General features: G+C 37.2%; 5 protein-coding genes and 1 long non-coding RNA gene across 8 annotated transcripts in view; 2 read left to right on the top strand and 4 right to left on the bottom strand.

Moving 5' to 3' along the window:
• Window positions 1–14,425, top strand: part of mpl (MPL proto-oncogene, thrombopoietin receptor) — a 17,065-nt gene extending 2,640 nt beyond the window's left edge. Inside the window, exons 3-13 of the mRNA XM_038295036.1 lie at window positions 146–327; window positions 728–882; window positions 1,687–1,825; window positions 1,946–2,048; window positions 3,312–3,487; window positions 3,819–3,965; window positions 4,921–4,926; window positions 7,208–7,351; window positions 7,571–7,652; window positions 9,965–10,052; window positions 13,504–14,425. Of these exons, the coding sequence (XP_038150964.1) occupies window positions 146–327; window positions 728–882; window positions 1,687–1,825; window positions 1,946–2,048; window positions 3,312–3,487; window positions 3,819–3,965; window positions 4,921–4,926; window positions 7,208–7,351; window positions 7,571–7,652; window positions 9,965–10,052; window positions 13,504–13,950 (1,669 nt within the window). The 3' untranslated portion in view covers window positions 13,951–14,425. The remainder of the gene's footprint in view (window positions 1–145; window positions 328–727; window positions 883–1,686; window positions 1,826–1,945; window positions 2,049–3,311; window positions 3,488–3,818; window positions 3,966–4,920; window positions 4,927–7,207; window positions 7,352–7,570; window positions 7,653–9,964; window positions 10,053–13,503) is intronic.
• A 4,061-nt stretch (window positions 14,426–18,486) lies between these two features.
• On the bottom strand, window positions 18,487–108,881 carry ddah1 (dimethylarginine dimethylaminohydrolase 1). 2 transcript variants are annotated; one of them, XM_038295062.1, is made up of 7 exons: window positions 108,735–108,881; window positions 108,261–108,593; window positions 49,270–49,369; window positions 46,335–46,408; window positions 38,318–38,437; window positions 31,425–31,568; window positions 18,487–18,822 (listed from the first exon to the last, which is right to left on the bottom strand). In XM_038295062.1, the coding sequence occupies exons 2-7, from the start codon at window positions 108,552–108,554 to the stop codon at window positions 18,706–18,708; spliced, it is 849 nt and encodes a 282-aa protein (XP_038150990.1). In that variant the 5' UTR covers window positions 108,555–108,593; window positions 108,735–108,881; the 3' UTR covers window positions 18,487–18,705. The 2 variants fall into 2 exon arrangements, with proteins under 2 accessions (XP_038150990.1, XP_038150988.1); XM_038295060.1 differs by having other exon boundaries at window positions 108,684–108,834.
• Window positions 108,882–124,836: 15,955 nt separating this feature from the next.
• Window positions 124,837–127,293, top strand: ccn1 (cellular communication network factor 1). Its single transcript, XM_038295083.1, has 5 exons — window positions 124,837–125,073; window positions 125,187–125,415; window positions 125,697–126,041; window positions 126,157–126,359; window positions 126,480–127,293. Exons 1-5 carry the CDS (start codon window positions 125,026–125,028, stop codon window positions 126,780–126,782), a joined length of 1,128 nt encoding a protein of 375 aa, XP_038151011.1. The 5' UTR covers window positions 124,837–125,025; the 3' UTR covers window positions 126,783–127,293.
• A 7,602-nt stretch (window positions 127,294–134,895) lies between these two features.
• znhit6 (zinc finger HIT-type containing 6) lies at window positions 134,896–172,212 on the bottom strand. Of its 2 annotated transcripts, XM_038295014.1 has the most exons (10): window positions 172,001–172,212; window positions 171,020–171,085; window positions 164,850–164,956; window positions 163,924–164,009; window positions 162,674–162,777; window positions 149,154–149,222; window positions 148,953–149,033; window positions 147,162–147,242; window positions 139,286–139,410; window positions 134,896–135,474 (listed from the first exon to the last, which is right to left on the bottom strand). In XM_038295014.1, exons 1-10 carry the CDS (start codon window positions 172,090–172,092, stop codon window positions 135,062–135,064), a joined length of 1,224 nt encoding a protein of 407 aa, XP_038150942.1. In that variant the 5' UTR covers window positions 172,093–172,212; the 3' UTR covers window positions 134,896–135,061. The 2 variants fall into 2 exon arrangements, with proteins under 2 accessions (XP_038150942.1, XP_038150943.1); XM_038295015.1 differs by lacking the exon at window positions 164,850–164,956.
• LOC119789852 lies at window positions 156,457–157,186 on the bottom strand. The gene is made up of 3 exons (XR_005281651.1): window positions 156,742–157,186; window positions 156,590–156,672; window positions 156,457–156,509 (listed from the first exon to the last, which is right to left on the bottom strand). It is a non-coding gene; the product is annotated as an uncharacterized LOC119789852 (long non-coding RNA).
• A 5,130-nt stretch (window positions 172,213–177,342) lies between the features above and the next one.
• LOC119789880 (collagen alpha-1(XXIV) chain) lies at window positions 177,343–287,647 on the bottom strand. Its single transcript, XM_038295067.1, has 60 exons — window positions 287,143–287,647; window positions 278,878–278,945; window positions 274,719–276,094; window positions 264,423–264,476; window positions 262,165–262,218; window positions 259,231–259,284; window positions 255,389–255,442; window positions 252,990–253,034; window positions 249,632–249,685; window positions 249,260–249,304; window positions 246,539–246,592; window positions 244,525–244,569; window positions 242,901–242,954; window positions 242,308–242,352; window positions 235,972–236,025; window positions 235,713–235,757; window positions 235,225–235,278; window positions 234,852–234,905; window positions 231,999–232,052; window positions 226,835–226,888; window positions 226,709–226,762; window positions 224,998–225,042; window positions 224,847–224,906; window positions 221,861–221,905; window positions 216,182–216,235; window positions 214,616–214,669; window positions 212,757–212,810; window positions 212,345–212,398; window positions 211,236–211,289; window positions 208,752–208,796; window positions 206,417–206,461; window positions 201,775–201,828; window positions 200,050–200,103; window positions 199,883–199,936; window positions 199,684–199,737; window positions 197,529–197,582; window positions 197,079–197,186; window positions 196,912–196,965; window positions 195,850–195,957; window positions 195,592–195,645; window positions 195,265–195,318; window positions 194,751–194,807; window positions 193,956–194,009; window positions 193,464–193,517; window positions 193,308–193,361; window positions 191,691–191,744; window positions 190,247–190,354; window positions 188,870–188,977; window positions 188,657–188,764; window positions 186,072–186,125; window positions 185,918–185,980; window positions 185,161–185,214; window positions 185,029–185,064; window positions 183,148–183,183; window positions 182,838–182,864; window positions 182,674–182,721; window positions 180,938–181,109; window positions 179,579–179,688; window positions 179,131–179,364; window positions 177,343–178,004 (listed from the first exon to the last, which is right to left on the bottom strand). Exons 1-60 carry the CDS (start codon window positions 287,193–287,195, stop codon window positions 177,858–177,860), a joined length of 5,160 nt encoding a protein of 1,719 aa, XP_038150995.1. The 5' UTR covers window positions 287,196–287,647; the 3' UTR covers window positions 177,343–177,857.
• Window positions 287,648–288,358: the final 711 nt, after the last annotated feature.

Genomic DNA, 288,358 nt, shown 5'->3' with positions numbered 1-288,358 from the left:
TTTAAAATGATTTACAACTGATTAGATGACGTCTTATGATTGTGAAATGTATGTCAAAATCTATTAATTTAATCTGTCTATAATTATGTGACATTTGCTGTAAATCTTTCATTAATTGTAAATATATCTTGTGCTCACATCAAAGTGACCTGAGCAAGAGCAAGAAGTGTGAAATGTCTATCCATGGAACAGAAAATGGAACTTTGCTGCATGTTTGTCCTTTTCCCGCGGAGGAGGTTTTTTTATACACAGAGACATACATCCAAGTGGTGGATCGCACCAAAAACATCACTTTGTACAACCGCACAGTCTCTGTGGAGGACTACTGTAAGAAACTTGCTTAAACAATACAACATTATAAGTATAAAATGATCAGAAAGGGCTGTTAAGATAAAACATCATTTGGCTTTTCTTTAGTTTTCACAGATTTTGTGGTCACTTTCTTTTTTTAGTTCCACACACATATATATCTATATCTATATAGATATATAGATATATCTATATAGATATATATATATATATATATATATATAAAAACAGAGAGAGAGAGAGATGGAGATACAGAATATAGAAAATATTATTTTGGAAATATTTGGTTAGTTTTCAGGCTGTAGATCACTTTCAATCTTTGTATTCGCCTTTCCATTGTTCATTTGTCATCAACTGTATGTCCTAGGATTGGCAGTGAGAAAAATAATTTGCATCACAGTTATCTTTTTATCTGCAGGTCTTCTGGAGCCCCCATTGAATGTCTCCCTACAGCCAAATGACAAAGTGGGAGAACTCAAAGTTTCTCTGGACACAAAATATATAAAGCGCATACTAAACAAGAGATATAGAATTCATTACTCTTCCATGAAACTTGGGGAACAAACAAAAGAGGTGAAGTGTATCCCTATTTAATTCATTTTTTGCTCGCTTCTATATTTATTTAATTTGTTTTGTTTAGACTTTCCCAATACGGTGCTGTTTAAAGATTTTTGCCTCCTTACAGAATAATCCAAATTTGACTAATAAATATTAAAACAAAACATTTTATGGAACATAAAAGCAATCCAAGCCATCCTCTTAAAATACAACCGCTCCACTTTTGAGATCAACCCTTGTAGAAATAGCCAACGTATCTATTACAATTTCTTTAGATCCGAAAAAAAAAAAAAAAGTTTAAGACATCACTCTTTGGGGCGGCGGGATACATCTAAGTGCTCAGGGTCTGATGTAGAGCTGCAGTCTGTGGGGATCAAACAAGGAACTTGCAAGCCTTCTCAGAATGCAAGCATTCTGCTCTAACCACTGGGCACCACTATATCTGTGATTAATCTCATTTCAAGTGAATCACATCTGATCCTAATTACCAGGAAACTAAATCAGGAAATCATTTCAAGAAAACTTCCTCTACAGAGATGAGAGAAACATTTGTTGCCAGTTTTGCCATCAAGGTTATCTTCGCCTGATAATAAAATCCGTTTGATGGTATAAATATTTCCATCGGAAAAACACAAATAACAGGGTCATATTTTGAAGGAGGAAAATATTTTTTCACTTACATCGTGCAAAAGAAACATAAGAACAGAAACAATATTCTGGTGAGGATACTTAGTCATCCAGGTCATAGTCATACCAAAAAAAGTCACACTTTTTTGAGTAGTTTAAGGTAAACCTTTAACATATTTGACTTTTTTTCAGGGGAATGAGGACAAATTTCTGCTCTCCTCTCTGGTACCAGGTGAGGTGATTGAGGTCCAAGCTTCGGTGAAAAGTGGTAAACCTGGAATTTGGAGTGCCTGGTCTATACCTGTACAAGCAAAAGTTCCCCAAACAGCAGGTATGTCTGATTAAACACAGACTGTCTGAATGCCTGCACATGAACACATATGTACATTGTAACTATAAAAAAAAAAAAAAAAAAAATGTATACTGTATAATAAAACCCACTCTCTTTTAGATGATATCTCACTTGTATGCTACACCTCTGACCTGCAACATGTTACTTGTCATTGGGATGGCACCAAATATGGTTCAGAGTACAAACTGTTTCACAGTCTGAGGTACCAATATACAGCACTTATTCTTGCTTTTTACCACATTGTTTATGTACAAATGTCATATCTCAAATTTTCTTTTTTGCCAATTCCCCCCGATTAAATTCAATGTAGTTTTTTATTTTGTGCCAATTCTCAGCCGCTATATTGTTTTAAGGCACTTGATACAATTTAAAAAAAATATTCAAAAATGATTTCTCTTTTCTCATTATATTTAATGTAACAATGGATTGGAGAAAAAAAAAGTTTCTATAATTTATGTGGTAAAAAAAATCCAAATAAATAAATCCAAGACTTTCCAGCTTTGATATATGCTTAAGTTGTTCTCAAGCATTTTTACAAATACAACCTCTAAATCAAGGCTATCATTACCTTGCAGGTATTATAAAGCAGTCATGCAAGAGGACATGTGCTTTTAGTCTTTTGTATAATTAAAAAGGAAAAACAAATAGAGAACCTGCACAAAATGGATTTTGTGTCCGGAGGTATATTTGTGCCTAAAACCTCCTAAACCTTCATCCCTTATTTGTGCTTTTTAGATGAGTTCCAAGATCAAACATTGTTTCTAAGACTGAAGTGCTGCCAAGGACCCCCCCAGTGGTGGTTTAACCAGTCTGGTGCAATAGTTTAAGAACTGTTTTTACTAAACACCAAATATTTAAGCTGAAACCATGTATTTTGACATTACTTTCTATCATGACACACTATATCTAAAATAATTTACATCATTTAAGTTTATTCAACACTCCCACTTTTTTCTGAAATGTTAATTTACTATGAACGTATAATAAAAGATAAACTATAATAAAAAATCCCTAAATGATATTATTTTTGATAAATAAATAAAATATGATAAATATAAATATATAATTTAAATAAATTTTTCGAAGGTGTGGATATTAATTTTACCTCACTGTCAAGAAAATGCATAGCAAGACATCCAGCCACCCCCCCACCACCAACAATACAAATATGTGAAAACAATGTAACGTAATGTGTGACATTGTATATTTGAAGAAAAATTTTAATAATTTTAGAAACTGGAAAAAATAATTAAAAGTTATTTTTAAATTTAGTGAAATGTATCTTACATAATCTTACAACACAAAAATTTGCATTAGCTATCTCTTATGACTGCATGGATTACATACATACAATATATGTTTACATGAAAAAGAAGTGTTCATATTGTCAAAATTGTAAATTGTGTGAAAAAACTCACATATTTTAGTTATGAAATTCATTTATTTTTTTCCCCCCAATTACTCCTTATAGAAAATCTTCAGGCTGGACTGAGTGGAGTAAATGTAATGAAGAAAGAAATGTCTCGGATACATGTTCCTTTCCTGTAGACACATTTGAAAAAATAAAGGTCAAGCTCAACAGCACCGCAAGTGGGATCAAACCATTGTTCTTCAGTGAAGAATTCCTGTTCCGCCAGTCCAGTAAGTGAAATTGGGTTCTACTTTAGTAAAACATCTTAGATTCTTTGTTTAAAACTTTGAACATTACTGTCTTGGCAGAAGTAAATACTTTTAGCATTTTTCCCCCATAAATACAACAAATATGTACATCATTTGATGAGATCTAAGAGACACAATCCGCGCAAAATGCAATATTTCCACTTACTGTATAGAGATCACCTCATGAATTTTTCCTAGTGCTCAGTGTATTTACCAATGCAGGCAAGTAAGTCACTGTTTTCCTTAGAGCCCATGTGGTATCATAAAATACAGTAAGACTGCATCATAACCTTATGCGTGTTTGTGTTCACAGTTAAAAGTGTCCCACCAAGTCAGCTGAAAGGAGTACTGACAAAGAAAAAGCTGTGCTTAAATTGGGAAGCTCCTCTACCCTCTTTGTCTGGCGATCTAAAGTATGAGGTTAACATTCAGATTAAAGGAGGTGAAGAACTGAGAGTAAGTTGCTTTTAAGAAAGTTTAGGTTTACACAAAGATTTTTAAATAGAAAATCAAAGTCAGTCTTTTGATAAGAGGGAATTAAAAAGAATATTGTAGATGCATCTTTTATAGGACTCTCAAAACAATTAAAAGCACACATGTACAAAATGTGTGGGTACCCCTTTTTTATGAAAGAAAAACCCATGAGTCTCACAGAAGTAACTTGAATACTTCTAAATAATAAGACAGAAAATTCTATGAAAGAAAAACCAATGACAGTCAGACATTGCATTTCAACCATGCTTCAACAGAATGATTTAAAAATTAAACATATCTGGACAAAATGATGGTGCCTCTGGAAAAGAATAGAAATAATCTGACCAAAGGGACATGCTAAGTTAAAATGCCATCACAGGTGTCTACAATCTTGTAATTAGTAGGTGGGCCTATGGCTGAATCCCAAACTAGCCCCTTACCCTTAACTATCAAGTGTCAGACCCAATGAACTCTCTTTCGCAGCTGTGGAAGCTGTCTTGATTAAAGTTGTGTGTGGGGTGGGGGAAATAAACCAGAATGGGAAGGCTTCTTCCCTCCGATGGAAAAGAAAAGGTAACACCCAATGTGCGTGGCTGTAGATCTGTGGCATAGGTTAACTTAACATTAAACAATTGCCCCTTTCTTAAAACAAATGTATACGATTGTCAGGTTGTGTGGAGGTTTTAGAGGACCGGAATGCAGTGATGAGCAGGCAAAGATAAGGTTAGCTGATTTAACTGAGGTTCTAGAGACAACAGAGACAAAAATCCAAGAACAAAAAAGAAACCTAAAAAAAGAGAAGAGAAAGAGAACACAGGGAGGAAGCAATAAGAAACCAGCAATGAGGAACTGTAGAGGTGGTGTATATGTTGGAAACAGAACAAAGGATTGGCTAATGAGCTGATATGGAGCAGGTGTGTATAGAAGTAACTAGAAGGTAGCCAAGGGTAAAGGAAACTGGCACAAGAGAGCAACAGAGTAACAAAAAAAAATCACAGCACTGCTTAAAAATAAGTAGAAAACAACTGCAATGACAGCAAATGAAAAACAAACCATTACCAAGAAAACAGAATAACAATAAATGTAAATGAAAACTCAAAAAGTCCACCAAGGGCAGGGTCATGACAATGGTCAAATAAAACTTTTTCAAAGAGGACCCTACATTCCACCAAGTTTTTTCAAATACCTTAATTGTGATTTTCTGTCAGTGTGACAAAGATGCAGCAAACCAGTGGAATTTTACATTTGGTGGAATGTGTTTCCTCTTCCACCTGGGTGCTGTTACACCTACTGCCAAATTCTAGCATGCCTGCAAGTGTCATGAACCGAGGACAGATGGACCCAGTATTCAGGAGAGACAGTCAGTAGGAAAGTTCAAAAGGTTTATTAAAATAAAAACAAAACAAAAGCGGAGCTGTGGCTCGCGGACACTGCAGGCAGGGGGGGCGGGGCACCGCCCAATCTCAGACACTCTGGTTTAACAGTCCAGACCACAAGTGTCCCAGTGCTGCAGTCCCAGAGGTGATGGTGGAAGCTGATCCTGGTCAGGGATCCAGAACAGACAGGAACAGACAGAAACAGGCAGGATCCAGATCAGGCAGGAACAGAGACAGGAGGCAGGATCCAGACTTCCAGGCATCCACAGGCTTCCAGGAGGGTTCAGAGTCTTACTGGGACCAGAAGCATGACCAGTTGGTCACGCACAGGAGCAGACAGGATCAGGTGCAGACAGGCAGGCTCAGTGGAAGAGGGTAGCCGAGACAGGACGTGGAACCGGAACTTGAAGTAGACTTTAAACTGGTCTCCACCCAGGAGCCAGGCTTACTTAGATAAAAACTGAACCTCCCCCCATAATGAGCCAAAAACCCAGAGGACTCCACAGGGGAGGAACAGTGGACGATCAGGAGACGAGACAAACACTAAAACCCTCTTTCCACTGGCAGCTAGGATCCAGGACATGAACCAAATAAAAACTGAACAGAAAGACTGACAGAAAGACAAGCAATGATCTGGCCCTGAATGCTCAGGCTGAACTGAATATAAACCAGAGCATCCAGGTGAGGGGAATAAATTATAATTGAGGCAGGGAAAGAAGAGGGCAGGTGATAGGAATTACTAATTAGGGGAGAGCAAACAGGCCAGATCATGACAGCAAGTGACGCAGGCTCGCTATTTAAGGGCTGTACGGTCTGCTAGCCCCACCCAGGCTGGTGTTTCTAGGGTGTGATTTCTCATGTATGGTTCTGCAATGCCAAAGCATTGATGAGCTCTTATTATTTTAGACCAGCTTCAAACAACACAACAACTATAGGGCCATCTCATGTTCCTGTGACTACAGTTGCACATATTATTTAGAAGAGCCTGGGGTTTTGGAATTGATTTTTTGGGATCATCCCAGGATTTACCTGAGGCCTCAGCGGGAAGGACTGTAGCCAACCTTCTGGGATGTGGCCACAAGGGGTAATTTGACGACTAATCAAAGAGACTGATATTACAAATGGTAAAACAGGAAGCCCCAAAATCCTGTAAAAAGATTAAAGGTGAACTTCAGGCTCTAATTAATTCAGAAGAGGCAAATTCAGCCTCCCTCTCATTTATGAGCAGCTCTGGGGAAATGAGGATCTTAAGCTTTTGTTTAAAAAAATTATTGAAGTACAACATGAACATAATTGTTTGGTTAGTGCGTTATGGAGTAAGGATGAATATGTTCTCATTGTCAACTAATAACCTCATAGCAATCATTGTTGTGATTGAGACTGGCCTGTAGAGCCTATGCCTGGCATGTAGAGCCTATGCAGTCTAACCAACCAATGGTCAGGAGCTGTTTCCTAAAGACCAATCCCTCCTCATTTACATAATAAGGCAAAAAAGGAAAAAGACAGGCACAAATAAATAGGGTTGAAGAAATCAATGGAGTGAAATAACAGGAAAAAAAGTGGGAAAAAAAATACATATGAAAAACAAATAATTTAATAATAAATCTGAAAAATATAATGGTATTAAATAAATAAGGTAATTATTAAAGATAAATAAGCTAATTTAAATGTATTTATACATTCATTTCTCATTATATAAATTTGATTAATGCTCACAAATACAAAACTGCAAAGAATTTGCCTAAAATGTTTTGAATGAAAACAAAGACAAATTTGAAGTAAAAAGGTTCTGCTATATATCAAATAATCATGACTGTGTTCTGTCTCATATTATTTGGCCCACAGAAAATAGTGCCTTACACCAGCACATGTGCAGAGTTGACATCAGGCTGCCAGTTCAGTGTTAGGGTAAGAGCTAAACCTGAGGGGGCGAATTACTCAGGATTTTGGAGTGACTGGTCAGATGTCTTTTTAGGTGCAACCACACATGACACAGGTAAGACTGTAACAAGAATACATTTTTAAATAATCTAAATAATTGTTTGCCTGCTTTTATTAGAACATATTCCTCTATTTTATTAAATACAGCAGCACAATTGTATACATAATTGCAATGATATATTTAGTCTGTTTATCTACATTAAAACAGTTTTCCTACATGAATGAAACTATGGTTATTATTGTATCATGCTAATTTTAATCCCATTGTTTCTAGACATGTTGCTCATGTGGTGCATCTGTGTTTCCATGCTGATCATAGCAATCGGCTTCATCACAGTCTTTTTCATTTACTTCAGGTATTTGTGTCCAAATCATTCAAAATAAAATTTCTCACATGGTTTTTGTTTTTAGAATAACAATGTTTGAACATAGTGCCTTTTTAAAAAATGTCTACAGTTATAAACAGTGTTGTTTTTGTCAACGATGACGAAATAATTTCATTGATGCTCCTTTTTTTCAGGACGATAACAAAAACTGACGAGCTAAACGTAGATCTTTGATGACTAAAACATTACTAGTCATAGGTTTTAGTTTTCGTCAACGAAACGGGACTGTTAAAGATAGGCTCTCTGTGTCTACACCTTGAAGCTCTCTCTCCGTTTTTTTCCCCCTGAAAAGAGATCACTCGAGACAAACTGTTTTAATAACATTTAATAACTTATATGTATTAAATAACCATGAGACATGATAACAGATTCTGATAATTTGTAATCTTACTCAGATCAGAGAAGTTGCTTAGAATTACAGAAGGTAGCTGCATACCCACGGCCTCACTTCTTGGAAAGTGGCCCTGATAAAGCTCAGTGTCTGTGCTTCACGTTGCTCTGTGATGGTATCACACTCACGCAGTATGGCACTTCCATCGCTACTTAAACTATGTGGCTGATCATCCTCTGCCAAGCGAAAAAAATCCCTTTACTATCAATATTTTATTTCTTGCAGCTCACAAGAGGTGATACTAAACCTTCTTTAATTTCTACCAAAAGTAATCCCTAAATTATATCCAAATAAGATATTTCATTGATTTCTGTTTATTTTTACATAAAGAGCCATGTGAAAAGTTGTATAGATCTTTGAATATTTCTTTCTTGTTGTTCTCGTGTTTATCTACCTAAATATGATGTAAATGTTTCCTTGTATTGTCATTAAAACATTTTTTATGTTTCTTTTGAATATTTCAACATTTTAGTTTGCATATTAATTCAATTTAGGTCTGGATTGCTCTTACATTTCAAAGCGATTATGTAGATTCTCTCTGTATTTTCTTTATCAAAACCCTGCAAATTTACAGTAAATCAACTTTGACTCCTGAGCAGTGGTACCTGAGGGGTAAATTTAAGAAATAAAGCCAAAATTGCCAAAGTAGAAAGAAGAATATTTTTGTTCTTTGCTCTTTTGGGAGCAATGAAGATTTTATTGATCCGTGTGTATTGCATATTTCATAATAGATCAGAAAGTCTTTGCTTTAGAAAACCTAGCTTTGGAAATATTGTATGTCTAAAACCATTCCTTTATTGTACATTTTGTTAGTTTGTTTGTCTGTCTTGTATATTAACCAATATGATGTGTTGAACTACATTTGTTATTTTTATAGCTTTTTTGAGACATTTCTTTTATAAAGTAGGGCATTAATTCATAAAAAGTTTATTTAAATTCTATAAATCTAAGTTTCTGCCCAACAGCAATGATGAACTGAATAGCAGCATTGTATCTCCACCAATTGTAGTATCCAGGCAAGAGCTGTCAGCCTGGTAAAGAATCTGGTTGTTATTTGAAACTGTAAAGGTGATTTTTTTTTTACAACATATAACTGACTAAAACTAGACTCAAACCTTTTTAAGTTTTAGTCGACTAAAACGATTACATGTCGTAATGACTAAATTGCGCCTAAGACTAATAATAATTTTCGTCCTGAAGACTAAGACTAAATCTAAGGCTACGTTCACACTGCAGGCAAGCCTTGATGCTCCGTTCACATTTGCAAATATATGGGTATGGTATGTGATCTCCTGTGTGAACTGCAGTCACGCATTTCAAGTGTCCCGCATGCGCAGTAGAGGACGCAATGACGTCATAAGCCAGTGTGCACTGTGTTTACAGAAGTAATCATGGATGGTAGTGCATCTAGCGATCTTTCCCAACCATAAAAACACAATCTTTTCAAGATGGGTAACATAAATACTACTCTCCGCATTATGGTCCGCCATGGTTGTTGTTTTTCTTGCTGCTTCTTCATAGCAAGGCCCAGAATAGTGACCTTTGTTGGGTATTAATTGCATTCAGGTCGGATGAATGCAACCTGGCTGCTCAGACACAGGTCGTATTTGAAAAGATCACATTTGTGTCGGATTCAGGACCACATAGCCACGCGGCCTGGGTCGCATTGTAAAAAATCGGATCTGTGTTGTTCGGACAGCCATGAAAAGATCAGATACAGGTCGCATATGGGCCAAAAATTCGGATTTGGGTCACTTCAGGCTGCAGTGTGAACATAGCCTAACATGGTTGTGAAAAACAACACTGGTTATAAAGGTCATTGGAAATTTCATAGAAAAAAAAATTATACATTAATATAAGTACAGCATTCTTTTTTTGTGCTCTTTTTTAGGAAGCTCAAGCAGTATTTCTGGCCACCAGTACCCAACCTTGAAAAAGTTCTTCAAGGTTTTCTGATGGACATCAACCAGCAGAAATGGGTAAATTATTTAACAAAAAAGTAAAAATTAATTTTTAATGAACTAAGGTACACATTTTTGTTTTGTTTTATTTTACACATGAAGACACAAGAGAATATTACCAACAGCACTTTCTATTACTTTAAAATCATGAAGAGAACCTAACATATACTCTCCTTAATATTTCCAGAAACCAAGTGGTTACTTTCTGTCATGGTGTTGAGTGTTCTGACCCACCTGCAAAACACACAGAGGAGACAGAAATTGCATACAACTTTATTTTAACAACAGAAGAAAAAAACGAGAGAGCACAGGACACAAGATGAGAAATATTAATCAAGGTTAAGGGAAATGTTGATGGTATTAAAGCTCGGCTTACCACGCAGGATGAGAATGATCCACAGGGGAAAGTGAGCAGGTGCTGCGCCTCCCACAGGCCGGTGTTATTGGTTCTTGAAGCGGGAGAGGCGGCTGCACTGAGGGAAAGTGGCTGATGGATGGAGGGCGGACTGGGTTCAGTGGAATGAACCGTGGGACGGAGGCAGGTGGCTGTCAGCTGGCTTTGCGCCGGAAGAGCGCTGGGATCTCAAGGGAACAGATGGTTTGGCTGGACTTGCTGAGAGGATCTGTCTGACCAGATCTGTCCGTTTATCCATTGTTCTGAGGATGATAACCAGAGGAGAGGGTGTAGGTGGCCTCAAGGGAGGTGGCAAACTCCTTCCAGACACAGGAGGTATACTGAGGGACTCGGTCTGAGAGGAAGTCCTGGGGTATCCAATGTAATCTAAAAACATGCTTAACCAGCACCTGGAAAGCGGATGGAAGCTTACGGAGGGGGACCAGATGGTAGGATTTTGGAAAGGTGGTCCACAATGGTTAAGATGACCACCATGCCTTGGGACAAGGGCAGCCCAGCTATGAAGTCCAAGGCAATATGTCACCAAGGACGGTCAGGGATGGGGAGTGGCTGGACCTGACGGTGGCTTGTTCCTAGCACAGGTGGGACAGGCTAAGATGTACTCCCGTATGTTCCGATGGAGAGAGAGCCAACGTGTGAGCTGGTTTGATGGACTCCAGGGTGAGCAAAGATCTTTGCGGATTGAAAGCATTGGATCACCTGGGGCCAGATAGCACTTGGGATGTATGTTCTGTCCGGGGAGCCGCCTCCTGGGTGGGGTTCAATCCACAGGGCCTCCGAGACTAGAGCTTCGATCTCCCAGTGGAGGGCTTCATATTTGCAGGTCTGAGGAAGAATGGGAGATAACTCCTCTTCAAATCTTTCAGGGGAATACAGGTGGGAGAGGGGATCAGGTTTAATGTTCTTGGAGCCGGGTCGGAAGGAGATCGAGAGGTTGAATCGGGAAAAGAACAAGGACCAGTGGGCTTGCCTGGGATTTAAACATTTGGCGGACTGAAGGTAGGGCCAAGTTCTTCTGGTCTGTCCAAACCAGGACAGGTTGCTCGTTTCCCTTCAGTCAGTGACGAAGACAAATATGTTGAGATAATCACACAGGACGTCATTTACCAGGGTCTGGCTTCTTGGACCCGTTTAAAGGCTGACAAAAGGAGCGGAAGAGGGTACTTTTTTAAACTGTGATCTGGTTTAATTCCATATAGTCAAAGCAGGAGCGGAGGTAACCTTCCTTCTTCTCAACAAAAAATAAACTGGCCCCAGCGGGAAAGAAGACAGACGGATCAGGCCAGCGGCTATCGACTTAATATAATCCTCCATGGCCTGTTCGGTGGAACGAACTGTGGGACGGTGACAGGTGGCTGTCAGCTGGCTTTGCTCTGGAAGAGAGATGTTGAAGAGAGATCTCCAGGGGACAGACAGTTTGGCTTTGCTTGCTGAGTGGATCTGAGACTGATCTTCTCGGCTGGAACTAGCATTTCAAGGAAGTTCTCCAAAGAGGAATCAGGATCAGACAACCTAGGATACAAGAGAGGATCTCTTAGTGAGAAAGAATATGTCAAGAGACACCTGCTGAAAGAGTTCATACCAGGTAAGGCTAACAATCTGGCATCAAAGTGCTGACAGCCACTCACTTTTAAGCCGTCCTGACAGCCACAAAACGTAGAACACCTGTGTTCATCACCTTCCCACTTATCAGCAGCGACCTGCAAGAAAGAGGGAGAAAAAGCCGAGCTGAGCCAGACAGTTCTCATTGGGGTTAGCGGCTCGAAATGTGAAACCATGGTCTCAACTGTAAGGATTGGTTCTTGAGTGAAGCTGTTCAAGTGTCATGGTGTCTTTTTTTCATGATGTCATACCAGGGGATGAATGGACCAACTAGGGCCTTAGCCTTTTTTAGACTGAAAGCCTGGTGAATCATGGGGAATAAAAAGCTGGGGCAAAAGAAAGTATCTTATTTTACACTTTTGCCTGCTTCAAGACTCTACAGATATGTTGCCATGTTAAGACTCCAGGTAACAGTGGCTGACATACGCTTCCTCTTTTTGTTTTTTGTGAGGGGGGACTCCCCTTGGCCTACTTTTTCAGTACCTGTAATTGCTTTTTTTACCTACTCCCAAAAAAACTCAGTACCGGCACTGAAAATATTTGAAAATTGGTGTGGTAGAGAAGTGCAATATCAGGTGGAGCCAGCAGAAAAGGAGTACTGTTCTGAAGGAGCTTGGGAAAAAGCCCCTGCTCTTCCGCTTTAAAATAAATGAGTAGAGAATGATGGGCAGTCTGATAAGAAACCCCAAATTTCTTTTTGAAGATTTTACAGGTAAGTCACAGTGGGGAAAAAAAAAAAAAAACACCCTAAAAAAGTTATCAAGTGCTAGATTAGGCTTTACATTTGAGAATACCTTAGCAACCTTTAAAATGAACCAGACAGTTAAACCAAGGAATGGGATATCCAAAGTTACATCCTGTAACTGTTCCCCCCTGACTTGATAAAAGAAAGGCAAGAGATGAATGTAAGGTTCAGCAAAGTATCCGCTAAGTTACAGAAAGTACCTTGTAACGTTTGGAAAAGTAACCATTAAGCCTTATGAAAGTTACAGGTGGGTAAGTTCTTGAAAAGTTAAATCTAAGTGCTGAAAGTTGTTAAGTTCTGGGAAACTACACAGTAAGTTATTGGAAAGTAAAAAGTAAAATTCATCAAGTACCAAAAAGGTAGAGGATAAGTTTGGGAAGTTATAGGACATTACCTCCCATTTCTTTTATTAAAGTTGCTGGTGTTTTTCATACAGTAACTGGTCCACTTAAAAACAATTACATTTTAGGACAAAAAGAGCTACAAGTAACATCCATATCCTAGGAAAGAAGAGGCCGTCTTTTGCCACCCTACCCAAAACTGTAAAAAAAAAACATAAAAAATTTGTGAAATTTATATTGAATGTATATCTAATGTACCGGTATATGTATGTTAAAATGTAAACACATTTAAAGCTAAATAAGCAATTAAATTATTGTTCTTACAAGTTATATAACAAAATAAACAATTTTGTACTTACATCACAGGGTCCTCCAGTCACAGAAAAACTGTCCTTTGAAGTAACAGCCTCATCTGTGGTGGAGATCATGTCTGGTGACACGGTTCCAGGACTGGACAAGTGTTGGAAAGAATCATCCGACCTTCTCTCATCCGATGGAAGTTTTTCCACAGAAGAACAGACAAATGGAAGTTCTGGGGATGAAGTCCTCCGAGATTACGTAACTCTAAATAAGGATCTTTCCGTTTTCTGTCTCAGTGAAAACTGTTATGTGTATGAGCAGTGTAATGATGGAGAAGATCCTGAGACAGGAAATAAGCTAATTAAAACATGTCTATGTCTTAAGCCCTGCTCTTGCAACAACTACTCTAACGGGTCTTACGTACCCATGGCCCAGGGTACAGATGGCATTAATTATAAAGTCCCAAATGGAAAGGGTGCACGGAATCCTTACAGTAACCTTCCACTTACATAAACCTGTAACAAGAGTGCTTCCAACTTATATTCACTGTACAAAAGGAAAGCAGTTCACATAGAAACTACGAGATACTATTTTCACTTAAGACGTGTTACCAAGCAATATGTACTATCGTTAACACACAGTTTTCACTGGCAGAGGGATTTTGTTATGTTTTTTGTTGTTGTTGTTTTTCCAAGGTATATTGAAGATGATACTGAACATTAAAGTTTCGAAGCAAAGGGGATTTTTAGGAGCAACCTTATCCAGTGTAACTACCAAAGGGCAAAACTACCGTACAATAGGTAGAGCTACTGTAGCCTTTATATTCTTTCCAACTTGGAGACTCAAAGAGAAAATACGCAATTAGAAAGATATTATTGACATGAATAATCAAAAAGTTATTTGCCTGTCAGAACCCAGCAGGAGACATTACGCTGTAAATCAACATGAGCTTGGATGAATGACTTAGGAAAGGGAATAGAGTAGTCTTACCCCCATGCTTAGACTACGAGAGAGGGAGAATGGTCGAAGTTCAGCTGAAGCACTGAATGGGGAAGCTGGGCCTTCGTCTGAATGATGAACTTCTTGACAAACAATTGGCTTCGGAGAGGGTGCGGCCCATCTTCCATTGGTCGAAGCTTGAGCGAGGGACATCAGCAGGTGTTCCAGGTTATCTGATTAAGCTTTATTTGGCATTAAGTTCTGCAAATAGCAATTTGTTTATTGTTCTACAGTAATGGACAAGTGCAAACATTTTTATTTATCTGTTGTAGTACTATACGCCTACCAGGATGAACAACTATTTCAAAATGAATGAAATGTCAAAAAATGTTTATCACTGATATTATTTTAGGTAAAGCATTACTGTAATAATTCAAAGCTTGTGTAATTAACAGAAATGTGTTGTTATGAAAAATAAATATGAAATTTAAAAAAATAAACGCTCTCAGAATTATTATGCATGGTAATATATAAAAATGGGAAAAATCTAAAAAAAAATCTACATTTATTTGACTTAAGTTTTAACACAGTTTATAGTAGTTCAGAGAAATAAAACAAAATATGTGATAAATTATTCAAACTTACAATTATAATTAAGTCATTACCATAAAGTTTCATCCATCCATCCATCCATCCATCTTTGCATAGTTTATATCGAAATTTATTTCACAGTAGAAATTCTGCTTATTTAGAAGAAAATAAACTCAAAAGAACAGGCAACCAGAAGAAAGGAATCAGTTCTGGAAAAGCATGATACACCCTAGGCTCTGATCTGTCATAAGTGTTTGATGCCACTAGGTAGCAGCAAATATCAACATGCTGAAATGTGTTCTTACAACCGGGGACACTGCAAGAGCACTACTGTTAAACCATAACCACAAATTTACATTTTTTACAGCCTTCAGATCTTTTCAACTTCATCCATACCAGTTTAAAATATAAAGATAAAGATAACATTATTAGTTCTATAAGTGATTTTAACTCAAATATAAAAAAGACTCAAAACACAGGTGAAAGCTAATGTCAATTTATTCATAAAACTGGAGGGAAAAACTTCAAAGAAGTGTCCAACAAATTGGAATTAAATTCAAAACACCTGAGATGAAACAATAAAACTGTAACACTGAGAATGGTTGATGACATTGATAAAATGGTGTAAATCCATAATTATTGATCCTTTTAGAGCTTGAGATCTAATTCAGATTTTATCTGTGGCCAGAATGAAAGACTTTTTCAATATAACTGCATTGGTTCTGTATAACAGTCTGTGTATATTGGATCATCTCACAGCAGCTCAAGCATTAGAAAGAAAACTCTGTCCTACTACTGTTTGCTATCACATTAGCAGCAGCAGATCATCTCATCCATGGAGTCTAGGAAGCTGCATGATGTCACAGTCGTAAATTTGTTTAAAGTTGTCCATGAGGCATTAGGAGAAAGGTGGGAGACAGAATGTGTTTAAAGTGAGACAGGCAAGAGAAAGAGAACATTAAAAAGAGCCAGTGTTTACTCGCCAAGCAGCTTTTCCTCCCAACATGAATTCTTTCCATGTTTCATCACTGCCCACTTGCCCATACGCTAACGTCTATGGGGGGAGGTTGAGTCACCTCCTGATGTCATTACCTCAACGTTCACAGACAATCACACCAAAAAGCAGAGTGGCCTCAGATGTGATGGACATACAGGGTTATGGTTTATTATAGAGCACATGTTTGTATTTAGAGGGTTGTCATGTTTACAGGCCTAAGACACGATTTCGCCAGCAACGGAAATGAAGCTACTTAAGCAGCAACAATATTATGGAGGCTCATATTGGGAAACCATCGCACAGTTGCGGTTAACAGGCTCTGAAAACGAACTGCACAGACCAATCACATTTGGTCCTGTTAGATTTTTGCAACAGAGTGCTGAGAGGATGGCATACATCCGTCTTTGAAGGAAAAAACTGCAAACCAGGAAAAACAAACAAGCAGTGTAATCAAAAGCATAGGCAGAACTAATGATGTTGGGGAAAGTGCAGCAACCTCAGAGTCATTCAGTGGGAGAAAAGTAATTGATTTTCCACAAAGGCACAGGCAAAAGTAGGAAGGGTTGCTGAGTTGCTTCATATAAAAGTTGAGTTTATCATTCTATAACAATACAATGCCCTTGAACTTTTTTTCTTTTTTACATTTTGTCACATCCCAATCCATTTTTTAGCATATTATTTGTATTCTAGCAACAAGTAATGGACACCCCTTTATCCCAGACAGGTTTCAATCCTGGGATTGCCCTGCATTAGATATCTGCATATTCCCATCACTTCGTACCAGTTGTTGCTAAAGTAAAGCATCCTCAAAGTACAGTATGATGCTACAACCACCTTATTTTAAAATAGGAATTGACTCTTCAGAAACAAAAGTTTTTTCCAAAGAAAGCATTTTTCACTGAGGTCGAGAGTTCAAGAAACTCAATGTTGTTCTTATTTGAGTAGAACACCTTTGTCCCCATACATTGCTTCTGATCATTCTTCTGTTAAGACCTGGTTTGGGGAGTGGACAACTAGCTGCGTTATCAGCAAATTCCCCTACCTGAGCTGTGGCTCTCCACAGCTCCTTCAGAGGCACCATGGGCTACATGGCTGCTTGTCTAATTGATTTCCTTGCTGATGTGTCAGTTTGGACTTTGGCCTAATATCTGTAGGCTTTCAGTTGTGCCATACTCTTTCGTTAACCCATAACCTGAAATTATTATTAGTATTTTTTTGATATTATGGTATAAGCTAATCTTCACTTACATTTCTCCCGACTTTATGTCTGACACATGTATTCCTTTATCTTCATGGTTATCCAGTAATGATTTATTACACATGTTCTACAACAGAACAACTGTATTAACATCAATATTTAGTACATAAAGGTATATTTATTTACTAATAAAGAGATTTCTAAAGGTACCTAGTTCCAATAGAAGCTATTTAAGGGTATCAGAGTAAGGATGGTTTAATGTTGCAAAATCTTTCATGCTTTTATTGTAAAGAGAAATGAGAAAAAAAGTAACCAAGTCTAATTTTTATTCTTAGCTATGCACTGCTTTCTATTGTTTCATCAAATTACATTAAAAGGAAATGCTATTATATTTGTGGTTGTCATGGCAAAATGAAAAAAAAAAAAGTTCAAAGTAAATTAATACTTGGATGGCACAGTGAATTCTTAACTAGCCTCTATTTTTTTGTGTGCTTTTTTTTTTACAAAAAAAAAATGTTTTAAGTGATGGTGCTGTTAGTATCACAAAGCAAACTGCACTCTCATACAAAAACAAAACAGCTTATGAATTCTGAATTTCAGTAAACTGGATATCAACATAAGATTTTAAGGTATAAGAATATTACAATCATCACAGCAGAAGACTTTTCAAGCTTCTTAAATAACAGATTTTCAGAATTACAAACATGGCAGTTGCTACATTGCTCTTTTGAAAAGCATGTGTTGAAGTGGTTTCAGTTAGATTTAGCACCATGTGTATGGAACCAGTCAAAAGTTTGCAAAAAAGGGGCAAAGCAAATATTTGCAGCTATGGTTTAGGCGTTAGTGTTAGCTAAACTGGTTTCTTTCATCTTGGTCCAGAATTTTTCTGTTAAAAATATTTCAAACTAATTAGGCACAAAAATACAAAAGGTAAATCAAGGTTTAAAATGATGCACATAAACAATATAGGCTAACTCTATATACTTCTTTTTAACAATTGTTTTGTCTTACAGTTTTTTTGTTTTTTTTAGAACAGTGTTATTAAGATGTAGGCATAAAATTAAAAAGAGGTATTTAAGGAATAAGAGCTAATGGTCATATACATGAAATTGCATTCACAGACTAATCAACACTAATGCTATAAAACAGAAGCAGGTTGAATGATCTGAATCAAAATGGCACATATATTCCTGTAATGATTACAAATCAGATTTTACATTATAAGAAATAGCCATTTTTGCTCTGTTGTCGGCTTTTTATGTTGAACACAGTCAGTCTAAATGTTAGAGAACAATACTGCTATATTTATGTCCAAATTCAGATTTTTTTTTGAGACATTGGTAACCCAATGTTGTATCTTAATCATTTCACCAAGTCTTAATGTAATTTTAGTAATATCCTAATAGCTTCCACTAGAGTTTATGGAATAAAAACACAAAAAGTGCTTCTCTCTTCCATGTACCTCAATATCTTTGATCAACATTAAGCTATGTACCAAATACAGTGCTTGATCAAAGTGCACTGAAAGGCCCAGTCAGCATGCTCAGATGTTTGTCTTCTTGTTGATGAGGACTGAGCAGCATGTGAGTGCCCCATCCACTTTAACCTTTTCCAAATTGGACACAGGAATCAGCATGTGGTCTTTCAGTTTTTCAAACACCTGCAAGACAGAAGCAAGAACGTCAACAGTGATCTTCATATTAAATATATGCAACAACAAAAAAACGTTTGAAAATGAATGCAACTTCAGGCATGTGACATTGAAAAACATATATACATGTATATATATATATATATACATGTATATATATATATATATATATATATATATATATATATATACATATATATATATATATATATATATATATATATATATATATATATACATATATATATATATATATATATATATATATATATATATATATATATATATATATATATATATATATATAAAGCCTACAGAACAAATGCAAAGTAAGAAATCCAAGCTTGGAAGACCTGACGGCTATAGCCAGAGGCAACAGTGAACAGTCAAGGGTTGTACTGTTATTATAGGTCTCAAGGGAAATTTTTACATTCCAACATTTCAAGTAAATGTACAATTTGAGTTCTCTTCAGGTACACTGGCTTCCCCATACAGTAAAACAAAAACAAAAAAAGGTCTATGTCAGGTTAGGTTAATGGGTTTCACTACTGTACATTGCCCTGAGGTGTATGTGTGTGTTGAGTTGGTGTGTGGGAAGGGTACGCCTGTTTTTTTGAATCAGAGTGAGTACCATTCTCTCTATTTTAAAAACAAAGTGATGACTATTTTATGAGTAAGCTAAACTGTGGAGTAAACAGTATCTGGGGTGGGTTGCCATCCAGTGGCCAAGTTTCTGACAGCAGATAAGCAGGAGTGATTTATTTTCTTTTACAATATTCTACAAATTAAGTTCATAGTGGCAAAGAGGTGCAAACGCACTGCAAATACATAAACATAGAGCAAATGAAAATTAGACTAACGCAGAAAACATCTGTAAAGGAAAAACACTAGTGTTAAACCAATACTGATACCAGCATCGGACAGGGCCCTGATACTGCACAAAAATGGTAGTATCGGTATCGTCGAGTACCATCAAATAGGGCACTGATACCATTTTGAGAGGCAAAAGTTTAATCAACTATTGTCACCCATTCCAGGTAGGCAACAAAGTGTTCTACTGGATTCACTTGTATTAGTCTTTTTCCTGCTTCACAAAGGTAGGCATCAGCTTGACAAAGCCATGATGGCTATTGTTTTACATCCAAGTAGTATGCAGTTCTTCATATATATATATATATATATACACACAAACATCAATTTCAAACAGATGGTATCGGTATGGCATCGGTATCGGCTGATACTGCACTGCCATTATCGGTGCCAAAAAAACCCTGCTAAAGAGAAATGCTAAATCTTAAAATACAGAGAGTAGCAAAGGTATTACAAAACTCAATACAAAAAAACAAAAAGAAATATTTCAAAAAAGCTCTGGATAATGGTATTGCTACAGACAGACAACCACCTATTCATAGGGGACTATCGCATGCATTTTGTATGTTTTTATTGCTTAGGCATTTCCAATGGGTTTTATGTTATCTTTTTTATGTTTATGTGCTTGCAGCACATCCACACTTTGCTGCTCACTATTCCCTGTTATTGCAGCATTTCTTATTTGTAGGATTCTCCTATACATGTGTTGTATTTGTGTGTCAGTTTTATTTTTCTGTTTGCAATTCTTATTTTCATCTATCCATTACTTTTTTTCTGCGTTTCCCCCTTTGGCCACTGCAGAAAACTGTTTCGCCTTGACTTTTTAACAGTACATTACTCCTAAAGAATATTTGCATAATTCAGAAAATAAACCTAATATAAAAGAATGAAGTCTGTATAATATAAAGTGTGGCTTTTTACAACCTCCTTAACAATTTTTATGTAAACATAAAAATGTGGTAAATAATGAATATTTTTTTCATTATAGATTTTAAGTTTTTGATTTTATTCTTTCATAACTAAAGAAAGTAAATGTATCTCCTGTCAGCAATTACTAGCAGTTACTAATATGAATATAAACCTCAGAAAACATAAACAATAATTTCATTTCAGATGGATAGAGTCATCAAATTGTTTGTGCTAACACAAATATCAGAAGAGAGGGTCAAAATATTAAGCAAGAGCACATCTCTAAACAGTTTCTGGTCTCCAAGCAAAATCTCAAAACAAAAACAACAAAAAAAACACAAAAAAAGAAAATATAGTGAGATCTATTACAGCATTCTCAAAAGACCCTTGTAAAGTAATGTGTCACACTGTGGCCTTTTTCCAAAAGAAAACCAAGGTTTTCCTACTGCACTTCCAAACCAGGACATTTTCTTTTTAAACTCTCACTTCAACCCTGCTGTGATACCAAGCTAGGCCTTAAAGCACAACCAGAGGGACCAACTAAACCCACTTATATGGAATGATGCAATATGGTGAACAAAGCTTCTGTTGATGCAGATGATATCTCTAACGTCACTGCACTGAATGCTTAAGGAGTGTTGTGTAATGTAGGAGTAAAAGCCAGGTTTCGGCGTAACTGAAACAATGGCACTCCCCTTTTGCAAACAGGATTATAATAATGGAAACTATGGTTTACATAGATGCCCCCCCACAGTTTTCCATGTTATTCTTTGTTTATACTTTGGCAAAGTTACAACAGTGTGGAAACAATCCTGTGTACAAAAAAGTCTATGTAGGTAAAGGAACTTTATAACAAAATTAGCTGTCATGTTTAAAATGTTCAACAGTAATTGTTGTCCACAGTAACATGCTATGCTTCCTGCCTTTTTAAACTCAAATATCCAGGAAAAGTAATTAGTACTTTTATCTGTCTATCAGCATGGTTTCAGTAAGCCCATCCTTAGCGTAGTGAAACTACCCTCCTCTTCCAAAGGGTCTGAACATCAGAGGTTTTCCCAGGACAAAGTTATCAGCAGGTTCTGGTACTGTCCAATGCTGTCCACTCAAAGGGATGTGCCCGTAAAATGATCAATTAAAAGGGAAATTAAATGTTTTAGCAAGTTATGTTTTTTCTTTTCTTTCAAAAGGATATAGGAGAGAGCATATAGAAGGCGTCTTAGCCATTGTTGGGTTTCTCTAAATGTGTTTTTTTGGGCAAATATCCTGTAGCAACTGAAACCTAGTTTTCTGACAAAGACTGAGCAGCACATTTCTCTCTTGAATCGATTAATGGTCGTGAGGTGTAATTTTACACCTCACGACCATTAATTGGTGTTGGCCTATTGGGTTAGAGTAGTGCACTTGTGGTCTGAGAGGACTGCAGGTACATGGTTCGATCCCCACAGCCTCCACTCAGCAAAACCCTTAACCCCATACTTCTCCCCAGGCGCCACACAATGCCAGCCCACTGTTCCCTAAGGGGATGGGTTAAATGCAGAGGTAAATTTCTCCAATGTGAGATCAATAAAGTTAAATTATTATTATTAGCCCCAAAACATAACCAAGCCTTCTCTATGTTTCACTATCAGGAAAGTGTTCTTTTCTTGATATGCATCATGTTTCCATCTGTTAACATAGAGCTTATGTGCCTTGGCAAAAACTTCTTTCATCTGTCCATAGAACTCTCTCCCAGAAGCTTTGTGGCTTATCAACATGTAGTTTGGCAAATTCAACTCTGTGTTTTATATGATTTGTTTTCAACAATGCTGTGCACCTTAACTCAGATTAAGTCCACTTAAAACAACAACGAAACTGGTGTTCCATGAGCTTGAAGTTAATCTACAATCTCTTTAGCAGTGTTTCTGGGCAATTTTGCTACCATTTGTACTATCTGTCCCTTTGATTTGCCATCAACTTCCCCCCTGCCGCCATGGAGAGGGAGGTTGGCTATAGACAAATGGATCTTTTTGAATAAGTGCAACTGTAGTAACAGGAACATCAAGCTGCTCAGTGTTATAGCCTGTACCTCTAACATCCTTATCCATGATATTCTTTCTAATCTCCTGGGACAACTTCCTTTTCTTTCTTTGGTGTCTGTTGAGTGATACACCATGTCACCAAATAGCACAGCTACTATGAGTAGCCCTATATATAGGCCTATTGACTGATTACAATATTGTAGGCACCTGTGCTGCTAGTTGGCAGACAAACCTTGACTTAACATGTCTCTTTAGTCACATTATTATCAATATTTGTTAGAAGTACCACCATGTTTGTTCATGCCTGTTTCATGAGTTTATTTTTTAAATCATACCACTGACTTAAATTTGTTAATTTGTATTCAATATTACTTATGTCATGTTTAAGTTATATATGTGACCATTGCAGGTTTGTCTTTCATAAAACAAGTTTTGCTGACAATTTAATTCACATGTGTATGTTAATATCTGTAATCACAAAGGACTCAGGCTCAAACCTGAGTCTTCTGATGTTGCTGACAGACAAAGGCTGAATTGTGTTAAATGCACTGGAAAATTCTGAGAATACGATCTTCACAATGCTATCTGTCTTGTCCAAATGACAGTGGGTGTTTGGAAATAAGTGTATGATGGCATCTTTAACTCCATCTACATGGCAATAGGCAAATTGCAGGGGGTCCTGATAGCTGCATGTTTGCTTGCTTACCAACAGAAGTCTCTCTGTGATCTCAAAAGTAAGGGCACCTTTTGGTTGTTATTTTCTTGGTACTTGAAAAGGGCAGGAGGTTTTCCACATTGCTGTGACCGACTAAGTCAGGCAAAGGTTGAAGAGGTGTTGTAGAATCATATGGAGCTGATCTGGCACACGCGTAGGCATTTATGACTCTGGGGATGGACATTCTGGGCCTGGTAACTTAGTGTGATCCTGTGTCTCCAGTTGTCTCTCCACTTGACTTAAAGAGAGAGAAAAGTGGTAGGTGTAGAAACACTGTTTGCTGATTTGGTTGAGAACAAATTCATAGAAGCATGGGTGTCTTTGGCATCGGTGAAAGATGAAACATCAAGGGTGAGAGGGAGGCTTTGGGTCAAAAGTGTGCAGTTTTATTTTCTGACTTTGGGCAGGAGATAATGATGCTGAGCTTGTCCCTGAACTAAACCAATTAAAAATGTTTTAAAATCTCATTAGATCTGTTCAGACTCTCATCTGCTTTATCCTCCTGCTTGAAGCCTGTGATCTTCTTCTTACCCTTGATATTGTTACGCTGGAGCTCGCTTTCCAGCTTCCTGTATGCCTTCTTGCGTTCTCTTCAGATCAGTTTAGTTTAATTCACTTTATTTATATAGCGCCAATTCACAAAACGTGTAACCTGAAGGCACTTAACAGAGACAATTCAAGCAGATAATATAGTAAGATTGGTTCCAAATGTTCTATCTAAGGACAATCAGCTGATTCCATCAAGTGGTTGACTTTGCAGGATTCACTTCTGCCATCAAGTGGTTGACTTTGCAGGATTCACTTCAGTAGGCCTTCTGCTGATGTTGTGTATTAATCTGCACTAATCATAAGATAAAATAAAGTTAATGTTTTATAAGTTTAAAGTTGTTTTCCCAAATACTGTTATAAGAGCAATTCAAGGCCAAAAAGGAAAAGAAAAAAACAGAGCAATGAATGGAGCCATTCAAGGCCAGAGAGGAGAAAAGCAGAGCAGTGAGTATGTGTAACTATTGCACCTGGCCCCAATAGGAGTGAAGTCTGCAGGACAACGCAGGGTTGAGGCCCCTTAGTGATAAGAAAGCACACTCAATAAAAATGAAATATTTGACATCTCAAGGTTGCCCAGCTCAGCAAAATTTGGCCATACAAAAAGAGTTGTTATTTTCAAGGCACACGGAGCGGTAATGGTCCCAGAAAGGGTGATGCTTTGACTAAGACACGAGGGGGGAGCAGTAGGCCAGACTGACATGGCTTGAAGCAAGGGAAAGATGTGTTCTGACATGTTTGTGACTAAACCGTCATAAGTTTCTGATTTGAATGCACCAGATGTTTTCATGGCCTGAGAGATTGCTCTCACAAGAATGAGATGTGTCTATGAATGTCACCGTGATTTGCAGATAAATATCAATGTGACCTTTACCAAAGACTGAAATATGTTCTGAAGGGGGTTTTCCACCAATAAGAAATGTATAAAAGGGAGCTGTGTTCCCCATTTGTTCAGCTTCGGCTCACCGGTGACCAGCTCAGTGTGAATGTGTAGTGTTTAGCAATAAACACACTGGACCCGGACTCAGCTGCCTCTGCCTAAATTTTTTGATCTTTGTTTGAGAATTTTTCTGCTTTTTAAGAACTTTGAATTTTTATAAAACTTAGCTTCAATTTTAAGTCGTCAAGAAGAGAATTATAGACGACACTGAGGCCTACTGAAGTTTAAGGAGACAGTAATGCTTCTTTGCAATTCTCAGTAAATTGCTGTCTCCTACTGAAGGCTCTTTTTTTCTTTTTTAGCAGTTTCTGCAGATCACTGGTGAACCAGGGTGTATTATCGGGGAAATATTTTGCTATGCTTTTAATAAAGGTTAAAAAAAACGGCCTGCCATATCCCACATAAACTCGAGAAACAATCTTCTCACATTAATTTGAGCAGCATTGTTCTCCTTCGCAATCTTCCTCTCCTTTGCAGCTGTAGTGCTGTTTCTCTGTCTTAAACACATTCCCCCTTTTTTTATTTTATTTCTTCATTAAAGTTTGTAGTTCCAGTGGGATGAAAAAGACACTTTCCTGTTTCCTGTTGTCATGGTGACTCTTCAAATCAGGGCTCCAGTTATAATGGCTCTTCATACTTGTTACGCACATGATCAACTCTGAGTGGATCTACTAAGAGTTGATTGAACTAATTCATAGCAGCCGTTGTGAAACTGAAATCTTAAGAGTTCCCGACCTTAGGTTAGATCAATTTAGAGTTGTGCATTTGAATCCGAGTTTGCTTCTTGAAACAAAGCCCTAGTCTGTAGCCTCAAAACACGTCTATAGCCCTCACAGGGCTTCCTCAGGTTCCTGAGATCATCTTCTCACATTTCTCTTTAATACAGGTTACCTCTTATAAAATTGGTTTAATACAAGAAGAAGCAGAGAAAAAAAAAAAGATTGCAATCATTAGTTTAGAGATTGGATTCTTAACATTTGCATACAAATATTTTTTGTACAGCAGCTGACAAAGGTTTAAAGTGAGAGTGCAGAGAGTGAAGCATGATTAAAATTAGTTATTGCATCAAATACATTTGGTGGTTCTGTCTGTACATCGGCAGTATCGAGTGATAAATCTCAAATAGTGCTAGGAATACAACATACAGTATTTGGCTTTTATATGTGTTTACAATGTATATGGCTATTGGCTTTCAGGTATTTCCACGGTACTGCTGGCACATGTGCTCATCGTACCTGTGCTGGAATTCTACTTAGGCTCATCAGGGATTATTAAAACAGTAGAAGGAAACTTAGTATACATAAACTTATCTTTTTTATGGTCAAATTGTTTTTGGTGCTTTTTGAGTAGGCATATAACATCACGATGACCCTTTACAGAAGAAGACTTTATTTTAATGAAAAAAATCCGCACTTAAAGTCATCTTCATTATGGTTCCTCAGGAAAAGCTTAGATTTTGAATTACTCCCAGAACATCACATTAGCTACTTTCCTGCTGTATTTGGCACCTCTATCTACAGTTAATCTTTTTTATCATCTCAAGCTCAGTTCTCATTACTGCAGTCATGGTTTATGTATTGGGTCAGGTTGACATGGTGCAACACAGTTGAACCATAATTAATCTCCTATGTACTTTCAAGACATTGGTAAACCTTTATTATGCCCTATCTCCAAATTGTCAGACACCACCAATCCTCTCCCATGACCCCTGGCTTCGTTTTTGTGGAACTCTTATGTAACTTCACAATCAGCTAAAAATAGAGCGGAGGTCAAGACAGAGTGTTTGGAGGCAGATGTCTTGCAAAGCGGCTCAGTGATTATGCAGAAAAATCTAATCTCACAGGAAGTGCAAGCAAAAATTCCCCTTCGGAAATATGTACCAAATCCAGACCCACTGTGCAAGACATTACAGTCAGCACTGATTAGGCAGTCCCTGCTGTTTTATTCTGTCTTGGGTTATCAGTTTGTTTTTCCAAGTTACAAAATCTTACAGTGAGTATATGCATATTTAGGGAAAAAATTTGGTTTTAGAATCGTTTCTTATATACGTAGATTTCCACTAGTTCTAGATTTCCATATATTTCCACTAGTTATGATTTTGCCTTAGCCATTGCAACATGTAAACATGTAAAGAACTAAACCATGTCATTGCAACTTTGGTCATGCAGTTATTTGGAGTCATGCAGACTGTGTTGGTCAACCAACACCTCCTGCCTGGTCAAGAAGGCTCAGAAGCGCCTCTTCTTCCTAAGAACACGGAGGAAGAATCAGCTCCTCTCAACTATACTGGTGAACTTCTCTCGCTTTGAGATAGAAAGCATCCTAACCAACTGTGTAACAGTGTGGTACGGAAGCTATTCTTTTGCAGAGTGCAAGGCACCTACATCGAGCCCGTAGCATTCTTAGGGACTCATCCCATCCAATCCACAGACTGTTTTCTCTTCTACCCTCCGGCAGCTAAAGAATAGCTTTTTCCCCAGAGCTCTCTCTTTACTGAACTCTAACCCTCACAGATAGACTCTACTCTCCTTCCTCACACCTACAGTACCACAATTTTGCAATTGTGTTTTTTTACAAAAAATTTTACTGAAATGTTCACCTGCACTCCTGTTACTATTGTAACAACTGTTTACATGCATCTTGCACTACTCACCTTGACTGAATATTGATTTGCACTGCCAACTGCTTATATTTGCACTGCCAACTGTTTATTCGAAGCACCAATTGTTTACATTTACATCTGCAATAAAGTACTTTACCTGTAATATGCAATTACCTTCCACTGCACTTTAATTTAGATAGCTTCTGTCCAAACTTTATTATTCATTTTATAGTAAAACCCATCTGTATATATGCTGCTATTGTACATAACTGTAAAAACCCTAATATCCACCTGTATATTATATTCGGTACATATCCAGCTGTAAATTTAGGTTATAACACTAGTTTTCTATATATTATATTCATCTGTTAGAAATATTCTGTTTATAATAGTATTCATCTCTATACTTATTCAGTAGAAACCCATGTCCTGTATTTATGAAACCATTATTTATCCTGCACTTGCTACTATTGCACTTCTGGTTAGACCTAAACTGCATTTTGTTGCCTTGTACCTGTACCTGTGTAATGACAATAAAGTTGAATCTAATCTAATCTAATTTTAAAGTCTTCATCCTGCTTGTCTAAAGTGTTTTGCAGGCTTAACAATTTTTTCCCCTTGGGTTTGACTGTATTGAGCTTTATTAATCTTCCCATCAATGCTACAAGCTTCAGCATCCTTTTTGAAGAAAAGCTGTATGGCATCATGCTGCCAATATTTTTGTTCTATGTTGGAAACGGTGTATTCAATGTGATTTGCAGTTTTAGACACATCCAAAAAAAATTATATACGCTATTATTCATACATCTTTTTTTCTACACAGATTGTGAATTTTTTGGCTTACTTGATGATGGCCTTTTTACTTGTCACTTTTCCTGAAAAGCCCACTTTGTGGCATTAGCTTTGTGGCATCTGCACATATTACCAATTGTTCTTTCAACCGACTGTCTCACATTAGCTTAAAATCTTTGCAACTCTTCAAGGGTTTCAATAGGCTTCCTAACTGTTTTTCTCTTTTTTTTCTCTCTTTTTTAAATGCTCTTCTTGCACAGAACTGTCCTCCATGACATGCTAAAAGTTTGGAATATTGTTATATTTCCTAACTTTGCTTTATGCTTCTCTACATCTTCTCCCCTGACCTGGTTCTTTCCTTAGTCTTCATTATGCTTCTGTTTATGTTTGCTCTTAATCCTCAATAACAGGTTAATCTCTGTTGGTTTACTTAAAATAATCCCACAGAAATTTCTAAAAGCTTAAAGATGAAATAAAAAATAGAAACGATGTAGAGAAATAAATACTTTTGCAAGGCACAGTACATTTTTAAATAAACTATCCAAATAGACTATTCAAGGTACTCCCAAAGCAAGAAGTATAATATAAACAAATATATTTTATCATGCTCAAGATAAATTCCCTCAGCCATTCTTCCTGGAAAAAAATAAGACTTCTTTGCCGTTTTAGGTCCAAAGACACATCATTTTGTGAATTCCTCCTTCTAAAAATAGCTGGCAGGGATTGAGACTTTAACCACAGAGTACATTTTGAGGTTTGAGCACTGTCTCTGCCGACTGCATGTTGCCAGGTTTAATCTTGTGAGAACCATAATGACTTCTTATGCCTTGGAATTACCCCAAAGAATAAAAAAAAATGCAGCTACTGCTAAGTCTTCCCTGACCCAACAGACAAATGTAGGAAAAAGTTTATAATTCATGTCAAGCAGCCACAAAGGATAAATGTCTCAAGGGCCAGAGGCCATACAGTATGTCTGTTAAATCTAAAGCTGTGTTCAAAACAAACATGTTTTAAGCATAACTCACATTCATATCTTACATGCTGTGCATCAATGAAAGCTCTTTTTTTTCAATGTATTTCTTTTAAGATACTATCTGCTCAATATGCCACTGTGAAACAAATATTTTTTAGACCTGTTTGTTAAATGAAAATATTACATGTATTTAATAAGAATTTTGCAAAAAGACAGACCAATCTAAGATTATTAGAATTTCTCAAATATAAAATAATTATATGTAAGATTGCTCTTTAATTGTGCAGTCTTTAAACTTGTGTCAACGTAAGCAGAATTAGTGCCAATATGAAAATATTTCTTTTTGTATTTTACAAATATAGAATGGGTTTTATATATTCCAAGCTAATTAGATTAAGTTTTTTTTAGGTTTAGAGTAATTAAATTCAGGTTTTAGTCTATATGTTTAAAATTTTAAACGATAGATTAATAAACATAGTTTAAATAACTTGGAATAGAGTATAAAGGAATTTCTAATTTAGAAACTTGGTCTGACAGCAACTGAAAAACGATTTTAAGGCTCCCTGGCTATATTTCAATTTAATTTGCACTTGTTGAAGTCTATTGCTTATCAGGGGCTGGGTCATGGGGCTGTAGTCTAAGCAGAGTAGCGATGAAGCCCAAGGCATTCCAGGGCCAGTCAAGAGACATAGTCCTTCCAGAGTATCGTTGGCAACTATCTTGGCCTCCTCCAACTGGAACATGTCTGGAACACCTCATGTTGGAGATGTCCAGGAGTCATCTGATGCAAATGTCTGAGCCACCTCAGCTGACTTCTTTCAATGGCCCTACCTTAAGCCTCTCCCCCAGATGGCTGAGCTCCTCACCTGATCTATCTCTAAGGAAGTGACCAGCCACCCTGTGAAGAACATTTTAGCCAACTGTAACCAGGATCTCGTTCTTTTAGTCCTGATCCAGATTTCCTGACCATAGGTAGTGGCGAGCTCATAGGCTGATAGCAAATGTAGACATTTGCCTCTTGGCTCAGCTCTCTCTTCGCTACAACCAACCACCACAGTCCACATTATCTCAGCAGCCGAACGATTCATTTTATTGATCTCCTGCTCCATTCTCCCCTCACTCATGAGCAGGACCCCAAGATACTTGAATTCCTCCACTTGAAGCAGTACCTATCCCTTAACCTGGAGAGCATGAGTGACCCTGGGATTTTGACTTTGATGAGCTGATGAGCTTTATCCCAGCAGCTTGGCACTTGGCGGTGAGCCTCCTAAGCCCATGCTGCAGACCTAAGCAGGAGGGAGCCAGTAGAAACATGTGTTCCACAAAAAGCAAGGAAGAAATCTATTGGTCCCAAAACCCAACCCCAAACCATAGATTAGAAACAGGACCGATGACAGAGGGTGGCCCAGCTGGAGTTCGACATGCCCTGGCAACAGTTCTTAGCTTAACCCTGCCAATGCAAACTAACTCCTGCTCCGCTCTGTATAGCAATCGGATGGCTCCTAGAAGATGGCCGCCCGACTCCATACTTTTGGACTGCCACCCATAGAGCACCACAGGGAACATGGTTCAAATACCTACTCCATGTCCACAAAACACACACGGACTGCCCGGTGCAAACTACTATAAACCCTCAAGCCTGCAATTAAATTCATTTTTATAGTATCAGTGTATAAAAGAGCATTTCAATGCACTTTACAGAGACAATTCAATCAAATCATACAGATGGACTGGTTAATGGTTATCCATCTAAGAAAAACGAAGAAAACAAAACTGCATTTTTCAACAAAAATGTAAACTTTAGAGTCAATGTGAACTCTTTTTGGTATAAGCTGATTTTTGAAGCATTTTCATTGTAAAACCACTTTGACATGACATTGATAAAGTTTAATGGGGAAGATAATAACTTACCTAAAAAACATTTCTTGTTGTTAGACTTGTCAGAACCTATAACAATTCAGCTCATTTGAAATTGTAGCTTCTTTTGTTTAAAAAGCCAGCTTTGGTCTGGGAGAAAATGAACACGTTGCACATGTAAGGCTCTTCTTTCTTGCCAGTTGTTGTTCTCAGAGGTCTGGAGAGGTTGCAGTGTAATACAGATAACCCTCTTTAAATCTAAAATGCCAAACCAGTTCGGCTTTCATAATGATTGTCCTTCCTACCACAGGTGTTACTTTCAGCATTGTCACTGACAGTCTAATTGTGCAGTAAGATAAAGTAAGTATGGGATTTAAAATGAATAGTACCTTAACACTCTCTGGAAACTCCTCCGCTGTGCAGTGCAGGAGCACGTGTCCCTTGTTTGGCAGATTCATGTAGATGCAGTTGGCAGCAATATCATCAGGTACCGTCAGCTTGTCATAGCGATGGTCACTCATTTGCTGCATGATCTGATTAATTGTAAACGGGAGACATACATGTTTGGGTAAATAAGTAAGTTCACATTGTGGACAGAAACAGACACAAAACAGACTTCCACTCAGATTCCTTGACTCAGAACTGAGCCCACAATCCCAAAAGCAGCTCAGCATCCTTTTACTTGCCAAACCACTGTGGCTGACTGAGGGGGGGCTTAATGGAGAACACAGGAGCAGACAGACATTCCTTCTCGGCAGATGTCATGTAATCAGCTTAGGTTGGGATGAACTGAACGGCTAGGGGGGTAAATGTTCCTGAGTAAAAAGTCAGGGTGTCTAAAATGTTATGGCCAGAATCAAAGCAGGTGGCTCCGAAGGTTTAAGAGCAGAACTCTGTGAATGAATATCTTTGAGATTAGTGGAAAAGGGAAATGCAAAAACCTATTAAAAAAGTTGACCAAAAAATTGCTTCAAAAAGAAAAAGCCACCGAAAAAGCCATGCTTGTGGGACTGCCATTTTCAACAACAGCTCAGGGTTTACTCCGGATAAGCCCGATTTACACTACCCTCTGAAAACCGATCAGTGCCGAGTTCGGACTGAGCTTGGATCTGAGGAATCTCGGCGTGGTTTAAAAAAGGTATGTAAATGTTGGAAATGTCCTGGCTACCACACACACAAATGTGGTATTAGTAGTTAAAAAACTGTCTAAACCTTGATGCCACCAAAGATCACAAAATACACAACTTTATTTGTGATTGGTGTTGAGATTTAATAAGATGTCAGAAAATCTAGTAGGTAATTTTATCTTTAAACAGGTCTTTAATTAGTGCAAAATATAATGTAAACAATTATAAACCATAAAGTAGGGCCTAGACATCTATAAAGTCCAACATTAAATCAAAGAATAATGGTCTTTCAAATAAACATTGATTTTTGGATGGACAGTGGCTTAGGTCCAGCAAATATGCAGAGCAGTTACTGGGGCAGCACAGAGTGCCCAGTCAAGAGTGCTAAATCCAAATATTTATTGGAATGTAATAAAATCCCCACTGGGCAGAGCCTTGGCAAACTGATAACTAGGTCTTTGACAATTTACTGGATTTGATGCCCTCCACGCTGTTCATCAGCATAATTTGCATTTTGACCTTTGATATGAATATTTATAAAATTTCCCACCATGCCTTTAAAAGTTTTATTATTCTCCTTTTCACTCAGCAACAGCAACACGTGTAAGGTAAATTCTGCAAAAGCTGTAAAAATATGTGAAAATGACATTGTTTATCAACAAAAAATATTTCTTTGTTTATTTTCTGACATATACTTCAGTGAAACAGAGTAGAACAGAAAGATGAGTCCATTCCTCATGTTTTGTAAACATTTTATTATATCTATATCGTAAAACCCAATGAAACTATCATACTGAATTCAGTATCCAGCCTATATTTACTGTCTGTAGGAGAAATGTAGAAAATTTGCCCAATTATCTATTATTTGTCCAATTAGCCCTAATCCTTCCTCAGTGTCATGTGATCCAGTTTAAGGTTACAGGGTTTAAGGTGTGAACCTTATGGCCAAGAGACATCTGATATCTGTCAAAGTTGTAGCTCTAATTAAGACAGCCTAGCCTATAAGAAAATTGCCAAAAACCTGTGAAACTGAGCTGCAGCAACAGAAGAATTTAAGTGCACATGCTCAGAGTAACATCCAGAGACATCCATCCATCTTCTGACACGCTTAATCCCAAGTATGGTCGCGAGGGGCTCTGGTGCCTATCTCACAGTGTCTACAGGCGAGAGGCGGGGTACACCCTGGACAGGTCGCCAGTCCATCGCAGGACAACACAGAGACAAACAACCATTCACTCACACACTCACACCTAATGAGAATTTAGAGAGCCAATTAACCTAACAGTCATGTTTTTGGACTGTGGGAGGAAGTCAGAGTACCCAGAGAGAACCAACGCATGCTCAGGGAGAACATGCCAAAAAGAAAACCCCAGGCCAGGATTTGACCCAGAACCCTCTTGCCACAAGGCAACAGTTCTACCCAATACATCACCATGCAGCAAACATCCCATCTTGAAAGACATAATGCAATCTTTCTTATAGCATGTTAAATGTTGATATCTGCTTTCTTGTAGATGAATTGACTTTAATATTTATTATACAAACTTAATTTGCCAATAGCTCTTGACCTTGCTGCAAGGCAGCACTGCTACCCACTGCACCACTGAGCAGCCATCCAGCTGTCGGTGCTCAGACAGAAAGCAGCACACGGAATCAAATGCTCTGCATGGTTGTCATCCCATAAGAATGCGTCTTTTAAAAATAATGCTCAAGAAGGCCTGCGAATCATTTGCTAAACACAAGAACACTAATGATATGCATTTCCAAAATCATGTCCAGCCATCTGGTGGGACCTAGATAAAATAATTTGGTTCAGATAGAGTGTAGTTTCTTAGGTAGCAACCAGTTTAGAAGTACCACAGACAAGTGTGTCTTGTCAATAGTTAGGCAGGGTGGTGGGGTGTCGTGATTTTGAGCTAGGAGCTGTGGGGAGCTACGGTTCATCGAGGGGACCACGACTACCAACATATATTTGGACATACTACCGAAGATGGTTAATTCTGTCGCTTAAAAGCTAATTTTTTTCTTTATTTATTGGCTAAAGTAAATATATAAAACTATTAAAAAATTTAATTAATATAAATTATAAAAATATTTTATCCAAAATATTTAATCCAAACAGTAAGGTAAAAAAAAAACAACTAACTCTTTGATAAAATATGGAACATTTACGGTATTATCTCAATTTGACCTTCACTGTATGGTCACCTCATCATCTTTGAAACTAAGGCACGTTTGCATCCATGAGGTGGAGATCAGGTCCTGACCAGTGGGAAGCAATGACCTCATAAATCAAGCTGGGCCAGTGGAAGTGGTGATGATGATGTCAAATCTGCACAGCAGTTTGCTGCAGGGTGTGGTTAGTATGCATGTGTGATTACAGGGAGTGGGTGCTGAGGCCTGTGACAGAGGCTGTATTATGGGATGATGACTTTCTGGGTGAAGCTGGGAATTGACAGCTGCAGATGGATGATGAAATCGGTCCAATCACTCCCATGCACTCCTATTCCTGGGAGTATTTAAAACACATCTACAGTCCTGAGCCTTGTTATACAGGCCCGCATAAAAAAAAAAACATAAAAGGGCTTATTTAAACATAAAGCTACATAAACTGTTGCTCTATCAAAAGTATACCAAAAAAAAAAAAACTTTTAGAGGATTTTTGGGCTTTCCATCCTTGCTCTGAATAATTTTGATTAAAAATTTCATGATTCGGTTTTTGTTCTTATTTTCGTTTTGGACTTATTACCTCCACTCCATGGTGCATTTCCTTTTGTCATTTCCCAGCGACCAGTTAACACCATAATAACTATCTGTTAATCTGTTTCACTTCCTTTACCGTATACACCTGCCTCACTCTCCACTTGCTGCCAGAATGTAAGCTAATCACCCTGCTTGTAAGTGTTCCCAGAAGTTTGTTACTCTACTTGTTTCTGCCATTCAGCCTTATTGGAAACACATCATGATCTTACTCCAACCGTCTGGGCAGCTGTTAGCCATGTCTGACCTTTTGGAATGGTACAGGCCGCAGCTGGTCATCACTGCAGGTTCAGGCCTCGGCTGTTCCTTTCTCCCAACTGCAGTCTAGCCTGTTATGAAATATGGTTGTTTTCGTCCACACTTCGAAGTGAAACTGGGTGTCGCCTATTTTATGATGTTGCAGTGTCACACCACTTCTAAAGAATTAAATAAGTCCCAGACCTATCGAGCTCAAAAAAGAGATACTTATAACTTTCAATTAGTTAAAGAGGGAAATTCTGCCCTGTGCAGTCTAGCTATATATAAATAAATAAAGCCACTTTGTCTTCAATTTGAAACAAATCACTGTGCTCTGCTTCACATTACCCCTTCCTGTTTGGAAAGAGAGGGTGTTTGTTTACAGTGCGGGAACAGGGTGGTTAAAGTAGCTGATCCAAGAAGAGGGAATTCTTACGCAGATATTCTCCAACCACCTCCTTTTCACAGGACAGATGCTGCTGCTGCAAATGCAAAACTCATGAGACTCACTCAGAGATGCATGAATAGAGTGAAATACCACTTTGTGAATGGTTTTTAAAAAATGAATCGCATCGTAACATAGTTAAATGCTGCAAAAAGATGATTTAGCTTGACATATAAGTCCAACAGGTTTCCAGGGATTTTATTTTGACTGGATAATTTATTTGATAAAATGTTTTTAGACCTCCTTTCTCTGAAACTGTTAAAATGATGAGTAATGATTTACTTTGTAAAGTGAAACAACTGCATGTAGTTACACCTAATCATTAATAAGCATTCTGTGAAGGTCCAATGGGTTGATTGGGAACATAACTGGATTAAATAACTGAGGAAAGACAAAAGTGTGTTGCTGCTGGCCTTCCCTGTGAATCACATCCAGCTTCACTGTGGGTCGCCTCTGCATAACAGAACAAAGAAAAGAAATACAGCAGCAACATCCCACATTGCATTTAGGTTTAGCCTACAGTATATCAAGGCCATAAGTAAGCCTGTACTCTGTTGATTTGTTGTCAAACGTGTGGATTAAAGTAATTCTAAAAGATTATCGCTCCATATAATTGTTAGAGTATCCTTGAAGTGAGTAGTATTATAATGCGAAATAATTCTGTAAGGTAAGCATTGTTTTATGGTAAGGGTATTTAATTTACAGCTCAAACCCTTCAAATCTTAAATATAATAAATCTAGTCTTTATGAAAAAACTGCAAGAAGTATGCTATAAGAGGCTGCATCTAAAGGTTCCTAAGTCATATAACGATGTAAGGAATATAGCAACTTTGGCCTGATTGAAAAAGAATATGTACAAACTTGAAAAAGATAAGTCTAGGCAACTGGGCATGAAGTTTTCTAGAAGACATTTCGCCTCTCATCCACGAGGCTTCTTCAGTTCTAACTAGTGGTGGGGAACACTGAGATTAATATACTCTAGTTGTAACAAAGAATTAGGGGGAAAAAAAGGTGACTCAGAGGCCCCTTTTTTTTACCATTTCCCATCTAAGTACTTCCTTAAGAGGGCAGAATCCATTTCCCTCTTCTAAGATCTATAATTAATACCCCAAAATTCCACATTATCAGTAACTTCTCTGCTCTGCAATAAGAAGAGATACGCTCTTGGTTGTGACTGGACTCGTCAAAAATTTGTCAAGATTTCAAAAAATTTAGAATAACAAAAATATTTCCAGTGAGATAAAAAAAAATCAGTTTCCTTGTAAATTTAAGTATCAGTGGTTTGTATGAAATGAAAAATAAAATCGTCATCTTTTTTGGGAATATGAAAAAAGGATTTTTTTTTTTTTTTTTGTAGTTACCCTAATTTACTTTGACAAAATGGATAACAACCTTTGTTTTTCTGTCTGATCCGATTGGAGTTGTGGAGCTTGACCTGGCCGGATTCCAGTGGACCAGATCGGATTAAAACATGGACTTGCTCCATATTTTGAGCATGAAGGATGGAGGAAATGTATGTCAACGGTGGCGTTTGAGGGAGTCCAGGAGGATGTGGAGCAGCTCTCATTTATTAAGATAACTACATAGTTGCTGTGTTTGGCATAGGTCAAAGAAGTTGCGGGGAATGTGGGGGATACACATTTTGAGAAAAAAAAAAATACTTCAAAAAATGTTCACTTCACAAAATGTACTACTGAATAGGTCTGTCACTCAAAGCGATAGTAAATAAAAAAAATTTTCATGAAAAACTATCATAACATTTTATTACTATACAAGTCCCACTTTAAAAAGTTCAAGGAATCAGTTAAGCTACATCTTCCTCTCATGCAGGAGAGGGGGAGGATCTCTACTTTCATAAGACGAGCATCAACGTACTAAACAAGCAGTTTGAATTCATTAACGTATCCCTGATCTCTCTCTGCCCATAGGCAACATTACTGAGCAGCAGATGCCGAGTTGTTAAAACCCCTTTAAAACAGAAATTAATAGCTCCAGGAGAAGGTGATGTAAGCCATACTTAGCAAATAAGCCCTCTGCCATTAAGCATCGCAAAAGGCCACACTTCACTCCAGCAGCTAATTACTGTGGTCGATCAAACAGCAAGGAGTCTTAATGAGTTGGAGCTGGAAAATACATTTAATTGGCTTATGTGCTTATTCATATATTCTTCTTGTGTACATGTTTGCAGAGATGCAGAGATGCCCAAAATTAATACTTTACATCATCATATTGCATATCTGGCAAGGATGGAGAATACCTCTAACTAGAGGACAATAAAGCCAATGCTGTATGATTTGCCTTATGGTTTTGGACCTATAGAATAAGTGTGTAAGATCGGGCACAGAGCTTGGGGATGGGCAGGACTTCACTTCACACACAGATGGTTCAGAATTTCACAAGCTGGGAAGTGCTGAAATGTATTATCTTCTTGGTGTAAACCCCCAATCTCTGCTAGGCTATGTATAAGCTGTCTTCTCTGAACTCCCAACATCCATTTAATTTTCATTCAGATGCCCTTCATGCAGTAATGAGCTTAAGCTGTGAAATAAGGGGGAAAAACAACTTTGTAATTAAAGCTGGAGAGCAAGTTTCAGAGGTAATCCATGAAATTTAAGAAAGAATACAAATTAATGCTAAGAGACTAAAGTGTACATAACAAGCATTTGAAAATAAATAAAGAGTAAAGAAATGCATTTTAGCATAAGCTGCCTACTTTAAGCGCTTTCTGAGCTGGTTCGCTGGAGCCGATGATGATAAGTCCTGGTCCTCCCATGCTGCAGAAGCTTTTCAGGTGTAGCCCCTCCAGCACAGGCACAGTGGAAACAGCATAGTCCTGTGAAGCACAACCCAAGTACAAAAGCTGAAAAATAGGAGAACCACTGATACATGTAGGTGGAAAAAACTTTTCAGCAAAACTTGGTCATTCAGGGATCAAACATTTGACCAGTTATGGTCAAATATATACATAATAGGAAATTGTCAAATTTCTCCAAACATGTACTTTAATAAAGAAAGTTTCCTCAGTTATAGTCCTCAAGGGTCGGTGTCTTGCACCTTTATGAGGCTGCTCTACTTTAACACACCTGAACTTCACTGCAGGTTGAGAAGAAAATTCAGCTAATTTAATTCAGGTGTTTAAGCAGAGACGCATTTTAAACGTACAAGACCCCTGGCCTTGAGGGTCGGAGCTGGGGAAACCCGTAATAGAGTAACATTGAACTGAAAGAGGTTAGGTAACATCTGAAATTTTACATAAAATAATAACTTTAAAAGGTAGGAATTGTATGCATGCACAATCAATGCTATGAAAAAGGTGAAAATACAGCAATGGAAAAGATCATTAGACCACCCTTGTTTTTCTATCATGTACATTAGATTCCTCAGGTGATGTCCCATTAGAACAAGAAATATAAGAGTGGTCCAATAAGTTTTTCCTCGGCTGAAAATGTATTCCTTTGTATTAATGATCAAATAAAACATAATAATATTAATACCAGATAATAATAATAATATGAAGAGAAGAACAATGAGAAAAAAAAGAATTACAATAACACACAACAAGATCAAGAGAGGACATACTTTTTTAAAAAAGTGACAACATTTTGGGTGGAAACAGCAGAAGTGTCTAACAGATGATGTCACTAAGCCCGGAGCTCATGGGAAAATTACACAGGAACTTATAAAAGCCTGATTTGAGCCACTTTCTCTTACTGCAGGAAGTTTGCTTGCCAAGTGCTCTCATTACTACTGTTAGAAAGACAAAAGTTACACAAAACTGATTGTCTTTAGCTGCCTTGCATAATTGAAAGATAAAATGAATGGTCACTCTTTAAGTAAAGAAGAAATTAACTAAGCAGCCTTTTTTTATTAAAAGAAACAGGGGTTAGATTATGTAAGTTATTTACTTCTACCGACATAAATGTATATTTTTTCTATATTTTGTGCGAGGCACAACAGATTTATGTATGCCATTAATATCAGGATAAATTAAATTAAACTTAATCATGAAAAGACCTACAGAGTAAACTTTATCATTAGCCTTCAGCAATTAATCTTGGCTTAACTCCAGTTAAAAACTATTATCCAAGAATTAAATAATCACATGCAATTAGAAAATGACCACATTTTTCAAACATTGAGTTTATCATCCTGACATACCAAGATGGTGATATTTTTTCAACATTAAACATACTCTTGTGGAATATGTTAAACATCTCCCTTTTTAGATCATTTGTAAATGTTTTTGTTCAAAATAAATACAGTGTAGACGTACCTTCCTGGACACACTTTGTTCTTTGAATAAGTTGATTTAAAATTGATGGATACAAACAAGAAGCAACATATCTTGTTAAGCTTTCTATTAAACTCCATTGTGAAATTTTCCTCAAGCTGCCTGTTAAATTCTTATCAGGTAGCTAATTGTAGCACACTGTTGGGTCAAATTAGGCACAATGTCTCTCTTTGTCGCTAAAAAATGAGCAGCAGGGCTGTACTTTGTAGTTCACCAAGCAGAAAAATCTAAATGGGTCCATTTATGACATTTTCCTCAACACTGTTTCTTGGTATGTGCTTATGAGTTCCACTGGGAACCACTGGAAATCACAGGATGTTCTTTCTCCATTCCCTATCTACAAACAGGAAGTTTGTGTGTGAAATTAGAAATACAAGCTATTCTTTCTGTCTTATCAAGATAACGGGTACAAAGAGGTGGAAACTGTTTATCTGAACTCACAAACAGATTTTTTACGTAACAAAAAGTCTCTATTTGCTATTATGGCAGAAAGAAAGCGGACAGTCCCTTATAGGATATATCAAAGCAGGCATCAAAAATATCGCACTGTAACAAGAAAAAAATTATATAATTTAACTTCTGCACTATATCCCAAAGAAATGTATTCCATGGGTAACACCCTAATCTCAACATCTGTAAGAACCGTAAAGCAAAGAGCCCTCACATCTGCATGCAGTTGTGAAGCACTAAACAAACCTGGAAACGGAATGATCCATCATTAGATAATTAAAGGAAAAACCAACAGTTATAGGATGGAGCAATCTGATAAAAAAATGGAAGAAGCAATAATTGATGGCTAAATGATTTCTGCTTTTATCATTTGCCAGGAACGCATCATTTAGTCCCATCTTATCAAAGATAATAGAAAACACAGAGGAATCCAAAATGAGGAACTCAAATCAGATGCAGATGTAGAACGAGGGAAACAGTAGAATAAGGCATTTCAAGTTACCGTAATGTTCTGAACTCTTGACTTTATGACCCAGCACTGAATCTGCATGTTAGCAGCCTTCTTAGCTTTGCCACGGCTTCTCAGAGTCAGGCCAACTGTGATGAACCATGGATCACAGAGTGAAATGTCTTTAATTTATACCAGCAGCAAACTGGATTTAGAAAATCAGCCAGTGTCACACTCTGACTTTCTTTGAAGGTGGCAACAAATCTTGCTGCTATAGTCATGGTATTTTAAAAACGTCTGGATGCAGGTTTTGGTTGGCCTGTAATTATAACAAATGAATATTATTCAGAGCAGACACTAAGCTATAAGGCTAAGACAAAACATAATAAGGAGTAATGAAAGTAAATAACACAATTTTCTATGAAATTAGAAGCTTTGCCGTTTCAAATACACCTAAAAAGTTGGTATTTTAAAGTGACTAATGCTACCTTCACAACAAACGCATTTTGGTTGGCATAAAAGTGCCTGCTGCTTCATTTTTGATGCTTGTACACATTAAGGTCAAACGTGCGTCAAGAGCACCCTTGATGCTCCTGAACAGTCTCCAGTAAAGTGTATACAGATTCATCTGTACACACTTTACAGATGAATCTGTGCTGCTTCTGTGTTCAATGGCAGAAAATGGCTTTGCTATATTCGCTGTGAAAAGCTGGTAAAAAGTAGTTTTAATATGTTTTTAAGCCATCTTATAACATCCTCTGTACAGTCAGTTCGTCAGGCTCTGCCTTAAAATATTGTTTTGCTGTTGCTGCTGCTCAGATCCCCACATACCGTCGATGTGCTATCAACTGTTCATTGCGGCTGGAAGTAGATGTTGGTGTTTCTCAGGTATGTGGTACAAACTGCAGGCACCAGAATAATAAAATCGAACATATTTTGATGGCAGGTTTTGACATTCTTTTTTTTTTTTTTTTTACAGTGTCCTGTCTGGCAATGTGGCAATAAGAATAATTGTCTTGATACCAAAAAGAGCCCAACAGATTTTACTTTCACAAGTGTAGCAGTATGGCAATTGCCATATTGCTCCACTTGTTTCATGCATATAGATTGCTTTATTATAATTATGCAGTTTTGACATTTTAAGTTAATTTAAGTGTTAATAAACTGTTTCAGGGGAGTTATCATAGTTCTCTGCATCAGCAGCACTGTGTCTGTCTTCCTGCCAACTCCCAGATCAGTTTCTCTAATTGGTTGATGTGGCACATCGAGCAGCAAAAGTTAAATTTTTCCAACTCCAGCAGCTGCTGCTTGTGAAGCGTGTCACACGCCTCAGATGCTCATGAGTTGCAGCTTCAGCTGCTCAGATACGTCAAGATGCACTGCTCCTGCTGCTTGAGACGCGCTGCAGGACCTTTTGATTCGCCTTGATGCTGTCAACCATTGACTTTGCATGAAAACCTGCTGCTTCAGCTGCTTCAATCATGTGCAGTATGAACGTTGCATTAGGCTCTGATGGACAAAATACATTTAACAATAAATGGATCCACACCACTACTAATTCACAGCTTACTCAATGGTCTATAATATTTGGAACAAAGCGTTTCGAGAAGATCTACACTTTTGTTTTTTATTTCTTTCCAATGGTGTATCAGTGTGTGAAGAAATTACCGTAAGCAAAAATCCTTTTAACTGAACTTTAAATGCTTTTTTATTGTAGTCCTGTCTCTCCTTCAAAAAAGATTAAAACATTTGCATACTGTTAACATAATTGCGTTCTTTACATCAAGCACTGTGCAGCTACTGTACTGTAAAGCCTTCCAAAGTATTCAGGGGAATCTGGCTTATTTAGAAAGGTTTGTGCACCACAACATAACTAAATGGTCATATCTTTGTCTCTCAAGTTTCTTCAAATAAGTAATAAAGTATACAGCATTATTGTTATAGGAAAGACTTGGTCTCTTGGACATCAAATTGTTCTGTAGATTTCTTACAACAATTTCAACTCAAAGTATTTATGTTTTATATAGTTCTATTTGCACATAACGTTTGCATAAATATATTTGCTGTTTTTCCATTTATTGATGTCCGTCAAATATTATACAGATAAAAATCCCTCACCAAAACAGTTTCTTGTCTTTACATGTCACATCTAAAATTACATTTCAAATGTGTGCAATGTGAAGAAATACAACATGTTTTCAGAGAATCACAATTCATATGATGTATATAAAATATGAGTGTTATTTTGGAAAGATCTGCATTTTCTTCATTAAATATGTTTCAAAAAGGAGGGGTGTTAAACTCAGTATTTTAATAATTATAAAGGGACAACACAAATGTATAGTCTGTGTCCCCTGGCTCTTCAATAATTATTACCTTAAAATACTTAGGTATGTGAGCATTTTAAAGTATAAACTCATAGACTCTTTTTTCTTTTTACAAAGGTATAATTTCATGGGATCATTTAAACCCAATTCATAGATTTAAATCAAAAGTAATACTCATCAGTATCATTATATAGCATCTGCTTACTGTAAGTGGCAACCATAGCCATTATCTGTGCACAGAAGCCAGGAGTTAACGGGATGATTTATAGCATCACGAATGACACAGGAGGAAATTTTCCATGAACTAATTAATCCCAGGTTCGCTTCCTCACATCAGTTTTTTTAAATATTTGTAATCCACTTTTCGATTAATCACAAAGGCAGTGCGCTGGCAAAGGTTTGCATCAAATGCTGAGAAAAAATGCTTCAAAGTCAGCTAAGACCACCTCCAAGGCACTAAATTCTAATTACCAAAGGATCTCTTTACTGCTGCGTCAATCAATAACATCAGGGGGGAAAGAAAGGAAAACAAACTTCCACACACAAAGCCACGCTACTGAAAATACAGACTTTACTATTTCAAGTTTGTCTCATCCAATTTTTGTCAATGATTTTATCATTCTTATATTTCATAAATAGTGAAGAAAATAAACAAACCCCTATTTTTAAACAAGCAATACATTGTTGGCTTGACAAAAATGCTAACACTGTCTTACCTCTCTTGGATACTTCTTTTTGATGTACAACTAGAAACGTATTTAATAAATAGATTCAATGCACACAAAGCTATGATTCTATCTATGCACCTTCCTGTGTGCTACACAGGACAAAGGAAGTATATGGGCTCCTTTTATGTTTACATGGACATGAAGTATTCTGAATAAAAGGCTGTTTGCAATTAAAAATATTCTGTAAACAAGCAAATTGGAATATTGAGATCAGAAATATGTAAGTTATGTTCTGAATGAGAGGGTTGATTAATGGTGACCCTAGTCTTAATCACGTCAATCTAAACCCTGGCTATAATCTTGTCACTTGGATGGGGGCAAACTAACCTGACAGAGCATGGGTGAGGAATAAAAGCTGCATTGGGCCAAACGTAACATTTAAATGTTAATTTGCTGACTTCTTCCTCAAACAGTCTTTGGATTCAATAAGTTTTTACCATTTTCAAAATGGTCTCCAAGTGGGTAATGAATTGGTTATGCCAGATGTCTTGGCCCATGCTTCTGCATGCTTATTCCAGCGGTCTCCAACCACCGGGCCTTGGACCAGTACCAACCGGTACCGACCGGTCCGTCGTCATTTGGTACTGGGCCACACAGAAAAAAAAAAAAAAAAAAAAAAAAAATATATATATATATATATATATATATATATATATATATATAATTTATCAACGATCAGAGTCTGAGTGATGTTTTATTTTGAGAAATATACAAAATTGGGGTATTCTCTCCCAAGTAGATCAGTCGGTGCATCTGTGCCTCTTGACACAGGTTAATTCAGGTCAAGACGCATAACATCCTATCTTTGTGAAGTTGGATTTTCTGCAGTTACAGCGACCAAAACAAAGCTATGGAGCAGACTGGACATTGGGAGCACACTTCGTGTCATTGTCTATGATTACACCTAGATGGGACTGGCTTGTTTCTCCGAAGCAAGCTCAGGGCTCCCACTAATTCAACATAATGGTGAGTTTATATTTTATGATGTTTGTATTTGCCAGTCGTATCATTTTATTTGATCGTATTTACCCCCCAACACTTTAAAGGCCGGTCCGTGAAAACAATGTCTGAAATTTAACCGGTCCATGGTGTAAAAAAGGTTGTTTTTGTCTGTTGTTTTTGTTTTCCAAAGGTGTTTTCCACCTAATTTTTGGTGACTATTAGTAATAGTATCTGTCTGTCATAAGCTGCACAGAGCTACACAGAATGAGCTACATACAGCTCTTAAACATGTTACGTGTGTGTTTTCTAATGTGCCATGCACCAAAGTCAAAAAGTCAAGTGATGATTTATTGTATCATTAACCGAGCAGGGCTTCTGTATGCTGGAGAGCCGAATTGCTGGTTCAGAGTTTTCTCTGGGCACCTCTCAGTGTGTTAGAAAACTACTCCCTAAGGTGGGGTTAACACAGAGAGCAATTCTCCCCACTGTAAGAGTATAAGAAAAAACTGTCAGGGTTAAGCCCTCTTTTTAAGCTTATTTTTAGTTTCTTTGGCTATGTTCACACTGTAGGCCAATTCCGATTTTGTTGTGAAATCCATTTTTTTTTTGGGTTACCATTTACATTTTCAAATATATGCGACTTGTATGTGATCTCCTGTGTAAACTGCATTCATACAACGTAAGTGTCCTGCATGCGCAGTAGAGAACGCAATGACATCACAAGCAAGCATGCTCTGTGTTTACGGAAGTAAACATGGATTTTGCTGGAGCTCATCTAGCGATCTTTCCCAACCATCTTTTCAAGATGGTTAAACATAAATGCTACTCTCCACATTATCATCCGCCATGGTTGTTGTTTTTATTGCCGCTTCTGCCTTTCAATACCCAGAATAGAGACCTTTGTTGGGTATTAATGACTTTCAGGTCGGATAAGTGTGACCTGGCTGTTCAATCACACGTCACATTTGAAAAAATCTGATTCATATAAGATCCAGGACCACATAGCCAAGTGGCCTGGGTCGCACTGGCAAAAATCTGATCTGTGTTGGTTAGACAGCCATGAAAAATCAGATACAGGTTGCATATGGGCAAAATAAAATCAGATTCAGGTCACTTCAGGCTACTGTGTGAATGTAGTCTGTGACTTTGTAGTTGTTTTCTGTCAGTTTTGTATTTCCTGAGTTACTCTCCGTTGCCCCCTTGTGTCTTTTTTCCTTTCCCCTTAGCTTCCTTCTGGTTAGTTTTATTCACACCTACTCCATATCAGCTCATTAGCCAATCCTTGGTTCTGTTCTCCACATATACACCACCTCTGCAGTTCCTCATTGCTGGTTTCTTGTTGATATGTTGCTTCATTGCTTGCTCCCCATGTGTTGTTGCTCCCTGACGCTTTTTGGATTTTTGTTTCTCAGTATTTTGGATTTTTTTGCCTCTGTTGCCTTGGACTTTTTATTCCTCATACTGGCCTTGTGATTCACAGCTGACTCTACAAATGAATAAGAGATATTAATTATGAATTAATGGATGACATTACTGTAACGTACCTTAAATGCATCAGCTAGGATCTCAGCTCCTCTTTGATTAGTTCGTTTAGAAAGACCAACAAAGAATTCTCGACCTAGATGGAAAACATAAAAATTTACATTAGTAAAATCTGAAGAAATCAAATCAACAAATCAAACAGTTTTAATACTACTATTCTATATGCATTTCACACAACAGGGTAGGCATGCTGGCACACACACACACACATATGTATATATAAATATGTCAGCTGACAGGGATGCAGCTGTACATTGACCTCAGGGATGGGTTCCTATGTTGATGTTGAGCTGCTACAATATAAGCCATTAGTCTGGGTATCGCCAACAGGAAATATTTCTTACCCTGCCATGTGAAACCGATTTCAGCTGAAAAGAAAGACACAACACAGCCTATGTCTAGAAATTCACTTAGGTGTACTATATTTTTCCATCTGGCGCATACTCAAGACGGCACTGACCTACATTTTAAATCTCCATGCAAGTGTAACACAATGTTCAGAGTGTAAGATAGACTACTGTGTTTCACTAGGTTCATTAGCATTTTTAGCTGCTGCCAAACATACTCAACAGCTTTAATAATGTTTGATATTTGAAGGGTTCTACACAACTGTAAAAACAGGTCAATATCAGGTGGGCGTATAGGGGCACCAGGTCATAGAGGTCCCACATAAGTTACCTGTGTAACCTCTGAGAGACACAAAAAGGCAACCAGGCTTTCACTCAATTTTTCTGAAAAGGTTTGGCCACTTATCCAGACTTCTTTCTGATAATTGTTGTGGATTGCAATGGAGCCATCTGTAGCTGGAATGCTGTTGTTTTGAGTATATAGAGGCCCAGCCTCCTTGGCACATTCAAAGTTGGATGAATGATCAACCCAATATTCTCCATGGCTTGTTGGAGTCTCTTGTATGGTGTGAGTGGTGTACTTGGATGAAACTGCTTATATAATTTCTTGAAATGAATTTTAAGACAGTAAATGCTTGGGAACTGAATCCAGAATCCCCCCCCCCTCTGTTCATCCTTAGCTTTTGTCTTGTGATAAAAGCATGACACACACATGCACTGATTTGTCTGCTGTAATACGGTTTAAAATATCATCTCCATTTCACTTATCTCAACAATTTTTTGGTTTTTGTTGCAACATACTTATATGAAAGTCCACTTGCTTTCGAATTTACACCTGTTTTGTGACTGAATGGAATAAGAACATTGACTGTACAAGAACATTGGACAAGGAAAACCATGTGTTTCAGACTTAAGGGCTGGTTATACACCCACAGCAGTGTGTTGCGGTGAGCTTGTCGGGGGTGTGACCAATATATTTTTGATTTATGCGCAATTTTGAAGCGGGGTGTGCACTATGTTATTCTATGCCACAACACAAGAGGGAGAATCACAAACTAGCTCTGGGCCTAGATACAGCCGAAACAGTGAGGAAGTGGAAATACACAAGGTTAAAATTTATGCGACAACGGAAGGACATGAGAGTGAAAAAGGGGGGATATCCAGGTGGAAAAAGGGTCCCAGCGTTCTTGTGCTCCTCGCTCTTCTAGCTGGTCCATCTTTACAAGTCCTTTTCCACAATGGCGTTCATACAAACAAAGCAAGCCGGTACCAAAGGTACCAAAAAGGAAATACGCATAGTGTAGAGCGGATGTAGATTTGACCAATCAGATGCCTTCTGTCTGTGGCACTGTCAGCAGTCAACTACAATTTCGTGTCTGTAGAAGGGGCAGAGGCATATCTGCGTTAACTGAGACACACAGACAAACTACCTGGTTTCTGAGCATAAACCAGCCTTAAGCGGTTTCCTGTTCAGGACATTCCCAAGAGAGGGGCCTCCTAGGACATTGTGGGACTCCATGGGGGTCCTCCATTAAAAAAAAGTGTTTCACCTGCCTCTTTGATTTATATTGTAAAGTGAATCGAACATATTTCTTTTGTTCCGAATGAATTTAAAAGCTTTTTTAACCACATTTCAAGATAAACGTTTACAAACATGACATTCATACTGAACTATGACCAATTAATTCAAACTTTCATCTGTTGTCTTAACACAAAGCCATTTAAACATGTTTTAAAAAGGGCTGCAATTCTGACACATTAATTTATTTCATTAAAGATTAGATAACATGAATGCATTTAAGTGCACAACACTGTTTATCTTGGACATAAACTGACAAAAACATTTTAAAAAAGTCATGAAAACTTCAAAATAAATTCTCCATGTAACAGAAACCTTTACGAAATTCACCCAATATATGGGTTCTAAGTTGAGCTAAAGCCGGGCATACACTGTATGATATTTCCCATTGTTGTACTCAGCTACAGCTCAAACTGTAGGATGCAACCACAGGGTTTAAAAGTCGCTGCTCACGATGTATGTTCTTAAACTGTACAGCCCAATGCTCTGATGCAATCTACCTGCTCACACTGTACATCCAAAAGCCACATGTTGGACTCAGCGCCAAGAGATGATGCTGGTCGTACTCATCAATCTGAAGGAAGAAGAGCTCCCTTGCTTGCACATGCGCAGTGCGCAAGGTTCCGATAAATCGGCTTGTAACTCTGCTTCAACAACAGGATTTGCTCACAATCACCTCACAAGGGCTGACTGAATTTCAAACATGTTTCTCCTGAACTTAATAATTTCATTTGGGAGGTGGATGTGAGACGCTAATCGGCCCTTGTTACACCTCATTGACAGATGTATCATTTTAGTATTTCATTGCAGGTAATTTTTTTCAAATAATTGTAATAAAGCATTATTTGATTACACTATAGCAAGAGTTAAACACAGAAGAATACCTTTAACTGCTTTTTTGATTTCGGGTAACCATGTGAGAAGCCATGTGTAGACAGTCCATCTTTAGATCATTATATCAAAATCCATGTACAGTCTTAAAATGATTGGTCAGATTGCAGGGAAACCTACCTGTAAATAGAACATCACCTCCATCCAGTGTTGCATTCTCATCAGTCATTTCCACAACATTTAAATGTAGATTCTGTAGAGCCTCTTTCATCACCTCAGTCTAAAACAATACAGACAAAAGGACAATTATACACTGTCAAGAATACAAATCTCTGAACTCTTGCAGCTTCAGCTAACACCTAAAACAACCTAGAAATATTTTGTTAAATTGTGTTTATTCATTTTATATAAATTGAAGTCAAATTTCAAGAAAATCAAACTCTAATGAGTGAAATTTAGGGAACAAGTTTATTAGGGCATCACTTTCCTCCAGTTGAGTATTACAATGATAAATCTGATTTTTAAAAGCTATCTTATATTTAAAAACAAATTACAATCTGTTAAAATCCCTGGTTCCTCCACTGCTGAAAAAAAATCATTAAAACTATTAATAATACAAACAGGATAACACCAATATCAACAAGATGGTTTCTTTCATTCCCCTCAGGCCTTCAGCCAAACAGTTCTGTCTGTTTACAGTGGAAACCTACGGAATAGTCTTCCACATACGCAGAAAACATCCAGCATATAGTCTTATAAAGCCTAACAGCAAGAATGGCTCTGTCAGAATCAAATATCCACACATTAGTTCACACAGAAAACAGTATTGCACATTTCATTATCCTGTATGACATTTTTTCTTGTTGAATCTTGCTTGTGAAATATAGGGTGAGATTTTTGTGTGTGTGTTTTAATTTGACTGTTGTCAAACTGTAAAGTTTGTTGTGTTGCAAAAGTGATATAAGTGACCCTTTTTGAATATATTAAGGTTTTTCAGTTTTACTGTTTTCTAATGGAGTACCCCCTGTAACTCCTGCCCTTGGGACAATGGATGGAAGCTAGCCTTTGGCTAAAAACTGGCATGTTTATATCTATATGTTTTCCACTAATATGCGCTGTCCCAATAAAACAATTAAATGAATACAAAGAACAATTCCTATTCAAATGATAAAATAAACTTTACAGATTAAACTTTTCAGTATAATATTTGAAAAAGATAGCTGCTAAGAAAGTGTGTAATGAAATGTAATTGTTTCTTTCCTAAAGGTAGCCATTACATCATCTAAATGAGCCGTGTCATGATGTCATTTAGCAGGAAGCATACTAAAACTTTAACAAGGCAGTGACCGGAGAAAGAAAGTTTACTAAAAGACCCCTTCCTGTCCTCCTGTTTTGGACCACTTGCCTTTCATAAATTATGAGGAGGAAGATCAACGATGCCCATTTTTAAGGTTAGGATATATTTTTATATGGATATATTTCCGAAAATCCACATTTCATCTCTATGTCATCTCTAAACACAAACTGAAGACAAGCTGCTGACGGCTTTGTTCTTGTCAGACCGCCCAGTGAGATTTTACTGTCCTGTTTTTAGGGGCTCCTCTGGGAAAACTTTAAAGGACTGGCCATGTTAGCCTGTGCATCAGTGTTTCCACAAGCTCTATCTCACTATGACCTCAGCCCACTGCTCAGTGGATTTTTGGGCAGCATATTGCTTCTGGTTCTACTCAGCTGCAAAATGCCAAACTATGAGCTCATCCAGGTAGACTGCCATGTCCAGATAATACCCCCTCACACCCTGACCCAATGGACAGATGCTATTTCCTTTGACCAAAAAATTGAACTGGTTTTATAGCCAACTTTCAGAAATTGTTCTGTGTGTACTGTATCTGTTATGTCAAAAAAATATATTTGCAGATCATTTAACTTAAAGTTAAATGTATAAACCAGTGGTCTAAACTCTTGTCCTTAAGGATGCTGTTCCACAGCTCATACTTGTGTCTGCTTCAACACACCCAACTCCAATATGAGCTCATTAGTAAAGCTCTGCAGAGCTTGTCAGCATATTATTGAGGAGGTTTAGCCATCTGATTCAAGTGCATAGGGTAGGGGACAAATTTAAATGTTGCAACACATCGGCCTTCAAGAATTTGAGTTGAAGACCACTGGTCAGAAAAGTGTGTGTCCAGGATGTGAAGTCTCTGTAGGGAAAACTGCTGGCCTTTTCTTGATCTAACGCTTAAGCCCTAGTTGTTTGATTTTGTCTGGACTGTTTTGTTTTGCGTCTGACTCAGACCACACAGTTACATGACCAGCAGCTCCCATATTTAGTCTTTGAGTTGCTGAAGTGGTAACGTCTCTGCCGGACCCTCTTCAGATTGGTATTAAAGTATGTGTATTATCTCAGGTCCCAGGAAAAGTGGTTCCTATAGACCAGAGGTCATGGATTAGCGGACCACAGTATGGATCCGGACCCACCTGCTGGCTAATCCAGACCCAACCTGATTTAAAACATTTATGATTTACTGCATGTTGTCCGACAACATCATCTAAATTCACTTGCGTTGCTTCTCCTGTTAAAATGATAAAGCCCTCCGGAGCATCCGGGACCAGGCTTTACGTGATACAAATTAGCCAATGAGCTGTGTCAGTCTGGGCTGCTGCTGCTAGCTACTTTCAGACACAGCAGGCAAACCTGTGGCAATCCGGGCGATGGGAAAGAAGGAGAAAACAATGAGAAAGAAAGCAGAGAAAGTTTCGACTGCTGGAAGAACTGTGGTGAAAGAAAGCCCACTGCTCTCATTAAGCCAGAAAAACAACAAGAACAAAAAAAAAAAAAAAACAGTTCAGGTTTTTCTTAAAAAAGTGAATCAGGAAATTGTCTATATACCAACTAAAAGATTGCTGCTCTATACTTAAAAAAATACTTTTAAAAAGGAAAAAAAAATGTTTGAATATTTTTTTATTTAAAATTCAATGTATAACATGGATGCATAAACACCTCATTTTATTTCAGTGTTAAATTCCGTTTAAAGTAACAGATTATAATAGAAAATGTCTATGGACCTTTACTGGTTGATGATTTTCTTTTTTCGGACCCCACAGAATTTTAATTGGTTACCCCTGCTATGGACCATTGTTGACACAATGTTGTTGACTATGGTGAGTAAGAGTATGTTGGATTTCCTTTGGAATTCTGTAGCTGTTTCAACAGTCTTGAGGGGGTTAAACTCCAGAGCCCCGTTTCATAAAGCAGGTTCAACAAACTCAGACTCAAATCCTTAACTCTGAATTGATCTAGCCTAAGGATGGAAACTCTGAGTTTTTGGTTTAACAACAGCAGCTACCAGAAAGAACATGGCGTCCTTTCATAAAATAGGTTCAGAAATTGATTAGTAATTTTTAAATGAAGTGACATCATACAGCATAAGAACAGGTTGCAGCAAATATGCTTATTTTTTGTCTTTATTTTTTAATTCGCCTGATTTTTTTTCATTTAGTAAGCATTGAATATTTGCTTTTTCTGGTATATGGCAAAAAAAAAAAATAGACTGTGAAGAGAAATCAAGAAGGTTAAGATGTTGATGTGCAAATGAGGCCTTGCACATTTTTCTATTTGATTCATCAAACATTTATAACTTCAGCTAATCTTGTCAAGTAATACATTTCTTAATGAGAGAAAGTGTGAGGGTATGTCTTCTATGAAGCTCACACATGTATTGAACAAGCAGGGTCTATTTCATTTATCAACAAAAAAGATAGGTGAACTGTTAAACTTACAATAATTTATCCTCATCTCATTGCACATTGTCTCTAGTTGCAGCATTCTCTTTCTTTGGTATTTTGTAAACTAAATGAGACTCCCTTCCCTCAGCTCTCAAGCATTTCCTGTGACATCATTGGAAGTAATGTGACCCGCAGTGTGTTTAGGCTGCCTCACCTCACAGCAGTATAGGATCTTATCTTTTATGTGTGATGACTTACATTTTTTAAATTTTAGGTTCAAATAAAAAAAATTATAATGACACAGTTAAAATGAAAAACATGTTTTTTTCTGATAATAATAATAAAAAAAAAAAACAAGTCACCCACAATGGTCTGGAATACCATGTATGACTAAAGTAACTGCATTTTGTGACATTTGTGTCAGTCAGTGCTTAAATATTAGATATATATTCTGTAACTAAATCTTAGGGAGATTTGCAATGTGGAGCGATGCTTTGTGTTTATGACTGCTTTTAGATTGTCAGCGTATGAATTTGATTGTCTAAATATTTTGGAAATTCATATCTGCATATTGATTACTTTTATCGCCAAGATCGCACAAGGCCCACTTTCACATAGAGGTTGAGCAAGAATTTTATGCAAATCAGATCTCCTTAAGAAGCTATCCATAGCTAATGGACAGCAGCTTGTGCAGATACATAATGACAGTCTTTAAAAGAAGATTTAGAAGAGGAAAAGACGGTGAAAGATTAGCAAATTAAATCCATTCAATTCAGTTTATTTATATACAGCCAATTCACAACACATGTCATCTCAAGGCACTTTACAGTTCACCAAATCATACAGTTAAATTGATTAAAAGTTTTCTATCTAAGGAAAACCAGTTGATTGCGTCGATTCATCGACTCAAAGGCAATCACTCACACTAAGCATGCTTGTAGCAATAGTGGAGAGGAAAAACTTCCTTTTAACAGGAAGAAACCTCCAGCAGAACCAGGCTCAGTGTGAGCGGCCATCTGCCGAGGCCGACTGGGGTTCAAGGAGACAGAAGCAGAGATACAGGAAGAAGCAGAGATGCAAAAGGCAACTGTAAAAGGGTGGCCCCGTCCAGGAAACACACAGCCAGGAAGACAAGCTCCAAGCCAGCTCCCATGTCAGAGGATGAAGAGAGCACATTCAGCCATTCACAGTCAGAGAAACAGGACTACACTGAGAAACAGGCAGATCCCCAACATCTATAAAAAAAGGTTTTGATGTCTGCAGCACAGCTGATATTTCTCTCCAGGAAGATCAGCCTCCCATTACTTTTAGAAATTCTAGGAACCACTAGTAAATGTGCAGATTGAGAGCGAAGTGCTCTGTTAGGAACATAAGGAACAATCATATCTCTGATATAAGATGAAGCTTGGCCATTTAAGGCTTTATATGTAAGAAGGAGGATTTTACATTATATTCTGGATTTAACAGGAAGCCAATGAAGAGAAGCCATGATAGGAGAGATATGATCTCTCTCTTTATCTGGACAGGATATTTCTCATTTTTGCAATATTTCGCAGATGACAGAAGGAAATTCTAGAAACCCCTTTGATATGGGATTTAAATGACAGGACCTGATCAAAAACTTTATTATCTGAGATCAGTTTAATCCCATCCAAATGAAGTGACTGACTACTCAGCTTCTTTTTCAAAGACTCTGTTCCAAAAACTATAACTTCTGTTTTGTCTGCATCAGTGTGTGAGTGTGTGCGTGAATGGGTGAATGAATATAGTGTAAAGCGCTTTGGTCAAGTCTCCTGACTTGAATAAAGGCGCTATATAAGTACATGCTATTTACCATTTGCATTCAGGAGCAGAAAGGTAAGAGTCATCCAGGTTTTTAAATCTTCAAGACATGCCTGTAATCTATGTAATGGGTTAGCTTCATCGGGATTTATAGACAAATACGGCTGGGTATCATCAGCATAACAATGGAAATTAATCCCATGCTGTCTAATAATTCTACCAAATGGGAAAATATATATAGTAAAGAGAATTGGTCCTAGCACTGATCTCTGTGGTACTCCACAGGTAATCCTGGAGCATGATGAAGATTTGTCATGATGAAGATTTGTCAGATAGATAAGTTTTAAACCAGTCTAGTGCAGTTCCTTTATTTCCTACAATATTCAATATTCTTTCTAAAAGAATATTATTATCAACTGTATCAAATGCAGAACTGAGATCTAACAGGACAAGTACAGATACAAGTCCAGGATTTGAGGCCATGAGACAAGCGACTTTCACCAGAACTGTTTCAGTGCTACGATGAGCTCTAAAGCCAGACTGAAACTCTTTGAAAAGTTCATTATGGTGAAGAATCTTAGATAAAAAAGAAAGATTGGATATAGGTCTATAACTGACCAAGTCATCTGGGTCAAGAGACAGTTTACAACAGAAACATACAGTACCTACAAGCAATAAACAAACACAAAACACTACTACTTTTCCAGAGCTGGAGAATTTAGGACCTATTATTTTAAAGGTAGAGGTAGATTTCCAACAAAATTTTAATACCTTAAGTGATGGATGGATGGATGGATGGATGGATGGATGGATGGATGGAAGGAAGGAAGGAAGGAAGGAAGGAAGGAAGGAAGGAAGGAAGGAAGGAAGGAAGGAAGGAAGGAAGGAAGGAAGGAAGGAAGGAAGGAAGGAAGGAAGGAAGGAAGGAAGGAAGGAAGGAAGGAAGGATGGATGGATGGATGGATGGATGGATGGATGGATGGATGGATGGATGGATGGATGGATGGATGGATGGATGGATGGAATCATTAAACATTTAACAAGAAAAGTACATTCTGACCTGATTTTTTCTTTCTAACCTACATATGGTGCTTAAGTCAAAGTCTGGCTCCTGTTAGAAGAATCCAGTTCTGTTATAAGCAAATTTCTTTTATTAAATTTAACTATATTCTCATATTAGTTTAAAGGGGAAAAAAGTTTTATAGGTTTAAAAAAAAGTATCTAAAAAAATAGTCTGAACCATTTTCCACCCGCACACTGCCAAATAAAATACATTAGGGTTAAGACGTATGCCATTCACTGCTGCTCCTTCTTGCTTGGAAAAAAACTTGATATACATGTAGAGACTGCCTCTTTAATCTTTGGAGATTTTTCTGTGAAGAAATTAGCAAAATTGTGGGACCCTGGCTGCGTGGGGTTCAGATGCCACAGTCCAGGGGTGTTTGTCAGCCTCCAATAAGACAACTATTGTTAATGTTTTTGCTAATGATCTCAGTTGTAATTTATATCCGTTAAGTCTCTCTTTACAGATATTATAATGAATCTAGAGTCCAGACCTTTGCCATTTGTGTTCCATTTTCTGACTTTTTTTTTGTTATTCTGACTGATGGAGTATCTCCACAGACAATTTCTTTTCCGAGAAACAACCTTATAATAAACTAACAAGTTAAGAAAAAGGTAAAAGGCTAAATGAAAATGTTATGAAGCTAACTGAAAAGTTATAAGTTAAAAAATTAAAAAAGTAGTATCAGTATTAATGCTCTAAGTTTATGCTGTAATGAAAAAACCTGTTCCTTTCACTCTGAGTTTTTTTCATGGATTTATTATTGAAGCACTTTTGTTATTTTTCTTTACATTCTAGGGAAAGTGGGTGTTTCTTGTTATTACATTGACCTTGATTTTTGCCGTCAAAATATTCATATTTTTTAATGTTACAAAAGTAATAGGTTCTTGTCCTGTCCTCTAATATCACCTTCGATTTGAAAGTACCCTATGCATTTTCTTATTATGTCTTTTTGGCTAACTTAGTCATTGGAGATAATGCTTTCAAAAATAAACATCAGTTAGACACTTTGAAAATGTTTAGAACCTTAGTGATTAACATCAAAATATGTTTGTGTGTCTTCTGTTTACCATGTTAGGTTAAAAAATTGTCATCCAAGACCTTCTTTAGCGGGACTGAATATTTGAGAGCAATATCTGTCCAGCCTATATTTTACATAAACAATTAATAACACTCTTAAATTCTTGAAGTATATGTTTATTTGCATTTTTCTTAGGAGTAAAAACAATCAGTAAACACAATTGGACATTCCTCTTAACACCCCTTTAGCAGATGTATTTGTCACTGGACTATGTCGAACATAATTATCCTCTCCTCAGCTTTTGCACCTCATTTTTTGTCTCGTATTTCCTTTATTCCCTCTAGCCTCTCCTGGTAAGGTCAAGAATGCTTCCAGAGTGACTTCTCATATTGAGCGGCCATTATCTCTCACTGTAAGGGACATCCAATACCCAAGTCAACCAAGATGCTAGCTACCTTTGCCAACCTCTTCCTTCCTCCAGCCCTCCTTTTTCTTTTTCTCTTTACTCTCTTCTCACCCTCCTGAGTGCTTGGCCAGGCGACATGCTGTTAGTCAGCACCCTGCTTTGAATGAAGAAAGGCCTTTTTAAAATTCATTGGGGACTGAAGGCTCTGAGGGCCAGTCGGTCTGCCTGCCACATTCCTGCCGTTCCAGCTCCGGACAGCAGAGACAGAACAGAGAGAACAGGCTTTTATTTGAGCCTTTTTATGGAGCAATTCTCCCCTCTCTTGCCTCTGGTACCCGTGGATATCACATTCTGCTAAAGAGGACCATCAGTCTGATAGAGCATGGTTCGCTTGGAAAGGGAATTGAGAACACAACAATAGCATTCCTGAGGGTCATTTTAGCCTCCCTTGACCAGACAAGAGTCCCACGCTCCAGTATAATGGGTATACAGAATTCCTCCCGGAGCCTAACACAAAGGGATTAACCTATTTGAATGATCATTAAGTGTCACCATTCATCAAATTACTACATTAATTAAAAAGGGGAAACTGACAGCTTTTCTTTCAATTATTAATTTTCATTTAGTTTAAAAAGGACATAATGAGAAATACTGTATCATGTGAAGCATAAGCACACTGTCGGAGTTAATGCCAGAGTCAATTGCCATTTTTCTTACTTTGATGTTGTATTATAAAAAAAACATTTTATGTTAATTTTACAACATTAAAATGAGACCAATGGAGCTATGGGTAACCCAAAAATTCAACATCTTAGGTATGAACATAAAGAACTAGACTGCGTAGTTTTGTGAACAGCCAGGTTTGTTACAACCCAGATTATGACATTAACCTTGTGCACAAAACCCATTAATATATCCAAGGACGTGCTAAAACCTCTGAGGGCAAAAAAACCCAACTGCTTTCATTCTAACACAGACATTTACTTGATGAATGTGCTTTGTGCGTCATAGCTGAACATTTGACTTGAGATTTTAGACACTGATGATGAAAGCAACTGATATGAAAGACTTAATGCAAGGTTCAAAGAGCAACAGTGAACAAAATTGGAGTAATGGTTTCAGTTCAGGGCAATCAACCAGGTGGAATTTAGAATGAGTACGCAGATCTTTTTAGCTATTTAACAGTGAAAAGGATAAGACATTGGACCTTTGAGGTACAACACCTCTGATGCCGTAGAGATGGTTCCATTTGTTTACCCAGAGGCCTAGGCTGACAAGTACTGTAATCATAGTGAGCATTTTCAGCGACTATATGCAGCAGTCCCCTTAGCCAATCTGTTTTGCACTGTTGAAAGATACATAAAGATACACAGAGATCGTTATTATAAAAGTGCACCACTATGAACAGAAACAAGAGTTAACAAGAGTTAGGAGCTTTGCATTATGCCACAAGCCAAGTAGAGGAAGAAGTAATATCTTTAAATTCTATGTCTACTTTGGAAAACTTATACTGCACATCACTATAAACAATCTCCAAAGCGAAACATGGTAGAGGAAGAAGCATGCTGATGGGATGATGGGAGGATGCATGAAGCTAACAGCAGTGAAATGCTGGAAGAAAATAAGACAGCAATATGTTGCACTTGAGCATTTGGTGGAGGTTTACTATTGACAGTGACCCATAGAAAACTGCAACTCCAATCCTCAAGTGCCACTGGTGTGCAATTTTTAAATGCATTACTACTCCATCACAGAAAAAAACAAAAAAACAATCACATGCATAGATAAAAGTCAATTTCTTTGTGTTTTCTCTTGTTATAAAAGAAAAGTGCTTTGAAAAGGGGTCTGGATGAGTTCTATTTAAATTAAATTCACCAAACAATGATTAAAAAGGTTTTTAAAGAGCATTTTAGTGTACCAGTAAAAAAACAATTATAACCCCATTAAAGTGTTTTAATGTATTGCAATAACACACTCAAAGGGTGGACCTGAATTCAGTTGAAAATGTTTGTCAAGACATAGAAAATGTTGTTCCCCCTCAATCCAGTCTAAAGACCAGAACAAACCATTGGCATCTGGCACCAAAAGCTCAGTTGCATAACGTTTTATTTTTATGCATTTAATGAGATACATTTGCTATGACTTAATTTGATTCGATTTTCTATCGGATGGGACACTGAACTGTGTCTTGTTTTTTCTGCCTTTAAATAAATGTATGCCTCTGCATACAACAAGAATAAATTCAATTCACAAGTAGAACTCCCCCAGGCTGCAGCTAAAGGTATTACTATAAAATATAGGTACATTTAAAGGGAAAATATTTCATAGGTTAACTTTAAATAAAGTGAAATATTTCAAGCCCCTATTTATTGTAAAATGAAAATAATGTTTTTTAGAGACCAAAAAGTAGAATAAAATAGTGCCCCAGCTAATTTGGAATATTAGATAACACTTTCCGTAAAAATTCAAAAAATGTCCACTGGACTTGGTTTCCAAGATTTGAAGACGTTTCGCCACCTCTCCAGGAAGCTTTCTCAATTCAAATATCTGGATCCACAGTGAGTTTGAGTCTTATATAGACAAAGCTCTGTATCGCTTGGAAACATGCAAATGGTAACCGATGAATGGGTCGTTTGGTTCCATCGTTAGCCTGATATATCTGAAACCTGTCTATGATTCTGAGGGTCAGTCGTTATAGGGGGGTGGGGGGTATTGCCGTTAAGGGGGGTTTGTCTCCTGTAATACCTAAAACCTGTCTATGATTGTTAAGAGTCGGTTGTTGAGCGGGTAGGCTCCAACCGGCGCGAGCGATACAAGGCTTTGTCTATATAAGACTCAAACTCATCTTGGAAACTAAGTCCAGTGGATATTTTCTGAATTTTTACGGAATGAATATGACCTGGATGACTGAGAACCTACATCAGCATTAGATAACACTAATGTGAAACCAGCCTTTTGGACTTCTAAATAATAAGGAAATTCAGCCCTTTTTCTGATTTGAAAAATCATAAAGTAGACTAACCTTTCATAAGCAAGATAGATAGTGTGTAGAATTCAAAATACATTTATCGATCTTGAAAGCCTCTTGTTGAAGTGTTTGTGACCTTCAATACAATTCCTCAAGCTGATTGGGTAAATCAAGGGGCACTTGCCTCCATGTTGAGCTTTTAGCCAATCACAGCAGCAGCGACAGCTGTGCCATTTCCCATTCTTGATTTTTTTGACAACTAGCTAATGAATCAAACTCTTTCCAAATCTGGTCGGAAGAAATGCACAAACATTTTCCCATTCACAAATGCAGTTAATAGTGTCCTTTTGCTTGTTTTTCAAAAAGAAATTGAGAGTATTCCAGCTAAGACCAGCATAACTGTCAATGTTTTTCTTCAGTATATTGATAGAAAGTTTATTTTTGCTTTCACTGTACACCTTTCACCCCCTTATTTATTACATCAAATAAAAAAGAATGTCGGGTCTGCAAAGTATCTAAATTGAAATGAATATTTTTGCAAGGCATTGTATCTCTCCTAACTCATGCTTACCTAAGCAAAGCAAATACTTGAGAGGAATTAAGCATCTTTCTTTTTTCTATGTGCACTATATGGCAAAAGAGATATAATGGTAAAGAAATATTGAAAGACATAAAACAGCCATGTTCTTCGATGAAAATGTTGAACTGTGACACCTGACTAATCACAGCGTAGCACACGTAGACACCGAAGCAGGGTTGAGAACTACAAAAAATAAACAGAAATATGAGTATGTTTCACATGTCTAGTGTGGGTCCCAGAGCAAATAACATACTTGCTTGAATCAGCGGGGCTGCAGAGATAATCTTCTTTGTAACCCTAAATGTCATGGCTCCACAAACACAGTAGAGCTGCAGGCTAGAAATTGTTGGACAGTTGAGTTATGGAAAGAGAAGTTTATGAATGGACCTGAGCCTCTTCTCTGGAGAAGAAAAAACAGTGGGGGTGCTTTAACAAACATATCTCTGCTAGGCGCAGAGACTCCTCCATGTTTATTGGATTGGACCCCGACAGATATAACCTACCTAACCAAACAAGTGGGAAAACCAATAAACTACTGTACCTCATGGAGAAATACTTTTTATTACAATTTAGCAAAACAGCTCCAATAAAACAATAAACTTCTTAAAAGTATTGCTAACACAAGTGGTTGAATTTAAACCAAGAAATACAATGTCAAGTATTCATGCACTTGTGTTTTTAAGAGGGAATAAAATGGCAACTTTTGCAGCAATGCTAATTGAAAGATTGTGAGCATTGGAAAAGATATGTAAGTGCATTCACTGCCAAGGCCTTAAAATGAAATAAAATCACAATGCCAAGAAAAGTTATACGAAAAATAGGTGAATGAAGCAGCAGAACAAGCACTTTGTCTGGGTGCTATAGCTAATTAACTCTTGAATTAAAGTTCTTAACAGCCAATCGAGGGTTGCTGACAAATTTATAAACATAAGATTGGTAGAAGAGGTGCTGACTAAGATTTCACCCATTAAGCCAAGGGGATTTAGAAGTAATTTCCACCCCAAGCTGTTTGGTGGAAATTATCAGCTTTCAGCTCTTTATGCAAACATTTTGTACCTTTGTAAAGATTACAGGAAAAGTATTTTCCTGAATTGTTTATGATTTGGCTCACAGAAAATTATGACATTAAACTGCAATACCTCTACAACCCCATGGCTGAAGACCACTGCTCCTTTTTGCTTCAAGTAACCTATGAGACTCCATGATGTGTACATTATAACACTCAATGGAAACATAACCTTTGTGCTGTGCAAACTCATCACTTCATCAGTTTAAGTTCCACTGCAAAGTAAAACCACTACTGTAGTTTTCAGAATTCACATAAAGTGCTTTTATTTCATATTGACAGCAAACTTTACTTAAAACGAAAACCAGCAATTAAAAATATGTTTGGCTGTCATCACATTTTAGCTTAATATTTTAGCTGATGAAAGCAAGGCAATACTTTTACAAGCCTGTTGAAATAAAGTCAGTTTTGCCTTAGCTGTCTAGTTCTATTCTTGACATCAGAAATTTCATTTTTTCTGCTTGTTTTGTTAGATCAGCTAAGTATTAAAATTGTTTTCTTTGTAGATGGACTATAACTCACAACAAAACAAGGCATGTAACGATTATTGCTCCCATTGTTCAGAAATGGCTAAGGCAGGACAGAGAACAGACCTGAGAAGGAAAACCACTACGAGTCCACAGATGTCACCTCTTTTTTCCATATTAATGCTATTAGCACAGCTGCAAAACCACTGCCTTTGAGAGACATTTTATTTCTACTTGAGGAACAGTGTTGGAGAATGTGTTCTACAAGCTGAAGGAGATCCACTGCTGCCTAGTATACATGTTACTAAGTAACAGACAGCAGAACAGGTATTCAATATGGCCTTCACTACAAGAGTGTTGCAGGTCTTAACCACATGAATCTTCATCTGTGTAGACTGAGCATCTGCATATTGCAGATTTGAAGAAGAAACTGGGCGTTTAGAACTTAACGGTTCTGTTGCGTCTACAGTTTATGGTAAGTTGCCCAACTGTATTTAGATAGACAGCATAACCAAGATTTCATTTGAAACATAGCATGTTACCTTTGTTATTAGAAATTTATTCAATGCAATCAAATGTATTTTTAATGTGCAGCAAATATATCTGAAAAAGGGTCATTTCTATTTTTCAAGAAAATTGAAACAAAGTGCAAAGGTAGAAAAGTCTTAAGACACCAAGGAAAAAGATGGTGCCTGAAAGAGCCAAGATCCTTAGAAGCATCGTGATTTTTTACGCAATCTAAACCAAAGCAATGCACTGAAGCATTGCAGCGTGGCAGTTCAAGCTTTAGGAGAATTTGAGAAAAGGGCTTCGTGAAGAACTAAACAACTTACAGTTTAGTGGAAAAATGCAATTCCTGACAACTGTCACAAGAAATACTTTCCAAAAGCCTGTGAGATTTTCCCACAATTCTGGCCAACCAATTCGCTGTCTTTACAGAAATAAAGCTTGACATTTGTCTCACGTGTACCGAAGATTATTAAATTGAAATGGTTTCAGTAGGAATCCCCATTGTGTTTGTTTTATTTCCATTTTCTTGAGGCCCCAGGAAAGTTAAAGTAATACTGACCCAGTTTAGCTTTTTAACACTTGTGAGGCCTAAGATGGGGTAAAGAACGGAATGTCCAACCAAACAGTCTAAAAAGGTTTGCCTGGATTTATCAGACTTACCATGTCTTTTCAAGGCAAAAAGAAATATGCTTGGCGTGAGGGGAGTACAGAGCTAAACAGGGGTCAAGTAAAAAGGCTGAGAGCTAGAGTGAGTCACATAAAGTTTAAATATTCCTTGCAGGATTCCCCTCTTTCACTCTTCCCTCCCACAAGGGGAGTCCTCTTTATGTATGGAGCTGGCTTCCTGTGAAAGTGTGGAATCCCATGCTTAAAGGTCAGGAAAGCCATAGGGAGGATACTTGGGGGTCTGATGAGAATTTGAGCTTCAGTAAGTATGAGGACTACGTGAGAAACAAACTGTTCCTTTTGAAATTCCTCTTCCTGTGTGCTCTGACACCGTTATTTTTCTTTACATCAAGTACCCTCATGGGCCACTTATTAGACATAAGATGTAGTATAGGGGTAAGAGCAGTACCTTAGACCCTGTTTGACCTTTAAGACTGCATTAACACTTTGTGGCATACATCCAAAAAGGTGTCATCTAATATTTAGGTCTATACTGACATGAGGGCATCATGCAGTTGACAGCAAAAACTGACATTCTTTATGTGAATTGCATGATTTAATAACATCTTAAAGATGTGGTAATGGACTGAGATCAAACGGCTGCAGAGGCTTGCAGGGGACAGTGAAATAATCGCCATGTTCCAAAAACAAGTCTGAAATTATTTAAGCTTTGTGACATGGTGCATTATCCTGCTGGAACCCATTTAAAGATTTGGCCATAAAAGAATGGACAAGGCCAACCACAAATCCTGTGTAGCCAGGGTTACTAGTTACTATGGGAGGAGGGGTTCAGTATGTTGTGTGTATAAACATTGTTTATGGACAGCTTAGCTGTAACCCATTGTGATTTGAACTATTGTTGCTCCACTGTCATCACTAAAGTCTTGCCTTGTTGTCAGACATCAAGAAAGTGTTATCTTCAACAAAAGATGCTCCTTATATTTTATTTTCATCATCATCTGCAACTTAAGAATCAGCTCTACTAACAAATCTCATTCAATTTATTATTTATTATCAGATGACCTTATACACAAGTCAGTCCAAAAGGCAGATAAAACCAAGCGATCCGATGTTTTTTATTCAAACAGTTAAGCAGGTGTATCTACGAATGTGGTAAATAAGTGTATTTTCTCTGTATTAGTATAATGCAACACAAACTGTGCCTAAAATTACATTATTATTAATGCATTTTATTAAATTCTTAAGCTTTGCATACTGCCTAGACTGAAAGCCAATCCATTAATGTCTTTTAACATCTGCAATCTTTTCATCCTTGAGGTGTTTCAGCAGATGTTCACCTTTGCTCTGTCCAGAGTTCCATAAAAATTGGCAAAAATGGAAAAGTACATTCTGTAAGAGAAAACCCTATCAAAACAGTACAGCTACACCCACACTTTCCAAAAAATGAAATTGGAGGCAGTCCCAAAAGAGGAAAGACAGTTTGCCAAGCATGGTATTGACTAACGCCCGATAAAGGAGGATTTCCCAAGAGAACCTTCACAGTATGTGAAGTTAGACATACTGGATAGCCTGGTATGGAAAAATAAGAAAAATGAGCTTGTATTTATTGCACGGAAGAAAAAAAGATGGGCCGAAAGGTTTCCCATAAAAGTTAATGAAGGGCTTTCCCAGAAGAAAGACTTTTTTCCCTTCTTGCAGACTGAAACAGGAGGTCAAGTGCTAATGTTAAACAGCAGGGCTGGATCAAGAAATCGGCTTTGAAGTGTGCTAGAGAAAAAGCAGGTGGAGTAAGCATACAGCATGAATACTACAGAAGTGACTAACAGTGCCCCACTGGTCATACAAACTCAATGCGCTTTAGTCAGGCAAGTGCCCAAATTAGACTTACATTAATCATCAAGTAGTTCTAAAATTTACATGGATTGACATAAGAACTAAAAAAGAAGCAACATAATGTACAGCTTCCACCCTAAAATCCCTTTCTCCATCTTTAACCATTTGGTACAAAAATAAAAAAAGTGATTCATTCTGTAGGCAACTTTTAACAAGAAGGAATGAATTTGTGCCTTATAACTCACTTAGGAAAAACTGTTTTAAGGTTCACTTTTTGCTCAATTATAAACCTAATCAATTATAAACCTAATCAGTTTTGAAAATAATATTCTCAGAAACCTAATATGCATGCAATCAGTTTGAGGAGCATGTTCATAAAAAAAAAAAAAAAAAAAAAAATTGATATAAAACAAAATTTTATGTTAATATCATTATTAATTGATGGCATAGATCCCTTGCTTCAAATCCAACACAACCATGAAAGCCAAAACCTGTGATGCGTTGTGTATTCTGACACTTTGTGATCAGAACCACCTGTCAGCCCTGTTCCCCATTAAAGGTAAATGTGTCCCAAACCTCATGTGACCAGGTCAGTCTTTGTGAACTGTGAATGCTCATATCTAGCCAATATCCAATTCTTTCCAAATCTCATTTAACGTCCTTTCCGTTACTATGTTGTTTTGAATCCAACTTATAGCTCTCTTTTTCAATGATTCCAGGAAAAACTACCAAGGTGGATTTTGATGTGACTTTGATGTCACTTTCCATTGACATCTCCTAGAGCTCCAGGGCATTGAGGAGCGATAGGAATTAGTAAAACAAAAAAACAACAGCTGAAACAGCACTGCACAGCGGTGGGACAGCAAGATTATTGACTTTCCTATAATTAGGAATATTTTTCCAAACTTTATTTTAGATGTTTTTGTAAAAGACATTTACTTTAGAAAGTCAGTCAAATAGAACTCTTTAATTTGTCATTATTATTTATTATTGATTATTTAGTATTGAGATTATATGGTCATTGGATTGATCAGGTGATTTTGTATTTTACTTAAATTAGAGCTTGCACATGTACCCCAGAAAACTAATGTATTTGTAATACTGTCTATAAAGTTGAGATGTTACAAAATCCCCTTAACTCTCTTTAAAATAGTAACCCAAATTTGGTCACCTGCAAATCCTCATCATATTTAGTTTTTTCCTATTTGTTTCCAAGTCATTGTTGGCACCAATGAAATGGCCTTTGCTAATAAAGTTGCTTATTGTCGTATGCCTTACTTATTTGTCTTAAAGTGTATTGAAAAATCTCTGTGCATAAAAACGTAATAAATAACAAAAAGCCTTCTACATAAAGCCTTCTGAGATAATTTACAAAACTTTTCAAAGCAATCTTGTAGAGTTGCTATTTGCTGGGTGGAATACTTAATTGTTAGTCATGTTTATGTATACTTTTTACTTTTTGAATAAATACAGCAACATGAAAAGGCTCCATTTTCATCGTATCGTCTCTAATTAAAAACAGGTTGACATAGTGATGCATGATAAGAATATTTTGTGGTGAAAATAAGAACCTGTTGGAGAACATCAATGTCTGAAGGGGACTCTGCATATGGTGGATTGAAAAATGATGCTGCACTTTGGTATTTCTTCTGCATGCTCATTTGTCAGCAAGTCGGAGATCTGAGCTGTTCCCCTATAATCCCACTTCTTACCAACAACAGTCATTCAGATAACTAATTGGATCCCAGTCACCGGCAACCTCCCTCTGCTTTCCTGTCAGTGATAACCGACTGCCAGTTGTCAGAGTGACTCACAATGTCTTTGAAGCTGCACATGTAACCCATGTGTGTAAAAAGAAGTGACACACTGGCACCTAACACACAAAAGCTTCAAATGCCACGGGAGCTTGTTTCTACACTTTGGCCTTCCACGCGCAACCATGCCACTGCTGCAGTAAAGCGAGACAGGCATGTAAACGACACTGTCCAGACACTTGGGGTGATAGTTGTCTGTGACTGAGTAGCACGAAAATATTAAAGAGAACAAAGTAAAATGTTCACTAACATAACAATTAACCTGTTTGGACCAGGGCACAAGATGGAAATAGCTTATTAGATTTTTTAGTGATGAAACAAAACCATCGACAATAAACCTTCAGCCGTTTAAAAATAAACAAAAACAGCATTCAACAAAAGTATATTAGAGCTGCTCAAGTAACGGGACATGGGAGTCTGGCCGGCTGACTGTTTGTTGACTTGTGCAACAGTGCTACGGAGCTTGTGGCTACTAGGGGAACTAGACGTGAAAGTTACAGATCTAGTGGCCAAAAGTTACACTATGTGCCTTTAAAGATATTTTTTTAAGAATGTATGTTTTACACAGATCACGGGTGTCTTATACTAGAATTTGCATCAACCACTCTAGCAGAGTGGTGTGGCATAGCCCTGAGTGCTTAGCTGATTACTGCTGCTTTTTAGAACTAGTAGAGTATCTTTTTTTATTTAAACACTGCTTATCAGTCCTGTTTTAAATGTTGCTTTGACTTGGGAGTAGCAGGTTTATCAAAAATTACTTCTTGTCCACTTTCCACTACAATGTCCACTTAGTTAACCATCACCAGAGGTAAACATGAACTTCCCTAAAGAACCTTACCTCAGACATTTTTAGCTGCTGAAATTCCAGAGTGCACTTCAACACAGATGTGACATATTAAGCAATATGGTTCAGTATAATCTTTGCCTGCCAAGGTGGGTGTGAGGTAGGGAGTTTGTTAGTGGCAGGAGCCAGGTCACCTCTTCCTTTCAGCATTTCATACCTTTAAAGATTTGATTTTTGGTTTTGGAATGACAAAATTAGAGTTTTCCACTTGTCACATTAAGTCATTCTACATCAAAATGTTCTCCACTCTGAATCAAGACATTGGATCCTTTCTGTTTTTGTTTTAAGCATTTCGACTAGCATCATTCCAGCATATGTCTCCCATACATGCACTTTTTTGTGTTTTAATTGTTACTCTCTTAATACTTACACAGCAATTCCCTCTATAATCTTTGGCATTCCTATGGAAGAGTTGCTTATAAAGTTACCTTACTAACTTAAAAGCATTACACCTTTTATATACTTGCCATTAACTATGTAGTCTGAATCTCATACTCAAAACTTTAGGAGTGACCTAAATAAATGTAACATCTAGGTACCAGTAACCAAGATTCTTTCTTAGTCAAACTAGACTGGGTTAAGCAGCATGTATTATTAGCCTTAGATGATACTGTACTTTGTTAGAATACCCTTGGCCCTTTTTTTCAGTGGTTCAACCTTAACATACTGTTGATGTCTTACTATACATGCCCTCCCTACACGCCCATACTTTTATATAGACAAGCATATTCTATTTCTACACATATTTAACTATGAATTTTGTAGGCTATTTTGCATCCTCCTTTTTCTAGGTAGGACACAAGTTGGAAATTGGATTTGAAACAGTGTAAATTAAGTGGTGTTGAGGTGCAGTCCTGGCATCTGCTATAGATGAGCAGCAGATTGGGAAAGCTGCTATACTCTAGGAGGCATTTCAATCTCTCCCCTGTCCTTCATTTTGCTGTAATAGAAGTGGATCACATTTCATTCCAGCCAATCCTCTCAATAAGTCTCTTCCATCTGATAACATGCACTGCTCTTCAAAAGCTCTTAAACCATGCCATTTTTCACATTCTCTGGATGCTGGACGGTGTGATCTCATTGGGCAAGTAAAGGTAGTACGAAAATAGCCCCCGGCTGAGCCTTTGCTCACACATGGAAGCCTAAGTTAACAAAAAATGCATGACTTCGTACAAACTTGACTGTTTCTATGGTCAAGCTCAAGTTAAAACAACATGTTCCATTCTGTAAATTCATTCTACAGACAGTTTAATGATCAGGCTGTACATGCAAACAGTGTGGTTTAAATATCTCACATTTCTGTAAAGGTCTTCCGTGTGTGTGCAAGAAACACAGAAAATACCATTACTGCCACATTTTGTACTTTCTACATTTCGACAGCCAATATTTTGACAGGAAATATTTCTCTCTGTTGTATGTTTGAGTTACACACAATTGTAAGTAAAATTTTAGTCATGTTTTTTTTTTACAGACAATATTTATTTCAAAGTGGTGAAGGCAAGTAGAAGATATATTTAAAGCAACGTTGCATAATTTTTCACCTATTAGGATTACCTTAATTTTAGATTCACTATATTGCCAAAAGATGTTGCTCAACCATTCAAATTATTGGAATCAGGTGTTCAAATCACTATCATGGCCAGAGGTCCATAAAATCAAGCACCTAGGCATGCAGATTGTTGTTAGAAGTTATAAGAATTTGTGAAAGAATGGGATGCTCTCAGGACCTCGGTGAATTCCAGCTTGGAGCTATGATAGGATGCCACCTCTTCAAGAAATCAAGTCAAGTCATATTTTCTCTCTCTCCAAGTATTTCACAGTCAGCTGCATTATAAGAAAATGGAAAAGTTATTTGAACAACAGCAACTCACCCACTAACTACATAAAGAAACTGATGGAAGCCTTGTTTTTAGAAATAACTCAATGACTTCTCAATCTGCTGGTCTAAAATGGTCTATCGGATTGCAAAATGTGGAGGGTGACTGTTTACGGTAACTTTTCTTTAACCTTTTCCTGGGATACAAGCACCTTGCTCTAACCCCTAAACTAGCATGCTCAATAGCTTAAGCCTGGTATTCCCATTCCAGTACGAACTAAGCCAGACTATGCTTAGCTTTCAAAATGTGATAAGATTTAAAAAAAAAAAAATAAATGTGTGGAGCATGCTGAACTATATAAATGCCCTGTACGAAAAATGCAAACTGTAAACACACTGTATACACTGTAAACACAAGTGTCATTTCTTTTAGCATCAGTATCTACCAGCACTACACTTTTAAAGATTAAACTATTCGCCCAGTCTTCAAGTCAGTTCTAGAAAAGTATCCACAAAAGGAATTCAACAGTAATGTGTTACTGTGAGGAAACATTGTTCAAGGTGATGCACAATGTTCTTCTCCAAAAATAGCATGACAACCACAAACTTTGTTATGACTTTGTTTACCCCAATGACCATGGGGGCCTTGTGACAAACTTCTAACAGGACATCCTAAGACTTTCTTAAAAACATGGTATGCTTGCCTGGCCTGAATGTTTAGGTAGATAGCCATGTTTTGACAGGTTTACAGTTGTGAAATACTCTTTCCATTTGTGGAGGATAGATTGACCAGTGCTCTCAAAGATGTTAGAAGCTGGGGAAATTATGTACTACCCTGAACCTTATTTCACTCTCCACTACTTGTTCCTAATATGTCTAAGGTACTTGGTGTTCTTTAATGTGCTGTTACTCCACTTTAGTAATGTTATCGACCAAAATCTTCATATGAGCTGTATTTATTTCATTTTAACCACCCAGGTGAGTACAATGATTGCACGTTAGAGTATAAAATTAAGTGGCATTTTCATTTGGTCATAATCAAAGTAATTAAATGATTGCACTGATTCTGCACATTTGGTGCATGTGGATGGAACAGATGCATGGGGGGGACTAAGGAAATTTCTCAGCGTGTTCAAAAAACTAGGTGGCAGGCTGGTTTAGCAGGTGGTCAAATTGTTGATGCTACACACCATAATCCTGAAAAAGGCCTCTGCTTAAGCTCTATTTCTATGTTGTGTGACAGCTTTCAACAGCTTTAATATAAGTAGGTGCTAATGGGAGGTATAGACTTAGACAACTTTTATTGTCATTTTGTATACGCAGAGTGTATACAAAAAAAAAATTTCATTTAGTACAGCTTTCATTCTATGTTCAGAACACACATGCAAGGGAAGCAGCTAGTTTACATCCAAAGTTAATGGTTGACACGCATGAAGGCGCAGCAAAAATTCCTGTAGTGCGTTTTGAGCAGCAGGAGCAGTGCCTCTGAGCAGCTGAAGCAATGCGTCATGAGCTTCTAAGTTTCTGACGCACGTGACGTGCTATGAAAGCAGCAGCTGCTGGAGTTGGAAAAATTTAACTTTTGCTGCTCGACACGCCACATCAACCAATCAGAGAAGCTGATCTAGTAGCTGGAAGGGAGACAGACACAGCACTGCTAATGCAGCTCACTATGATCATTCCTCTGAAACAGTTTATTAATGCCTAAATGAACTTAAAATGTCAAAACCTGCCGGCAAAATATGTTCAATTTTATTATTCTGGTGCCTGCAGTTTGGATTACGCCCGTGAAAAACGCCTTCCAGCCGCTGCGAACAATTGTGGAAAACCCCAAAGAGGCAAGCGGGCCAGAGGCTGCTGTTGAACAGGATTTCCAGGGAGAGAGCACCGCCAGTGTAAGGAGGTCTGAGCAGCTCTGACAGCGAAATAATATTTGAATGTGGGATTGGAATCTTGATAAGCTGACTGCACAGATGTCAGAGAAGTTTTCAGGTGGACTTTCTCACTTTAAAACATATTAAAACTACTTTTTACCCAATTATAAAGCCGCTCTCTGGCATTGAACACGGGGGAAGCAGAAGCATCAGATGCATCTGGACACACTTTACTGGGTGTGATTCAGGAGCATCAAAGCTGCTCGATGTGTATCGGACCTTAATGTGAACAAGCATAAAAAATTAAGAAGAAAAAAAGCCTTTTTTGCTGCTTCCAGTGCCTGCTGTCTGAACGTAGCATCAGGCAGTAAATTAATATTTCCATTCCATAAAGTGCAGCAGTGATCAAATGTAAACATAGTCTGTGTTATTAAACCACAGAAAACATAGATGGTATGTTACCATACCTTAAAAAGAAGAATTGTTTAGGGTTTGGGTAACAGCTTATGAATCTACTTCTTTAATTGTATAAGTGAAAAGAGATCTTAATTCAGACTTCAGCTTGCATCCATTTATTACGTCTAATAATTTAGGTTTGACAGGTCCTTTCAGCTACACAGCAGATGTGCTTCTGGCGGCGAGTAAAACACATAGCTGTCTGTTTAAAGTAATAAGCTTGACTACATTTAGGTTGATCTATTAGGTTTTCTAATCAGGCTAAGGGTGTTTGTTTGTGGCAAGTGATTAGTAAGACCTCTTGTGGCAGTAATAAATGCCCTTTAAAGAAAAGAAGAATGGGGTATTGTGGAGTTGCTTAGAGTCTGCTACTTTAGTGGGATTTACCAAAAGGAAATGGTTTGATATCATGGACTAAAAATCATGATACACAATACTAAATGTATTAAAATACACTCAAACACATAAACTTGGACAACAGATGGAGATGTTGACAAAAAAATGTTGAATTTATTTAGTCAATCTTTAAGTCTGCCCAAACCATCCTCTAGAATAATACTACACAAGTCATGCATGTATATTGCGTCTTAACTATATGAATGGTGCAATAAAACACAAACAAAACAGAATCCAACAAATAAAAATTCCTTACATTGTCTTAAGACAATCATCGGCTTTAATGATCATATCATACATATATTTTGTCAGTCTTTACTGAATCATTGACTATAAATTAGTGGATGGAAAATATGAATTGTGTTGAGTAGATTTTATACACTGCCACCAATAACATCTTTACAAAAAGAACTCCCCACTTTAACCTACCTGTGATTTTGTCTTATGAGGTATTCAATACTTTAGTGTATATGTGTTTTCAGTGTAAGCAGACACGCTTGTCTGCATTAAGGGACACTGTGGAAGTCAGGTTTGGTTTTAAGGAACAATAACTCAGCCAGCTGGTGAGTCTTTGTTGCCACAAAGGCATTATGATTCCATGCCATCGATACAAATGCACACAAAAACAGAACCAACTGTTGGTGGTCTGAGGCGGAAAATTGTCGAAATTCAAGCCACCACTGTTGCAAAGGCTTTGTAATTCTTTATGTTTCTGCACCATTTAAGCAAACATACACATACAGTTGTCTGGAAAGGTTTTGAGGCCACATTGTGAGCAGTATACCTCTGTGAACTTTTCCAAAGTAGGACATCATGTTTCTAAGGAGTAAAGTATTCAAAATATCCACAAAAATGAAGATTAAAATATTTGACTGTCACTGGAAAATGTGGTCAGTTTTAGAGATAGGTAAACATACACATACAGACTTTTTCTCAGCTAAAAAGAAGTGAAGATATAAAAATGTCCAAATTGCCTCAACATAATCTTATATTGAAAAGAAGATTGTTAATTCAAGTATTTTATTTAGTCAGGGAAAAATATCCCACATCATGCCACAGCTCAAAGTCACAAACAGCACACCCTTTTGGAAATAGGAAGCCTTTAGAGTACACTAAGAATAAAAAGATTATCTTTGACCATTCCTATCTAGATTCTCCAGAGTCCCAGACTCATCTCTCCAACTCACTTTGTTTAAGGTTACTCCTACAGGTTTTTAGAAGGATCTATAGAGATGGCAATTTAACATTTTGTATTCAGCTTAGAGGTGAAGTCCCACAAGTTATTCACTTCAAAATATTGAATATCTATTATGCCATGCACTGTGTTTAGGTGCCTCTGTAAGAGAAACAGGCCTACAGTATCATACATCTTCCTTGTTTATTTCACCTCAAACCCAAATGACTTGCCTTCATATGACTGGCCTCCCAAATAACTACTTCTCATGAGATGAGAACTATTGGTCGCTACGGATATTTGATGACTATGATGCAGCTCATTGCTGTGGTTCTTTGACAGTGAGCAATGGGGATTTTTTCAGACCCCACTTACCATCCAAATTACAGAAACTAGTGCAACATAAACTTGTATCCTCTGGCCAGCTAAGGGATCTGTTATTTCGTGCTATTCGTGACTTGTAAAAAACACACATCTGCGCTCCTTCTCTCTTGTTCTGCCCCCTCCGTCTATCATTTTAGATACCATAGAGATCTATATATCTGACAGATCTATTTATTCATCGATGGATTGATAGATCTCTATATATATATCAATCTGTATGTCTAAATCTGTATATCTTTCTATATCTCTATATATGTGTATTAACTAATTAATAAATGAGAGAGGAAGGCAAGAGAGAGCACAGTAAAGGGAAGGAATATCACATGTAATTATTATTTGTTTAAAAGTAAAACTTTTTGTCCTCGTATATTTTGTTGGTTTTAAAGTAAGCTGCTTTCCCACTGAAAACCCAGGTTTTTTAAAACCCGCTAACAATTGACTTTTGGCATACGTTGATGATCTTGACAGTGCGACGGAAATCAGGGAAGTAAATAATGGAGAGCAACATCGACGGGAGCCAGAGATTAGTCATTACTCTTCATATTTTGCTATTTTATCTGTCCGAATCCCTCTTACCAGTGCTGTACAATGTTTATGGAATTTAAACAGAGTTGTTTCTGCTTGTTGGATCAGACGTGACTGGTGCGGTGTGTTGAACTCCACACCTTGCATTCAATGGTGTCACCAAATTTAGCAGGAACCCAGGTCTGGTGTTCTCAGATCAAGCTGATCCGAGCCGAGGCCATTTTAACATGGTTCCCTTGCTGAGTCTTTTGATCCAGGTAGACACACATTAGTGAGCTGTTCCCACCGCCATTAAAAGCCGATTGTTCCAGGGTGTAAACTGGTTTTTCGGCCAGTGTGAAAGCCCAAGAATACTGATCGTCTTCATTAGAGGTCCTTGTACAACATATAATACATATCGACTGTCTGCACTATTGAAAGAGCCAAAAGATGCGTTTGGATTTCAGTTAAAAAAAAAGAAATTCAGGCACAAAACAAACTATAAAAAAATGCTTTTATATTACAGTAACAGAAATGAAATATCTACAAAGTGTTTTTATGTTGATTGTTTCTCAATCAATAAAGCCTTTGAACCAGTAATTGGTATGAAGCAGATGGAGCATGAGGAAATATTTTAATAGTCTTTCAAGTATAAAAGCTACCAGCATCACACTGCTTATTTTACAATTCACATGCTGATCACTTCACAAGGATTCACCTTAAGTGCAAACGATATTTAAATAGTTTTTACAAGTATGATTTTTTTAAGGACTCTACAACAACTAACCTAGCAACACGTAACGCCTTAGCCTGTAATGCTAATGGAAATAAAAAATAAAAAAAAAAACAAGAAAAAACCTGTTTGAAAGATTTCTTTATATATTTTAGCTAGGCTAATTAAATAAACGTCCACATCTTTATTTGTAACCTATCTAGTGTCTTATCTAATTAACAAAAATTGTGGAAATAACATCTTTTCTCCTTAGGTGCCTGGGAAAATGATAAAAATAAATAAAAAAATGATTGAAGCAATGACTGACAGATGACCCAGATGCTATATATGTTCTGTTTCACAGACGTCAGAGATATTGATGGGTTTAAAGGTCCAAGCTCTAAGTCTGAAATGCAATACTTATCGAGTCATTTGAATCTTAGATGTTACATAGTTACATTCTGCATTGAGTACCCTTGTCATAGCAAACACTTGAAAAAAAGCATGCATAGACCGCTGCCTTGTAGGGACAAGGTCACTGAGTTCAGCAGCTGGGACCCCTGCAGCGAATCACAGTAAAAGCAAAACTCACAGAGCCTTGACATAATCAGTTAAGCATGCATGTGTTGTACAAATGTCCAATCAACAGCTGCCGCGGTACTCAGGCAAGTGTACCGACTTAGTGCCAATGATTAAACAAATACCTCAGTCAGTGAGCCACAGGTCATCACTATACAGTGCATGTAGATGAATACCTTTGAAGAAGAGTTTAGCTGTGGATATACCCTAGCACAGAGCCTGGAACACTGACATGCATGGTGTCAAGCAAATTTATATACCCTTGTGTCAATCCTCTTAATAGTGTTGATACAGTCAAGTAAAAGAGTTACCCAAATCGGAGGCAATGTTGCATCATCACAGTTTGTTGAGTAAGAAAGATACTTTTACTTTCACTAAAAGGAGCTATATATGTTCCAATAGTCTGAATGATCTTTAACCTTTTTGTTTTTAATGTTAATGTTGTGTAAAAAAAAATCTAAAGGTAACTTAATAATATTGGGGGAAATTTAGAAAGTGACACACAAGCAGATCAAATTAAACTCTATTTTATATCTAGACATGATCAGCTATTACATTTATTAAAACACATGAAAAAGTAATTTCTGCTTAGTAAGCATTAAAATTGTCCAAAGTTATATCATTATGCAACGATTCACAGAGTAGAGTTTGATTTTTTTCAGCACCATCAAGGTATATCAAATATTTGCAGCAAACAAAAACACTTAACAATGAGGTTCCAAAAAAACTGCTTGAGCAAAAATAACATGCATAAGGAGAAAAAAATAAATAATACTACCGTAATATATTAGCAGGTTTCAAGCTTTAGCAATCTGTGAGTGACAATATTTTTAGTCACATTTTCTAAACAAATATTTCAAACTTAAAGTAGCCCCAAAGATCTGGAATGGTTTGAATGATGACTTTGGAAAGTTGTTTATCCCTGTCACTAATCCAGATTCTGTTTTCTTCCTTTTTTTTAATTTGAGTGTATTATAAGCTGGTATTAGCATTGTTTAAAAAAAAAACTGACAGCAGATCAGCTATGACTTCACAATTGTACATTTCTATTTTGAAAATCAAAATAGCCATCAAAACTTGTGTTATTTTCTAATGACCGCATGCATTCAGAATGAGGAAATCACATAGATGGTAGACAACAGGAGCATTCAGGCAGGGAAAATGTGAACTTCTACTGACAAACAATAGAAGAATGAAAAGAAGTTTGACTTCACTTTTATGTTTTCCTTCTTAGGCTGAAGTTTTGCAGGGAAACAATAAGAAACACTTGTAAATGCTCAGCCTTGAGCTTTTATTTCCAAAAACACTGGCACATTCAGACAAAAACATATAATAACAAAGTCATTCTCAGACAATAAGAGGACGTGAATGAAGAAAGCTATTAAACAATAAGAACATATTAGTCATTATCCTTGAATGGCATTACACTTCGAAAAAATTTCAAATCTAATTTCCCAGAAATAAAAGTACTGACTAAGTCATTAAATATTTTCTGTGAAACAAATAATATCCTCCCACCTAAAAGAGAAAGCAGAATCTACATTCTGTAAGTCTTATTTTAAGACCATCAGTCATGATTTCCTCCAAACTTGTTTTAGAAATGCTTTGTTCTCACCGAGCCTCTTAGGGTCAAGACAGAGGGACTGTTACTGAAGTATCTGTATTATTTATCTCAATTTTTTGCTATTTCAAATCTAATAAGCAGTGCAATTGACATACAGCAAAAAAAAAAAAAAAATGCCAATTTTACTCACTAAGAAATATTCATTTTTACAATTAGAGATCAAATGGAAAACACATACTTATAATTTCTAATTTGGTAGCATGTGCAAAATTAAATACATCACAAGTTAAAAAATGTCCAGCATTTTGTTGTGTGTAGCATAAAATAATTCACTAAGATAGCAGACAACCCAAAATTTCTTAATTCGGTCACGTGACCCACTGAGGGATGCTGTAACATCAGTTTAGACAGGAAGTCGTCATTTTACATAGCGAGTCAATATTTATTCACCTTAGCGATAGAGTTTTTATCCTTTAACGAGGAAAAATAGAAAGCAATCAGAGTCTTTGTGGTTTTATTAATGCTCGCTGGTTTAATCACCGCTGCTAAATGTACTTTGATGTTAAGCAGAGCCGGTGGAAGTTCATTATCTTTCAGAACATTTTCCAGATGGTTCTGTGTTTTAATTAGTTTAAACCCAGGTATAACCTTTTGTTTGAAGAGGGCATCAAAGGATTTGGATTGGTTCTGTGGTGGCTGGGTTTGGTTTGGTTGGCAGCGTGCTGCTGCGGCCAGGTGTGAATGCTAGCAGTCAGTCAGTCTCGGAGCAGTCAGTCTGCCGTGCTGGCGGTGCTGGATAGCAGGCTGCGGGGCGCTGCTGAGCCTTGACAGGAAAGGCGTTCCTTCGGTATCCAGATCGCAGAGAGGGGTCCAAGAACCGTGTCCTTTCGGCTGTCCGGGCGGGAAACATTGCCATAAGATATGGAAATCTGTTTGGAGCTGCGACTATACTATGTGCAACTACCTAAGGTTCATTGTTTTATTTAAAAAAAAATTCATAAAAAAAATAAACAATGCTTTAAATCAGCTTATTGCCATCAGGCACTTTATTAAAGCTATACAACAGAGAAAACAAGCCATCGCAACTTGGTTATAATGAATCCAACTGATGCTGTGAAAAGAGCGTTTGACTACACTGATGTCCCAGCTAGGGATCACTAGAGGTAACAGTCTGCTGTAAAATTGTTACTTGGAGCATTTTTAGTGCAATTTAGAGCAGCCACATAGAGAAAAGAAAGGATAATCTACCATCACACACACGATAAAACTGCTCTAGACATATTCCTTTCTTTTTGACCTTTATCATCTGAGATCATTAATAAATGATGCAGTGGAAACTGTCACAAGGTATATGCAATTTGGCCTGATATCAACATTCAGTTTTCATATCGATGTCATGGCAAAAAAACAGTACATAAAATAAGTGTTTGTTTTTTCCTGAAACACATTTACCTAACCTTTCAACATAGACTAAAAAGTAACTACACCACTTCTAAATGGTAATAGTACAACTGATAGTACAACAAACTACCCAGGTGAATACGTAGTCTATGTGCAAGTGATTCTATATGTTGCTTTGATACAGTTTAAAATCCCTGTGGGTTTTATTTGTAAATAAATGTGACGTTGCTGTCTTGGTCAGGTTTCCCCTACAAGCAAGATCAGATCTAAATGTAGCAAACCTCAATGAATAACAGAATGCTTAGAATAACTTGAACTAATAAGATCTTAAGAAAAAATAGCAGGCTTCTTTATCCATTCTTAATGCATGACTTTCTATGATAGAGTCATAAGTATGGCATACAGTCATCCTCCATATTAACTACAGAGCCTTACCCGGTCACTACATGTGTTTGTGTGCCAACCAGTCATCCTGACTAACGGTGAGCAGCTGAAGGTCGAGGGTCCTTCAGCATTCCTGTCGGAACTTAAATGCAACTCCACCAATGGAAGAACATTCCTGTGTGACATTTCATCTGTGTGAATCTTTAATGTGCTCTGCATGTTGAAAAGAATGCAAATGCACACAAAAAAAAAACATAACACACTTCAAGTATTATTATAAGTTTATAATATTTAATAAAAAACGAAACAATTAAATCTGACATGTGTAGAGCCAGTCTTTTTATATCCATTGCATAGCAAAGTGAAGCAAAGTCAATGACAATCTGACTATAAGAAACAAGCTTGGAACAGCAAAGAAAGCTTCTCCAGCTAAATCCACCCTTCTCAAATGATTTAATGATAAGATAATAGTTCAGTATTTCATCAAAACTGGTCAAAGAAACTGTTAAAGCTAGGATTCTGTCCCTATCAAGTATATTAATAGCAAATAGAAAACATCCAAAAATTATATCAGATATTTTTTTTTTATTGTAGTTTCCCTTTATGATGGACCAATCCAGTTCACGGACTCTTCAAATTCTAGAGGTGAGTATTTTGTCTTAGGAATTAACTAGCATCTTGGATTGCATTTATGATCTTTAATGTTATGACCCCCTTAGCCAGAGAGAAAGAACATTTCATTAAACTAGATGTTGAAGGTTTCTAAGAACAAAAATGATTAATTAATTGTAAAGCCCATTAATGTTTTAACAAAAACAGGACAAAGGAGGGTATTAGAACTTTTACAAACAAAAAACTATACATATGTATATATGGTAAATGGCATGTACTTATATAGCGCCTTTATTCAAGTTAGGAGACTTGACCAAAGCGCTTTACACTACATTCATTCACCCATTCACGCACACACTCACACACTGATGGTGGCAAGCTACATTGTAGCCACAGCTGCCCTGGGGCTCACTGACAGAAGCGGGGCTGCCGTACACTGGCGCCACCAGGCCCTCTGACCACCATCAGTAGACAATGCAGGTGAAGTGTCTTGCCCAAGGACACAACAACACTGAAAGTCGGAGTCAGGGCTTGAACCGTCAATCCTTCGATTTCAGGGCAAACTCCTACATTCGACGCCACTAGCGCATCTAAATGGGCTGGGATAAAAAAGCTTTGAGTTACTGATAGAACCTAAATCAAATTATAACAGACTTCTCAAAATCAGGTTTTCTGAGCCTCTAACCAAACCATTTGTTGCAACATAGATCCAGCATTACCAACAAGTCTGATCTAACATTTCAAAAACAAAAACACTCTTAAAAGTTTTTCACAAGACACCCAACAAAAGAGACGAGCTGCTCAGATCAAAATACAGTTGCAGTAATGACAGGTAAGCTGTATTTAAATAGAAGTATTCTGATATGTGAGTTTCTAGATAGTAGTCAAACTTTTGTCCTAAAAATATCTCTATCCGTCCATCCATCGGTCTGTCCATCCATCTTGCAGGTGGTGTCCACTCTGTGCTTGTCAGACGTCATATCAGAGCTTTCTTCAACTCCCTCTATATATTTAGGATTAAAACTTCCCTCGTTGGGAATTGAAAATGGTCCTTTCTGGTTCACCGTTGAACACATACTAAAGAGGATGAAATATTTTCCACTGCTACATAACAAAACACAAAGATTTCCTTATTTTGGTCAGGATTAATAAGTAATACATTATGTGATTTGTGAGACTTAACTGGAAATGCATTACACATCCATTTTTTTCTAATCTACAGCCAATGATTGTAAATGCAGCAATACACATTTTCTATTTTATTCACTAAAACACAGCATTCTTCAATCCTCACTGACTTCATCCATTAAAAGCGTCACGAGCAATTGAGCTCAATAACAGAATGTTAAATAGTGTATTTGATTGCTGTTTCAGATTTCTGCTCTTTCTCAAATTGACCATTTAGTCTGTATCTGATTTTATGGGGACCGTAAATACTGGATGGTGTCACACAAAACTCAAAATTACCTTTCCAAAATCTAAAAATGGTCAAACAGAGACTGATTTGTCTGGTTTACTATGAAATTTAACCCAAACATTATCATCTGAGATATCCCTTGGTTATTTTTCCAAATGGAAGACAAATCAGAAACAAACTATTATTTAAAAACCTGAAAGTGTCATTTTTTGTTGAATATGATCACATTTAAGCAGACGTGCTGTAAGCAGATTGGAATGTGAAATGGAGCACAGTGGGAATGTCTTTTAGATCGTACTGCGTTTGCATGTGTGTGCATGGTGTGTGTGTGTGTGTGTGTGTGTGTGTGTGTCTGTGTGTGTGTGTGTGTGTGTGTGTGTGTGTGTGTGTGTGTGTGTGTGTGTGTGTGTGTGTGTGTGTGTGTGTGTGTGTGTGTGTGTGTAGCTGTGTCCCTCCTAAGGTCTACCATGAGACAGGTGTGCTCTCTGGGGAAAGAACGATCTCTTTTCCTCCAAACAAGCCTTTTATTACCAAGAGAATGCAACCAGTCACATGCAAAACACCAGTGAACAGGTAAAGGAAAACAGCCATCAATCACTGTGCATACTGAAGCCAAACTGCTGCTACTTACATGCATACACGTAGAACCACAAAAGAGGGAAAAAAATGAATAAAAACAACAAGAAGAAAACAGACTTTCAACACAAAGAGCAGAGTGTATTTTTGGTCGCCAGTTTGGATTTTTCCAGGCATGTTTCTGTCATTATCATTCCTGAAGTGGCTTATGTTTGAAGTCAGCAGGCTGTACAACAGCACGGCGCTCATTGTGTACCTAGCAGGATGGATGCATAGACATGATGGGTAAAACAGGTGCAATGGGTCGAAAAGGGATTAAGAGAACTGTTGGTAAAAGGAAAGAAACTGCATTTAAAATGTGTTACTTATACTTTCTATTACAAAGCCCGACTGTGTCTGATTGGATCTGATTTGACTTTCCTTAGCTGTATGATCAGCAGATCACATCTATCATCAGCAAGGAATATAGTAGTAAACTAAACGTATTTCCACAAAGCAAAAACTCAGTTTCAGATCATTTAAAATAAAATTATGCCTAGAAGTTTCTGTAAACTCAGAGCAACAACCCCCAATCACAAAATACTCAACAGACTTATCAGTAAGGAAATAAGAAAATCTCAAGCATTAGTTTCATCTTGGCATTGCTCAAAATAGGGAATGGGATTATCGTTTCTCTGGCCAGCACAGCTCACAGACTTCTAATTATATGTGGGTGCAGAAGGAAAAGGGGATATTTGGTCTGGTCTGTGTGGGGAGGAAGTGTCTTCTAGCAGATATTAGACTGATGTCATCTTCCCTACAGACAGTAGTCTGGAGAAACAATCAATTTCAGGTAAACTTACTAGGCATCCAGACAAAAAGAAAAAGAAAACGATCCAATGACGCAGCACATTGGTCTATGTAGAGTTCAGGAGTTAGAATCTGTTAATGACCTGAACTTTATTTACACACCAGTAGAATTGCTGCTCAGAGTGGATGACAGCATGCAAAAAGCATGCTGATACTTGTTTGAGTGTGTCATGTGTCTTTTAAAGAGCTGGTGTAATGCATATATTTAGATCCAAACTCAGATAAGCATTTTATGGAGAGCTACTTCTTTTACAGGCAATAAGGAAACCCACTTTATACAATTAAGCATAATTTAAATCTCTAAAAGAAACATCCTTTGTTTGATTATTAAACAAACTGAAGTTGTGTGACAAGCTGTAAAGGTCATATGAAGCGCTGATAACAGAGACAGTATCTCATTCTCAATTTAATTGACTGTAATCAGTAAACGTTACTTCAGTTATCTCAGTGAATAAAAAAAATCATTAACAATACAATTCTAGTTAGACCTATTACAATAAGCAAAACAGACTGCAGTCTTGTTTAGTTTTCCCTATTGCTACACATACCTCATATTCTTAGCAAATATTGAATTAAAGACACATAAGGATCACATATGTATAGATTTGTTTTAGCTTGAATGGCTTTGACCAACAACCAGCAAGTCTGCAATACTTAATGTCTTGCTGATCATTAGGGCAACATCCTAACCTGAAGAGAACACTATTTTTTGGGGTAGAAGAGGTTACTAAGACTACTCAATGTCAGTTGTTTTCCATAGCAGTAAGGTGTTTAAAATCCAATATTTCTTTATTTTCTCAAGAGATCCCTGAAATTATTCAGGCTGCAAGACATCAACAGTTAAGACTTACAGTAGATAGGAGGATAGCTGAGTACAGCACAGCAAATGTTATTCTTTTGAGAGTTCAACCTAAATATCCTGGTTCAGAAAACAGGAGTCTTTTGGGAATATCAAAGTTAGGGTAAAGATCTATGTCCTCTAAATCTATGTTGCTTTTGCATGTTTGCCTGCCTCTAGGTTTTCAAACCATCAGTAAGCCATATGCCGCAGACACAATGTAATACTATAAAATCGTAACTAAACCTTGACTGTGTCCTAACACAGAAATTAAACTCATCAACCTGTGTCTGCACTGCAAAAACTATCTAGAAATAAGTAAACATTTCTTAAATTAAGTGTATTCACCCTTAATTTGAGCAGGTAAATGAGATAGTTTGCCAATGGAATGAGTAATTTTACTCTTACAATAAGATAATTAGATAATATGCACTTGAAATAAGACAATGCAATTGTGTTTTCTTATTGTAAGTGTAAATTGTCTTGTTCCATTGGCAAAATGTATCTTTTACCTCCTCAATTCAAGAACAAATGCACTTATTTTAAGAAAGAATTACTTATCTAGATTTTGATTTTTTGCAGTGTGGATTTTTTAAATCCATTTTTATTCTATATATCACTTACATGAAGTGATGTTTTTTGGGATTTTTTCCAAAGCTCTTCTGCCATGTCTTCTAAGTACAGTATAATCTAGACTGACACTATGGCTTTTTGCAATGTAACAGTTGTTAATGAGGCAGATGATTTCCGCAGCAGAGTGTTCCTACTGGTTCTCAGCAGATCTGTGGATAATTTCTTTGCTAGTCGTCTTTTGAATTTCTTTTGAGCCTTACAGAGGACTTGAGTAAAACTGTTCCCCACACAAAGCAGCAGCGGCTGACCCGAGATGGTTAGTGAAAAACAAGCCAGCCATTAGCCTCCCGCAGTGTATGGTTGATGAGGAGGAACAGTTATGTTATGTTATGACTACGATAAGATTTTCAATAAGGAAGTACTCCTCTGCAGGTTTGGGTTAATTGAGCTGCGTTTATCTGAAAGGGATGTCTGTGTGTACCAGCTTTATTTTAGCTTCCTAAACAGTTTGTTGACCTTGAACTTAATTTAGAAACTTTTATTTCAGTCAAACTATGTATTTATATGTCTGACTGAGGGTGTATTTGTTTATAGTCTGTCTAATCATTTGAAAGTGTTTTTGTGAGAACCAAGAACAACAATGCAGAGAAAAAGTCATGGACTCAAGCTTGGCACACACTTTTTAGAGCTTTGTTCCAGACTGCTTAAAACTGTTTGTGTAGTCTATAGCAGAGGTTTCCCAAATCTGACATTGTGGCCTATCCTAAGTAAAACTGATAGCTCCCTGATAGTTGTTAAAACTGACTTTCCTTTTTTCTTTTATACAGTCAAGGCTGCTTAAAAGTTTTCACAAGGAAAATAAACAAAGTGCGATCTAAATGGAATGCAAAAAGTATTTGGTTGGTTTTCATGAAAAATACTGATAATGCAACATGATATGGTTTAAGAAATACATGTTTAATATTATTCTTTGCTTGGGTAAGTAAGGAAAACAAGTTCCTATAATGTTTGTGGACTAAATATAAAAAGGGAGCAACATTGTGTAGTTGAATGAGATGCTTTTGTATAAAATAAATCTGATTTCACATACAGGCTATAAATGGTCTTGAAAGTACACAAAGAGAATTGAAGCTACAATAATGTAAGCAATTATCCCTTGAGCATTTTTGGCCAAAATTAAGGTTTTGTGATTTATGCAAAACAAAGAATAAGAAGAAGACAAAAGAAATCACACAAAATGACCAAAAATATTGTGTCTCTGTGATTTAAAAATGTAATCTTTTCACACTGGATTTAAATTGTCTACAATACATAGACTAATTATTGGAAGATACGTCTTCATGGTTATGACTTTAAATTTGGCATGGCAAGAGTCCAAGCTTTTTATGTTTCAGAACTCTATACTTTCCTCTGTTCTCCACCATTGGACAGACTGTGCCTAACGAACAACAGGATCATTTTAAAACCTGTTACAGCAAATATGAATTCATAGTAACACAAAAACAATTACCAACAGTTTCACTATTTTTTCAGAAACCACTTATCAAAACTGTTATTAATATCCTTTGTAGATCCCATAAGGTCCTGAGGCATTATGTCTTTGCTCCAACAAGAGCATCAATGGGTGCTTTGTAATTTGAATTTCCTAAATGTTTCATGCAGTTCATCCTGTACTTTTATATAAGAAGATGAATGAATCACAGCTTGTGTCAATAGCACACAGACGGCCTAGCCCAGGAGAAATTAGTTGTGCTGCATCATCAAAAGAAAAAGATTATTAGTTTGAACTATAGGAGAATTAGCAAAAGTGAAAAAATATTCTTAAAAGAAAAAGTTAAGGGTATAGTGGAGAATTTTCATGAATCTTTGAAAAGACACACCCCCTCCACTTTAAAAAATATGCACATGCACAACCCCTGTACCCACTCCTAAGGCATGCACAAGCCTATTTCTCCTCGTGCACACACTGTTTAGAAGTGGCTGTTTGCATCGCTCATACCAGCTTACATTCCAAAAGAAAAAAGGCAAGCTTCAATCACTGGCTGAAACCATAGCTCACCACACATATATGCCTGAAAGTGCGCATGTCCAGAAAAAGGATGGCCTTACGTAAAAATATTACCAGAATGATTGACAATTAGGAGGACCACTTATTCTGATGATCCACCTGGAAACATAACATCCTCCAATATTCCTGTGGTTGAATAAAAGATATATAGTTGTCACTTTGGTACCTGTATGGACAAATCTGGAAATGCAAAACTGAAGCTGCTTATACGACAGGGCTCCCCGTGAATGGATAATTAAAAAAAGTTTTAGTGTTTATTCAGTATCTAATTTAATTCATTAGCACATATTTTTTTAGATCTCCACAGATAAATGCTTCAATGCTAAAAGCTTATGTAAGATTCTTATGTTGATCAAGTGCAACAGGTTATTGGTTATTCTAGATGGGATCTTTTAGATCTAATCAACAAATCCACCTAATGTAAAGTGGTACAACTGACAACACTCTTCAGTGTGGATGCCATTACTGAATGAAACACAATCCAAGTTAGCTGTTTTTAGATTTAGAGTAAATCAGAAGCAGATGTTACATGCTATTAAAAAGGAAAATACATTTCTAAAACGTCTGGAGACATGTCTACAGTCCATGCCCACTGCAAGAGAGACAGAGTTTAAGACATCCAGAAGGTAACAAGTGGGTTGTAGACGGTTAATTTACTGTGTTTTAATCATAGGACATTTCAAACTTCATTAGCTAACATTCAGGATTTGGAAATGTTAGGCATTCTCAAAATATGAGTTAAGGTATGATGCATATCCACTGAAGCAGGGGTGTCCAAGTCAAGTTCTTGAGAGCCACTATCCTGCAACTCTATGTTGCATCTCTTCTAAAACACTTGATTTTAACAGCAGATTGTGCTCAAAGTGTCATTTAACCCAACAAAGGTCTGGTCAATCATCTGATTGAGGGATGAATCTACATCCCTCAATCACACCAAATGTAAATGCAGCAAGGGGAGCAAGTATAACATATTAAAGTCTATATATGATACGTGACACATGTAGGGTTGTCACGATTCTAAACTTTTCAACTCGATACCGATACTAAGGAAAATATTCGATACTCGATACCATTTTCGATACCACAAGGATAAAAACAAAGACTCCAAAATTCAACAGAAATATTTTCATTAATAAATAAAATACAATAAATAAACACAATAAAGGTTGTATGCTGTGCATAATATTATGCAAGCTTGATAAAAAACTTATAAAATTCAAATTAAGTGTTCCTTCCTTGGCTATGCTTTGCACACATAACAATGACACTAGCCAAACCAGTTAAGAAACAAAAATAAGTCTTAGCAGCTGCACCTCTTACAAAACAAAAGTCTGAAACCGAAAAGAGCACAGAATTATTCAATCACACAGTGTTCTGAAAGTGCATTGTCCTCTATTCTGCACTTTAGATGAATGACTGCTTAGGTGCCACTGGTGACGGCACTGTATCGATACTTTTAAAAACGAGTATTGTATCCGGATACAACATTTCAGTATCGATACTTTTTTGAGTTTCGATACTTTTGACAACCCTAGACACATGTAATCCCTATGTAAAAGTGTGCTATTAAGGAGTAAATCAAAGGTCTTCAATGTGAAGGACACCTCTGGAGTGATGTGAATACTGAAGACAAATTGTGGAGAAAGAAAATCTACATTTTGCTGGAAATCTGAATTTTCTATCATTTAGTTGTCCTTAAAAAATTAGGGACAGGATGTAGTTCTAATGTACACAGATGGAGCGCAGCAGAGACTAATCCTTTCAAGTCAAAAAACACATTGGAGGTTAAGTAAAAAGCCATCCATCTTCTTCTGATAGGGTCACGATGGGAAAAGTGCATATCTCCATCAGTCTTTGGGCGAAAGGCGGGGTATACCCTGGATAGTTCGCCTGTCTGTCACTGGATAACACAGAGACAGACAGCTATGCACACTCACACCTAAGTATCATTTTGAGATACCAATTAACCAGAGTTCTGAGAGAACCCAAGCATGCAAGGAAAGAACATGCAAACTCCATGCAGAAAGTCCCTAGGCCAGAAATCAAACCCATGAGATTCCCACCGCAAGGCAACTGTGCTACAAACTTCGCCACCATACAGCCTAACTAAAAAACAGTCAAATTAAAATGTTTCCCTTAAAAGACCCTGCTTTAAGAAATCTGTTTGCTTTAAAATGCCCTGCTATAAAATGACTGCAGACTGTTTGTAACAATAATGGTAAAAACTATTTTCTTTTCTTTTATCTTCTTATAGTAAGTCAAGGAAAACTGAAAGTAATAGCAGACAAGTGATAAGTGTCTGACTTGTCTTTTGCCCCTTTGATTCTAAATTGACTTCCGACTGAAAAAAATGTGGATAAAAAGTCGCAATAAAACAAGAAGGCAATCAACGTTTGGGTGGTAAGCTGTTTAGTTGACTCAGACAACTAAGATGTCAGAAATAATCTTTTTACAAGTCACGATAAGAGCTCTGTAGAGGATACACACTATCAAGCTAGTTAAAACAACTTCACAGGAACTCAATTATGTCTACTCATATTACTGTCTGACCTTTAAAGTTGATACTAGCGATCAGGCTTCCTGGGGTGTTGATGTGCTAATCCTGTCCACTAACAAGTAGATAGACCACATCCTTTACTGGACAGCAGGCTCAAGTTCATCAGTCTGTCTCCATCACCCTGTAGCCCCTGACCTGTGATCATATGCCAAGACGGTTTCCTCTTGAACTGAACTAGTTGGCAGCAGGCTGGCTTAACAAAGACAATTGTACATATGTGGACTCTCAGAAACTTTCACTCTCATCTTCCCTGCTATGAAAAATCCTTACAGTGAAAATTTTACTAAATGATTCTTTTACAACTGAGGGTGTGTTTGTGTACAAGTGGTTGCTTGGAGGAGAAAATAACATTTAAGCCTAGCACATTTCATGTGTGTGTTTGTGCATTTATCTGTGTCTGTGTGCACATACTTGTGAGTTTTCTTCACTTTCCAATTTTCCGGAAGTCTACCAGTGCCTCCCACAGCTCTGAGCCCCAACAGATGACTTTTTATTGTGGGTTTGGAGCCTCAGAGCAATTAGATTAGTTTATGGCAAGCCCTAAAAAGCAGAGAACCTTGTCATTCTGTCTGAGCCCATTTCCCTTTCCTACCAACCATATGCTTCACTGGTTTGACAAGTGTGAAAGAAATAAAGGACGTTATAAGGGATGTTTAAACATATACGGTTTCTATATATTTTGCTAAATGTTTAGGGGTGTATCAGACAACAAATGATCGAATTACTGTAAGGAAAATAATTTTGACTGGTTCCTAATATGGGATACTTACAAACTCCTTTGCATACGTTTGACCAAAACAAGTCAATCTTCTATACGAGTAGTAAGAGTTTAAATAATCTACTATCTATTTAGTGTCAAAAAAGTGGCTGTTGGCCATGAATAGATAATTTTCTGTTTGAATGTTGCGGACCTCTGAATGGCCGGACAGATACTTTAAAATCCAATAATTTCATAAACAGTAAACGTACAACAAAACAGCACTAATATGAAAGTTTGTTACTTTAAGCTTTTATGTGGTATTTTAATTAAATCAATTAGTGAGAGCACATAGATGAAGAAAATTTTAACAGAAACTATAAAAAATGTTCAGTCTAATACTCTGAGTAAAAATAAATCCGTTTTTTTTACAAACTTTTGCCCCAATGTATAATCAACATTTTTTTATAGCTTTTTCTACATGCTATGAAAATTCACTATAGATAAGAGACTACCTTACTACTTTGTTTGTACTTAAATGGGGAAATAAGTTAATGTATTGAGTAATCTCTGCATGCAGTCCCCTAGCATTTCTCAACAGGGTTAATATTTTTTTTCCAGTCACAGTGCCAACAAAATGTTGCTTTTGCTCTGAGGCATGTGTATCTTCTGCAGCCAGTCTAATACCTTCAACACTTTACCAAGCCATTTGCTGGAAAACTAAATAAACACAGTTACACAATGGAAATACTTCTTATGTAAGAAGGCATGCAGTGGATCAAGAAAGAGTTTTCCCTGCTCTAGACATGTATAACCTTCAGCTGACACATATGTACAGAAACAACATTAAGCAAAACCATATTACCATTCATCTGTTTTCGTTTCTTATTTGTAGAGCTTAGCAAATGGACCTTAAAAATCAGAAAGCATTAACAGACCAATCGATTTTGCACAAGGATCACCTAAAGAACAATAATGTAAAATACTTTATAACTTGATGCTGGAAGTCTGTTCTACAGCAGCAGTAATTTAGATTTTTTTGGACCATAATTTGCCCTGCACTTAAACCTCTATAATAAGGTATGATGTTAATGGAAAAAAATACCGATTAGCCATGAAAATCATGCTTTAATGATGCAGATCTTTTCTGCCTATATATTTTTTTTAAATTAAGATTAATTTAGAATTCAATCATCCAGTTATTAACAAAGCTCTTTTTGTGACTAAGTAGAACAGAGCAGAGGAAGACGGAGTGTTTTCAGTGTGTAGCTTGGCGTGAGAACAGACTGAGAGTGTATATAACACCAGACTGTGACAGCACAGGGCAGACAGACGAGGGGACAAACACACACACACACACACACACACACACACACACACACACACTCACACATACCTCCCTATGTCTCTCTATCCCACTCTTACCCTGCTTCCCTGTCTAGCCTGCCTTTTATTCCTGTTACAAATCATACACAATTGCTACCTATGAAAACATATAAATGTGAATAATAACTAGCATTTGAAAAATTAAATCCCTCAGAAAATCTCTAATTTACCCTTATTCCAAAGGCCATGAAAAACACTATTGGTCTGACCTTCAAAGATTCAGAATAAAGGCTACTAAATTTCACATGCAACATTTTTTAGTATGTGCAATTAGCAGGCGTCTTGTGGATGATCTACAAAGATTGCTGCAAAAATTTTAAAAGACGTAGACACTTTGTTTCAGCCATTTGAAATAAGCAGATTGCAGTTGAGTGGTGCTTAAAGAAATGCAATGATAGCGATAATGAAAAATAATGTCTGCCACTCTGCATTCATTTCATGCATTGATTATTTTTCTTTGTGCTATTGTTATTTCCGATGGTCAAAATATTTTTCCATGTGCAGAAAATATCTTTCAATTCGCTGCCATTGTACCAATGTCTCTGGTGTGGCATCAATGAATGCAGTTATTTCTGCGTTTTACTTTATAAAAACATGTTTGCACCTGTTTTAAGAAAAGCAGACCTTCAGAAGACCAGGCCGCATGTAGTTAGCTGGTTGGAAAATATACATTTTAGTTATCTGCCAAGATGTACTTAAGAATTGGGTGGAGTGAAATCCGAAAATGTTCAGCTAATTCTCCAGTGTTATGGTTTAATCCATATTTAAAAGAGCAACGGTAAGACCTCAATAGTATAAGCTGTTGCAGCTTCTCATGGCATATGCTGCTATTTCATTTGTTACCATAAATGGCTAAAACCAAACTTATAGGCCGTCACTGAATTGTGCTTTGCACAATCAGCGTGAAAGGTTCTGCTGAATGTCACTTCTTTATCAGAACAGATTAAATGAAAAGAGTCCCAGATTAATGATGTGTAAAAACAAAAACTCTGTGCTACCAGGTTCCACAATATCAGCAAACAAATAAAAAATAAGTACATGCAGTAACCAGACATGGGCAATGTGGAGTCAACAAGTCATTTCCATGTCATGTATTTGTTCTACCCAGCCACTGAAGCAGGTGAGTCCAATCTTCACCGTGAATTAACCTGTGCAGAAAGGATTCACCTGGTTAATTGGCTGGGAAGATTAAATACATGACATGGAGATGACTTGTTGACTCCACATTGCCCATGTCTGGCAGTAACCCAGTTTAAACCTGAGGAGAACACTAAACCAACTAGGGATGCACGATATTGGGATTTTGGGCGATATCCGATATGCCGATATTTTAAACCTCATGTAACCGATAACTGATATCGATACTGATGTTAAAGCTGGAAAAAAATAAGTAGTCATTGAAAATAGCAGTTTTGTTATCCATTTCTGACACTTTGAAAAATAATATACTCAAATATATTTTCATATGCTGATATCAAATTGATTTTTAAAAACGCGGTATCGACCTATTTTATTTTCAAAATCTCGTGAAATTTCATCATTCTGTTACAAACTCTCGTGATATTTTGCAAATTCTTTTGAGATTTTGTTAGTAAAATAGATCGATACCGCATCAATATATCAACATATAAAAATATGGCAAAATTTTCTTGAATTTTCGGGGGATTTCGTAGCATAACGATGACATATAGCAATATTTCATTAGTAAAAGAGATTGCTATGGTGTTTTTAAATGGCAATATATCAGCATATGAAGATATTGTGATATTTTAATGTATCAATGTATTTTTTCCCTCGTCTTTAGAAGTTTTTAAGTCTGTAAAAAAGAAGTTTTTGAGGAAGAAGAAGATTTTTTTTTTTTTTTTTTTTTTTTTTAGACTTGAGAAACTCAGAAGCTGATCAAATATCGGGTTAAATATCGGTGGGGTGGCCGATGTCCAATATTCAGTTTTAAGGCCAATACAGGCCGATACCGATAGGGGGCCCATTACTTCGTGCATCCCTAAAACCGACTGTTTTAGACACCATACTAGGATAGCAACAACTAGAGAGTTAAACTTCAAAATAATATCTTGGACATGAAGGCAGCACTATGAAATATCACCATATACAATTTATTAGCAAAATATAAGTTGATTTTGGCTCATCATCCTTTATCTTCGAATGTATTTTAGACTGTGCAAGAAAACCACAGACCCTGTATATGCATAATGCATATTATGCATAAACAGGCCCACTATATTTTTCTAATAAATTAACCCCAAACATTCTAACAGCAGTTCATTTTTCAGTAAAACTTTTTAGTCATCTAAAATAAAATAAATTAAAAAAACAGGAACTGCACTATATTAAAGGCAAGCTGAATCACTATCATCTTAATCCTTACCGCTTGGTTTTGAACTTCAATATGTCTCCTCCTCTTTCAAAATGATATCTTCCATCATTCTTGCCATATCATCCCACAAAGATTTATGACTCAGTACTGTACACATCCACAACTTACAGGTAGGTGAAAGAAGTACAAGAAAAATTCTTTCTCCTTGGGGGCCTTCAGCCTCCTCCTGACACTCAGAGAACATTTTAGCATCCATTCGAAAGATACCTCTTCTTTCTGACTCAACCTTATGTGGAAACTAAACACCTCATCCTCAGCTCCCTAGACTGATGATGCATTTACATTTGTTACGCTTGTGGGAATGACGACATGCACATTGTGCATTGGTGTGATTTCCAGCAATGAAACTATAAACCTACCTTCCGGTTATGGAGATAAAGTACGATCTGATGCATTTCTTTAGGAAAATGTGAGACTTTTTTAAAACACTAGCAATCCTCTTAATTGTTGCACATTTTTAATGCAAATTACATCAATTTGTTCACCAAAGCAGTAAATGTATCTAATTTTTCCGTAGAGGATAAGAGTAAAACACATGAAATCTTCACATTACTTTGGCTGAAAGGTTGCAATGAGTTTGCTTTTGGTATATTATTAATTTTGCTCTAACTACAAGTTTCACAGGGCAAAAAAACAGCATTGCATATGCTCAGGAACAAAATGAAGATGAAAAATCATGTAGAGGGGTTCTGAAACAAAAGAAAAGCTGAAGTTCATCATTTTTATTAAAGAATAATCAGTGAGGATTTACAACAATGTTGTCATAGATAGTTTTTTTTATTAAGATTAAATGGTTTAGAAAAGAAAAAACTAAGTAAAAGAGCAGTAGGGTCATTATGAAGAGCAATGTGTCATAAATTAGATGGAAAAAAAGGAAAAAGGCTTACATAAGAAGTCGCACCTCTTCTTTTTCATTTAGCTCACAGAGTTCATCACTATGTCCCAAATCACAGTGTCTTACATCAACTTTTGAATTTTCTATGAGATAAAAATCAGTTCTCTGTCAAAGAAATGTTTTCTAGATAAAGACTTTCACATGGCTTTAAGCTGAAGTCATACCAAAGATTAAGATCAACTGACTGCTGTATAAATGAGTTCCCAGCTGTCCACGATATTAAATTAATGTAAATGCATGGTGCATTGAAAAAGAAGAATGCAGCTAAATAGAAATGTTTGATAGATATTAAAAATAAATTAGAGTGTGCAGTAGAAAGAAATTGCTTACTGTTCCCCTCGGAAAAATCATTCTGAAGGTACATACTGTATGTTCTGGAAGTTGAGCAGATGTGAAAACAGTGTTACTGTGGGGGCAGTGATCCTGAGGCTCCATAGATTTGACAGTCGTTGCCAAAACAAGTTTGGAAACAAGACTGAGCTTTGCATTAGCTTGTTCTCTGAGGATACCACTGAAAATAAAAAAAAAGCATTTGGAATAAACTCTTTCTAGGGTAAAGGGAGTTAAAGTACAGAGTATAAAGGAAATGCATAGGACGACACATGCAAGTCATTTTGGACTGTATTGCATAAGCTCCTTTGTTACATTCACTGCTTTCAGTGTGGATATAAGCCCAGTCAATTTTAAAAGCCATATCCAGCTGTATATTAGCATGGTCCCAGGGCCACAGCAGAGGTCTAATTTATCTATTTATTTAGACTTTGGCAATTATCAGGGTCTAAAGTAATTGAACAGTGTAGCATGATGTATGTTCAGTCCGCTTTATTTTGATATCTTAAAAAAGCAATTTTGCTGAACTAGGAACCATTACAGTGAATGTGTATGTAATTAAATTTTAAATTTAATTACAGTTGTACTGCAAAGGGGCCCAGAGGTCTGTAGGAAAAGATTAGCAAAAGAAAAAAAATGGAATTATTAAGAATAAAAAGGAAACCGGACATTTCAGGATTGAAAGGAAGTTTGGGGTTGGAGAAGTTTAAAGCAAAGCTAGATATAAAATTTATGTCCCAATTTTTTACAGCTCTATTTAATTGCATCCAAAGTAGTTTAATATTACTCGTTGTACCTAATCAGCCTACTTTCAGCTGAAGAATAAACAAAAAATATTAGTAAAACTGGTTCATATTTTTTTATAAGGTTATAATATTATAACTGTAAGTCCTTATAAAACATCAGTCATAATGTTGCAGCTCGTCCAGAATCGTCGTCATTAGAAATCAGTAATTAACACACAGGATACGTTTCATATTACTATACCAGTGCTTCCAGAAAGGGTTTATATTAGGGAAAACAACTTTTCTGAGCTTTTAACCACGTTTTCAGAACATTTCATCCTTAAAATCATAAAGTGGTATTTTGCTTTATTCATTTATCTTTGAGTAATCCTAATGAGTTATGCTGTCTGAACAGCAGCCCCGTGAAAACAAGCAGTCGGAGAATATTTACATAAAAAGCCTACCTACAGAAAGCATCTAGCTTGACTACGCTGTGCTGGCACTATAAAAAACAAAAAAACAAACATCCACTTTTTCTGATCAGGAAGGGTTGATACGAGACAAAAAAGCAATAATTGCATTTCAAAGTTGAGAAGAAGTTGTTCTTTAGCAGCTAATACACACAGGACAGCAAGCTTGTTAATGTCTAAATTGTGAAAATCCATTTTTGTTTTTACTTTGTATAATCCTGGACAATGTTCAGCCTTTAGAAGAGATGTGATAAAGCAACATCATAAAGTCGGCAGCATTCTGGACGTCAGAAGTGTTCAGGGTTGGTAGAAAACATCTATGTTTTATAGGAAACTGATACCTATGTGTTGCTGAAGTGCTTATTTCATCATACTTTGCCTATATGTAGTTGACTTTGAGAGGCTTATAACAATATGATATAGGACCTGTAAGAAATGCTTTTCTAAAAAAAGATTTTAAGTTCTTGTCTTTATGGCATCTAGTGGTCCTGTGGCTTTAATCAGACTTGCTAATTGAATATGACCTTGTTTGAATCCCTCAGATCAAAACACAGATGAGATAAAACTATTTGTCCCTTTGAATAAGGATTACAAACGGTTAAAGTTTTTCTTGATTAAATGCTTTGAGAGTTCTTTTGATCTTCTAGCTTTTCTATTTGGCAATTTATTTTTCCTTGAGATTACTTTGTCTATGAAGGTAAACTTGCCTTTCAATTATATCAAAAAGCCATAGTCTTGTTTGCAGTTTGCCAAAAGCCAAAACAACATAATAATGACAAAACAACAATATGGCAGAAGCTGCTCTGCTAGAGGAGACAGAAGCCCATCCTCATGTAATGTCAGGCAAATGAGGGAAGGCTCCATAGTTTATTCTGCATATGCAGGGCTCTAGACTGAGAACTGACCTAAGGATAACATAACGAATGAATAATGAAAGTAAACATTTGTCAAAAAATAACTCTTTTCAAACTAATCCAAAATAATTATAGTAATGTTTAACTTTTTCTTTTTTTAAATTAATTTTCCAATAAAACAAACCTATATCAATGCCATAAATAATGAAAGAATGATTCTTGATGGAGTAAAGCCAACAATCTGCATTCATACAGGTAAACTGTGGTGTTAAAGAGATTCAAGAAAGGTCTCCAAATCCTGATAAATTCATCTTCTTTGTGTTAAGTGAAAATCTGATTTCCTCCAATTTTAGACAGGACATGATATCAGCCATCCACTGAGTGTGAAAAGGTGGAGATGCTTCCCTCCACCTGAGCAGAATAGTTAGCATGGCCGGAAGACAGATAAGACAGAATATGCTGTTTGGATTCCCCCCTCCATCTACAACACCAAACAGAGAAATCATAGGGTCAGGGCTCAGACATATATCAAGTTTACATGACTGTCTGAAAAATCCCTCTCCAATATTTGTTCAGAAACAACTAGCAGGCCTAGAGCATGCTGATTAGGAATGCTTTCTTTAGCATATTTGCACCTAACACAACTACGCATTGACATCATGATAAATAGAGAATAATTAAAACTTAGAGTTAGAAGCTCTATGTAACAATTTAAAGTAGATCAGACCATGTTTATCTCCAAAAGAGGTGGAGCTTGTCCGTCTAAGTATGGAGATCAAGGGCTCATTTGAAATAGGAGAGCCCAGGTCTTCCCAAACCTCCATTAGACTGCTATAGATAAACAATGTAACTACTACCGTATTTTCACGACTATAAGGCGCACTTAAACGTCTTTTTTTTCCCTCAAAATGTGCGGTGCGCCCTTTGGTGCGGTGCGCCCTATGTGTGTTGTAACTGCGACTTTTGAGACCACCTCATTGAGGAGATGATGAAAGAGTGGCTGAATGTAAGGAGACCAGGTGTTTTTTTTTCCACTCATCACCATCGCTGTTAATATGTGACTCCATGCATGCCCATCTCACAGCTGATGTGAAAAACATGGGGAAACAAATTAACGCTGTGCTCGCTGTTCAACCGCTCGACATCGGTGTGAACCGGACCCAACAGGTGCAGCAGAAGCAGCGAGTTTACATGCAAAGTCAATGGTTGATGCGCGTATAGGTGCAGCAAAAGGTCCCGCAGCCTTTAAGCATCTGACGCACCGCCAACGCGCTGCTGCTGCTCGAGATGGAAAAATTGAAGTTTTGCTGCTGGACGCGCCGCATCAACCAATCAGAGAAGCTGATCTGGGAGCTGACAGCGAGACAGACACAGCGCTCTGATGACATATGATATTAACGCAAAGAAAAGGGCTGGATGGATGAGGAGATGATGAAAGCGTGGCTGAGGCAGGTGTATGTGAGGAGAACAGGTGTTTTTTTCCACGCATCACCATCGCTTTTAATCTGTGACTCCATGCGTGCCCATCTCACAGCTGATGAGAAAAACATGGTGAATCAAATGAACGCTGTGCTCGCCGTTATCCCGGGAGGTCTGACAAAGGAACTTCAACCGCTCGACATCGGTGTGAAGCGGCCGTTCAAAGTAAGGCTGCGAGCGGCGTGGGAGCGATGGATGACCGACAGAGACCACAGTTTCAGGATAAGTGGAAGGCAGCGCCGGGCAAGTTACGCCACCGTTTGCGGATGGATTGCAGATGGACTAACGTGTCTGCTGGCTCTGTTGTTCAAGCTTTCGCAAAAGCCGGCATTATTTCTGAGGAGCCGCACGGCACGGAAAGTGACTCTGACAGCGAAGATGGGAAACTGGCATGTCTGATTTAGCGCAGCTGTTTAATTCAGAAACAGAGGATGATGACTTTGATGGGTTTGATTACTACTCTGTAATAAATACATTAATAAAGCACAATCATACTCAGTTTTGCTCCCGCTCTATTTTTCTACCTGAAAACTTAATTCAACAGCAGCCTCTGGGCGGGTCTCCTCCTCTTCACCGCGGTGGCTGGCAGGTGTTTTTTCATCTAAATAATCTAAATCTTGCAGCTATATTTGCTGTGATCAGTGGGAATAAAGTAGTTTTATTATGTTTTTAAGTGAGAAAGTCCTCCTGAAAACTTCATAATTGCAGTCAGTTCATCCAGATTATCTATTTCTGTCAGAGGCGCTCAGACCCCCACATACCAGCGGTGCACCGACAGTAGAAATCCTTTCATCAGCAGCCTCTAGGCTGGGCAGCCTCCAGGTTCACCGCGGCTGCTGGCAGGTGTTTTTCATCTAAATAATTTTAGCTGCAGGCACCAGGATACCGGTAATAAAAGCGAACAAATTCCGTCGGCAGGTTTCAGGATTTTAAGTTAATTTAGGAGTGATCACAGCGCACTGTCATCTGCGATGTGTCTGTCTCACGGCCAGCACCCAGGTTTGATTAATAGTTTGTAATAAATACATGAATAAAGCACAGTCATACTCAGTTTTGCCCCCGCTGTATTTTTAAATACGCAGTAGAGGTATTTAAAGGTAGTAGAGGACATGTACCTGTATATAAAAAACGTGCCCTATAGTCCGGTGCGCCTTATGTGTGTGTTAAATACAGAAATGGGACACATAACTGAGAGTGCGCCTTTTAGTACGGTGCGCCTTATGGTCGTGAAAATACGGTAGTTGTTTTTTGTTGGGGTTTAGCAGGAAAGTAGTATAAACAATGTTGATATCTATTGAAATAGAGAAACTAGAAAAATGAGACGTGATACAACAGTATAATTCAAGATATCTGAAAAATTGATTGGGGAAGACTTAAGAAACATCTGTATCATTAATGTAACTGAATAATATCAGTTCTCATTATTGTATCAATTACTTCACTGTCTATGTGGCTTCAACTTGCCAGGGGGTAGGGGCAAAAATATGGAGCAAAGTCAAAACACTTTTAGCAATATATTTTTACACAGCCTCTTTCAATGCGGCCCTTCAGGCTCTTAATTGTAAATGAATAGCTTTGCTCCTTATTACCATTCTGCATAACTTAGAAAATGGTACTTTACACTACTTAAGGGCTTGTACTGAACACTCGGTTTAATCCTTGAGAAAATGGAGGGTGACTCTCGGAGGTACATTGATAATCATGTTGGATCAATATACAGTTTTTTCCCCTTTGTTAGGCAGAGCGGTGATAGGATACCTACGTGTTTACTTATTATCTAACCTGTTTTCATTCAGTTATGTAATATGATCTTATGCCAACAGCTAGCAGATCATTCACCCAAATTATTTCTTTGATAGTTAGACGGCCAGAGTTGCATCCTCTTCTATTCACAAACACAACCATATCCAGTCCCAGTTTTCTTACAGCTCTGCTTGGTTCTGTTGGCCTGGAGTAACTGAAAAACGTGAATATCTGGAGGTAGACAGGTCAGCCAAGTCTCAGTAACACAACCAAGCTGCTCTCCTTGCTTTTTCTCCTGACTATAGCTTTTCTATACCCAGGTTATTCCCACCAATTTATCCAACATTTGGTGGCTACCTTACATTTCCCAGCTGATGTTCTGCAATTCTTTCTGTACAGCTTGGGGGTAATATATATAGTTGCTCTTTCTGTTTCAGGTGTAAACAAGAAAATCATTGCAACCAACATAGTCTCTAAACACAAATGCTACAATAAAAGAGAATAAATAAAAGACTCATCCAAATCACGGTCAGCTCCATAAGGAGCAAGTTGAAAAAAAAACAACAACAATCCATTTAAAAATAAATAGAAAGAATAGAAACACCCTGGGTTGAGAAGGCAGCTGGTTAAAAGAAATGCATTTCACACAGCATCAGAAAGCTCAAAATGATAACCGTGTTCTAACCTGTTTAGCCTTCCTATTATCTACTGAAAGACCCACTCTTTCTCACTTTCCTGTAACTTGAGAACACCATAAACAACTTCCGTCTTGTATCTCTTAGTATTCTTCCATGGTAAATATTTAACACAGAGTCTTTTTCAATCAGTAACAACTAGTAACAAGTAAAAAAGCTGTGGTCAGCATGTTAGCACCGAGGCATGATGTGTTAGTTTATTGAAAAATGTTGGTATTTTCAGTTTCTGACTGGAAAGACACAATCAGATAAAAACTCAAGGTCTGGTCATCATTTTTGTTTAATGTTTGACTCAAGCAGCAATTAAATTTCACCACAATATCTCCATGGATATTGAGAAAATTCAGACTTAGAATGTCAATAAACCTATGACTGCATTTCTTAGGAGAATGCATAACTTATTTTTTGAATATTCAAACTGATTTCCTATCACACATACCTGCTTGATAGATTTGATAAAATAATAATTTAATAAAACAAATAAAACAATGAAAGCTGCAGGAATTAAAGGACATTGTTTCTGCTTTTAGACTTCACTAAACAGCAAAGCTCTGTGTTTCATTTCAGTATTTGTATAAGACAATAAAAAACTGTTTCAGAAGTAAAACATTAACAGCCAGCCAGTAAATCATTTATCATTTTTTTTAGAAAAACCTGAGTGTTACAAAAAACAAACATAAAACCATAAAATTACCCATGTCTTATTCATATATTTTTCTGAAAACAGTGACGATTTCTAAAAATGTCTCCCACTCTCTTCTACAAAAGCTGATAGCGGTACAGTGGACTAAAGCCACAAAGCAAAGTAAAAAAAGATTAAATGTCATTTTTTCTGCCTTAGAGCTTCAAGTAGTAAAAGAGCTTTTGTCTACACTTCTAAGAAACTCAGACTGGATTTAGCAAGATTTTTCTCTACACCTCCTCGCCTGGCTCACTTCCTGCGTCTTCCACTCCTCTGATTCGAATACGGAGCCAGACATTCACACACCCACAGTGACGGCTGAGTGTGACCGGGTCATCCTGTGAGGCTGCAGAGAGTTCCTGTTCAGAAGTCTCCAGCAGCTATCTCACAGTGTTCTGCACTCTACTGCAGGTGGAGGTTACAGTTAGGGCTGAAACAATTCATTGAATTAATCATTATTAATAGATTATTGAAATAATCATCAACTAATTTAGCAATCGATTAATTGTTAACTGGCGTATAGAGACTCTAATACATGCCTTTAGCTGACAGAGGGACCCATTTAGAGCAGTAATTATATCAAGATTGTAAAAAATATAAAACATTTTGCATTAAAGATTAAAAAAAAATAATTATTTTGTCCGTCAATATGCTCTATCCAGAGCTCCTCAAGTGGAAAAGTTTGAGTTTCACCTGGTTTAATTTTGTTAAGTCTCCTTCACAGAACCTTTTACTATCTGATTAGTAACCGATTCATCGGAAAAATAATAGACAGATTAATCAATTTGCAAAATAATCGTTAGTTGCAGCCCTGGTTACAGTAGACTGATTCAATATGAATGAGAGGTCAAGGAGATTAAATAAGGGCCGTCTGGTTTAATAATTTTTGTTTTCCAACAATATAAGTCAACATAATTTCATTTTTTGTAGAGCAATAGTCTATTAATATCAATTACTAAACATATATATATTTATTTTGTTGAAAATGGTTACTGATTATCTTTTCATAATTGATTAAATAACTGCTATCTGTTCAAATTGTGTAGGCCGGGAAATATAAATTTCAAGAGAATCATGGAGGCAAAAGGACTGAAATGTTACAGATGTTACTGATGCAGTGGCAGAGGAGCAGCGAGACAGAAAAAGAGCAACGGGAGGGGTAGGTTAACTTTGGAAGGAATGTGACAGACAGTCGGGGGGAAGCCAGGTTCACCTCGACCCACTCGCTGCAGGTGGGTTGCAGCTGATTCACCTTCCTCCCCTCAAATCACACGCGGATGTCATGTCTCCCTGTAGGAAACAAAGTTGGTTCCGGAAGGGAAGTCATATAAGAGCTGGAAGGCAGTGAGGATTCAGCCTCTGCTGGATACCTAGTCAAAACAAGGCCTCTTTTTTGCTGTCTGGTGCTGGTTTGGGGGTGGCTACGTGAGGCATGACCGGAAAGGGGGCCCATATGAATACAAACAATGAGGTCTGAACTTAAATATTAAGTCTACAAATACTTAACCTAAATATTGTGTCTATGTACCAGAAAGTTCCATCCAGAGTTCAGACCTGATGATTCTTTATCCTTTTTTATTTTTCTTTTATGAAGGAAGCCATTTTTAATCTTCTAGTCTCTAAAAAACTAAGGCAACTTATTTTACCATTTAAAAATCAAAAAGTAAAGTCAAATATAAACAAAATCATTACTTGTTTACTTCATTAGGATTTATTTAATATCAAACAATAAAAATAAGAAAAATATTTGCTTTTTTTAGACTACATTTGACAGCTTCCTTAAGTGTTATTGAGCACAAATAAAGTGTCACACTCATGAAACTAAAGAGAGACAAATGGAGTAGTTTCACTGTGAATCACAGACAAATAACTAAAGCGAATGTGCTTATTATTAATAAGGAAAACTTTCCAAAACTAAATAGTTGTAGCCAACACTTTGTTGAAAACTGATTTAACCTTTGCAAATAGACTAATTGAAATGTCAGTCTGCTCACATCCACACTATTGCTTAAATTTTGAGTTAATGTCTTAAATTAGCCATGGAGGGCTACGAGTATAAAAATGTACCAAGGTTTAGTTATGTTTCGATTTGCTGAGGCCATGTGTGTCGCAGAACGCTGCCTTTGGTGCGTTCTTAAGGCTGCCAAAAGCCCCACGGTGAGGCAGTTCCAAAAGTGGCAGTCTGGGGTTCAAACCAGGTACTAGCAGCCTTTCAGAACATAGACTCACTGCTCCAACCAGAGCTGTCTTCTATGTTAGAAGTGAAACATGTTTGTGAGTCGCAGTCTGTAGAAAACCAGCTCACGTCCTTGTGGCTGAAGAGGCGACAACAAAGTTGTGTTTGAGCAGCTTGTGCGATGAATTGCTACATTTAAACCATTGGGGCATGAAATTGCTCTTCCACCTTTTGCACAAACAGGAAGCTACAGTTATGAAAGTCGATTTGAGAGTCGATCATTATAATACCATAGGTCACTAAACCACTAGGATCAACGTTTTATTAGAAGCAGACATACAGAACATCTCCAAGGTGCTGATTCTGTCCCAGAGGAGGACCCCAGAGTTCTGTGGTTTGACACTTTAACACATTAAATTTATTTATTGGAGTCCAACTTCTTTCTTAAAACGAAAGACAACAGGAGTTGATGTTTAGGTAGTTGACAAATAAGGATGAGAGAAAAAAAATTCAAGCTGAAGAAACAAGCTGATCCAACCTGAAGAAACAATATATTAAAAGCATATGTATTATTTTTCATGTTTACCTCCTGATAACATGGTTATCCCCTGCGTCTGTTTCTCTATTCTAGCTTCCAGAAAGTAAATCCCCAGAGATGGCACTGGCAAAGATAAATCTGGCGTCTTATCAACCTAAAGGGCACATGCCAGTCAGTATCTCATTGAACTTTACCAGCAATCGATGGAAGCACGCATAAAAACCAAGTTGACTGACTGTGGTGGACTACAAATTGAACTCTGCTATATGGGTTTTTGCTCATGCATGAGAACAGCTCTTAACACAAGAAGATTTTCTAAATTGCTTATAAGGCTGTCTTAGGCCAATACATTTCTGCAGTTCTTTTATGTAAGAACACTCATATTCACTCTATCACTTCTAAGGAACCTTTCAGTTAATCCTCTTACAACCTAACATTCTTTTCCTACAATTTATGCCTTTTTATATTTTGCCTTAATGATTATGGCAGAGTTTTGTTTTAACCCTGGAGCCTGAATGTCTTCCCTCATTTCTAAGTCAAATTGGCTAAATACAGTTAGAATGCAAATTCATAAAAAGAAGATAACCTTTTGAAGCGAAGTGATGCAAAAAAATGGAAGAAAACATTAAAGATTAGTTTTTTTAAGATTGTTACAATTAAATACCTTTTTTTTCTTTGCTTTATAACACACTGTCTATTTTTATTGTTCAGATAAGGACATTATGCTGAGTTACATGCTGTGACAGTATTGAAAAAGCTGAGGTTTTAAATCACCCAAACTTGAATGAGGCTTCATCAGAGAATGGAAGGAAGAAATGATAGATGCAACCACCTTCAGGTGAAATACCAGCAGAGCACATATTTCCTTCATTGATGCAACCTAGAAGAGCGAAATTTATGGCCACATTTTTAGAGCGCTGAAGATCCATGACAACATCTCAGTGCCAACAATTTTCAGGGAAAAAACAGTTTCATTACCACTGACTGTCTTGTCTGACTGTCTTCTTTTGCTTTGCCCTAACTTCCCAATGCTCTTTCCTTTACCTCATCCTACTTTGTCTCCTCTCAGGCTCACAAAATCATTTGTTTAGCTGATTAACAACCTAAACCTCCTGACTATTTCATCATTGGATTCACATCCATGTTGGATCAGTTTGTTGTGATGCCGCTGAAACATAAAAAGCATACCCCATGGCATCCTCAATGGTACAATGATTAGAGTTACTATTAAGCTTTTACGGTGTTAATCTCACACAGCAGAAATCCAGCAAAGCTTCACATTTTCTTGGAATTTATAATCATTTTCTCCATGCAACACATACTAAAGGATATAAGGCTTAAGTACACCAGTGTTTACAGCAAGATGCTGTATTTTTTTTAGAATTCTGTTGTAGAAAGCGCTATCTCCTCTGCCATTATCTGTTAGTGCAGCAGCATCAGTACTATAATCGACTTTAAGAAGCTCAGGCTCCTTAAGAAGAAGTCTCTAGAAGTCCTCTAGAACCTCAGGAGATCCTTTCACAAAAAAAGATTATTTATAAAATAAAGAGCATTAGGGACAACAGTGATAAATGTCTTTATTAGACTGTCATACATTAAGTGACCTTAGCGATTCTCAAGTTTTCCTGTAAGACAGACTGCTACAGAAAATGTTTGCTCCAAACAGCTATGAAGATGACATTTAGAAATAAGTACACATTTCTTAAAATAAGCGTATTAACCCTTAATTTGAGTAGATAAATAAAATGATCTGCCAGTGGAATAAGTATCTTTACTCTTAAAATAAGATAATTATATTTTGTGCACTTGAAGTAAGACAATGCAATTGCTTTTAGTTAATTTGGATGTGAATTTTCTTAGTCCACAAGCAAAGTATCTTACTTAGTTCAATTTATAAACATGCACTTAGTTTAAGAAAAAAAGTAGAGAAAAACTTATTTTTGCAGTCTGTAAAACAACTTATTTGAAGAATTCCCAAAACAATTCACAACATTTAATTAATAATTATTTTCCAATTAAATATATGTGCCTGATTCTCATATATCAGCAAGACTGTTGGCATTTTGTGACTAAATAGTTAGGCGCCTTTTTTTTTTTTTTTACAAAACAAATTTGCCATACGGCCACTATGGCAAGCTGCTTAGAATACTAACAAAAAACTAAATAAACAAAATGTGCATTTTGGAACCACAGTATTAAGCGATAGCAATGTTGTAGTCCACATGTACAACCAAATACTTTAAGGGAGAACCACAGAGATTTTCTTAAATACTAAAATGAATAGATTCTTATTATAAGCAGCCACAGTGGTTTATTTGTAAGAGGTGTACTGGCTATAAAGGAGCTCAGTTCTGCAGCCTGCAGTATCAGCCTCAGGTTAATTTCAATCTCTCATTACACCTTAGCCTGGCATAAATCACAGGCATGTCAAACTCCAGCTCAAAGCGTTTTCTAAATGTGGATATGGACTTGTTAAATATGGAGGGCAAAGAAGGTCTTCTATTATTTTCCAGACTTCTTGACAAGGATTAAAGATTAAAATTAGGGAAATAATATCAACCATGAAAGGCACACAAAAAAATAAATCCGGGAAAATGTAATATAAACATGCATTTAAGATGATAGTGGCATCAATGCCCGAGAACATTTATATCTAATTTAACGGTACAAATTAAAAATCTATAATGCATAGGCCTCATTATGGAAGTTGTGATTTTACACTTCCAAGAACAGAGAGGAGGACGGGAAGTATCTTATTGAAATAGTTACTCAATAGACTCATTAATTTTACCTTGAAATGACTTTGCTATATTATTACATGATAATCAGATAAAATTAAGCTTGGAGATGTAAAAAAAATCTAATCAACAGCGAGTCAAAATGCATTTTGTTTTCCAACTTAGACAAGCACACATCATGTTTCCTACATAATTCCTCCCACAAAGCAACATCTGCTCTCTATGAGATCAAAGCAAGGAGTTAACCATTTTTCTCCTCACAGACAGTTTGCAGGATCTGGACAAAGTTAATAATTTCTCTTAAATCACAAAAAGCCTTCCCATTCGATGACATTGATCAATAAATACTCTGTTTTTCATTAACCTAGCAACCGATCCCAAGCAGTACAGCATTAATGCCTGCAGGGGTTCAATCATAGTTGTGACCTAATGTTATGTAAAGAACAAGAACAGACAGTTCTCAACACTGCGCTACATGTCTATCTGGGGAAATAGCTGCAACAAATTGGAGACAAGTACTGAACTACACTGGGGTTGAAAACACTTGTAAACAGTTGAAATGAAAACCAATGACTTATAATCAAGTCCAAGAATAGAATAGAATAGAATAGAATAGAATAGAATAGAATAGAATAGAATAGAATAGAATAGAATAGAATAGAAAATCCCTTTATTGTTCCACACTAGGGATATTGTGGTGTTACAGCAGCAAAGGATTATAGCAAAAGCGGTCGCACAGATGTGGAGCTTAAAAAGTGTATAAAAATAACAGAATAAGTGTCAAAGTTAAAAAAAAATAAACAAATAAATTACTGTATTGTACAGTTTTAATAAATACTATGCATCTGGTTTAATGCTTATGAGGCAAACTTGCAGCTATTTCCAGTTCTGAAATATTTAATTTGTATCTATTTGGATTTAAGAGTATTTAAATTTACTTTAATGCAAAAATATAATTGCTAGCACATTAAATAGATAACTTTGCTTCAAATCTTCTTTCTAAAGACCACTTGCACATAAATAGATATGCCGAATGCAAAGATTTTGTATTTTGGCCTATTATGCAATAAGGGTAAAGAACATAACCATTGCAGTGATATTCATGTACAAAAAGCATGCACAGAATATCCTTATGGAAGTGCAGCTGGTGGGCACTCATACAGTGCAAACCTAACTGGTAACACCTGCGTCATATTTGAAACGTTGAGGGGATGAGCACTAAGCTTTGTGATCAATATCTCTGTCGTCAGTGAGGCTGAGGGACCATTATCCCCAGTGAGCCAAGTAAAGTGACTGATGTGGAATGACAGGGGGGCTTTCACAGAATCTGTCCAACCGTTTCCCTTGCAGTCATATTCTCACACATGAATAGCTACACCACAATGCAGCTCATTACAGTTGCACAATAAATTGTTTGTTTTCCTGATAATGTAACATTCTGTCATATCCAGGAAGGTGCTTTGATTTTCCCAATGTATATCTGAAGGTGCTCCAGCAAATATTGTAAGTTATAAGGCAACATCTGTCATGAAGCCTTAAAACATCCTTATTAAATGTCGATCACAAGAAAAATCTCAGAAGTTACAAATGAAATGGAAAAAAATAATAAAAACTTATTGACACTTGATGCATATATGAATATAACAGTGATCAACACACTGCAGGTAAGTTCTATATTTATAAGCTGAACTGTTGTCATCCTGTGGATTTTTGCACATTGTGAAGTTTTGATGCAAATAAAGCACACACAGGTACTTTATGTACCTATGTGTGCTGTATCCTGTACATCCCTGTTACCAACTGATTGCATCCCTGGAAACCATGATGGGAAGAGGGAGGAACCATTTCCCTTCAAGCCTCCATCAAACTTTTCTATATATAATGGTTTTATTTTGGGCGTGTTGATTGACACTGATGTATCCCTTACCTCTCTCCTCCTGCTCTCCGCCCCAGGTCTGGTGATGAGCGCCGTCTCGCCGCACACCACAGCCGCGTCCTCCACGAACACGCAGTCCGGGAGCGACTCGTCCGCGGGCAGCTCCACCACCTCCAGCCCGAGCCTCTCCCGCAGCACCTCCACATACGCCTCGTGTTCCGTCCGCGCCTTAGTCAGGTCCACCTCCGCCTGGCTGCTCCTGAGCGCCTCTTTGGCCAGGGACGCAGGGATTCCCCGGACGATCGCATGGGTGTAGTGACCAAAACCTGCCATCAAACCAGCCATGTTTTCGCTTCCCCCTTTTTCTCCTAAGCACTCACAAATCTTAGGGGAGAAAAAAAGAAAAAAACACCCTAAGAGACAATTCAGCGAGTGAATAAGAAAAAAAAAACACCCCTGTGTACGCAATGCTACCTGTCTTGCTTATTTTCTCTGTAAGTTTGTAGGGTTTTATTCTTTATTTACAACAGCCTGCAACACACAGTGAGTGAGCCGAGCTCCAGTCTCTGGGAGAGCGACAGTTTTCGGTGACGCGCGCCGATCATCACGTGCAGCGCGACGAGGCTGTCAGCACTGAGGGGCAATCAGTCCAACAAGTGACAGAAACAGGCAGAAAGCTGATGGATCCATCAGCTTCATGCTGGTTCAGGACAGCATGGCAGGCCCAAGAATCAAAGGACTGCAAGCTTTTTTTATATATGTATAGTAGAATGCAGTTTATAAAATAATTGTGCATTTTATTATTATTTACTAAAAGAAAATATAAAATCTTGATACATATTTAAAGTTTAGGCAAAAAGCTTTCTATGGATTTGAAATGGACCAAATAAGCAGTAAAGTGAATAAAAAGTTATGCAGAAATTATTCATTCCATAAATTTTCAAGGGGATTCTCAATCTTGTAAATATATCAATATGCTTCTTCTCACTTAATCTAAAAATTTGCAGTAGCTCAACCCAAGAACTGATTTGGCTTTGATTGAGAATCGATGGGGAGATCTTAAAATGATCATGACTGAAAAAAACCAAAGCTTTTGGACTTTTGGCCAAAATCCTAAAGGAAACATGCAGAATCCTAGTCCCAGTCATTTCATTGATGTAATGCCAATAAAGACATTTCTAAAGCTCCTTAAGAAAGTTGTTAAAAAAAAAATGCTCTTTGTTATTAAAATATGGAACAAACCTAAACCACATATTTTTTTAATCTGTCTGCCCTTTTACATTGTTCTGTTGTCCTCTGGGAGACGTCTGTCTGGTTTCCTATCAGCAACAAATGTCTCGATTTATTGGAAACAGATTTGAATCCAAATCTGCCAGACATAATAATGATATTGGGCTTAATTGCTATTATTGGGGTCTTTATTACAACTTAAATTAAGAATGATAAGCCAAAACTCTTCCAGAAATACTCATTCTAAATGCTATTCAAAGTTTTTTTGCAATATTGCAAGTATTTATATCTCTTGAATTTTTGATTTCTTACCTCTATCACACATAAAAAGGATTAGAGAGCAAACATCAAAGCTAAAGAAGACATCAAACAAGTTACAGGTAAAGTTGTTGAGAAGTTTAAAGTAGCTAATTATAAAAGATTATTTGAATCTGTGTTTATCTAAAAGAAAAATTCAAAATAATCATAACCGATGTTGCCAGGTGGGTTTTTATTTGGTTTCTATCCAACTGACTTATTTAGAAATGTTTAGGAACATCCGGGTTTCTAAGATTTGGGCTGATTTCACATTTAGAAGTTAAAGTTGGAGCAACAACAGTTCCTGAAATCATGTGTCAGAAAAGTAAAATGTTCACATTTCAGTAAAATGTGCCACTGAACGCATATTACAAGTTAATTTAACTTGAATCATCAATCAGGGACAGACTTTAGCTTATGAAGAGTCACTCTGAAATTATATTGGTCAGTTTTAAACAATGCAAAAAAGTTTCACTCAATTCACTCTAAATACAAAGTAAGTTGGATTTACAATCTATAATTCTATTGGGTAACTTTTTCCATATTTCTTTGATGGTGTGATTGGAAAGGCAACCTTCGTAAGGGTTATCTGACTGCATATATTTAGTATTTCTGGATAACTGTCTTAGTGCTGTTATTTGCTTATGACGTGTTCTCTATTACACAATACATTTTTGAGGGTCAGGTGTTGTGAATGAATCGGTTCCCAGCTTGAAAGAGCTCCTGCACTGCAAAAACATTCTACAAATGAGTAAAAATGTTTTAAAATAAGTGTATTCACCCTCAATTTAAGCCGGAAAATAAAATGATCTGCAAATGGAATGAGCATTTTTACCCTTGAAATAAGATGATTAGATATTATGCCCTTGAAATAAGAGACTTCAGTTGTTTTTTCTTATTTTAAATGTTAATGGTCTTATTCCATTGGCAAAGTGTCTGCTCAATTTAAGAAGAAATCCACTTATTTTAAGAAATAATTACTAAATTAGATAAACAGTTTTTGCAGTGTGTGTGTCTCTGAATGTGTGCATAGATGACTGAAAGACATCTTCTGCCTCCATTTATCTGTCTACTACAGTGTGTTGAATTCATGTTAATGTGGATCTAAAAACATTTCAATGAGTGGAAAAAATTGCAGGGGGAAATAAAAAAAAGTCTAATCAACCAAAACTTTCGCTACCCCCATGCAGAACCTCCGTGGACCCCCTAGGGGTCACGGACCCCCTGTTGAAGACCTCCGGTATAAGTAATACATAATGGCAAACAAACCTGGGCGTTATTACAGTAGCTAACAAGAAGCCCATGGTAACTTGGGAGCTTTTTACATACCGGACTTAGATGATAATGTCTCTTATTTGGGCATCTATTTGGCATTCATGCAAATAATAAAGCCGTTATGGATAAAAGGGTACTCTATGATGTTGTCTGGGCAAAAACACACCAAAATTCACTTGAATGACACCAGAAACGCTAAACATCATCCCATACACACCATTCTCAGCTTGAAACATGGTGGTGGCTGAATCATGCTGTGAGAATAACTTTTAAAGAAAACATGCTAGAGATTGCAGAAGACTTGAAGAGACATTTTGTAAATTTTTACTGAAGAATATCTTTAAAATAGCTTTTTTTATTTGACCCTTTACGACTAAAACATTGTTTGATATGGTAACCTTACCTTATCTTACCTTGACCTGGCAAACAATGAAAGCGTTAAATTCAAGATGGATTTTGTTGATACTAAGAAGCAACCTGCAACCTCTTCTCAGACACCAATGGCAACTCCAGGTAAGGTGAAAAAGTAAAAAAGAATTAGCGCGAGTGCTAAGCTGCAGTTCTGTCTTTTGGCCACAGGTGGCAGTATCATTAGAAAACTCCATAATTTAAGGTGGAGGTTCAGTTTGATCAACTTAATATAGTCACATGCTAAAGTGAATAAAGCAAGTAATGCTTTGACTGTTGATAAAAAACAAACATAACCTAACCTTATTGCAGCAGCATTGATTTTCATTATTCCAGCCATTTTCAATGAAATTCCTTTTAAAACAAAAAAGATAAGAGCACAGCACCATCTTGAACTCTGTGTTTAAAAGCATTCCTACTGGGAGGCTTTATGTAGAAAACACACAAACTTCAAGGGCAAAGAATATCAAAAGGGTCTTTCTGCTTGTGTGAAGTGTAGGGCAAGTATGGGAGGAATGGTGAACAGGCTGGGGTTTCTATTCCCTACAGTGCCATCTAAGGAAGGTTCTGGGCCTGGCGAAGCTGTCTGAATGGATGGAATGTTTTGTTCAGACATCCCAGAAGCACTTTTTTTCCACCGCGAGATCTCGGTTTGTCTTTTCTTGTTCCAGATTCACTCAATTATCCTCAACTGCTCTAAACATTCCAGCACATTTTGAGGAGCCCCACATTCCATTTTCCTCTCCAGCCAGGATCACCAAACACCGCCCACCCTCTTCCCAATACCAGCACCTGCCCCCTACTCAGCCCCCCCCCCCCTTTTTCCATTATTCTTGATTCTGGAAGGAGACAGCCTAAGCATTTTTCCCCTTTCAACAGATGCGAGTTTCCTTTATTCTATTTCTACGTTTCACAGAGGTTATAAGACTGGTGGAGGCAGTGTTCATTTAAACTCCACAGCTTTGCATCAATTCACAGACAGACAGATTTAATTTAAGCTGTTATTGGTTGAACAGTAGACATATGTGATCTTTTTTTCAGACTCCAGTCCAGTTTTGACATGAAAGTAACACAAAACAAATCAATCATTTTCAATGATCGTGCCAGAGCAACTGAAAGATAAATCAATATTGCATAAAAATGCTTCTCTTTTTACCAAGGCATAATTAAAATCCAGTTATTAGTTCACAGAAGATATTACATTGTGCTGCCAAGTGCTGACAAATGATGACAAGCTATCAAGAAGGAAGTCAGGTACATTTCAACTTTTTAATCAGGCTGTGTCATTTGCCAATAAAATCTAATTAAATATAAGTAAGGTGTGTGTGCGCAAAAACTTGTTCTTTGGCCAACAAATCCACTTTTAAAAGGATTTGTTTCAACTGAGAAATTCTGAGAGAAAACATGAGATGGACACATTTGGATAGTTATTGTTCTTCATTTGTTATTTCAACGTGTCCCCGACAACAAGGCACCAAGTTAGAAGTGAGATGGCACTTAAGAAATGTAAAAATACATTTGTTAGGCAAGGTAAGGTTAGTTTATTTATATAGCACATTTCAGTAGGTGGACAATTCGAAGTAATTAACATATTATGAATACGCAGGGGGAAGTTCAATGCAGTGTAATAAACAATTATAAACTGATTAATAATAAAATGTTGTTAGCTTTCATCATCGCACAGAAGTAACAGGCTCCCTTGATCGGCTCCATCACTTAGTGTAGTGGGGGGCTATGGGGTGCGTCTTGTGGGGCGCGGGGGCTAGTTCGGGGGTCCTTGGGTCCTGGGGGCTCGGGGGGGTGCTCGGAGCGGGGTGCCTGGCGGGTCTGGCCCGGGGGACTGTTGCCCCCGTCGGGGCGGGGTCTGGGGCGCCGCGGGGGGGGTCCTGCGGCGGCCGCGTGCGGTGCTCTTGGGGGGTTCCGTGGTGGCGGACGTGGGCTACTGGCCTGGTGGCTGTGCTGCTGCTGGGTGGGGCTGGGCGCCGGGCATCGGTTCTTTTGTGGTGCTGGCCGGGGTGCTTCTGCTCTGCGGGGCGTCGGGGCGTGCCTCGTCTTCCGGTGCCGGGTTTCGGTGGTTGGCCGTGGTGCTTGCCGTGGTTGCGTCGTCCGGGGGGGGCGTGGGTGGTCGCGCCTGTGGCCGGGGTTCGTGTGTGTCTGTTGTGGGCGGGTTGCGGGCGTCGGGGGTCCCTTTGGAGTGCCCCCGGGTCGGGGTGTGGCTTCGCTCTGTTGGGGCGGGTGCCGGTGACGCGTGGTGCGGTGCATCGTGCGCGGCTTGGGAGTGGAGGGTTGCTCGGTGTTTGGCGGCGGGGGGGGGGACGGGCCGTGGCCGGCGTGGCCGTCCTCCTCTCGGCGGCCTGTGGGCGGTGCGGGGCCGGAGCGGGGTGGGTCGTGCTGCTTTCGCGCCGGGCGCGGCGGGGGTGGTGGGGTCGCGTCTGCTGCTTTCTTTTTGCTGCTTGTGCCGGCTTCTGGCGGCTGGGGCGGCCTTGCTGCTCTGGCTCTCTGGCGTGCGCCGGGTGGGGCTGCTCTGTCCTTTGCTTTGCCTTGCGGCTGTGTTTGCTGTGGTCGGTGGGGGCGGGGTGGTTTCGTTGTGTTTTTGGGTGGGGGAGTCCGCCTGGGGGCTTGGTTGGTGCCGTCGGTTCGTCCTTGTCGGCCTTCCGGTGTTGTTTCTGTTGGGGCTGCTCGGGCCCCCGCATGCCGGCGGTGCGCTGCCGGGGGGATTCCTGTTCGGCGGGCTTGCCTGTCTCCTGGGAGGGCAGGCATGTTGACTTTTCTGGGGAGGAGCATCTGGGTGGAGGGGTCCTCGTGGTGTGGCGGTGGGTGTTGGGCACTGGCTTGTTTGCGGCCGTTCTTCTCCGGTGAGGGGGAGAATATTATAATTTTTTTGTTTTTGTTTTTGTTTGTTTTTTGTGTGGGAGGGGGTGTGTGGGCGGGGGGATCGGGGCTTGGAGTGGGGCTCGGGATTTGCGCTTAGCTGTGTTGTGTGGCTTTCTTCTTCTTAGGATTGGTGCTGTGGGACCGGTGTTGGGGGGAGTCGTTCGGGGGCCGGGGTCGGGGTGGGGGTGCTGGCGCCGGTGCCGGGGGTTTTTGGGCATTGCCCGGCCCTACTGCGGGGTGGGTCTGGGGTGGCTCCTTGGGCCTGGGATCCCTGGGGCGCATTGCCCTTGGGCGGGGTCCCCGGTGGGGGTTCGGGGGTTCGGGTTCTGTGGGGAGTGCTGCTTGGGTTCTGGGCCGGTGTACGCCTGGCTGTCTGTCCCTGCTGCCACGGCCTCTGGTGTGCCGGGGTGCCTCGGGGCCTGCTGGGCTGGGGGGGGGCATGGACATTAACACCTATGGCAAGTGCTTACCCCCTCACGGGTTTGCACTCTGTAAGTGGGGGAAGGGGAGGGAGGGGGAGTAGGTATGATCTCGGCCTGGATGTCTTCTGTCGCTTGTGTGGTGAGTAGCTTGATTGTTATTGTAGGGGAGGGATTACATCTCCGGAGGGGGGGTGGGGGGTGGTGATAGAGGGAAGAAGATCTTTGAAGGGCTTTGGGTCTGGCTCCCTGTCTTGGTCCTGGTCCGTGCTGCCCCCTGGTGGGGCTTCGTCCGGGGTGGGGGCTCTGCGTGTTGCGCGTTGGCTGGCCGGCTGGGATTGTCCCTTCCCTTATTCATTTATTTATTTATTATTATTATTTTTTTTCTTATCTTCCTTTTATATTTATTTATTTATTTATTTATTTATTTTTTTTTTTATTTAATTTATTTATTTATTTTTTTTTTTTTTAATTTTATTTATTTATCTACTTATTTATTTATTTATTTTTTTTATTATTATTATTTTTTTGGATGGACAGGACGGGGGGGGGTGGTGGAGTCGGCTCCGTGCCCGGCTGGCTGGTGGGTCCTGCTGCCGGTCCCGTGCCCCCGGGCTATGGTGGTGAAACTGGTGGGGCCCCCTTCTCTGGGGGGGCTCTCGGGGAACGGGGGTGCCTATTGGAGTCAGCGGGGGAGCTGGCTCCCTGGGAGTGCAGCAGGCACCCCAGTCCTTTGCTCCCCATCCCCGAAATCCTCCCTCTGCCTGCTCCATCACTCGGCCACACATGTAGGTTTTTGGGGAGGGGGTCGTTACTGGAGGGCCACACCTTCTGATGACGTCCCCCACCCCAATTTTATTTTGCATTTTAGACACTTCCATCTACATAATTTTCACAACACACATCTATGTAGGGCATTTTCGGGGGGTGGGGGTCAGGGCCACCGGGGGGGGGCTTATTTTATGGGCCTCACCACGGTCGGCCTCCTCCATCCCCTCTCGCATCTAGACATTGAGGGTTGAGGGTTGTCGAAGGGGGAGGGTGTGCTGGCACCGTCTATCTCCTGGAGGGGGGGTGGAGTGTGCCGGACACCCCCTCTTGGTACTCCCAGTTTTAATTGCATCTGAGAGCAACACGCAACAACACCACATTCGAGCGGGCGCAGTGAGGATCGGGGTCTTCTCACACCCCTGTTCTCCGGCTGCCGCCTGGAGTCTGGGGCCTGGAGGAAGAGCGGGCCACCTGGTCCGTGGTTTTGGCTGGGGCTGGCTGCGGGGCCTAGGTGGCCTGCTGGTGGCGGGGCTGTCACCTCTGCTCTCCCCAAAGAAGGTTGGATGGAGGGGCATGAAGTGCCTGGTTGAAGGTTTTTTTTTTTTTTTTTTTTTTTTTTTCGGGGGGGGGGGGGGGGGGGGGGGGGGCGGTTCTGGTTGGGTGGCCGGCGCGGGATGGGTGGGCCCCGGTCCCGGGGGGGGCTCTTGCGGGGGGTGGTCCGGTCCGTGTGCGGGGTGGGGGGCCGGGCTTGAAGCAGGAAAGAGATGGGTTGGTGTGGCGGTGTCGCCGCTCCCCTCCCCTCACATCCGGATTTTAGGTTCACTTATGGGGTCATCCGATAGTCCCGGGACCGACCACCGGTGTCACCGGGTTTTTGGTCCTGGTATTATTGGATGTGAGTGTTATGTGTGAATGTGTGTCTGCGTTGTTATTTTCTTTATTTATTATTATTATTATTTTATTAAATTTTTTTTTTTTTTTTTTTTTTTTTTTTTTTTTTTTCCTGTGGTACGAGTGGGGGCACTAGGGAGGGAAGGCATGATTGAGATGGTGTGTTTTTTTTTTTTTTTTTTTTTTTTTTCTTTCCCAGGTTGGGGTCTCAACCGCACCCTCTCCCAAATACATCTCAAGTCTCCGCTAAGTGCGGAGCCCATTCCCCCCGTCCTGCTCTCCCTCCGCTGGCTGGCGTCGGGGCTCACCGGTGCACTGGTGGAGCTGGGGGTGGATGCCCGGGGGACTGCTGGCTCATTCCTGGCGGCCTCTCCACTGGCCCCGGCCGGCCGGGGCTTTGCTGGGGCTCCTGTCTGGGGGTGGGGTGCCCTTGGGGCCTCGGATCCCTGGGGCCTGGGACTGGATCCGCTTCGGGGTGGGGCTGGGTGTTGTTCGGGGATTTTCGGGGTCGGTGCCGGTGCCTTCGCTACGATGCCGGTTCCTGGGCGGTGTTTCTTTCCTATGCCGGTTCTGTGGTATCGGTTCGGGGAGGGGGGGAGCTGCGCGGCATGGTGGGGTGCGGGTCTTGGGTCCTGTTTTGGGCTCCGGTTTTTCCGCTCGCACTTCTCCTCTTGCCTATTTATTTTAATTGTAATTATTAATTAATTTATTTATTTACCTATTTATTTGTTATTTTTTTTTTTTTTTTTTTTTTTTTTTTTTTTTTCTCTTCCTCGGTGGGGGGGAGCGGTTGCGGGCGGGTCGGTGTCTGGTGTCCGCTGTCGCATTGTGGGGGCCCCTTTTTTTTTTTTTTTTTCTCTTTTTTTCTTTGGGGGGTTTGGCATGTCTGTTTTCTCGGGGGGCAGGCGGGCCTGCTGGGTGGGGGTCCTGCTGGCGGCGCGCCGCTGGTGTGTGGGGGTCCGGGCGGCTCCGGCGGGGGTAGTGTTGGGGGGCCGGTCTGGGCGGGCTGGCTGCGCTGGCTGGGTATTCGGGTGGGTTTTCCCTCCTGGAGGCATGGCGGGGCTGCTCTGTTCCCACTGATCGCGGCGGGTGGGGCTGCGGGGCGGGTGTGGGCCTGGGGTGGCTATGACCGGCGCGTGGTGGGGGGCCGGGGCGGCGGAGCTGCTCTGGCCGCGTGTCGGGGCCGGGTGCGGGCTGCGGGGGGGTGGCGGACGTGGCTGGGCTGCTTTGGCATCGTCCGGTGGGGGGGCGGCGCGGTTCGCTCCGCTCTGGCTTTGTGCTGCCCCTCGGGCTGCTGGGGGGGGTGGTTGCGCCGGCTGCGGTCTGCTCCTCTTGCGGTTTTGCGCCGGGCGGCTTTTCTGCTCTCGGGCTGATTCTGTGCGCGGTGTGTTTCGTTGCGCGCTGTTGGCATCGGTCTTGGTGGGGTGGGGCTGCGCTTTTGGCCGGGGGGGCGTTTTGGGGGGGGTCCCGCGGCGCTCGTGGCCGGTTCGCGGCGGATGCGCATGGGCCCCGGCCGGGGGCGGGGCCGTCTTAGTGTTTTCCTGGGTGGTGCGGTCGCGGTGGGTGTTGCGGCCGGTCGCCGGGGCTTGGTGCGGGGGGGCGGGGCGTGTTTCGGTGCTCTGTGGGGCTGGGGCGTTTCGGTCGGCGCCGTGGGGGGGCTGGTGTTCGGCGCCCGGCCCTACTTCGGGGTGGCCGGCTGCCGGCGGGGCCCGCGGACTCGTCCCTGCGGCTCCCCGGGGCGCCGGCATGGCGGTGGCTGGGGGGCTTCCTCGTGGCTGTCTCTCCTCCTGCCTTGGTGGGGTCTGATTTCCGGGGCTGGCCCCGCCTTGGTGCCTTCGCTTCTGGGGTCCCCTTGGGCGCCTGGGGCTTTGGGTCTCCCGGCGCTGGACTCAGTGCTCTGGGGGGTGTGCCTCTCCGGCTCTCCACAACCACTATTGAGCATTTTTTTCTATGGTTAAAACTTTACATGCACAAGTTCACCCTCACAAACAACTACAGGTGCTAGGCTTCAGGTACTTAGAGATTCACTTCCAAACAGAAACCCCACATTCATATCTTCAGGTAACACAGAGTACATGTCAGACTTAATAATATTACTTTAGTGATAGTTTCAAGGTGTTTGCTTTATTGTATATCTCGTACCATGTTTTTTGGTTGTGCTGTTCTTTTTTCTTTTTTTTTTTTTTTTTTTCTCCATCTCATTACAGGTGTTGAAGCAGACTGAAAATGTTTTGTCATTGTCTCCTTCCTATCTCCTCTTTCTTTCATCTTTTGTCCTGTTTTTTTCTTTTTCTTTTTCCTTCTTCTTCTTCTGTTTTTCTGCTCTACTTACATTGCAGTGTCCATATGAACTGTAAAACTCCCTGCATAATTATAATAAAGCAATTTATATACATGAAACAAGTGGAGCGGTATGGCAATTGCGATACCGCTACACTTGTGAAAGTAAAATCTGTTGGGCTCCTTTTGGCATCAAGACAATTATTCTTATTGCCACCTTGCCAGACAGGACACTGTAAAAAAAAAAAAAAAAAAAAAAAAAAAAAAAAAAGTAACAGGGAATTCCAGTTTGATTCAGCTCATAACCATTTATTGATCCAGAAAGGAAATTAAATAATGTGTCAACTAGGGGTGCAACTTACGATACTTTTGAAAATCGATTAATGTCTCGATTTCTTTTTTGATTATTCGATTAATAATTGGATAGCCAGTTTCCTTACAGAAGACTTTTTTAAAAACTAAAACTTTTAAACTTGAGGATTTCTTGATAAAACATACTGACATTTATAACTTAAATGCAAAATGTTAAAATATTTTTTTAATTAGTGGGTCACTCTGTCAGCTTAAGGCAGGTTCTATACTCTTTATCATCCTGTTAACAATTAATCAATTACTAAATTATTTGATGATCAATTCAATAATTACTAAATCGCAATTAGTGTCAAAACAGAGTATCCTGTTTAGATAAATAAAAAGATTACTATTTGACATTATTATAGTTAATGACTTAAAAAAAAAAAAACTCAACAAGCTAATTAAGAAGGTCGGTTCGGTTCTAGGAACCCATCTAGAATCTCTGGAGATTATTTCACAAAGAAGAATTCTTTTAGAAACATTTAGTTTCCCTTTGGGATTAATAAAGTGTTTTTGAATTGAATTTGAATTTAATTTCTTTCTGAGAAAGCTAATTAGAGCTAATGAGCACTCTTTTCCTTAAAAGGAAAAGGTTCCTATTTTATAATCTGAAGACAAATAAGAGAAAATTTGAAAGGTAATTAAGAGCATCCTAAAAGTTGTTGGTTGCCCTAGATTTTATTTCAGGGTGTCAAATTAAACTGTTGCTGTTATGCTCACAAACTTTGTAAAATACTTTGTAATTTGAAAAATGAAAAAGGGGAATCCTGTAGAAATACATAGCAGCATGGCTGTTTTGTGAGAAAATGTGAAAAGGTTCAAGGTGCTCGATATGAATTCCTTTGCAAGGTGGTGGCTTTCTTTCGAAGTGCTGATAATGTTGGGGCCCGATCAGCTTAAGCAGCTAACTAATGGAAAGCATCACCATGATGCTGAAATTTGGTATTTACAGTCATAGCTGACTGCACACATTCCTCACAGTGGAGCAATATGTGCTTTCCACAATAAAGTAAACCTGTCACCAATGACTGAACAGGAGTTTTTGTTTTATTTTCAACCCTGCAAAATCTCATGTGGGACATTTTTTTGAGAGGTTACAATTTAGATAATGGTTTAAAAGAGTTAAGCAACACTTTTGTGCCGTTGATTGCATATTTTTCGAATGGGACATTTTAGAGAAGCCATATGTCAGGCAGAAACAGTAACATAAACTTACCGAAAAGTTATTACATTTGGTTTTCTTTGTCACTGACAAATATGTGGTTCTGCCCCTTTGAGAATACAGAACTTTTATAGAATAAAAAATGATGGATAAAATAAAAAATAGGGGAGTAGTGCTGTTTACTAGATGTTTATATACTTTGTTAAACGTTTCTAATTTTTATGCTTTTTTTCACTTGTAATCCATACTCTCTTTACTTTTCTTAATTAATTTCCCCTTTAGCTGTTTTTTTGTTTTTTGTTGTTGTTATTTTTTTCATTTGCATTTACTTATCTCTACCTGTAGTTGTGACCATGCACCTCTTGTCATCCTGCAATGAGCTCAGCATGTGATGAGCACAGGATTACACTGAATCCACCAGCAACCACAGTCAACAGTCTGATAGGAGAGCCCTTTAGGTGCTGAGATAAAATGGAATTTCTTAACTGATAAGAAAAATAAGTTTAATCTTCGGAATATATCACCACCCTTAACCTGTCATCAGCAAACTTCTCAGTAAGAATGTTTTATTATTGCATATATTATCAGCAGTGGATGATATAATAAACTCAGATTGCTCTGACAGGAGTCATTTGATCTATCCTCTTGTGGCCACCACCTCTTTGCTCCACTTTCTAGGAAGAAAATAACACAAGCCTTTTTTTCACTTCATCATCACCTCCTAGATTTTCCATAAACATATTTCTAGATTCATCCCGGTGCCTGTCGTGTTATGCCATATGTTTCAAACAAAAATACTTCTCTGGTCTCTGTCATTTTCATTACCATGCAGCTTTAGGATGCTTATTACATGTCAAGCTTATGTAAATAACTTTTAAACTAGCTTTTCCGTGTGATTGATACTGGTATTTATTGTTAAAATAATACATTTTATGGCCCCTGTAAAAAGAAGATATCATCAGGGACTTTGTTGGATTGCATCCTAATCCTTTCCAGAGGCCTGCACGCATAAGCTTATCTTCTGTCAGTGTTTAAACATCTGTATTGTGTTCAGAAGTTGACTATGCTTTGATTGTTAGACTCACTTGGGCAGCCATTCATATTAGAGCAGACAGTATTTTTTCCAACTTCCGGCTGCTCCATGTGTTTATAGCAAAAGACTGTGTTGCTCATACACAAAGTATTCTGCTTATGATATTCAATCCTTAAATCGCCACTGAGGAATCTGTTATCCAAACATGTATCAACGTCCTGTTCTGTTTCTCTGAATGGAGAAGCTGGCGGGCTGCTGGCCACTGCTGACTTCCTCTGCATTGATTATGTAGCTGCTGTCTTCTGAACTATGGGATGTGACAACAGGTTTCCATTACACTTAGATATAAGGAGTCACGCAATCTTTTGGAGTGGGATAAACGTTTACTTTCCTCAAACATCTCCTTTGGAGGGGAAGAAACTACATGGTTAGGCAAATCAAATAACAATTGAAAATCCACTTGAAAAAAACATTGCTGTGTTCTGCATGTTTGATCAAGGTTCTCACACAGCCTTGGTGGAAACTATTTTACATTTGGAACAGACAAACACATATTGGCCTTCAGGAATGTTTCCTGAATGTTATTTTCCTTTGACGCAGAATGAAAACACAGTTTCCTGTCACTTTAACAAAGGGGCAGAGGCACAAACACAAACAAATAAATCATATCACAAATTCCAGGGGAAACAGTGGCTTAGGAGGTAAGGGTTCGCCCCGTACCGTGTTGGTTGCTGGTGTTCCGGTCATTTTTATTACAATGCAAATAGACACATGTACAGATAAGAGCTCATTCAGATACAAAGATCTTTTCAATTAATGTTTTAAAAGAATCTTAAATGCATAACAGTGGTTTAAAAAAATAAGCCATAGATAGAGGCCTCTCTCAAGTATTCATAACCCCTATGATGTAAGGAACAACACAACTAAGAAGTGAAATGGAAAAGATCCATGGTTTCAAACTTTTTACCAATCAAATCAGACTTTGGTATCAATTTGTATTCAAACTCCCCTAAACTGACTTTCTCAACCAAAAACAGTGCATTCAATAGCCTTTAGAGGGTAACTAGATATAAATAAAATGGGGTTTAATCTAAGAAACTGAAAAATTCATATACAGATTTCCCACTACCCAAAAAACCAGTGGAAACCTAGAAATAATCGCTTTTAGTGGCAGTGGGAACAGCTCACTGACACATAAAATCGTCTCAGCTCTGATCGACAGGCTGTGGGAACACCAGAGCCGGGTTGACCTGCTAAATTATATGATACCATTGAGCGCAACGTATGTAAACACACAGTGCCAGTAACATCTGACCTAACAAGTCAAAACAACTGTTTACATTTGGTAAACACGGCGCAGCACTAGTTTGGACAGATAATAGAGCGAAACAATAAAGCCATCTTACTACGCCCTGGCTTCCTTACATGTTCCTCTCCATAGTTTTCTGATTTCTGTCGCACTGGTGACATCATCAACGCTAACCTAGCATGACGGTGTCACCAGACACGCAGCAAGGGGGGGACAGAGGCCACGCAGCTTGCCAGCGAAAGCTTAGATCCAGCTTTCTATGCCAATGGGAAGGGAGCCAAATACCGATTGTTATGCCTGCTGATAAGGCCGACCCATGTTTGAAAAACATGCATTAACCTGGTATTTTCAGTTAGTTTGTACTCATATCTAACCAATGTGTAAAGTCTTCTGATGTGGTTTTTGCAATAATCAGAGATACAAACACAAGCAAAACTATTTGGACTGTGAAAAAGGATCTGTAACATACACCATCAAATTAAATGGCAGATCTCTCTGAGCACACCACCTCTATTGTAAAACAGCAAAGCAAATCTATAAATACTTTTTCAAGGCTGTGCCAAATACACAAAATGTTCCTTTTAAAGTTCTAAATTTCTATTTGTATTCAATAATAATTCAATTCTATTCAGTTTATTTATACAGCGCTCATTCACAACATCTGCAATCTTAAGGTGCTTTAGATACGATACAGTCAGACCATAGAGTCAGATTGGTCAAACGTTTTCTATCTGCAGAAAAACAGCTGATTTCATCGACTTTACAGATGAGCATTTGGCGACAGTAGTCATTTGCTTCCTATGGTGCCATTGACTCTACAGCAATCCCTCATGGCATTCCAGCAGCACACATGTGCTTCAAAAGACACACCCCCCTACTCTAACAGGCTGCATGCACTCACTCACTCACTCACTCACTCACTCACTCACTCACTCACTCACTCACTCACTCACTCACTCACTCACTCACTCACTCACTCACTCACTCACTCACTCACTCACTCACAAGGCAGCTAGCTCATTGAGTCCAAACACTCAGGCAGACATTAGCAGGTCTATAGTGTAACCACAAAGACGTGCCCTACGGATCCTAAAATAAAAACCACATCATCCTCTAAATTCATCTCATCACATCACCATCTAGGGTTCTCAGCAGAGTATGGAAAAGGGAAACATATCCAACCCAAAATACATTTAGCATAAAGAAGGGAAGGCTTCAATAGTTTATTTGTAACAAGCATATTTTCTTTGGTTGAGTAATGAAACAAAAATGAAGTGAGTAGAAACTCACCAGAATGGCTCTTCAGCTGCCTTTGTCACCGCTTTTCAAATTATAATAAACACAGAGAAAATAAACTCCTTAGAAACCTTTCAGGGCATCATTACCTGCTTGTTGCGTCTTGGTTAAAAGTGAATCTAGTTTTATTAAATCGGAATCAAACTTCCTGTAATCCATGAGGTAGGCTAAAAGTAATTTTTTTTAGAAACCCCAGCAATATTATGTGGAAAGATGGACACACAACAGGACACTTTCTTCCACCCACCCCCTTCCCAAATAAAATAGACAGTATGTGTGAAGTCAGCAGAGCCCTCAAGGTATGAATGCAAAAAAAAAAATCCCTGCATGGGAAACATATTTTACCAGCCTTTAAGCTGTCAGGAATGCCGGCCAAAGAGGGAGAAATATGTTAATAATGTAGGCTACTGCCATACCAAATATGGCAATATTGTTACGTCTCAGCTCTTGGTGCGCATCTGGAAATACTTAGGCTACTCTGAATAAAGGCACCAGGGACCCAGAAATAGCTGCTGAAAAATGTACATCTCACCTTCAAGGCTTGAGAAAACACCTTTTTTAGTTTAGACATGGTCTGAAACATATTACAAACATGAAAGGATTTGATCAGCATTATAAAAAGCAGTGTGATAAATCACTGATGGTACTTTAAGCTGTTGGGATGGAGGCATTCATGTACATTGTTACATAACATCATGTTTTTAATTTAAAGGATGTAATAAAACAAGTTAGATAAGATGATGAGGCAAAGTCAAAGGGATCTTAAGATGTATGTTTAAACAGAAAGGTGCAGTTAAACTTGGATTATAGAGAAGAAAATGAAAGAGAGGATAAACAAGTGAAGAAAAATATGGGACGGAAAAGAGTATTCAGATGGGATCCAAGAGGGGGGGAAAAAATCCATCTGAAGAGCAGAAAAAAAGAAGAGGTATAGACAGGGTGGAGCTTAGGTCTTGGATGGAAAATGCGCCGAGAAACATTCCTGGCATAGTTTGGCAGCCTTTCAGTGGGGACGACGTCAGCTTCCCAGGAGCGAATATAAGCGCGGAGGTGGCCGCACTTCAGCAGACAGCAACTTTTTAACTGAGAGCCTCATCTGCTCTAAACGCTACAGAGACTACCAGCAAACAAGAGGGACAAAAGACTGAGAGAGGGAATACTAGCAAAGCCACACTCCTCAAGGATTCCTCTTTACGCGCACAGGAAATTTGTCCAAGATGCTGATGTCTTCTCTTCTCGTTTTCTTCATTGGAAGCCTTCCTTTGGTGAGTTTTATTCTTCAATTTTATTCTAAAATAAAAAAAAAAAAAATTGAAGGGAAGAAAACTGTTTTGTTTAATGGGAAATCAAAATTTAAACATTTCTGTGAATTACACAGGTATTCTCCACGTCCTCCTCTTGCTCCTCCGTGTGTGAGTGTCCCATGGAGATGCCCAAATGCGCGCCTGGTGTCAGCGTGGTCCTAGACGGCTGTGGGTGCTGTAAGGTTTGCGCCAGACAGTTGAACGAGGACTGCAGCCTGACCGAGCCATGTGATCACACCAAGGGGCTGGAGTGTAACTTTGGAGCCAGTTATGCTGCTGCTACAACTCGAGGCATCTGTCGTGGTATGTATTGAGACTCCTTAATCTTTAAAGTAGCCCTTAGTCTGTTTTTTCCTCTCCGTAAATGAAAAGATGTAGGCTCTTAGTGATTTCAGCACTATGGAATGCAAGTAGTCTAAACCTCAAAGCCCACCGTGGAGGGAGAACGACTCCTCAGGCAGCTTGAAGAATTTCTTAGTTGAACTGATCTTTATCTGGCAGCCATGTAATGTCTTTTGCAGACATTTTTTGAGAATAGGAGGAAAGAATAACATTCCTTTCGTAATGTGTTTTCTCTGTTGCAGCCAAGTCAGAGGGCAGACCCTGTGAGTACAACAGCAGGATCTACCAGAATGGAGAAAGCTTCCAGCCTAACTGTAAACACCAATGCACATGCATCGATGGAGCTGTAGGATGTGTCCCTCTTTGTCCACAAGAACTCTCCCTGCCAAACCTGGGCTGTGCCAATCCCAGACTGGTGAAAGTTGCTGGCCAGTGCTGTGAAGAGTGGGTGTGTCATGATGGCAAGGAAAGGGACATCTTAGAAAAGATCTTTGGTAAAGACTTCCCGGCTGAAGAGCTGGAGAAAGACCTCACCAAGAAGAATGAGCTCATTGCAATTTTTAAGGGAGGACTGAAATCCCTACCCGGTAAGAAATGTTTTTTTTTTTTTCTCATTTTTCTGGACAGTTATATTTGTGTTCAGTATAAGGTATTATAACAATATAATTTTTTGCTAATTTGCTTTACTTCTTCTGTTCACAGTATACAGAGCACAGCCTGAGGTCCACATGTTTGACAGTCAAAAGTGCATTGTCCAGACCACACCTTGGTCTCCCTGCTCCAAGAGCTGTGGAACTGGTATCTCCACCAGAGTCACCAACAACAACAGCGAGTGTAAACTAGTCAAAGAGACACGAATCTGTGAAGTGCGTCCATGCACCCAGTCAGCCTACTCCAGTCTGAAGGTAAGCTTGAGCCGGTCATGACTGAATGTCATGGAAATGTGCATGGAACCATAAAAGCTGTTTTTGCTGCATCTGGGCACAAAACTCACCCCCACCTTTCTTCTTCTGATTTTCCCACAGAAAGGAAAAAAGTGCAGCAGAACTAAGAAGTCCAGCCAGCCAGTGAAGTTCAACTACGCTGGTTGCTCCAGCTTGAAGAAGTACCGACCCAGGTACTGCGGAGCCTGCGTGGATGGCCGCTGCTGCAGTCCCCATGACACCAGAACCATCCGGGTGAAGTTCCGCTGTGAGGATGGCGAGACCTTCCACAAGAACGTCATGATGATTGAGTCCTGCAAGTGCACTTACAACTGTCCACATGCCAGTGAAGCCTCTTACCCCTTCTACCGCCTCTCCAATGACATCCACAAGTTTAGAGACTGATCAGGAAAGACCATCCGAACCCCTCAGCAAGAAAAAGATCAGCTGCATCATTGGCAGCCAATGGCAGTCTAGATGATTGCAGGGGTGAAGGCAGACCAGCAGCCAACTACCATCTTCTTGTTTGTAACTAGATTCCCAAGGAATTGCGGACTTACATCTTGAGGACTTAATGAAGTGCACTGTTTGCTGTGACTACATCAGCATTCTTAATATAAATTGCTTCAGATTAATGGAGCTTTGAAAGTAGCTTCGTCATGGAGCAGGTTGTAATTAACAATTGTACATTTTACTTAGTTGCTGATGATATCAATTCGCTGTGTATATTTTGGTCCTTTCTCTTTCATATGACCCAAACTGTAGACTTGTGTGTGTATATGTCAGTATGCACATGCGCAATTTCGATTAGCATACCGTGTTATAGCTTAAAGAACGAGACAACGAAATGTTACTTGGTTTCATTCCTTCCTAACGTGGGCATTATTGTTCATGTTTTGTGGCAGCTATTGATATCCCTTCATGAAAAAAAAGACAAAGCGAAAGAAGTCAAAGGATGAATTTTTTTATTATTATTATTATTATTTATCTAATAAAATGTAGCTACTTTATTTGGATATTATGTGTAATACTGGAATAAATTGTAAAATGATTTAATTTTATATGCAACAATAAAATGATTTATTTATGAAAAATTAAGAACTTGTCTGCTTTGGTTTGTTGAACGTTTGCTGCAGGTTGGCGGAAAAAAAACAACCCAACAACAATGCAAATTGTGGGGGAGGATATCCACAGAGGAACTCGTCTTGTTATGTCATTCTGCACAGCCAACTGATTCTCAGGCAGAAAATGAGCAGGGTCAGTGTGTTTTTATATAACCCAACCTCTGAGTCTCCCTCTGCTAACTTCCTGCACTCTGGAATCTCATTCTGCAAGAAACTAGCTTGGTTTTTCTATGTCCAAGCCATTCACTTGACTGATTCTGAGAAGGGTTCGAGGGGAGATTAAGTCTCTGGATAGCAATGAGTGCAAGAGTATGCCAAGAATCTTAAGTGCTGCTCTCAATGTGCTGGGATTAGACACCATGCACCATGGACAAAGACTATAATTGTGTACAATAGCCTGTATCTAATGAATGCATTCCATGTCTTTTTTTTTCACACAGTGGATTGGTGTGACCAAATTGACCCAATTCATTAGAAGCTACCTTTAAACATCAGTTAGTTTAATTGGTTTACAGAGGCTCTTAAACTGCAGGAGACTGCTAAACAGCCATAAACAGCCTTCATGCTGAGGTTGGGTCAGTTCAACCATTCGTCTACTGGTACTTAGCAGTATCATTTTATCACCCCATGCTGTAAGATACCTCCATTAAATATGTTGAATTATTTTCTGAAAAATGTACTGTACATCATGTGCATATATTTGGTTATATCAAACTGAGAGGACAGAAAGTAACCTGATGCTTTTATGTATTGGAGTTGAGAAAAAAAATCTAATCCTGTGCTGGTAAACCATAAGCATATTAGAAAAATACACTTTAAATCAATGTTTGTAAAAGTAGGCATGACATTTCCCCTCGTAGACGATCCATTTTATTACTGAAAGAGTCGGCTATGAAGAGACAAAAAAATAATAATGTACATAATTAAAAATGCAAAATGCTAAAAACCCTTTCAGGTTTCAGTTCAGAAAGCATTTGCAAATACTATCATGGGGGAAAAGGCAAGGAGAAAAACAGAGAAGAAGTAGACACCTTGGTTGCTATGTGCTTATCTGCTGCCACGACTCTAGACACAACCTTACACCGGCGCTGTGTTCTTTATGATTTTATGACCCCAGTATCCATAAAAGCAGCATAATATAAACTTAATGATTAAAGAATATAACAACAATTCACACAGAGTTGTTTTTAATTCTCCCCGGGTTTGATGTTTGTACCACCAATAGGGTTTGAACTGGCACACGCAGAGTACAGCTGAGGGCCAACGACAGTGAAGGGTTTCTTTTCAGACCCAGGTAGAGGGAGCGGCTCAGGAATGCAGCAGTGGCTCAGAAAGCAGACATCCTGATGGGCGGCAGATGTTGGAAAATATTTCAGAGCAACATGTTCACTTTAGCAGGGAAAATTTTCCAAATTCACACAAACACCACCAAGAACTTACTTGTGTAAACCAAACCCTATTTATCTTTTCACAACAGTTAAGAACTTGTCTATCTGATACTATATGGCATCTTTGTTATCTTTCCAACATGGCTGCTGGCAGTAAATCTCAATCAAGTGTGTTTAATAAGAGGCTGAGCAGGACATGGCCTCTGATTGAGCTGAATGCCTCACAGGATGTACCGACTGAGGTTTTACAGATTGCTCACATAAAAGGCTTCTGAGGTTTACCTAATCACAGAGATGTGTGTCTGCGCTCTTCACAGCCGGGGTTTATAGTCAAAACACTTTCAGGGAGCCCTGTTTTTGCTCTGTGGCTTCCTGCAGAAGGAACTTTCCGTCCCATCCAAGAGACTTTGCCAAATGTCCTGCTATCTGACTATAATTTCTCCTGATAATTGAACAGAGGGCACAGGTTATGTAATGGGATCTGTAGGTTATGTCAGCAATGCTGTCAATCCACTGTGGCATTCCTTTATCACAGACCCTCCTTTTGCATGTCCAGGAAGACCAACCATTGGAGTAATTGTAAGAATAAAACTGTGGACAGAGCACAAACATGTAAAAATCTGTTTACAAAAACCTAGGTGCCCCTCTTTAACACATTTCTTCAACCCAAAATGTGTTTATATGAGATTATCAAGAATGTTGTAATGCTGTGTGCAACCTGCAACTAAAAGAACCGAGAGATGCCATTACAACATGCTGGATGCTGCTAAAGTCTAATGTTAAGAATTTTACAGCCCCCTAGTCTATAACCTTTAGTTAATATTTACTGTAATAGAGGCTGGAGGGAATGAGGGCTGGAGTCTAGTCACAAACACAGATGAAGCTTCTTGGTGCATAAAGTACCATCTGCTGGACAAAATTGAAATTGCATCTGTCTCTTTTCATTTGACTATACAGATAAATATTAAAGAAATCATAAAGATTATATATCAAATTATCAAAAAGAACATCTTACAAATTATTTGACTTCTGTATCTTTTTTAATGAATTTTAACCTTTTTTGTTTTTTTTTAAATGACAGACATAAAACCTTAATAAAGCCTTACAGGATTTATGAGCATGAGATGAAATTAGAAGAATTTGTGAATTGTTGCAAGAAGAAGAAAATTCTGGATAAAAATGCAAGTCGTTTACACACCTACAAAAACTCCAGCTGTGATTACATAAAGAAATGACTGTTTAGCAGGTTGGAAAGGGAAGAATAGTTCTCTCCCAGGCTTTAGGCCTGATGACTGCCTAATGCAGAGATTATGAGCTTAAGCTCAAACTTTGGGCGTCTTAAAAAGTAAATTACATCATTCAGATGATGTTATCATAGCTGCTCTTTTTGTTGCTAAGCATAGAGAGCAGCACAGTCATACAACCAAAGATTTACTCTCTTAAAACTGTAAAAGAGACTTTTCATTTAAGAAATTAAACAGTATACATATTATCCAGGGAGCCCACTTTAGAATCTATACAACAACAGAAATGCAGGTCAATATTTTACCCATACTTATACCAAGTAAAAAAATATATATCATATGAAGTTATAGCAATTTCTCAAATCATCAGTGAAAATCTTGATGAGACTAAAAAAGTGAGTTTCTCTCATGGAATCATGAACAAAAACAGTGACACTCAGTTCAATAATGACCTGAGGTGTACCTCAAGGTTCAGTATGAAGACCTTTTCTGTTGGCTGTGAAATACATTTGCTTCCTAAGGAACAATGAAGCAGTATTATTTGTTTTTTTTTTTTTTTTTTACATGTTTTCTTCCTCCATCTACTTCTTAAAAAGCATTAAGCAGCAGCTAGTAGACAAACACTACAACTGTATTCTGGTAGGCTAAAAACCTTCCTCATGGTCACAAATCATAAAATTATCCATGTCTAACAGAATCTAAAGAACCTTTAAAATATTTTGATTCTTTTCTCTTTATGATTATTTTGGACAATTTTGTAAGAAACCAATCATTAGCGTTAAGGAATAAAGCAAAGAAGATTTCTGGTGGTTAACTCAAATGTAGGAATGTCTATTAATGCTTTTAATTCCCCATGCCTTGGTTACTGCAGTAGTGATTTTAGTTCATGAAAAACAGAAGTCCACTGTTTGGATTTTTACTCACAACTGTAAAAGATCACTAAGCTGGTTACCAGTTCATTTCAGAATGTGCTTTAAAATCCGTTTTCTAAATATCAGAGCCTGAAATGGATATGATCCTTCTTACATCTAGAACCACTAATTCATCACACACCCACACCTTAGGGGCATCATGCCAAATCCTACCAGTCCTTATTTGAAAGTAGATAGGGAAAATATATAGTTAAGAGCTTGTATATGGGAGTTATTAAAATATATGACATGGCTGCTATAGTTTTATAACAGTATTACAGGACAACTAGCAGTTCTACTACTTGAAAAGAAGAATCCTTCCAGGCAAACTATAGAGAATTCTCACTTTACTGCTTCAAAATTGGCTTATTAACAAAAGAAACTGCAGCCCTTTTTCAAAGTATTGTCTATTTAAGTGCTTGTTTTAGATTCTGTAGAATTTAAGCTAAGAGAAACCATCAGGTCTGCGGAGAGGATCACCAAGGCTTACCTTTCCTCCATCCAGGACTTGTATAAACCTAGGGTCAGTAAAGGGGCAGCGAACGTCTCTGAAGATCTCACACATCATGGACACAAACTGTTCAAACCTTTACTTTCAGGGTGGCTCTTCGCAAACATCCAGCCTGTTGTCACCTACTCCAGTGTAAAAACACATCAACATATTTGCTATATTACAAGCTGCCTCTTTAAAATGGCTAAACTTAATGTATTTTTGCAATATATTTTCCTCTGCAAAGTATCTGTTCACATAATGCCCAAAGCAGTCAAAAATAATATACCATAAATTTCTATTTTTGTTCATTTTATACTCCATTAATACACTTTTGACCTTAACTTTAATTGTTGCTGTACAACAAATATAATTTGCAAAAAGCCATGGATGACATGCAATAATGGATGTGTAAAATATTTTCTTTCCTTCCATTGATTTCTTTGAGAAATTTAGCAATGGTAGTTTCTATGTCAATGATGATATATATATATATATATATATATATATATATATATATATATATATATATATATATATATATATATATATTTACTTTGCGTAAATGTACCACACTCAAGGGTCTTGTATATATAGTGAAAGGAGAATGGTTTAAAAAATACTACACAAAATACAATTAAGAAATCTAAAAAGAAAGGCAGCTAAATAAAAAAACATCCTTATGATTATAATTTGAATATTATTTCTAAAGAAGATTGCTGCTCTTCAGAGTAGGGAAATAACAATTTCCCTACTTTTATATATTCATTCAAACACCTGATGATGGGATGTTCGGTTTATGCGTTATAGTCTTTGTTAAGACCTGATGTCAGGTGGCAGAAAAGATTTAAATAAAACAGTGACTTTCCTGACAGTGCTAAATAAAACTGATGAAAATCTATTCTTTACATTCTTGACATTGCAATATGCTTAATACTGACATGCTGTAATTTTACAGCATATTCTAAAAATGCAACAGAGTAAATACAAAAAAAAAATGTGAGAACACATAATTGTTAAAAATAGCCAAACATAAATTAAATTTCAGTGTCAGCACACAAAACATGGAAAATTAAACCAGGTATACACTTTATTTACTTTATCTAAATGTCCAAATTATCAGCATGAACTGCCCAAATTAAATGTGACTTGAGATCCCACGTTAAAAACACAGCCCTTCCTAATTGGTGCTTCTCAGCACTGCAGTCAGATGCTGGCAGCTTATTAACTTTGTTTTAGTCTCTTTAAATGCGAAAGAGCTTGCTTCTGACTTGAATTTTGATTTATTGAAAGTGTTTAATTCATGACTATGAATGAACCGTTAGATGTGGGTGTTCATCAGTGAGACGCCTGCACCACTGCCAGAGCCATTCTATAACTGAAGTCTCACCCTCAGTCATGCTTTGCTGACTTTGAATGCTCAGATTTACAAACAGCAATTGTTTTCTTCTTTATTTCTCCATCTTCTTATGTAGATAAAGCAAAGCCATACGAGTGTTTAATGTGCAACTGACATTGGGAAAGGGTGACTACGATAGCATGCCTTGGTTTTCAAAAGAATACTATCTTAGTAACCACCAAACATATCTTTACTTTGTGTAACAGCAAACACTGTAGGCAATTGCTATTTTTCAACTCAGCCTAAATGCATCATTTAAATGTTGATTTAAACCCTTAAAAGCTGCCTGGGAATTTTATGCTTTACCATTACTATTGTTCCCACACAACTGTGACTCTTAATTTAGACTCATAAATGTGAAAGTGGGTGATAAACTGGTTTTTGGAAACTTAATTTTTGTTACTCCGCTGTTGCTTAACCGATCTGTTGTTTAGGCCACCACAGCAAACTCACACCCTTTATAGCAGCCCGTTCTGCACACTGCATAATTGTGCCTCAGCCACCAAATAAAGGCAAATCAAGTGGAAACCACTTTCAAAAAGTTCAAAGCACAATTAAGTTAAACTAAGGCATTATTTCCAACGCTTTCACAGGCCATGGACTAAAAAAAGCCCAGGATTATGTTTAACAGCAAGGAGAAACAAAAAGCTGGCTTTTTTGTGGTCTCATTGAGTCATTTTATGGACACAGAAAGTTAAAAGATCAGATAAAATAAAGTGTGCGGTAATTCAACAAACCTATAAAAAGCAACTGAGAAACAGATGTTCAGGGACCTTGGATTAGAGCATTGGGCTTTCATTGGCCTCTGATCTGATTTAATGTATCAGAAAAGAAATAATACAATAATTTCTCATCAGTGCCAGTCTGGAGTTTGATGTCTTTGGTTTAGTGTGATGTTTTGTGATATTTTTTTCTGTCGTACGGCATCTTGTATGTTTTCAAGAAACTCTCACCTAATCTGTTATACCCTGCAGCTCCTCTAGAGTTACCTCCGATTAATAATCCCACTGGCATGGCTTCCAGGTTAGCCAGGCAGACATTTTAGAGGTTAGTACTCAACTTTTGTTTTCACACTGATGACTTGTAGCAAGAAAGCACAGAATACACACACACACTTAAAAATGTCAACCCATTTAACATTTTGAAAACCACATTTTGTGTTTTTAATATTTTAAACCTGTGGACTATATTGTGTTTTTATCACTTAAGTATACAGATGAAACTTTGGGGCTGTAACTTGACATAATGGGAGCCGGCACCATGAATACATGAAGCCACTGTGCTGAGCATGAATTTACAAAGCAGCAGCATTAAAAACTTAGTCCACTCATGGGGCAAGGGCGACCATATGGGAGCTTAACGCACCGACTGCAAAAAAGGGTGGAAAATGCGTCACCACAGGCCAGACATCAAAGAGGGCCCCATCCATCTGGGATAACGTCAAAAAGAGGTTAGCAGGGGTTTTAAAAACACATCCATAAAAAAACTACCCCTGTGAGGGCCTAGAGTGATGGTTATTACTGGCACCTCGTCATAATAAGCTAACATTAGCCAAGAAAACAGTATATCGAGGCTCTGCATGCGCGAGTGCATTCATGCTGGTAGACACAGAGAGGTGTCAGAAAATCCAACATGTCAACATGAACTTTTATTAGTAGATGGAAAAGGGAGCCTAATTATCTAAGCAGAGCAAACACAGATGAGATGCTCTAAGCTTCAAAGGCCAGAGGGTTATTCTTGGCCATTCTTCTCGCTTAAAAAGAAAAAACAGGAAAAGATTACCTAATAAGTACTAAACAGAAAGGAATGTTCTCTTTAATCTTAAAAGGAAGCTATTTTATAACAATCAAAAACCATGACTAAACATCATTTGTTCCCCGTCTTTGATTATAAAATATGACTTTGATAATTAAACTATAATTTCTTGCTTTTTCTTAAGGTGAACATATATCTGGACTTAAATCGTTTGATAAACAATTTTATTTGAGAAAACATTTAAAACAGACGCATGGTTCTATCTAGTAATGTATTTTTTAACAGTCCGTTTGCATTATGCTGAGTAATGGCACATTTTGACTCATTCCTTCTAAATGTGCTTAATCACAATGTTAACAGTATCCTTTGAATGTCATCCTTCCATTTGACAGCTCAGTGAAGCAGCAGCTGACTCATTTCCAAGCTGACAATGATGAGTCAGAACAGACTGGTCGTTGTGACTTTCAACACTTTCTCCACAAGCTCCATCACCAGGAAGATCTTTGTTTAAACACTGAATCTCTCTGCTATTCTCCTCCTCTTCATCACTGCTGTCTATGATCTCTCCCTCCTCTTGTTCTTCCACTCCTAAGCTCCTCTTGGCCTTTTCCTGCAGTGGTGGCTCTGTTTCAGGAGTCATGTCTTGGGCTCTTGTGTGAATGTCTGTTTTCTCTGGAGTTTTAGACCCTTGTTGTGTTTGTAGGACTTGCCCCCCCTCCTCTTCCTCCTCCTGGTCCCCAGAAACATTCCTCGTTGCAGAACTTGTGCAGGCCGATACAGGTTGAGCTGAAACGACATGACCCAACTTCTGAATAACATTTTTTTTCTGTGTTAACAGCAGACAGTAAAACTGTTTCTTGTCTGTACACGTGTACAAATGATCACTAATCTCTATGAGCCACAAAAACATGGAGCAAAACAAAATGCATTCCCAAACAAAGAAAAAGAACAAAAGATTGTAAGTAATTAACACGTAGGTCTGGTTTTATGCCAAACATTTACATATCACAATCAGTTTGACATGTTAATGTAATGATGCAGAAAACTATAAATACAGCTAAAGCAGTCCTACATATAAAATGGGATTAAATACTTAACACTAAGAAATCCAAAAATGCGTTTTATTCAACTGAAGCATAAAAAAACCCATAAAGGTAACTTTGCTTAGGAGTAACAATTTCAATGTCCAATTCATTGTCAAACTTACAATGGATACTTAAAGTTAACCTGCAGAGCTCCTTTAATGACATAATAAGAATTTAACATTAATGTCTTTTTGGGAGTGCAATTATCTTATTTTTAAGCTTATTTTTGTTTTAAAGCCGCAATGATTTTGAATTAAGCCAATTATAAACAGCTGACAATGATTCACTGTCAAATTAAACACAATAATTTTCTATACTGGTTAAAGATTTTATTTTTATCTGGTATAATATACAGCACAATACGTGTGTAAATTTTTAAACCTAATTTAAGGAAAGAAGCTTAGATAACCAAGGGATTTTTTTTAAAAACAGCTCCATTTGGATTAATATTAAAGAGTGAATTTGGAGAATAATGACATGAAAGAATTGCTGCATTTTTCTAAACAAAGCCTTTAAAACTACTTTTAAAGCAAGATGGTTATAAAATACTTTTTTACTCAAGTTAATGTATGCAAGTCAGGAAACCAAAAAATAAATGTTAAGCAAGGCAGAATTGTATCTGTATGGTATGTTGAAGAGTTATTGCTATTCTGTATTAAGTAAAAGATAATATTAAATAAAAACAATTAAAAATATGTCCTTTTAACATAAAATTTACAAACAGTTATAATTCTATGTTGACTGAGTGGAGTCACATAAAAACACAAAAGTGAGGGTTAAAAGCAAAAGCATTAAATATATATTCTACCATATCTGAAGGTAAATTTGTGATTGAGAATAATTATCTTTTATATTCATTAGGAGCCCAGGGAAATGTTATTAGGTCAATGGGTTTTTAGGCCAAAAGCAGCGCTGGCTACAATGCCCTCTGAATCTGTAGCGTTGCGTAACCTGCCACAGGTTTATAGTGTGCATGCACTTTGCTTGGTGAACCTTGCACTACGCTGTAGTCAAACTTTACCAAAACTGAACTTTGACTGCAGTGTGCTTTGAGGCAGTCAGACAGCCAATGGCCACAGATTAAAATGTCTGAGGGTTTCAAACAGGCTGCAAATACACAAATATGCAGCAAATACAAAAAGTCCTGCAAAGACAAAAATTTGCCGTGGAAAGGCAAAAGACAGATTAACAGAAAACACATGCGAAGGAAAAATGTGACAATCACAAAAGAAAGAGAGTAGCAACATGGAAATGCATGCAAACACAAAACTCACTTATAGTATAAGTATATAAATGATGCTAACAGCTAACACATGCAAAGAAAAATTGCTGCAGGTCACAAAATAACTGCAAGTTGAAAAAGCTGCAAACTAGTTCCAGATAAGAAAAGTGCTTTACACCACTAGGGAGAGATGATTATTAACTGATATAGGACCAGAAAACAAAACAGATACTAATACATATCAGTGTCAGTGGACCAGGCCATTAGTATAAAACATACATGGGATTCTGGCCCAGACCAGGAAAGAAAGAAAAGGTAAATTCTGATTTGAACTTTTTTTGGGTTTGTGAGTTTGTGGTCATCCCCCCCTAGTGATCTGGAGCAATTCTATTATCCAGAGCTAGTTTGTACATTTTCTTAGGATGCAGTTGTTAATAGCATTTGTTTTGCACATGTTTTACGTATTAGCATCATTTATGTGTTTGCAGACATTTGCGAGATTTGCAGGGAGTTTGGTTTTCTCCACTTTTTGTGATTGCAGCATTTTCCTCTGTTTTTGTGTTAATCTAGTTTTGTTTTCTAGTGTTATTTGTATTTGCAGTAGTTTTTTGCATTTGCTGTGCATTTATCTATTTGTATATGTATTTGGACCTGGAGGCCAGGAAAGGATACCTATAAAACAGCTTTCAGTGAAGCTAAAAAGCAGCTGTGCAGGTTGGAAACAGCTCTTTCAAAAGCTTCTGGATCAGTATCAGATTAAAGTGAATTCAGTTTTATTCTTTTTTTTTGCAGCAGATGAATATTTCATCTCTAATTATATGCATAAAAATCAATGAGGATGATGCAGCTTTGCACATAAACATGATGGTTGTGTCACTTGTTACAAGTGAAAACTCAGCTTCTTTATTTTCTATTCCAAAAGAGAACTTTAAAGGCAATAACCTTAGACCATTCTGTTGCAGACTGACTGTCATTAATGGTGGACTTAAGTTTGACTGGTCACAATTAAACCTTAGCTTTGGATAAATTGCAGTAAAAATGGCATCTAAAATTGATTTAGTCTGAATCGAACATCTTTCTAATAAACAAAGTAAAATGTACTTTGTACAGCAGAACTGGCTGTTCTGTGGATTTGCTCAATCACTACCATACTTTGGTTTGACTAAAGCCAGGCTGCAGCCTCCGCTTCATTTATTGCTGTGTTGAAGTCGCAATAATCATTTATCATTCTTTTGTTTCACAGAGCTCAGATACCAAACAAGCAAATGGCTAAAATGTTGTTTCACAAAATCAACTCAACCCTATTTATTCATAGACTCCGCTTCTTCATGTTAAATATAACTATGCTGATGCTGTGTATAGACTGCAGGCCTCTCACCATGAATTCATCCTTGGCAGATATGCCTCTGCCACAGTATCTTACTGCTTGTTATCACTTCCTACCCTGCTTCCCAGAGCTTGGCATGTGTAATTATCAGGACGTTATTATGGCCAAGTTTATAGGAGAAAAACATGGTACCAGGGTCTTATCACCCAAAACACACTCAGACAAAAATGACCTCATTTGTCATTTTGACAGTTTGTTTTGACAGTTTATTAAAAGCAAGATTTGTGTTCTATTCTTAATCTACCAAATTAAACTGAACCCCACACAAAACCATTCCTAGGTTTAGACCAGAAAATCAGTCAGCCTTTTTATGGTGTATAGTAGCCTTCACACGACTGACACCTTTGTACTTTAAAACTTTTCAGGGGCAGAGGAAACTAAGTAGAACTGAGGGGAAACAAAGACTTATATCCTGTTTTCTCCTTTCCAGAACTCATGAAGTCACTGTTGAAAAGGCAAGCTGTGTTTGACTCTCTGTTTGGCTACTGTTTCTGTCGAGGTTAAGCTGGTGTGTGTGATCCTGAGCAGAACACGCTCATTTCCGTTGGTGTAACATGTTGCCATAGAGAAAAATAAGGGAACAGAGTGCCTCAGAAGGAGCAAGAAGGACATGATACAATGGTGTTGGAATTGGCAGACACGAGTGGGTTTGGAGTTTTAGGACTGCTGGGTTTTGACTCATTGAACTGCATTCACTTAATTTGCTTAGAAGCACGAGAGCAAAAGAAAAAACAACAAGTCATAACAGAGGCAGTTCTAGCATTTTTTGGTCCCTGGAGGAGCACTTTTTTCAGCTATCACACACACACAACCTAAACAAACCAAACACACGGAAATACCTCCCAGGGGATTAGGGTGGGGAGCCACGTATTTCATATCAAAATAGTCTTTTAATTCTGTTACCTGTTCCTTTCAGTGGGTAGTCCTCCCAGTGATCTCTGAGAACAACATGCAGGACAGGATATTCTATGATTGTTTTGTAGCTGAGGTTGTCCCTTAGGCTTTTCTCAATATCCAGCTCTTGGTACCTGTCAAATCCAATGGAGAATCGGGCACAGAAAAACAAAACAAAAACACGTAATTAGAAAACATGGAAAGTGCAGGGTTTTACAGATGGTAATTAAGAAATTAATTGACATGAAATGTTTTCCTTTTCAACATCATAACATATATCCTTTTTTGGCATCATCCAAATTGACAGATGTAGTATTTAGCCAAGACTTATATGCATAAGAGAGGCATGTAAAGGTGAAAATAATGCTTAAATATAGAAAAAGATCAGACAAAGTATGAATATTAAAACAAAACCATTAAAACAAGACTGATGAAAACATTTGCAAGTAACCCTCGACCTGCAGGAGAATTCAGGAACTTTATTAAAGCATGCTCGTTATAAATGTCACTCAAAGATTCTTGGAAGCTGCTCTGAAATGAAGAATATTCATTTGTTAAAAAGTAACTTTACCAACAAAACCTTAAAAGTTTGAAGTTCATCCTGGAATAAATAATGTTTATGATGCAAGTTATAAAAAAAAGACATGGACTTTATTTAAAGGCTGTGAGCAGGAATTCATTCAGAAAGAAGGTGTTTCAAAAGTAAAAGAAAAACAGGTCAAATCAAAAACAGAAAACTGCATTTAAAAATGTGCTTACAGGGCGCCTATTAGTTCCATGGCATTTAGTTTATGGTTAAAATAAATCTAAAAATAAATCTAATAACATTTTTCTTTCTACAAACCTGTTTGTAAACAACTATTAGAGAAAGCAGAGTGTGGCTCCCTGGGGTGTCGATGAGATTATTAAACCTCTGTCCACTTCCACACACACACACAGCTGTGCAGCCCAAGAACGTGCACACATCTGGTGTCTATATAATGTTCTGTTGAATAAACAGAAGGCTTCGTTAATGTTCTCTTCAGGGAAAGTTTGTGTTTTCCCCCCTTAAATTCTGCCAAGTTCCCTCTAAAAACAGAGGTTTTATGACATTAAAGGAAGAAACAAGGGAACTTTCTTTAAGCTTCTTACTATGCTAAATAAATAGTAAACTAGAACACCCTGATGCTGAGTAAACTACAAACTGAATACTGTTCAAAAGCCAGTAACATCCTCTTGGTGTGACAGGGCAAATGTTAAAAGCTATTTTGATCCACCTAATAAGGAAAATGATAAATTACCAAAACTAGATCATTAAATGGAAACATTAATGTTAATCTTTTGTATGATTCGAAATGAGAAAACATCTGTCAAGATGCTGGGGTCCCTTCAAACAATGTTTACAAAATCTCTGCATGTATGGAAGGTTATATTTGTCATAATTGAAATTCATGCTTCCTGCTGGACTGGAACACAAACATCACAGTAGACTGGACATTTAACACCAACATATAATGGAGAACATCATATTTCTTTCTAATGAGGTGATTAAGGAGTAATGAGCTCCCTAATTTGGGAGATGTATTTATTTTTTAAGATTGTCTGTAAGGCTGTAGTAGCCTTGATTTTCTTATTTTTTAAAGTAGGCAGACCGGAAAGGGGATCAGAGAGAGTTGGACGACAGGCCGCATCAGTCGCATCGAAGAACCAAAGCCTCTAAACATGGGGTCGAGCGAATAATCCCTGCACCCCCATACCCTGGGAACTTTATTGCACATGTAGAAGTGCTGCACATCAGCTTTTAGCAAATCTACGGCCAATTTAGTTAAAATATACTATAAAATATATGCTAAAACCAGAAAATATTCAAGGAACAACAGCAAAGCTTTATAACTTAAATAATATTAAGTATTAAGTAATTAATATTGCTGGTATAACTAATGCCATTTCCATGCTGACTGCTGATTTACACAACATTAAGAATGTTACTGAGCAATGTATAGTGGGGGGGCATCTAAATGAACCTAGATATGAACACTTAAACAAGAACAGCTGGAACTTACAGGTTTCTCAGGTGTATGAGTGATTAAGCAGGTAAAGTGTTCAATAAAAGTCTCCTCAGCCATTACGTTGATGTCAGCGAAACATCATTTTAGTGCAACTGTGACAACTCTAAGACTTGGTTTATGCCCTGCGAGGCCTGCAAGGTCAAATTACGTGGAAGGATCAGGACAGAAAACATGGAAAGCGAGCAGCAACTCCTGCTGGAGAGGGTTTGCAAATGTAAACATCATTATTGTGGAAAAACTCCAGGAAAGAAATTAATGCCACTATTGAGTTGCTTGAAGTTTCATGCGTTCATTCACAAGAGTAGAGTTAGAACTATTTCAATAACAACACACAGACATATCAGGAGACATGAGGAAGCATCTGCTAAGCAGAAATACATACGAGGTTAGGGGCAAGATGGGCAATAGCCAGTGAGTCAGTTTCGGAAAAGGTTTTGCACAAAATATGTAAGAGAAAGCTCAGCTTACGCAGGACAAAAACATCCCTGTCTCACAGGGCTGTGGCACAACCAAAAAAAAAAAAAAAAAGTAAAGACAGGTGTTTCCTTTTTTAGGCCAGAAATGTAAAAACAACCTCTGTAAATATGACACATCAGGAGGCATGGATGCTGTGTAGGATTTGGCCGTCTAAGAGGAAAAGCAGATGTCAGGGAAAAAAGGGAGAAGGCATCCTCTTCATCACAGGAGTGGGGGAAAAAATGCATAAAAAAAATAACACAAACAAACATCCAGGAATGTGTGAAAGGTACTTTTGATGCACAGCCCTGGTTTCCAGTAAGAGGATGCTGCCAACACTGCTATGTTTAGTTAACTACAAAAACTTCTTTCTCGACCCGTGCTGATATTTCACACAGTCGTTCAACAACAACATGCAGTCATGCCCTTTGTGGTAAATCCACTCCCAGAAGCTGTTACCTCCACTGTCCATGACTCCATTAAATCAACAGTGCAAGGCTAATTAAGAGTTTTCTTTAAAGAAAGCAGTTTTCAAAAGGATTTGGCCTGCATTGGAACTGAAACACTTTGTTTGGGCTGAGATGTCAGCTTTAAATTAGAAAGGCGAATCAGTGGCCAAGCCTGTTTATGTAACTGCATCAAGTTAATGTAAAGTAATTCCCATGACATGCATCCTAATCCTGATCATTCATATTCATTAACAAACATCTTGGTGTTATGCAACATCTTGCTGATGGAAATTCAGATGGGATAGGAAGACTCTAAGCATCCAAAGTGAAAAGTGGGAGATGATGATTTATACCAGTCACTGATTCACTTGTCCAGACAAAGGCTAAACATTCCTTCCAGACTTGCTGTCCCACAATGATAGAAAGAAAGCTAATAGCTATTAGAAATCGTTTATAAAATTCACTTCTTAAATAAATCCAACTCATCAGTAAAAAAAAAAACAACTGGTGGTGACTCATCAGTACAGATTCATATTGGAGAACAAAGGAGCTCTTACGTTAAACTCCAGCTGACCTAAGGTTGAACTCAGGTTAAGTAGTATTTCATACATTGCATACAAGACAAATGCTTTGTCTTGACTGTCTGAGAGTGTTTGAAATGTTTCCCATTTAAGATTACTGGATTCCCAGCATTAGATGATGATGTCATGGTTTTGTAAGCATCTAAGGTCAATTTCAAAATTGTGTTTAGATAGAGCCATGCCTTTAGATGCATTATTAGGCAAAATCCCTAAACATAAGATTTTATGAGACATGATAGAAAAATAAAACATTGGAGAAGAATTGCTAACCTCCAAAAGGCTGGTTCACCATGGGATCCAGTTTGTATAGACCAGAAGGTGTCGTATTAAATGGTTACTTGAGAAAATATATGTGGTGTGTTCATTTAGATTGATCTGACAGCTGTAAACAGGAGAGTGTAAGAAAGAAATTTATCTCAATGCAAAGCTACAAATAGCCTTTGAATTTAGGAATTACAACCAGCATTAATGCTTTGTTTATGTACCTACTCAAATTAATTTTATTTTAATTTTTTCCTTACAGTATTTATACAACTTTTTTAAGCACCTACTTACTGGATTCAAACAAAGTCAGCCTAAGCAAGAACAAAAAAAAAAAAAAAAAAACACTTTAAAGACCTGCAACAGTGGCAGAGCATATTTCAAGCTTTTAGGAAAATGTTAATACTGACATCTACACTGCAGTCCAACGATGAGGTGCAGACATTTTTGTGATTGGTGGCTGATGAAAAAATACAAAGGAATCTAGAAGATGGATTGTGGTACATACAAATTATGGCTGGTTTACTTTTTAGGGGAGCTTGCTCTCATTACTCCACCCACATGTAGGTGGGGGTATACTGTCCCCCAGGAGGTTCTAATGGAAAAGACCAATTTGTGAAGACAGAGATAGTAAAGTAAAATTAATTAGGAGGTCCAGCTCATAGTTCTTACTTGGCCTGGAATGGATTTGTCCATCTCTAGTTTAATATCTAAAAAACTTAGACTTCAAACTATAATTTGATCAGTTTGGATAAAAAAAAAAATTATTCAAAACAAACTTTGAGGCATGAAAATGTATTTTTGTGCAAAAAGGACAACAATATAAACAAACAAAACACATGATATATCATCAGTTAAATTCTGACTAGATCATTCTGCACTGATTAAATTTTTTTTAAAGCACTTGTGACTTGTAAAACCTTTACTTGTGGAGCAAAAAAAAAAGGGGGGGAAAATCTTAACCTTCATAAAAACAACACAAAAAGTCGCATTTTGTCCTTATGAACTATGGCATATTGCCTAGGCTGGTGAGCTAAACGTATCACTGAACCGTTTTAAGTACGCCAAGTTGATTAACTATGATCAAACACTCCATTTGAATTGCGGTTCCTTAAATTGGTGCTGATTATAATCTGGTGCCTTTTATAAGAGATGAAAGATTATGACTCCTGACTGGGGAATGATAAAAACAACAAAAGCAGAAATGTTTTGATATTGTCTATAATGAAACGTACCTTTACTTGATTAACTTCCAGTATATAAAATGCTATCCTTTAGTATTGTTGTTTCTGTTATGAATCATGCTTTGTTTTAAGTTTGACAGCCTGTCGAATGTATGTCAGGCCTTTAACATATTAGTGTATTTATTTGGCTTGACAAAACTGCACAAACTAACAAAAATATTTACAAGGTTTTTTTTTTTTAGGCCAAATGCACTTTTATACCTCTTATATTTAAGGATTAAATAAGGATTCAATCTTTACCAAGCAAAACATGATAACATGCGTCATAAAATTTGTGGCTGTGTAAAAAAGAAAAAAATAAATAAATCGACTGGCGACCTTTCTAGGGTGTACCCCACCTCTCATCCATTGAAAGCTGGAGATGGGCACCAGCAACCTAAGCGTGACAGAAATTAGATGGATGCATTTTTCAATTCTGAATTGATTCTTATATTAACTCCAGAATAATTGGTTCATATAACCAAATATCAATTAAAAAAGCATTGTCCTTTGTCCTTACATCTGCAGTTAACTATCATTGCTTTATTGCCTTCTTAATGTTAATATATTACTAGTATTTATATGTTGCATAACTATAAACCATGTGTAAAAATGTCAGCAATACCAATATCCAATTTAAGATCTGACTAAATAGGAATGAATCCAAAAAAATAGGTTCCAAATCTTCTGAATTAATCCATCGAACTTTGAAATTTGAATAAAAACCGAACCCTAACAGTAAAATAACCTAAAACTATTTATCACAGCTTTATAGTATAATCATAAGATTTAATAAAAGATGTGAAATGATCTAAATTTGTTCTTCAAAAAAAGGGAAGAACTAAAGTGCTACTAGCTGTGTGCAATAACAGGATAATGGAGCAGCTAAAGAAAATGATCGACTCCCAAACACTTTTTTCTGGCATCTCAACAAAAAAAGGACTTTAAAACAGAATGGAAAATTTAAGCGGTTTTGAAACACTTAAATTTCAAAAACTTGCTGTGTCTCAATCCAGGATATTTACTCATGCCAGTACATGTCTAGCTAGTGGGATTTTCCTTTATCTCCAGACTGAACTGCTGTGTGAGAATTGTAATGACGAACCACTTCTTCTCAATTCAGGTATATCTTAAATAAAAGTACTGTTTAATAACCTCCTTAATCTTTAGTATATTGTTTTACCAGCTTACTTCATATTATTGTCAGTTAACAGACTTGTTCCGGCATCAACTCTTAAGAAAATAAACTGATTTTTTCAGTATTAGTGAGAATTAGTTAAGTAATGTCTACCATATTTCAATTAGTTTACATACTGACTTAATGCTCTCTCTTTGCTATTAAGTGACCTGTTTTTTTTTTATCCCTTTAATATATACTTTGATGACCTCAAAGTTCTTATGTATGTTGAAATTCAATGAAAAACATGACTGGATCTGTGCAGCAGATTAAACATTGAATTAGAAATATTCTCAAATGCTGACAGTCAAATAATTATCGATTATATATGGTTACCTTGATTTTTGCACCTAAACCTTGACAACAAACAATGTTGCTCATTCCTGCACAATGTCATAAATCCTTTCAAAACTGATTTCTTCAAAATAAGGACTTCACTGTGCTCTAAAGGCCTCAACAGCACATAGATCCGCATCCACTATAGTGTTTTGACAACGTGGTGGAAAAAGAGCATTTAACAGGAAACTTTCAACATAATCTATGTCACAAGAGTTAAGGCGCTTGGTGTATTTTGTGCTTGCATCCTTTTTGTGGGGAAAAATAAAACGGTATTTTTATACCAGCAGAATTTCATTAACCCAATTAAAAATACTTCAAACTGCAGCAGTATTTAAAGGGGAAATACATCAGTTTTCTCTGGAAATATAAGTGTGGCATTTATGTAATAGGTCTGACATAATTTAATAAGAAAATGAGCAACTTTTCTTTGTAAAGACCAGCTTGTAATGACTGTTATTATATGGGTAACAATTTAAAGGAGCAGCACAACAGGGAAATGTTGTTCTAAAGTGTTAAGTAAAACTTGACACCCTGAGATAAGCCTTGGCAAATATCAACTCTCATCTTTCAGTCATGTCTGTAACCATGCAGTCATAAAATACGATTTATAACCTGGAAGTAAGGTGCAGCTCATCCCATTGGTGCAAAAAAAAAAAAAAGGAATCAAGTATCTGTAAAAATGGGATGGAAAGGTTTCATTTGTTTCATTTAGGCCAGAAGGTGATTGCAGTTAACATTTTATGATCATCAGTCACTCTGTGACAACACGGAAAATGGAAAGCAGCTCAATAAACTAACAGTGAGGGAGGTAAAAGGGTGTCATAACTACCCGATCTCCTAAAAATAGCATAAAACCAACCAGAGTTGGAAGAAAACCTGAAAAAAAGCTGTTTAGATTTGGAGACAATCAAGTAAGGTAGGTTTAGGATAAAAATGAAGCTTAAACATCCTGCTATCAAACCAAATATGGTAAGTAGAAAAAAAATTATCCTGAGAGGTCGTTCTTGCCAAAGCTCTGCGTAAGTTTGCTGGAATTTACAAGCAGTGATATCATGACCATAAACTGCACATTTTGATTTTAAGCATACCGAGCTAATCACTCAAGATTAGTAAGATTGATCGAATGGTCAGTGCAGTTACACGAACAGGGTGTGAGATGACTGATCCGATTCTCACCCACTTTCTGAGGATTACTTAACAGATCCGGAAATGGGGGAAAAAAAAAAAAAAAAAAAAAGATGGAAACCTGAAAATAAATAACCTGAATGCAAATGCGGAGGGGGAAAAAAGCCTTTCACTGTATGATTGGTATTCTGTAGGATACAAAAAAGTATGAATAAATGTCTCTCACCTCACAGAGTTAGCCTTTCTCCCCTCTGCTTTCATGAAAACCTTTACATCATCAAATGGATGATGGGAATACATCTTCAACCTGAAACAGAATTTATAACAATGCAGGAAATTTTAACATGAACAAATTTAACGATGTGAACCCTTTCAGACAGACAGACGATTAAAAAAGTAGAATTAAAAGAGTAAAAAAGAAAATGAGAATATAGCTTAGGCTGATAGAAGCTGTTTCAGGTGGCGACATAAAAAGAAAAACAACACAAAGAGTTCACTGTATGAGAAAAGCCTAAACACGCACCGTTACCCTGACCGATACATCCAAGGCCAAAAATCCAGCTTCTAAATGAGGGAATTTCCCTCCTTAAGAGGTTTATACTCACTAGAAGCCACTACGTGTAATTTAACCTCAGTTTGCCATAGAGAACATTTTTGATTCTGTTTTCTGCTGCTCTCTATCATTTGCTTCGTCAGAGATTATATTAACCAGGGGCCTCCTGTATAAAACACGTCTGTGCACAAAGAATCCTGCTCCTTCATGAATCCTGACAAATGAGAGATTGAGTTTTGTGTTTCTTCATCGTCAGCCGTAGTTTTTAATATAAATCTCTCATCATTTAAATTTTTTCCAATGATTTTTTTTTTTTTTTTTAAATGCTGAATCCTGACCATTAGTCTCAGCTGAGGCAAGTAAGGCCTGGGGACGTTTGTCAATTCACAAGAACGCAAATATGGACTCATCAAAAGAGCTTTTATCCAAATAAAACAGAAAAATGTCCATCAGAGCCAGGGGTACTTCACACACGGCTATGCTGAGAGAAGGCTGCTGCAGACAGGCTAAGCTTGGCCCTGGCTGCGGTTAGCCTCAGAGGTCTGCTGGTTGCCACCACCCTCTTAACTTTTGAAAATTTTTTTAATTAATGTTCTCACCTCAAATGATCTTAAAATGTACTTTTATAGAACAACGGAGAGAACTTCTAACTTAATACTCTGTGAGTGCTCCTCTGCAAGGTGCTGCTGCCGTGGTGCATTCTGGGACAGCTTTCAATCTTCAGAACAGACTAGTCTGCTCTGATGCTTACTAGGTAAAGAGGGAGGGGCAAGAATAACATCCGGGGACTTTGTCCTTTCTCTGTCTTGTGTTCTTGTGAATTGGAACAGTGCTCGGGGTGAAGCTGAGGATGTTTCACGAGCACACGAGGATGCCAAAGTACACACATTGAGAAAGAGCCCTAATGTGCTTTGGCATGGGCCGGTTGCCGGTTTTAAGGTATATCCCACTATGAAAAACTCAGTATCAGGTAGTGGCATTCTCGCAAGACGCCTGTGATCTGAAAACAGCTTCAAATTACAATAAAATGTGACTATGATTGTAGATGTTATGATGAAGATCAGCCTTCCATTCAACCTTTTTTCCCCCATTTTTTCTCTTTAGCAAGTAGAATTTAGCAGTTTTTCAAGGGAAGTCCTGCAACAATGGACTTTGGACAAGCTAGCATTTAAAAAAAAAACAAAATAGAGTAAAACATCTGCATGCTGTGGTTAGTGCAAAGAAAATTTTGAAGAAATTCAAAATCATAATATTGGTTTAAGATAAATCACAGTGTGCACTGTTTCAAATTCCTTTCCCAAGTGTTACACTCATAAAGCCTAAAATGCATGTAGCTATATGTTTTCCAGACTTTAATTAAGAAGATATACAGACTGAATATATTGTGGATAATATAAATAAAAAATAGACTGATGCTATGCAAATACAACAAGCTTAATTTTATTGGAAAAGGTAGAAACTCACTTTTGACGAACAACAGGATCAGACTCTGTGGGGTGAATATAAGCAGTCAAAATCTGGGTCAAGGTTTGACCGTCAGACACCCTAGAAGGAAAAAACATAAGGCAGAGAGAGAATGTGAGGTCAACAGCATCAAAATGAAATCAAAATACCATCATATGATAAACTGCAATTATGTTATTAGAATAATAATACATAACTCACCTCCTCTGACTGTACTCTGAGCTGCTCTGAGGGAATACAAGCTTCAGATGCCACAGGAATCGCTTTTCCCTAAAAAGGATGCAGAAAGGATCACTTTTTATTTAAAAAAGGACTCCTCTTAATGCCTGGTTTTCTGTAAACCATCTTTCCTTGTTCGTCTAAAAATCAAACACAAACATGCTTATCTGACCGCAGTATAAACAAATCATTCACCAATAATCTACCTAAATAATTACAAACTTCTTATTCTGTTTCAAACTTTTTATGGACTGAATAATGGGACACAAAACATGGTAATGATCATCACAGGGCATAGAGTTAGACAAAGCTAGTTTTTCAGGGTAGTGTGGCGTTTTTAATGAGCAATGTAAAGAAAAAGCCAAGACAATCTTAGTTAGTTGGCATCTTATTGGAATTAATTCAGAAGACATTAGAATGAAAAATGATTCTAAGCAGAATTACACTTTCCCCTCAATAAAAGAAAGACAACGTAGAAAAAAAAATCTAATCCCAACAAAATTCAGTGTCTACTCTTAGCCTTCGTCTTTATGCTCTCCTGTTATCCGACACACAGGATTTATAACAGCAGAATGTGAAGATGACAGAGGGCATATGTTAAAACATGGAGTGAACAACCTAAATGTTTCTGGTCCAAAAAGAACTTCGCTCTTGTTAAAAAAAAAAAAAAAAAAAAAAAAGGAATATCAAACCTTATAACAAATACTGAACATAACTACAAGGACTTTATTGACCAAAGCCACAGAGTTTCCTATATTTAAAGATGGAGCTGGCTCATTCACAATTTATTTTGTAAAGTATAAGGAGCGAGGCCTTGATGCATGAGATGGAGATCAAACAAAACCTCAGAAAAATGAAAAAGTATCATTGAAGGGCACACATGAGAGGGCTTGTTATTACGGCTTCTTTACTCCCTAAAACAGATTCAGGGCTTGAGGATTTCTTTTGATTCTATTAATTTAAATCTGCGGCTCCTTTTATTTATAGAAATAAGTTAAAGATGGTAAAAATCACGTCTTACTCTCATAGGATAAAAATAGTGAAACTTTCCTGGTAGCGGCCATAAATTCTCAAATCAAATTGTATCATTTGGTTGAAAGTGTTGACAAAAACATGCAGAGAAAAAAAATTCCAACATCTTTGGGACTTTAGGCCACAATCCACAGTATTGTGGATGTTCAGGTGTGTTTTTATATCCAAAAATCATTCTTTTATTTAAATGCAGGAACAAAATACTGATGAAATAATCTAGTTTTTAACTGGGGACTATAGTTGCACAGATCCTGTTTTTTTCCAATCCAATCCGATTCCGAACCTGGGCTGACCATATTGGCTGATATCAGATATTGATCCGATTCAACCGTTGAATGAGCATATATCAATCAGTGAAGGCTTTAGTCTTGACATAAACATTGTTAAAAGGGTAAGAAATTCTAAATTTATTTTACATTTATTAAGAAATAAGCAGCAAAAAGAAAGATAAACAGTTCCATGTTATCCATTGCACTGGATTGGATCTCTGATATCTGATAGCAAATCAGGGATCGATCCAGGTATCGGATTGGTGCCTCTCTACTGGGGATCAGACATGAATGATTTCAACTTGACTGAATGATCAGCGATCAGCTAGTACCAATCAGATCTGACATCAAAACAAAGTGTTATTACTGATAGAAGAAGATTGAAAGTTGTTGGATTTAGGAAATCTATGTTAATTTAATTGGTCTGTGCAGTGATGAGCGGCCATGTTGAAACAGAAAGGGCCCAAAGGGGCCAACCGATGGTTCATAGCAAGCAAGGCGCATAATATTTTCCAAAATATCTTGTTATAGATAAGAATCAAGAGTTCCTTTGACTGTAACCAATAGGGCCAATCCATACTCTTAAAAATCCTCTCCACATGATTATTATCTTCCTGGATCAACTTTGCAATTGACACCATGCATTCTGGAAAGTGCCAATGTCTGGTCTGCTGCCAAATATAGAGATCAATTAGCTTTACCAGGGTCTCCACTCCTCCAGAGTCCAGATATAATGCATGCCCTAATACCAATCGGCATCATTTTTAAAGAAAACGTATTTACGTTTTTGGGGCTGCTCAGTGGAGCAGTGGGTTGCACTGCTGCCTTGCAGCAAGAAGGTTCTGGGTTCGATTCCCTGCCCAGGGTCTTTCTGCATGGAGTTTGCATGTTCTCCCTGAGCATGCGTGGGTTCTCATCCCACAGTCCATGTCCACATGACTTGTCTAAATTCTCCTTAGGTGTGAGTGTGTGTGAATGGTTGTTTGTCCTTTTTGTCTCTGTGTAGCCCTGCGATGGACTGGCAACCTGTCCAGGGTGTACCCCGCCTCTCGCCCATTGCCTGCTGGAGATAGGCACCAGCACCCCTCGCAACCCCATTCGGGATAAGCGTGTCAGATGATGGATGGATGGATGGATTTGCCTTTTTTATTATCTATAAATAAAGAAATTAAATATTTCAGAGTCAATGATGTTGAGAATGAATTAAGTTAAACATTTTTGATAATTATGTCTATTTTTTTAAGTTCAAATGATTCATTTATTAAAAGATACCAATTAACAAGAATTTTCTCTTTTTAGATAAAGTGATTAACAGAAATAAAAAATAGTAATCGACAGATCAAAAGATTACTTAAATAATAACAGCTGCAGCCCCACTTCAGTCAGTCAGAGTGGGCATAAGGACTTGTTGTTGGTAATAAGAGATACAGCAGGAATTTTGGCAGTGTGAACGCAGACATGGGAGGGGAATGCTTTCTAATTCCAAGGTGATACCGCTTTAGTAGGTGAAACAACCATGTTTGCTTGGTTTCAGCAGAATTTCACCCTAGAGTGCATGTCTCCAGATGTTAATGTTTGTACATGCAAATACATAGAGAGGGCGGAGCAGCAGGTGTGATGAAACCATTATTCTGTCATTACTTCAAATGGAAACTATGTCTTTCCTTGGAAGAGGGATTTGCCCAAAGAGGCTTGCAATCTAATCAGGTAAGGCCACAATGCATACCTGGGTGAAACAGAAGCCCATAAAGTGAAGGTTTGCATTCAGAGGTCACACTGCTGAGTTCATCAACAGAATTTGAACTCTAAAGGAGTGTCAAGACAAACAGCTTTAGGCTATGAATAAGAAACAGGTCAATCATACAAGCAGGGAAGAAAAAAGACTTTTGCAAAAGCTATGAAAAGATTATGATGAAAGCCCTTTAATACTTAGCAATAAGCTGTCTGCTACCTACAATGGCCCAATTTAAGAACATTTTTGCTTTAAAGGGATTATTCATCAAACAGAAAGTTAGTCTTTTTGAATGAATTAGGATTGTAACAAGGCCAGGAAATGGTTTTAAGAGTGTAAACAAATACTATTAATGCAACACACATGCTGAAGTGAGCTTGATCTTTTTAAATCTTTTTAAATGCTTTGACTGAGCAACTTATTTCTGTAAATACTGTGTGTTTTGAGCTCATACACAGCAGCTTTTAAAAACCCAAAAGCGCCTTTCAACATGCCAGAGTTTTGTAATGTACAAAAAAGAGGCAAAGAAAATTCCTTTGAAATAATCTTAAACAACAAAAGTCAACTTGAAACGTTTTTCCTTGAAAAACTTAGAAGGAAGAACGGGATAATCTGATTCTTCAAAAAAATTTTAGGGATTCACCATTTTAGACTATTTACCCCTTCCTTTCTATCCGTCTTTAGTGTAATCCAGCCATCAGTGCTGGGAGAGACTTTCTGCTGCTTGCAAGGCTTTTAAATAGGGTGTTCTGGTTGCTCAAAGAGGAATGTTAAATCTTGGCTCATTGAAGTGCATTTAAGTGTTGATAACATGGTAACGACATTTGTTATTATTTTTTGTAGATCAAAATCTTATTACCGATGATCAATAATATTTTCAAGGGTGTGTGTATATATATATATATATATATATATATATATATATATATATATATATATATATATATATATATATATATATATATATATATAAAAACAGTAAACAAGTCTGATGTACCTGAACTAAATTTCTGTTGACCGACAGTTTTGAGGCAATCACTGAGATCTGCCATTTTTGTTATATTCAGGCATAACTTTTATTTCTATATTCTGGTTTAAATAACTCTGTGACAATTTATAGAAACACTCCCACAAAATTAGATGTTCAAGAAATTGATTTTCATTACTAAGCTCAGACCATTTCATTTAGACAAAACTTGAGAATCGATAGGAACAGGAATTACAAATATATTGTTGTTATAAAAAAATTATGAAATTATTGATAAGAAAAAGAAAATTAAATTAATGTTTACATTGTCAAAGGCCACTCCAAACAAATAGGTTTTTGATCTCAATTGAAAGCAGTGATCTCTGCTTTCAGTAATTTATAGACAAACAGGAGTGTTCTAAAGTTAAGTTGGGTATACAGGAAGTCAGTGTAACGACTTTAGAGCCGGAGAGATTGCACTACTTTATTAGTTCTAGTGAGGATGCATACACCTGAATTGTGGGTTTACTGCAACTGTCTGATGGTGCTGTGAAGACACTGTTGCTGTAATCAGTTCTTAAGCTGAATTCATGAATTGTTTTTTCAATAATCTGCTGAGACATTAGACCTTTATTTCCTGAGATTATTTTTAGGTGTTAGACGGCTGAAATTATTGCTATGTTTATGTGCCTGTGAAGGTTCAGGCTTGAGTCCATCAATAGACCCCAGATTTTGAGCCTGATTTGTGGTTTTTAGCTGTAATGACTAAAGTTGTGTGCTAAATTTTAAAATTCTCATCCTCTGGTTAAAAAAAAAATCATTATTTCAGTTTTGTTCTGATTAATATTGAGAAAGGTTTACCAAATCCCTGTATTGATTCCTTAATGCCCATTCCTGAATGGGTTTCACAGTCATCCAATCTAAAACACTTCAAAGTCAACAACAACACCAACAGAAAAACATTGTTTTTATCTTTTAATTCAACCCACTTAAGCATTCTTCCCTTTGTTTAGCAGAGCATGGACACATTCCTGCTTGAGTTAGACAGAGCACCATGCATACTGTAGTCAACAGGCCAATTATAATGGTAATGGTTTGCCATACTGATATGTGATGTGTTTCCAACAACAGCTAAGAGACTCTGCTCTGCATCAGCCTAGAAATACCAAAATGTAGCCCTGCCAGAGCTTAAAAACACTGTTTAAAGTCGAATTGAGTGTAATGTGCATTAGGGTGAACTGATGAATATTCATAGCGTGCCAATCTGGGGGAGAGATCTTTTTTTATGCTTTAATCAATTTGTGCAGTCATCCATCACATGGTGTAATTCATCCAGCACACAAGTAAAAAAAAAAAAAAAAAAACTTGTGATGAATGTCAAAACTAAACTAACCTAAAGCCCTCTTTCAAACTGCATTAATTGGTCTAATAGAGGTGCCAAAAAGGGTTTTGGATGTAATATTTTGCACGTGAGCCCAGACAGCATTCCCATTTCAAGGGATAATTACAAATCAGATATATTTTTTCTTTACTTGAGAGAAATGCCGAAACAGCACGATTTAGCATTAAACATGCTAACCTGCTTGCCAGTGAAGATATAAGATGCTTTCTGGTGAAGTCATTCTTCCCACATGTTGCGTTTCTGGCCTTGTATACAGTATTTCCATTGCAAATACAGGAGCCATGCCATGAAGTGAATGGCAGTAAGTGTTCCTTGGGCAAGAAATGTTCATTTAATGATGCAGTACATTTCAAATTGACTAGAGCGTTGGTGATAGTTTGACAAATTACACTGGCAATCAGACATAAGGTATGGCATAATGCTTAGAAAGGGCGCAATGGTTTGCAAAACGTTGCTTAAATCAGGATTTAGTGCTTTTTACTTTTTAAAAACTTGAAAAACAAGCCTATTTAACTAGTTTTTATCTCGATCTTCTTGTTCTTAGATCCATGATTATCATTTTAGCACGCAATGCATGTCTTAAGTATGCAGCAATAAATAAGTTTGTGACAGGACTTGGATGATTTTCTTCCTGACCTGGCCTGACTGAGCTTTTTGCAAAAAGCGAAAACACTATATCTGAATGCTTGTAAGTTGTAATAACAACACTCTTCAGTGTCGAAGTTGTTAGCAATGAAGAAAGTTTCAGATAAACATTTTGTTTATCTCGAACGAGTTTTGAAATGAAGAGGAAGAGAAACAGGTGCCAGGTCCCACAAATTTTTCTAAGGCGGAAGGTCTGCTGGTTTTTCGTGCTGCTTTTAAAGGGATACCAAACAAAAGGATGCTGAACAGATCAGGGGAGAGCCACCTTGTATTTTTTGGTTAAGCAATCCAATTATTTCTCACACAAACTTGTGTAGGAAATAATTGCAATTTTAAGGGGGATTCTTAAGGTAAGCTAAGGGTCCAAGCAACATCTTGGCATTAGATGTTCATACCGATTAGAGGTATTCGGATCAAGCCATGGTTTTTAAGCTATGATATCCTCAGTGGACCAACACCTGTGATGCCGCTTGTGTTTCAGATTTCCAGGTACACAAGAGAAAGGCAAGTATAAAGGTTCTAGCTTGGGATTTTAGTATGTATATAAGAAAATGCAATTGATTGCTTACATTTCTTTAATGCAATAACATGTTTCTAATTAAGAAACCGAAATGAATGCATAAAGTCTGAACACTTAAATAAATTTGGATATAAATATATTTCACATTAATAAATAAAGTGTACATTAGCAGTAAAAAGAAATAACACTTCAATGTAAAGTGTTCCACAAACACATATTCTAAATAAACTTTAGCAGTTACCTGAAGCTAGTATTTTGCTAAAGCTATATTTCTAAGATATTAACGCAAAACAAATGGCTGCATTAGCATTGATCAGTCATCTATCTGATCCAGTTAATTAGTTAGTATCAGAGATGATATCCCATCTGGGTATCGTAGTGATGCATCTCTACCACAGACAGGATCTTTTGAATGCTGTGATGATATTTCACTGTACATTTTTGTGTGCAAAAAGAAAGTTGGTGAACCATAATCTTTCTTCAAATGGAGCTCTTTTCTTTCACTACTAATAGCATGGTGGTGTTCAACACCTGTCAATAACTGGAAACAAAATAAGTTTCCTTCTGGCCCACAGCGCATAGTTAATTGAGCCTGATTTCCAATATGTAGGGAAATAATATGAGGCCCACAAAACCACAGCAGCTCATATTGCTAATTATCTCAAGTTATTATAGAAATATGCTTAGTTATTATCCACAGTTAGTGCTGCTGGAATGTGTTGTCGGGTCCACTAAGGCTGTCTATGAGGGAAAATCCCCAGCTATGCCAGGCTGAGTCAGAAAAAAAAATAATTCCAACCTAACACAACTACTCCCAATGTTCTGCCAAATGCTAGCGATTATATACTTACCCTCCAAAGGCTGGACTGGGAGCCAGTCTGTGACTTTTGTAAATCTTGGTATGGTTTATAAAACCTTTTTTGAAAGTTAGATGCTGGTAAAAAAAGTAAAATAAGAGCAGATGCATTGTCATCTTGTACTATTTAATAGGACACAAACTCACATATACACACACAATCGTGAGACATGAAAGCCCTACGGTCAGCTGTTTGTCAGTATCGATCTTCTTCTGGCAGCAAAAGCACGTAGCAGGAGTATGTCGCTAAACAGCTGCAGTCACACACATCCCACATCTGCTTCTTATATTATGTACTTTGTACATTCTCAAGCACATTCTCACATGATCCCAGGCTAATAATCGTCTACCTTTCTCTCCCAGACTGGATGTTCATTTGCTGGCCAGTGAATGAAAGCCTCTTGTGGAGAAGAAACTTCTGTCAGACACTGTACATTTAAGCAGACTAAACAAACAGCTGGGTACCAAAGCCTCCTCGGATTCCAGTTCAACAAAGGCATTAGGCATATTCTGTTTTCTGCTTGTGCAATTATGGCATCCTTACTCAGTTTCCAGGTGGCAAATCTTTTAAGAAAAACCAAAAACTTCACAATCATCCCATAATTACTTTCTACCACATTCATCAATTTGCTGAACATGGTAAAATATGGAGCAGATGGTGCTGGAACCTTCTGCTATATTCTGAAATAAAGCTTTTAAAGTCAAACTATTTAAATGAGAACAGTTAAATCATAAGTTGCTGGGAACAATTGTGGGACGTTACAAAGACAGAGAAAGATGGGAAAAGCTGAGGCAAAATGGTAAAACCTAATTAAGAAAGCTTTCACTATTTAGCATTGTGACTGTATTTTAGACTATAAAACATAAGAGGAAGTTCCATAAACGATATTTATGCCATTCTCCAAATAAGGGAGAATGGCAATTAGCCTCAATCGAAACATTAATAAGGCGTAGAAGGTTAGCAGGAGACAGTAACAGGACATCAGTATTAGGCCTGAGCAAAAAAATCAATTAAATGAATTAATTCAAAAAAAAATTTTTAGGGCAATTTGAGAAAAAAAGAAAAAAAATGTTTTGTAAATCACAATTTTGGCTCCCAGGAGCTTCTGTATCTGGAATATTATTCCCACGGTCCAGTTCGGCAAGCGACATCATGGCTACCGAGGAGAGTGGGAAGGTAGTCCTGAAAAAGGGAAAAAAAATCATCCCTAGGTTTGGGTTTGCTGCAACAGACGTGGAGCCAGAAACCCCACGCTGCAACAAGCCGTCGCACTTAAAGGCAGCAGCACCACAAACCTTTTTTCTGCATCTTAAACAGAGCCATCCAGCGGAATATGAAAATGCCAGTCTCTCCGGACAACCCCGTACAAACCAACTAACGATGCTATGAAACAGCCAACCATAGCCTAAACTTTTGCACAAAGCATCGCATATGAGAGGAAAAGAGCAGGGTGGAAAACAATCACTGAAGCGGTTGCTTTGCACATACCTAAAGACATGGTGCCAATATATACTGCGGAGAGAAGATGTGGTTTATTAATATGATTAAAACCTTGGACCAAATGTCAACCGGAAATGTTGGTAGAAGTTGGGGTAATTAACAAGATGGTTAGCTATAAGGATGGGACTTTTCTGATAGCAAGGCAAGGCAATTTTTTTGTATAGCACAATTAAGTACAAAGACAATGCAAAGTGCAACGGTTAAAAAAAATAAATGGCTTTATGTGGTGATTCTCACATCATGGAATGTTTTGATTATGAATATGCTGGATAAATTTTTATCTGTGGAGCCTTATGGACAAATAGAACATAATACGGCCTCGGGATCGCTTCAAAGGTACAACGTCGAAGCTTTATTTTTTTTAAATTCTGATTTAATACGCTGCTATATCTTTATTATTTGTACTTTGGTGCTCATAGTGTCCATAAAATGAACTTGGTGGTGGAATTGTGGAGAATCTAAGCTTTTTAAGGATGTATAGCATGTCTATATTGGTAAAAGTTCAACCGGTGTTATTTAGGTGTACTGCTGTGTTTAAAGTAAATATGTACAATGGAGTGCCAGCGATCAAGTGGAAGTTAATAAGTTGGGGGGAAATCTGGGATTTTATTTTTAGGCCATATTGCCCAGCCCTAATCAGTTTAACTGCTCAAACTAGGAATTAAAGTCAAAGTTAAGTGGCTGTTCCAACGGTTGCAGTTCCGAATTCTCCTGAGTGGTGCTTGACTTTACACAAGTGAATTCGATTGGTCGATTATCAAGGGGGCGGGATGTGTTGTGGCGTAAGGTTCGCAACCAAGTTTGGTTGTGGCCAGTGTCTCGGAAGCATCTTGCTAACCAGTTAGCCACTTAGAGCAAGTAGGTTTCCAATGGGAAATTACATTTGGACCAAGTAGCACAACGACACTGTCAAGTAACGCTATGGACAGCAAAAACATGCAAGAAGAGGAGAGTTTTGTGTAGGAGGTCGTGGATGAGTCTCCTCTGCCATACATTTTTTATTTAGAGGAGGAAAGCAGGGACGAAGTTGTTGTGGAAGAGGACGCCAGGGCGGCAGAAGCTTGGTTTGGTGTAGAAGGCTTACAGCTGTACATGTTTGAGTCCTTGCCTCGCAACGCTGTCAGTTCTGTTAGCTCTACGCCTGCCGAAGACACAGACGTCCATCCCCGTGAACACTGGGATGTAACTCAATGGTAAAGTAAATTGATTCTTATTTCTTATTTAACCGTTGTGTATATTGGCTGCAACATATGAATCAAGATGCTATGACCAAAAAGATTTGATTGACAGATGGCCATTGGTATATGATTTAGGTGTACAAGCTGACATATAACTAACTGGCCTGTATAAAATAACGGGGGGAAAAAACAAAACACAGATTTTAAGACAGTATTTTTTTTGGACATTTGGGACAATATCGTCTGATAAAGAGTACATTTATATACATGTTTAAGCCAAAATGATTTGAAATTTAAATATGACTTCTGTACAACTTTAAGAAATCTGTAATTGTCAACACAGTAGAAAGCCTCAGTCTTACCATATCATGACATATCTGGATCTGTTCATAAAAAATGCTGAAAGTGGAAATGAAACAGTTAACCAAACTAACTTAAATTACAAGACTGAGTCTTACTATTGTCAAAAATGGTATTACAAATGTGAAAAATATAAACGTAAAAGAAAAAACGCAGCATTGTTCATACATTTTTTGGCAAGGGTTCCATTATGTTGCAGTACTCCAAGCGGTGATGTCACAGGGTTTCTGGATGCAGTTGGATACATTGGAAATACCAGCGATACGTCACAGCTGTAAAACTCTTAAGAAATTTAACATGAGTGAAGACGAAGCTGAAAGCTTTTGAGCTAATTTGGCGTGGGACTCGAGCCCAAGTAAGGAGAGAAGAGACAGCTGTTGACCTCTTTTTTGTCACTATCCTGCCTGCCAGACAAGCCGCCTTACCTCTATCAGAGCGCAAGCGCAGACTGCTAGCATGTCACAGATTGCGGGTAAACAATGACATACGGATACAAAACAGTGGGATTTCTGACACCGGTGCACATGTGTTTTGGGCTGAGCTGGCTTGCAACAGTACCTGTTGTAGCTGCTGTTCACCAAAGCCCATTGTGATGGAGTCTATCTGCTTTGAGGAGGCCGACCTCGGGTACTGCACGGCGGCATTACCAATTTGGTTTGAACCTTTAGATTACTGTGCCGAGAGGTGGACATTCTGGAGGTGGTCATGCTGTCCCTGAAGGACCTCCGAGCAGAAACATTTTAGAAACCAGTAAACACATTGCAGTAATAAAGTTTGTGAGTCAGTGAGGGAGAGCACGAACCTTAGGATGACCTGACTGTCTGCATTGGAAACGAGGAATCACTGTAAGAAATAGACCATTTTTTTTAAAGGTTTGGATCTGCTGTGATAGCTTTCGCTAAGGGACCCTGTGTGTTTCCTGGACGGGGCTGCTAAAGGAGCTGGTTCCCTTTTTATCTCTGCTTCTTTCTATATGTCTGCTTCTATCTCCTTAAACCCCAGTTGGCCTCGGCAGATGGCCACTCACACTTAGCTTGATTCTGCTGAAAGTTTCTACCTGTTAAAGGGAAGTTATTCCTCTCCACTGTTACAACAAGTATGCTTGGTATGAGGATTTGCAGAGAGTCAATGTAATCAACGGATTTTCCTTAGATAGAAAATTTTAAAATCAATTTGACTGTATGATCTCTAAAGTGCCCTGAGATGACATGTATTGTGAATTGCCGCTATGTAATCAAACTGAATTGAATTGAGCTCCATAGAAATATCCATTCTAATGGCTGCTTTATGAGCTATAAAAAAAGTGAGTTATTAAGAGGCTCAAATGGGGATAAAGTTTGAGAACTTTTTTTTTGTTAGGGGCATGATTGATGATTAATACCTGCCAACATAACTTTAAATGGCTCTTATCTGTCTGCTCAATGTGTTTTTTTTGCCTGTCATTACAGCTGATTGTTGCTGATGACCCGCTGTCAGAGTGTGTTGGCCGGTCAGTAAAGCCCAGCTTATAGGCGGTGAACTTAAAAACACTCAGAGCAGCTTCAGGCTGAAGCCGGCTGTCCCTTGGACCGCCAGCTAGCCATACTCAAAGGTCTCCACAACTGGTGTTCTGTAGAGTAGCAGGGATAATCAGAACCTCAGCTCCAAAACTGCCTTTTCTCTCCTTAATACAGCTTGAGTCATAGGGGAAATGGGCTCAAAAGTTTGGTTAACCACTTAATTTGCACTTTAATTATCTACCTACTTCAATTAGATGAAGTAGTTAGGGCAAGATGCCATAAGACAAGTCTACTGATACAGAGCCTAGAGGTCCTGTTAGCCTACAGCAGTGTTAGGCTAGCCAAAGATGCAACTAATGAAAGCCAAGAGTTGTTTCACTCCAATAGAATTTCAGTGAACAACAAGATTGTGCAGCTTACAGCTTTCAGTCATTCTTTCTAATAGTGAACAGGTCCATAGCAGCTTAATTAATATGGAACCCTGGGCATCAATTTCAATATAAAATGTACCAAAAAAAAAGAAAAGAAGAAGAATATCTTTACTCTGAACATTATGATTAAAATATCATTAAGGAAATATAATGTCTTATCTATGATATGCTTCCTGGTGATTAGGGGTCACAGCTGTCCTTTACAGTGCAAACTAAGATGGCATAAAACCACCACAGACTAAAAACCTTCTTTTTAAGGAAACTAATTTGGTCAAAAAGATCAAGAACACTTAAAATAAGAAAATTATACCAACTAATAATATTAATGAGTGCTTAATTACACAACCTGACTTAGATTTTTAGACATTGAAAGATCAGCGTCTGTAAAAGCTCTCTGAGGGCAGTGTCGACGGCTTAACAACAGTGCCATCCTGTGGCTAAACAACACATGGATCTGGACTTCATCAGCGTGACTGAATACCTTAATGGTGCTGCAGCAATGTAATCTTTGTTATACGTTTAGTAGACTATCTGGTTCCTCTGTTATAAAATGACATCTGTAGAAAGTTCATTAAAAATATTATCTCATCTAAATACAGAAAAGATTTGGTTAAACATTAAAAACCCAAAGAGATAAAGTAGCATAGAGGATAGAGAGGGAGAGTCTTAAAAGTTTCCTGTTGTAATATTGGTTAAATTTATTAGTGATGCAACTAATAATCATTTTGCCATTTAATCCGATTAATCCGCCCAATATTTTTTTCAATGATTCGATTAATAATCAGATAGCAAACATTCCTTTAAGACTATTTTAGGCAGAATTTAAACCTGGTGATTTTTCAGGATAGAGCATATTGATGGACAAAATAAAAAAATATTTCATCTTTAATGCAAAATGTTGGAATTTTGGTATAATCACTGTTTATTGTGGGATCTTCTAACAGATTATGGCATGTTTTAGAATCTCTATATAGAAATTTACTAATTTAGCGGCAGATTATTTCAATAATCGATTAATCACAATGAATATGATTAATTGTTTCAGCGTTAATATGTATCTATGTGTCAGCTAAACTGACTATCAGTTTTTTTAATGACCGTTTTCCTCACTTGGTAAGAAAGAAGGTGGAGTTTTCTTTGCTCTTGGTGAAGGTGACAGGGAGAAACCTCAGGGTAATGTTCATCTTTCGAGCATGGGCGGCCAGCTTCTTTGCCTGTTCAACAGAGCATAAAATACATCGATATCATATCAGGAAAATAGTGCAACAAACAGACCAGAGTTTATGATACTTTCACTTACGTTTAGGTCATAGCAATATTTAACTGGCTGCAATCTAAACAGTCAGACAGCCATTTTTCTGCCACAGTTCCTACTAGAACGTAACATTTTGTGAGTTTGGACATCACAAGGGAGATTAAATTATTGCTACTCAGGCAACAACTGTGTAAACAGGAATAAGGTTGTCAGTTATGCCAACACAGGTTACAGTTTATGAGGAAAATCTACAACAACATCCCATAAACATTATTTAATGTTAATTTCAGTTCAGCATTTATTTGCCTCTGCACTGGGAAATAAAACACAGATGTTGCATGAAAAAAAGTTCCAGAAATTGTAAAATGGAAACCTTTAAACCTCCTAAACTAAAAACAAACGTTATGGGATGTTGTCTTTCTGCTCTGTAATACTTTTATTTTTTAACCAGACAGACTTTGGTGCAATCCCTGAAAAAGATCAAGTGAAACCTTTAGTTGTATTAACTTATATGACCATTTCAGATTTTATAAGGTCCCCCACACAAACCCTGCTGCAATTGTAGTAACAATCTAAAGATTTCTGCTTTCAGGTTAAATCTGAAGTTTACATTTGCAACAAATCTAAAAAAAAAAAAAAAGACATTTTACTTTAAATACTTCCTCTCTTTACTCCTAGTAAAAAATAAAATAAAAATAGAAGTATTATGGTGGACTTGAGGACTTTAAGATGTCCCTCAATGTTTCAGTGAGCTTTGAAGCCTTATTTAATCTCTTTCACCTTTATAGTTATTGCTTTGGAAAACAGACTTTTTTCCCTGTAGTAACTTTCTGGTAAATAACACATCTGTATGCTTCGTTTTCCTCTTTTTGATGAATTGTTTAAAGAAATTAGCACCTGTGTCAATTCATGTCAATAAACAAGAGGGCAAGGAATACAGAGATTAATAAATAAGGGTAACAAAAATAAAGAAACTTACAAGACATATAGTCATAAGTTATTTCTATTGTAACTGTTTTACAACCTTTTTACATCTTTACTGCTCGTAACTGTAAGAAGGAAGAGTGGGAGCTTGGTGTGTGTAAATCCTAAATCACAGACTTACTTTCAAAGTTGTACGTGGCGTCTGGATGAGATTGTCTCTGGTGGCACCATCAGCAAATCTGCCAGTGTCTTCCAGAAACCTGTAATCTAGATTGCAGGCAAACATTAAAGAGATAAACCAAAAGCTGAGCAGAGAAGTGCAATTTTGGTGGATTTGCAACTGGTGCTTATTAAGCGTGGAAATGAAGGTCATTTTCCCAAGAAAATGAGGCCTCATTAAAAGCCATTTAACACACAGATCAGTTCATGGAGAGTTCTGCCAGGAACAGAGGCTCACTAAATATGCAGGGCACATGGAGAAAAACAGATCTGCAAACAATAAAAAAAGAACTCTCTAATGTGATCTGGGTTTTAGGCCTTAGAGTGACTTCAGAAAACTCTTGCTGAAGAACAAGAAAGGTCATACAGGGTTTGGACCTTTAAGGAGAGTCCAACCCATTCAACAAGAACCATGTTTTGCATGGTTTTTCTCTCCCACACTATTTACATTTCATCACTGCTGCACTTTAAGAAATGGAAATGTCATGAGAGCTGAACAACACAAAATTTTATTTTGTATACACTCCATACAAAATGAAAAACAAGTTTGTCTGAGTCTAAGAACAATTACTAACTGCTAATAACAATTTACAAAAGTATATTTCAATGGGATTCTATGCGATAGACTGATATAGTGGCGTATGAATTCAGTAGAAGAACACATGTACTTTTAAAATGTTTTATCTAAGAGCTATTTGAAATTGTAATATACATTTGGGGTCGGCCTCCTCTGCTGTGATACTCCTTTATAAAATGGAGTCAAAGCTTTATTAGGAGTCTTAACAGTTCATTCAGGCATTAAACTGCAACTAATTTATCGTTTTTATTCCACTGTTATTAAAGTGGTGTGAATACTATTAAAAAAGAAGTTTTAAAGAAGATTCTCACCACTAAGAAGTGTCATTTCGTCGAAGTGTGACAGCGTGACAAATGCCGTTTTATCCCTTACACCACTGCATCCTGAGTCATCCTTGTGTTTCTTCACACACAGCAAACTGGAAAATGAATAAACAAAAAGCAGATATTGGATTATTGAGAGAAACATTCTGGGTTTCAGACCACAACGGCCTGAAACTGGTTCTCAAACTGTGCTGTTGTCTGATCGTTTACATATCAGTGGTGCTTAATTTAACAGTATAAACAAAACCAAACTTTCCCTCTGCAGATTTGAATGAGGACTGATATTGTTTTACTGTGACTACTCTCTCAAGCACACTGCAAGATGTTGCCTCTGGTCCTGCTTTAAAAACTTTCAATGAGCAATTAAAGTAAAAGGGTAAAAAAAAAACAAAAAAAAAACACTTGGAATCATGCTCATTTTTTTTATTTTTTTTTATTTAATCGCAGAGAAAAAAACCTAACGAGGATTTGGTAAAATCGGATTGGGAATGTCAAAGCTTTAAATCAACAATGTGATTTGAATTAAAAATTATTCGACAACACAAATACATTTTGTTGATATTAAAAAATGCAATACCCAGAACAGGTTGCTTAAGGCTTGGTTCTGCAATCTCACATTTGGCACTGAAAATTCTAAGTACTATCAAAAAGAAACCCAATGGTGCAGATATTTTTAAAAACTATGAAACATATTTTAAAACATCTTGACACAGTTATGAGTCAAGATGTGGGGAAATTGTGGGGAACTCTTTTTAGCAAAATATGAAGCATTAGGGGGACTTATAGGTAGTTGCGGGGACCAACAACAGGTCTCCATGAGGAGAAGCTCTCTTCTTGGAGTAAAAGTCAGGTTTACGCCACATAAATTAATGCTATATGAATGGAAATTCAGTGCAAAGTCCCCATAAGAATAGTGTGCATTTGTGTGTGTGTACGTATGTTAGTGGTAGGGGGTAAGTTCTAGTACAACAGACTGTGTTCAGACTTTAAAAGCCTCGGGTCAAACAGAGACTGTATCCTTAGAAAACTGTGTAATAAGGAATGCTGAACAGTTCCCAAACCCAACAGGCATCGAGGAGAAAACGGGAAGGACGTTTTGGTGGGACTGTTGGGACAAATGAAACTTTCAGGTATGACCTCTGCAGTGACATTTTGTAATTAAAAGCTGGGTCATAAATACTTCAGCTTCCACAGACCTCTAGGAACAGATTATGAATCAATGCTATTGGCAGTTCGCTAGTGGAAATGAATCAAAGCAAAGCACATGGAGTTCAAAACAATAACAGCCAGGGGTGGATCGTAAATCTTAGATTTCTTCGCAGAGAAGTGCAGCACTTTAAAAGTCTGCTGTTATGCATGTCCAATGAGGCTCTTTCATGGTGAAGACAATAAATATGTTCTTCTATTTCATGGCTTTCATTCCTAGTGAAGGTAGGAAGTTTTATTTGCAGTAAAACAGAAAGTACATAGTCTAGAGGTTACTCTATAACAATAATTGACAAAAACTGTAAGAAGTTTAAATTTTTTTTTTATATAAAAGCTTTGGTCTGATCTTTGCCATATTTTGATGAAGATATTCAATGTATTTTAAGCTGCTGTCATGGTGGGTCTTATACGGCCTTTTATGCTGCCATGTTAAAAAAACAGTTTGGAACTAATTAGAAGGTAATGAATGGGATTTTTTTCGATCATGTAGCGCAGGAATATATTAGTGGGATGCTCAGATTTCGCCTTATTGTAAATAGAGCTCATATTTTTTTACTGATGGTGTAGAACTCACAAACACTCTGCAACTTCAAAGATACCAACGTCTCTTTTTTGAGTTAGTACTAGAGTCAAGTCACTGTTTAGAAGTAAATTTCTATAATCTGAGTGCCGACTAAGTGGTCATGCAACGATTTTTTAGAATGTAGAATTGTTTCATAATTGCAAGAGAAACACAAAATATCTCTAATTTAATGTTATTGTAATATCACTGTATGCATTATGCATATTGCGAAGAATTGGCATTACAATGAAAAACTCTCATATTATTATTCAAGGTTGTGCACCCAAGCTCTTATATCTTTATTATGTTCATTGTGGCATACACATTTTTAAAGGTCAAGAGGTTGTGGGGTGGAAGGTCATTAATAAAAAAAAAGAAAAAAATGTAAATATGTGAGGCCCTTGCTTTCTTTGAAACCATAGCAGGGTAAATTGTTTTTTCCTTTGTATTACTTGTGTGTTTACACTCAGCAATATTAACTAGGGATGCACGATATTGGGATTTTGGCCGATATCCGATATGCCGGTATTTTATAACTCATGTAGCTGATAACCGATATCGATACTGATGTTAAAGCTGGACAAAAATAAGTAGTCATTGAAAATAGCAGTTATCCATTTCTGACACTTTGAAAAATAATATACTCAAATATATTTTCGTATGCTGATATCAAATCGATTTTTAAAAACACGGTGTCGATCTATTTTACTGATATCGATACTGATGTTAAAGCTGGACAAAAATAAGTAGTTTTGTTATCCATTTCTGACACTTTGAAAAATAATATACTCAAATATATTTTCATATGCTGATATCAAATAGATTTTTAAAAACGCGGTAACAAGCTCTTGTGATATTTTGCAAATTCTTGTGAGATTTTGTTAGTAAAATAGATCGATATATGGCAAAATTTCGTGAATTTTCGGGGGATTTCGTAGCATAACGAGCAATATTTCATTAGTAAAAGAGATTGATCTGGTGTTTTTAAATGGCAATATTTCAGCATATGAAGATATTGTGATATTTTAATGTATCAATATTTTTCCCTCATCTTTAGAAGTTTTTAAGTCTGTAAAAATGAAGTTTTTGAGGAAGAAGAAGTAGTATTTTTTTTTTTTTTTTTTACACTTTAGAAACTCAGAAGCTCAGAAGCTGATCGGCCGATGTCCGATATTCAGTTTTATGCCCGATACAGGCCGATACCGATAGGGGGCCGATTATATTGTGCATCCCTAATATTGACACATACTATATGTTTTCCTGATATTAGAAATAACTATCAATCCCTTTAGCAGCCATACAGGTTCGCATTATATGAGTATTTTGATGCTTACCCCGATTAAAATTAGGATATGTTTGAAAATGTTTCAGCTGGGCTTTTCAAGTAAAAAAAAATAAAATAAAAATCTAGTATGCAGTTTATCCTTTAATCAAATGTGTGATAAGAGGATGCCAAAGCGTTTTTTCCCAATGGGATCTAGTCCATCAACGCCATTGAAAGGAAAGGCGCATACGTAACAGTTTGGAAGTTGTACTGCAGAAGGATATATCACAAAAAATTAAGGATTTCTGATTCAGGATGTTTTTTGGGGTTTTTTTTATTCCACAAAGATTATGGAACATCTTAAGGAGAAATGCACTCTAAGTTAAGTCACTGCAGCTAAAAACAGAGGCACCAGTAAGCATGCCTAATGTTGGATCATCAAAACAATAAAAAAAAAAATGCTAACATATACAGTGGGGCAAAAAAGTATTTAGTCAGCCACCAATAGTGCAAGTTCTCCCACTTAAAAAGATGAAAGAGGCCGGTAATTTTCATCATAGATATACCTCAACTATGAGAGACAAAATGAGAAAAAAAAATCCCCAAAATCACATTGTCTGATTTTTAAAGAATTTATTTGCAAAATATGGTGGAAAATAAGTATTTGGTCAATAACAAAAGTTCATCTCAATACTTTGTTTTATACCCTTTGTTGGCAATGACAGAGATCAAACATTTTCTGTAAGTCTTCACAAGGTTTTCACACACTGTTGCTGGTATTTTGGCCCATTCCTCCATGCAGATCTCCTCTAGAGCAGTGATGTTCTGGGGCTGTCGCTGGGCAACACGGACTTTCAACTCCCTCCAAAGATTTTCTATGGGGTTGAGATCTGGAAACTGGCTAGGCCACTCCAGGACCTTGAAATGCTTCTTACGAAGCCACTCCTTCGTTACCCGGGCGGTGTGTTTGGGATCATTGTCATGCTGAAAGACCCAGCCACGTTTCATCTTCAATGCCCTTGCTGATGGAAGGAGGTTTTCACTCAAAATTTGACGATACATGGCCCCATTAATTCTTTCCTTCACACGGATCAGTTGTCCTGGTCCCTTAGCAGAAAAACAGCCCCAAAGCATGATGTTTCCACCCCCATGCTTCACTGTAGGCATGGTGTTCTTTGGATGCAACTCAGCATTCTCTCTCCTCCAAACACGACGAGTAGAGTTTTTACCAAAAAGTTCTACTTTGGTTTCATCTGACCATATGATATTCTCCCAGTCATCGTCTGGATCATCCAAATGCTCTCTAGCAAACTTGAGACGGCCTTGACATGTACTGGCTTAAGCAGGGGGACACGTCTGGCAGTGCAGGATTTGAGTCCCTGGCGGTGTAGTGTGTTACTGATGGTAGCCTTTGTTACTTTGGTCCCAGCTCTCTGCAGGTCATTCACTAGGTCCCCCCGAGTGGTTCTGGGATTTTTACTCACCGTTCTTGTGATCATTTTGACCCCACGGGGTGAGATCTTGCGTGGAGCCCCAGATGGAGGAAGATTATCAGTGGTCTTGTATGTTTTCCATTTTCTAATAATTGATCCCACAGTTGATTTCTTCACACCAAGCTGTTTACCTATTGCAGATTCAGACTTCCCAGCCTGGTGCAGGTCTATAATTTTGTTTCGGGTGTCCTTTGACAGCTCTCTAGTTTTGGCCATGGTGGAGTTTAGAGTGTGACTGTTTGAGGTTGTGGACAGGTGTCTTTTATACTGATAACGGGTTCAAACAGGTGCCATTAATGAAGGTAACGAGTGGAGGACAGAGGAGCCTCTTACAGAAGAAGTTACAGGTCTGTGAGAGCCAGAAATCTTGCTTGTTTGTAACTGACCAAATACTTATTTTCCACCATATTTTGCAAATAAATTCTTTAAAAATCAGACAATGTGATTTTCTGGATTTTTTTTTCTCATTTTGTCTCTCATAGTTGAGGTATATCTATGATGAAAATTATCGACCACTCTCATCTTTTTAAGTGGGAGAACTTGCACTATTGGTGGCTGACTAAATACTTTTTTGCCCCACTGTACATATAAGCCAAGGTAGATCAACCAGAGAATATATTCAAACAAATTTTCCATATTTTTTACTAGTGTTACTTATTACTACTGAAATAAATACGATTTTTTTTGTAGGAAACAGGACTACTCTTCATGTAACAGTTTTATCTCTCTATATCAAATTCAAAATGTGAGTAAATAAATACAACAGATCACCTGTTTTAAACTGGTGGGTTATAAATTAGTGGACAGCAGGTCAAAGAAAATCAATCAGGACTCTTGTGTTTTCACAATCTTACCGTAAGTGGCAATTAAGCCCTGTTATATGCAAGGAAAATCAGCGGTTTAAAACTTAGAAGAAGACATTCAAAGTCTGCTTAAATATGCTAAATGAGCGCAGTAAAATGCAGGTATGAAGCAAACGACATGAGATATTAATTTGATTTTCCTGAGACACAAAGGGAAGACAACATAATGCGCGAAACCTTCAGAAACTAAATGGGGGAACGAAGAAAGTGAGAAATGGCATCACAGAAAAAGCTAATTTTTTCCAAATAGATAAAACAGACCCAGTAGTATTTCATAACTAACACATTTTTCACAGTGTCAAAGGCAATAGTTCTTCATTTAGTGCCTATATCTGACATTGGATGACCTAAAAAAGCATGATATGGGACCCATAAAGCTTGAATAAATAAATTAATAAAATAAAGGTAACTTGGAGAAAATGTTGGGTTCTGACCATGAACAGTTAGAACCAATGTTTATAAAAAATATATCATATCATATGATAACCAACATTGTTTAAATTCCTTAAATACATGCCAACTTTACATCAACAACAACCAAACTAAATAGTGGTATTTGTGACCCGGATTAACCTACCCTGAGAATCTGATGCCTTCTTATGCCTCAATAGTATTTTTAATCTCTTTAAACCATGTCTGTTTCAGCTTCAGGTTGGTCTTAAATTGTTTGCCAATTGAAATACCTTTGTAAAATAGAAAAAAAAAAATTTGACTAGAAAAACTATTGTTTGCTGATGAAACTGATCCATAACCGTATGAAAATCACTCACCTGCAGGTGTGTTTGAAGCAGGCAGGACAACGATACTTCGCTTCATCTGATCCACAAACTCCACATCTAAACCAGATACAACAGATTATAGATCAATCATAAAACTGCGTATTTTTTAAAATATAAATTTAAACACATTAATTAAAGAAACACAAAGAGACATAAAAAACAAACGTGACAAATTGGCTTAAAATCACTGAGCTATAATGTTTCCATTACCATTTAGAGGAAGAGCATGAATAGTTTTAGACAGGGGCCAACAAGGGCCCCATTGTGGCCCCTATACTGAAGACATGGTAATAAAATCATTCCTATGGATAATATGCACTGTCTTTATTGCAATTATGGTAATTATGATTTAAAAAAATCAAGGTGATAGTTTTAGTTGTATTGAGACAGGATGTAAATTTATTATTCTGATAAATGCTACTTAAAACCAAAATTTAACACTCATATTTGTCGCCTTGCTAGTTTTTATTCTGTCTTTGAATAGATATTCATTTAGCAACTATTAATTTCACTTACTCTTTTCACATTCTAAAGGAATCTTAATTTTAGGTAAAGTAAAATTGATATTTTTTTAGCAAAAAACACAAATTTTCAAATGGAACAACATTAAATTTTAGTTTAACTAACTTAAGTTAAAATTTAACTTAACTCATTGCATCCAAACTGTTAAGTAGCTCTGTTAATATATTATTTATAATAAACTATTCCCCTTTTTGTCACACTGATTTCAGTGGCCCCAAGAAATCATGGGCCCCCTGTAAACCGGGTCTAGAACCGTCACTGATGAAGAGATGGAAGGAGCACTAACTTTTCAGCAAAAGGTCTGGTTATTACATAAATACATAACGAGTTAAGTGAAATATAAGTACACACTCATATTTAATAGTTCGACATTTTATAAACACCGTAAAATAAAAAACTGCTCGAATAAAAATCTTCAACGTGGACTAAGGTGCCTGTTAATCGACTTACTTCGAGAGGGAAATCTTTCGTTTTGACACTTTTTTCTCCTCCTCTGGACAGTAGCTGTCAATTTGGCCATCCATGGCGGATATCTCATTCATTTCCTATAACAGTCCTAAGCGAATAACAGGAAAAAAGTAAGGGATACACGTTCTTTAAGCTGCTGGCGGCATCAAAACAAACCGGTTTCCTTCCGAGCGGCACGTGGAAACAACTTCCGGTTGAGAAGTCCGCTCATTTCTGCCGCCTTGTGTCTGAAGGCGAAACTACAATGATCCCAAGTTTAACCCTTTATAGTGCACCCAGTGCTTTGAAAATCAAAATTTCAAGCCAATAGTGTTATTAGAATCCAGGGCAAGACCTTATTGCCTTTGTAACATTAAAAAAATATGTATTAATATACATTTTAATATTTCTTCTATAAGAAATTCATGAAAAACATTGAGAGTGAAAGGCATTATTAATGAAACTGCCACTTACATTTTTTAGTTTACAAACCTAAATATAATTGTTAACTAGGCTTATTAACTTTTTAACTTAATTTTTTAATAATCTTTTTATCTTTTTTTTAAACTTGTTAACTTTTTTCAGCTTAATTTACAGTAGGTAAAATATCATTCAAGGGCTCATCTAATTGGTCAAACACCAAAATAAGATGTACAGCTATGTAGCAGCATCTTTGCTGGATGGCTGGATATAGATCTTGTGCTTCTACGTAGACCTCACTGAAGGATGGGGGGACTCCATTTGAAAGTGATCAAAAACAGTAACTGCCCTATAAAGGGTTATGTATGAACTGACTGCAAAAGTTGACGTGTTAACGGGGTGTTTGGAAAATATTGAAACGTTTATAGTGGCAATGACTCTTCATGGACTTAATAGCTCAAGTTAAATGAAACAGGACTTAAAAGAAAGACTGGGCTTTAAATGCTACAGAGCACCAATGTTATAAACAAATGAAACAAAGAGGCAGTTTCTCTCTGTCTCTCCATCATATTCAATAAATATCTCACAGCCAGAGTAGGCAGACACTTTGCTGGAGCGATTAAGACAACTTTCATCCTCTTTATCTATTCCCAGACAAAGCAGACAAGGACTTGTTGCTTTCAATCTATTTGTTTTATTTACCCTTTATTTATAAGCTTTGACTTTGACAACTTTTATTGCCATTTTCTACACACAGAGTGCATAAAAAACTATATTTTGTTTTGTACAGCTGTCAGACAGTAAATGAGTAGCAGCTTAGCAGTGAAAAACGCATTGATATGGAAGTTCAGAGCATTATATGGTGCAAATATGCAGTATTTTGGTTTGGTGTTATCAGTGTGGTGGGGAGTCCGTGACATGATTTAGATTTTTTTCAACAGTTTAGCAGTGTGATGGTGGTGGGGAAGAAGCTGTTTCGAATCTGCTGGACCGGCATCGAATGCTGTGAAGCCGCTTCCCAGAGTGCAGCAGGGAGAACAGGGCCTCTCTGCCCTTTTGACAAGTGAGGTAGTCTTTACAGTCCAGGTGAGGTTGTCTGATGTGTTCTCAAACTCATGATAATCACATTCTTTCATACCAGAAAGAGTGTGTAAGTGAAAGCACTGTACGGCACTACACATCCACCCATTAAGTTATTGACTAGTTGATTTTTGTTTGTGTTGCCTGAGAGTTACCACAGGAAATTTTTATTTTATCTGTTTGCGCTCAGGTGGATTTCAAGGCAATTGTTAAGTCAGATTTATACTTTTTTGCCACTTTTGAGCCATTGTTCATGTAGAGCAAATAAAAAAAATGACACACCTCTGTTAAAATCTTGTGTTTACAGATGATTTCACAACCTTTTCAATCTTTAATCTTTAATCTGATCCAATGATCTGTTTATCAGTTAAAGTACAAATGGAAAACATACAGCAAAAAAGAAAAAAACACAAAAAACCTATATATCAATATAACTTGGCTGTATCAGTGTGCATGCAATCAAACTACTTAAACTTAATGTATCTTTTGATGGCAGTCTTTGATATTGGCTTTGTGCATCTGATCTGTTTCAAAAGTATGTTCTGCAAACAGCATTCTTTAGATCTGGTTTAAATACATTTTATGTTGATTTAGATGCGTGCTTCGGGTCATCCAATCCTCCTCATCTTTAAATCCTATCTTTCTAGTAGCAGCCTGAATTGTTTGTGTTATCATGTGTCAGTATTTGAAAATGTTCATATTTTCATGCATCTTGATTAACACCCCATTTCCTGCTGTGAAATAAAGTCCTGAGATATGTTGGTGCAGCCCACGTTTTACTTTGATGACATGATACTTTGATAAATGTTTTTACACCAAAAATGTTATTAGAAATTTCGACCTATAAATATAAGTTTGTTTTCTTGCACATTTTTTTTCTACAGGCAAAGGGTGATCAAAGTTTCACCTGGGCATGGAGGTTTTTCTTCTCAAAGAAAGGCTTCTTTCTATCTCTGCTTAGTCTAAAACAGACTAATGAAGACACAGATTGTTGTATGTAGCCAAAAGGGCTGAAACAATTATTCTGATTAATCATGATTAATCGATTATTGAAATAATTGCCAACTAATTAAGTAATAGATGATCACTAAATGCAGTATATAGACTCTAAAACATGCCTTTAGCTGACAGAGGAACCCACGTAGAGCAGGAAATATACCAAAATTGTAAAGTTTTTCATCTGTCAGTAAGTTCTATCCAGAACTCCTCAAGTGGAAATGTTTTAGTTTCACGTAAAACATCTTTAAGGAATAGCAAATATTACAGGACCTTTTTATGAAACACCTTAATAATTTTTTTTTTGTATTTTTAGGTTTTAAATTAAGAAAAAACAGAAAACATTTAATAAATCTTCTTTTGTATAAAATTACTGGTGGAAAATGATATTTTAAAAAAACTTTCCGATCTAATAACAAGAAAGAATAGATGATTATTATTATTTATTGACATTCTGTTGTAAAATTGCAGTTAAAATTTTCTTTAAAAAACTAAGACTGTTATTTTACTTTATTCAAAACCATTGGTTAGTTTTTTTTAATCATCTTTAACCAGTATAAAGAGCCATTGTGAAGGATCCAAAGAGCGACTTGCAGCTCTGGAGCCACAGGTTGCAGGGCCCTGCTCTATTTGGAAATACATTGGAAATTTCTCTGTACCATAGCTTTTCCTGGAAGGGGCCACTAAAAATGTTTTGTTAGACCGGTTAAACATTACTTTGGGTTAATCAAATGAAAAAACAAAAAACAAAACATAAATTGTAAAGTTGTCCCACAATGGGGAAATTCAGGCCCCGTCCACACGAAGTCAAAACGAACACGAAACGCTGATATTTTCCAAAACGTTTGCCGTAAAATAAATGTGAGCGTCCACACGAATGCATGAAAACGCTGCAAAATGTATGCCAGGCCTGTAAGTGGCGCTGTGGTGCCAAAGCAAAAATAAGCGACGACATGTTGGGCATGCGCACTAATATTTATACATGGTTGCCCTGCGGGTCCATTTTCGTGGTTAAGTCAAATTCAGGTGCTGAACTATGTCGTCGATATTGCTCTGTTCTTCCTGGAGATATTCCAGAATAAGAAGATTCTGTTGTAAGCCCGACAGCAGGGTGAGTAGCATTAGCAGCAACGGCGCCATTGTTGTTGTGATACTGGTCGCGCATGCGTGTTTAGAGGCGACGCTATGACGCATGCGTGTAAAAAAAAAAAATGCAGTTAGAGCGTAAAGATGGAAACGCGAAAACGGCGTTTCGAAATCTTCCCACTCTGAAGGCTGAATAAAAAAAAGATCGTTTACAGACCCCCGAAACGCCGGCTTCGTGTGGATGAGAGGCTGGTTTGGTGAAAAATTTGTGCGTTTAGGCCAGGGTTCGTCTTCGTGTGGACGGGGCCTCAGTCTCTGCATTTGACCCACCCCCCATTGTGCAGCTGAGAGCGCTGCGGGGTTAAGGGTCATGCTCAGGGAGCCATCAAGCAGGCTTTGGGGATCAAACCGGTTGCTTACAAACTTGTAAGATCACAAATATACTGCTCTAACCCACGAGGCAAACACTGGAATTAGAGGAAATTCAAATTACATACTGGGGCAAAGATATTTCTATTTAAGGAGTATGGATAAATGTAACCAGGTTATCTAGGGTGGTGTTAATACTAGCCCCTCCCCTTCATTTCTCACCTTAAAAAAAATAAAATAAATAAAATAATATATATATATATAGCTTTTTTAATCCCAGAAACTTTTCTTATGTAATGTTTAATTATAAAAGTTCACAATATAACGAAAAATGAGTTGATACTCTGTAAGTACAATAAAGATATGGTTTATATTTGACAGGAATGTTTTTTTTAAACAGAGCTAGCAGAAATATGAATACTAGGGAAGAATGGACAGATTGATTGATGGGTGGATTTAAATGTGGACGATAGGATGAGGCATATTATTTATATATGAATGTATAACTAGAACTCCTCGTAGTGCATCATTTGCTTAATTAAAACACAAAGTTTCAAAGCCATGTGGGGTGAAACACCAATTTTATTAAGACCTATTTAGGTTTTTGATTTTCCTACAAGACAGAACAAAGTCTGCAAAAAACACTTCTTTCGATACCTTTTCAGACGAGGTGCAGAGGATCTGCTATTCATTTTAACAGTCTCTATCAATCATATATATAATATATATGTTTCCAAAAACAGCAGCAAACCATCTGTGTTAAAATGTATCCTTTATTTATTTGTCAAGTTTTTATTTACAGTTTTCCAACCACTGTTACCCTCCATAAACTTTAGAAAACACTTTCAGCGAAGGTAATATAACTTAAGTATATTGGACTGTTTGACTCTGGCCAAATATAGCTGCCAGTTAGCAACCCAGCTTTGAATGTGACAAACATTTTGACAAACAGTCGAAGGAGTGAACTCTCAAATGTACCGTGTAGACATAAATAACCGAGTTGTGATCGGCCAAACAGTTCATCTGAGAATATAACTTACCATCCTACAACAATATGAATAAAAAAAAAAGATTATAAATAAAAAATAAGTTGACAATATATACACAGGAAATATTGATGACTCGTTGTTTGTTGCAGCACCAATGGTAAGTTCAGGGACCAACCAAAAAGAAAAAAGCTAAACAAAATGTGTTGGGTATCAAAAATTGGTTCATAAATTAAAAAGGACCAAATCAACATAAGTACTCGTATAACACACAAAACAAATCTTGATGTAACCGGTACATACACACAAAGTTAAAGACTATTTGACAGTAGCGACTAGTCTAGGAGACAAAGGCAAATAACCGGGTAGAGGTAGAGCACTATTTGCCAAGATGTCGGAGTCCAACAGACAGAAAAAGACAGGGCTGGTAAAATACTGCCACAGGTGGGCCTCTGTATTTAAGAGCAGTCAAATAGGATTCACAAACCATTGCACTTTTATACACTGTAGTAAAGACAGTGCCGAGGGAAGAATCCTGGCATGTTCCTTCTGGTCTGAATCCTGCATAAGATGGTGCGGCCTCTGCTTTTTGTTTAAGGTTAGGAATTTAGATAGGCTGCTATGTTGGGAGATGCTTCCCCCTGTTTGGGGACTAACTGTAGTTTACACTGGGATTATAAACATCTGTAAGCACAGTTCTCCTTTGGCCTGGCTAGCATGAATGTTTCACCAAGTATAAGTTATCAGCACCTGGAATTAATTACTCTCACAAAGTCTCAATAACTCTGTTGATTAAAAAAACACCCAGCTCCCTGGAACCAGTCCTTTATTCTAACTGAGGAAGCGTCTCTTTTAAAGGAAGGTGTGTTTGAGCGTCTTTGGACTTGTGTTGTTCATAAGTTGGTTAAAGAACCACGTTGGGGTCAGAGGAAGCAGACAGGACCAATTTCTATGTGTTGCTGATAGTGAAGCTTTAAAGGAGGAAATTCCTGGATTTCTACAACAGGTAACCGACGACTGTCCTGAGAGTGGAAGAAGAAATGTGACTGGTGCCAGCTGCCATCTTGAATCTGAAACATAAAAGCATATATTTAGTTTTTCATCTTGAGGGTTTTTCATGTTTTTGTAGAACTTACAAAGATTAGATATAACTATACATGCACAAAGACACATAGACAAGTGTTCAGGCTGGAAAAATAAACCCTGTCCAAATAATAAAATCACAATAGCATTTGGAAAAATACAACATTTGATGCAACATTTAATTTAACAACATTTTGCTGATAATGAAAAAAAAAAGAGCCGGCGTCTGTTAACCTGCTGCCCCACCATTAACATCATGCACAAGCCCCTTTTTCCACATAATCGTCCTTTGTTTCTCACCGTGCACACCTTTACTGGGCAGCCAGACTAATTTATTCTGTGTATACAGTATATTATTCAGGAAAAGAGCAGGCAGAGACCGATTTTAAAGGGAGGACTTATCAGGACCTATCTGCTTAGAACCAATTAGATTAGTACAGATGTCACCGATATTTTATTTAAAAAAAAAAGCCCAAACAGCAGCCAATAAAAACAGCTCTTTCTGGACATTTAAAATGGCTTAATTGAAATATTTATCAGCTTTGTGATTGGTCCGGTAGGTTTTACTGGCCGGGCTAATCAAACAGCCAAATTTAGGTCTTATTTCACCAAATCCTAATGTAAATAAAGTAGCTTGTATTAAATCTCCACATGTTTACGTTTGTGATGAAAGAGCCATTCACTTCTATACAAATACCTTCTTGGTATTGAAAACATTACATCTTTTTAAAAAATTTTTACACCATGGTGCCATAAACCATGGAACCAGTTTCTTTATATATATGAAAAACAATTATTTACTGACAGAATCTCTGTACCTACTGGATAAATGTTTAATACTCTAAATGAAATGCTATTGGAATAAAAATTCCAATTATTTACAGTTAAACCAAAGAGTATGGAGGCGCAGCATAAGATGTCTCGACTTTGTATCTTCAAATATAGCAACTTATTTGCTCCACAATAATTTTGTTAGCTACCAAAGATCTATATTATAATATAAAGCTATAAAAACTTTATCCTCTGTATTAAAATGATAAAAGTTGAAGAAAAGACCTAAAGTCATATGTGTTTAGTCCTGATATCGGAGGTTCTTTCTATCCAGCTCATTACCTTGCACTCATCCTGAATCAGAGTGGGTTCAAGTAGTGTGTCAGGGTTTACATGTCTATTCCAACCAATAAACCGGGGTTTAGATTCATCTCTTTGCATGGATCCAGTGGAGCTGAATTTGTCTTTGGTGTTGTTGACCGGATCGCTCAGACAGTGAAACGTGATATTTTGGCTTGCTTCAGAACTCAATAAATGAAGAAACTTCATCTGGACTTTCCCGACCCCAAATTCCAGCTATGGGAGAGGAACAGAGAGGATGACAGTGATATCATATGCACAAACATAATGGGAAGACATCTATTTTCTAAACGTCTTTTAAACTTAAAACAATTTGTTGATAATTTAATAGCAAACATTTTTAATGAATATTTATGTTGATTTTAATGTTGTAAAGTTATGAAATGTAATTTCTATTGATATGTTGACTGATTAAATTCTTCCCTCATACCTTATTGGAAGCCACTGGGTGCAAACAAGTCTGTCCACCTCCAGTAAAGTTGCAGAAGACCTTGAAGGCATCGGAAGTACAGCCAAGGTTTGGATCGATCCAGAACCAACCTGAAAGTCCAAAAGAAAAATTCAGAAACACAATGATGCAACATTTACATCCACAATGCATTTTTAACATTGGTCCATCAATTCCATCCATAGTTTTCTGCATAGCTAATATAAATGAAGGGTGTCTGTCCAAAAGAAAGGCTTAAATCCAAGCGAATCAAAGACATTAAAATATATTTAAGAGCAGCTGCCTTTGTCCAAAGTGCTATGCACAAAAGGAACAAATTACAACCTTAAATTAAATGTTAAAAGCCCTTAAGATAAGCCCTTATGCTGTATTTAAAGCCATTCAGCACAAATGTTTTTTAAGAAGAGCCTTAAAAGTATAGTGGAGGATGTTCTTTTCCTGGGTGGATCATCAAAATAAGTGGTCCTCCTAAATGTCAATCATTCTGGGCATATGTTTACGTAAGGCTGTCCTATGTGCTTTTCCCCATTTTCACTTACCGGTGGTGAGTTTTCATTGTGGAAAAATTGCAAATCTTCTTTTGGGAAGTAAGCTTGTAGGAGCAATGCAAACAACAACTTTTAAACAGAGGGTGCACGAGGAGAAAAGGCTCCTGCATGCTCTTGCACGCGTTTAATAGGCGTTCCCTCTCTGGAGCGGGTACAGCGTTGTGCATAAGATTTTTTTTTTATAGGGGGGGGTCTATTCAAAAATTAGCGAAAATCCTCCACTATATCTTTAAAAGCACCCAGAGTTGAAGCCTGTTTAATATGAAGGGGCAGCTGGCTCATAGAAAAGGATAAACTGTACTTGTAATGCCAGAAAGGACATATAACCCATCTAGGGAACTTCAGAACTGCTCTGTGGCTTCCCCACATAGATTAAAAAAATATCCAAAGGAAGATCTCTTGATTAGTGGCTATACAAAAAGCTCCTAACCTCATCTCAAAGACGGAGTCCAGCCACGGTACAGATAAAGCTAATTTAAGGTACTATCTGGGATCTTGTTCTTTCTGTCCGATCCATAGCTTACAAACAAAAGTAAATGTTTGAATTGAGACAAATCTGTCAAGCTTCTTTCCACACCATGATAAATCAAAGCAGCACCCACATCATTTCAAAAATGGCCTCAATCTATCTACCCATCATCTACCGCTTAGTCCAACCATGAAAAATGCACGAGGGACCAGAACTCTGCTGCTTGAGGCAGAGAGCAAACATTGACCTAAACACACCTCTCCACCTTTTGTTTTGTTTTGTTGAAAAATTCAATCTCTTTAACGTGTGCCGCAAGAAACTCACCATCTTTGAGTTGTAAGTGCCGACAGTCCAGGAGGTCTTTACAGACACGAGCAGGATTTTCCTTTGTGCCAAGAGGCTTCTTGATGCTCTCAATCACGCCACTCAGGTAACGCAGGGTCTTAAGTATCTCCATATTTTGGTGCGGCAAGCTCATTTCAATATTCTGAAAAGCCTGGTTATGGAGGGGAGGAAAAGCAGTCAAACACCAGAATAATAGGATTTAAAGACCTTCATTATTAATGTGTTTTTAAATAACAGCCTCATGAAGCACGCTTCAATAAAAAATGCAAGGGGCTGTGGTCAAACTTATGAATAATCAAATCTTTAAAACAGACGGTTTCAGCTGTATATATGTAACCTTTGATTTCATAATTTAATTGAGAAGAAGAGCACTGCTCTGTGGAAAAAAAACATATTTTAATATGCCAGATTATAGCCTAGGGATAATTTTCATCTGCAGACACACCTGAGAGGTTTCTGTCATACAAAGATTAAAAGGAACACAAAAAAAAAAAAACTTACAAACTGATACTACACAGGTAACGCATACTGTATAAAAGACATACAGTATCGAAAACAGATGAACAAAGACAATAAAGAAAATTCTAGAATATAAACAGTTAAAGGGAACCCAAAGTTATGCACATCCCATTGATGTTACAGTTGATCTAACAGGACACACTACCTTCATTGAATTGATTTCTATTGTGATGATAAATGTGTACGGTAACCATAATAAAATTGGGACTGTTACACATGGATCTCCTGTAAGCACAGTTGCTTACAGGAGTTGCAGGCACAGTAGTAATTGCAGACACAAATGTTCACATGTCTCATGGTAACAGTTTTAATTTTTTTTTTTAATGTAGGGAAACTTATGTGTTTTCTAACTGACAAAGCCACAGAGCTGCAACAGCAAAGGTTCAATCTTCCAACAATTATTTCTCTGCAGTGGGATAATAAAGATATTTTTTATTTGAAGTTAGGGGGAAATCCCAGGGGAGGAGTGAGTGAAAGTTTTTATGGAATGGTGGTTTGTTGTTGGGGATTTTGCTATTTTTCTGAGATATTGGCTAGTGGGTCAATACGGTCTATGATCTGGAGGCACGACACATTTTTCTTTCTACATCCTCTCTGACAGTTTTTTTTTTTTCAAAATATTTCATGGCTTTCAAAGGCTTTTGCACAGTTTTTCAATTAAGAGTTATAGCAGCCTAAATTTGAGGAGACTGCTGTGACTATGAACCTGCCCCCTTTGCCAAAGATCTCCTAAGCCTGCTTTGCAGACCTTTCTATATTGTTTAGCACATTAAGTCAGGGGAAAAACTTAACAGATAATCTTGTCTAGAGGAAGATGAGGGACACGAGAATCAACAAGCAAACAAGGAGAGGAATGGTCCTAGAGCTACCCAACACCTCAGCAGAGCCAAAGCCAATTTCCTCCATTCTACGCTACATTACTGAAGTAATACATGCAAACACCACAAAAATGTATAACTTAATATACTGTATAGTCTTAACCAATTGTCCTTACAAATCTTTCCCTTGTAATACCATAATTTTCTAAATAATGGAATCTTGGGTTTCTATGAAGTATACACATCAGTATTAATTGAAATATATTATTTAAAATATATCAATATTAGAGTATAATCTATATGAAAATATTTTTTTTATATATTTATTAAAAGCAATCCAAACCAATCTTATCTATTGCTAAGCCTCTGTAGAGTTACCTCTGTCCTGAGGGCAGCATCGTCATCTGAGTCATCATAAATGTATCTCTGTAGATTTAAAACCAACATGATCAGTCACATTCATATTGAAACACATTTGGAGGCTTTTCTAAAGGCTTTCGGAAACAAATCTGTTATAAACTATCGAGGCACATAACACTTACCGTGGGGCCAGGGGGCCCTGGGGGGCCCTAAGGACGAAGGAAAAGCAAAACAAAATTAATTAGAGGTAAAAAAAAAAGATCAAATTAGGTCAGTTTCTGTTTAAGTCTATTGTTTTATGCTATCTTTTGTATGTATTGGCACTACCAGAAGACACTGACTTAGAAAAATAACACACTAGATACACTAGATCTTTGAAAATAAAACTTCCTTTTTTAATGGGCATTAACACACAGGCTGAAATCTTTTAATTGTTACATTTACTTTGCAATGTTTGTTTGGTCGATATGCAATATTAAAGTTAACGCTTACCTGTGGTCCTGGACTTCCAAGCGGTCCTTGAGGACCCTAAAAATGGACCATAAAATACAAAGTTTTTAAAAACAATAATTTTCATCAATGCACTAGAAAAACGATCTAGAAATAAGTAAAAATGTCTTAAAATAAGTGTTTTTACCCTTCATCTGAGTAGGTAAATGAGATAGTGTGGCAATGGAATGAGTATTTTTACTTTTAAAATAAGATAATTAGATAATATGCGCTTGAAATAAGACTATGCAATAGGGTTTTCTTATTTAAAGCGTAAATTGTCTTGCTCCAATGGCAAAATTTTTATTTTAACTCCTCAATCCAAGAACAAATGCACTTATTTTAAGAAGAAATGTCATCTAGGTTTAGATTTTTTCCAGTGTGCCAAATTGACTTCAAGCTTTCAGTTATGTTTTGGAGCGTTTCTTTTTGGAATATGGACTAATGCAAAACATAATTCCACAAGCAAGAGCTGGGTACATAGTTTTAGATGCAGTCCAGATTTCAGACAGGCCTCCACTATAAGCTTCAATGTTGGTATGACTAGAGCCTGTTTTTTTTATCACTAAACCCGTTTTGATGAGTAATAATAATAATAACAATACACTTTATTTAGAAACACATCTCCAAAAACACAAGGTCACTTTAAAAATGAGGTAAAAACCACAACAAAAAAGCAAAACATCATCAATAAATGTTTAAAATCACAAAAAACAGACTTGAAAATGAGTTTTTCGAATTTGGATTGAAACAAATGTAGAGTCAATATTATGGATGTCCAATGAGAGACAAAATGAGAGAAAGCTCTACTCCTAAAGGTACTGAGGCAGAATTTGAGAAAAAACTGAATAACTTGAGTTGGCCAGAGTGACTGTGACCTCTAAGGTACGAATAAAACCAGTCTAATGGTTTATGAGAGATGCAAATGTTTGATAATCTGTTTGTTTTGATTTTATGTGTGTTTGCAATCACTTTCCTGTTGGAAAACAGGTTTCTAAATTGAGATCATCTGACAAAAATTCCCCTTGAATTAATTAAAATTTATCATGTTGTTTAGCAAAAAGCCCATAGTGGACCTGGCAGGAGCTATTCAAAAAGTAGAACAGGTTAAAAAAAATAATAGTCACTGTTCTTCAAGCACAACTAATTTCCAGTTGGCAACACATAAAACCATTAAGCCAATACGGTTTATGACAATTAGTATATTTGGAGTGGTCGAAGTGAGGCTATGAAACTTAAAGGGCAACTGGACACACTGCAATGTCCAAAAAAAAGTCTTTCTCTGCGCTTTGGACTCTGATAGCGGACCACTTTGGAACAGCAGATTGAGAAGTTTAAATTCAGGGACATATTCACCCCTAGATTGAATTCTACATCAGGGATCCATGCAGGTCTGATCAGGTAAGTTTTATATCAGTTTTAGAAATGGATCCGCCCCTTTAAAGCTGCATAGTTTAAATCTTAAGAGGGCAGCCCCCAAAGAGCATTGGTTCACACTACATTCCTGTACACTGATCTGTAAATCATTTAATATAACTCAAATGACATTTATACTTTGGTCAAGGGTAATACAGTGTTACTTGAACAGCACTTTACCAAGTATAGTGAATGATGTATAAATATATAGCATGGTGGTACCATTATACAAAGGGTCTATGGCTACCAGTGCTAGAAGTATGTGGTTAAAGTATGTGGAATACTAAGAAAATAAAGGACAAGCAATTTCCTAAGTAATGTGTATTTAAGAGACTGAGGTTTATTTAGTAAGAGCTACAATTCTAGCGAGTGTACTTTATAAAAGCCATAGGAACTACCACTATCTCTACTTTTATCTGTCTTCAAATTACAAATATATAGAAACTGACACAATCTCATTATACTCACCATTTCTCCACTGTTTCCTTTTGGACCCCTTGGGCCCTAAAGCAGCACAAACAAGATAGCTCAATAACACACCTTTCAAAATACACAATGCTTAACATGTGTAGCAATGACTTTATGGAAGTTAAAACATACAGGTTTGCCGAATGGACCAATCATTCCCTCAGGGCCTACAGGTCCAGCAAATCCCTGAAAGATGGAAAGAGAAAATGTACATAAACACTAACAGATATTGGGGCAATATAAGTTTTTCCTGAAACTGTTTATTTTCCGTTTCAACCCCTGCTTTGTCTGTCTTGGTTGGTGTGTCCTTGGGCAAGACACTTCCTTTGGTTTGAATGCTGGTGATGGTCAGTGGTGTAGTTTGTGCAGCGGCTTCTGCCAATTTTACTGTGTAAGACTCAGACAGTCTTACACAGTAAAATAAGCATGTTACTGTGGGCCATCAGAGCTGCCATGTCTACTCTCTCTTTTGATACGTCTAATTGAAAATTAGATTGTGACAATTTTCTGTGCAGTTCCAGGTTACTGTCTGCAAACCAAAACCACAAAACAAGCTGTGCTTCTTCATAAGTTTAGCTATAAATGTCATTGTTTAATTGCAAATTACATTACACAAATCAAATAATAAAACAATATTTTGTTGAAATAGTTGGCTGACAGTAAATCCTGACACACATCTGAAAAATAACAAGCAAGAAGCAGAGGTTGCATTGGGTGACAACAATACTTTAACAAAATATATCAATGTTTTTTTTTTAGTTCAGTAGGGGTATGACACTGATCATTTAAAACTACATTTGAAAAAGCAGCCCTACTTATTTCACAAACAAGTATTGATATTGTATCAAATTAACAGAAGACTCAAAATTCATATATTATTATAACTTACCAAGGAACCCGCAGGACCTTTAGGGCCAGGGATGCCTCTCATTCCCAAGTCACCGTCCGGGCCCTGTTTACAGAAAAAATACAAATAACATACATGTTTTTCGAACTTTATTTTTCATAATATGCTTTTATCGCACAACTGAAATGTTTCTTACTTTGAGTCCAGGAAAGCCGTGTAAACCAATCATTCCCAAATCTCCAGGCTCTCCCTAGAGATACAGTGTTGTTATTATGACTTCAAACATGAATATGAAAGAAGCAAGAACATGGATAATGTTTATGAGTTTGTGTCTTTTTGTTTATTCTTCAATGTGTTTCTCACATACAATATCTTGCAAATAGCAGTAGTCTTCATGTCTTTTGCGACTGGGTCAGAATGATGAAACACAAACTCACACAGGATTCAAGACACATTCTTTCAGGAGGAATGTCTGCGTCTTTTTCTGTGTCTGAGGACTGTCTGCTTTCCAGGTGTTTCAACCGGCATGTTTGTACAGAGACTATTTCACATCCTTTGGACAGCTCCATTTCCAAACCAGCACTGTTGGCTGGGAAACTACATTCACTAAGAGGTGGTAAGGAATCTAGCCCAGGGGCACAGGACTTCCCTCTGTTTCAGAAATGTTACTGGAGATAGCGATTCAAAAGAGTGGTGTTAGGGACTGAATATTATTTCTTCTCTCTCCCCCTTTTAAGGAAAGGTTACATAATTAAAGCACCTCTTTTTTTTTTAAGCACGTTGGAGCAGGAAGCTCTTACATAACTTTCCAGATGGAATGTTTCCATTTCAGGTCTGGTCCTAATTATTTGTTGCTGTACCCAGGCTGGAAACACATCAGGCACAGATATTTTACCCAAATGAATATCAGTTACATATACCCTGAAGCTATTTTTGGAGAGAAGTTGAAGGAGAGAAACATTCTTATAATCCAGCTCAACAAGAACATTCCACGGATGGTATCATTTTGACCAAATGAATGTGGTATGTTTGGTGGATTTTGCTGTTAAAATTATTATTCAGATCACATTTCTTCTGTTCTTTATTTTTGTGAGCTTGGGATTTGTTTTTGATTTGTATTTTCTCCCTGTAAGGATATGAACCTAAAACTGTAACACATTTTCAACTTTCAGGAAGAAATTATTAATCTACATAAAGTATTTTAGTTGACTTGGTTTTTTCCTTTTGTTTTGCTTGGTTTTACCTCCTAAAACTGTCTTAAAGGTACAGTGTGAAACAATTACAGGGATTTACTGACAGAAATCCATATCCATATGCATGTTTAGTTTTATTACTCTTAGAATAAGAATGGCTATCAATAATTACATAGGGGTCGATTCCCATTTGAGGAGGCAGACATCTTTGCGCTACGGCAGCACAGAACTGACAAAGTATTAGCAGTAGCTATGCTTCCCTCTGTGACTAAGGAACCACAGAAGTTGAGGTGGCAGCTTACTACAGCTAGCTCAGGGAGAAAGATGAATTTTTTTAAAGACCCACCCTCTCCACTACATGCAAAACCCTGTACCTGCTCCAGAGAGGGAACGCCTATTAAAGGCGTGAGAGAGCATGCACAAGTTCATCTCTCCTCATGCACACTCTGTTGAAAAGTTGCTGTTCTCATAGCTGATACAAGCTTACTGTGCCTCGAACGTCTGTGCTAACCCCTAAATCCCTCAATCGCTATATAGAGTGGGGACTATATAATGAACTTTATAGTGAACTCAGATAACTGACTGTTCAGACAGATGATCACTGAATTTTACTCCCCGCTGGTAACGCAACTCATTCTCCACTGCACAGTGCCTGCTCCATCTTTGTTTTTAGGTGCTATAGCGACAGTGGGACAGCACAAAGCATTCCGGGATATATCTACCTCTTCTGAGGCCTTTCTCTTCTTCTCATACACTTTGTAGATACTTTTTCTCTCACAACCCTCCATCATTTTCAAAGAACCACGATGAAAAAGGTGAGCCTCAATGACCGTCTGAAACCATAGCTCCCCACTGATTTACGCCCGAAAGTGCACATGCACAGAAAAGATAGTTAAAGGGACGAGGGCATTGCACTTGGAATGCAGAGGTTCTGAGTTCAAGCCCCACTTCCACAGACTGCCACCCTGGGTCCCTGAGCAAAGACCCTTAACCCAAACTGCTCCCTTGGTGCCGCACAGTGGCAGCCCACTGCTTCCTAAGGGGATGGGCTAAATGAAGAGAGATCATTTCGTTGCTCTGTACTTGTGACAGTGTAATGAAAGAAAAGGGGGAAAAAAAGATTGACAATTACCAGGACCACTTATTTAGATGATCAAACCGGAAATAAAATATCGTCTTCTATACCTTTAACATTTATTTCTTAAAAGCCACTCACAAATCTCTTAAGGGAGTTCCCTGCTTCATCCTTTGCCAACATTATTTTCTCTGTCTACCATTTTAATTTAAAAAGGAAGGGAGAGGCAGGGTGGTCTGATCATTAGAGTTTGCCCAAAATTACACACTGTTACTTTAAGGTGCTAACTTGTTTTTTTGTGGGTTTTTTTAATCTTGGCTTTCAAAAGGTTTGTGCCTTGATATATTTTATTTTGTTGTATCTTTAAAGAATAACCCTATTTACTTTTCTAATTACTTTTGCTTTTTGCGTCCACTATTGGCATCCTTAAATAACAGATATTCTTGACATCTAAATGGCTATCATGCAAGTATAAACACATAAGAGGGCAAAAAGGAATAATGATGCACTCACTGGCTGCCCTTTAGGTCCTGGATCACCTTTCTTGCCTTGGTCACCTCCAGCCCCCTTCATCCCTTTGTTTCCAGGAACTCCCCTTTCTCCAGGCAGGCCAAGTTCTCCCTAAATCATCATTAGATGTAATTTATTTCAAACAGTGTCAATTTTAAATACAATTTCAACTTCAAATTAATTATTATTATTTTTTCCATCTTATTTTTATTTTACCTTCAGACCAGATGGTCCTCTTTCTCCAGGTACTCCAGGCAGTCCGATTTCTCCCCTGGGACCTGGACGTCCAGCAGGCCCCTCTTCTCCCAGCAAGCCTCTCTGACCCTATAGGTGTAGAAGAGGGGAAACAAATCATACTGAAAAACCGAAACAAAATCTGTTTTGAACTTTATATGTATGTGTCTTTGTCTGATTTATCTATGTATTTCAAAACTCAACTTGTGTAAAAACAGAGTGCGAAATACAGGGGGTCCGGGGGGGGGCTCGACCCCCCGATTAACCCATGAGACCCCCTGAAAGCCTCAAAAGCAAAATTTAAAGCGGGTCTTAAATTATGTCAAAAAAATTTAAAATAAAATATTTTTTTGTCACTAATGGTCACTAAAATGTTTTTAAGCTCAACATGTGCAGTATTAAAATTCAAAACCTTTATTCACAAATATGTTCTGTTTTTTGCCGAGTGGAGCCAGTCAATCCTGCTCGCGTATGCAAATTAGCCATGCACTTTTCCGCAGTTGAATGACACGGGCAACGCGGAACAGATTGCATGAAGACAGCAGGTCTTCACTCCTGTTTGTGGATCTCAATGGACCTGGACACGCAGGACATGTGCGTGCATGAAAGAGAGAGACAGACAGACGAGACAGACAGTCTTTGTGCATGTGTGTGTTTTCATAGACTGACTGTCTATTCAGGCTTTTGCCCGCTCCACCAGATTCACAGAAAACTTCATCCACCAAGCTGTCAGGAAGCTGAGCCCCTCTCAAAAAAAAAATCACTCTGGACAAACTGTCTCCTGCACTACTATTAATACTATATTTATTTATATTTATTTGCACTGTTACTGTTACAAATGCTATATCTTACATAATTGGTAATAATAATAATAATTTTTCTGCTGCCATTACCATCTGCCTTTTTGCACTAGCATAAGTATTGCATATTTTATATTATTGTACATTTTAAATTTTATTGTGAAATTGAATGTTTAAATTTTAGTATTAGGAACTGATATTATCTGTTGTGCCTGTGCACTTTATCTGTTTCACTGTTGGTGAATGAGAAACGTCCTCTCCAGTCCTTGTATGTCTGGTGAATCTGAAGAATTGACATTAAAGCTGACTTTGACTTTAAAATGTTATAGGCCTACTGCATATTGAAAAAATGTATATTGGTATTGCGCAACAATCGGGAGATGGGGACCCCCCCCAAATATTGATAGGTATTTCGCACACTGTATAAAAACATGCAGATAAATATGCCTAAATGCGAGCAACATTGCTATCAGTCCTCTCAGGTTGCAGTTGTTCTGAAATCTAAAACACATACAGTGCAAAACCATATAAAAAAATATTAAAAAAATGCCTCTGTTACCTGTTTTCCTTGTTTTCCTGGTAGGCCTTGTAACCCCATCAGTCCTGGCGGGCCATCTGGCCCAGGATAACCCTTAAGTCCCCTAAGTCCTGGTAAACCAGCTGGGCCCTGGAGAATGATATCATCCTTTGATGTTATTTCAGGTTCATGGCTTTTGCAAGACTGTGTCACAAAAAGTGCATTATTTCTCATTATTGATATCTCTAATTTATCTAATAGCCCTTGCTTTAAAACTGTTCAATAAAAATTTTCAATATCTCAAGCAAAAAGCTATTTTGGATTAACAGTATCTTTGGATGATGCTGAGTCAAATATATAAACTGTGACGGAACATCATTTCTGACTTCCAGTTGTTTTTTTGGCATTCTGGATATTTGGGTTTTTCAAAAAAAAAAAAAGATTGCAGCCTATACAAAGGCTTCTGCATATGCCAGGGAACTGATTTAATAAATCTATCGATTTATTTATTTATTCCTTTTTATTCAGGTACTCAATATGGATACTGTTTTTCCAGCAGGTTCCACAACACAAATGAACACAGTTGTCAGAAACCAGATCAGGAGAAGGACAACTTTCATTTCCTTTTATATTTATTTCAGTCATCACCCCAAAATAGACATTTTTTTTTTTTTTGGCTAAGAATGTATACATGGATGTTGTGAAGTGAGATCTTCATATATTAGGCAATATACTGCAAATTATTTGCGATCCAGCTTTTGTGTAGCCTGATAAAACAGACTAAGTTTGAGATGAAATGTGTAATTTAGTCTGGCCCCAATGAATGAGACATCCTAAGATTGTTGATGAGAACAACCCGTTGTCTTTGCCTATTGGCCGCTGTGTGTGCCAATAGTATGCGCGACAGAAAGCTGGTGTGGGAGTGTAAACAAACAGCCTGTCAGTAAAACGGCGAATACGTCCTTCTCAAAAATGAATGAGCGTAGAGCCTCATCCTGCTGACATTTCCCAAAAACCCAAGTCTAATTCTTCCAAAACTGATTCCAAAGCTGAGTCAAACGAGAACTGTTCAATAGTTGTTGCAAGTCAAAGAAGGTTGAGAAACACTATGCTACAGGATCTCATTCCATGCTTTAGTGGAAAAAGTCAATTTGTGTTTGATTTATTGGTAAGACAGACCAGCTTTTTGACAGAGTGGAAAGTATTATTACATGGAAATATGCTTTTGAAACAGGCAAAGTCAATTTAGGCTTAATTCTACAAAAAAAGTACCTTACTTCAGGCAAGGTGGGAGTTACCTTTCTCAATTATTTCTAAGTAGCTACATTGAGGAGTTTCTGATTTACAAAGGTATGAGCAATTTATATAGATAAATACCTCCTAGACGAGTAAAAGTATGCAGAGTCTCCTTTTTCAACATCAATAGTTAAATTATTTTCTTGTAAACACTTAAGTAAATCTGTAAACCATCTAATGTGACTCTTACTTCAGCACCAGGAGCTCCATTCAGGCCCCTCGCTCCTTTCCTTCCAGCTGAGCCCTACAACACAAATAAAAGGAAAAGTAAGGCACAAAGGACATTTCAGAAAATATTTGTGAATCTCCACAAAGTTATTGTTGATTACAAGTCTGTCAACCAACTCATTTTATTCAAAGATGGAATAAACATCTGTAAAGGATTCCTTCTCTCAGATTGCCCATCCATCCATCCATCCATCCATCCATCCATCCATCCATCCATCCATCCATCCATCCATCCATCCATCCATCCATCCAACCAACCAACCAACCAACCAACCAACCAACCAACCAACCAACCAACCAACCAACCAACCAACCAACCAACCAACCAACCAACCAACCAACCAACCCTTTGTCAGGGTTGCGATGGGGGCCAGTCCTCTCAGATTGCATTTGGTTAAATGAAACAAACGCATATGAGGTTTGAGTACCAACACATGCCACAGAAATATCCCACTATTACAAGACATGATTATGAGTACGTCTAATCTTGCTGTTTATAGCTTAAGAGGTTTCTAACATATGTAGTCAACCAAAGCCGTTAATTTGAAACAGTATAAACACCAGAAAAAGTCTCAAGCATTTTATGTTAGACTAAACTATGAGGAGTACTAACAGATGGCTGCAGATGTTGTCTCTAAAAACATGGAGCAAAACCTCAGACTGCCCCAAAGCCAAAAGGAAAATGTAACAAGTAAACTGGTATAATTCGTTACGCAATCTAGATTCTTATTGACGCCAACTATGTTACATGTGGAGTAGTAAACATCCAAAGCCAACGTTTATAGAAAGTGTCTATGCAACATGATGGAAAAATAATAACAGTTTTAACTGTTTTGTTTTTTTTAACCCAAGAAAAATATTTTGCAATTAGAGAACAAGGAAGTTGTGAAGCGCTGAGGAAAAGGTTGGTGATTAGACTCAAGTAACCCTTTGGGCATCAAACGAAAAAATCATAACTAGTTTCAGGGGAAGTTTAAACATTAAAGCAGAGCAAGAATAAGCATACTATGCTCCAGATCATAAATGCTTTATGATGGAAAATCTATTTGATTTTCCTTTGTTTGAGATGAGTGAATGGATGATCCAACATGTAGTCCCATACTATTGCCTATCATTTACATTTTTGTTTTTACACATTGACTTTTTTTGTTTTTGTTTGGAAGAGTATTCTTTCTTGTTCATCAAATTTGGATAATGAAGTTTAATCTGATCCTATGCCAGCAAATTGGATGCTGTTAAATGCAGATCTTAACCATAACCACTTTATAAAAAATTATTGACATCCTCGGAATATGGTAAAATGTTAATGAGCCACAATCAGTCTAATATCTATTTAAGCTGGTAAGACCTTTAGAAAAAACTGATGAACGCAACCTAAAAACTAAAAAAAAAAAAAAAAAAAAAAAATCAAACTGTACTTTTTTTGTGGCAAGCAACAGTCACCTACTATAACTGCTTATTCAATACTATTGTGTGACTTGGAAAACAGTTTTTCATTTCATATTCATGTTGTTTATTTTCGTGTTAGAAATGTTACGCTTTTAATTTGTAGCTAAGAGGCGTTTGTGTAATGACTCACTGGAGGTCCTTTTTCTCCTTTAACACCAGCTTCTCCAGGCTGACCAGGTTGTCCCTTCACCGTGCAAGAACAAAAACACATACAAGAAAGCAAAAATGTTATCTTCATGTGATAATATAAAGAGGGAATTTAAAACGGAGGAGTTTGTTGACTCACCGGCGGACCTGGTGGTCCTACTCTTCCTCGAGCTCCAGAAATACCAATGTGACCCTGAAAAACAGAAGTTAAACAACTATAAGCTTTTTTAACTTTTTTAACTACTTTCTAGTAGTACAGTAAGACAACTGTGGTAACTGCAGAAGTAATTCTAATAAATCTTAGGAAAATGTTTGAAAAACTAAAAAAAAAAACATCTGTAATAACATGTTAAATATTACTCAGAAAATATTATTCCAAACTCTAAACTTTGTTAAACTTAGGTTTCCGCTATTACCTTGCAGCATAAAGAACCAGTGGTAACATGTTCAAAATCTATTCAAATTCAATAATTCATGAAACAAAGTTTCTCAATGGACTTTCATGCTTGAATTTAATGTGCAAACCTTCCAATGGAAATAAAAGGCAAAAAAATGTTTTACTGTTTGCGTTAGCCCTGCCATATACTCTGAATCACAGCATGAAATACATTGTTTTCATGGTTTTACCTACCATGTATCCTTCGTCTCCTGGCTCTCCGCGTTCTCCACGCTCTCCTGGAGGCCCCTGAGTAAACATTAATGCAAGCATATAAAAGTCTGTGAAAGATAAAGGCTTGCTTTTCCTGTGTTGTATCGCTACTTAAAATTAAAACGTATTTCTTATATATGCATTTTTTCTAGCTTTAATAAAAAAGGGATTCCAACTTTAATACTAACAGTCCAAACTTTAAATCCTAGAAAATAAGGCCACTGTTTATCAATCGCATAGTAAGGCTCTTATAGTTTGGGGAGTGTTGGTCTAGTGGGTTAGAGCAGTGTGCTTATGCTCTGAGAAGGTTGCAAGTACTCGGTTCGAATCCCACTACCTCCAATGTGCTCCCCCAGGGGCTGCACAATGGCAGCCCACTGCTCCCCAAGGGGATGGTTTAAATGCAGAAATAAATTTCTCCATTGTGAGATCACTTATGTTCAATCTTAGAAATATATTATAATCGTAATTCCAGTGATATAAAACATGTTTACGCTCAAGTCCCTCTAATGTGTAATATAGTACCCTTTCAATGCTAGTCTAAGAATTGTGGTGAGAGGCCTTGTATTGACAATTTGCTGTTGTCAAATGAAGATGGATTTTCTAAAAGATTGTAGCAGTCAATGCCAGGAACAATGAATGCAATGCAACGCAAAAATAAACAAAAAAACATTCTCTTCTCAAGCAAAAAAAAAAAAAAAACTTTATTGCGTAAAACCTTTTTTTTATATGGCATTAAAAAAAGAATTGCAGAGTTTGAAGGAAAGCAAGACCTACTGGTTCACCTAAGGGCCCTGGTGGTCCTGGAGTCGTATTGTCCTCGCCAGGATAGCCCTGGGATGCATCCAAAGAACACAATATGAAATATGCATTGATCTAGTTCAGCCAAGCAATCAATACAACAATTTAAAGCAACATTTATAGAAAGCACTTTTAATATAAAAAAAAAGCTTAAATAGTCAAAAGTTTGGACACACTTTTGTCGTTCAGGTGCTTTTCCTTTTATATTTTAAAACTACACAGTGCAAATTTATAAAGGATTATCGAGCAAATAATAAAAATATGTTTAATAATTTCAAAGATCTTTTCTATTTTAAATTCGTTAAAATAGAACCCCTTTGATTTGGTAACGGCCTAGTAGACTCAAGGTGTTCTCTTGTAAAAAAAGGTCGTCACCTGCAGTCTCAAAGAATTTTCCGGCAGTGGTAATAAAGAGAAACTGTTTGAATAAAAAACTCCAAATTTTTGACTCATGCATTTTCATTAAGAAGGCTTATTTAAATCATATTACCTTTTCACCTTTGGGTCCTGGTGGTCCAATCGGACCAGGTTTGCCAGGGTGCCCCTAAAGAGGCAAAAGTTATTTTTATACATAATCTGAAGATCATTCAAAACTAAAATTGTAAAAAGCTGACAAAATATTAACACTAGCTGTTCCATATAAAAAAAATACTCTATCTAATAAAAAAAAACATAAATGTTATCATTTCAGGACTTGTATTCTCAGCTAAAAATAATGCAATGGCTGAATAGTGTTTTTATTATTACAGCATGTTATCTGTAAAAATAATGAATTTGAAAACAAGTTCTCTTATATAACAAACGTGGAAAAATGTACTGGATATCCTGGCAGTCCAGGCTGTCCTTCAACCCCCATGGCTCCTGGTCGACCCTGCAAAAAATGATTGACATGATTGAAACTTCTCTTTTATTTCATTTAACTATAATGACAATCCAATTAATCAATTAATTTTTTTCTACTTTTCACACAGATCCTGGGATATTGTTTCCCTTATTAATGAATTCTCTTAATAATTCAATTTGACATTAAGGCAATCCAAAGTAAGAAGTAAAACAGAAGAAAATAGGAACTAACGGGTGGCCCTCGAGTTCCCCGGGCACCTTTCAGCCCTGGCTCGCCTGGTTGGCCGATGTCCCCACGAGAACCGATCTCACCAACAAGACCAGGAGGACCCATCTCCCCCTGCAAAGATCCAAAGACTCAGTTCATGGTAGGAACAAAAATGAAACAGGATGGAATAAAAAAGAAGCTCTTCCTCTGAACACAGACACCTTTTTTTCATACAGCAGTAAAGTGATTCATACCCCTTGAGCTTTTTCTCATTTTATTGAGGATAAAATAAATTGATGCAGGGTTAGATTCTAAAAAAAGGACATCACAATTATATTGAAGATGATGCTCTACTCAGATAAGACTGATTAGAGCCTCTTGTCAATACCCTTTATATTACAAAAACTAATGCTGGTGAAGATTCTCAGTCATCCAGGTCATAGTCATTCCAAAAAAGTTCAGTGAAACGTGAAAAGTGAACTGAAGAGCATGTCCGTTTCAATTTGCATGTTGTCTAAGAAAAAACAAGGCTTTGTTGGGGTACTGTATAAAGCAAATCAATGCTATCTCTTGCATATTAATTGAAAAGGCTTCTTGGATGGGAAGCCAAACATCTTCAAACTTGGAAACAAAGTCCAGTGGTTTGTTTTTTAACTTTTTTTGGAATACAAACACTATTGCACATAACTCTGAGTGTACTCTCTAAAGAATGAAACACTGTGATGGCATTAGTATGGTATGCAGAGGGTATGGTCTTCATTTGCAAGGACAGAAAAAATGGGTTTCTGCATTTATAAGATGGTGGATGAAGCAAAAAACATGTCTCTTCTGGTAGAAAACTGGAGGCTGCAAGGTACCAATTTGAACCAATAGGAAAATTCAACTGCAATAGCAGGTATTGCACCTTACCAGTGCAGCACTGAGACAGTTTTCAGACAAATATTGCAGAACTAAACAGGTTCATATGAAAATTTTAAATAAAAACAGCAGTAAGGTTAATATAACCCAGTTTATGCAGTTAATCTGCAAAAATAGTTTGATTTTACAGTAAGTTATACTTTAAATAAAGTTACATATGGCCCTAACCTTCTTTCCATGGCGTCCCCTGTTCCCTGGAGGACCGAGTTTTCCTTCTGGTCCCTATAAAGTAAAATTAATAAAATAAAACATTTGAACATTCTTTTATATTTATTTGATCGCAAACCTTGGTAGACCATTAAAAACCCAAAACAAAACATTAAAATAAAACTTACCCGAAAGCCCTGCTTTCCAGGTATTCCTGCTGCTCCTTGAGGACCAGAATCTCCTTCTTGTCCTTTTTCCCCCGGCTCCCCAAAGGGCCCACGCTCACCGGGTTCACCCTAAAATAAAAAAACATAAAAAATATGAGTAAACCAAATACTCGGTGAAAAAACAAAGATTCCTAATTTCTAGATTTTTTTTTGTTCTATTTTGGATGGATGGATGGATGGATGGATGGATGGATGGATGGATGGATGGATGGATGGATGGATGGATGGATGGATGGATGGATGGATGGATGGATGGATGGAGAAACTTACTTTCATATAGCTTTTGGTCTTGGAATATGCTTAAATAAAATCTCAAACAATCTTAAAAATCTAAAACAATAATTTTAGTATTAATACTGTTTCTACTCATAGTAGCATAAAAAAACTTCAAAACAACTTTTTTTTAATTACCTTTATTCCACCTTTCCCCTGAGGGCCATCTTCTCCTGGGCGACCGGGTGGACCCTGTAAACAAAGCACAGTAAATCAAAATGTGCTTCACCGATCTAAATCAAGAACCCTTTTTTAAAAGAAATGTTTTCCCTTAATCAGCTACAATGCAAAAATCTAATTCTGATATTCTACAAGCATGCTTGGTGTGAGGATTTGCTATTAAGTCAATGAGTCGATGCAGATGGTTTTCCTTGAATAGAAAACTTTGAATAAATTTGACTATGATCTGGATTAATTGTCTCTGTAAAGTGCCTTATGTATACATGTGTTGTGAATTCCCCCTATATAAATAAACTGAATTGAATTGATATTTTTTTACATGTTGAGCAGTAGAGACAGTAGGTGCCATTCCATACAAATGACAGGGAGAGAGCCAAACGAGAAGAAGTACAAAATAATTAATTATAATGCCACAATAACAATAAAGGGTGAACATGAACAGAATCAACATTGATTTTAAAGGAACTAGTCAGGGCAGATATATGTACTATCTTACACCAGGTAATACTGTCAATAGCTTTAAGTGCTCCTTCATTTTTGACTCTACTTCCAGTTACTGTAAATAAATTCTGCAATAATTTCCTGTTAGGGTTGTGAGCATCATGGCACATAAACTGAAACGTTTTTTTTTTTTTTTATGTGGACTTCCCTTCAGGATCTTTAGTCTGTAATTAGTCAACAACTAGACCTTTACAGCCCAATGCAGATCTCATCACATCTCTAACATGGAGAGAATTTAGTTTTAAAATAGATTTGTCTCTGTAAACCTGGATTTGCAATTTTTTTGTATTGTGTTAATGACATTTCATGTATAACCTGATAAACTTGTAAATGTATGTTCAAAAACATAAACATGATGAATTTATAAATACAAAATAAAAATACACACACAAATCTGATATTTCCGAATTCAAAACGTTCCTACATATATAAACCGTTAAATTCATGTACACAAATCACATAACACACTCACATCCGGTTGCGAGTGCAAAAATGTTTTTAAAACACATTTCATCCTTTTCGAGAGCTCCCAGATTTGTGTGTACATGGTGCGTTTAAATGTTGGTGGAAAGCTCGGCCATTTGAGTTTTATTTGGATTCTAGCATTTTCTTTCCACTGGATTTTGTTCTATACATCTGCCGAACTGACAAAGATGATTTTCTGTGGAAAAGGGGATACATCAGCAACCCTTAGTTAAAAGAAATATATGTACTCTCTATTATTCTTGAAGTTACGGGGCCGATAGTGGAGTAGGAAGAAGGAGTTTGCCCAGCAGGGTTCAAGCCCCAGCTCTGGGTTTCAGTGCCATTGTGTCCTTGGGCAAGACACTTCTCTGGCACTGAGTAATGATGGTGGTTGGAGGGACTGGTGGCCCCAATGTACGGCTGCCTCCCTTCTGTCAGTGAAACCCAGGGAAGCTGAGGCTACAATGTAGTTTGCCACCATCAGAAAAAGCGCTATATAAGTACAGGCCATTTACCATTTATGAACAAAAGTTTTTTTTACCATTTCCAAAAAAGACTAGTCTCACATTACAAATGCAAATCTATTTTGAAACAAAATTCTCTCCATAAACATCCACCGGCTTTGAAACCAGAATACGTATTTATTTATTGACATTATGCATACATAGGAGCATTTACAAGATGACATTAAGTTCCAGGCATGAAAGTTTTTCCACTATAAAGAAGACTTTTTTTCAAGAATCCATGTCATCAGTTGATTATGTACAGATAATTCCAGCGGCGAACTGTGAAGCTCTAGTGAACTTGATGCTCAGGAGAGTAAAGACTGCAGCACAAAATTGTGACACAAAGGGCACAATGTGGACATTTCAACAAAAAGGTTGACTTACTTTCACAACCACATGTGCAAACATTAATAACCGTGCTGTTTTTGAGGGAACATATGACCTACATGTACATAAAATACTTTACAATGTATTAAAATGGCATTTTTTCAGTGTTGTGATATAAAATTAAATAGCTAAAAAATTATCAAGGATGTGCTCACTTTTGTGAAGTCCTGTATAAGGTGCACTCCGACACAGGAGGGGGAAATATAAAAAACAGACATAAAAAAGAAAAAAAGCATATTATTTCAATCACTCACTCGGATTCCCTCCTGTCCCTGTTCCCCTTCAGCCCCTGGAAGCCCAATGTCACCCTACAGTAAAGACAAGACACAAAAAATATATATTTTTTTAGTTAGACTCAATGTTTTCTTAAGAGCGAACAAAATTTGCTCTTCAAATGGGAATGTTTTGCATTTATCAGTTTTAGCTGTAAATATGATGCAAGATTCTCCTGACCTTTAAACCTGGCTCTCCAATGGCACCTGGTCCTCCCTCTTTGCCTGGAATACCCTTAAAGAATTGAAAAAAGAAAGGAAATACCCCATAATATTAATGTGTCTACTTGAGCCAATATCATTTGATAATAGGCTGATGATTAATAATAAAAAATCCAATTAAAATACTTCAAGTCCCTGCTCTCCACTAGGTCCTGGCTCCCCAGTGGGCCCTTTAGGTCCCTAAGAAACAGAAAAACCAGTAAAAAAATATAATTTAATATCTTTAAAATATTTTGATTAATAATACATTTTTAACTTATAGATCATACAGACACACATAACGTAAATAAAATAAATAAAAAAAGGAACTTAAAAACTGAGAACTTCTATGAAAAGATGCTGAACAGTTTCCCAAAAATGAGATAAGACTCATAAAATTAACAGAGCCTCTAGGCTTTCAGGATGTTTCCACCCTAAAACATACCAGTGACTGTGTAAGACACGCTTTATACCCCTGAGCAGTTGGTATATTTCCAGGAATATCAAACATTTAGAGACTAATCCAATAATGTTTGGCAGCATTCAGGTATAAAAAGGAAAGTAAGTAGCACACAATGAAACAATTATTGGACCCTTTATCTTTTATAAAAACATTTCAGATTATCATTTGTGCTTATTGGTGATTCTAGAATATGAATAAGGTTTTTCCTATGCTCCAGGCCTTATGACTTATAGAAGTTTGCGTTTTATTTTTCAGATTTTATCTGCAGTCATTAGAGATAGAGACAAGCTGGTTGACTGGTGTGTAGTGAGCAGATATATCCTGGGATGCATTGTGAAATCTCTCCTCATGAAACATTAATTTTTTTGGAGGCGATAAAGAACAAAAAAATGGCCCAAGCAACGTGCAGGGAGACGGAGTTACGTGACCAACAGGGAGCAAAAAATAGTTATCATTTGTCCGACAGTCAGTTAACTGAGTTCACTATAAAGTCCACTATATAGTCCCCCCTCTTTATAGTGATTGAGGGATTTAGGGGTATGGGCGAATTTTTGGACACTAACATTCACAGTACAAATAATATATTGTAATTTTGTTAGCTTTTATCAAGACAGATCCCTCTTGTAAATGAGATCTTGGATCTCAATAAGTTAACCTATATAATATGGAAGGTTTATTTTTTTATTTTTTAGGTTAGCTTTAAAATGTATCAAAAAACAATCTTTGCTTTATTTTTCCCAAAGGAACCAACTTTAAATCATAGAAAACTTGTTGCGTTTCTTTTCTTGAAAAAGATCATGTTAAGAGAATTGAACTGATAAGTCACAATAAACATTCCATTTCAGAAAGAATGAATGGATAAACCAGCTCATTTAAAAGAGCCGTGTAAAATTCAATACGGCATTTTTTGTTAAGTTTGGTACATTCATCTTTCATTTTCATTTTTCCACACAGCTACTTTCCTCCTGTCATCTTGCACTTTCCTACAGTCAGGAAGATTTTGCACAGGTTGTGTCAGTGTCACACTGGCAGTGAGCAGGTGGCAGCTACTGCCGGGGGAATCATTACACTACCAATAACCTTAACCTTCTCGCTTCTTTTCCTTCTTTCTTTTTCTTTACTCTTTTTTGGTGCGGGCACTAAACAGCAGCTAGGTTAATACCGCGATCAAAGGCATCTTTTTATGCAGACCGGGCGCCTCTGAGTGCATTGCAGCTTTAACTGATGCTTCGTAATGCCCACTGCCATGCATTATGTATAAGTTAGGCTGTCGTTGGACATAAGTTCTGGACTCATTATAAATATATGCTATGTATACGCCCGAAATTTTAAAAATTCATAGAAGGTTTTGACAAGGTTTGACAGGGCCCCTAAAGAAAGGCATCCTTGCCAAAGATTTGTGTACTTACTGGTTCCCCTTGAGGTCCCCTCTCACCAGTGCCCCCTGGAATACCTGGCTTACCCTGAAAAAACAAAAAACAAAACATATACTAATGTGGTCACACTTTTAAGAATTTAGAAAACAAAACAAAACAAAAAAACTGGCTTTCATCAGTGGTGGTTGAGGGCTATTACTGTGTCCAGTAATATTTTCACGGTAACACATATGTAATGTAAAACCTGTGATAACCCACACTATATGTTTGTTGAACCCAAACATCTTACTGTCAACATAAAGACATCTAATTTAAAACAACAGTACATTAATTCTGGATTAAATCTTTTTATACATGCAGTATTTCCTTTTTGTCCACTGAAACTGTTGCTGGGACCTTAAGATGTCTAGGGCTCTGATCTCCTGTGCCTGCTTTAGGTCTTGGCGGGTGGGATGGTGGTCACTCACACCTGCCGTTAAACATCATTGTGTAGAAAATTATTTACACAAGCGCACTTTAAAATAGACGAACAGGTTTGGATATAGGTGCTTACAGATGCTCAATATATACAGAAATGCTGCATTTTGAGCTGTGGTTGCCGCTAAATACATCTTGCATTACTCAGTTCTGTTATATTGCATCAAATTTAGAACATACCATCCCCAGAGACAATTTCATCAGATCATAAAATAAGATTGGTTTCCTTTCTCAGATAAGCAGATGACTTCATCGAGTCATTAAATTAGTACAGTTTACTTTTGCATTGATGTTGTTTTATATGCAATTGTTTGTCAAGGTTTTCTTTTTCTCTTTATATTTCTCTTTCTCCAGTTGTAGAACCAAACACAAAGTGTGTCAAAATTAGTTTTTTAGCCTATAAAGACATCAACAAAGATTAGGAGGGAAAAACCATTACCTCATATGGTGGTGCTGCTCATATTGCAATATCATGAAAAAGCTTTTTTTTTTTTAAGTAATTCCATTAGAAAAGTGAAACCTGACTAATAGAGCTCACTGAATAGCCAGCCTCTTTAGAAATGAGAATTTGCATCGTGTCCTCCTTGTGAAAAATGTCTTTTGGACATTTGTCAAGTCAGCAGTCTTCCTCATGATTGTTCAGCCAACAGAACTAAATTGAATGACAGTTTAAAGTCCTTTGCAGGTGTTTTTGTCATGATCTGGCATGTTTGCTCTTCCTTAATTTCTGTCATGATCTGGCCTGTTTGCTCTTCCTTAATTAGTTATTTCTTTCACCTGTCATTTCCCTCCCTGCCTCAATTAACATTTATTTCTCTCACCTGTTTCCTTTGGTTTACATTCTGTTCAGCCTGAGCATTCGGGGCCAGATCATTATTTGTTTTCTGTTAGACTGTCTGTTAAGTTTAAACCAGGTTCTTGTCCTGTATCCTGGCGGCCAGTGGAAAGAGGGTTTTGTGCCTGTCTCGCCTTGAATTCTGGGTCCAACTTCCTGAGATCATTACAGTTTTGACTTAATCAGCTAATTTGTGTGACACTGGGTCTCTTCAATATTGGACTTTTTCACAATATTAAAATTTTCTGAGATACTTAATTTGGGATATCCATTAGTCAGTTATCCACATGAAAAAAAAATTGAACATAAAAGACAAAAATAAATATTAATAAAATATACAAGTCTAACTTTTTATAATGATAATAATAATAATAAAATTTGTCATTATATTCCAATTTTATGAGTAGCACCTGTATATGGTTTCTATTTTAGGTTTGCTTTTTTGTGTTGTATTCAGTAATGGTGCCAAAATATAGAATACTAGGAGGAATTTTCCATGTACTTGGTCATTCTGGTTGACTGCCAGTCAAAATGCTTTAAAACAGCTGTCCACTTATATAGGTGCTATGCATGAAAGGGTTATATATCTTGATACCTGAATGATACTAGACATGAGCTTTGTGGAATTAAAGGACTGAACCTGCTCCCTTTTGCTTTAAATCATTCTTGAACATAATTAAGATATTTTTTTGGTGAAACTTAACAGTTACATTAGTGTGCACTGGTAGTGTTTTATTCCTTTAGGCAAACCCTTTAAATTCTAACCCTTTTATTTCAAGAGATAGTTTTGAACCTGACATTACAATTTAAGGGAAATTTTCTGTAGTAACATTTTTATGCATCTTTGCTTATCAGCACCTTCCTCTTTTAAAGTCGTAGTAAGGTGTTAATTGGGATGCAAATCCGGTTCTGTCACAATTTAGTAATGATGGCTTTTTTCTCTTTTTTTTTATCCTCTCCTCAGGCGGCTTATAAAGGACTTACACTAATCAAAGAAAATCCCACTTGGGCAAAAAATAAAAATAAAAAAAATGACTAGATTAGATTTCTTTATAACTTTTAGCTTAAGAAAAACTCTATTTTTTTTTTTATAATTTCCTCGAGAAACTATGGCAAAAGTCTAAAATGTCATTTTTTTTTCTTTTTTTTTTTTTTTCTTGCAAATAACACAAATGTCCAATTTCAAAGTACTCATTTTGATTGCTGGAAAAAGCTCCAATAAACTGTTAACTGTCTATATTTCCCCAAGATCCTAAGGGAATTTAGGATGTCCCATTCACTAGAAAGGGGTAAAGGAGGGGTTAAATAACATACAGAAAACAGAAAATAGTTAGTGTTGCAAATAAAGTTTTAGATAAACAAGAGCCAGTGTGGAAATTTATAACTCTGTGTAATACAATCCGAAAATACAATGTTCCAACTTTACAGTCGAAATTACCATGAACATTTCAAAATGCCAGAGATAATCAAAATTTCTTGTTATGTTTTACAGAAGCTATTATCCAACACATGATGGCGCCATAACTCCACAATAAGACACGCACATCATACCAGAGTCTCAGAGCGGGGTAGTTTATGGTTTTCTATAAGATGTAAATGTTTCTTGTTTAAAGCTTGGCCACCAAAGCTACTCTGCTTTAACTACTTTAAAATAATATTTTTGAATAATATTTTTGCAAGATATTCTAAAGGCTGAGGAAGGAGTTAACATTTTTAAAAGCAAGGAAAGCAAGATTTATGTATTAATGGTAAAAAAAAAACAAAACAAAAAAAACAGCAGAAGCTGCAAATCCAGCCAATAAATGAAAATCTATAAACTGTACAGCTGACTTACTATAGTTTTAAGCACTGCATATGGTTCTGCTTCTGGTTTACTGTTTCAAATATCACTATTAAATCAGTTTTATATTAAAAGTAAATACATTTAAGAGTTGAATTTGGATGCATATGTTTAATTAAATGAAGTGTCCCTTTAAAAAAGTTCAGCAAATGTCCTTAATCAGTGCATCACTGAACTACTTGCGCATAAATAAACAACCTAACAGGAAGAAGAATGTTTATATTTATTTATGGATTCCAGAACAATGACACTCACTGGTTTGTAACAGCCCTTCTATCAAACATGCACACAGTTAAAGACACACCTGTTCCCCACATAGCGCAATGCTCTGTTTGACTTTATTTTCTGGTAACTGAAGTTTATAATGAAGCAACAATGTAAACAGGGGTCATTCAGCACATTCTCAGATAGGGTGGCTGCTCCCCTCAGATGTGAGGAGGTAAAGGAAATCTTTGCGGTACATTTCAAGCATCCAGTGCTTATTGTGAAAAAAAAAATTTAGTTTAATGACTCCTATCAAACCAGCATTCAGAAAGCATCTTAAAGTGGCATATTTGGACACCATTGGAAAAATGAGAAGGATGTCAAAAATAGATACAACTTACATCATTTGTTTATGTTCTACTGAGATTTATTTATATTTTGTTCATGGATATTAATCATGTTTTAACTATTATATAATTTATATCGGTAGAAACGCAAAAAACAAAATTGTGTGATTAGAGAGTTATATGAATTTATACTTTAGCACAGGCTTCAGCACACATTTCATTGTGCAAAATGGGAATGTTTTAATGTGAACAAAGAGTTATATCTGAAAGGTTAAATGTCTAATTTATGTCCAGAGCACAACACTCGCCATAGCTGAAACAGGACTCCTACATATAGCATACTACATACATAATGAAACTGTTTTCTTTTGTTTAATTATAGTGTGTGGCCACAGCGTGCATATCAGATGTTCCTCACAGAGATCCTCAGTGTACTCAGGGGGTTTGTGTGAATGCCCAGACAAATGAAAAATTAGAGGGAAAATTGCTTATGTCATTCTTGGATTGGGGCAGTGTTCTATGGTTGTACAAAATAAGTAAGGGTATGTCAGTGACTTTAGAGAAGTTTATGAGTAACATTTGTCTTTAACAATTAACAATCTTTTCTGGCATGTAGAGACACTTTTATTACACTAGCATGGTGTGCTAACAACAAAAAACAACAACAACAAAAAAAGCATGGAAAAGCCCACGGCTAAGGGACAGAGAACAGAGAGAATATGTGAACTTTTGTCGACATGCTCAGAGGCACCAGCAGGTTCTCTTTTATTAGAACCTCCAACCTGGAGGAGAAGATTGAAGCAACTCTTAAATCATGATAAACTGGGATTTTACAGCAAGGGAAAAAAGGACAGGGATGAGCTTTATGAGTGTTTTTTCCCCCGCTGTAGCTATAGTGACAGTGTGGGTGGTGATTAAAGCCTCAGAGTGAATAATTTTTGCTAAAAAATAGAAAGGTTGAACATTACTTACGGGCTTTCCAGGAAGCCCTCTTTCTCCGGGAACGCCAGCTTTGCCCTTTGAAGGTAAAAAACCAAAATGGAAACAGATTAAAACACGGTTTAAATCAGGTCAAGTTGGTTCGCTGTGATAAAACAGAAAGATTGCAGAGAGATCCTAAATTTGGGATGTTAAAACATTTACCCACGTTCAGAAGATGATGAAAATCATATACACAAATAACTGTACTTTTAGATACAATGTAAAATGATAAAGCTAATGCTTCCCTAGACATGCAAAATAAGAAGAGAAATAAAATCTATTCCTGTAACTCTTTGGTATATTTATTTGAAAGCAGATAATTTTTCCCTGTCTTAAGTACATACCAATAAGGTAATACAGAGTAAAGTGGTTTAGATTTATTCTCTGAGAAGTATTTTAAAAGATCACTTCAGTTTAGAGCTACCCTGGTCTGCCCATGTTAGGTGAGTCTAACTTGGGGTGCAATAAAGAGCCTGTCTGGTAAGGCTTAGGCTCCCCAGTCTTCAACAGGCCAGACCAATCACAGGGCAGCAGGAAGCCCCATAATACACAGCTTTTCTGCACCCAAAACAGTTACAACTGCAGCTGCATCAGAGTAATGTTTTAATGATGCCCTTAACCATTTCTCAAATGGGGTAAGAGCTTTTATTTTAGAAAAAGATGTCTTATGCGTCATATCTGCTGTTATCTGATTGGTTCTAACCTCCTACTGCCGACTGCTTTAGTCCCACCTTTAAATCAGACTCTATTTGCTCCTTTCCAGACTGATATGCTGTGGGAAGCATTATGTCAGTCAGGCTGGCCAGACTAGTCTACAGCAGTGGATCCCAAAGTGGGGAGTTATTACAATCATTGTGATGTGATCACTGAGGTATCACATAAATACCAAAACATATTTAATCAAATACTTTCAGTAAATGTACATTTGGCATGAAAGAAAATAAAAGTACCATGAAATTAGTAAATACATTTTGTCATTTATGTTACCAATACACAATTCAAATATTCAATTTACCAGTAAACTGTAGCATTAAATAATACATTTTTCAGTTTAATAAAACAAAATGATCAAATGTGAGATTTACAAAAACTATACAAATAATAAAAATATTTCCTGTTACGTTTTTTACATGAATATAGAGTAAGGTATGATAATGTCCTCAGCTTAATATTACTGAAGTCTAACTTTAAGGGCCTAATCTTTGAAGGGGTTGTTTGTATAAAAACCCTGGATAGCATGTGCAAAACTGGCAATTAAACAAGGTGTAAAATGATTAGGGTAAAATGATTGGAACTGTGGGCACAAACTTTTTTTGCGTGTGGGCCTTTGTGATTTTGCATATCATATTCTAATAACCAAACACAAGGATTAGAATATGCAGAGTTAAATACCTACCATTTGTAAAGTGGTTTATTCAAAACAAATTGCTGGTACATTTTTTCCATCAGGTGCACAACCCATGATTTAATAGCTTGTAGAATCTCCTTTAGTTATAACAGCTTTTATATTTGAATAAATGACGATGTAAAAATGGAAGCCTCTTTCCCTTATGTAACATAGCTACTTGAATGTACTGCTTTAGCCAGCCTTAAGCTATTTGATTCAAGAATGCTTTCATATAAAAATTACTTTAGGTCCGAACAAACCATCACCCTTTAACTCCTAATATAAATGATCAATACAATGTTTTTATGATTACATGTTCAACTTTTTTTCCCTAAACTTGTTTGTGTGAATTAAAGCCAAATAACTCCAAGATTACTAAGATGGTTTGAAAATGGCAGGAATAGACCTCACAGATTGATTACTAATAATTGCTTCTCTGTCTCTCCTTCTTGGCACTATTACATCATCCGCTGTTACATTTCAAACTCACAAACTGCCAACACTCCTGCCTTTATCAGGACCTCAGTATCATACGTTCTAAAAACTTGAGCAGCACCTGGATGCTACTAGTCCTTACTGGAATGGAAATGTTTTTCAAATGTTTTTTTTTTCTAATTTTTACCTTAGTTTATACCAAAATATAAGGTGCAGTCTCCTTGTTTTTTGTTTTCGTTATTTACTTTTCATTTTATCTGATCTTAGATTCAAATCAATTTAGATCCTTGTAAAACCTGATGCAGCATATATACCATAGGAGTATAAGGTTTTTTTGGGGGGACAATGTGCTATAGCTATAATATTAGTTCCATCAAAATTGTCATATTTGTTTTCCTTTTTTTCAATATGCAGCCAAAATATGTAAAATATTCTGTTATCTAAGCAAAGTATTTTACCTCTTTAAATATGGAAGAAAAAAATGTTTATTTAATAAATACTTACTATGAATCCTGGTTCTCCTTTTGTTCCAGAATCACCCTTTTCACCCTAGAAAAGAATATATATAGCTCAGTATTTATAGCTTAAAAACATTTTTTTCAATAATAATAATAATAATACTTTGGACTTGTAATGCACATTATATTTAAACAAATCCCAAAGTGCTACATAGTAAAACAGGTAAGTGTCAGGACTCCTGTCTGTGTGTTTGTGTTCTGTGTTTGTCTCCCTTCCTCCACCAGGAGGCGCCTGGTTCTGGTCCGCCTCCTCACACACCTGCTGATGGTTTCCTTCCTGCTGACTGCCACTACCTCGACGCCAGAGTGTTTGCCAGTTTTGGGTACTCTAGCCAAGCTGAGTTTTGCTGAGTCAAACTCAGTTCTTTTTAACCTGAGTTTTAACATTGTTTATCTTTTGCCTCTCGGCAGGAAGTCATCCTGCAAACTTGATTTTTCCGACCTTCTCTCCCTGGAAGGATCAAATGAGCTTCAAACTGAGCTGGGGTTCAAACAGGAGGTTTGGATCCACTTTCCCCAAGAGATCGGCTCTGTTCGAAAACCTAGGACGTGTCCTCCAAGGACGCGGTCTACCTAGACTGGATCCTTCGAAGTCCTTGAAAATAAGGAGACCGGAAGAGTTTAGGCTGTGAATTCGACCAGGTCTACCCTTCGACGGGTTTTACCGCCGTATGCTCTGTTGCTTAGCAACCGTAAACGTTGACACACAAAGCAGGAAAAGAATGAATACAGAAGTTTTCAAAACTGTTTATTTATTTCTTTTTTATTGTGAAGTGAACAAAGACTACACTCACAAGAATCCAGAATGGAATAAATGTTCCAACAGCCGGGAGCAGGAACAAATAAAATCAAATGTAATGATAGAAACTTTAGTCAGTTAAATAACATGCTGCTGTCATTCTGCACATCTCTGATGTTGCTGCTATTTTCGAATATCCATTACTGTAAAAATGTCCATAGCTGCATATTGGTTATTAATTCTACAGTTTTATATTGTTAAAACACTTTACTGTATTGTATTGTTTATATTTTAACTCTTTCGTATTATGTTATTCTTATACATTTTTCTAAGGTCCACATTTGTGTGACCATTTTCAATAATCTTTCTGCTGCTGTAACTTTGGGTTTTTGGGACAATAAAGGGATGTTCTATTCTATAAAAGGGGTAGAAATATATAAGTAAATCAAACAATGTATTTATAAAAAATATATCTGCAAAATCTCTAATATTCAACAACAAAAAATATGTAGTTAAGCATATTGTGCAAAACAGCAATAAAAAGATAAAAATCCTATCAGATTTATAGTCCCCACCCTGCAGATCTATTAGAATCTGTCCTTAAATTCCAGCCAAACCCATTTACACAGTAACAGATAAACACCTTTAGAAAAATCAAACATTACCGCCACATATCTGACTCAATAACCATTAAAACAACTATTTTTCATTAATCTCAGACGGAACTATTAAATGACTTGTATTATATTAAACTGAACTTCCAATTTTCACCACTGTTCGGCACCAAGAAACCTTTACTCTGATCACAGCTTGCTTGGTCTCGCAATGAATCCTGGGATATCCAAGAATACCGAGGATACATCAGACCCGTCCTTCAAATCGGGCTAAAGGAAGGACGCATTTTAAGGCCGCATAACGAGGAGTCTTGGAATCCGACCAGACCTCGGCGCCGCGCTATGACGTAATCGGCCTTCGAATCCGGTCTTCTAAGGATGCGTCCTAGGTTTTCGAACAGAGCCATCGTTTGAGCTTTACACTGAGAAAGGGATTCATCTCCATTATGACCCGTTCAAGTACCACAGGAAATCTGAGTGGCAGTCAGTTTCTCCGTTCACCTACAAACAACCGCTTTCTGGGTAAACCCTGTTCCGCCCTCCACTGAATCAGACAAACACTGGAACTACAGCATACTGTACAGACTGGGGTCAAAGATTCAACAACTTCCCTGGAAACGTGAGTCAGCAACCAAATCCTCTTCTCCAAGTTCACGAATCTATTTTCCCACTGAGCCTGAACTAATCGCGGTGCCTTCCCCTCACTTTTAAGTTCCGGTTGAGCAGTCACTTTTGTTAAATCATGTCATTTTTGTAAAATCATGACAGTAAGTGCTAAATAAAAAGCCTTACATGGAGAGCATGAAAAATAAAACGTAAAAGAAAAGAGAAAATAATCAAAGACAATAAAAGATAAAAAAAAGGGAAGAGTTCCATTAAAATCTCTCCTAAAAAGGTGGGTTTCAAGGCCATGTTTAAAAGCATCAGTAAATCATCATTACAAAAGGTATAAAGAGATCTCTCAAATCGGACACATAAAGAAATACAACTGCATCTATGCATCTTATAACTACATAACTTACATAGAACTCCCTGCGTGATAACCAATTTAATAATATATATTTTTTTAATTACATGATTTCTCTCCTTTTCAGAACAGAATCTAGTTATTGTTTACCTTGGAGCCCTCAGGTCCTGGTTCTCCTGTTGCGCCATCTGGACCCCTGGGCCCCTGCAATACATAATTTGTTTTTACTTTAATAATTAGCAACATACTTAAAAATTATACAGAGGTTAATAAAGTGGAGCACTGTGAAGTAAAAAATACACTGAGGTGCCATTAGATGTAATTTTCCCTTCTAAAGTAAAACAATTTACCCAAATCTCAGAACCTATCATCTAAACCGAATCCCACATTCTATTAATCTTTTCTATAAATTTTAGGTTATAAAATTATTGAAAAATTACTGTTATCCCATTCTTAGATATATAACTTGTTCAAAAACAAGTTTTCAACATTACTGAATCTTACCTTTTTTTTTCTTGAAACAAAATTTAAACATTTAGAACATTTGTTACAATTCTTCCCTTTGTTTGTTTCCTTGTGTCTGTGATGGAGCTGGACAATATTAGAAATTCCTGCTATGATGATACAGTGAATTGCAAAGCTCTGATACACAACTGATCTCCTTTTCGTCTAAACGTCCTTTTTTATGTGACCTTAAAATATGCATTTTGATCAATGTAATTTGTGTCCAGTCTGAGAATCTGCTGACCAACTGACTAAATTAGCAATAACATGTTAAATGCAAGTCCTAGAAACTGTTTAAAATGCTAGGATTTTAAATGCAACTGAAGCATATTTGGTATGTTAGTTCCAAAGTATTTCAATTTCTTTATTCATTCTATGCCATATATATAAATAATTGGAAATACTATCCAAGTCTAATAAAATAAAATAATTATATCAAGAATAAGACAATTCTATTTCTCCTTCTGTAGGGGTCATTTTCCTGTCAACCGACACGCACCCCACTCATGTATTTTACATCTGAGTAAAATAAATAAACCCATTTAAAATGGAACTAAAAGACATTAGGTCCAAGAAGAAAAGATAAACCAAACTCCTGTTTTTGTGATTTAGTTTTATTCTAAATATGAAACTGTAACTTAAACTGCGCTGTGTTCCATAATAACTCAAATTTGTTTCTATTTTTTTTTACATCTTTAGATGTAAAGAGGGACATTTCAATAGTAGAGAAAGACATGTTCAGGCGATAGTCCTACCCTTCTCCCTTTAGGCCCAGCGATTCCTGGACTGCCCCTCTGTCCCTGTGGACCCTGTTAAACAAAACAGTTTTCCAACATCACAAAAAATACATACTAAGAGCAATACATAGTAAGATCTAAAAAATGTGGTAGGTTTCAATGTCAGTCTGAATGTTATATGATTAAGCATTTCCAGCTCTAACTTAATATGCTTGAAGACAAATTTGGTGTTTTTGCTGCATCCCAAGGAGGAAAGGAATCTGCTTTGCCCAATGGGCAAACATGAGTATAATTTTAAAATATTCGAATTATTGTTCAAGCCACAGTGGCTGCATAAAACATGCACTGTATATTATTGTTTCTTTAGCAAGACAGACCTGTTTGAAAATCAAGAGCAGTTAAGCTTCCATTTTTAATAGATAACACTTACAGGTAAACCTTGCATGCCAATATCCCCAGGAGTTCCCGGTGATCCTGGGTAACCCTATTACAAAACATACAAAAATACAAAAATAGACAGGCAGATAAGAAACTGTGACTCTGACTAAATACTTCCATTGTGAGATCAATAAAGTCAATCAATCAATCAATTGAACAGGTTCGCTGGTGAAGATTCTCAGTCATCAAGGTCATAGTCATTCCAAAAAAGTAAAAAAAAAAAAATCCACTAGACTTTGTTTTCAAGACATTTCGCTTCCCATTCAGGAAGCTTTTTCAATTAAAAACGTCAGAAATAGCGTTGAGTTCAAGGCTTTATAGAGTGGAATAAAAAGAAAGACTTTTTTTGGCTTAAAAAACATGTAGATTAAACCGAACGAGCGGATCCGCCCCTTAGGAATGGGCAGTTGTCAAGGTTCTTTGTTAGCCTGCAATATCCGATACCTGTCTATGTCTCTGAAAGGTCGTCAGGGGGAATGTTTATTTTTTGGTTCACTCTATAAAGCCTCAAACTCAACAGCATTTTTGACATTTTGAATCGAAAATGCTTCCTGAATGGGAAGCCAAACGTCTTGGAAACAAAATGCAGTGGATTGTTTTGGAACGTTTTTGGAATTAAAGAGGTAGCAAAACCTTTAAGCACGGTGTCTTATATAACAAAGATTTTTATTTATTTCTCTTCCATGGTGCCCTAAAGGCTGAGCAGTGCTTCTCAATATTATACAGTTAATTAACACAGACATCTGTAAAGCAATCATTTCCCAACATTTAAAAGCTCCCAAATTGGCTAAATTCCCTGAAAAATGAAACTGGCAGTTGCACCTTTAATTTTCGTAAACCGAATATATAAATTCTCCAACTGTAGTTACACTAAACCATCAAGTTAATCCCCTTCTCTTTCACCCATTATTTAGTTTGTGAGCCACTTTAACAGCCAGAGAGGTCAGTACTTTAGTCCAGAACCCCAGACATGGCAATAATCCAAAATCCTGAGATAGTGTGGGAAAAAAAAATCAGCCACTCACAAAGACTTGTACAACTCTGCAGCTGACACCATACACTCTGCAGCAATACATATTCTTATCTTTTATGTGTTTATTTGTAGATAAAATGTCTATACCAACAACTTTCTTACTGCCACAAGTCAGGTAATGATTTAAAAATAACTTCTTATCCTGTTTCTACAAATACTTTTGGGTTTATGCAACCAATCTTGAACAGAAAGAAAACTAAAGTATTTTATGATGATAACAAAGGCCTGATCACTTTCACGCAAAAACTGCAAAGTTTGTAAATTTGCAAAAATCCTGGGAAAAAGTTCACCCCCCATTTTCTGGTCATTATTCTTCCTGTTATAGCTTTTTGAATATATGTTTACAGGGACATTTAGACTTTACAAAAAAGAAATAAAAAAGTATTCAGACTTGATGAATAAGGCTTTTCTGTTTCATGAAAAACTTGAACAATAACATTTCTTCTCAGAGCATTTTACTTTTTCTTGTCTTATACTGGAAGTAGAGGATAGTGCTGTCATCTTTCTAAGTTTATACATACAATAAATCCTTTTTTTAGTGAAGAATGCAACCTTACTTAAAGAGTGACACCCTCTACTCTATGGTGATTTCTATTTATTTTCTATTAATGTTGTAAAATAAACAAAATATATTTACTTAAAAAAAAATCTGTCATTGTTAACTGTCTTAGGGCAACTGGAAACATGGATCTTGATGCTTAATGCATGATTTTAAGTATTGAACACATTCTGAAAGCGTTTTTTCCTTAATATAAAATGGCTGGCACTGAAAAAAACCTAGATTATATGTCTGGAAAATCCTTAGTGACTTAACTCACCATGGGCCCCTTTTCTCCAACAGGACCTGTAGGACCTGGTGGCCCCCGGTCACCCTGTCAAAAATAAAAAAAAAGAAATTATGTTTCTGGAGATGGACGTGTTCCAGGACATAGTAAAGGTAACCATACACTAAATAAAAAAAATAAATATTGTTTTTTCATTATTTACTTACCTCCCATTCAAAATACATCATCTCAAATACAAAAACATAGCGATATTATTTAAATTTCTGTTTTATATATTGGTGTTTAAAATTATTTCAGATTGCATGTTTTATTTTTTTAGTTAAGGGTATTTTTTATGCATTGTAAAGCAAAATCTTTAAAGTGGATGAAAGAAGTGTCTTTTCAGATTAATCTTTTGAGGATTTTAGAGTTTCAATGCAAATTTAGAAATATTTGTTATGTTAGGTAAAGACAGAAGCTATTGAAGGCCTTTATAAAGACGTGCTGATAAATAATGAGTCTAAAACAATCCTAAAAAATAACGGTTTTCTGAGCAAAATTAGCTAAAATAATGGAAAATAGAGTGTAAAGCAAATTAATTATTGAAGGACTCCTAAATATCCTGTGACACATTTTCAGAAAAACTGATCGAATGTCCGGTTAACTCTGATTTAAGTCTGTTCTGCTCAATCATCATTACCCAGATCATTGAGAACTTCTTAAGGTTAAACTTTCAGGTTGTTTTAAATACTGAAATCCTCTTCATGAAAGTGTATTAAAACACACAAGACATCAGTCGGCTTATTTAAAAATGAAGCAACTGCCATTTTTAATGAAATGATGCATTTTCATAAACAGGGTAAATGCAATGACGGTACAAGTCCATCTCCTTTTCTTTACGCCCCCCTCATTATTGTAAGCAGAAAATTTTAATTAAACGTTGAATTAGAAATTTTAGTCTCTAAAGTAGAGTGTTGGAGAATAAAAATATGCAGAATGGGAAAAGAATTTGTAGGCTGTCAGGGTATGCCTGGTGCTGACAGAATAAATCGGGTGGGGGGTTGTGGGAGAGTTGGAGAACAAGCAAGAATCTGACAAGCAGACGGCTTCTCATCACAAGAACATGTTCTGACACACGGGCCTTCTGGATAGGAAAGAAAAGGCAAGCAGGTTGGGATAGAGGGAGGTAACAATTGATTTGAAAGCCAAAATGTAAATGTTGCTTGAGAGGACTAAATGATGCACAGCCAAAAATGCTTAGTAAGCTAGGAATGGAGTATTAAGTTATTTCTTTGGAATTTGATGAAACAAAATACACCTTTAAATTGGAGAGCTGCATGTGATATGAATTAAATAAACGACTTATGTTAATTTTCATAGTGAAACATAACATGCTTCTTTAAAAAAACAGGCAGTGGTAAAGAGGCTGTAATGAGGACATGGCTTTGACAATAATGTTATTGATGTGGATGTGAGGGTGCTGAGTGTTTACACAAGTATGTGTTCCTGGGTTTCAAGTCAAGGCTGCTTTAACGTGGGCTTAATTATAGGGGTCTGCTGCTGACAGGCAAGCAGCTGATGCTGCCTGACAGACTAATGACAGAGAAACACACTCCTTACCTTTTCACCAGGAACTCCCATTACCCCAGCTATCCCAATTAGGCCAACTGGACCCTGGAGAGACGGAGGAGAGGAAAAAAGAGAACAAGAAAGAGTGTTAAACACAAACACGTCAGGAGAAAGTACAGAGGGTTACTTCCGAGCCTGTCATGAAGCTGGGATTCCAACACATTGAAATTAAATGTTTGTCAGTCTTGAGTGAATTTGTTTCGTCCAAAATTATAAAATTATTAGATAGAAGATTCTCAGTATTAGAAAAATCCTAATGATAGCCAGAAAAAGGTACATTTTATGTCATGTATTATTATTCTTCTCTTCACTCGACTTTTTAAACCCTTTAAAAATTATAAAATGAATGCTAACAATTTTAAGGAACATCTAATGTAATACCTAGAGTACTATTTACACTTATTTCCACCTTGGATAAAATTATATAAAAAAGAAAAATCATTTATTGGAGAAGAAATATTTTTCTCTCAAAACATAAACATCACATAACTTTTAGCCACTAGGGGCTATAAGTTACTCATGGTAAAATGAGTCTGTGACTGAAGGTGCTTCTGTGGGTGACCAGCACATCATGAAGAGGATGTGCTGAATACTCCAGCATGGATTTCTGGCACTGCTGTCAGAAAGACAAGCTCCTCTCCAACCACGTGATTTAAAGCAACTAGCAACACTGCACTGTCACAACATTAAACAGTCTCCCTCCATGTTTATGGAATCTAATGGCTGATCACTTTGGAAAAGCAGATTGAGGAGTCATGGAGATACTATCTAATGACAAGGCCACAATCATCACTCTAGATCCAATCCTACATTCGAGAACCAAGATATGTCTTGACTGGCAGGGGTGAAAGTAGTTGTAAATTCTTGGCAGTGCTCTGCAGGGGTATATAAACTCTTTTCTGTTGGTTGTGACACTTGCCTGTGCTTTGTTAGTTGCAGTGCTAAAGGGGCTGTCTTTCAAACTTTCTGCCACTTCTTGAACCAACTTTGCAGCATCAATGTTGGGAGGCATGCCAACTCTTAGCTGCACTCCCTTAAATTGACTAGGGTATGAACTGAGAATTTCAATGCATATAATATAATATATATTGTCATGATCTCAAATACCTATGGGAGTGTGGTTTTCCCATTATGAAGATACTCTGACAGGTTCTTTAGTTCAGCGGGGACCTCTGTCATCAGAGCAAGACTTTTCAAGAAATTTATAGAGCAGAAGGCTCGACCTGTTTGAATACATAGCCAAACTCTTTTGGCTTCCTTATTTTCATGGACCTCAAAGGACCCAGTCCAGGTAGAGTGGAGAATGCAGCTGTTGAAACTGAACACACCCATTAAGTGGTATGTTAGACTACCTATTGCCAGCAGCTCTATTTGGACCCTAAGTCCAGTGGTGGCAGGTTCTGAAAGATGGCTTTATAGCAGACAGCCGTCCTCCTCCTTCTGGTACTGCGTACGGCACAGGATCTTTTAGTCGTACACAGTACCAGACTGTACTTTCACCTGTGCTGATAGGTAAATGTTGCCTAGCAACACATTCTTATGTTCTTATGTTCTTATGTATGAGTTTTTCAGAGGCAACCCAAATGGAGGAGCACTGATACCCTTCAAGTGCTGTAAATCTTTTAATATTTCTCAAAAGATATAAGGATTTTTTGGATTTTTGTATTGCTTTTTAAAAGTGGATAGGCTATATGAAATCATGATTTACTTTTCCTCTAAAGGAAAACTATCCCTGCAGGCCTATTTATTGACAATACTTTAAAGGAGAATTCCGGTTTTTAACACTTTTAGCCCATTTTCTGTAGTGTCCAGGATGAAATCGAATGATCGACACCAAAATTTTGACAATTGGTCCTGTCTCTGCTTTTTGGCTCATGCAGAATCCCCCCTGGCTGCTTCAGAATGGCTTCCATAGTGCATGTCCGATAATGTCCTTAAAACAACCTTAAACGTTCTTTTTTTAAAATATGCTACTCACCGGGTCGTCAGCGCTGTTCAATGACGTTCCAAAAAAAGTTTCGTGAAGAAAAAACGTTCCTGTAGTGTTTTATTTAGCATTTTGTAAATCCCATTGAGTTCTGTTGGAATAGTCAATATTCCCCTGCCACCGGAAACGGAAATGGGGCCTGTTTACACAGTTGTAGTCTTTTCGCTTCACTCTGTGTACTCCGACGTCGAGGTGCTAACGTCTCTGTTAAACACTTTAAAAAACTCTGAAAATGGAATACGAAAGGTGGATTCTTGATTCTCGACGTTGAAATTGCTATACGAAATCTAATTTTGCCCATATTTACACCGAAAGAGAAACAATTTAGAGGTTAGCAACAAGTCAAAGTGATAAAAATAAGAAAAGAAAATAACCCCAGTGACCAAGTTTGTAAGAGTTAAAGTAAAACTTTTCAACCCTCTTATGAATAGCCCAGGTTTTTTAAATATTAAATAGCTATGGAAAAAGGTGATATTATTTTTAACACATTTTTACTAACAATGACAGCAGCCATCTGAGGGTTGTTCATCAGAATAGTATTTGTGAAAGATATTACATCTAACTAATTGTATAGTAACATCAGTAACCAATAACAGATCTAAATCTGTTTTATAAAACCTCTGATACTGGTTAGCAAGAGATTTACAACCAGATTAGAAAGGTTTATGAGAATGTTTAGGCCAATTCAGAGACTGATTGGTGATGTAAAAAAAGACAAGAGCAAATATTGGGAAAGCTTTCAACAAGGACCAAGCTCCTTTACATGAAGAATACTGTCACTTGTTGTCCTCCGCTTATACAGAACTGGAATAAGCTGTAGTCTCAGCAAAGACTCCCATACTTTTCGATCCCCATACACCTCTTCCAGCTCCTCTGGGGTAAGCCTAAAATTTTCCAGGGCAAGCAGGAAGACATAGTCGCTCCAGCTTGACCTAGGCCATCCCTTGGGCTTCCTAATGAGGGAGTTTTCCAGAGGGCATCGGAAACACCTGTCCAAGCGACATCAACTGTTTCCAGTTAATGTGAAGGAGAAATGGCTCTACTCTAAAGACTCTCCCGGATTGCAAAGGTACCTGGCCACCCTGTGGAGAGAGCTAATTTCAGCCCCTTGTATCCAGTATCTCATTCTTTTGGTGATGATTTCAAGATCATAGACTAGGCTAGCAATGTAAACAGACGGGTAAATTGGGAGCTTTGCCTTTTGGCTAAGCTCTCTCTTCACTACAACAGACTGATTGTCAGTATTAGCCGTACCAATCCCTCTATTGCTTTCTCTCAACATTCTTCCCTCGCTTGTGAATAGGACCACAAAAACTCCTTCACTCGAGGCAGTGTTTCTCCTCTGATGTAAAGGGGTAAAAGGAAAGTCACCTTTTTTAGTCAGGAACAATGGCCTTTGCAGATGGGAACCAGCAGAACCATGTAATCTGCAAAAAGTAGGCACGAAATGGGCTGGTCCTCAACCCAGGCCCCCTCTGGCGTTTAGCTGTGGCTCGAAATCCTTTCCATAAAGTCTATGACAAGGACCACTGACAGAGGGTAGCTGTGCTGGAGTCTAATATGTACTGAGAACAGATCCAATGGATTACACTCCTGCTCTGCTTGTACAGAGACTAGTAGGAACCCTAGTATAAAGTCCCTAATTCTGTATTCCACAGGGCACCAGAAGGGAAAACTGTTTGGGCAAACTTCTATGAACCCTATGCACCCTGCAGAGTGTGTAAAGCTGGCCCAGGGTCCTACGGTTGGGATGAAACCCATTCTGCTTCTCCTGAAGCTAGACTGTCCTCTTTGGCACCCTGGCATAGGCCTTTCGAAGGAGGCTGAGAAGTGTGATCCCCCTATACTTTGAACACACCCTCCAGTCTCCCTCTGCCAGTCCAGGGGGATTGTCACTAACCACCACACAGTGCTTAAGAGGCATGCCAATCACGACAGCCATACAACTTCCAGAGTGATAAGGTACCCAGGGCAGAATCCATCCACTCCCGAAACCTTTCCACTGTGTAGTTTTTTTTACCACTTCGGTGACTTAAACACTAGTTGATGAATCAGTTTGGCTCCAGGCGCCCAGTCTCTGCTTTAACCAAAGATGGATATCAGTTAGGTTGTGGAAAACCTCAAAGTACTTCTTCTACCGCCTGACAAACTGAAGATTTGTGACACCTATATTTCCTAAAAACTGCCACCAACCTCCATAAGAAGGTTCATATATGCCCCTACCCACAGATCTCAGTCTGGACAGCAGCATTTATATACATACCTGATTACAGGCCAGTTTAAATAAACTTGCATTGATTTGGCATCCATTCTCTTTACAATGTTTTTTTTTTTTCTGCAGAGTTTGACTTACGACTTTCACATAGTGGTATAATTAATTCACATTGTCTAATAACTTTTTTTCCATGTGTCCCAGAGTGTTTATATTGAAAAGGGGGGGAAAAAAGTCTTTGACTGAAACGAACTAACAGACAAGAAACAGGCGACTAGCATAAACACTATAAAGCTTTGTTCTTTTTGCAATTCATCAACTTGGCAAAATGCCTGACAGCTATAAAATACTCCTCATATATCATCACTGCAGGAGGATTATCCTCCTGAATTGAAATAAGCACTGGGTGACGGTAATGTAATACAGCCAGCAAGACAGGGGAACAAGAACACTTTATTGACCTCAGATCCCTTAATCTGGTGAGAAAGTACAACAACATGGCAACTTGAAACTTATAACTGCATAAAAGTTTAACAAGGTATTTTATGTTCCAACAATTATATCTGGAGGCTCAACTGCTACTTATTTTAGGGTACAGTAGGTACTCTGGTCAGGTAGAAAAGAAAACTTAACTAGATTAAAGACGTTCTAATTCAACCAATAGTGTCACATTCATAGAAGCAGTACAACATTCAAATCCAAACAGGGTGATGTAGTCAGAGGAGTAGTTGATTTTGTCAAAGCAGCCTGTTTTCATTTTTCTATATATTTAGGTTCTTTAAGAGAAAATGAAGGATGAGACTTGGAGCAGAACATCTGAAATGGCCAAAAGTGTCCTAAGCTCTTGAAAACCTTCAATGAAAATGTCACTTTAAATGGTTTATGAGAGGTGATATAAGGATAAAAGACCACTTAGTGAAGATATAGGGATTAAAGCTTCAATGCATCAACCCATTCTCGATGTCAGTCACATCTCATTTATCTGGAAAGTGATGTAATGGGATTTATTAGAGCCAACATATGTTTAAGGGTTTCTTTCTCACTGCATAGCGCCATGGTTCCTGTTTGGCTTCAAAGGGCCCTCTGTTCAGTTAGTGCTTAATGTCTCTCATATGTGCAGAGCAACAACACAGTCCAGCATGCAAGGCCCAATTGGTTGCCTCTTTTATCCTTAGAATGCAAATATTAACATTAAGGGGCCTGCTGGAGGGACAGGTCTTCTTGTAGTTTTCATAGAAGATGTATTTGAGGAAATTTCAACAAAGGAGAAGCGGTACAGTTCCAGTTTCTTTGCAGGGATAAGATTTTTATTTTTTTCTAAAGACAAGAATTAGGGCATTTGATAAAAAAAAATAACAAGTAAGAAAAAGGTAGGTAAAAAAAAAGCATGAAGAAGCCAGAAAGTTTCACTGCAACTTATAGAGCAGCTTCACTTTAATTCAGTGATTAGAGGTCGGGTAGATTTTCTTACCGGTGGTCCGATTTTTCCAACACCTCCGGTGTCCCCTTTCTCTCCCTGCAATGAGTAAACATTAAACAATCTTATTATTTATTACCTGTAGTTAAACATATATCTTACTATCTTTACTACCTTTTTTTTATTCTAACAGTATGCTCAAAGGATATTAAGGGCGTAAAAGAACACACACATGGATTGCAAGGGGCTGTGAATAATTTCCATGATGCACCGCATGATGACGGTCATGGAGGAAATAATTTCCCTCTAATTAAGACCATCTTTACTGCACAGTCTAAGAGTTTAAGGGGATGAAAATCAAGGCAACCACGAAATATGCAGAAAAAATTATGATAGAAAAAACAAAACAACTAACTATTCTAAAGTGACTGGTTGGGTTTAAAAGTAAGTAACGTTTATTTATAAAGTACTTGTCAAAGAAAAAAAAACACAAGATGACATTTACTATAAAGCACAAGTTATACACACGTTTAAAAGAAACAGGATAATAAAAGAACAATAAGTTCATGAAATAAAAGACTATTTATGCAGAACAGATTTTAGTTTGTTTTTAAAAGCATCCACAAAGTTTGTTGGGCAAGTATTTCCATAGTCTAGCAGCAGCAGTCTAAAAGTCCTTTTGTTTTTTGTTTTTTAGATTTAAGCCTTTTATGACGAATAACCAGGATGTTCTTGGCTTGGGATCAAAGCCTACAAGCAGCAAAGTGATTGGTTAAAAGCTTAAAGATATTAGGAACCAGACTATTTAAAGATCTGAGTGTAAAGACATGTATTTAACTAAATGCTGAAATCCCCCAGAGTAGGGAGTATGACACCAAATTGATATTTTAGTATTTATTAGTTTCAGCATATAGTTTTGCTGCTGCATTTTAAATGGTTTGCAGGTGTGAAATTCATGATCATTTCAGAACCGTAAAAGGTAGATTACAATAGTCTAAAAAGAATGATATAGATTTGTGCAGAAGAACATGCTTCATTCATGAAAGAAACATGAACAACACATATACTTGATGTTTGGGTCAATTCTTATTCAGAAATCAAGGATAACTTTATAGATAGTTCTTTTTGATATTGGATTTGGGAACCGGATAAACAGAAGCAACTCTGACTTATGAACTTAGGAGATTAGTAGCCTGAAAATTGCTTGAGAGCCTGTTAATGATGGGAGATAAATGTAGAGCAAGGGTTAATTTCTTACTTTCTACTGGCAGAAGAAAAAACACTGTCATTAATGTATTTTAAAATGAAAAAAAAAAGAAACAAATCAAAGAAAACACTCTCATGTGTACGTGTTATTAGTGAGATAAATATTTCCAGGTGTGTAATAGCTGTGTGGGATTCTGCTTACTAGGTCAGCTTCCAATCGCAAGAGTCATGTTTGATCCCAAGCCCTGACAGATTTTTTTTTCTGTTTTTAAGAGTTCTTCCACATATCGTTTAGGGAATAGGTCTGTTCTGTTCACCACAGGTCATTATGTTTGACTTGAAATGCAAATTTTAACAAAAGCACAAAAGTAAACAATGCTTGCAGAAACTGGCAACAGAGTGTCATTTCCCAGAGAGAAATCAGACCTGTACTGACAAGCAGAGGTGGGTATTAAGCTCTTCTAATTATTTAATTCCATTTATTTGACATTTTTTCATAAAAAAGGAGAAGTTTTACTTTCCTAAAGTAAAATTTCTTTGAAGTTTTGCTACTGTTAGATAAATAAAATTTCCGACCACAACCCACCAGGATTAACTTGACCTGAAAAAACATTAAACTGTAGATATTGTTGCAGGAAGTTCTTTTTTCCTTTCCTAACATATATGCATTACCGATTTAAACATATCTTTAAGTAAGTTAGCATTTTCTAATTCTTTCTTTTGGTCTTTAAAATACAAGTTGAAGTTGTCTGTCTGATTACATCATTTACATTTAAATGAAATCAGATGTTATGATAAAACGACTGCACTTTTTAGAGCCATTTCTTTAATGACTACTTTCTACTGTGACTTGGGTTAAAACATATTAAAGTAGGACTAGTCTTTAGTAGGTCATTTGGGTAGTCTACCTCCTGTACCTCAACTGCAAGCCCAGTTAGAGAAAAATTAATCATTACTACCACAGCAACATAAAGAAAAAAAAAAAAACGGACAATGACCCTACAATATCCTGTCGTCTGATGGAAAGAACATTCAAGTTAATGACAATGACAGCTGTAAGTATAAAACAATTAGTTATGCAACAGAGTTGATATTTAGGACAGGTTATCAAAATTCTCCAACCTCATTTCCATCAACTGAGTTCTGTCTGTGTTGTTCTGCTGCAAATATTTTTTTTACATTCCCTTAGACTAAAATGTCTAAGGGAATTTTTTCACCATCCTAGTGAAAGACATCATACAATCCTTAAAACAGTTTTATCTCTGAGTTTTCCTTGGTCTTATTTCAATTTTTGTGTTCTAGTTATTTTTTATTGTATTTGAGTATTCAGATATTTCTTGTTTGCCCTCTTGTGTCGGTCTCTTTTCCCCTAGCTCCCTTCTTGCATCTGTTCACACCTGCTCCCAATCTGCTAATTAGCCTGGTCTTTGTTTCTCTCTGCCATATATCCTCCTCCTGCTCAGTCACTCTTGATTGGTTTGTCGTCATTTCTTTGCCCCCTTTTTGTAAGTATTACTGGTTCTCAGTTTTTGTGGATTTTGTGGAATCGCTTCTGTTGAACTTTTGGTTACTAAATCTTCAAGTAATCTCCTTTAGCTTCAGTCTGCATTTGGATCCTCTTGTCAATCCTCCACCAAACCTGACACCAGCAAGGTGTAACTTTTTTCTAAAAATCTCTGAAATGGATGATAATTCTATTGGTCGTATTTGGATGTCATGCTCAATGACTATAGACAAGCAGATCAATACCATAATCAAATATTCACTAACAACTTCTCATAACCCCCCTAAAGAAAAAACAAAGATGCAAAAAGGATGTAGAAAAAAAACCTACCGGTAGGCCATCAGGTCCAGGCTCACCTTCATGGCCTTTTCTCCCGGACCTCCCCTTTATAACAATCATTGATCAACAGAAACAGAGATTATTGCATGCAAGATGTCAATTGCTAATACATTCATATGCATATTGAGAGGAAAATTCTTACAGTTGTACCAATGCCGCCAGGAGGGCCGAGAGGACCTTCATCACCCTGCAGAAACAGGGAACCATTATCTTTATCTTATGCTATGGACATTATTATAATTAAAGAACAGAAGCGTTTCAGAAAATATAAAGAAATACACATGTCCTGTAACACTTGTATTCTCCACTATTAAAAATATTGAAAATAATTACATCTGCAGTACTAATGACATCGGTGTACATTGAGCCAGTTTTATATTTTTGTTTAGAACAAAAATAAATATTTTTGTATACTTTTTTGGTTTTAAGAAATTATGTTGAGAAATATGTTTCTATTCTTGCTACAAACAGCTTGCTGAACCTGGATGTAAGCTTTTTTTTAACCAACTTATCTTCATGTTAACCGTTGCTCGCCCAATAACCTTATCTGGAGTCTTTTTGGATAACGTGGGCCAGTGTCCTATATATCTCTAATTATAACACCCCAAGATGACCTGTTTGCCAGCATATCCATCCACTTATTCATAAGTTTCTGGGTTAGGCCAATAGCACTCATGATCTCTTTTTTTCATTTTGTATAAAAAAATAATCTGATAATGCTTTATCTGATTCCTGATTATGGTTTAATAAACAAAAAACTGGTATTACTTGTTCTTTTTTTGTTTCAAATGACACAATGTTACATGATAAAATGCTGTAATTCACACTGACTTGATGCCAACTCAAAGAATAAAGTTGTCATCCCCTGTTTCCAATAAGTAAATGTATTAAGATCTAAGAGCCAAACTCAGTATAAGAAAAAATCCTCCAGGACATTTTGTAAATCTGGTAAGGAATTCTAAATAAACCAAAGTAGAAAAGCATCACAGAAGTGAAAGGGAATACCTACAATTTAGTTACAACTAGTACATCTGAATTTGACAGGTGTTGGCAAACTCAACAACTTAGTGAATGTACGGAAATACAATGCTTTTCACACAGCAAAAAAAGAAAGAAAACATTTTTTTGCATATGTGTGTGCTATAACCCTTCCAAAGGCTTCTGCTCACTTTTCCAGGACTGGGAAAAAAAGAAGCTTACATTTGTTTGGTTCTAATTCAAAATCAAAACCTCACCTGGTGGAACATGCCCTGCGGTCTTACAGTGGAAAAAATGTTTCCACTCAGATTTACAGTAAGCTGCAACAACTTAAGAGGTGACAAATTCCAATATGACAGGTACCATAGTAATTGATCTAGCTTTAGTGTAATCATGCCGGTATTTTCCATTCGCAGTGAAACACAGCAGATATCTATATGACCTGATGCACAGTTGCTCTTGAAAGTTTACTTATCCTCCCATTAACAAAAATTATAATTTCACACAGTAATTCAAATAACACAAAACTGAAAAAGTAATAATAAATGGAAATTTACTAAATTATAATTTAGTAAAATAAAATATTGATTTTGAATTTTGTTTAAAAAAAATTATCCTAAAAAATAAACTGTCCCCGACACATCTGATTACAATGATTGCCTCAAAGATAAGATTTTCCCTGTGTCAACAACATTTTTGTTCAGGATCTCCATTAGGCATGTTTAAAATTCAATGTGACGATTTCCATTTTCTATTATCTTTATTTATTATTACTTTTTATTTATTTTACTGCCAGCTCATTTTTCTGTAGCTGAAGGGTATGTAAACTTTCAAGCACAACTGTATATTAACTAGTGAGTTCTGAATAATCTCACCTGTACTCCTTTTGGGCCTGGCGGGCCTTGGGGTCCTCTCGCACCTTGTAAACCCTAAAACACAGTCAAATGTTTAAAAAGTACAAGCTTAATGTTAAAATTTGCAAATCATCTAAAAGTGACTACCTTTGGTCCTGGTGGGCCATTGGGGCCTGGTACACCAATGTCTCCAGGAAAGCCCTTTCAAGAATAATAAAAGTGATTAAAGATATTGATGCTGCACTGTTACTTTTTTTGTACATATATATTTATATTTATGTTAGTAGCATAGATGCTAAAATCGGTTAACAGTACACATACACTATATTGCCAAAAGTATTTGCTCACCCATCCAAATTATTGGAATCAGGTGTTCCAATCACTTCCATGGCCACAGGTGTATAAATTCAAGCACCTAGGCATGCAGACTGTTTTTACAAACATTTGTGAAAGAATGGGTCGCTCTCAGGAGCTCAGTGAATTCCAGCGTGGAACTGTGATAGGATGCCACCTGTGCAACAAATCCAGTCGTGAAATTTCCTCGCTCCTAAATATTCCACAGTCAACTGTCAGCTGTATTATAAGAAAATGGAAGTGTTTGGGAACGACAGCAACTCAGCCACGAAGTGGTAGGCCACGTAAACTGACGGAGCGGGGTCAGCGGATGCTGACGCGCATAGTGCGAAGAGGTCGCCAACTTTCTGCAGAGTCAATCACTACAGACCTCCAAACTTCATGTAGCTCAAGAACAGTGCGCAGAGAGCTTCATGGAATGGGTTTCCATGGGCGAGCAGCTGCATCCAAGCCATACATCACCAAGTGCAATGCAAAGCGTCGGATGCGGTGGTGTAAAGCACGCCGCCACTGGACTCTAGAGCAGTGGAGACGCGTTCTCTGGAGTGACGAATCGCGCTTCTCCATCTGGCAATCTGATGGACGGGTCTGGGTTTGGCGGTTGCCAGGAGAACGGTACTTGTCTGACTGCATTGTGCCAAGTGTAAAGTTTGGTGGAGGGGGGATTATGGTGTGGGGTTGTTTTTCAGGAGCTGGGCTTGGCCCCTTTGTTCCAGTGAAAGGAACTCTGAATGCTTCAGCATACCAAGACATTTTGGACAATTCCATGCTCCCAACTTTGTGGGAACAGTTTGGAGCTGGCCCCTTCCTCTTCCAACATGACTGTGCACCAGTGCACAAAGCAAGGTCCATAAAGACATGGATGACAGAGTCTGGTGTGGATGAACTTGACTGGCCTGCACAGAGTCCTGACCTCAACCCGATAGAACACCTTTGGGATGAATTAGAGCGGAGACTGAGAGCCAGGCCTTCTCGTCCAACATCAGTGTGCGACCTCACAAATGCGCTTCTGGAAGAATGGTCAAAAATTCCCATAAACACACTCCTAAACCTTGTGGACAGCCTTCCCAGAAGAGTTGAAGCTGTTCTAGCTGCAAAGGGTGGACCGACGTCATATTGAACCCTATGGATTAGGAACGGGATGTCACTTAAGCTCATATGTGAGTCAAGGCAGGTGAGCAAATACTTTTGGCAATATAGTGTATATGCTTTTTTGTAATCACTCACACACTTGACTGGTTAAAAAGGTTTTTTATATATGGATTTTGTGTTCCATAATATCATTCCACAGTATTTAGCATTGTTATTTTGTATGTGTCTCATACTGTAGCATGATGTGATATTCTGCTAAATCGACCTGATGAACCTTTTGAACTTGTTGGAAAAATTATCTTGGCATATGTCCCTGCAACCCAGGGACTCCAAATATGTCCCATATATGTTCCACTGTTACGATTTAACATGCATAAGTGTTCTTCAAATGTTTTGCCAATTATATCCATGCTATGCAGATGCTTTGTCCACACCCAGAATATTTACTACCTTGGCATTCCAAATGCAGTCAACTGCTAAAACAGCTGGGGAGCTGGCTGCTTCCTGAACAACGTGCTGGAACTGATATGCTGAACCACAATAAAAAGAATGCTGAACACCTCTATGTTCTTATTCTACATATTATAATGGGGCCATTGACATAAAATTCTTACACTATTTCAACAGCATCCCATGTGATCTACACATGCAACCAATTTATAATTTATTAATCCACATATAAATATAAGCGTTAAGCCTGAAATGAGACAAAAATAAGTACGATTATTGACTGAGCAATTTCCACAGATATACTTTTAATAAGAGGTGTCCTTGGCTTTATGTTTGGGACTATTTTTATATTTGTCGTCTTCCATTTGACCTGGACCGCAGTCTCAGCAGAGACTCCCAGACTTTCCTCTCCATAGACATCTCCTCCAGCTCTGCTTCGGGAAATCAGAGGCAGTCCAAGACCAGCTAAAAGACATAAGCCCCTAATACACTGAAATCCCCAGGATTTAAGCCCCAGGATTCCTATTACACAGTTAATAGGAATCCTAGATAATTCATCAATGTACTTTCCTATTACTCTGGAAGTACTGCAACAAACAGTCAGAGAGAAACTAAACTACTCCTTCAGTTCAGTGTGAAATGGGAACTCACAATTGATTCTCCCTTTACCTCCAGTGCCAACCTGCTATATGTAAATCCCTAACTTTAGGGATTTAATTTAAGTTTATTTTCCATTAACCTGCATCTGGTAAGAGTTGTCTTTTAAATATGTGATCTATTTAGAAGGACCTCAAAAGAACTGATTTACACAGTTGTTTTCTTTGATTTCATACATCTACAGCATAAACTGATAATGTTTTAGTCAAAATGATTATTTATGTCATATAAGCATAGATCTATATCAAGTAGAAGCTTAGACAGTGGATTCCATCCCAGTTGGTGGCAGTAATGCCTTATTAATGCCACATACAGTATGTGAAAGAGAAAGACTGACAGACAGACAGAGAGAGACCGACCCCAAAGCCCCAGGAAAGTAAACTTCTGGCAAACTGAATTTATCCAGGTAAATGTGTATGAGAAAGCCACTCGGGCTTTCAAAAGACCAAGGCTGTTGAGCAGCAATGGTGAAGGCACTATAGTCCTTCTGGTGTGTCCTTGGCCATCCCCTGGGCCTCCTCCTGGTAGAACATCTCTGGAGGGAGGTGCCCTGGGGGCATCTGAAAAAGATATCTGAGCCACCTCAACGGACTCCTCTTGATCAGGACGAGAAGCTACTATACTCTGGGCCAAATGACCAAACTCCTCACCCCATCTCTAATGAAGTGCATAGCCACACTTCGGAGGAAGCTAATTTCAGCTGCTTCTGATGAACCATCCGCACAGCTCTTTCTTTACGAGAACAGAACAGATTATAGAAGCAGCCACACTGATCCGTCTATCGATCTCCTGCTCCATTCTCTCCTTAGTGATGTACAGGACCCAAAGATACTTCATGTTATGGTCACTGACCTCTAGGAGCTCTCTTCATGAGAGAGCTCTCTCTTTGTGTTTGAGGTCTACCTGGCTGTTAAAGCTGCAATGTGTTGAAGCTCGTCAGCCACCTCATAAAGAGCTTCAACCCTGAGATGTCATGCCCCTTTTTTCTCTTATACAATGGGCCTTAATCTGAAGTGATCTTGTCTATGAGCTGAGTGTTACTGTGTGTTCACGTTGAACAATTGGCTGACTAATTTTTTTGTTTTTCTGATCACAGTGGAAGCAGGTAGGGGTTCTCTGCCATTTTTGTTTAACTGTTTGCTCCTTGTTTCGTGGTTAGCCAGGGAGTCCAGCAGGATTATATGTTCTTTTCATTTCTGTGTTAGAAAGTATTTTGTTTGTGTGTGTGTGTGTGTGTGTGTGTGTGTGTGTGTGTGTGTGTGTGTGTGTGTGTGTGTGTGTGTGTGCGGGGGTGGGTGGGTGGGGGGTTGTTTTGGCCTTGGAGACTCTGAGGCTTAAAGCTTTGCTGTTTTTTTTTGTGACCTCTGCAAATTGTGAATAAACTATATTTTTTCTACTGACATCATCTTTTAGTTTAGTTACTGACTTTTGTGTTACACCCAGTTCCAGAATTTACCCTTGACAGAAATACATTTCTATGTTATAAGTATGATCACGTAGATCCCTCAGGTCATCAGAAACTTGCTTATTCTATGTTTCCCTGAGCTAACAGGGGAAAAACAAAATGTCTAAAAACCTGAAATGTACAGTAACTGATTAATATTTTAATAGTTCAGAACATTACATGTTCTTACTGCATTGAAATTAAATTAAATCTGCCTAATCACAAATAAATGAAGAGTGGGACTGAAGATATGATACTGATTGCAGTTTAAATTAAAATGTGATTTTGCATGTACCTAAGATCAATTTGCCTTTTAAATCTTCGCAATGCTTTTAGGTCTCTAGCATTTTTTTCTAGCAAATTCATTTTTTTATGTTCCAACACAAAAATACAACCGTGAAGATTTACCAAACTTAATATGTTAAACAGCGGTTTATATGTGAACCCAGAAAAAAAATTTCTTTTTGAAACAACTGAATTCTCACTTCACAAGGTAGACTGTGTTCTGGTTAACACATATCACATATTAAAATTTTCTTTTATTCTAAAATTAAACTTGTATACAAGCAAAGGACAAATGCTCGTGTAAACATTTTTTTTTGTTGCAAAAAAGCAGACATTTTTAGCGCAGTTGATATCCATTTCTAAATATTACCCTATAGGAAACATTTACTCTAATTATTTCATCCATCCATCCATCCATCCATCCATCCATCCATCCATCCATCCATCCATCCATCCATCCATCCATCCATCCATCCATTTTCTGTCACTCTTATCCCTGGTGGGTTTGTGAGGGGTGCTGGTGCCTATCTAGAGCAGTCAATGGGCGAGAAGCTGGGTACACCCTGCACAGGTCGCCAGCCTATCGCAGGGCTACACAGAGACAAACAGGAGAAACAACCATTCACACAGACACTCACACTAAAGGAGAATTTAAAGAAGCCAATTAACCTAACAACCACGTTTTTGGACTGTGAGAGGAGGCTGGAGTACCCGCAGAGAACCCACACATGCAAAGGGAGAACATGCTAACTCCTTGCAGAAAGACAATGTGCCCATAATCGAACCTGGCACCTTCTTGCTGCAAGGCAGCAGTGCTACCCACTGCCCTACTGTGCAGCCCTTAATTCAATAAAATGAAATAAAAAAAATACTTAAAAATTTTTAAGGGAATGTATCGGGGAGAATATAAAAATGTGTTTAATTACTTTTATTACAAAAAGCTTAAACACTGTTGTTAAATATAAACAGCAGACATCTAAAGCTGCTTATGTAACATGTCATTAACATGATATCCGATTCAGTTCCTACCTCTGGTCCTGGTGGCCCAGGTGGTCCTTGTATCCCAATGTCTCCAATTCTACCCTTTAAAGCAAACAAATGGTATGCATCATGATATATTCATTATGGATCCACTATAAAGCTGAATGAAGAAAGCTAATTCATGTTTCTATACTATTAGTAAAAAATCAAACAGAATTTAAGTTTAACAAAAAATAAACTATGCAGTCCTGGTATTTTTTAATTTTTTTTTACATTGATGTTTGACACAAATATTGGTTAAAAAAGTACACAGAGTACAAATTTTGTTTTTCAAAGCAGAATAAGAACAAAGTTACCCATCTTTATACTTTGCAAGTTGTGCTAAAAAATGTGAGAGAGCATCGAGTCTTCTTTTTAGTGGCTTTTTTAAGGTCAATTAATTTTTGTTAATGCTATATAATTCTGTCATTCAATTTATTTTTTTAAGGTACCGTATTTTCACGACCATAAGGCGCACCGTACTAAAAGGCGCACTCTCAGTTATGTGTCCCATTTCTGTATTTAACACACACATAAGGCGCACCGGACTATAGGGCGCGTTTTTTATATACAGGTACATGTCCTCTACTACCTTTAAATAGCTCTACTGCGTATTTAAAAATACAGCGGGGGCAAAACTGAGTATGACTGTGCTTTATTCATGTATTTATTACAAAGTATTAATCAAACCTGGCAGCTGGCCGTGAGACAGACACATCGCAGATGACACAGCGCTGTGATCACTCCTAAATTAACTTAAAATCCTGAAACCTGCCGACGGAATATGTTCGCTTTTATTACCGGTATCCTGGTGCCTGCAGCTAAAATTATTTAGATGAAAAACACCTGCCAGCAGCCGCGGTGAACGAAAGGACTTCTCCTGTCAGTGCACCGCTGGTATGTGGGGGTCTGAGCGCCTCCGACAGAAATAGATAATCTGGATGAACTGACTGCAATTATTAAGTTTTCAGGTGGCCTTTCTCACTTAAAAACATATTAAAACTACTTTATTCCAACTGATCACAGCAAATATAGCTGCAAGATTTAGATTATTTAGATGAAAAAACACCTGCCAGCCACCGCGCTGAAGAGGAGGAGACGCGCCCAGAGGCTGCTGTTGAATTAAGTTTTCAGGTAGAAAAATAGAGCGGGAGCAAACCTGAGTATGATTGTGCTTTATTCATGTATTTATTACAAAGTATTAATCAAACCCATCAAAGTCATCATCCTCTGTTATCCTCAGCATTCCTCTGAATAAAACAGCTGCGCTAAATCAGACATGCCAGTTTCCCCTTCTTCGCTGTCAGAGTCACTTTCCGTGCAGCGCAGCTCCTCAGAAATAATGCCGGCTTTTGCGAAAGCTTGAACAACAGAGCCAGCAGACACAGTCCATCTACAATCCATCCGCAAACGGTGGCGTAACTTGCACGGCGCTGCCTTCCACTTATCCTGAAACTGTGGTCTCAGTCTGTCATCCATCGCTCCCACGCCGCTCGCAGCCTTACTGTGAACGGCCGCTCCACACCGATGTCGAGCGGTTGAAGTTCCTTTGTCAGACCCCCGGGATAACGGCGAGCACAGCGTTCATTTGATTCATCTTTTATTCACATCGGCTGTGAGATGGGCACGCAGCGATGGTGATGCGTGGAAAAAACCACCTAGTCTTCTCACATACACCTGTCTCAGCCACGCATCCATCCAGCCTTTTCATTTGCGTTAATATCATATGTCATCAGAGCGCTGTGTCTGTCTCGCTGTCAGCTCCCAGATCAGCTTCTCTGATTGGTTGATGCGGCGCGTCCAGCAGCAAAACTTCAATTTTTCCATCTGAGCAGCAGCAGCGCGTTGGCGGTGCGTCAGATGCTTAAACGCTCCCGACGTGCTGCACCAAAACGCGCTGCAGGACCTTTTGCTGCACCTATACGCGCGTCAACCATTGACTTTGCATGTAAACTCGCTGCTTCTGCTGCACCTGCTGGGTCCGGTTCACACCGATGTCGAGCGGTTGAACAGCGAGCACAGCGTTAATTTGTTTCCCCATGTTTTTCACATCAGCTGTGAGATGGGCACGCATGGAGTTACATATTAACAGCGATGGTGAGGGGTGGAAAAAAAACAGCTGGTCTCCTTACATTCAGCCACTCTTTCATCATCTCCTCAATGAGGTGGTCTCAAAAGTCGCAGTTACAACACACATAGGGCGCACCGCACCATAGGGCGCACCGCACATTTTGATGAAAAAAAAAGACGTTTAAGTGCGCCTTATAGTCGTGAAAATACGGTATATAATTCTGTCATTCTTTTTGTATCCTTTAAACAACACATTTTCATTGGCTATCTTGCTTATTAGGTCAGATAAATAAAACAGGATACATAAAACAGGTATGCTAATAATGTGAATAAATAAACTACAGACATTCTTATGTCATTTCAGGGTACTCATATTGTTAAATTTGCATATAAATCTCAACTTCCAATGCCTTTTATTGACTGACTGTTTCTTAGTGATTTTTAACAGTGAAAAACTTATTTTGTGTGCATTGTTAACCAAATACTATTCTGGTTGTCACATCTTATTGTGATAATTAAATCAGGTATCTCCAATATGAATTTGAGTGTTTTACTTCATTTATTATGCTTTGTGGACTTAGGAAGACAGGGGCAGATGCTGCTCTCTGTCTACATCATGCGACCTGAACTTGCTGATACACTTAGGTATTCACAGACATCCCTGGATGATGCATAGAGAGCTACAGATGTCCATAAAAAACTTCCCTACTGGGTATAAAATCCGACTTTACATATTTGCTCATAATAAATGAACCCTATTCCTGACAAAGATATGAACAAACTTAAACATACCGGTGGCCCTGGTTTCCCTCTGGGTCCAGTTGGACCAGGAGCACCAACAGCACCCTAAAACATGCAGACATAGACAATATCTCTTCAGAATGTAGCATTACAGCAGAGTACACATCTGGATGTGTATTATCTGATGACCTCGTGATTAATGAAAGAACATCTGATTTTATATGAGCACACATCTCTCATCTTGTTTGGATTCATCATTTCCTAATTTGCAAGGACTTTAAAGGTTTCAGTTGTTTTTATATATATATATATATGTTAAGGAAAACAGAAACAGTGAAATCAAAATGAATTCCTAGCCAACATCCTATCACTTTGTAAGACTAAGTTATATATTTCCATAAGTGATAAAATTGTCATTTCTTACCTTGTCACCTTGGAAGCCCATCTCTCCTGGCTCACCCCTTTGACCCACTTCACCCTAGATTTTATAGCATCACACAAGATATAACACTACACTTCCCTGCAATATTAATTATAATAGAAAAAGATTACAAATATACACAATTTTGACATTTAAAGTATGTGTACTACACTCCACTAAACTATGGTGATTTGAATCCTCTGTTTCCACAAAACCCTCTAAACAAATAGAAATAACATGTACAGCCAAATAGGTCTTAAAACAAATTATTTTCCAAAACCTTCAAGTGCTCTCAGTTTGAAATCGTTTTGAAGGTCGTGACCTTTGGAGGTAATTGCACATATTTACTTTTCTAGCTTTTTTACGGTTGTGGTAGAAGTGCTACCAAAATGTTACCAAGATATTGTGTAGCTACATAAAGTAAAAATACATGATATCGATCAGTGACACAGTAAATATATTCACATCAATAATATGAATATTTAAATCACCTTATCACCTTTCAATCCAGGCAGCCCGACGTGTCCTGCTGGTCCCTGCAACCAAAAAATTATAGAAAATTATAAAATGTACGTAAGGAACGAACAGTAAAGTTGACACTGGAGTAAGGATTTCGAATTTTCCAGTTATTTGTTTTACTTATAAATTGTTTAAAATCTTATGGTCTTTACCACAAAGACCCTTTTTATAAGATAGTATTGAAGTAGATGTGTAAAACATTCAATAAAAATTTGACAGGATAAAGCCTACCTGAGGTCCTGTCATACCAGGCAGTCCTCTTAGTCCTTCTGGTCCAGGATCCCCCTGTTGGAAAAAGGAAACAATGAAATCCGCTTTTAAAAACTAATGTAATACATCCCCTTAATTTTCAGGCCAAGAGCTTACTTGAGATTATGTAGTACTATGCCATGTAAATTGAATTATGCCAAGAGGTCAGTGGTAATTAGTTACATTTATATTTACTTAAGTAACAATAAAAAAAAAAAAAAAAAAAAACTTTTAGGAGTAAGTTTACTGTGCCGTACTTCTTACTTTTACTTGAGTAATATTCTTGTAAAGTATCGCTTCTCCTACTTGGGTACTACTGTGAGTGATTTTAGTAAATAATAGAAAAATACAGTAAAGAGTAGATATTAACAGTGGAAGTTCGTTACCCTGTCCTAACATATATACAGTTCTCATTGTAGTGATTGGTTTTCAAAGTTTTATGTAAAAATAAAGTAAAAGTATTTCTTTTGCATCAATTTATTCTGTTATTATCATGGCATTTATTTCTATTCTTTAGACATTTGAGTCTTTAAAATGCCAGAATGTACAAATAAAGTCTGTTCGCCAGCATCATTTATATTTATTTATATTTAATCTGATGTTATAATACAACAGTTACTCAGTACTCAAGTACTTTTTTACTTTTACTTGAGTAAAATAAAATTGAAGTAGTGCTACTCCTACTTGAGTACATTTTTTAGGTACTTTACCCACCTCTGATTATACCATAACCACTTCTAGCCTTTTTCAAAATGAGTTAAGACAGATTCATAATTGTCCATCTGTTTTGAATGCATCTGGTTGCTTCTGTACAACCCAAAACATCTAAACCAATTGAAAGGATGGGATAAAAGCAGCCAGGAGATGCAGGAACACCACAATGTACGTTAACGATGTAAACATACCATACTTATCTCTATTCAACACTAGTAACAGCCGTTTATAATAAAGGTGGTTTCATGAAATTGACAGAGAACCCACCATATGTTTTAGAATTTCTGGTAAAGATGGTGAAAAGCCTCAAAATATCCAGGAATTTATTTGTGGAAGCTTAACCTCACATTGAAACTGTTCCACAACCTCACCAAAACAATTAGCAATAACTAATGTTAACTTAAACAAATTCAAAGCTTTCCCTCAATATGGTGCTGTTCCCTTTGTACAAAAGGTGCTCTTGGGTTTTTAATCATCTTTCTTCTTCTTCCTCCAAACACATCAAGTGTTGCAAAAGGCTGTAGTTTTGTCTCATCTGACAACATTACTTTCTTTCATTCCTCCTCTGAATCTCCCAGATGGTCATTGGCAAACTTCAGACGTGCCTGGACCTGCACTGACTTGAGTAGAGGGACCTTGCTAGTGCTGCAGGAGTTTAATCTATGGTGTCATAGTTTTACTAATGGTGTTTGAGAGTTTGGTCCAAGGTTTTCAGGTCTTTCACCTGGTCCTGTTGTGTAGTTCTGTGTAGATCCATTCACTTCCTCCTGATCAGTGATACCAAACAAGGTGAGATATCGCATGGAACCCCAGACAGAGGGACATTTACAGCCATGTTGAACTTCTTTCATTTGTTTTATTGTTTAGAGTTCTCAAGAAGTTTCCTGTAGCCCATCCCATCCTTATGCAGGTTTACTGTTTTATCACTGATGTCCTCACACACCTCTGGTCTTGATCATTGTGATGGATTGATTATGATTCAGTATGTGGACGGATGTTTTTTTTATAGAAAATCAATTGAAACAGGTGTAATTAAAACAGGAAATTACTGAGAATAGAAGTGCTTTTAAAAGAAAATCTACCAGGGCTTTGAGACTTTGAATTAGTTGTTGTTAGAGGGTAACATAATACTTATACCATGCTGTAAACTAGTTTCTTCTAATTCTAATTTCTTCATAAAGATTTTTTTTATTAGATCTAGTCACTCAGAACTAAAAAGTACCTACGATAAAAATAAAGGATCTCCCCATACTTTGCAGGTGGGAAAAGTGCAAAATCGACAATCTAACTAATACACTTTCTTCTTACTGTAAGGCAAGAATATCTGATTTTATAAAAGAATAATGAATTAAATCTTTTAACTTGTATCATCCCTCCATCTGTATGGGGTTGCAGGGGGGATGATGCCCCCCCCCCCCCCCCCCCCCCCCCCCCCCCAACCACACACACACACAGAATGTATGAATCCTTTTGTCAAATTTACACATAGTTTAGTTGTAACAACTATAAAGGCATCAACCTGTCACCTAACAAATAGAAAATAAGTATAAAATGCTTATGTGTTTTCTCTGTTATGAAAATTGAAAAAGAAAAACTAAAGACCTAAAAGATCAAGGTTTTGGTTTCTTCAATCTGATACTTATTTTTGTCAAACATAGAAATAAATCTCCTGTTTCTTCATTTTGGATACCTCTCCAGTTTGGAGGTAGTTTACCCTTTGTTTTTCATCAATTTCATAAAACATTTGGTTTTATGACCTTTTGGAATCCATTTTATATCTTTTTGCATCTTGTGTGACACTTTTTTCTGACCACTATACATACTATCAGAAACTGTACCCTTTTTAACTTGGTTTTGCTATATATTTGAGGCTGCCCTGCAGATTGAATTTTTTTTCTCAGTGTCAAAAGGTTTGGCGTCTATCTCGTCTCTCACCATGACCTTATTATATTGGTCCACAGGGTACATATCAGAACTTTATTGTGAAGTAAATACCTCACTGAAATACGTTCTAATTGTTGTGCAAACTATGAAGCTCAAAACAAGCTGGAAACTAAAATAGCCTGGAGAGACAACGCCTTTTAAAAAGTACAATCTGATTCAAAATCTAAAATAGAGTCATGATTGGAATAAAAAACAATAAATCAGATCAGTTTAAAAGCCACTTGGAAATTCTAAATCACATACAATAGGTCAATTGGTGAACATGCAGTAACACAGCAAAATCCGGTATGCATGTCAATACATCTGTGTTACATACTGTTTTTATAGACCATGGACAGAAAGCTCATGTGAAGTGAGCTGGATCTAACCCAAACACAGCTTACAACTTTAGATTGAAACAGTAAATAAAAAAATAAGCAATTGTCATGTTTAGGAAGATATACCCTTTAGTTACTAAGTAATAAATTCTTACAAGACAATGAAAACCCTGTTGGTCTGATATGTCTAGTTTCTCTCTCCCTGCTCCATCTGGACACACAAAACCCAATAAATCCAATGCTGTGACAACAAACCATTGGTGTAAATGAAGTTTGAAACGATGGTACAAGATAGGTGTCGTTCAAAACTGTATCAGTTTACATGATATGAGCATCTGGAGTCCTCTTTGAATGAATACCTATTTTATGGTCTGTAGTAACACTCATCCATCAGCTTAATTACTATCGGAATATGAGCTACACAGTTATAAAAACCTTAAGCATTAAAATGAACCAATTATTTACTTTATTTTCAATTGCAATTACAATGTTACACTGAAAATTTAATTTTTTTTTTTTTTTTACACTGAAAATTTAGAATTAACTGTTATCTAAACGACTACTAACCCCTAAATCAATTGTTTTCTTTTTCTTTCTTTTTTTTGCTGAGTAACTGTGTGAATTGGCATCTTATTTGCTGTCTAATGGTCCCAGGCATTATTTTGATCATTTACTGCACATTTGTTGAATTCCAGTTTTTGTTTCTAAAATTGTCTGTTTGGCACCCTCCCAAGGTCAAAACGATGTTACTGCATCTGATTTTTGCTTTTGGCCTAGCTGGGAATGTGATGTAATTAAGGAGAACTGATGTCAGCAGCTCTGCCCTGGGCAGTGGTGATTTGCTTAGGAATTGATAATAAATTGAGTGATTTTGTTATAATGCGAAATAAAAATAAATCACGGTTGTCTCCATTTTTGGTTTATGAAAAAAGCCAATGCATTAAAATTGGATACAAACAAGTCAAGTACTATATTTATTTTATGATAGTTTTTTGTCAGTCACAGGACCTATAAGTTATTGGAAAATAACATTAATTTTAAACAGAGGACTTATTAGAAAATATAAAATGCACCAAACTTTGAAAAAAATTAATGTCTAACTAATCTAAGATAATAATATGACATTCATGTGGTATCACTGGGTCAAAGAACATTAAAGTTATTAATTTCTGTTCAACAAGATTGGTTCAGATACTTATTTACAGTCTCCATTAGAACATTAGAACAACCATATATGGGAGAAGGGGGTAGCTACACAAAGTCTCTGAGCCAGCGGCTCAAACTGGTACGGCTCAGGGCTACTGAACTTGTCATGGTCTTGGTTCTGTTGTGCTTACTTTGCTCCATGTTTTCTAGTTTTATTGGTTTAATTTCTGTTTTGTTGTATTTCTAGAATTATGTTAGTTCTCAGGTTTTTCTGTTGTTCTATGTTGCCCTCTTGTATGTTTTCCTTTCCCCTTAGCTCCCTCGTTGTCTCCACTCACACCTGCTCCTTGTCAGCTCATTAGCCCTGCCTTTGTCTCAGTCAGTTACTTATTCTCTCCCTCTGCTGTCACTCCTTGTTGGTTCCTTGTCGTAGCTGGTTTCGCAATGCTGTTTCATCTTACTTTGTCTCACCCTGGCTCCTTGTGATAGTTTTCCCCTGATGTCTCCATGGTTTTGGTTAGTGTTTAATTTTTATGTTGGATTTTTGGATTCCTGTTTTTGCTACCTGTGTTATCCCATCAAAACATCAAAGAACTCACCCCTGCTTCTCAGCCTCTGCATTTGGGTCCTCACAAAAACCTCCAAACAAACCGTGACAGAACTTCTCCACAGCACTTTTCTCTATTTCCACTGGTTTCCTCTATCTTTGCTGAAGACAGTGGAGAGAGATCCAATCTCTCTGTCACAAAATGACCATCAATGACTTCGCTTGTTATGTTTGTGTTGTGGTTTAATCACAGCCAAGATTCTGCCAAAAAAATTCTACAATTTCATAATGCCCTACCCTCTAACAAGGTATTTTTCTTAAAACAGCACTTATTGCTACTTACTTACTATAATCACTTTAATCAAACTTGATGTTATTATAGTAAATTTCCTTTTCTCATTTATTGTATAATTTCCACTTTATGAACTTCTAGAGCTCCCACTTTAGCTTCTTCTCTTGCTCATGCTTGCCCTCATGTGAGAAAGTTTCTGTTGGTAAGTAAAAAAGTATTTCAAGAATGTAAAAATTATAAACAATTTATTACCACCATCATTGGTGGGAAACCAGGGTTGTGTAGGCCAACATTCTTCTATTAATTATTTGCTTACTTTTTTACATTATTTCAAATAAGAGGAAAGTGTTTGAGGTGTTTCCTTAAAATGTATCCACAGCAGTGTCTCTAATTTAAAATATTTTGAATTAGAAACTTATGAGGTTTACATCTTCCTCATCAGGGCTGTCAAAAATTAAGTAAAGATGTAGTGATCTTAGCAGTGCGGTTTTCGTCAACAATGATGATGACAAAATTATTTCCTTGACGTTCCTTTTTTTTCGTGACAATAACGAGAACTGATGAGCTAAATGTGGATCTTTGGTGACGAAAAACTAGTCAACGAGACGGGTCTAGATAAAAAATTTAACGGGTGGACGTTCAGATATTTAAAATACATCATTGTACTGTAATCTGCTAGACAAGTTAAGCAGTATCAGCCGTGTTGCTGCGTTCTGTTTGGTGTGCAGCGCTGCACTTTCTGCATGACCACAGATGGATCATGGCAGCAGGGGTAGGGGTGAAAATAAGCCGCAATGGTCCAGTACTGCACGCTCAACTCTGACAAAATCTGTTCTTCCAGCTGTGCCTCTTTGCGGCTTAGCTCTGACTGCGCTTCACTTCCCTCACTGATGTTTCACTCTCAGCATATATGGCTCAGTATGGCAGTATGGCTCCTCCTGCTATCGCTCCTTAATACACTATATGTGGCTGATCATCCTCTGCCAAGCACAAAAATCCCTTTGTCCAACTATAAATATTGTATTTCTTCCAGGTCAAAAGAGGTGTTACTAAACATTCTTTAATTTCTAACAAAAGGAATCCCTAAATTCTATCCTAAGCAAATATTTCATTGCTTTCTGTTTAATGTTGGATAAAGAGCCAGGTTAAAAGGTACAGAGATGATTAATGAGAATATTCTTATCTTTCTAGCATTTAACAAGGAGGAATAAAATATTGAATCTTACCTTACACAAAACAGGAAAATTATTTAAGTTCAATATTAGACCCCCCCAAAAAATAAGAAATGTTTAAATTTGGTTTCCTGACATGTGAGCTACAATACTTCAACATTAAAAAGAACAGAAGATCAGACTCACCCTCAAACCAGGAAAGCCAGTAATACCAGACCCACCAACAGGCCCCTGTTAAAAAAAAAAACACAGCAGCATCCTAAATTCACCACTCGGAAAAGGTTCAAAAACATACACTCAAACACAATGTTACTTATTTCATAACTTTACTCTAAAAAATGGGAAAGATATCTTGAACAGAAGCTGATGAATGCAGAATAGCAAAAACCCTGAATTATGAATCCAGGCTGGTGCACATCCGAAACCAACGGAAGAAATGTTGTTCAGTACTAACTTTTTTTTCATTTTCTGATTATTTTATCTAATTAGCTGTACTTTGTATTTTAAAGAATTGGTATGTCTGTAATAGTACTTTTTAAATTTCACCTATGTTTAAAAAAAGAGTGGTTTCTGGTAATTAGTAAATGGCCTCCAAAGGGCTTTACACTGCATTTAGCCGTTCATCCATTCATCCACACACTGATGGTGGAAGGCTACATTGTAGCCACATCTGCCCTGGGTCTCACTTGTTGCCATTCACTTGTTGCCACCGGTGCCACCGAGCCCGGCGGCAATATTTAATACCCATCCACAGGTGCTTGAAAGATCAGTGTTCTCACCTGGTTGCCATCTGGACCAGGACTTCCCCTCTCTCCTACATCTCCTACCACACCCTGTGAAAGACACACGTCATATTACTTTTTAAAAACCTAAAAAAAGGCAACACATTTGTGGATACTGTACATACTGTTTACAATGTGCACATCAAGACAAGAAGCATTTGTAAAATGTGCAGCTTTTAAGTAATTTCAGCTAGTCTTTGTATAATTTATACAGTGTAAACACTAAGGGTGTGCAAAATAATCGTCAAATCGATGAATCGTGATTCTAATTTTTGTGATCTACTGAATCGATTCTTGAAGGCAAGAATCGATTATTAAAAAAAAAAAAATGAACAAATAAAATACATTAATGGTTGGCGCACATCAATCAAACCAAGTGGAATACAACTTCCAGTCCAGCAGAAGTCGCTGCGGATGTGTTGACGCCTGCTGCTTTGTGTCATAAGCATGTCCGGACTGATTATCCTCATTTTGTTATTTTAAGTTTGATGAATCCTAAGATCTTTTTGTTGGTGTGTCCATGCCAGTAATAGTAATATTTCTGTCCAGTATTTGTTTTCATGGCAACACCTCCAAAAGTAATTTCAATAAATACAGCTATGTATGAATTCAGTTGCTTTCAGTTATGTATCAGTTGAAGACACTATCCAGATCACACCCAGCCAGTCAGCCACTGGTAAGGGCTGTATCTTTTTCTTACAGTGTTCAGTGAAAATATCACAATGCATCGCAATATTTCAAGTATCGTGATGCATCGTGATAGAATCGCATCGTGGCATGTGAATCGTGATTCGAATCGAATCGTGACTTCTTTGCCAATACCCACCCCTAGTAAACACTATACATCACATCAGACATGTTACCTCCTTTATGATTTAGCATGGACTCTATGTAAAACTGATGCTTGATTAATGATAGACACAGGATGTGTGCAACCAGATGTGTGCTGCCCCAACCAATTACTGGCACCACTAATTAAGAGAGGCTCAATAATTTTGAGTACAAGGGCATAATCTCACAAAATGAAAATATACCCAACCTTTGATTTTAGTTTATATTTTAGGGGGTAGAAAAAAATGCTGCTTTAGGAAATATATGTCTAAATTGGTCATAATATTTGGAAACATTTAATGAGTTATTGATGACTTCATGTTTCAGTTCTGAACAAATATTTGTGACCAAGAAGCCTAGACATAATCTGGCAACTATTCAGTACGGGGAAGAAAAATGAACATGTCACATAGATTTAGATGTTTAAAACAAGAACTTGAAATAAAACAGAAACCTTTAGCTATGCTTTTCTTTAATGCATCAACCACAATGATAAACCAACCAAGAATATGTGTTTGTATTTATCATAATGCTGCAGTATTTCTTTTCCAGTTGAGCCATTAAAGCTTGTGCTTATTAAATGTACCTATTTTAACTAGTTGTAGTTCTGTTTGCATATGCAAACTGTTTCAGTGCTACAGGGATGTATTGACTTTAGGTTCCTCAATCTTTTTATTCAATTAGGTGCTTACATAGAAAGCACTTCACTGATTCACAAACATATGCTTACAGAAGATTAAAAAAACAAACAAAAAAAAAACAGGCAAAAACAAAACTTGGTCAGTATTACGTGTATTCCTTTGGGTCCAGGTTTTCCAACAGGACCAGGAATGCCCTGGAAAAGACAAACAAGCCAAAAAATTACTCAAACCCTCTATATTAAAGAACCGACATTGGGAAAGTTTCTAATTTTCATAATTAAAAAAGTTAAGAAAAGTATCCTAAATGAGAAATGCTCCATATAGCATAAATAACTACTATATGAGGATTTCAAAAAGCATTTTGTTTATCAAACAAGAAGAATTTGATCAGGTCCGAATATACTGCAAAATAACAGACAGGAACAGATTGAGCAATGGATCTTTGATTTTCTTAGGCTGGATAATATCAAAGCAAGTGAAGAAAGAAGAAGGTTTTAGAAAAGATTTAACACGTATATCCCTATATGCAATAAATGCTTCAAGATACATATAGGTTCTGTAGTTAGTGTGACATAGCAAACTTATCATATTTTATAGAGGAAGAAAAAAATCTCCAGATAAGTGAGAAGAATGTGTCACATGAACAAGCCTTCATAATTTTTTGTGTTTTTTTTTTTTTTTTCAAATATACATCATTGTTCCCACCAGTTCTAAAAAGATTGTATGACCCACAATACAATTAAGATCTATTTTGGGTATTTGGTCAAACAGTTAATATTCTTAGTGCTACTCTATTGCTGGTTATCGTGGGGTGGAGGAAGAATTGGAGGACCAATTAAGATAGGGATGCAAGAGGGAAAAAATATAATCATAGAATCATGGAGGTATTCTTGGTTGCATTTAGAAATAAACTTCACATTCATCTGATCTATTCCACTAACATCAATAAGTACAGTAAATAACACAAGAAAAGGATTTAAGCAGTTAGGACTTTCTGTTATTTGTTCAGATTTATGCTGGTGCAAGTTTTTTTCTCTACCTGAGGTTACTGACATCCCCATTAGTTTGGTACCTATGCAATGATAAGTACATGGGCTTGTAAAATGGTCAATTTGTCTTGGTCATTATGGCCACACTTTATATAAACAACTCTACTGTAAAACAGACATAAATAGAGATATCAATCAAAGTGCAACATAACGATCTATCAATAAAAAGCTTTTTTTTTCTGTTTTTGACAAAAATGGATACATATCCACAGTGAAATATTTTGTTGAAATTGGCATTTTGCTCTGTTGTTTAGGTCTTTGTCTCCTGACTTGAGTGCACAGATTAAATCAGATGACTGTTCCAGAAAAATATCGACCTCATATTCTTGCACAGTTTTGCACATGATACTAGCCTGACTGGACATCTAGTAACAAATTAAACATCACCATATAGTGTGTAGGTTTTACTGGCCTTGACTAAAGTATTAAGTGGTGAAATTTGTTAGTCATGTCTTACAGGACAATATTTCAGATAAAGTCTAGATCAACCGGACTTCATTCAAGGGATTCCTGAGCGGTTTCTTTGACAACACTTACTTGTGCGACATACTTGTCAGTCAAGTAAGCCAGTTCCTCTAGTGCCACTGCTACCTGCTCATTTACTTGGCGAGTAATTTGAACAAGTCAGGCCACTAATGCATGTTAACTGTAATGTTTGCTGTAGCTCAATTCCCAGAGGCAATCCTGTTCCCTCACAAAATAGTTTAATCTTTGGGCCACCCAAAATTATACAGCCTGGTTGAGGGCAAAATTTATTGTTTGCTTAGTTTGTGAATGATTAAAAACAAAAATTCTCTCATAACTGGTGTTTTAAAAAAAAGAAGCAGTCTATTTAAGGTGTTGCCTTAAAATACATTGTGACGTTCAATTAAATTAAACACTGAATTATCTTATAAAAATGACATCGTTATCTGGGCTGTCTCACATGTTTACAGTAATCTTATTACATGAAGCTTGTAAAAGAAATAAAAAATAAAAATTATTATTCTGGTACTAAAAATAACAACAAGCTAATCTCTACCGACCTGAAAGAGAAAATATTTATTCAAATTGAATGACAGACCTAGAAAAAAAAAGTCTCCTGTCTTTAAATGCGTGTAATAAAAACACTTACTTTCTCGCCCTCCAGCCCTGGTGGACCAGAAACGCCAGGAAGCCCAATGAAACCCTAAAAAAAAGCAAAATAAAAAAAAAAAACTTAACATTGGTTCAATATGAACAAATTATACAAAACTTTGAGAAAATATCTAATTGGGGGAGTGAAGACTAAATAACTACAGTACAGGTATAAAAAAAACTCAGTTTTATACAAACAAAACAAATTCTTTTAGTTTTTAATTTTTGTTTCTCAGTTCTTGGCTGCCCCTTGCCAAGAGGAGGTATCTGTGAGTTTTTGTTTATTTATGTCACATATTAAAAATTTTGTTTAAAACATGTGACTAAGCCAAAGCAAGGCTTAGTTTTTGGTCCACCGTATAAAGCCTCGAAAAAAAATTATGTATTAAGAATAAAACCAACAACATCCTGTTATTGAGCTATTTCTTATGCATTTAAATTGTTCTAATTAAAATCTCCTGAGCTCATGATCTTCAGTTTAGTCACTGTGAGTAAATTATGACGACTAAGCAATATGCAAAGGGTACTATAAAGCTGCAGCCAACAAATATATATATATATATATATATATATATATATATATATATATATATATATATATATATATATATATATATATATATATATATATATATAATATATATATATATATATATATATATATATATATATATATATATATATATATATATATATATATATATATATATATATATATATATTTATATATATATATATATGTATAACAACAGAGTGATTTTTAAAAAGATTCAGGTTTCAGGGAACACACTAAAACAATCAACTATACTGCTTACTACTGTATGCTAGAAAAACATAACACGAAGAAGTATAAATATCATAGATGCTTTTTTAACAAGTAAAAATCTGAAAAGAGTGATTTGTATATGTATTAAATCCTTGATACAATATTTTGTAAAACTACCTTCTGCTTTAGTCACAGCTACAAGTGTTTTGAGGTACACTGCCAGCTTTGAACATTTATGAAATTCAGTCTTCTTAACTGCAAAATAGCTCAAGCTTAGTCAGAAAGAATGAAAATAATTTATTAAAATGAAAACAAGTCTTTTCACACTTTATTATTATTTAGATTGTGCTTCGATTATCACATCTACATGTTTTGTCACTTTGACACTGCTGAAGACTATAATATCCCCACATCATCCCACTGCCATTTATCTTAATGTTGAAATCATGTGTTCAGGTTTACAATGCATCTTTTAATGCCCACTGCTGCACTTTTTGAAAAAAAAAAAAGATTTTTTGTTTCATCTAGTCACAGCAGCTTCTTTCACATGAGGACTGTTTTCGGGGTGTAGCCAACTGCAAACTGGAATTTAGAGACCTTTCCATCAACAATTTTATAATCCATATCATTTTTATTTTACTTCCTTACTCTTCCTTACTTGGGATATAGTTTTACAATCTAGCTACGCAATATTTAATTTATGCGCTATTGGTTTTGTTAGAATGGCTATATTCACACTTTGTTTAGTTTGTAGGCAGCAGTCTACAAGCAAAAGGCAGGTAAACCCAGGTGAGGTCGCTAGTCTAAAACAGGGTAACACAGAGACCCAGAAAGACATACAACCAAAAAACACACACACACACACACACACACACCTAAGGATAATATAGAGATGCCAATTAATCTAACAATCATGTTTTTTAACTGTGGGAGGAAGCCTGAGTACCCAGAGAGAAGCCATACATGCACAGGGAGAACATTTTGAATCCAGGGCGTTCCTGCTGAGAGGAAACAGTGCTACCTACCCAGTGCACGACAGTGCAGCCCTGTGTTAGAGGCCAATACCAGTAAAATTAAAACATTCAGAAGATATTTATAGCAGTATCTATTTCACTTGTTTAAAGAGATACAAACTACCAGAAGTGATCATTGAAATCAGCAACTTAACTTAATACTTGCAGCTGGACTGGGAAGTAAACTTAACTTGCTCTAAAAGTTTCCCAATCTGAGTCCTGAGTCTGATGGGCATCCTTGTCATTTCTCCAAGTGAGAATTCAGGAGAACAAAATGACCATATTACTGATTAGTAATTTTAGGTATCAGAATAAAATAGTAATTTTTACTTTATAGTTTGTGGTACTTTATGTTGGTCTTCCAAAAAATTGCTAAATTAAGCTGGATTTTTCTAAAATGAAAGAAATACAAAACTATTTTACAAAATGTTGATTTCATTTTTGTTACCATATCTAACTCAGCATGTCGCTTTCTCTTACACTTCAGCCTTATCAAAGCTCTTTCCATCCTTTTCAGCATGTCACCCTTAGCCTGAAAGTAATCACAGCTATCCTCTCTCTCCCAGTAGCAGCTCTCTACATAAAGTCCCTTTCTTTCACCAGCTCGTTTATCTATCCTTACTCTCTGCCTTCATACTCTCCCTAATCTGTTTTCCTTCATCCTCCATTCTCTATCTTTCCGTTTTGCTAGGGAATTTCTCTGTGAAGAATGAGCTGCAATGACAAGAACAAGTCAGGGCTCAGAATGACAACCCGATGTCACACTAGTCCTCACATGACTCCCATAAGGCAGGGTGATGAAAATGCTAGTATTATCCTGATCCTTCTCTATGGGGCAAAGTTAAGCACCTGACACTTTTTTTAACCTTCCAGGAAATAAACCGTTAAATCCAAACCTGTAGAAGCAAAGAGGAAAAAATGAAAGTGGAAATTTACTTACACGTACACCTTTAGGTCCAGGGCTACCTTCTGGCCCAGCTAAGCCCTGAAAGAAAAACAAGGTTTAGATCAAAATACCACATTTTTAAAGGACAATAAACCTCACTGTGATACAAAAAAAAAAGTTCTAACCACAATTTTATTCCTTCATATGCAAAAAAACACAGACATTGGCAGGTGGTTAAAAAACCTACCGTGAATATGGCAAGATTTAAATCATTCTTATTAAAAAAAACAAAAAAACAAAACAGAGATTCTGTCATGTGTACAGAACAGCACAGTAGAGAGCATCAGGGGAAGGTTTAATGTTTGGTAGAACAATACAAGGTTTGAAAAATTCATTGAGGAATGTTCTTTGTGTTTTTCACTGCACCTGCCTGCCAGGGTAACCTGCAGCTCCTGACTCCCCTGGAGGTCCTGGTATGCCCTTCAGAAAGAAAAAAAAGGATCACAAGAGAGAGAAAGTGAATAAACAGTGAATGATGAGATTAGGTGGAAGGGATGAACTGTAATAGGAGAAACACAGACTTCTGCTAGTAGTGTCTGCAAGAATAAAACATGCACTGTTCAGTCCAGACAACCCTGTCTACTAACTGTTGCTTCCTGGAAAGCTCTAACCAGCCCCATCCCCCTCCTGCTGTTTTTTTTTTTTCTCTTTTTTTTCAAAACTGCCAGTAACATTATTTGTTAGCACTTGGAGGTAAAATGGTAATACTACAACTCACAAAAGTGGATATACAACTCACATTTTTTTAATATTTTGAAATAACTTTCTGAATCATAGTGAAGTTATAAACGTTAGAGACAATTTAGCCCTTGCAAAGATTGAATAAATGTTTAAATTTCCTGTTGGCAACAAGAACACAGCGAACATGGTTTATCATCAGATGCGGTCAAAATAGTGGTCACACAACCCACATGCCTTGGTAGTTCTGACTGAGATAGACCCAAGGTCTATTTTGGTCATAAGATAAAAATATTTAGACATTGTCAAGTTTATAAGGCAGCAACGAGGTGGGGAGGATTCTCCTCCAGCCGGGAAATACTTGGAATTGATGAAGAACCCAGCAACTGCCCAATGGGGAAACAATGAAGGCCAACATGTACTTTGACAAGCTTAAAGGAATAGTACACCCAAAACATGATTAGCCTTCATTTTCTACTCACCCCCATGCTGAACAACACTCTGGAGTACTTTTTTGATATCTCAAATACATCTGGAGATCTGGGAGGCTTCTTGCTGTCTGCTGACATTCAAATAATGGAGGTCTATGGCGCCCGAGGCAGAAAGGTCCATAAAAGTCCACAAAAAACGTGTCAATATTCCTCCATACTGCTCGTCCAATGTATTCCAAGTGTCCTGAGTGGGTAGCATCCAGAATTTACTCGAAACGAAGTCATTTAGAATGTTTTTAGAGCAGATTTCCTGAAAGCGCACACATGCGCGTTCACAACGCTACGGAAGCCGGCAGACCAAACCAGATGAAAGTGCGCATTCAGCGTCTGCTCTGCCAATAATGCAAGCGTAGAAGAAGAATTGTGCTGTTTACCTATGCAAAGAAAGAAACAACGAAAGAAAAATGTCTGAGGACTTCAGTGTTGAGGAAGAGCATGAGTTCTTTGCCGAGCTGAATGCGCACTTTCATCTGGTTTGGTCTGCCGCGGTTTCCGTAGCGTCGTGAACGCACATGTGCGCGCTTTCAGGAAATCCTATACACTACTGTTTATGCTCTAAAAACATTCTAAATGACTTCGTTTCGAGTAAATTCTGGATGCTACCCACTCAGGACACTTGGAATACATTGGACGAGCAGTATGGAGGAATATTGACACGTTTTTTGTGGACTTTTATGGACCTTTCTGCCTCGGGCGCCATAGACCTCCATTATTTGAATGTCAGCAGACAGCAAGAAGCCTCCCAGATCTCCAGATGTATTTGAGATATCAAAAAAGTACTCCAGAGTGTTGTTCAGCATGGGGGTGAGTAGAAAATGAAGGCTAATCATGTTTTGGGTGTACTATTCCTTTAACAAAGCATGATTTACTTCTTTAGGAACTGGAACACAGGGCAGATTTCCAATATTATATTGCCCCCAATCACATCTATAAGATGACCAGTGCCTTACTAAAGAAATTGAGGATCTGTCTCCAGACATGCTCTGCCATGCTCTAGCTTTGGTAAGCATCAGTGGGACATCCTCAACGGTGGAACAGGCCATAGGTTTATGACTTTGAAGGTGCAGAGTGATGTTATATGACCCAAAAAGGCATTTAATCATGATAAGGTTATCCATCCTGATAGTGTTCCGATAGTCCTTTTTAAGCCTAAATGTAAGGCCAAGGTCGGGCGTGATAAGCAGACATAAACCATGGAGCCATGTGTTGGCAAAATCACTGACCAATCAGAAAACGACAATTAAGGCAGCTAAATAATAGAGCTTGGTTTAAGACCAAGTGATGATAATTAAACTGATTAAAAGCAACTCTGAGTTCCACTTAATCCACCCCACAACCTGCTATCGGGTCATCGAGGAAAAATAACATTTCCATTTATTACAAACCCAAAAGAGATTAAGCATCAAGGTAAGAACTAATTAATCCATGTATCTATTTATGATATTGTTTTTACTTTGACACCAAGGATAGCATTGGTATCACTAGCAGGCTTTTAGCTAGCCAGCTGTACAGTTTTACATTGTATGGACTTTACTAAAAGAAGGACACATCATACGGCCTGTTGTTGGCTGAAATGTTCAAAATTTGTTGATCCCATCTTGACCGAAATTCCCCTTCTACTGTGTTACGTAATCTCGAGCTAAACTCACATTTTTCGGGAGTCTCATCCAATTGGTCATATGTCAGAGTGACGCAGCACCAAGGGGTGCTGTTATTGGTGGAATATTCAATATCCCTACAGACAATTTTATTGACAGAGACTAGTATGTTGCGCTATTCGCGAACAGGTAAGATAGAAACTTTGAAAAGTTTTACGCAAACTCATCAAAGGCTAGATAACTGAAAGATTATTTTGTTTTTTGGGATAAGACTGTCCGTTAGTGATGGGTTCATGAGGCCTCATGAAGCGTTTTGACACATTTGTAAACTGTATTGATATTGTGTGACCTGCTGGACATTTAAATTTCCTACAGGCAGCCCTTTTAACAGACTAAACTGACACTGATTTGATGACCTATAATATGATTTAAGCCATTGTTTAATTTTATATCTATCGTTTGAATTGAAAATATTTTTAATATTTGTAGATGCAATCCATAAATATAAACATGCAACGGGAAAATCTAAGTGAACATGTGAATAAGGAGGTTTGTCGACTACGATTTATTTTCAACATTTTTTTCAACATAACTGATAAGGACTTTGTTAATTTGGGTAAAATGAAGAGAGCAAAAAAGGGAGAACCACAGAATGAGCAATTTCCAGCTTCTTCAAGAGCACGAAATGTGACTTGCATAAAATGTAATCACTGTTTTCAACCTGGGATTATTGGGAATCTCCAGCAATATTAATTTATTTAGAACTCTTATTTTTTTCTTATTGTTCTTTCAATATGTACAAGATACAATTTTTTTGTGTGACTCATTACTTTAAACTCTGCCAGTTTACAATTCCAAGACCAGAAGGGATTATAACTCAAATTAGCCAGCCCATGCTTTGTCAAATCTGATTTGTTTTATCACAATCATGACTAAATTAAAAAAGGAAATACTTACTTGTTCCCCTGGTGGGCCAGGTTCACCTTGATAACCTTTAGGACCCTTCAAAAAAAAGTGAAAATGTTTTAACTATATTAAAAAAGAAAAAAAAAACAGAGCAGAACAAACTGGAAAGTTATACAAGTAACTCAACAATAATTGTTCCAATTTATAAAATGATATATATGATGATATTGCTTGGTTAACATCCATTAAGAAGATAATATGTTTGCAAAAGTTGTTCCTTTAATTTTGCTGCTTAATATATTGAGCAGTATCAAGGCTCACCATTAAATGCTAAATATTACAAATGTACAAGCACACTGAAAAAAAATGTAAATACTATTTACTTAGACAAAAAACTGGGTAAGATTTTTCACATAGAAATTCTTATTAATCTCAGTCAATAAAAATTAAGTTGTTTTTACTTACTAAAGATTAAATTGTACTACTAAATTTATCTTATCAACAAAAAAATTTACTATTGTTTTGCTAGTATCACACAAGGAGAATCTAGAGAAGCCAAATAACCAAACAGTCATGTTTCTGGACTGTGGGAGGAAGTGGGAGTACCCGGAGAGAACTCATGTAGGCATGGGGAGAACATAAAAACACCATGCAGAATGACCCTGGACCAGTGCCATGAACTGCTCCACCGTGCAGCTAGCAAATAAATGTTTTCTTTTTCTGACCTAAACATGGTCAGCAAGAAAAAAGCACCAGGTTTACTCCTAATATCCAATTACATACTACTTGTGTCTGTTAAGCTGGGAACTTATTTCAATGGTTTTGTTAATTCCTATTTGGTAAGACGACTTAAATGTCTTTTGATGGGTATAGATTACAAATTAATTCTAAGAAACCATAAAAATAAAACATCTCATTTTGAATTAAAGGCCCTTACATGGCAATCAGCAATATTTTTTACAATAAAACAAAGGTAATATTTACAGGACCAAAAAAACAACAAAAAGTCCCTTTTTTCAGTGCAAATGAGAAAACAAATAGTGGTGCATCAAGTGATGTAAAATATTGCTTGTCTGTAAATAGACAACTTTTACTTATGAACTAAACATTGATATAATTCTCTAAATTAAATATTTAGTCCATAAGGAAATTTTGTTTTGTTCTTTGATGTGACTCCCAAATACCAAAAGGTCAGTTTATTTCTGAAGTAATGAGAGTTTCCTGAACAATAAAACTGAGTACTGACTTGCTTTCAAATGAAGCTTTGAAGCTTGAACCTTTACATTCAATAGAAGAGCTCACTTTGGTGTAAAGTGCAACAAGCCAGTCATTTTCTTAGAAAATAGCTGAGAACAATAAAGTTAGAGCGGAGGCTGATGAAGGTTCTCAGTCATCCAGGTCATAGTCATTCCGTAAAAATTCAAAAAATCCACTGGACTTGGTTTTCAAGATTTGAAGACGTTTCGCCACCTCTCCAGGAAGCTTTCTCAATTCAAATGTCTGGATCCGCAGTGAGTTTGAGTCTTATATAGACAACGCCTTGTATCGCTTGGAAACATGCAATGGTAACCGATGAATGGGTCGTTAGTTCCATCGTTAGCCTGTAATATCTGAACCTGTCTATGATTCTAGGGGTCGGTCGTTAAAGGGGGGATTGCCATTAAGGGGGGGATTGTCTCCTGTAATACCTGAAACCTGTCTATGATTATTAAGGGTTGGTCGTTAAGAACTAACGACCCATTCATCGGTTACCATTGCATGTTTCCAAGCGATACAAGGCGTTGTCTATATAAGACTCAAACTCACTGCGGATCCAGACATTTGAATTGAGAAAGCTTCCTGGAGAGGTGGCGAAACGTCTTCAAATCTTGAAAACCAAGTCCAGTGGATTTTTTGAATTTTTACGGAATTAGAGCGGAGGGTATATTGGTCTAAATGACAGTAAACAGCAGTGTGGTTTCCTGGAAGGGTAAAGATAAGGTAAGCAACAATAAGAACCTATACACATAGATTTTAAACAGGGACCACTTGCTTTATGGGAAGAACAAGGAACCAAAAAATAACATCAATATCAGCACCGATCTGAACTTAGGTGGTTCAAGCCAGAAACACTTTTAACACCCAATCCATCTAAGTCAGACACTGACAACAGGCAGATAATAAGATTGTGAGTTGTGGTGTGTAATGCATATTGACATGAGTGAAATGCTTAAGCACTTGTGACAACATCTGGCCAAAATAAAACAATGTAGAAAACTAAAAACCTTTCAGCTTGTTCTATCACTCTTTTTCATAAACTGTGGAGAACATTAACAAGTGATTTTTGTTTTCATAGCTAATCGATCAATTTTTAAAGCAAGGTTTGCCAAAGATTTGAAGGCTGATGTTTTTCTCCCCCTGATATTAAATGATGCCGAAAACCAGAAAAACCCAGATATATTCAATCTTACCGGTGGTCCTGGAAATCCCTTAGGTCCAGGTAGGCCGGGTGGACCTCTGTCACCCTAGCAACACAAACACATAAACTACATTTTAAAATAAATTTTTAAACTTAAGGCAATAGAACACAAAACAGCTGCTGTGAGCAACCAAATATACTAAAGAAAGCAAAATTCATTATTTATTGTTAGGCTGCTTACAGTAGGCTTTGTAAGGCTGCTTAGGACAAAAGAGGAAATTATCCTATAATCAGTATTCCCTTATCAGTCATATTCATATTAAGCATTGCTGCTTTTGATTAAGTAACATAATGAGCGCTATCCAAATAAATACAATTAATGAAACGGAAGACTAAAACCAATAAGGATGGAAATATAATTTAAATAAAGTCATAAAGTGAAGAAGAAATTATAGACGATCTCTAAAACTGAAAGCAGTGTAATGCCAAGTGAAAGTTATTTTTCAGCTGGAGAGGACCTGAAGCCAGAGCAGGACAAAGATCAGATAAAATACTTTAGTTCTTGTCCCTTCCAAGGTGGCAGTGCAGAGAGAAGGCTGGAAAAAGAGGGAAGAGACTGGCACCAAAAAGACATAATTAGACAAAAATACTAATGTAAATCTAACACTACATGGATATGACATAAACTAAAAACAATAAAATGGCAAAAGGACTTTATAAGAAAAGCTTACAAAAAATAATAACTGACCCCAGCAAAATAAGGAACATGATTAACAATAATAAGAGACAAAAAAAGAAAATCTTAAAACTAAATGATTATACAACACCTTAAAAAACAGCTTGATCAGCACATTTTAGCAGCAACAGTTATCTGCCTATGGTGGTGCAGTAAATCAGCATAGTAGCTCGATGGGAACCCCTAGCAGAGTTTATTGGGTTTCATTTACCAAACACGGTGCTTTATTACTGTATCCTTAAAGCTCTTGGATTGCAGAACTATTAAATATGCAGCATGTTTGACACTTTGCTTACTGTGCAAAGCAGACTACCAACTATGCAAGTTTTCAAATCACGTAGAGGCTTCAATAAAGTCATCAACATAACATTGTAATAAAGCCTCATAAATACTGCACAAAAATGTAGTTAAAAACTTCAATCAACATTAACATCTTCTTATCCAGAAAGTGTGGAAAGGCTGGATTAAATTCTGAGGAAAACAAAAAGGGTTGAACTTGACTGAGCAAGAGTGCATATAATTAGTTCAAGAGACTGCATTAGCAGTGCTGCTTAAAAAAAATCATTACTTTGACTTACTTAGTAAACAGAATGACTCAGAGATACATCAGTAGGTGAAGAAAGTGTTCCTTTAACAATAAGAAACATTAACAAAAAAATAATTGGAGAAGTATTTAGAATCAAACCAAGTCAACTTTAAATAAAATCAGATCTCATAAAACAACAGGTTGAAAGAAAAAACAATGCTTTGAAAAAATACTGGCTGACTGTGTTGGCTTGTTAAAGGATGGTATCGTCAAGCAGTTTCACCGGTAGGCTTGTTTTTGTAGTCATAACACATTAGACTTATATCTTTAAAAGAATTGTGTTTATTCATGGCTTAACTTGACTTTAGATTGAAAAAAAAAAATCACGGACTACCTCAAGCAACTCGAAAAAGACAAGATAATCAACCGTTCAGCTTATTTTAGATTATATCCAGGGGAGGACATTCCATGCTTATATGGACTCCCAAAATTGCACAAGGAAGGAACATCACTCAGACCCATCATCAACAGCATTAACTCAGTAACATACAACATTGCTAAACGGCTTACTAATATCTTAGCCACCTTGGTGGGAAAGACACCACATCACATAGAAAAACCCAGGTGTCTTCTGATGTTTCTGCTCTTTTCACGTGCATACCTATATCAGACCGTAGAAACAGTCAGGAAACGTCTTCAATAAGAGAGTGACCTAAACAAGACAGGACTAATTTCACTCCAGACCAAATCTGCACCCTACTGGACCTTTGTCTTTCCATCTATTTCAAGTTCAAAGATTATTTTTACAGACAAAAACACGGTTGTGCCATGGGATCTCCCGTGTCACCAATTGTAGCCAGTCTTTACATGGAAGAAATGGAAAAGAGAGCTTTTGACACCTTCAGAGAAATACATCAACTTGGTTGACCACAACATCAAATTCACAAGAGAGGATGCCAAAAACATCAAGCTACCTTTCCTGGACTGTTTGGTGAGCATGGAAGGAGGTGAAACATCTTTCCATATATAGTCCCCGCTCTATATAGTGATTGAGGGATTGAGGGGTTAGGGCGGACATTCGGACACAACCCAAGTGTGGTTTTTGGACGTACAGTGTGAGCAGTTAGATTGCATCACACCATTGGGACGTAGAGTGTAAGAACATACATGCATACAAAAAATAGTAACCCTTTGGTTTTGCCATAGAGTACAACAATTGACAATATTGTACAATATATTATTATATATTATATTATATATTCCAAATTCAGAAAAACTACATAAAGCTAAGTTAAACTTATCTATCAAGAAACCAGACAACAACTAGTAAATAACTACTAAAAATAATGCTTGGTGAGGCAAAGGGGGGCTGAGCTTGGGGCAAGAAAAGCAGTACATCTGCAGCTCAGGAGCAAAGGAAATAATTTTGATGACCAATTAGATCCTAGACAGAGAGGACAGACAGTTTGAAAGGGGGGTGGAGCCATTTTGAATTGTAACTCATCCCAAAGAAATTACTAAATCAGTCTCATTAAGATCCAGATGGACAAGAACACAAATCACACCAAACATCAGACTCAAATGATCAACTAACAACAACGGCTGGGTCATTGATTTACATCTCTTGGAATGTGCCTTGGAGGATGGGTCTCCATATGCTCACAAACAGTATTACCCCAGCTACAGGTGGTACTAGTGCGAGCGGCTAGAATTGATCAAGTATCGTGGATTGGAGTTGAAACATTTTCAAGAAAACCAAGGGTGTCTGGTCTGATTTAAGCCTGTTTTGTGGTTGCCATAAACCTGATGAGTCAGAATTTGCACAGAGAACATAGAAAACTGTCATTATATGTAAAACACAGCCAAACCTCCTAGAAATTTCTGCATGTCCTTTATTGCTATTGTGGATCTCTTGGCAGCCCAGTAAACAGTCTAATTCTTATCTTTTAATCAATTTAAGAGAAACTCCCAGTTCTTAGTCACAGTGCTGTTAAGTCAATTGGTGATGGCTAGGCTCAATGCATTACATAAAGCTAAGAAATATCTCTGTATCCTTCTTCTAAATATTGGTACATTTGCTCTGATATTTGAGCAGATTTCTATAGACAATGACTTTTACTATGAGATGCAAACAAAGAGAAAATAAGGCTACAATGTCTTAAATTCACTTGAAGTTAGTCATGAGGCACTTTAAATTACTTCTATACTATGTGTACAAACTTACGCAGTCACTTCTCTTAGTTTTTAATATTCCATTATCATTATTTCACATTGCTTGGTATTTAGGTGTACAGGTTATTAATCACATTAATTGGAGAAGAAATCACATGAATATTTTATAATTTATCAGGTTTTTTTTGGATGTTTCACAGCCATTGGTATTCTTAGATGGACTTGCTTTAATTAGAAAGTATATCCAAGCTCCTCCACACCACATTGAGGACCCAGATACATTTCCATCACTGTGATCTTAATAAACCCAGGAAGATGTCGCTCATATTTTGAAAAGTGTATCTACATTCTGTTTGTATGCAGGTACAGTTTTACACAATCACAAAGGGAATCTTGAGAAAGATCTTAAAACAGTTTTCAAAAAAGAGCACTTTGAGAAAGCAATAATAGCTTTATTTACCTTTTGTCCAGGTGGAGCCTGGCCTGGAGAAAGCCCTGGATCCCCTTTTGACCCCTGTAATAGAAACAAGGGCAAAAAGTAATAAATCTTTTCTGCAGGCTGATGTCACTTTAGCAGGTGCAAATTTCCGTCATGCAATCTATTCCTTTGGTAATGAATCAATTTTTCAACTCTAACCAATCAGACAACACCTTAACATAAAATATATCTAAGATAGAATACACTGTACTGCAATGAGGAGTCTTTTTAACTAAAATTATGATTCATGAAAGCTTTGTCTGACCACATTCAGATTCTCCACACTACCTTTGCATATTTACTATACACATTTATGACCCCCAACCCTTTAAACAAAACATTTTTTATGGCCCAGAATTTCCACTTTACACCAGATTGATCTTAACAGAATTTCAAGCATCATATTACTGCAGTTATGACTTACTCCCATCGAAGCGTAAAACCTGAAACCAAAAATTCTGTCCAGGTTGGAAACAAGAGTCAGCAGTGCATGAATTCTACAGACAGGCTCTTTTAAATCTTAAGTGGACTGTCCAAACATCTCATGCTGTTGGCTAACTCATCTGCCGTTCACAATACATTTCATTGAGTGATACGTTTCCTTAGCTGAGCCAGAGTCTCTTAAGCACTTTTCTGCTGGGGTTCCAGTGAATTGAACTGACTCATTAAATGACCACTATGGACTTACATAGACAAACTTTTTATTTGTCCAGAGATAAGTGGGTGTAAAATCTGCAGGACTGGTGAGTCAGGAGTTGGAGATGCACAGCATAGTAACCGAGTAACCAGACATGCATAGTGAAACAAAAGATGTCTGAAAGAGTCAAAACAAATCCAGTGCTGTTTCTTTTATTCAAAATCTAAATGTTTCTACGTTTATATATATATACAGCATCAAAAACTAAAAATAATCATAGATCCATTATAACTTAAAGAATGTGGAACACCCACTTTATTTCTCTGTCTGCAGCATGACTTGTTTCATACACCACTGATTGCATGGTGCATCCTCTCTGTGGAAGTCATTTAGAAATACTGATACCACAAACATCTGCTTAGGGCTACCCACATCCTTACTGAGTTATACCTCGTCCCACAATGGTAGAAAGCTCACCAGATCTGTTCCCTCTTATCTATTCCCATTTGTTTTATCAGCAGTGTGGCTTAAAAGTTAAAACTGTGCTTGTATACAGTGGCAAAAAGGAAGGGCAACCACAACCTTATCTGGATGGTTGAGAATCCATTCCATGAGCAAAGTTTTTGTCCTTTCCTGTCGCACTTTGACAACATATTGCCTTATTATCCCGATTGCTGACAACATCTGGCTGTGTTTGGGTTAATTCCACATGCACACGCTCTCTACTCCTCGGGGAGCAGCGTGTCGATCTTGTCAGTCACCATAATTGAAGACATTTGCCTCGCAATAAAAACTGTGTCTACATTTTTGTTAGACTGAATGATTTATAGGGTATTTTAGTTAGCCGCTGGGACCACTAAGATGTGGCCTAATAATATAAACCATGGGTTTCAACACTGGTCGTGAGAACTCACTGGCCTTCATATTTAAGAAGTATCTCTGCTTCAGCATTCCCAATTCAAATAACTGCATTACCTCCTCAACATTTCCTCCAACATGTGATGTTGAAGCATTACAATCATATATTAATTAAAGTTAGGTGTGTTGCAAACTTGAAACATGGAGCGGCTCTTAAAGACAAGAGCTTAGAGTTACTGTTACGAACAAAACAGGACACAAAATTGAGATGAATATTTGGATTGAACATTTAAAATCAGATCTTCACATTAACTGTAAAAATACAAAATATCATTTTTTAAATAACTGTCTTATCTAAAAAAAAAAATAATCAGATGTCCTTTTTTACGATGTTCACTTTCTAAGCCTAACTGCAATTATTTCCATTTGACATCAGATGGAATAATTTGAGATTTCTTTTTTTTTTAGGTTTAGAAACACTCAGAATAACTGTAGCAATTTTTTACAATTTTGGAAAACCCAAATGATTGGGAACACTTCAAAGAGTGCATTTGTTTCTGTTACATGACAAGAAATTCCAAAGATATCTGCCTAGATATCAGAGAGGGAAGACTGGACCTCTACAAGCAAGGCCAAACTATTAGGTAAAATCCCCAAAGGTCTGGAAATGGCACCTTCTTCTGATCAGATAATCATATTCAACTGTAAACTATGGTAACATCGACCAATGATAGCACCTAGTTCGTGTTTCAGAAATAAATCAGAACATGTACAAAATGGCGAATCATCATGACAAAAAAAAAACAAATAATGGGTGAAGGCTTGTCAAGTGGATCCCCTTTTTCTTTTCTTTTTTTTTTTACATAAATCACACATGTAGCACAAAAAGCAAAAACACAAGTATTTTTGTGAATTGCTGACATTACAGAAAGTATTAAAACATCTAAAATAACATCTCTAGTCAACCTAGAATTTGGCAGATAGAATAAAAAGTGCAAATCCAGAATTAACTAAAACAGGAAACTTTGATATGATTTAATATCAGAAAGGAAAGAAAACAAATTCATGACATAAGTTTGTATAAGTCAGTGTAAGTCTTTCTTTGCAACTTGGGAACTCTTGCATACTATTTCCTGTGCTTATTCCTCCTACGTTTCATAAAATACATGCATAATGTACAATTAAAGTAAGCCTTCGCTGCCTTTATTTTTCATGCATCTACCTTTGTGGGGTATAATTCCACCTTTAATTCTATAAATACATCCCTAAGTGGGCACAATTTTATGCATACTCATGTCTATACACGTTAAGCAAAGGAAGCTCCCAATTAGAAAGGAAACATCTCCATGAGATCTTTGTTGATTTTCTTGCAAATATAGACAGTGAACTTTCCTTTTCTTATACTAGAGAGCAGTTCTCACCTTTGGACCAGGTGGTCCAGGTTGTCCAGGTTTTCCTTGTGGACCAGGTGGACCCTAGAACAAAAGGTAAAAGAATAACAGGTGTCAACTGTTATTAAATTTGAAAAAATTATGTAGAGGCAATCGACACATGTAAGGTAAGGATTTAGCTTAGATCTAAGTTTAGGTTTAATCAGGCTTAAGATTTCAAAGATTTTCTGTGATGCAGTTCTTTCATCTCAAAGGGTTTTTAGACAGATGATCAGAAAATACAAGAGTGACTAGTTTTCTTTGACTTAATGGAGCATTCACTACCACAGCGTTGCCTCTCCCCCAATAACTGTTATTAAGCAAGAAAGGAGACTAAGAAGGCTGCCATACTTATTACTTGGACATAAAAAAGACAAAATCAGCTTTTAAGAAATAACCGTGAATGCAAAAAACAGAGGACTGTAGGGAATCCAAGGAAGCTCCACCCTTCACTCTTTGAAATGCTAATTAGGGCTAAGAAATAAGTGACATTTCTGTTTATCATGTATGATATAACACCTTTGTCAGCAAACCTTAATCAGCTGCTAAAAACTTCTATGGTAACCCCCCCAACTCTAGGGCGGACATGGTAAGGGGGTCTGCTCCAAGTCTTTAACAATCAAGGGGTCCCAGAACAAAAAAATATTAAAGACTATCACATTTTTAATAACCAATTGAAAAAAATAGATAATCTTAATAATTATTGAAAAGGCTGCTTTTATTCATAGGCTCAATCTTGAATCATTCTTACAATCCAATATCAACAACACAGCGCAGCATGCTTCCTAACTTTTCTCCACAATCTGAAGTTACACACTGGTTGCACTTAATGATTTAGCCTTTGGGATTTAGAGTAGACTTTATAGGAGCCAAGTTATTTACTGTTTTTCTGTCTCTTACTTGAGGACATATTTAGCTGTATACTGACTCTCTTTGGCTGCATGTCTTCCATCCCCTTCAAACATGCTTTTCAAAGTCAGTGGGGCTTTAGGAGAAACATACATAAAACTAACCTGACATCCCATTTATTTGCAGCAGACTGGTAGATCACTGCCTTCATAATTATACTCTAAATTTGGCAATCTTAATGAAATCATGCTAAAAATACAACATGAATTTGTTGCAACAATATGACACAGTTGGGGAAGCACCACATATCCCAAGTGTTTCAATACAAGTGTTTGCTATTGAAAAGTTTGCATTAGAAAAATGCTCTTCTTTCCTTATGCAATGCAGAGATTTATGATATATTCCTCAAGATAACGCATCCATAAAGATGCGATTATTTAACCTAAAGTGAATTTATCAATCTATTTTATTCAGTGCTCTTCTTTTATCCATTCCATATAATGTGGAATATGGAATGGATATTCCACTGTGCTTGGTTTGGAGGAGCCCCCCGGGGCTCAATGCATTATTGAAGCATTGCATCATGACAACCTTGGCAGTTGCTTAAATAGAAGTAAAGATCAGAGTGAAGATGTACATATTTAACTTAAATGCAGCTGCTGGTTGCAGATGGTACAGTATAGTTTTTTTGTATGTTGATACTAAGAACAGACGACAAGTTTAATGTTCCCTGAATAATATGCATTACCTCATCCTAATGTGCACTTCCAAAGCTTGTTTGCAAGGTTCAGCTATGTTAACAACAGGAGCATTTGTCAGCAACTCTTTATCAAAAACTACTGTTGTGTTTCGAAGGCCAATTTTAGATAATACTAAGATCAAAAACCCGTAAAACACAATCTTACATGCTTTTTGATTGTAAGGTTTTGTCCTAATAGTTACTTGCATCCACATGTTTAGAATTTTTCCTGTAAAATAAGCAGCTGGGAGAAAAGGCCCCTCCTTAAAAAAGAAAAAAAAGCAACAAACAAAAAAACATCTGCTCTGATTGATCTGATTCGTCAGCTCAGACCTGCAGACTGCCACAGTTTAACATACTAGCAAGTCAGTAATAGTCAATGTGCAACTCAAAACTGTGAAAATGTTTCTACATTTTTCCCAGCTAATGAGAAATGCAACAATGCTGTTGGAGTAAAACATTTTAGGTGCATCATATTTAAATCAAAAAGCAATGTATACCTTTGTTAGTCATTTTAACTGCAAAAAGAAACAAAATGAAACTGATGCCTTCATTCCACACTTTTTGATTACATAATAGTGAGAAAAAAAAGAGTAAGATTCTTCCTCTGTGGTGATTTATATCTATTGGCAGTTTGTAATCATGAGCATGAATGACTCACCCTAGAACCTCTCTTTCCAGGAGGACCAGGTAAACCAGGGGGACCAGGAGGACCCTAAAGCAGGAAGACAGAGGGATTGGGAAAGATTGAGAATGTTGGAAAGAAACATCAATGGAGAAAGGGAGTGAACGGAAAAAAAGAAAGATGAGACAGTCTGTTAATGGCAAGCGATAACATGTAGTCTAACAACCCAGGACTCCTCCGTCATGAGCATTTTCCAAACTAATTTTGTTAAAAAAAAATTTTGGTTTTACCTTACCTCTTAAGACAACTGACCCTACTCTGATACATATATATATATATATATATATATATATATATATATATATATATATATATATATATATATATATATATATATATATATATATATATATATATATATATATAATCAGGAGATTAAAAATGCCTTTAAATAGTGGATATATTTCTTGCAGAGTCTATAAAGCTGGCTTTTTTTTTTATCATCATCATCGCCTAGGATGCTTATCTTCAACAGGGGCAGGAAAGCTGGTCAGAGATAATGGGATGAAATAAATATATCGCAAATTGGAAGAAAACATATTAGTAGGTGCACAAGACTTGACACTAAGGTCAAGTTTCACATACTGCCAGAAATGGAACTGGTCAGATGAAAGTATGTTCATACATTAAAATGACCCTATTGGAGCCTGAAATAAAAACCAACTCATAATCTGTGCAACAATTTAAAGCTGTTCTTATCTTGCTTTTGGTTGCTTTTTAACATTTCTAAATAAGAAAATGTTTATGGTGCATTTTACATCGATTTTAAATGACAAGAGCATCTAAATAATACACATTTAAACATATAATAAATATCAAAAGACGATTTTTATCTGAGAATGATCTTGTTGAAGTTTTTCTCTAAGTGTTGTCTCAAAGGAATAGAGGACAATCTTTTATTTCCGGGTGGATCATCTAAATAAGTGATCAATCATTCTAGTAATACGTTTACGTAAGGTCACGTCCTACATGCTCGCCACGTTAGCTATCTTTTCTGCGCATGTCACTTTCAGCATGTTTGGTGTGCTGTGGTTTTCACACAGCCATTGAAGCTCACCACCGTTCTTTGAAAATGGCCAAGGGTTGTAAGTGAAAAAGTGTCTACGAAGTGCATGAGAAGAAAAGAAAGGCCTCAGAAGAGGCGTATCTATCCCAGAATGCTTTGCGCAGAGAGCTCTGATTATGCATTATGGGATTTGCTGTCACAGCGGCCCACTATCTATAGCCTGTCCGACAGTGGTGACTAATAACAGAAATGGCGCCGCACAGAGGAGGAGTTATGTGGCCAACGGACCTACAACGGAGTTAAGTTACTATGTCCCCCTGTATGTGGATACAGTAAGCTTGTATGAGCTATGAGTACAGCACATTTTAAACAGGACGTGCACAAGGAGAAAGTGGCTCATGCATTTTTTTTATTCTATTAAAAAATCCTCCACAATACCTTTAATTACTGCTGTAAGGGGGTTGTGCTTTCAGCATAATAAGTTGTGTACAATTACCCTATGCAGTCCTTTGTTTCAAATGACAAATTAGTTGACAATTATTTTAATTATCAATTAACCACAATTAAGCCAATTATTTTTTTTTAAGTCCAACACTGAAAGTATATGCAAGCCAAACTTTTCAGATGTTTTTGTGCAAACAATAAAAAATTTTATCACTTTCATGCTACTTCTGCATTATGCACTAATTGGAATTGGTCAACATTGTTATATTCCAGTTACTCTATATGTTAAGTGATATTTATACACTGACTTTCATATTACCGGCAATTAACAAAAAAATCCCCAAGCATTGAAATACTTAGTTTTCAGACAGTAATGCTAAATTTCACCACAGTATCACTGTAAATTAGAATAATGTTGCCATAATGTGTCTTTCAAATACTGTGCATATCCTATTAACTGTGCTGAAACAAAGGAGCGATACAACTTTTGTATTAGAATTATCTAAATAATCATTTATATAAAAATTGTGTTTTACAGCACTTTGAGTTTTTTTTGGCACCAAAATGTGCTATAAAAAACAAAGTTGCCATGGTTTGCCTTTACTTACCCCTCACATCCTGAAAAAAAGAAAGAAATGCCCTATAATGCTCTATACTATATACTATTTTTTTATTTAAAAAATGTAATCTTCTGTGTTTAACATTTTACAGCAGCAAGCAACCCAACAAGTAACACTTGTGCATTGACATTTTTATGTCAGTGTGGTAAATCATCATTAAGGGAACTTAAGTGAAGAAACATCTGTTTGTTCCCCTAAACTCCCACATCAGAGAAATGGAAAAAGTCAGAACTTTACCACACCTACACCAAAACAGTGCAGGCCAGATAAACAGAAGCAACCACACAGTTGAATAAACACCATTAGATTTTCTTTCTAATTATTATTGTGAATTTGTTCATTCTTAGTGATAAGAAATAACATAAGATTATATAAAGATTCATATATATCACATAACACATTTACTGATGTGGAAAGTTAAAAACTTAATCCAACTAATCAACTAAGTAGTAGGTTCTCAGTGCCAACATCTCTTATGCCCCTTTCACACTGGCCGAAAAATCTGGTCAAATTACTCGGCAAGCCTCGTTAAAATCGCCTTGTCACTGATGGGCATGCTGCGGGGACACCAGAAGCGGGTTGACCCGCTAAATAACATGACACCATTGAACCCAACATCAACACACCCTTTGTCGCTTCTGATATAACAAGCTGAAACACTATGGACCTAGATCAGCTCAATATTCACTAAAACACATATGTGATGGATGTGGGATCTGGGGGTGTCGTCCCATGTGGAGTACTTTCTTGTGATTGGTTTATACAAGTGATTGGTGCAACCCATCCCCATCCCCTCCATTCGAGGCACCTCACGGGAGTCGCAAAAGTCAGTTGTTCTGTGCAATTGTAAGTCTTGTCCTTTGTGTGTTTGCATGAGTGTTTTTTTTTTTTTTTGTGCTTGTATGAATCGAGCTGTGCATGTGCGGATCTTGTCCTGTGCATGTATGAATCACATATGTGTATTTGTGAAAACTGAGAACGATCTAGCTCCATAAAACAACTCTGTTTACCTTCAATTAACATGGTGGAGCACTAGTAAGACTTATTCGGACAGCTAAAAGAGTGAAATAATAAAGAATACTGACTATGCTCTGTCCATGTTGCTCTCCATTATTTACTTCACTGATTTCCGTTGCATTGTGAACATCATCAAGGCTCACCCGGTGCAATGCTTGTCACCAGATACGCAGTGGTGGCGGACAATGGCAACACAACTTGCCTGCAGGAGGTCAGACTCTGCTTTTTGGTCAAATGCGAAAAAGAGCTAAAAGCGGATTGTTAGAGGGTCAACCCAATTTAAAAAAACACAGGTTTTCAGTGGGAAAGTGGCTTCACTGGAATGATGGAGATAGATAAGTTTGAGAATTTCTGCAGGATACAGTAAGATTGTTATTCACTTTGGTGGTAATGACAACCGGTTACGCCAATGAGAGGTCACTAAAACTTGTGCTGCTTCATTGTGTAAGTTTGCCAAAACAATGTCAGACTCCATGATTTTCTCTGGTCCACTCCCTGATCAGTGATGGCATGTTTAGCCGCATGTCGTCATTCAACCGCTGGGTGTCTAGGTGGTGTCCTGAAAACAATGTGGGCTACATTAATAATTGGTAATCCTTTTGGGGAAAGCTTGGTCGGATTCGGAGAGACGGCATCCATCCCACTTTGGATGGTGCAGCTCCTCTTTCTAGGAATCTGTCCGAATTTATAAGTCCTCCAAAACACTGACAACCCAGGGTGCAAACTCTCAGCAACTTCTCTACTGTTACCCACTCATTACTCCAACCAGACAGTGTCTTGCCCACAATCAAAATCAAATAAATAAGAAAAGATTCCCAAAGGAGTGAATCATGATAATCTGATAAAAATAAAAATAACTCCAATTGGGGAAAAAGTTAAAATGATTAAATGTGGTTTATTTAACATAAGATTTCTTTCTTCAAAAGTCTGCTAGTTAATGACTTTGTGATAATCACATTGATTAATGTTGTCTTACAGAAACTTGGCTGGAGCAATAGGATTATGTGAGCATAAATGAGGCAACCCCTTCTAGTTATTTAATTTTTCACATACCCAGAAATTCTGGCTGAGGAGGAGGAGTAGCAACAATCTTTCAGTCTGACTTACTGATTACTCCAAAGGCAGTTAATAATTACAACTCTTTTGAACATTTAACCCTTAGTTTCCCTCATCCAAATTACGAAGCAAGAAAGCCTCTTCTTTTTTTACTTTGTATTGCCCACCAGGTCCTTACTCTGAATTTGTAAATGAGGTTTCAGAGTTCCTATCTGATTTGGTGTTGAATACTGACAGGGCATCATAGTGGGGGATTTTATCATCCATGCTTACATTGAATGTGATAGGTTAAGTGCAGCCTTTAATGCTATCTTAGACACTATTGGCTTTGTTCAAAATATGAATAGTCCCACACATTCTCATCATCTTACTTTGGACCCTCCTCATTAATAGAGGAGAATAAGAATAATCCTATATCTTTTTAATACAGTTGCAAAACTCACCCAAAGCCATAGTGCCACTGAACCGTCCATACTACCTGCTCTTAGCAGGAATATTTTAATGGGATTCTTTAAAAATAAGATTGATTTTATTAAAAATAAGATAATTAGCACTCATCTAACTATGATTGGTTTATCCCTGGAAGGTGAGGCATCATCTGAGGTAGTCATAGAATCTGAACCAGGTTTAAACTGCTCTGATCCAGTTGAACTTTTAGAGTTAGCAAAACTACTGTCTTCATCTAAGCCTTCAACTTGTAGATTAGATCCAGTTCCAACCAGGTTATTTAAGGAGGTATTCCCTTTGATCTCCTCCTCCATTTTAGATGTGATTAATCTCTCCCTGTTACAGGAATATGTACCAAAGGCTTTTAAGGTTGCTGTAATTAAACATTTACTTAAGAAACCATCTCTCAACCCAAATGACTTTGTTAGTTATAGACCAATATCCAATCGTCCTGTCTTATCTAAAATTCTTGAAAAAATAGTGTGTGACCACTTACACCATAATAAACTTTTTGAAGAGTTTCAGTCTGGCTTTAGAGTTCATCATAGCACTGAAACAGCTCTGGTGAAAGTCACTAATGATATTCTCATGGCCTCAGATAATGGACTTGTATCTGTGCTCGTCCTGTTGGATCTCAGTGCTGTTTTGATACAGTTGACAAAAATATATTTTTTAAATGACTTAACTATTTTGTAGGAAGTAAAGGGACTAGACTGGTTTAAATCGAATATATCTGACCGATTTTAGTTTGTTCATGTTAATGATAAATATTCCTCATCTTTCAGGGTTACCTGTGAAGTACCACAGAGATCAGTGCTAGGACCAATTCCCTTTAGTAAATATATGCTCCCAATTAGTAGAAAATTAGACAGCATGGAATTAATTTCCACTGTTATGCTGATGATACTCAGCTGTATCTGTCTATAAATTCAAATTACATAGATTACAGGCATGTCTTAAAGAGATAAAAAACTGGATGACTCTTAACTTTCTGCTCCTGAATGCAGACAAAACAGAAGTTGTAGTCTTTGGACCCGAGTCTTTGAAAAAGAAGCTGATTAGTCAGACACTTCATATGGATGGCATTATATTGATTTTAGATAATAAAGTAAAAAAAATCTTGGTGTTATTTTTTATCAGGACCTGTCATTTAAATCCCATATCAAAGAGGTTTCTAGAATTTCCTTCTTTTATCTATGTAATATTACAAAAATTAGAAATATCCTGTCCAGGAGTGAAGCTGAGAAACTAGTCCATGTATTTGTTACTTCAGGGCTGGACTATTATAATTCTTTACTATCAGGAAGTCAACAAACTGTAGTTAAAAGCCTTCAGCTGATCCAAAATGCTGCAGCAAGAGTTCTGATGAAAATTTAAAATAGAGATCATATCTCTCCTATCCTAGTTTCTCTTCATTGGCTTCCTGTTGAATCCAGAAAAGAATTTAAAGTCTTCTCCTTATATATAAAGCCTTACTGTAAGTGGCCAAGTTCCATCTTACGTCAGAGATATGATTGTTTCTTATGTTCCCAACAGAGCAAGTCACCGCCTCTCCCTGAGATTTGCTCTGGGTACCTCAGGAAGATAATTGAGGAGGACAGCGGTAGCTCTGAGAAGCCTGATGAGGAAACACAGCCAGAGCAGGGAAGGCTCCATGCCTATCTGTGGATAGCTATACAGGCAGTAGATTGGATAATTCCGGTGGGCAGACAGAGTGCTAAAGGTGGGTGGGAGGCTGCAGCTCACCAGAAAAGAAGAAAAAGCAGTGGCTGGCCGGTGTCTGTCATGGAGGTAGGACGATGAAACACTCTTTCTAGGGCTAAATTAAAATGCCTTTTTTTAAAACCACCTAGAACCTCTTAAGAGTATTACCTTCTTCATCCTTTGTTAACATTATTTTCTCTATCTTCAACATTGATTAATAAAAAGTTGTCTCTGTTGCCTCCTTCACTGTAGGTCAGTGAAATCTAGTCCCTGATTGGATTTCGCAATGCAAATGAAAAGATTGAAATTTTTCAAATGGTGTTAATTTCTCTTCGCATAATTCTCAAACTTCCACGAAAAGACTGTATGTGCATCATACAAGTCAAATGGTCAACAACCAAATGTTACTGGCAAAAAAAGCCAAAGCAGATGAGGTATGATGATGAAGAAGTGGTAGGAGGATGATGGCAAATAATGTTTTTTCATGAGTTATCATGTGATTAAACTAATTCACATGTAACTTTGATTGCATTTCTTATTTAATGGAAACACAACAATCGCAAAATTGTTTATTTTTCAACATTAACAAAGTATTGACAAAGTGTAATCAAAGCGCAGCTATTTTTTTCACGAAAGAGTGAAAAATGGCTATACTGCAGAATGCTGTCATGTTTGACATGTCTGCTTTGAAGAAGGGGCCTTGTAAGATATTAAGTTTTTTTTGTTTTTTTTTTTAAGAAAGCCAAAAGGTTTTTTAATTACATTATCTGAAACATTTCACTTTTGCCTTTGTTAGCTTTATGATTCTCAGTGATGGGACTAACGGCGTTGAAAGTAACGGCGTTAGTAACGCCGTTACCTTGTTTTAGTAACGAGTAATCTAACTAATTACTTTGACTGTAACTATAACGCAGTTACCATTGCAGACACCCCGTTACTGCGCGTTACTCAGGTCGCACAATGAACCTTTTTTCATGATGGGACTCGTGCGCAGCTGCGTGAAGCTGACACCCCACCCACGTCAAAAAACTCTGCAAATAGACTGAATGGTTAGTGCAACGTTAGTGCAGATTTGTGCAGAAAAAAATATTGTTTGTGCTACTTTTGTTTAAGAGATATTAAAGATTATTTTTTAGGTCATCCAGAGGTGCGCGCCTTGTCATGAGAGAAGGGAGGATGAGAATGGCTGATGTATAGTGAGATTCCGTCTGTCAGTTGGGTAGGTGGGTGTTTCTGCTGGTGAGTGTTAACGTACAGCACACACAGAGAGATGGAGAGTGAGGATGAATCCAGCAGCAAAACAGCGTTTTCCTGATGGAAATACCGGTGTTACGTCGAGCTGCATTTCCCCACCACATAACGGTTTCCTTTGCATCTCCGCACAGCGCAGGCGGCAAGAGTCACCGCGCAAGCGACAGGAAACGCGCATGCTCGCTAAAGGTGCGTAACAGCCGCCCTGTGCTCGCGCCACAGGACAACTATGGAGAGCGTGAACGACCAAATGATAGCCTATATGGAGAAAGGGAGAAATCTGGATGGATGGATGGATGGATGGATGGATGGATGGATGGATGGATGGATGGATGGATGGATGGATGGATGGATGGATGGATGGATGGATGGATGGATGGATGGATGGATGGATGGATGGATGGATGGATGCTCTGACTTTTCAAAATACTGTATTTTTTATTTTAAACATTATTTGATGGCCTTTGTGGCAGGGATGGAGATCCATATTTTATGTCACACACAGAGTATACATCTAGATAGATAGATGTTGCAGTATCTATAACAACCCAAACACACAGGATTTCAGAATTAGACATCCTCAGTTATTAATTTCACCAGATCTGAATTCCCTGTTAAAAAACTTTACATCGCGTTCCCCCGATGTCATTTACGTTGAGTTACAAGAAATGCAAAACTCTCTGCAGGTTCTTGTCTTTGTCATCCGCTCTATTCAGCTGGCTTTGGAAACACACCGCGAGAAGGTGGGGGCTGGGTGGTGAGGTTTACGGGGGCGAGAAACGCAAAAGTAACGCAATAGTTACTTTTACTAGTAACTAATTACTTTTATTGTGGAGTAACTCAGTTAGTAACTCAGTTACTTTTTGGGACAAGTAACTAGTAACTATAACTAATAATTACTTTTTCAAAGTAACGTGCCCAACACTGATGATTCTAAAGAAAACTTGCTTTAGAAACAACTTTTCAAAGTCTGACTGCAAAGGGTTTGGCATAAGTTCTCACTCTTTAAACTTGACCACCCAGAGGCAAACATTAACCTTCAGCTGATCCAACATTCAAAACATGCCTGCAACTAAACTGTCAGAGTAGCTAACACATAATCAATAATACTTAAAGTCATTCAGGCTACAGGGCCAATATGAGCTGGTTTTTTCAAAATGGTACCCTCATCACTCCCCACAAAAGGCATAGTTGAGGATTTTTGCGAGTTTTTAACAAAACCCGCCCTTTCATCTTAAAAAAATAAAAATGCACATGCACAACCATGCCTATTAAACGTGTGTGAGACTATGCCAGAACCCATTTCCTCTCATGCACACTCTGTTTAAAAGTTGCTGTTTGCATCACTCATACAAGCTTACTTTCCAAAAGAAGATTTGCATCTATTCCACTATGTCAGATTCACCTCAAGTAAGTGAAAATGGGGACGAGCACGTAAGACAGCCTTACGTAAACATATCACAAGAATGATTGATAATTAGGAGGACCAATTATTTTGATGATCCATCTGGAAAAAGAAAATCCTCCATTATATCTTTAAGTATGATGACGTACATCATGGTCCAAATAACCAGGAGAGATATGAGGAAAAACACAAAAACTGCTTCCCACCACTCTTTTGCATGCAATATCCTCCTATTACAAATGTTTGAACACTTCTAACTGGTACAAAGTTTTAAATCCTTCTGAAGTAATAATTCATTCTTCTATAAAATCTAAACAAATCCAGTACAAACGCAAGGCTAGTTACTCTTAGAATTATAAACAGCAGGGGGGAGGGCTGTAGGGTTGAAACAATTAATCTTATTAACTGGAATTAACTGATGAATGAAACAATCTGCTCATTTGTCATCATGGAGCCTGTTAATGCCAAGAATTATTTATGAAGCATAGACAGTTCCAAACAATGTATCCTGACAAAATAGCACAACTCACCAGTGAACCAGTTAGAAAACTGAAAGTAAGAGCTCATTGAATTGTCTGTGTAAACTGCCTCGAGGTTACATATATTGTGAATTGGCACTACATAAATAAACTGAAATGAATCTAAAACTTTATTTTATTATTTTTTTTAATAACACTATTTATATAGATTTGAAAAAGACTATACTAAAACATTAAGAAAATACTGAATTTACATGAAGTTTAAGTGAACCTCAATGGACAGTACAGGTGAACTTCATATGACCAATTGAGGTAAATTTGGTCGGTGACCCCTTCTCTAGAGTGTCAAATTGATAATTTTGTCGGGGCTCCATAAGAGTTATGCTCAACCCTACTAAAACTATTTGAAATGATTGAATGATTTAAATTAAAGTAAATCAATAGCATGGTAGTTGTCCAATAGCCACTAAGCTGCATGGCACTGTAGTAAACTATTTGTAATTTCAAGAACTTTATTCTGAAGGTACTTATAAATATAAGTATAGCTAAGTTTTCTATTCAATAAGGTGCTAAATTTAGTATAAAAGCAGACTCCTCCACCATGATAGTGCATCCTAAGTAAAAAATATTAAGGGCAAGGCTATTGTCTTCATTAACCAAACTTTTCAATTACAACACCATGGTAAATTAGAATATTCAATGTATCCAGTGCATATTCTAAAAAGCTATATTACAATAAGCACTGGAAGGCCTCAAATTAACTTAGATTTTATGGCCTTTTGCATAGAAAAAAACAAGCTCTGCAGGGTCGTACAAATTATAAGTCATACATCAATCACTTACCGGAGGGCCTGGCTCTCCTTTGGGACCATTCAAACCATCTTCATACTCATAAAATATTTCTGGCTCCTCAAATCCATAATCATATCCTCCATAGTCCTGGTCTTCGTAGCTGCCGTCCAGACCATGATGTTCTGAAGAGTCCACCTGGTGTTCCCTGTACAAAGTGGTACCATTGACTTTTGGATGAGACTGTAGAATTCGGTGAGTCTGTTGAGGCCCGAGATCAGAGTGCCTAAAGTTGTTCCGGAGTCCTTCTATTGCTTGGGTTTGCATAATTGGAGATGTAAGGGCTGTAAAATCTTCTACATGTAGATTTTTAGAGTTTCTCCCTTCCTTTGTACTTATCTCTGTGTGATCCGTATCTGCCTTGGGTTCACTTTCTTTGGCGAACTCCATTTTTGTTGTACTGAATGTTCTACTGTGGGTGAGGCCCTGTGCTTGTCTACTTAGTGTTGCTTGTGTTAGGCTGTTAGGCTCAAACAAAAACGTGGACGGGGAGGTTGAAGGTTTCAGTGTGAAAATGTGGTCTTGTTTCCTTGGATATAGCTCTGTTCTTGGGCTCAGAGTTGAAGACTGTATGTTAACTTGATTACTTGGCAACAATTGGTCTGTTGTTGGAACTTTGTTGGAAAGTTGTTGATGGGTAGCTAGTACTCCTACAGGGGGCATTGTTGAAGGGTTAGATGGGCTGTCATTAGCTTCTAAATCCAAACCAGAACCCAGAAAAGACGATCGATAAGTGTCGGCCAGCCGGCACTGTTTTTTAAGGTAGTTGCAATAGTTTGCGGCAGCTTGAGCTGAAGGGTAGATGTCTAACTGGCAGACTTTACCAATAAATGGAACTGCCTTTGAGTTCATCCTACCCAATGTGAAGAGATTCCCAGATTCTCCCAGTCTCTGAGACCTCCCCAAAGTCTGCTCTCGTTGCTGAACTGCTCCACAGTCCTCATAGAAGGACACTGACTGCGCTCGGACACCAACAGCAAAAGCATGCTGCTGTCCATCCTTCCACTTATGGTTGAAGTAGCTTGTGGATTTCTCTGCAGTGTAGACTACTACCTTCCGTGAAAGCAGCTGAATGCCAAAACGGAGTCTGTCCCTGCTATCTTTGACACTAAAAACAAAAGCATTGTTGGCTCGCCAGGAGCTTAGGCTAATCACAAAAGAAAACTCAACTCCAAAGTCTGAATGGAACAGACTATTTGCTGGGATCTCATAGAGGGATGTTGCATTGAAAACCACCCCATATCCAGGAACTGGGATATTCAAAGGTTGGGGACCATTGGTGGAAGTTGTATGCGGCGACGCTGTCCCATTGCTGGAAATGTCTGTTCTGCTTTGATTTGTAAGTCCCAGCTGATAAAGAATATCCACTCCTGTCGAAAATAGGGGAAATTGGTCAGATTTACATGCTATGGCTTAGTCACTATTTTTATATCAAATGGTCTTAAAGCTACTCAGTATCAGACATTTCTTTGCGGGTTAAGCACCTTAAAAAGAATCCATGAAACTAAAATGGTATTTTAAAAGGAACAGCAATGTTTTACAATGTTATGATTTAATACTATTTCTAAAATTAATTCAGTTCATAGCATAGAAATTACGGTGTCCAGACTTTTCTCTTCTTCCCTTGGAATCAAAAAACAGGCCTATTATAGTAGCTACATACATCCTGTTAGACTAAAAAAAAATGGACAATAGCATTGAAATAAATTGAGTTGCATCATACTTATCATGGTGCATAAGTTTAATGTTATGTTGTACATAAGCATCTGCATTAAGCAGTCAAATATTATCTGTTAATATAAAATTAAGCTACTCTACAAAGTGCATGAAGAAAGGGTTACTATTCTCAGTACTGAGATGAAACCAATATTTTGTGGGTAGTTATGTGATATATTTTTCCATACTATGCATTAGATTAAAAAAAATAAAAAATTCTATTTACTACTCACCATGTTTAATTTGCCCATATAGAAATAAATTTAGATTTGTTTTTTTTTTTTTTGTGTTTTCAATAAATCACTGAGATCATCTTAATTATTCTATAAAAACTGTGATATGCCAAAACTGTGATATTTCTAATTAAGGTTATAAAACATTGACAATAGACTACAGGTCCATGTCTGATTTTTGGGGATTGTCTTCTTATTCTCCTAATAGTAATAGTTTAAATATATTTAACAACTTTTTGTTAACATGAAATTTGGGAGCTCTGCCTAGGACATGTCTTTTTTACATATCTGAAAGCTGATTAAACACAGTGCTATTAATAAAGGTTCCCAGAGACACTCATGATGTACTCTCTGTTTTTTTTTCACTCTAAAAGATAAATGCAGCTGCAGTCCAGATGGATAGAAATAATTAAAAATGCATGAGGCAGAACAAGGTTTCGGAGAACTGGCTTTTAAAGTTTATCAAAACAATCTGCAACCAGGTCTTTATATAAAAAGGCCTTGTCATTCTTTTTCGCCTTCACATGTAGGGAGAATTTATGCTGCATTTGGTCAAGTTGAGACACAGCTTGGCAAAAGCCCAAAAACATTACATAATGACAGGTCTGCTGCTCACTTTTGGCATGGAGTAGAGAATAGCACGCAGATCTCAAACTGAATTTTCTAAAAAAAAAAAAGTATCTTTTTCAAACACAATATCACTGATTAGAATATTATTCTATAAAACTTGCCAACATGTGTAACAACAAATAAATCAAACATGATGCCATTGATATAACAAGAGTCTTTGAGTGCTGTTGGGGTTTTTGAGACACAATTGGAACAAAGTAAAATATAGCATGAGGAAATGTGGATAGACCAAGAGGAACATTTTCAGTACCATAATAGTTTTAGTTATTTGTTGATGATTTTGCTGGATAAAAATAGTTTGTTGTAGTGTTCAACAGGCCTATGACATTTCTCCTGAAGAATCCCAGCCAATACTTCTTTGGCAAAACGTTCAGACTCCTTCTTATTTGATGGCTTTCTGGCATGCACTTATATTTATAATTCCCACAGATTTTCAATTGGAGACAAGTCAGGACTTTTTATAGGTCAATCAGTAACTTTCACTTCCATCTCCTCTAGAAAGTTTTCCCAAGTTGTGATGTATTTTTGAGGGTAATTGGCAACATAAAAGTAATAGAGTGTAATAACTGTCTTTAGTTAGGATACTTCTGACTCGCTTGAATCATTTCTTAGTGATGTTTGGGGTTTCCTAAAAACCTCTGTCACAAGTCTTCTTTACAAGGTCTTCAGAGTGCTTCCAATCTTTGCCTGGCTCGTTCTGTGCTTCAGCTCTAAAAAAAAACATTTTCCACATCTTGACATTTGTCAATATAGTAAAAACTTTAGTTGAACTTGCTCCTTTGTGAGTATTGACAACCCCTTTCTCTAAAGTCCAAGCTGACTTATTTTGTTTTGATATTTTCTCAATGTAGAGCTAAAATCCTTACTAAAATAATTTTTACCTGTATACTCTTACTGTTAGTCTAAAAAATAAAGCTGAATTCAGGAGCGCTGAAATTTAGAAATTAGAATACTGCGCACTTGCTAGTGCTCAGTAAAATTAAAATTATCATATTTCAGGGAGATCATCATTTTTTAGTTCTTATTTTGTTAATTTCAATAGTGTATGCACAGTAAAAACATCCAAATTAATTCCAGAATGTTTAAAGAAATATTTTTAGTGCTCAACTTAACCTGTATATATGCATGGGTGTACTTTACGTTTTGCAATTTAATACTTTTGTACTTTAAGAGAAGCTGCCTCTTAAGCTTGTGTGCAATCCTCTTCCATGTATTACAATGGATTGAGTTTTCTTGCTTGGCTTGTGAGATTTACAGTAAATACAGTATGTGGGTGAATGACAATGCAAGAGGGAAAATTCTGCACCCTTGGGGCATTCTAGTCATTCAGTGAGGGGAGCAGTACACACTGTGAATAGATGTTACTAAAATAAATGTCAAAAAAACCTGTATAAATCAATTTTTTTTTTGCAAAACTAAATGCCCAATCCTAGCAATGAATGTCTTTTCATTCAAATACAATCAAATTTGTATAAATAGTAATGATACAAATTATTTAAAAGGAACACACAAACTAAACATGTCTTCTATATGTCACAGGATGACACATACGGTACTGAGGTGTTGCTATTTACCTTGAGCAGAGTAGTTGTTTTTTGCAGATACTGCTGAACATACTGACAGGAGCAGGAGAAAGTTCCACCTAGTGAGGGAAACAATTATGTTAATAAGATATATTGCCATGAAAAAATAGTGGGATTCTCCATCAGGACTGTTGTTCAAGTGACCTTTTTACCTCCTGTAATATATTAAACATGTGACTCCTTATATATCCCACTGACAAGGACAAGGCTTTCCAAGAAAAAAAAAAACAGTTCTAAGAAAGTACAAAGCACCTATTGTTAAATCTGCAACTCTATTGGAAAGAACAAAAAGATTTATAACTTGATGGAAACCAAGATAGAAAAAGCATTCATGGTATAAAGATTTAGATACACACAAATATCAATGTGGGTAATGTTCCAATATAGGCCAACCATCTTTAAATATTTTTTTACGAAACATTTAAATCCTATTAATTTTCTAATTATTTTAATTCCTTTTCATGTCACCTATATTAACATTCATAGAGAAATTTCCATTGAACCAAGATCTCTTAAATGATCAGTGGAACCCATTAAAGAAATGGTCACAAACTATACCTTATGCTCCTCTATGATAATTTAATAGTCAGCAGTATGTTGCACTTAGAAGAGTGCTATTTGGTATTGGTGCTGCAGAGTGAAGTACACTCCAAACTGTTGAAATGAAGAAAAAGGATATGCAGAGATAGAAAGTATTTTACTGGAAGCTATGTTTTCTGTGGCAGGTTGAGAAGGGTATATGTTCATTCAGCATACAAGAGAGAGTGCTGATTCAGCAACTAATAGGGGTGTTGAGTAATCTACAACAAAGTTTTTCTTTTCAATTTTTTACGATAAACGTGTCATGGAAGATGCCAGATTTGGATATTTTGTCCAAATTTTTTGAAACCTTAAATATTTTAGGAATGTATCATATATACACACGGGAACTGCAGTGAAAATATTTATTCATATAACATATAAAAGCTAGTTTTCTTATGCAACCAGCAAATCTTAAACAGAAGCCTGTCTTCTCTGTAGATGTGAAAAATTTGATATTTGTATATCTGAATGTGCAGGTGAGAGTCATGCAGAGAATATTAATGCAGGACTGTCAACTCTCACCCATTGTGTGTGAGACTCACACATAACACTGTCCTGACGCGCTTTCACTCCATATCCACAATTTCTCACACATAAAAATGACCGACATTAAAACTCTATTCCATTTCACTTATTTAAATATACAAATACCATGCTGATAAAAATCCAGTCTGTGTTTTCAACACAACCTTAGTGCTAACACACAAGTACATGCCAGGTTTATTTCCAGTCCGTATTTTTGCACCAGCCAACCTATTCACTGTGCTGAGAGCAGCAGAACTGAAAGACTTGCACAAGATATAAAAAAAAAAAAAAAAAAAAGAGATTTCTGAGCAGTCATTAGGAGGTATGTCATTGGATTTTTGATCTTATCTTATCTGGACTAAAATAATTTACTTGTAAATTAATGAATATTTTAAAGGGGTCATTGAATGCAAAACCGAGTTTACATTGTCATAGATTAATAACGATAGTTCAGTGGGCGAAATGGACATACAGAGGAGTTCAAACCCCATCAACACCTCCTTTCTCTGCAAATCTCACAATTCTAGACTTCCACCATAAAACGGGCAAATCCAGACGAAGCCCCGAACTGACGTAAACTCGGGATGTTGCCTTATTTGGTTCTGGCCTGTACTTTTGTCACGCCTCGAAATTAACATACAGACCAGCCCACATGTTTACTGGCCCAAAGGAGGGGGGGTTGGGGGGTAAGTAGTATCGACTGACTGGACCGGACCTCACCAGAGAGCCACGAGTCGCCCGTCCTCAGCCGAAGGGGCGGCAGGTGAGGGGAAGCACGGGCTGCCTGTGTCCAGGCTACCGTCACCGGGTCGGGTTCGGTTGCTCCGTCCCCCACTAGCTCAATGCCCCCGTCCGGCTGGGGTTCCCGGAGCAGCCCCGGAGTTGATGGCTTGGTTTCGAGTGCCTGGTGTGTTTCGACTACATGCTGCACTGTAGTCAAACTAAATCCCGGACGATTTAGAAATTCCCCTAGGAATTTTTTTTAGGTATGAAAAGTAGGACATGTCCGAGAAAAGGAGGACATCTGGTCACCCTACCATATCAACAATTTCGATGTTTCAGTGAGTGAGTGCTTGTTGCTATGATCTGTCTTTGCTCAGCAGCTGCGCTCGTTGTAAACCAACCAATCAGCCCAAAGCTCATCTAAATATTTATGAGCATACCATAAAAGGAAGAAAACCTTTTCTAGGGTTTATATGCAAATATGCCATTTTCAGCCCAACCAATGCTACACATCCTATTCAGATACCTTAAGGATCAGTACCAAATACCCTGTATAATCATTCTATGACCCCTTTAAGCAATCTAGTACTTGAGTAAATATGAACAAAATATACAACAGTTGCTTAAATCATCAATGTGGTGACCGAGTGCAGAAAACTCATCAAATTGATAACAAATGGTTTGTTTTCTCTATACCTAGTGCTTTTTTTGTAAGATGATTTAGTCCAAGTTTGTTTTGCACACAAGTTGAATAATTATCACTCAGTTTAATTGAATAATCCCCTGTTGGATTTTAGGACTAAAAGCAACACAAACATCTAAATTCTTAAAGCTTTCAGGTATGGCAGTATAGGGCAGTTACTAACTTTGTACTCACAAACCCAAAAGAAAAAGATTATAGCCAACCTTAAACAAGTAAAAAGTAATAATGCCACAGTGTGTCTAAATGGAACAACACACAAAAAAGATAGCAAAACCTTTTCCTACTCCCCTCGGTAGAGTGCTGTTTAGGTCGCCAAGTCAGGAGAGACAAGAACATTGTGCAGCCAAATTTAAGACTGCAACTGAAGATGATTCATCCACAGAAAGTGTTGTACTTTGGATGGATGGTCCACTTCTCTTACTGTTTTCCATGTTTGCAGGCTGCTGCCCCTATTGTCAACATGAAATAGCAAATTTTGCACCCTTTTTTGGCAACTCTAGGAGCTCTCATATAATTGGCTCACGCTGCACTAAAGCAGTCACATCTTCTACCTCTGGATTTCAAAGGAGATAAACTTGACTAAGACAATATGGAGGGGACTGAATGTTTACACGAAGTTTTACTTACACTCTGGTTGACAAAATGTGAATGTTTTTTTTTTTATGGTAAATTTCTAACTTTTTGGTTCTTTAAGTAAATGTAAATGAATAAATAGTGACTTAAGACCTCTTCACAATACCATACAGAGTGTCAAATCATTTTCACAATAAAGCTGAAAATTATTTTTTTCAAATTGCAACTAAATCAGTCAGATCAGCAGAAACAACTTATTTTAGAGGTTATAACAATCATTATAACCAGCTATCGTTTTACAACTCTGAGGGTAAAATGTCTCCATTCAAATCTAAAGGGAACCTTATGAAAATATATTTACTTCCATAGAACTTTCCAAATTTCCGTGGGTTTTCTTTACTCAGTAAATCACATGCAAGTATTTTACATGACGGCAAACAGCAGCATAAGTTCTACAACATTCTCCCTTGCAATTTGACAAGCAAATCACTGCCTCCAGTGTACAAAGATCCATGTGTTTCTGTGAGCTTGAGTGACAAGAAAAATACAATAACAGTCATACATTAAAATGAAAAAATAAAGAAAAACTAATGGAATAACTGTATATTAAACTGTTAACAGTATACTTTTCTCTTGAAATGTGTGGGACATCCAACCATCTGATTCTGATCGCGATGTTTTCATACCATCTTTTATTTAAGCTCTTGATTTTGTGGCTTCAAAACAATTGTGCAAAGTACTGTATTTATTTGCAGTTCAACATGCACAATAGGTTGTAAAAATAATTTTAACCTTTTTGTTATATGGCATTTTACAAACCCTCCCAAAAATTAAAGAACTAAGACAAACATGCAAAATTTTCCTTCCTGTTCTCATTTTGTATAGAAAGCAAAGGCTGCAAAATGCAGCAGATTACCAGCTCTTGCTAAACGTAAGACAACAAGTTTGTCCTAGACAGAGTTCTGTTGACTGAGGGAAATACCACTATGTGTGGGGGGAGGTTTGAGAGGGGGACCCAAATGCAGAGACTGAAGCTGAAGGTGGTTTCTTGCAGATTTAATTTAAAAGGTGACAACAGAAGCAAAAATGCAAATGCTTAAATCCACAAAAAAAAAAAAAAAAACTGAAAACCAAGATGACTCACAAGAAGGGCAAAGAAATGACAATAAACCATCAGTCACTGTTTGATATAAAACAAAGACCAGGCTATCAGCACATTGGGAGCAGGTGTGGAAAAAAAGAATCTAGAAGGGAGCTAGGGGAAAGAAGACTGACACAAGAGGGAAACAGGGAGCTTACAAGAAATCAAGAAATACATAAGAACTGAAATACAATCAAAAATAAGTTGAATGACACAAAATGGAAAGGAAATAATGATAAGTCAAAGAGAAAACTTAAACAGAACCAAAACCATGACAGACAGACAGACAGACAGACAGTATTTGCAAGACCTGACTCAGTTCCAGCAAACTGTCACTCAAGCCATACAGTTTGAGCACCAGGCACTCATGAGATTAATGTAAACTTGTTAGGTTTTAAAAAGCATCCATTAAAAAAAGATATTTTTTTTATTATTCTCACATTTAATAATGATACAGATTTTTATCAACCCTTAGTGGCCAAATTTAAATCAAACTGAATGTCAAGACAGTAACAAAAAAGACCAGGTGTCTTTTTACACAGAGAATGTAAAAACCTGGTTAAAGTGAGCCATAAACTAATCTAGCTCATAAACATTTATCATATATAACGTTATAAACATCCAGTTTATCAGAAAATAAAATCTGGTATAAGTTTACCTTGAAAATGAACTGAAAACTAAATGAATACCATTCCTTCAACAAAAATGAACTAAAAACCAATAAATGCCATGTCTTAGAATAGAAGAGGAATCAGAAGAGGCTGCTTTAACATTAAAAATTCAGAACTCTTTGTTAAAGTGCTAGAGTAGCTAAAGAGCAAGTCCATTTACAACTACTGCTGATAGGGTGTTCTGTCTTTGCATGTTTTGCACACTTTCCAAGATACAGGGAACTAACTAATCTTGTGCCAGCATCCCTCTCCTGCTTGGCTGCTTTTCAGCTTCTGTACCTCACTTCTGATCTAAATTACTAGAATATGAAAGAAAAGAAATAAATGAGCTTGACACCTCTTATAAAAAAAAAAGCCCCAAAAAATCTGAATACTTGTCACATCTCCAGAGTGGGAAACAGCAAGGATTTATAATCCCCCAAAAATGACAGCTAATGCAAAAATGAATGTGGTTGTATTCTAAGAAGCAGAATGTCATACTGCATTCTTATTATTCACTTAGCTGGATTCAAAAGGTCAAAGCAGACCAAGGCAAAGATTGACCTAGTCCACAAAACAGTGAACAGACAAAGAGCTGTGAGTAAACTTCTATTGATGTTTATTGGTTTGCTTTCTTTCCATTTGCAGAAGGAGCTGCAGAGGTCAGAAGACTGGAATAGGCTAAGTCACACAGATGGAAATAAATCCTGAGATACAATAATCTGTAGAGGGTAAACCCACTGCAAAAAAAGGTTGAAAATCTTTCAAAATACCATGCAGGTTACTTTAAAAACATATTAAATAGAAATTATAAACAATGTGTGGACAAAACTGGCTGAATAGTGTCTGAAATGTACATTTTATCATCCATCATACTTTGAAGCTCTTTCCTAATGTACAGATATCTCTATTCTTAGGTTTTCCAACTGATTATCTCATAAAGTGAAACTCATAACTCTTAAAAAAGTCTAAAGAAAGATGTGTCTAAAAGTTGCAGGAACCTTAAGACCTGAGGAACCCCGTTATGAATTCCTAGAATGGCTCATTATAAGTTTGGCAAAAATAAGTAATAGCCAAGCAATGGTTTTAGAATAGAATAGAAAACCCCTTTATTGTTCCACAATGGTGATATTGTAGGACAGTACTTTAGCTATAGATATAATAATCAATTACATAACATTTGCAGTTCTAAATGCATTCTAGTAAGCTGGATCGAGGGGAAAAATGGGTCCTCGAATTGTAAAACTTGCAGACCGCCACAGAGCAGTGCATAATTGTAAAATGAAAGAACATTTTTCATTACCAATTAAAATCTAAGAGGTGTTGTGTATTTTCACATTCATGGAAATTGTTGAGTCTGCTGCTTAGAAATGAAAAATATGGCACCACTGGATATCCAACAACACATACATCTGTTGTCATAATAGTTTATGCCGATTATGAATTAAAACACTATTGCAAAATTTAAATATTTGTTTAAGATGCTTTAAGATCGCCTGGCTTCTGAACCTTCTAATCCGTTAAATTACATGCAGTTCACTAAAAGGACTGCAGATGGTAATACAGCTTGAAATGCCTGGTGAGCAATGCCCACAGTGTCTCATAAATCATTGGCGGATACGAACATCAGAGAAAGGAAGAGTGTTTTGATGACTGGCACATTTTTGTCACAGAATAATATTTTAGAATGTTTTCAGGAAGGATACTTAATTGAAACGAATCCAAATAATTATATATAGATTAGTACTTATTTAACAACAGAGGCATCAAGTAATGAAGTACAAATACTTTGTTACTGTACTTAAGTACACTTTTTAGGTATCTATACTTTACTCCATTACTTATTCTTCTTCCTACTTCTGACTTCTACTCATTACATTTTCACACAATATCTGTACTTTCTACTTCTTACATTTTTAAAACAAACGTTACTCATTAGTCTTGGCTTTGGTTTAATGTTTATAAATAGTTATTTCACATCATGTGCACCATCCAATGCAGATCATTGGCACCATCCAATTCTAGTAAAAAACTAGTGTAATTGGATGAGTCCTATAACGCAAACGCTCTGTGGTTAGCTAAAGGAAATCATTAGAAGCAAGCAGGTGTTCTTCAAACTGCAAACAAGAATTGTCTATGCCATGCTACAATGTCAGATTCAGAAAAAGATGTTGAAATGTCTGAAAGGTTGCACTGAGCTTCAGTTATTCTACAAATAGGTTCATTTTAAAAGTGCATTTCCTTGACTGATTCTACAAATGGCAAAGTACAACCAGACAGAGCAATTTTCTGCAGTTTTTTTTCTTCTTTGTTGTTTTGTAAAAATATGTTAAGACCCTGTAAAGTTTACCTTGCCATTCATACATACGTGCTAATTGGCATTGGTCTATCATATAAAATCTCATTATGAATGCCCCACCTCTTGCCCAAAACCAATGATAATAGGCACCTTTGCCAACAGAGCCCTACATAAAAAAAATTAACTGTTACAGACTATGCCTAGATGAATATAAATTATCCTTTTTGATTCAAACATCTCATCAGCAAGTGTTTGACTAATCTGTCAGGCTGTATGTAGCCTACCAGCCAATAGTGGTGGATCCCTGCCTCCAAAAGAGGGGGGATTTTAATAGCCACACAAGCCAGTTAACAATGGAAGAACTCACACTAACCAGCTTTGTGATTTCAAGGAAATACAATAATCATCTATGAGCCCAGGTTGTTCATTTTCACTCATAAAAAATGCTTTTCCCAGAGAGGATCTAATATTATTTTAGATGATATTTGGAAGAGTCATTTTGGACAACCTTTAATAAAGGATACAAATGTCACTACTGTATAAAACCTTTCTAATTCTTGCATAGGTCTGATATTTCAAGCAGCTGTGGTTGTAATGCTGTGGTAGAAAACCTACCTGTTTAATTTCAAAAACATACACTCCAAAGAGGAATTCTAGATTTAAGGTAGGCAAATGTAAAATCTTTCAACTCTAAACACACACAAATATTAAATATACATCAGTGTTTCCTAGACATTCATTCTTCATTCATGTTATTGCATCTGTGTTTTAACTCTACAGTTTCTGACAAAATATACTGATTATTGACGTCTGGTGGCGATTATTAGATATTATCTGAGGAAATATTTGCAATATTTTAAAGTTTAAGTGCAGCTAATACAAGAAGGGTGCAGTTATCATGTGGTGATGGCAAATATAGAGCAGAAAATGCTTATTTAATAATGATACTTATATTAATGACCAGATTCTAATTAAATCAGAAACTTCTTACTGTTGGGCAATGGAACAATAATTAAGTTAACGCTTACACAGACATGCATGACTGTCTATTGCAACTTACGTTGCAGCCGCGGAAACGTGTCCACTCCTTGTCCGTTGGGCTCCTAAATGCATTTGTATGCATTTGTCCAGGAAGCAGAGATCTGGGCGAAAATAGAATTGCACTCAATGGGATGCCTGCACATGGGCTAACCCTCTGGCAACGACCAAAAAAGAAGCGTTACAGTGGACAGAGAGTGGCTGCCACCTCAGAAGTTCTTCATTGCACTACACTGGTGAGATGTTTCCTTTTCAGAAAGTAAAACATCTGGTGCGCTCTGCGGCGCGCAGGACAATCTGGCTGTTTCTATCCAAAAGTGAAGACGCGCAGCAGTTCAACAAGCAAGCTGGGGGGAAAAAAATCAGAAGCCGCTTTGACAAGAGATCTGTGCACGATTGCTTTGATGGATCCGGAGAATGTCTCCAGTGTGGACACAACAGGAGACTGACTTGTGTGCGTCTTCTCCTTCAGGCGCTGGTTTCAGCTATGTGCCTCGACTTGCAGCGATGCGAGTGGACCCGCATTCACCCCATCACAACTCTAAACCAGCTGGTGGTGTTGGATTTCAGCAGACTTACCCGTGACATCACGGAGGGATATTTGGCTTGTGCTCTTCGCTGTCTGATAACTTCATTTAACTACTGTGTCACGTTAAACCGAGGTCAGTGTGCTTTAAGGTTTACATTGTGGGTTGCTCATCTTGTTAAAACGGCAGTGAAATTGAAAGAGTACAGTAAAAAAAAAAAAAAAACTAAATAAAACTGACTCATGCAAAGATTATTAATAAGCATTTTTACTCTTTTTACTACTTTGTTGTAACATAAATAAGAGTTTAATTGTTAAGTAGAATATTAAACATGTTTTTTTCCCTAAATACATATAGGCTAATACATTTCTGCAAGTATTCACCCCCACCTAGTGAAATAATGGAAGACCCATCTTTTTTATAATGAGAATTTTGGGGAATAGATGAAAGGTGTCTATAAAAAGCAATTTGAAGGCCTGTCCACAGATTAATGAGTCACTTTTGAAATTTAATATGTTTGAATCTAAAAGTATTCCATTGCAGTTGCGGGTGCAGGTGTTCGACATTTCGCCTGTCGAAAAGTAAATATCTCTTTCAGTCTAAAGTTTTGCTGCCTCTTATAGGTGTTTTTTCTCATGAAAGCCCAGTACTTATTTCTGGTATCTTAATCTAACCTTATAAATGACAATGGAAACTTCACATTGGATTTTA

Source organism: Cyprinodon tularosa, unplaced genomic scaffold (genome assembly GCF_016077235.1).
Source record: "Cyprinodon tularosa strain WSP-4 unplaced genomic scaffold, ASM1607723v1 ctg35, whole genome shotgun sequence".
Lineage (NCBI taxonomy): Eukaryota > Metazoa > Chordata > Actinopteri > Cyprinodontiformes > Cyprinodontidae > Cyprinodon > Cyprinodon tularosa.
This window is presented reverse-complemented; position numbering and strand designations above follow the sequence as displayed.

What these genes read in the sequence shown, in the direction of transcription:
- ccn1 (XM_038295083.1), top strand. Translation starts at nt 125,026, where the DNA reads ATGCTGATGTCTTCTCTTCTCGTTTTCTTCATTGGAAGCCTTCCTTTG. An exon ending in TCATTGGAAGCCTTCCTTTG is followed by an intron (nt 125,074 to 125,186) that starts GTGAGTTTTATT and finishes TGAATTACACAG; the next exon opens with GTATTCTCCACGTCCTCCTC. An exon ending in CAGCCTACTCCAGTCTGAAG is followed by an intron (nt 126,360 to 126,479) that starts GTAAGCTTGAGC and finishes ATTTTCCCACAG; the next exon opens with AAAGGAAAAAAGTGCAGCAG.
- znhit6 (XM_038295014.1), bottom strand. Translation starts at nt 172,092, where the DNA reads ATGAATGAGATATCCGCCATGGATGGCCAAATTGACAGCTACTGTCCA. An exon ending in TGCTTCAAACACACCTGCAG is followed by an intron (nt 164,957 to 171,019) that starts GTGAGTGATTTT and finishes TTCATTTTCCAG; the next exon opens with TTTGCTGTGTGTGAAGAAAC. An exon ending in CGAAATGACACTTCTTAGTG is followed by an intron (nt 164,010 to 164,849) that starts GTGAGAATCTTC and finishes CCTGCAATCTAG; the next exon opens with ATTACAGGTTTCTGGAAGAC.
- ddah1 (XM_038295062.1), bottom strand. Translation starts at nt 108,554, where the DNA reads ATGGCTGGTTTGATGGCAGGTTTTGGTCACTACACCCATGCGATCGTC. An exon ending in AGGTGATGTTCTATTTACAG is followed by an intron (nt 46,409 to 49,269) that starts GTAGGTTTCCCT and finishes TTTTCCATCTAG; the next exon opens with GTCGAGAATTCTTTGTTGGT. An exon ending in AGTTTCCAGAGAGTGTTAAG is followed by an intron (nt 18,823 to 31,424) that starts GTACTATTCATT and finishes TCTGTCTTGCAG; the next exon opens with GTGTTTGAAAAACTGAAAGA.
- LOC119789880 (XM_038295067.1), bottom strand. Translation starts at nt 287,195, where the DNA reads ATGCATTTAGGAGCCCAACGGACAAGGAGTGGACACGTTTCCGCGGCT. An exon ending in GGGGAACTCGAGGGCCACCC is followed by an intron (nt 195,646 to 195,849) that starts GTTAGTTCCTAT and finishes CATTTTTTGCAG; the next exon opens with GGTCGACCAGGAGCCATGGG. An exon ending in CAGGGCCCCCTGGCCCCACG is followed by an intron (nt 182,722 to 182,837) that starts GTAAGTGTTATG and finishes TTAAATCTACAG; the next exon opens with AGATACATTTATGATGACTC.